The 235,495-nt window shown below is 37.7% G+C and overlaps 1 protein-coding gene and 4 pseudogenes across 4 annotated transcripts; 2 read left to right on the top strand and 3 right to left on the bottom strand.

Moving 5' to 3' along the window:
• Positions 1-1,544: 1,544 nt before the first annotated feature.
• Positions 1,545-190,121, bottom strand: PIK3CB (phosphatidylinositol-4,5-bisphosphate 3-kinase catalytic subunit beta). 4 transcript variants are annotated; one of them, XM_053669198.1, is made up of 25 exons: positions 189,920-190,121; positions 137,642-137,746; positions 93,374-93,560; positions 88,538-88,763; positions 81,276-81,499; positions 76,558-76,737; positions 73,474-73,644; positions 72,453-72,530; positions 67,391-67,642; positions 66,751-66,847; positions 63,369-63,499; positions 61,099-61,149; positions 47,540-47,728; positions 41,438-41,559; positions 41,061-41,126; positions 39,354-39,497; positions 38,073-38,172; positions 30,034-30,212; positions 28,906-29,015; positions 27,712-27,790; positions 9,865-10,032; positions 8,732-8,855; positions 4,642-4,787; positions 3,395-3,527; positions 1,545-3,015 (listed from the first exon to the last, which is right to left on the bottom strand). In XM_053669198.1, the coding sequence occupies exons 3-25, from the start codon at positions 93,542-93,544 to the stop codon at positions 2,878-2,880; spliced, it is 3,279 nt and encodes a 1,092-aa protein (XP_053525173.1). In that variant the 5' UTR covers positions 93,545-93,560; positions 137,642-137,746; positions 189,920-190,121; the 3' UTR covers positions 1,545-2,877. The 4 variants fall into 4 exon arrangements, with proteins under 4 accessions (XP_053525173.1, XP_036995307.1, XP_036995308.1 ...); XM_037139412.2 differs by lacking the exon at positions 189,920-190,121 and adding an exon at positions 189,690-189,792; XM_037139413.2 differs by lacking the exon at positions 189,920-190,121 and adding an exon at positions 146,863-146,897.
• Positions 144,401-145,716, top strand: LOC119044862 (bifunctional phosphoribosylaminoimidazole carboxylase/phosphoribosylaminoimidazole succinocarboxamide synthetase-like; annotated as a pseudogene).
• A 6,326-nt stretch (positions 190,122-196,447) lies between the features above and the next one.
• On the bottom strand, positions 196,448-196,672 carry LOC119044795 (small integral membrane protein 7-like; annotated as a pseudogene).
• Positions 196,673-227,553: 30,881 nt separating this feature from the next.
• On the top strand, positions 227,554-227,672 carry LOC119044879 (uncharacterized; annotated as a pseudogene).
• A 4,187-nt stretch (positions 227,673-231,859) lies between these two features.
• LOC128628009 (translationally-controlled tumor protein-like) lies at positions 231,860-232,350 on the bottom strand (annotated as a pseudogene).
• Between the last annotated feature and the right edge of the window lie 3,145 nt (positions 232,351-235,495).

The following is a 235,495-nucleotide window of genomic DNA, read 5'->3' as shown; positions in this document are numbered from 1 at the left end:
TTCTCAATTCCAGACCTTTACATATGCTGTACCTTCCTATCTGTCCTTGAAAACTCATTTCAGAGGCCTACCCCTCCAAAAAACCCCAGCCCCTGCCTCCTCCTAAGAGCTGTCCATCCCCAGTTGTCAGGGCCACATGGTATGGTACCTTTCTGCTTTCCAACCCAAGGACCAATTTTTCACCTGAAGAAGAAGAGTGACCTCATATTACAGGCTGCCTGGCTGAGGTCTGGTGGACAGTTCCCATTCATAGCCCTAATCTGGCCTCTCCCCACTCCACCGAAGTGAGGAGCAATTATCATCAGTCCCATTTTACAAATTAGGAAGCTCAGACCCTGAGAAATAATAAATACTCTACTCAAGGATCACAGAGGCAGAGCTGGATAGCAAATATTGGCCTCTGAAGCTCAGGGTTTGTCTACAGACATGAGGTGGATACTCAGGAATTACTTGTTCAACAAAGTCATTCTTTGTGTTCCCAGACCTGGGTTGATACATGTAGATGCTGTCTCCAACTATGGAAATGTACAGGGTTCCTAAAACTGTTTTGGGAAAACTTGGGAAAGTATCAAAAAGAGAGGGAGCTAAATGTTTTGGTTTAAGATTCAATGTTGACCAGAGAGCACTTAGAGCCAACTCACTGAGTAACCAGCTCCCATGCAAGAAGCTAGCGGATCTTGCAGTTCAGCCCCAACCCATCCCAGAAGCTGCTTATCCTCTGCCTTCCACCTCCTCCTCTCTGGCTCAGCAGAGCCCCTGAGAATCAAACAGGCAATTCAGCAAGTATCTAGGAGCACCTGCTAGTGGTCCTCAGCAGCTACTCCTGGTGCCTTTAGAGAGCCTACAGTTTGGGAGGGGGGGAGAGTGTATAAAAAGAGCATTCTGGACTCAGGTCTGGTACTGTCTGGGGAGGTTCATTTCTCTTCCTGGCTCTTAAAGACGCTCATATTCACTGATTTAACATATATTAATAAAGGTTCCCTATGGGCTCAGGAGGCCCCTCTGGAAACAGTAATACCCATTTCTTCCTGGCAATGCTCATTACTTTCCAAAACCCCTGACCTGCAACATGGGGTATATAATGATGGACTGATACCAGACAAAACTCCCTGAATAAACAAACCATCCTTCCTTCTAGTCCTATTCCTGGAACTCTCAATGAATCTAGACCACCCCTGGGAATGTTGAGAGGTCAACCACCACCCTCAGCTGAGGGTGGTGAAATTTCCAAGAAAATGCAACCTGCTCTGAGCATCTGCACCCCACGGAAGAGAGAGCACCAAAGTGGTACAGTCTGGCCTTGGCTTGGAGACTGAGTTAACTGAAGAGGCATTCTCCCAGATCTAAGGGTAACTCCCAAAGATATGAAAACTTGATGAGGGTACCCTCTTGCCTTAGGGACCAGGAAGCAAGGAGTGAAGTCAGGGAGACTGCATGCCTCACAATTCCTTGGGTTAGTTTCTCTTGGACATTTCCGTAAGAGTCCCAGCACCAAGGTCCAAACGCCTGTGCTGCCATATAGAAGAGGCCCACACATCCCAAGAGAAGCTGAAACCAGCTCACCCGTTTATTTGAGAACATTAAGGAAGACAACAAAATTAAACAATCTTTAATGAAGTAAGTTCCTATAGAAAATTCAGTCACAGGGCAAATACTCAGTTCTCTTTCCCATGTCATGAGGACTGAGAGATCCCAAGTCTTTGGAGAAAAAGCAGTAGTTTTGCTGGATGTTGCCAGCACTCAGAAAGAGCATCCATTTACACATTCAAACCAGTAGTTCCTATTGCACATATTAACATTATTTGCCATCTAGCACCCTAAATATATGGTACCTCAACAAATAAATTAAAGAATTCCACATGGCATGAAACCATTTCAATCTGAACTAATATCCTTTTAAAAAATCACATTATTATAAGTTTTAATAAATACACTAACAGCTGGCATTTTACTAAAATACTGAGTTTTAGGCCTAGAGTTTATTCCATAAATAGTTTCCTTTTCATTTGCTTTCTGTCTTGGGTATGTTTGCTCAAGTATTATGCTCTATGAAGTGAACTCTTTCATAGATACCGTGTAAAAACTGTATTAATATGTGCCTCATTACAGAAGCAGTTGGAAGAACTGGATCACATAATTAACTGAAAAGTAACTGAAGAAAATGCTCTGCTTTTCATAAAACAGAGGCTGAAGAAAACCAAAGATATATCTTCTTATATAGAACTTCCACTAGAAATTTTATAAATATATATGCAGCAAATATATTTGCCTCACCAATAGATTTTCAGCAAGTCTGGTTGGAATGATGCTATCATGGTAGATAAATATCAACAAAAGAATTAATGTTTCCATGGGTTTAAAAGATTTCCTTTGAAAAATAATCACAATTTCAAATTATATAATTTGTAGTTTATACAATTTAAAAAGGAAGATGACTTATTTGGAAATTAAGAACAGCCACCAGTCCCCAGAGGTGAGTAAGTTGGCTGGGTGATAACACGTGGTCACAAATTCAAAAAAAAAAAAAGTATTTACACCTTTCTGGAAAAGTACCAAATAACGGGAAAATAAAGTCAGAAAGACAAAAAACATTCTCTAGTAGCATTCCTTGGCGTGCAAAGTCAGCAGGGAAATGATTATCCATAATGTTGACAGTTTTCGTGACAAATCTTGGAAGCATTCAAAAAGCAGAGAGAGGGTGGTCATCGGGGATTGTTCAGATTAGGTTCTGTGGGATGCCCTGTTCTTAATTTAACTGAGATTCAGAATTTCATTCCCTTTGTAACATTTCTGGCAGGGTCACGTTCAATTTAGTGCAAGTGCAAAATGAAAACAAAATGAAACCAACAAATGCATTAGAAGCAAAAAGGCTCATCATTAAGATCTGTAGTCTTTCCGAACTGTGTGGGCCATCCAGTTCACTTTAGTAGTCCAGCTTTCCCTGAGTGCCTCATCAAATTTTTGCTTAAACTGCTTGAGTGCTTCATCTTCACTCTTTCCCAAGGCCAGAGAATCCTAAAAATGAGAGGGAAAAAATTTTGATTTTATACTTCCTTCCAAGTGATGTGCAAATGTCCAAGTCCACAGGAAGCTTGCTTGGTCATGCCACCCCAGCCAAGGTGAAGGAGTGTGCCTCATATTTTTATCTGAATGCCATTTGCAGTTGGGAGAATAAATATCCAAGTAGGGTGATAATATGACCCCTGCCAAAGGGATTTTGAAAATGAAATGAATTTATTGCTACTGCAAGACAGCTACCCAAGTGTTTGCCATTACCACTCCTGGGTAAGAACTGTCTCACAGAAAATGACTGTTCCATTCCCTTTTTGAACATTTGAATGCATGAAAGAGGCAGGTATAGTTGAGCTCTGATGCACAAAGAAGGGGTTTGTACCTTAAGATACTGTATATCCTTGACTGATGTGAGCTCAGGAAGCCCTGCAGTCAACATCAAGGCAAAGAGAGTGATGAAGAGGTTCCCGTGCCGTCGTAAAATCAGATATGCATCCTCACAACACTGGCGGAAACTTTAGTTGATGTCACAAATTACAAGAACATGATGTCAGAGAGGAGACGGCAAATTTCATAAAAGAAAATGAGAGACATATCTAGACTTTCCACAAGGGCTGAACATTTCCTACTGAACCAAATGTTTAGCTTCTTTGAAAAAATTGTTCCAGGAATAAAATTTACACAAAATAAATCAAGCTCTCAAAAATCACACATCTCTTTTTCAAACACAAAACTTAAGAGAAACTCTATAATAAAAGGCAATATAGGCTTTTCAATTCTATGAGGCAAATAACAATGATTCTAAAACAAGTGACAATTATAATCCATGAGGATATCTGAACATACTTCTGGATTCTAGATTTGTGGTCTGACGCTAGAGGCGAGTGTCTTTAATGTCCCCTAAATCAGTGCCAATGCTTTTGCACTGCGCCTCCCTGTCATCATCCTTCTCTCTTCTCTTCAAGATGGTCATTCAAGAGGAACATCCAAGTCTAATTTTGCCAAAGGAAAAAATGAACCCAGAGGTATATTCTGTAGAAACCTAAGTAGGACTAGAAATGGTAATAGTATTTATTTGTTAAGACTATTATATGAATTGGTTACATCATATAACATACCTCTACCATAATAGCCCTGGAATTTAATTATTTTTGTCCCCATTTTAAGATGAACAAAAATATTAAACTACATCCATACACTTAAAAAAGACGAAGAAACAAAGGAAGACAAGTAAAGTGCCTGGAAACATATAAGGAGCAAGGAATAGATCCGAGATTACAAAGCCTGTCTGTGAGCCCTGGCTCCCTTACTGTACTCTACAATGAATGACAGCAAAATGCCTCTTCTCAGCATCTCATTAGCAAATGTTTTTAACAGTTTCAGATAGTTTTCTGAGACAGGTAAAAGGTGGTAAACTATTGGAATGAAACACAGTAACTTATTTCAAATATCTAGTTTCTCTTCTCTGAGTATATGTGAATTACAACATGGATCTAAAAGGCAAATTCTCACCAAAACCCCATTAGCAGACTGAATATCCCCCAGACCTAAATAATCCTCTGCAAAGAAATGCGAGTCAGACAAGAAAACATTAGGTGTGCAGACCCCTGATATGAGGGCAATACTCACCGACCAAACTTTTCCGTGTTTCCTGTTTTTCCTTGTTGAATCACATGAATGAAATCATAGGTAAGAATAAAAGGCACCCGCTCCCTTTTAATACCAAATTTAGACTTAAAATTTCCAAGAATATGTCCAAAATCAATGTGGAAGAGCTGGAAAACAAATGGGATTTAATTACCCTTGTTTTTCTGGTGGGTTCTAAAAACAAAGTCCAGATCTCAGCAGTCCTAGGTCCCCATGCACTGCACCCCCATTCACTGAGCCCTTCTCTCATTCTGGGCCACTTGGGAAGAAAGTACATCTAATACATTCAGAGGTCTTTTATATTCAGCAAAAACCCTGATACAGCAGAAAAGGCTAATCTTAAAATGAATAATACATCCAAATACTAAACATGTTTAATTTTTTAAAAAATCAAATCGTTCTATACATAGAATTATTTCTATATGTAGAAATATATTGAATAGTTCTAATATATATTCAATAGTTCTACATATAGAAACATAACAAAAACAGGATATTCTTGCCCCACACCAGCTCACTCATCACCGTGAGTGCTGCTACCTTGAGCAATAATGTCTCCCAACTGTTTCATGTATTTTTCCTGGTATCTGCTGCCATTTTTCTACATGGTATGTTCATATTTATTTTTCACTTCCTAATTTCAGATTACTGTTTTTATCATGAAAGATAAAGATTTAGTACTCTTGGGCTAATGTCATGCTATAAAACATGGCACATTATATCTTAATTTCTGGTCAAATCAACGTTCTGTTTATATTGTTCAAACTATATAAATACATTTAAAATCTAAGCCAAGTGGTAGTGGTATACTAGGACTACATCTCTTTCTTCTTTTTTTTGTTCACTTTTTTCCTCAACAAAACCTTTCTTTTTTGGGGGGGAGGGAGGCTTAGGCTCTATGACTCTATCATTAACTATTCCCAAAATCTTCTTAAAAATCTAAAAATCATTTTCAAAACATTTTCCCACCTAGACAGGTAATCTAGGGCTGCTGTACAACCACCATCCTGGGCTGTCCCTCTACTCTTGTCCCATTTGAAGTCCCTGTTTTCCAAGTCCAGCATTACCTTCTCTTATGGTTTAGACCAGGGTTTTTAAGTATTGGTACCACTGACATTTTGGGCCCAATCATTCTATGTTGTGAGGTTCTGTCCTGTCCACTATAAGATGTTTAGAAGCATTCCTAGCCTCTACCTACTAGATGCCAGTAGACTACCCCTTCCCCAGTTATTACAACCAGAAATATCTTCAAATATTGACCAATGTCTCCTGAGGGCAAAAGCGCCCCAATTAAGAACTACTGGTTTATACCCTTGTTTTGGTGGATGTCCTATTCTGGTAGCCTCCCTAGACTACCAGAAAAGATGCAGAGGAGATACAGCTGTTGAGACCTTGTATGTTTTGAAATCTCTTTATTCCACCTTTGTACTTCCTTCATAGTTTGACTAGAATTCTAGGTTAGAGATCATTTTTTGTCAAAATTATGAAGGCTAGCTTCCACCCTCTTAAATTTCCAATGTTGCTATTGAGAAGCCAAGTCTTTCTGACTCCAAGTATGTGGCCTGCTGGGTCTCTGGGAAGGTTTTAACACCGTCTCTTTATGCCTGATGCAATGAAATGTCATGGTGAAGGGCCTCAGTGAGGCTCTTTTCATCCACTATAAGGGAACTTTTGTGTTCTACTGACTAGATATTCATGAACATCAGGCTTTAGGAAATTTTTAATATTACTTGCTGGGGTAGTTCCTTCCCTTGTTACTTCTTTCTGAACTCCTATTATGGTGATGGTGGACCTCCCTGGTCTAATTCACTATCATTACTGGATATGCATTCCTTCTTCAATTTATTTATCGGATATTTTTGGTTTTCTTGGGATATTAAGGGGCAATACGGAGCATGGTGGCTAAAAAAACAGAATCTGAGCAAAATGATCAGGATGTAAATCCTGGTATGTCTGATGCCTCAATTTTCTCACTGGTGAATGGTGAATACCCTATCATTTATTCTGCAAGGTTGTCCTGAGGATTGAAGAAGTTAACTAAAGAACTTAGAACTGTGCCTTCCAAAGTTAAGAGTTTAATAAATATTAGGTAATCTTTAGATTATACCAATTCTACTCTTTTTATTTGTCCCTCCTTTTAATTTCTAAGAATTCCATTTTCTGTTTTTTTTTTTAAATAATCCTATCATTACTTCATAGATGTACTGTTTCTTTGGTTTTGATTTATTAATCATCATCCTTTTACTGCAGTTATTTGTTTCCACAGGTTTTTTTCACCCTTTTTGCTTTGATCTCTATCTTTCACATTAGAGGCTTCCTCAAATTTCTGCTAATACTTGGTTAATCATTCACATTTAATGATGAATCACTAAAAAGCTGAATGAAAATTCCATGTACATGGTAGGACTATTGACTTGTGGGATTTCTTGCAAAATGACTGGGGGGAATCTCAAATGTCAGGATCTGTTGGTCTTTTTGTTGGAATCAATAACATTCTCTTAAAAAGAATCAAGACTTCTGCTGAGGGTGGGGATGTACACACCTGGTTGCTAGTGTTCGTGAAGGAAAGCAAGCCAAACTGGGTGTGGATTGTATCATTTAGTATGCCAACTTTCACTTCATCCCTGTTTTTAATATGGCACCTTTCCCTCAGCTTCTGTAGAATGCCTGAGTCAGAAGAATCAATTTCTTCAGAGAATAAATCTAACTCCATCTTGGAAGTGGGAAGGAGACATGAGCACGTAGTTGCTCTGTATATAAACTACCAATCAATCCTATTCCCATCTATACCTTCTGTTGTGCCTTGTGCATCTGGTTCCAAAGCTTTACTCAGACTGACAAAGCCCTCTAAAAGTATTCAGGTTTCGGCCCTGGCTGGTGTAGCTCAGTGAATTGAGTGCGGGCCTGCAAACCAAACAATTGCGGTTCGATTCCCAGTCAGGGCACATGCCTGGGTTGCAGGCCAGTTCCCAGCAGGGGACTCACAAGAGGCAACCACATATTGATATCTCTCTCCCTCTCCCCTTCCCCTCTAAAGACAAATAAATAAAATCTTAAAATAAATAAATAAATAAAAGTATTCAGGTTTCCATTTTCCTCAGCTATGCTAAGTCACTGCCAGTTTTTCATCGTGCTTTCTATCATCCCCAGATCTGCTGATGTCTTTTACCCACTGGGACCTCTTCTCCTATTATTTTTGACTACTTGAATTTCCACATTTCTTATTCCTTAAGATCGTATTAGAAGGGTATCAGAAAGAATAAAGAAAAACCTATGTGTTCAATCTGATTCACCAAAAATCCAAGGGAATCCTTTTAAGTGTGAACACAAAGTTGAACTGTCAGAGCCCAAGGCAGAACTACCCAAACCTCTCAGAAGGTATAAAATCTGGTCCCCACCTACAGCCAGATTTCACACAGGGACCTAAAGATTTTCATTCTGGAATGTGCCTCTTGTGGCAGGAAATTCCAAAAGTGGCTAAACTAAAAAAACTATCCCAAATATCTCATCTGTCTTTGTTTACTATAAAAGAATTAACAAGAAAACATAAGTCACTTGGAAATATAAAAAAATTCTTCATCTGAAAACAGCTTCTCCATAAATAATCTGATCTACTTCCCTGGCTACCCCAAAATGTTATTACTCATACTCCATTTCCCCCTACTCCCATGTTTATTTGATGTTCTAAAAGAGAAAATGGCTCAAGCAGGGTTCATCCCAATTTTTTTCTTTTTAATCATTGATTATCTTATTTAAAGTTAATACATTCTACACATCATCTATTCCTTCTACTCTTAAGTACATGTGTCCAAAATGCAATTTCTTACACTGAAAGAGTAAGTCACTTTTAAAATAACCACAATAATTTTTAAAACATTTAAATAAATTCTCTTCACTTAACTTTAAGCAAACAAATCAATGGACATATGAAGTAGACGGTATGTGAAATGAGGAGTGGGAAATCAAACAAAGACAAACACATGACTCCAGGAATTAAAGAATCTGCCTGAGTTTCATAAGAGATTGTGTGACACATAAGTTAAGTATCACTTTAGTCTGGGGAACAGCTCACCTGGCCGTTTTTTTTTACCATGATGTTGTCACTATGTCTGTCACCAATCCCAAGGACATAAGAAGCTACACAGTAGCCAGCACAGGACAAGGTAAACTCTTCAATGGCTCGGTCCAGGTCATCCCTGAACAAGAGAAAAAATAGAAGCAACAAAGGTCTCAGCCTCCAGATGTGTGAGATAAGACCCAATTCATACTTGCTTCCTCTTTAATTGGGAGAACTGCAACACAGAGCTGCCAAAAACATATGAGCAGAACATGCTGAATCAGCCAAGAGAGTGAGCATATCTTCAAAGGGACAAGAGCAGAGAGGAGTGAGCAGGCTGACTGAAAGCCCTAAACAACTGGACCTCAGCCATTCAAATCGCTGTGTCCTGGGGTCATGTTTCAGAGCAGATGGAGGTAGGTTCACATGCATAGAAATGAGAAGAGCCCATTAGCTTTGCTGGGTAATGCTGGGGCTTTGGAACATTTTGGTCAGTTTTGACCTAAGACCTAAGAATTCCATATTTAAGAGTTAAGTTTTGCAGTTCCAATCATTCATGTCACTGATTTAAACTAGAAGTGAGTAATACAGATCCAATAGAGACAAGACAGAGATTTGTAAACTGATACATACAAGTCCTCTGACTTTGCCAATAGTAAAATTTAAGTCTGGCTTTGAAATCTTTAGTCAAAAATACTTGCAAAATGTTTACCCCTCACTGTGATAATGCTTAATTTCCTAAATATTAGGGCTTTTCCAACATAATATCCATAAAAACACAAATCCAAGCACTTAATTTTTTAGTGTGGAGTGATCACTGTCTACAAAATCATTTACTTCTACTGTAAAAATCTATTGAGAACTCACTTAAGCTCATACATTCACATAATTACAGAAGTTGATGCAAAAAAACTTATGCTATTTTTAAAATATCTAAACTTTGGAATTTAAGATCTAGATAAAGTATAATTCAGTGCTAATCATCTGTAAGACTTTAGGAAGGCCTATATGTCATTTTGATCTAACCTGAAATGAAGCGACAACGAATAACTGTAATATTTCCTCTAGGACACTGATGATCCTAACTGGGAGAACAATTATTTGACTGTTTATTCAGAAAAAATAATAATCAAACAAAATAAACTAACCCAGAATTGTATTCTTTAAGCCAGTTCAGAAGGGCATCTTTATTGAAGGCTGCAGCAGCAGCCACATTGCTACTGTTGAGCTGAATGTCAGCAATTGTCTCAGAGGTGCTCACAACTTCAATGAGGCCAGAGCGATCTCCTGTTGCTAAACAGCCATAAGGCAACATCCTGAAAGGGAAAAAAATGGGCATAAGGAGTCACATGTCTATATTATCCATTAAAGTCAATATTAAGAGTAAGTTTTTTCTTTGATTTTTTAAAAATGTTTTATTATTATTGATACCCTTGCTATTACTATATTATTACCATGTGGAAAAATAAGAGCTCTACCTTCTGTTAGGAAGTAAATCTCTTGGCCAACAGATGGAGTAATTTACTAGAGTTCCAATACATAATGTTATCTAATTATTCTGGTGAAATATTCTATTTGTTTGTATAGATGGACAGAAGCACATTAGATATAAGAAAAGTCTTTCATTTTTTACTCTACGTATTGGGGAAGGGAACCACCCTTAATGGAGCACCTACCAGGTAATACACAGCAGGATAAGTACTCTGTATTAGCTTAGTTAATGGCAACCCCATCCTTCCACGTGTTCAAGCCCACAACCTTAAGGCCATCTTTGACACTTCCTCTCAGGCCTGACACTTACCTATCTTAAATATGCATAGAGTCCAAGTACTTCTCTGCCTCCACCATTCCTTCTGCTACCACCCTGGTCCAAATAACCATCAATCCTTAATAATTCAACAGTTTCCTAATTACTCCCGGCTTCCACATCAGAGTTTGTTTTAGATGCAACAGCAACATAATCCATCTAAAAGATACTCATATTACGTCACTCTCCTGACTGAAATCATCTGCAAGTCTTCCCACCTCAAAGTGAAAGCTGACATGGTTGCCATAACTCACAAGGCCTTCAATCTACTTCTCCTTCACCTCTCCTAGTATCCTCTCCTTGCTCACTTTGTTCAGATAACACTGGCTTCCCTGCTATTCCTCAAACATATCAGCTAAAATACTCTCTCTGCCTGGCTCATTCTTCCCCAAGACATTTACATGGCTTACTCCCTTGCCTTTTAGAAATCTTTGCTGATATGTTACCATCTCCGTGAAAAATTCCCAGTGAAATCCTATTAAAAATAGCAGCATACTATCTGTGACATACATAGTACTTGCTATCTCTTCCCTGCTTTATTTTCCTCTATAGTCCTCGACACTATCCAATATCCTGTACATTTATTTTATTAGTTTATTGTCTGTCTCCACCATTAGGGTGAAAGTTACATCAGGCAGGGACACTCTGTTCAATACTGCATCCTCAGTGCCTGAGAATGTGCCTGGCACAAAGCAGGCACTCAATACTTTTTAACTTTATTTTTACTGTTGACACTATTATAGATATCTCTATTTCCCCTTATTCAACACCCTACCCAGCCCTTACCCTGACTTCCCTCTGGCCATCGACACACTGTTCTGTCTATGGGTTATGCTTGTTCTTTGGCTAATCCCTTCCATTTCTTTCATCCAGTCCATCTCTCTCTCTTCCTCTCTGATAGCTGTCAGTTTGCTACATGTATCCATGTTTGTGTCTATTTTGTCTGTCAGTTTATTTATTTTTTTAATTAATTAATTTATTTTTAGAGGGGAAGGGAAGGAGAGAGGGAGAGAAATATCAATGTATGGTTGCTTCTGGTGCATCCCCTGCTGGGAACTGGCCCCTGCTGGGAACTGGCCTGCAACCCAGGCATGTGCCCTGACTGGGAATTGAACCGCGATCGTTTGGTTCTCATGCCCGTGCTCAATCCACTGAGCTACACCAGCCAGGGTGTCAGTTTATTTTGTACATTAGATTCCACATGTAAGTGAGATCATATGATATTTGTGTTTCTCTGACTAGCTTATTTAACTTAGCATAATAATCTCCAGGTCCATCCAGGCTGTTGCAAAACGTAAGATTTCATTCTTTTTATGGTAGTATAGTACTCCACTGTGTAAGTGTACTACAGCTTTTTTATCCCCTCAGCTACTGGTGGGCACCTGGGCTGTTTCCAGAGCTTGGCTATTGTAAATAACAGTGCTGTGAACATAGAGGTGTGTATATTCTTTGGAATTGGTGCTTCAGAATTCTTAGGATATATTTCTGGAAGTGGGATCTCTGGGTGAAAAGAACTTCCATTTTTAGTTTTTTGAAGAAACTCTGTACTGTTTTCCACAGTGGCTGCAGCAGTCTGCATTCCCACCAACAGTGCACAAGGGTTCCCTTTTCTCCACCCCCTCTCCAGCATTTGTTTGTTGATTTACTGACGGTAGTCTGGCAGGCATGAGGTAATAGCTCATTGTGGTTTTAATTTGCATTTCTCTGATGACTAGTGCTCAGTAAAAATAAAAAATTTTGAATGAATAAACAAGTTTAATAACAAAATTCCTATAAAGTAAGCTGCCAATTTTACAAATAAGAAATAAAAAAATTTGCAAAAAGTCATACATTTAACTAAATAAAAGATCCAATGCTTAAAACTATGCCTGTGTGGCCCTAAACCTAAATTTTTAACCTCACAGTCACCAGTGTCACTGAAAATAAAAGAAGCCTCTAAGGCTGCTTCTTGTGCAAAGCAGTTTTTGCTAAGTTGATAGGTAGCATTTTGTTTTAATATGCATTTCTATTATCCCTAGTAAAAACTAAAACTTTCTCAGATCTCTTTAGCCATTTTAAGAAGAATTTCCTTTATGAATAAGGTTTACAGTTGTTCCTGAAAAGGAATGAAGTGCAGGTTATCACTATTGCAATAACTTTACTAACTCTGTTTCACATACAACTGTAAACCTATTTTTGCCCACCCCTGTATATTAATAATATCCTTTTCTCATTCTGGTTGCAAACATTTTCTCCTGTTTTCTAAAAACTGTATCCTCATTAGAACAACTCCAAAATGGAATGAGAGACCTTGGAAAGTTCTAATAAAAGTTGGGTGACTACAGAAAATGCAATGGGTAGAATTCGTGAATTCCATAAGTATTTGGGTGCAGCTATGTGCCAAGCATTGTGTTAGCTGCTGGTGATACAGAAACAAGCAAATAACCAGCCTCTCATTGAGAGAAACCACAAAGGCACAATGTACTACACGTGAGAAGTGCCACAAGAACGTGCCAAGTGTTGTGAGGAGAGGACAAGGGGAGCCCAAAAGCAAGGTGAGAAGAAGAAACAGTCAGTGTTGGAAAGACCAGGCAGCCTTCTTCAGGCCACCTAAAGACTTTTGTCATTCCCCTAAATGCAGTGAAAAAAACTCTTGAAGGACTTTATGAGAGAGAAAAAAGGACACAGAGAGAGAGAGAGAGAGAGAGAGAATGTAAGTGTGTTAGTGCATGTAACAATCAAATAAAAGTGGGGAGTTTTATTAAGTAGTTCCTAAATTTCCTTCCAGCAAACAATTGAACTAATTGATGCCTCTTTAAGCATTTTCCTAGTTCTAGCAAAATAAAGTTAAGAGAAGAGTTGTCAAAGTACATATTGGCTATCTGATACACCAACAGACTGCTTTACATCTCACTATTAATTTCTTTCTCCTTTTAAGAATGTACCTCTCAATAAGAATAGTAGTTACAGTACATAAAAGGTTTTTAGCAATACCCTTTATCCTTATCATGACACACACATGTGAAGTAAACACTGCCCAATTAAAGTGCACTTTGGCTCACTCTCCTGCATCTTCTACCCTGCTTGCAGCCCAACTGGGCAAAAGTCCAACAACTTCCTCTCCAAAAGCAGGCAACGATGAAAGCATTTGGTGTCTTGAGGATGGAACACTCACAATGGTAAGGAAAAAACATTCCTGTCTGAGAGACAGTTTGACAGAAGTCAAGTTGGGGACAAACCCTGACCATCCGACATGGGCCTCCTTTGCACTGAATGTCTACTACACTTCTTATAAAGGCATGACAACAATTGGTAATGTTTATCTTCCTTTCTCAGACTCTCTGACCCAAGGAGTAATTTGCTACCTTTCCACTAAAGCAAAAATTAAAATATGTAGAAATATTAAAATATGTAAAAATAAATTCTACAATGGGAGGCAGCTCCACATCCCTACTCTGAATAGCTATGTAAAAAGTTTTCTTTGGCCTTGACTCTGACACACTGACCCAAGTCTGCATGGTATCTTAGCCCACTGCCCCCAGAGAAGGAAAATGTAAGAACTTTTCCTAATGACTGCTTTAATTCCATCTTCTTCTTCATCCTTCTGAGACTACTGATACCAGTGTCATTCAAGTACTGCTGTGTAGCTCTCTTAAAAGCAAAGTAAACTCAATTAGAGCAACTCAGATGCAAGTCACAATAAAGACAACTGTCCAAAATTTAATGTCATGTGTCTTTATGGGTATGAGTGTGTGTGTGTGTGTGGGGGGGGGGGACAGAGGGCGGCAGTGTGAAGGACTGTCAACTCTAACAAAGGCCAGACAGTAGAAAACATACTGGACTTGACAGAAAAGACTAAATGCCTATTATTTGTTAAGCAAAGAAGGTCAGGATGTTCTAACATATTGATGCCTTACAAATGTTCTAATTGGAAATGAAAGATGCCCAAAGGGTATTTTGAGACATCAGGGAAAATGAAACTGAGAAATATGCACTTTGATTCATGCTAAAATGGCACTGTTACAAGTACTGAAATATTGTGACCAAAATAGTACTGTATATAGAAGGTACATTAGATTTTAGATTGAACTTAAGAGAGTGTGTGCTATGTGACCCAGTTTAACCTGAACAGCTGGCCAAAAGAAAAACAAACACAATAGGAACACTGGAGCACATATATTTATAGAAACAGTAAAAAAATGTTTGGTGAGAAAAAGGTACTAGTTTAAAAATGAACTCAAAAGAATTAAAGTTCTGCATGTTTTTTTAAACATGGGGTCAGAGTACAAGAAGTCAGCAAAGATCTCACTAGACAGGCAAGTTCCTTTTTCTCATTAGACACATACTGCTTCCCATAAGACAGACACCAGGTTTATTTCTAGCACTCCCACATGTGGCTGACTCCCTTTGCCTGAGGTCACAATGAACTTCATATGATGATAAATGTGCTTTATATTTTAATAGAATATAAAGTCAAAACTAAGAGAAAAGAATTTAGTTGAGGTTTTCAATTAGGCTGATGGAACTAAGGGCAAAGTCTTTAACTCAACCATTTATACACATAACTGAATAAGACTCATCATATGGCCTGAATCTGCTCTTAGCAAAAGGAGACCACTGTGTAGTTTACATGCTAACCTTGAAAAGAATCAATGAGTTATTAGCCTAAGCATGGAAAGTTTGACCAATTTTTTCTTTATAAGTCAAGTAAAAACATTTTTATCAGGGTTTACTTTTATAGAATGGTCTGTAAAACTTCTGCTGGAATAAGCCACATAGTAAATATTTCAGGCACTTCAGACTATTAGGTCATTACTCAATTCTGCAGTTTACAGCATAAAACTGGTCCTAGACTATATGCAAACAAATAGTTTTGTGGCTATGTGTCAATAAAACTTTATATACAAAAAAAGCCAGCCCAGATCCCTCTGAAATAATGTACCTCAGGTGGAGTTTTCTCACAATCACCCAGTCATCTTATCTATGCAGTGTTTCTTACAGGGGCTGACCAAAAAAATTGCTACCTATTCAAAACTACTATCCATTTGTAAAATTCCTCTTAATTTAAAAGAAAAACACTATCATTTATGGTGCTCAAACGGTTCTTTATAGAGATGAACCATAATCACTCTTCTTTATCCCAGTCATATCTTGTATCTCATGAAAAGAACAACACCCACTGCAAATTGTTCTTCCTACCTTAACAGTACTGCAACAAGTTTACCCTGAACGTTTGAAACTGGAAAACTTTCTTTTAAAAACAATCAATGGGAAAAAAAACCCCACATATTTTGGGCACCAGAACACTTAAATAAACAAAAGGGTGATAAGATCTATCTTACTATAACTGTCTTCCACTTAGACTGTAAAATAATAGAAAGGCATCAAGTTTAAAGTCTGACAGAGTTGGATTTGAATCTAGCTCTAGTACTTAATATTTTTGTTACTTTTGACAATTTGTTTAAAATGTTTTAAGTCTTAATTCTGTCCTCAGTGAAAAAGGAATCATACAGCCCTGGCTGGTGTGGCTCAGTTTGTCTGGAGCACTGTCCAGTATACCAAAAGGTTATGGGTTAAATTATTGGGCATGTGCCTGGATTGTGAGTTCAACCTCCGGTCGGGGAGCCTATGAGAAGAAACCAATCAGTGTTTCTCCATTATAACAATGTGTGTTTGTCTGTGGCTCCCACACCCTTCTCTAAAAGCAATGGGAAAATGTCCTTGGGTGGGGGAAAAAGGAATAACACAACATTGTCAAGTGGTAAAGATTACATGGCATTATATGAGATATGTCCAGAAACAGTCCAGCCATTGTTAATATGATGAGAACAGTTTGTGCAACATCAATGTAACCTGGCAGCCAAGGACAGTGGACTAGAATGTGCATGTGTGAACAATGATGATTTCACTGGTTAGTGGGAGTGGTAGAGGTTGTTGAGTGAGCATTTAATGTGTGGCCATGGTATTCAAAATGACTGAGAGAGTAGGGCAACAAATCTGCATCAAATTTTGTGTTAAGCTTGAACATTTCTCAATGGAAACTACTTGGGTGATTCAAAAGGCTGCAGGTATGGGCAACTGGTGATTGACAGCTTTATCATGACAACACGCTCACTCACATATCACATCTCATGCAGAGTTTCTGGCAAAACATCAAATCACCCGAGTGACTCAGCCTCCTACAGCCAAGATTTGGTTGGTGCCCTGAGACTTCCAGCTTCTCCCAAAACTAAAATGACTTTTGAAAGGGAAAAGATTTCAGACCATCGATGAGATTAGGTTAATATGACAGGGCAGCTGATGACAACTGGGAGAATTATGCGAGGTCCCAAGGTGCCTACTCTGAAGGGGACTGAGGCATCACTATCCTTTGTACAATGTTTTTTGTACCTTGTATTTTCTTCAATAAATGTCTCTATTTTTCATATTACCTTCTGTACAGATCTCAGAACCTAATACAATGCCTCGTGTAGTCATTAATAGCAACTGCTTTAAGCTTTCAACAATTAAAATATAAAGAAAAAATAACTCGAACTTAAAAAATTATTTAGGAGGTACTTATAATCGTGCAAGGAAATGTCAATCAAAAGTACAACTATTTCCAGCCAGCTTGTAAACTAAGTTGCAATAAAATACAACAAATATCAGGTAAAGGCAAAAAAACAGTTTTGGAATTACAGTTAATAAAGAGAGAAAATGAAATTTCTAGGTCCCAGAAATACAAAGATCCCAGAAATAAAGAGATTATTCATAGCAGTACTTCAAGAAATTATTGACTTGGTTGACATTTTAATGACCATGAGAAAAGAGACAAGGCCATGAGCCCATGAGAGGCAAGATTGGGACCTGAGATATAACACAAAGTGGGGGCTCTGGAAAGGTTGCCCAGTGTATGAAAAAGGAAATGCAAAATGTCTGCTCACTGACAGAAGTTGTGGCATGAAAGTCTGCCATCTACCCTGGAAACCGAGAAAAAGGAAATGAGTAAGATTAAGAAGACAAATGAAAAGGTGGCATCCCAAGAGACAAAACAGAACAATATGAAAGTCTAAAAGGATAAAAGACTTGAAAAATAACTGAAAAGATAAGAAAAGTGCAAAATCGATTTTCACTTCTGGCCAACATGGAGGCTTTGCCTCCTCACACAACCAAATAAAGCACAACAACCAATTTAAAAACAAAAACCAACCAGAACTGCTAGAAAATAGAAGTATATGAAAGTCCAACAACTAAGTATTTAAAAAAGAAACACTCATCCAGACTGACAGGAGGGGCAGAGATGGGCAGCCAGGGTGGAGAGGAGGCATAGCAAGGGGGTGGCTGAAGGACTGGACAAGCAAAGTAGGGGGGTGGGTGAGGTTGCAGCTGGAAGACTGGGTGGTCCCACATTTGCATTTGGATAATCCAGGAGGAACAACTGGGGAGCAGAACAAATCACCCACCCCAGGGCTCCAGCATGGGGAAATAAAGCCTCAAAACCTCTGGCTGTAAAAATATGTAGGGGTTGTTGCAGCAGGAGAAACTCCAAGTGTCACAGGAGAATCTGCTGGAGAGACCCACAGTGTCCTATAACATACACAAACCCACCCACCTGGGAGTCAGCACCAGAAGGACCCAAATCACTTGTGGGTAGGGAGTAGTGACTGAAAGAGGGCTAGGAGCCAGGCAAGCAACATTGTTCCTCTTCTAACACCTTCCCCATATATAGCACCATAATGAAAGAAAGTAGGTTGCCCTGCACTGACGAATACTTAAGGCTCCATCCCTTACATTCTAACTGGTACACCAAGACAAAGAAATATGGCTCATATGAAAAAACAGATCAAAACTGCAGAAAAAGAACTAAGTGATGAGGAGATAGCCAACCTCTCAGATGCAGAGTTCAAAACACTGGTAATCAGGAGGCTCACAAAATTGATTGAGTACAGCTGAAAAATGAAGGAAGAAGTAAAGGCTATACAAAGTGAAATTAAGAAAAATATACAGAGAACCAACAGTGAAGGGAAGGAAACTGGGACTCAAACCAACAATTTGGAACAGGAGGAAGAAATAAACATTCAACCAGAACAGAATGAAGAAACGAGAATTTAAAAAAAAAAAAAAGAAGAGGCTTAGGAACCTCTGGGACAACTTCAAACATCAGAATCATAGGGGTTCCAGAAGGAGAACAGGAAGAGCAACAAACTGAAAACTTATTTGAAAAAATAATGAAGGAAAACTTCCCCAATATGGCAAAGGAAACAGACATGCAAGTCCAGGAACCTCACAGAGTCCCAAAAAAACTGGACTCAAGGAGGAACACATTAAGGCACATTATAATTAAGTCACCCAAGATCAAACATAAGGAGAGAATCTTAAAAGCAGCAAGAGAAAAGGAGAGAGTTACCTACAAAGGAGTTCCTATAAGACTATCAGCTGATTTTGCAAAAGAAACCTTACAGGCAAAAAGGGGCTAGAAAGAAGTATTCAAAGTCGTGAAAAGCAACGACCTACATCCAAGATTACTGTATCCAGCAAAGCTATCATTTAGAATGGAAGGGCAGATAAAGTGCTTCTCGGTTAAGGTCAAGTTAAAGGAGTTCATCATCACCAAACCCTTAATATATGAAATGTCAAAGGGATTTATCTAAGGAAAAGAAAATGATCAAAACTATGAATGGTAAAATGATAACAAACTCACGACTATCAACAACTGAACCTATAAAAAAAAAAACCCACAAAGCAAATAACTAGAACAGGAACACAGTCACAGAAATGGAGATCATATGGACAGTTATCAGTGGGAGAAAGGGGAATGGTACAGGGAATAAGAAGCATAAATGGTAGGTACAAAACAGACAGGGGGAGGTTTAGAATAGTATAGGAAACAGAGAAGCCAAAGAACTGATATGTACAACCCATGGTCATGAACTAAGAAGGGGAATACTGGGGGAAGGAGTACAAGGCAGAGGGAAAAAATGGGAAAACTGTAATAGCATAATCAATGAAATATACTTTAAAAAAGTATAATGTTTTTGGACTTCCGCCAAGATGGAGGTGTAGGTAGAAACACTTTGCATCCTCACACAACCAAATCTAAAAACAACAAACTTTTAACAACAATAAACACAACCAAACCACACAGAAAATCGAACAATATGGAGTCCAAAAACAATAAACTGCTCAGCTAAACCGGTGAGAGGGGCGAAGCCAGTAGTGGGGCGGGTCGGGCAAAAAAGATCCCCCCACCCCGGGCGGTGCACAGGCAGCTGAGGATGCGGATCCCAGGTGCAGGCTAGCTACGAGCGGACCCAAGGAAGAGGCACAGCTGGCTGTCTGCAGTTGGTCGCGCATTAGCGCGCAGATAAACCAGTGAAAAGGCAAGCATTGAAACAGGTTGAGCAGGCCCCGGTGGCACAGTTCGGTGGGCTCACACATTTGTGCTCGGGTGAACAGGCAGGGGTGAGTGGTGAGGTGGACTGGGTGAGAGGAGAGGACCGCCATTGCTCCCTCTCTGACCCCACCCCCACATACAGCGTCACAAACCAGCGACCTGGGTGGCCCAACCCTGGTGAACACCTAAGGTGCCTCTCCTCATACGTAACAGGCATAAACAGATCAAAACATGGCTCAAGAACAACTCAGAGCCCCAGAGCCAATAAATCTAAGTGATGAAGAAATAGCCAAACTTTCAGATGCACAGTTCAAAACACTGGTGATCAGGATGCTCACAGAACTGGTTGATTTTTAGTCACAAATTAGAGGAACATATCAAGGCTAAATTAATTGAAATGAATGGTAATGCACAGGAAACCAATAGTAATGGAAAGGAGAATGAGACTCAAATCAAAAGAGTTGACCAAAAGGAAGAAAAAAAATGACCAAATAGAAAAATATGAAGAAATAAGAATTTTAAAAAATGAGGAGAGGCTTAGGAGCCTCCAGGACATCTTTAAACACTCCAACATCTGAATTATAGGGGTACCAGAAGGGGAAGAGGAACAGTCACGAGTGGAAACCTTATTTGAACAAATAATAAAAGAGAACTTCCGCATTCTGGCAAAGGAAATGGACTTCGAGGAAATCCAGGAAGCTCAGAGAATCCCAAAGAAGTTGGACCCAAGAAGGAACACACCAAGGCACATCATCATTACATTAGCCAAGATTAAAATGAAGGAGAGAATCCTAGAAGCAGCAAGAGATAAGGGCACAGTCACCTACAAAGGAGTTCCCATCAGACTGTCAGCAGATTTCTCAAAAGAGACCTTATAGGCAAGAAGGGGCTGGAAAGAAGTATTCCAAGTCATGAAAACCAAAGACCTACATCCAAGATTGCTCTATCCAGCAAAGCTTTCATTTAGAATGGAAGGACAGATAAAGTGCTTCTCAGATAAGGTCAAGTTCAGGGAGTTCATCATCACCAAGCCCTTATTATATGAAATGTTAAGGGGACTTATCTAAGAAAAAGAAGATAAAAAAGATGAACAGTGAAAGGACAGCAAACTCACAGTTATTAACAACCACACCTAAAACAAAAGCAAATTAAGAGGACAGCTAGATCAGGAGTGAATCATAGAAACGAAGATCACGTGGAGGGTTACCAACAGGGGAGTGGGAGAAGGGGGGAGAAGGTACAGAAAATAAGTAGCATAGACAGTAGACAGAAAATAGATAGGGGGGAGGGTAAGAATAGTAGGGGCAATATAGAATCTAAAGAACTTGAGACACATGTTCATGAACTAAAGGGGGGATGGTGGGGGAGGGGTGTGCAGGGTGGAGGGGAATGGAGGGGGGAAATAGAACAAATGTAATGGCATAATCAGTAAAATAAAAAAATATATTTAAAAAAGTATAATGTTTTTTTAAAAAACAGGCTTATAAAAACAAAATCAAATACAGCTCCTACATAAAAATAGTCATTGAATAAACAAAACTACACTGAGTACACAAGAAATTAAACAATGTTGAAGAGATAATCAGTAAACTGGAAGACAGAATAAAAGAAACTACATAGAATGTTAAACAGATAAACATAAACAGACGGGAAATAGAAAAGGCAGGTAAAGACAGGCAAGACAGAACAGGAAAGTGCAACATACATGTCTTGAAACTGCACAATGAGAGTGGGAGAATTGTGACATTAATGAATATTGATACACATTTTGTAGAAAAGGTGAGACTTTCTTTGATTGCAAAGATACAATGAGAAAAGAAAAATAAATAAAAAGAAACCCATACACAGACAAATTCTAGTAAAACAGAAACCAAAGGCAAAGATATTATGTTTTTGCAGTAGGGTTTTTTAAAAAGACATTATATAAACTGACAGTAGACTTTTAAAAATTAAAACATAAGTCAGAATACAAAAGAATGTTTTCAAGGTTTCTAAAGAAAGCAGCTGTCAAGTTATATTTTTTAAAGTTATATAACCAGGCGATGCCAGCAAAAACAGGTACTTAAGGACCTCTGAAAATCTACTTTTCTATAAAAGTAACAAGAACGCTGGCAAAAGAAAAAAAACAACAATTGTCAAAATCAACTATTTCAGTAATATGGAAAAATACGAAAACTGGCTTCTGGCATCTGGGGAGTGTTACTAAAGAAAATGTCTGAAGTTCAGTTGTATTCTATCATAACCTATTCTAATACCCCCACACTTCCAGATGAGTATAAAACTACTCTTCAAACAAAAAAGAGAAATTAAGAAATTCCCAGATAAATAAAAACAGATAAAGATCAAAAGCTAGAGGACTCACATTTCCCAATTTCGAAACTTACTAAAAAGCCACAGCAGTCAAGCCTGTGATAAAGATGGACATGAAAATCAACAATAAAATTTAAAGTCCAGAAAAAAAATCCTTGAATTTAGTCAACTTGTATTTGACAAGATATATACCAAGATAATTCAACTCAGAAAGAATAGTCTTTTCAACAAATGTTGCTGAGATAACTGGATATCCTAATTTAAATAAACAAAATTGGATTCCTGCCACCTACCATATAAAAATATTAATTAAAAATGAATTAATGTCCTCCATTACAAGGGTTAAATATATGAAACTATGAAACTTTTAGAAGAAAACACAGGTGTTCAGTCTTCACAACAATGGACTAGACAATGGTTTCTTAGACCAAGAATCAAAAACAAAAGTAAACAAAGAAATAATAGATAAATTGGACTTCATCAGAAGTGAATACTTTGTGCTTCAAAGGACACTATCAAGAAAGTAAATAGGCAACCAACAAAGTAAAAGAAAATATTTGCAAATAATTTATTTAATAGGGTACAGTATCTAAAATATTTTTAAAATTTTAACTCAAAAATTAAAAGACAAATTCAAAAATGAACAAAGGACTTGAGTAGATATTTCTCCAAAGAACATGCACGAATGATCAACAGCACAATGAAAAGCTGACCAACATAATTAGTTATTACGGAAATTCAAATTCCACAATGAGAAAACTGACAAATGCTGATTATAAAGGAAGGTTTTAACATACTTCTCAAGTGACAATAAACTTAATCAAGAATATAGGTTTGAACACAATTAAGTTTAAAAGAACAGACCAATTTATTACCTTATAACTAATAATTACAGCATCTGGAATCTTTTCAATCACAAATGGAATATTTAGAAGAATTGGACGTATATATAAAAAGCCTAAGGAAATTCTTAAGAAATATGAGAGTTACGGTATACAGACAACATAATCTGGGAATATAATAAAATTAGAAATCATAAGAGAAAAAATTGAATTTATTTAGCATTTAAAATAATTTAAGCCAGTTCAAGAGCTGAAGAAATAAAAATGAAAATTATAAAACATTTAAAACTGAATTTTATACAGTTTGATATAATATGAAAGTACATTTTAAACCTGGAGGATGCAGTTAAGGCATCAGGTACAGAAAACATACTGTTTTAGTTATATGTATAAAAAATGGAAATTAATTCACCACAATAAATCAAAACAGCAGAATAAACACAAGTAAAAGGAAGGAAGACATAGAATTAATAGTTGATAAAAGGGAAAGCATAAAGCAAGAAACCCATTCTTTTACAATACTAAGTAAACCTCTAATAAGATCAATAAGAACGACATACAGATGGCCAATAAACATATGAAGAGATGTGCGGTCACTAATCATCAAAGAAATACAAATTAAAACCACAATAAAATACTACCTCACACCTGTACAAATGGCTATCATCAATCAATCAATAAACAAGTGTTGGTGAGGATGTGGAGAAAAGGGAACCCTTGTGTACTGCTGGTGAGAATTCAAGTTGGTGCAGCCACTATGGTAGGGGAAAAATTGGGACAACTGTAATAGCATAATCAATAAGATATAATTTAAAAAAAGAAGAAATACAGTCAGTAACACTGTAATAACTATGTATGGTGCCAGGTGGGTACTAAAAATATCTGGGGGAACACTTTTAAAGTATTGTTTAACCACTATGCTGTACACCTGAAACTATCACAAAATAATATTGAATGTAAACTGTAATTGAAAAATAAAATAAAAAAATATGACTAATACAAAAAATGCATTTAAAGTAACTTTACATGTGCAAAAAAAGACAAATATAGCAGAGATTTTAAAATTATGAGGATGTTATAAAATATATGGTAATAAATTTGAAAATATTCATAAACTGGACGGTTCTTAGCCTCAAAACTAACTCAAGAGGGAAAAAAGTCTGGAGAGTCCAATAACCATTATGGAAAATAAGTAGTCAAAAAAACACAGACTCAAAAATGAACAACAGGACCATATTTTGGCAGAGAGAGCAGAAGGGGGAAAGCACACCAAGTTTAAAATTTGCAAAAAAGAAAATATAAGAGTATCTTTAAAGATATGACACATATGTAAGATGGAATATACTCAGCCATAAGAAAGGATGAAATACTGCCATTAGCAACAACATGGATGGATCTTTGAGAGTAGTATCATGCTGTGTGAAATAGGTGGACAGAATAGGACGAGACCTTTATGATTTCACTCTTATGTGGGATATAAAACAGGATGCAACAAATAAACAAAGAAACTCATAGACACAGACAACAGTGTGGGGTTACCAGAAAAGAAGGAAGCTGGGGGAGGATAAAGAGGGTAAAGTGGGTCAAAGTGAGGAGACTAGATTTTGGGTGGTAAGAACACAATGCAATATACACACAGATGATATATCAGAGGATTGTATACTTGAAACTTACATAATGTTATTAACCAATGTCACCCCAAGAAATTTAATTTTTAAAATATATCTCTAAGATAATTGTAGTCCTGAGTTGGTAGCTCAATTGTTTAGAACATCGTTCCAATACATCAAGGTTCAATACCCAGTCAGGGAAGATACAAGAATTGATCAATGAATGCATAAATAAGTGAAACAATAAATCTCTTTCTCTTTCTCTCTCTCTGAAATCAACGTAAGATGTTTCTCTCCCTCAAATCAATTTTAAAAAGATAATTGTATGGGGAAGGATTTTTAAAAAAATAATATAACAAAAAGCACAGACTTTAAATGAACCTAGGTAATTTATAGCAGAGAAACACAATACTTTAAAATACTGAAAATATACTAACCCTAACTACTCATAAAAGAATGAAAATTAAAATTCTATGAGATACCATGTTATATCCATTAGATTTTTTAAAAATTAAGAAGTACAGGAGATATTTCTGGGTGCTAACATAACACTGGTACAACCTTTTGGGGAGGTAAAGTTGAAAATACACATGCCTTATGACACTGCAATTCCATTTCTGGCTATATAAAGGACTCTTCAATACATAAACAGAAATATATTTAGAACTGTGTAAGCTGCAGGGCTTTGGGAGAATAGGGGTAGGGGGGTGAACACAATAGTTATTAATAGGGGAGTGGATAAATTTTTATATTTATTCAAAGCATTAATAGAGAAGTAAGAATAATTTAGAACCTCCCATATTAATCTTGATAAAACTCAGAAAAAGGTATGAAAGAAGTGAACTGTAGAAGTTACATACAATATGATGGCACCTATTTATAAAGTTCAAAACATATAACCCTGGCTGGTGTGGCTTAGTGGACTGAGTGCTGGCCTGTGAAGCAAAGGGTTGCCAGTCTGATTCCCAGTCAGGGCACATGCCTGGTTGCAGGCCAGGCCCCCACTTGGGGGCGCAGAAGAAGCAACCACACGTTGATGTTTCGCTCCCTTTCTCCCTCCCTTACCCCCTCTCTGAAAATAAGTAAATACAATCTAAAAGAAGAAATGATAATTCTTTAAAATAAATAAATAAAATATAAAGAATTAGATGAATGATAAAAGTTAACATAATTAACTAGCATTTGAACAGTTTAAAAACTCTACGAACCTATATTATATCATAAAATATGCTTAATGTTTTTTCTTCTCCTTGATTGAAGGAGAGCACCATTGCAGAAAAGTAGAGAAACAGACACACGAAGGTGTGTGGGATGGGAGAGGATGGGGGAAGGAACTGATCTTTAATCCCATCACCTAGAAATGACCATTACCATTTTATTTTATTTATTATTTTTTTTATATTAAATTTTATTTAGTTACTTTTCAAGGACCATTACCATTTTAGACTCTGTCAACTATTTGACTTTTTAACATGGCTGAAATAATTTTATAATAGTACTTTTGCATCATATTTATTTCATTTGATATTTGAAAGTAAGCACTTGTGCCAAATTGTTAGCAATTCTCTATAAACAGTATTTTTAAAATATCTGAGATATTCGGTCATACTGAAGAAGCTCATAATTTTTTAAACCCTTATTCTACTACTGAGCAAATGTTTAGCCCAAGTGTTCACCAGTAGATGAGTGGATAAAACAGCTATGACATATTTACACAATGCAATACTTCTTGGCAGTAAAAAAGAAAATTTTACCCTTTTTAATAGCGTGGATGGACCTGGAGAACATTATCCTAGGTGAAATAAGCCAGTCAGAGACACAAATACCACATGATTTCACTCATATGTGGAATCTAACGAACAAACTGAACTAACAAACAAAAGAGAGACAGACTCATAGAGAGCAGGCTGACAGCTTTGGGGGGATGATTGGGGAGTGCAAGGATGGAGCAAAAAGAGAAAATGATCTCATGGACATGAACAACAGTGTGGTGATTGCTTTGGGGAAGGGGAATGGTTGGAGATGGAAGAGGGTATAAAGGGGATAAATGGTAATAAAAATACAATTAAAAAACTAACTACTAAAAATGAATAAATGAGGTAATTTTAAAAGTGTGGTCCAATTTTAAAACTTGTAAATAAAGCAAGAATAAATATCTTTGTACATAAATCTCTTCCCACATTTCTAATTTTAAGTAAGTTCTGGAAATATCAGATATAGGGTATCATTTAACAAAAATCTTTGCCAGGATATCAGTGACATCCAATTGTTCCTATAATCTGTACTTTTACATTGGAACTAACAGTATTCATATAATTATTAATTTACTCATTTTATCTTGTATGAATAGCCTTTTCACATTTTTCCCGTAGTTTTATGAGCTCTTTAAATATTTAGGATTACTATCTCTCTTCCTGTTTGTTATGATATCATGCACAATGTGAGAGCTGACTTAATTTTCTTGGCTGACATACAAATCTTATATTTTTATGTAACTATGCCAACATTTTGTTGCAATTATCTTCATCAGTTCTTTACCGTAGAATAGCTGGTAATTAAACTTTTAAAGTCCATTATGTTTCCTTTTGTCTGTTGCCATAAACCTGTCTTGTTTATTCCTTTCTTGTCTACCTCTAATAATGGTGGCAAGCTAAAAACCCTCAAAGTCCACCTAAACTCTTCACCATCAGGAAGGCGGAGAAGTCGGTGTTACTAGGCTAACGAGATGAGCAGTCCTTTCTCTGTCCTTGTCACTCTCATAACCACCACTGAATCCTCCCTGAGAGCAACTTGAAAACCATAGAGGTTAGACTGTGACTCCTGCTGTCTGTCCAGGCCTTACTGGAAGTAAACTTATTCCTTTTTCCTGAATTTACCATCACATGGATAGTTTTACACCTGATCAGGTTTAAGTTAAGTTATGTATTTGAAAGTACACTGTAAACTGTAAAATGCTATACAGATTTTATTATGAAAAATTAATAACAACAGGGGGGAAGGAATCAACAAGTTTTTGTAATTTTGCTATGGAAAGAATATAATATGAGGTAAAAACAATTCATCAGAAACCTCACCGAAGATCCAAACCAGCTTCTTTCCAGAGTAAATCCATCAAGCGCAGCATTTGGAGTGTTAGCATATCCTGTCGTAAATCTAAGAGGAAAAAAACCCTGCATTATTACAAAAGCTTCCCATTTTATGACTGCTAACATTAATTTAAGATAAGCTATTTCCAGCCAGAAGTAACTAAAACCATTGACAAATGCTGTGCTATCTTTTTAACCAAAATTTTAATATTGACCATATTCGTTATGTCAAATATTAGGTTTGTTGGTTAGAATGTCCCTGCAACACTATTTCAGAAATTAAGTGTAAAACTATTCTTCACATTTACCATGTATAAGCTACTATACTAATTGTACAGATGCTGTAATACAGTTATAACACAACAATGCTTTATTAAATAAAGCATCCACACAATTCACACTAATTTTTTCCTTTTTTAATTTTAGGGATGTATGGGAAGTTCTTCAGAATGACATAAGTAATAATTGCATGATGGGTTTGTAAAACAGTAATATTTGATTTTATTTATAATGTCCACAGGTAATTTTAAAGTTATTAGAGGCTGTGAAAGTAGTAACTTTTACATAATGACATTCATATGCTCAAGTGATATTAAATGTCAGCAAAATACTACAAGTTCCTTTAAAAATAGTTGTAAGCACACATTATGTTAAGCACATTTACCTGTTATCTCACTTAATTCATTTTAATAACCCCAACATATAGATTTTATAATACTCATGGACACGAAGAATCTGAAGCTCAATGAAGTTTGCATGACTTGCCTGCAGTCACATAACTAATAAGTAGTAGCACTCAATGACCACCTTGTGGTTGGTGTGCTTACTTCAGAGCCATTTCCTTTATAAAGTATGGGTCAGTTAGATATTTTAAAATACAAAATTATGGCAGCAATATCAAAACTGCTATCACTGAAATAAGATATATGAATATATTATTGAAAATATCCTGTTGTACTTCACAAGCTTTTTAACAAAGGAATAGAGAGACTTTGTATTTTGGAAGTAAAAAGGAGGAAAAAAAAGATTTAGGACATGCTGAATCCAACCTTACGACCATTAATAACTAGCTCTTTTGGCTATCATTATTACACATTTACACATTGCCTCCCAGATAAATCAAAATAACAACAAATGAGGAAATACTAAGGAATTTGGTTCTGTAAAAACCTCAGTACATACCATCACCATTTTTAAAAATCACTCCGACTGAATCCTCACCAAACACCTTGTTGTTGTACACCAACCACAAAGGCTTCATTTTAGAATCCATGTATTTACACTTTTCAACACTGAAATCAAACAAGGGGGAAATTAACCCATTTCAATGTAAAGATATGGCAAGATTATAATTTTGCCATGATATACTTGAGAGAACTCCTCACCTGTCCTGGTCTACAGAAGTCAGAACTAGAACATTTCCTCTCGGTAGAAAAGCAATCTGGGTGACAGTCTCGGTTGGCATGCCGCGATGCCAGATGGACTGGACTGAAAACCCAGGTTTGCACCTCTCACTACCTATATTTAAAATTCCTTCTTTTTCAGGCCTGGCTGGGTAGCTCAGTTGGTTAGAGTGTTGTCCCAATATGCCAAGGTTGCAGGTTCTATCTGTGGTCAGGGCACATGTAAGAAGCAACCAATGAATGCATAAAATAAGGGGAACAACAAATCAATGTTTCTCTCTCAAAAATCAATAAATAATTTTTAATTCCTTTTTTTCTTCTAAGTTTATGTTGTTATATGCCGTCATTAACAAACAGAACATATTATGGAATTAAAATTAGGGTTATTAAAAGTTCATTCTTGATTGCTTAAAAAGGAATCAACTTTGATTACTGATATACTAAATCCACACTTTTACTTTTCTATTATTACTTCTGTAGAGAAGTAAAAAAGTGGAAAATAATTTTCAAAATTTATTCAAGATCTCATTTTGAAATAGGAAATTTAGTTAGTAAACAATTTTAAAATATGTTAACTATTAAATGATAAGTACCAACATTTTACTTAATAGGACTTTCGACTCCTGTAAACCAGTTATAGAAAACGAATTTAATACATACAATTGAAAGGAAATTAACTTGTGATGACTTTCACTAACCCCACAGTTAAATTTAGCTAGCAGACATACATCTTATTATACATAAGAATAACCTTCGAGGATTTTTAAGATTTCCCTTCTTTAATTATATTCCATTTACTGGGGCTAACAGATGAACTTATTCTTCCTACAAGGCAGTCACTTAGAAATCCTTTCTTTATTGCATTTTTATGTAAGATTTACTAAGTATATCACAGGCTGTCACTTACTAGAGTTCTGAGAGGATGACACATGGGTTCAGAGGTGACTGCAGGCCAGAGAGGGCTTCCCGGTAAGCATTCTGTTTTAAACAAGTATGCATGGCCTCTTTCCCTTTGGCTCTGTTTAGCTTCACTGCATTCAGTTTGATTAAACTATTTAAAGTTTTTAACTTATTGAGTGCTTCAACCTGAAAAATAAGTTTCCCCACCATCAAAATTAATTCATGGTTAAAAATAATATAAAGTACTATCATATAATTTGACCATATTAATCAGTAACCACTCCAACACATACACACATACCCCAACCAGCTAAAGTAAAAATGGTACTTGGCTTACAACAGACACAACGGTATTTAAAAACTTACTTTTTCACTTGTTACTTAAAGCACCATTTTTCAAACTTTCTAAAACTATTTTCTTACATGGAATCTTATAAATCAGAGAAAAGTAAAGGGACATAGATTGTGAGTAAGAAGATAAGTATGGAACTTAAACTACTCAGAACTCTACATCTCACTGAGCAACAGAATTTGAAATGCTGTAATCTGAATGCAATTAGTCTGAACCACTACATGTGGCCCACTCCATAGCATGAGAGGAAAAGTTATATACAAGTAACCCTGGAGTTCCTGGCATTCAACCTTCTACCTGCTTCTTATCATCACTGTTATGTGACATCTTCTCAGTATATTCTCTTTCCACTAATGGTGAGTTACAATGGATTGTTTCTATAATAAATAAGATACAGACAGTCACAGTATTTGTTGTCCAAGCCTAAATTAATTACTTGTTTTTATAATGAGGTAACTGGCTACCAAAACATATGCAAATAGTATAATATGAATTAACAATGGGCAACTTAAATCCGCTATGTTTAAAAGTCAACTTTCATTAATTACTGAGGGTGTTCGATGCTATATTATGTAAAATTCCGTAAGAGAGCCATGGCTAACCATAAATCATAAGATTTTACCACTATGGCTATAAAAGTGGAAACAACTAATGATAAAACAGAGTATATGTAAGTTGTAAATAACAAGCATATAAATATTTATACAAAAACATATGGGCCCTGGCCAGGGAGCTCAATTGGCTGGAGCATCATCCTGATATGCCAATGTTGTGGGTGTGATTCCTGGTCAGGGCACATAACAAGAATCAACCAATGAATGCATAAATGGGTGGAACAACAAATCAATGTATGTCTCTGTCTCTATCAATAAATAAACATGTTTTCAAAAAAATTATTAACACCATGGCTTGAATTTCCATAAACAGAAGATTTATTTTATACCCTCTTTTCATTTTCAAACTCTGCTTCTTTGCAAGGAAACCACTAAGACTCTGTAGGGAGCTAAATTCAGGCACACAGTTTCTATAGACAGGCTGAGGGCATACTCACAGGAAACTGGGAAAGCCACATAGGTATCTTGATGATAAAAGTGATGTGGCTAAAACCTGCCAAGTTAGTCATCTGTCAAAACCAGACACTCCTTATTTCAACAATTTCAGAAGCTATGCAATCAGTGATGAAAAGGGAACAAACAGAAATGGACTATGCAAACAGGAGCTTTTTGAAGTATTTCAAATTTGAATTTCTCCCATGTTTCTACAGTTGGGAATTTTCATGCCCCATCACTAATTGTGTTGACACCCATTTCCTGGAACAGTGTCCTGAATACCCATATGTCCATAAGTCAAATACTTCAAGTGCTTAACACCTTGTCTTTTTACAGGTTTACAGTGATAATAAGAACTACCATGTAAAAGGTAGTCTTCCCCTTGTTAGTCATCAGTCTAAAAAAAAGTAAGAATGATCATACATATACCATATGTATGTTATGCTGTTATAAAAGTCAAGCTGAGGTTCCCAGAGAACCAAGAAAATGGCCAGTATGGTTTGACCATATGAGTGAGATCAAAGAAATAGGGACTTCATCAAGTGTGGCCTTATAGGTTTTGACAAAGGGTTTGGATTTTTATTCTCCATGTAATAAAAACTATTACAGAGATTTAAAAAAAAGAAAATGAGGACTTCCGCCAAGATGGAGAAGTAGGTGGAGGGTCCACCTCGCCTCTGTGCACAACCAAATCTAAGAACAACTATTTTTAACAGCAGTCACAACCAAGCCACACGGAAAATCGACAATACGGAGTCCAAAGGACAACTAGATACTCGGCTGGACCGGTACGAGGAGCGAGGCCAGAAGCAGAGCAGGTTAGCAAGAAAAAAATTCCCGGGGCGGTGCGCGGGGCACGCAGGCAACCGAGGGCTGATCGCCAGCGAGCTGGCTGCCGGAGCGCACAGGGAAGAGGCGCGGTGGGTCGCTCAGTCGCGTGCATTTACATGCGGAGAAACCAGTGAGAAGGGAAACCCGCGCGGTGCAGCAGGCTCCCAAAATTAGGATCGGATAAGCAAGCCTGAGGCGTTTGAGTGACTGGAGGTGCTGGGCTAGCGGAGAGGAACGCCATCGCGCCCTCTCTGACCCCGCCCCCACACACAGTGTCACAAACCAGCGACCTGGGTCGCCCCGTACTGGTAAACAACTAAGGCTTCGCTCCGCTCACTAAACAGCACGAATAAACCAAAAATGGCTCTAGAACAACTCAGAGCCCCAGAACCGATAGACCTAAGTGATGAAGAAATAGCCAGTCTTTCAGATGCACAGTTCAAAACACTGGTTATAAAGATCCTTACAGAACTGGTGGATTTTAGTCACAAATTAGAGAAACATATGGAAGCTAAATTAATTGAAATGAATGCTGATACAAAAGATACCAATAGTGATGGAAAGAAAATTGGGACTCAAATCAAGGGAGAGGACCAGACAGAAGAAAAAGATGATCAAGCAGAAAGGAATGAAGAAATAAGAATTCAGAAAAATGAGGAGAGGCTTGGGAACCTCCAAGACATCTTTAAACGTTCCAACATCCGAATTATAGGGGTACCAGAAGGGGGGAAAGGCACAACCACCAGTTGAAAAATTATTTGAACAAATAATAAAGGAGAATTTCCCCAAGATGGCAAAGGAAATAGACTTCCGAGAGATCCAGGAAGCTCGGAGAGTCCCGAGGGAAGTTGGACCCGGGAAGGAACACACCAAGGCACATCATAATTACATTAGCCAAGATTAAAATGAAGGAGAGAATCCTAGAAGCAGCAAGAGCTAAGGGGACAGTCACCTACAAAGGAGTTCCCATCAGACTGTCAGCTGATTTCTCAAAAGAGACCTTACAGGCAAGAAGGGGCTGGACAGAGGTATTCCAAGTCATGAAAACCAAAGATCTACAACCAAGATTGCTCTACCCAGCAAAACTTTCATTTAGAATGGAAGGACAGATAAAGTGCTTCTCAGATAAGGTCAAATTCAAGGAGTTCATCATCACCAAGCCCTTACTATATGAAATGTTAAAGGGACTTACCTAAGAAAAAGAAGATAAAAAAGATGAACAGTGAAAGGACAGCAAACTCACAGTTATTAAGAACCACACCTAAAACAAAAGCAAACTAAGAGGATAGCTAGATCAGGAGCAGAACCATAGAAATGAAGATCACAGGGAGGGTTAGCAACAGGGGAGTGGGAGGAGGGGAAGGGGGGAGAAGGTACAGAAAATAAATAGTATAGACAGTAGATAGAAAATAGATAGGGGGGGGAGGGTAAGAATAGTAGGGGAAATACAGAATCTAAAGAATTTGAGACACATGTTCATGAACTAAAGGGGGAAATGGTGGGGGAGGGGTATGCAGGGTGGAGGGGAAGGGAGGGGGGAATAGAGCAAATGTAATGGCATAATCAATAAAAAAAAAAGAAAAAAAGAAAATGAGATAACACATCTACATTTTAAAAAGAATAATTTTATCTGTAGAGAAAGGGGGTGGAGTGTAGGGGACAAGAATGGGAACAAAGGGCACAAGTTAGGAGGTTAATGAAGACATGCAGATGAGAAGATAATGGACTGGATTAAGGTGGTAGCCATGAACACGAAAGACACTGACAAGTATGAGACTGATTTAAGGGAACTATAAAATTAAAAAGAATAAAGAAGAATAAATGGCCCATAATAAGTGGTTAGCTATTACTGCCATCATTAATGAGCTTTCCAAAAAGAGGGATCAGATATAATTGGTTTTATCATGAATGAAAAATTATCACTATTAAAATTATCTCTGAAAACCTATGGGAGTTTCTCTGGCAATTCAAATGAGTTAGAGTTAGAAAAGTACAGTGGATATGAATTTGCCTTCCCTGCTCTCAATGCTTCTGCCAAAACTACCATCTGTGGACTTACAGTTATCCATCATCATGGTATTCCACACAGCACTGCTTCTGATCAAGATGCTCATTTCTCAGAAACTGAAATGCAGCAATGGGCTCATGCTCATAGAATTCACTGGTCTTACCATATTCCCTACAATCCTAAAGTAGTTGGCTTGACAGAAAAGTGAAATGGCCTTTTAAAGACTCAGTTACAGCACCAACTAGGTGACAATACCTTGCATGCTGTGGCAAGGTTCCCCAGAAGACTGTATCTGCTCTAAATCAGTAGCAAATAAATGATGCTGTTTGTCCTATTGCTAGAATTCATGGGTCCAGGAATCAAGGTGTGGAAATGGAGGTGATACTACTATTACTCCCACAGTGAACCACTAGCAAAACTGTTACTTACTGTTCCTGTGACCATACGTTCTGCTAACATAGTGGCCTTAGTTACAAAGGGAGGAATGCTCTCACTGGGAGACACAACAATGATGCCATTGAACTTGAATACTCCTTCCTAGCCATTTTGCACTTCTCAATCAGAGCCTCTGGGACAACAGGCAAAGAAGGGCATTATGATGCTGGCTGGAGTGATTGATGCTGAGCACCAAGGAGAAACTGGCCTACTACTCCACAATGGAGGTAACGAAGAGTTTTTCTAGAATACGGGAGATCTCTTGGCATTATCAATCTCTATGATTAAGGTCCAAATTATAAGCCAATTCAGTAGGACAACTAATGACCTAGACCCTTCAAGAATGAAGGTTTGGGTCATTTCAGCAGATAAAGAATCACAGACAACTGAGGAGCTTGCTAAAGGCAAAGGAAATACAGAATAGGTTGGAAGAAACTAGTGATAAATACCAGCTATGATTATGTAACCACTTACAAAAATGAGGACTAATTGTCATGAATATTTCTTCTGTTATTTGTGTTTTGTATTGTATGTTTATAGGAAATGTCTTTGTTTCTTCCTGTTCTTATTCCCTTGTCAGGTAACATAAGATAAACTGACTTTATGTCATAGTATTAAAGTGTTGTTTATTTTACATCACAGTAATTAATTTATAGGATGTCAAGGAAAAGAAGAAACACCACTCAAGGGCATTATCTCCTCTTCTGGGAAAGAGGTTAGTGCATTTTATAGTTATACTCAGGGTAGTTGTATCATGCTAGGTGCAATTTTGACTTTGTTGTTGTCTTTATTTGTAGATTAAGTATAGTTTAACAATCTGTATATGGATGCTTAATTGATCTGTCATGGTTAATTTTATGTATTAGCCTGACTAAACTATGGAATGTCCAGATATTTAATCCAACATTATTCTATAAATGTCTGTGAGGGTGTTTTCAGATGGGATTAACATCTGAGTCAGTAGATTGAGAAAAGTAGGTTGCCCTCCCTAATGTGAGTGGGCCTCAACCAAACATATGACGTCCTGAATACCTCGAAAAGGCAGACCCTTCTGAGAGTAAGTAGACATTCCACGTGCCTTATTATCAGACATAGGTCTGGACATAGGTCATAGGTCTTGGACATAGGTCTTTTCCTGCTTTCTGAATTGAACTGAAAGATGAGCCTTCTTAGTGTCAAGCTTGTCTGCTTTTGACCAGAACTTACATACTATTGACTCTCCTGGTTTTCAGGCCTGCAGATTTAAACTGGAACTACACCATCAACTTTCCAGCTTATTTGACTGCTGGTCTTGGGACTTCTCAGCCTCCATAATCATATGAGCCAATTCTTTATAATTCTCAATCTCACCCCCACCCTGTTCACTCTCTCTCTAAATATATACATAAATATATATCCCATTGGTTCTGCTTCTCTGTAGAACACTAACACTTTTCATCTAGCTAATACCAACTAGACCATCAATACCCAAAACTGTCCCTTCTACTGTGAACTCTTCCCTAATGTCCTAGGGTAGATTACTTGTGTATCTTGTGCTTCTGTGATATGCCCATAACACTGGTATCATAATACTTAATCACTCTTTTGTACACCTACTCTATGAAATATAAACTCCTTGACAACAGCAACATAGCTACTTGGATTTCACATAACTGATACCTAACACAAACCTTGGCATATAATAAGTTCTGAGTAAATATATATCAAATCATTAACAAAACCTTCTTGTGTGAGGTTAGATAATACTCAACTCAGAAGAAAAAGTACTACTAGAGGACAAGAGCAGAGTGTTGTTATCTGTCAATGGAGGATTCCAGCAGAAGAAGCTGAGATACAGGGCTGCTTTATTTTGAGGGCAGAAGTGCTTCTCATTTGCAAGCAAGCTATTTAAAAACTCATTACTATTTCCAATTACTTAGCTGTATGAATCAGGATTATCTCAAAAACAAAATACAGAAATAACTGCATATTGAGACTACCACTATTAACAATAATCCCTAATCTTGAAATTTTATATTCTGTTAAGTGGCTTCTATTTTATTTTAACTTAAAAAATACATTTAGACTAATAAAATGACACTATTGTTGACTTATAATACATACTGGGTCTGTGTTTAAGTTTTGGCTTAAAAATAAAAGATTTGTGCTGCTACAAGGTATAAAAACTCCCAGATTTTTAAAAAACACTTTCATTTTCTACCTAAACAGATCTAACTTCGAATATTATTTCTGTCACTTAATAGTTGTGAGTTTTGCCTGGACTCATGTGGCTTAGTGGGATGGGCATCATACCACAAACCAAAAAGTTGCCAGTTTGGTTCCCAGTCAGGGCACATGGCTAGGTTGTGAGCCAGGTCCCCAGTTGAGAGCATGCAAGAGGCAACCAATAGATGTTTCTCTGGCACATCAATGTTTCTCCTCCTCTCTCCCTCCCTCCCTTCCCCTCTCTCTAAAAATAAGTAAATAAAATCTTAAAAAAATAGAGGAAGGGGCAAGTCAAAGAACATGAATAAAGGACTCATGGGTATGAACAATGAGATTGACTGTGGGAGCAGGAGTGCAAGGGGTCAGGGAAGGGGAGAGCAATGGGAAAAAGGCAGTACAACTGTAACTGAACAACAATAAAACAATAGTTGTGAGTTTTCAGGTACGTAAATTAAACTCTTGGAGCCTTAGTTTTTTCCCTTGTCAAATCTAGACAGTGCTGGTAAGTACTATGGCATATTATTAACAGAGTAGAGTAAGATACCACGCTGAAAACACTTAGTGTGATTACTAGCCTAAAGTAAACAATATCTGACCTATTAATATCACTAATATGCCATCATCTACAATGAACAAAAAATGAAGGCTGGGTAGGAAATAAGGGACTATAGGAAAATATCACAATTTCAGACATATATACATATACAGTTTTTAAAAAGCAGGTTGAGGATTATGAATTCTTTTAATACCTATGGACTTAGATTTCAAAATATCTTTGTCTAAAACAAATGGTAGAGCATATGAATCATAAACACTACATGATTTGGAAAGAGTAATTCAGGGACATGAAAAAAGGAGCCTAAAGATTTCATGACTATTGTCATCATCATCAACAAACCCACTGTTAAGCACATCTAACTAGGTATTTCCTAGTATTGTTATAAATACTATGGGGAACCCTGATTAATTTGTCAGGTAGCATTCAATTAGTGATCTTCTACTAAGTTTGTTGAAATTTCATTTCTTGAGTCAAATTTTGATTTAAAAAATGTATTAATCTGCTTTAGTTATTAAAACCTCTAAAATAATGAAATGAAATAGCATATGATACAATTTATCAAATACCATGTGGCAAAATGAACATGAAGATTAAAATAAGCTTATACCTGCTTGGATAGCACTTTCATGTGCCCTACGCTTCCCCGGCAGTACGCTTCAAGGATGACACCAAATTGTATGGAGACAGCAGGAATGTGCACTTCTGACCTGCAGAAAGTTAATAATATTATGATGGTTTATCAAACACTTCAGATCACCAAATACAAGTACTGAATTCTTTATTCTATCATAAAATTAACTTAAGATGTTAACCCCCCAAAAAAGAACATGTCCTCTTGTGAAAAAATTTTAGTGGGACAGTTAACTTTCTAATTCTTTAAACATCACAGTTCAAAAAGATATAAGACTTTATAATTATTTGATTCTTTATTCCAAGAAACCCCCAAACTTTCCATCTTATCTTATTTGCTTTTTGGAGTGAAAAGGTAATATTGCCAATTTAGAAATAATTACAAAGATATGACTCATATCACAAAATTGACTAGTCCCACTGTTAGCTTCTACTCAATTTTTCTCATTTAATGAATGCTGTGCACAACTGAAAGAGGAAGGAATACCTGATTCCCTGGGAGGTTTAAAATAAGAAAGTTTAACTGGATAATAAAAGAAATAAGTTAAAAATAAGGAAAGACTCTTAAAAAAATCAAGATCTAGAAATATAATGCCTAAAATTAACATAAAAATATTACAAATATAGAACTTATTTTCCTCAGGAAGTTTGGCCTAAAAGAAAGTTATTCTATTTTCTGATAATCATTACTCTCAATTATCTGAAGTCCAGATGAAAAAAACAAAAAGGTCTCAGTAGGATCAGAAATGAGGAATCCGTATTTTTCATAGGAAACAAAAGAACTTTAGTCCTCTTCCCTGATTTTACTCCTCTACAAACTGGGTGAAATAAGGTTCATGTATTTCTAAAAATGACCTAGTTAATAAAGAAGCTGAAAATAAAGATGCTGTTTTACAGGAAAACTTTAAAATCTTTATCCAACACAAACTTATGGAAGGAATTAGTAAATCTGTTTTTTAGTTCAAATATATTACAAATAGTAAGTACACTTTATAGGAAAATAGCAACACATTAATGATTAGTTTCAGTTAAAAATCAAGGAGGCATGGAGGGATACTTAACTAAATTATTTTGCCAAATAGTGAAAGTTAAGAGTTTGGGTTATCAAGAAATAGAAGACACCAGGAAGAGTATCAATGTTATAGATGGCTCAGAAACAATTAAAGCAGCGGGCTGTTTTTGTTCGATGTCCTATCTTATGCTGATTTATACTTATAAAAGCACAAGGTGGACTCAAATTGAAATATAAAACACTTACCTAAGATGCCAAAATAGAAATTGCCCTATCCTCCGATTAGCAAGTGCTCTTTCTAATAGGAATCTGGAGAGGGCACAATCAAGAAAAGGCTCATATTTTAAAACTTGCACCAGTTGTAAAAGATACTGAGAGAGTTCTTCATCACTGAAAAAACAAAAGACATAGTAAGTCACTCAACACCCTGCACCAGAAAAAGATCTCTTCCTATCAAACTATCAAATACTAACTTACTGAAACACATTGTTTTTGGGGAGTTCAGGATTGTTGCATGCTTACATTCACTATTCCACTAACACAAAAGAAAGGCTGAGGATTTCAGATAGGCAGAATAAAGAGTGGATGGGAGCAAAGAACAGATACACAGAGCATTTTTATTAAATTATTCAGGTTGATAGAACTGATAACTGTATTTACAATCAGCCCAGAGTTACAATAAAATTAGGTACTAATTTCTGGATATGCTGGAAAAGCTTTGTACTCAGTCAACCAATCGTTTTTTTAAAACAAAAATTATATCAGTACTTTAGCAATTTATTTTCCTTTTCTATCATTAGGGTTAAGCAACTCTTTCTCTCAGATAACCAATGAACAATTAAAATCTTAACTTTAGCTTAAAGGATAAGAAAATAAGTGCATTTTTAAGCGAGTGCTTCAATTACTGAATTAATAACATAGTATTTTAATTAAACTGAGTTGAATTAATTATGGGTAGTGCTCCTCTATTGGGTGTCCATCCCCAAACATTTACGTGTAAACACACTCCCATCAGAGGCAATTCCAGTAGTCAGGTAAGATAAGAATCTGAAGTCCACTACTTGCAAATAAATCCCATGGACTTCTACACAGTATCAACCATAGGGGACTGTACAAGCATATTCACAGCAGCACTGTTTATAACAGACAAGTTGGAAGAAAACTTAAAATGTTCTTCAACGGGAAAATGGAAAAATTAAGATATATCCCTATGACAGAATACTACACAATGGTAAAAGGAATAAACAACTTTTATCTGTAATGGGAAACACTGAATCCAAAAACCGAACTCTGAATTCTTTAAAAAGCAAAATGTAAAAAAATACATACTATAAAACACATTTGTGTGAATTTTAAATATATTATAATAGCATTCTGTATCTTTATTTTTATAGATGTAGAAGTGTGGTAAAAATACAAAAAATGTATAGAAAAGAGATATACAACAAATTCATGATCACAGTTGCCTCTGGAAAGTAAAGGAATTGATCAGAGCTCAGTGAGGAAACTATGAGGACTTCATCTTTAACTACGATGTTATTTGCCTAAAATTGTTTTTTAAGTTTTTAAAAATAATCATCATGAAATATTAACATTTGTTTATTCTGAGTGGTAGAAAAAGTTAACAGAGCAGGCTTGACTGCTATCACCTGAAAAAGGTTGCCCTTGGCTGGCATCTGGAAACAAAGATTTCAAAAGGCTTTCTACCACCGTAACAGGTAAGAGTGTGCCTCAACTGTGCAAACATATGGTTTATACTAAATATCCATTTTTCTTCTGGAACTCTAGAGTTTTGGTATATGCTAGACTAGCCCCTATTAAAAAGCCTACCTACTAAATCTCTAATGAGCTTTTCTGGTAGACAATATTTCAAACATGTTGCTATACCTTGTTGCTGAGGGAATTAAGTGTATTTAGTGTGACTCCACTGGGAAAGGAACCTTAGAAACTTGCCTGGTTTCCTCCAGACTTTGCCCCATGAATCTTTTTCCTTTGCCAATTCTGCTCTGTATCCTTTTGCTGTAATAAATCATAACCAAGAGTATGATTATATACTGAGTCCTATGAGTCCTCCTAGTGAATCATGGAACCTGAGGGTGATCTTGGGGACCTCTGATCCAGTATGTTTTTGTTTGTTTTACAACACAGAGTAAGTGTGCACGCATAGAAACACATGCACATGGGGGATGGGAGGGAGGAATAAATGTTTTATGAAACACTGAACAATTCCTAACCCCTTCCTTTCTTATGAGACATTCAAATAGACATCACCTTCTCTATCCACACCCAAGCAGTTCCTTGCCCAGCAAAAAGCCAAGTACATGAGATACCTCATCTGCTGCAGGCAGCCCACAGCATATTCCCGAACATACTGATCTGGATAGTTGAAATCTAGAAGCTCCAGGGCCTCCCGGGGGGGCAGTTTAGGCCAAATCTGAAGTAGTGCCTGAAGCTGTTTAAAAAATTGAAACTGGTTCAGAAATTACAGGAGTTAGGAGCAGTGATGGGTCAAAAGAAAGAAGCAGACTTGTAATTACAGAGGCCTCAAAAATCTATTCCTGTTAATACAGATTAATAAAGATTGTCATAGCTGAGATATTCTATAGATAAACAGGAAAAAAGCTATTAAGTACTTACCTGGAAATAAATGATACACTGAATATATGAACTCTACAATCAACAGCAATTAACCAATTTTAATTTTTAAAGGAAAGAGGGAGAAAGGAAGGAAGGAATGTGTACACATGCACAAAATGACCAAGAAATAGTTGACAGTAAAATTCAAAGTACAAATAAAAGTTGCAAGGCTCAAGTTAATAGTGGGCAATTTACATATAAAGTTCATTAATAACATAAAATTACTTTGACTTTACTGTGAACTCTTAATATTTTAAGAGAATCTTATCATAATTGAACATTTTATTGACCATAACACATTTAAACCCTTTAAATCACAGTAAATACCCCATTAGAAATAAATAGCACCTAGTTGTTTATTTTCTAAAAACAAGATAAATACAACCAGTCTCCTATTTACAGATGCCACTTAGAAATGGTCTAGATGCAGGACAGAAATAGAATTCCTTGGGGAGATGAGCTGGAAGTGCAGGTGGAGGACTGGTCTGGGTACACATAGCTACATCTTTGACAACCCTAGTTCCAGAGAGCCCAAACCTTTTGAACTATTGAGTTTTTGTGTGAGACTGGGGCTTTGAGAATTAAATTAAAAGTTTATATTTTATCTGTATCCCATCATAGTTCAAAGACACTCATCACAGTTGCTGCTGGCAAGAGTTCCTTACTCCTCAAGCTTTCGATATATTTATAGCATGCATTCTTATCAGGGATGGTAAGTGGGAAGAAAACTGGTTATGGAGAGCAAACAAATTTTTTGACAATATGAATGAGGCCTCTAAAGCTCAACCCCATCTAACAAAGTATTATTGCTTAATATTTGATTTATCTCACCAGGTTTTCTTGGTTATCGCTGACATCAACCCCCAGGAAGATAGACAAAATGTATACAACATCAGAGTTACAAAATTATGGAACACAGATGGCAAGGACTTGGAAGACTTTCTCTCAACTGGCTGCCCAATCTCAAAATTGTGTTGTGAGAAGTGGTCTGTTACTACCTGCTGGCTGCTTTGTGTATGTCATTTGAGCTTTTGTGTACAACATGAACTTTGAAAAGAAAAGAAAAATAGTTTCTATTTTATTATTTAATTCTACAAATTATTTACCCCTTATTAATTACAGGGAGTGTCCAGGAAGTACACAGACACAAAATATGAAAAATAGAGACATTTGTTGGATATAAGATACATGAAACATTGTACATAGGACAATGACACCTCAGTCCCCTTCAAAGGAGGTACCTTCGGACCTCACACAGTTCTCTCAGCATCTTTTCCACTATTCAAAACATTCTGCAAAAATCCTTTGTTAGAATCACCATCAGCTGCCTCATCTACTCCGCAATCTCATCAACAGTCTGAAGTCTCTTCCCTTTCAAAGGTGATTTTAGTTTTGGGAAAAGCCAGAAGTCTTTGTTGACTGCAGCCTGTTACACGTTCAATATTCTTAGGTGGTCTCCTTATTGCAGGTCTTCCAGAAAATGGATCATTTAGATTCTTGACCATCTTTAAAGAATTTTTGCCACACTTTTATTTACATTGCATTCATTACATCGTCCCTGAAAGCCTTCTGAATCATCTGACTAGTTCCATGGAGGTATGTTCAAGTTCAATGCAAAATTTGATGCAGATTCATTGCTCTACTCAGTCATTTTGAATGTGACAGTCACAGAGTACACATGCTCACTCAACCACTCAACAGCATTTACCACTCCCACTGACGAGAACAGTGAAGTGGTCATTGTTTAGGCATGCACATTTTATTCCACTCTTCTTCGCTGTCAGGTCATGTCAATGTAGCATAAACTGTCCTTGGTATATTAACAATGGTGGGACTTTTCCCAGAAAGACCTCATAGGTCAGCACCCCCCAAAGTCAATAATACATGATTGGATATGTAGTGGCTAAATTAAAAGGTATTTTCTCATTTCCAAAATATTGAAGTTCACTGATGATATTTTTTAAGTAACTCATTTTCTTTTTCATTTTTTAATTCTTTATTGTACATTTTTCCATTATTGTTTAGTACCCCTATACACCCCACCCCCAGCAATCACTACGCTGTTGCCCATGTCCATGAGTCCTTTTTCCTTAACCCCTTCACCTCCTCAACACCCCCCACTGTCATCCTCCTCCCCATCTATGAATCTGTCCCCATTTTCTTTGTTAGTTTAGTTTGTTCATTAGATTCCACATGAATGAAATATGGTATTTGTCTTTCTCTGACCACCTTATTTCACTTAGTATAATGTTCTCCAGGTCCACCCACACTGTTGCAAAGGGTAAAATTTTCTTATTTTTTACAACCGAGTAGTATTCCATTGTGTAAATGTCCCACAGTTGTTTTATCCACTCATCTACTGATGGACACTTGGGCTGCTTCCATATCTTGGTGATTGTAAATAATGCTGCAATGAACATAAGGGAGCTTATATTCTTTCAAATAAGTTTTGTGTTCCTTCGGATACATTCCCAGAAGTGGGGTCTCTGGGTTAAAAGTCAGATCCATTTTTAATTTTTTGAGGTATCCATGCTGCTTTCCACAGTGACTATACCAGTCTGCATTCCCACCAAGAGGGCAAAAGGTTCCCCTATCTCAACATCCTCATCATCACTTTTTGTCCGTTGATCTCTTGATGACAGCCATCCCAACTCGTATGAGATGGTATCTCATTGTGGTTTTAATATGCATTTCTCTGATCATTAGGTGACACAGAACATCTTTTCATATGTCTATTGGCCATCTGTACGACTTCTTTAGAGAAGTGTCTATTAAGGTTCTTTGCCCAGTTTTTAATTGGGTTGTTTGCTTTTTTTCATATAGAGTTTTGTAAGTTCTTTATAAATTTTGGATGTTAACCCCTTTTCAGATGTATCTGTGAATATATTCTCCCATTCGGTGGGTTGTCTTTTTACTTTGTTGATGATTTCCTTTCTATGCAAAAACTTTTTGGTTTGATGTAGTCCTATTTGTTCTTTTCTTTTGTTTCCCTTGCCTGGGGACATATAGCTGATAAAATATTACTATAAGCAATGCCCAAGGTTTTGCTGCCTATGTTTTCTTCTAGGATTTTTATGGTTTCGGGTCTAACATTTCAGTATTTGATCCATTTTGAATTTATTCTTGTGTATGGTATAAGAAGGTGATCTGATTTCACTTTTCTGCCCGTATCTGTCCAATATTACCAATACCATTTATAGAACAATCTATCTTTAGCCCATTGTATGTGCTTACTTCCTCTGTTGATTATTAATTGACTATAAAGGTGTGGGTGTATTTCTGGGCTCTCTAATTTGTTACATTGATCTATGTGTCTGTTTTTATGCTGTTTTGATTACTTTCGACATATAGTATAGTTTGATATTAGGTAACGTGATTCTTCCAGCTTTGTTCTTCTTTCTCAAGATCAGTGTTGCTGTCTGGGGCCATATAAATTTTTGAAATATTTGTTCTAGTTCTGTGAAATACATCATTGGCATCTCAATAGAAATTTCGTTGAATCTATAGATTGCTTTGGGCAGTATGGACAGTTCAATGATGTTAATTCCTCCCATCCATGAACATTTTTGTGCTTCCATTTATTTGTATCTTCTTCAATTTCTTTCCCTCAGAAATTTCTTCTAATTTTCTGAGTACAGGTCTTTTACATCCTTTGTTACATTTATTGCTAGGTACATTATTCTTTTTGTAGCAATTATGAATGGGATTGTTTTCTTAAGTTCCCTTTCTGTTAGTTTGTTAGTGGCATATAAAAATGTAACTGATTTCTGGATATTACTTTTGTATGCTGCTACTCTGGATTCATTTATTGGTTTTAGTAGTTTCTTGGTGGAATCTCTGGGATTCTCTGTGTCCAGTATCATGTCACCTACAAATAAACAGTTTTGCTTCTTCCTTTCCAATTTGGAAGCCTTTTATTTCTTCTTCTTGTCCGGTTGCTGTGACTAGGCCTTCCAGTACTAGGTTGAATAAGAGAGATGATAATGGACATCCTTGCCTTGTTCCCAATCTCATGGGGAACACTTGTAGTTTTTGCCTGTTCAGTAGGATGCTGGTTATGGGTTTTTCGTATATGGCCTTTATTATGTTTAGGTATGACATCTCTAGTCCCACTTCACTGAGAGTTTTGATCATAAATGAGTGCTGGATTTTATCAAATGTTTTTCTGTATCTATTGGTATGATTGTGTGGTTTTTATCCTTCATTTTGTTTATGTGGTGAATCGCATTTATTGATTTTTGAATGTTGTACCAACCGTACATCCGTGAAATAAACCCTACTTGATGATGAAGTATGATCTTTTTGATGCATTGCTATAGTCAGTTTGCTAATATTTTGTTGAGGATTTTAGTGTCTGTTTATCAAGGATATTGGCCTATAATTTCCTTTCTTTGTAGTGTCTTTACCTGGCTTTGGAATTAGAATAATGCTGGCCTCGTAAAATGAGTTTAAGAGCCTTCCCTCCCCTTGAATATTATGAAACAGTTTGAGAAGCACAGGTGTTATTCTTTTTGAAATGTTTAGTAAAATTCCCCTGTGAAGCCATCCAGCCCAGCACTTTTGTTTCTTAGTAGTTTTTTTGGATTATTACTTCAATTTCACTAGGCATAATCTATCTGTTCAAATTCTGATTCTTCCTGATTTAGTTTTGGAATATTGTATATGTTTCTAGGAATTTATCCATTTCATCCAGGTTGTCCAGTTTCTCAGCATATAGTCATTCATAACATTTTCTTATCATCCCTTGTATTTCTTTGGTGTCAGTTATTTCTCCTCTTTCAGTTCTGATTTTATTTGGGTCCCCCTCTTTTTTTCTTGATGAGTCTGGTTAAAAGTTTGTCAATCTTGCTTATCTTTTCAAAGAACCAGCTCCTGGGTTCATTACTTTTTTGTATCATTTTTGTAGATTCTCTGTTCATTTATTTGTGCTCTGATCTTTATTATTAACTTCCTTCTACTTTTCACTTTTTTTGTTGTTCTTGTTTAAGTGTCTTAAAGTATGAAGTTAGATTATTTGAGGTTTTTCTTGTTTTTTGAAATAGGCCTGCAATACTATGAATTTCCCTCTTAGGATTACTTTCCCAGCATCCCACACATTGTGGATTGTTGGGTCCTCACTTTCATTTGTTTCAAAGTATCCTTTTATTTCTTCCTTGATTTCACTGTTGACCCATTCATTCATTGTTTAATAATATAACTTCACAAACAGAGGTAATATTTAAAAATAGATATTCATTTTAGAATAGTCATTGTAAATGGTCTTAAGATTAAAACTTTGTAGTACCATGAACTGTTAGAAGTAGTCCAGGACCTACAACCTGCTGGTGGTAGACAATTATACCAAGACTGTTGTTTTTATTATGTTTAGTGAAAGATACAGAAAATCTACACTGAATCTGAGATTTTTAAATCTTAAAACTTTCGGCCCTGGCTGGTGTAGCTCAGTGGATTGAGCACAGGCCTGCGAACGAAAAGATTGCGGTTCGATTCCCCATTGGGGCACATGCCTGGGTTGCAGGCCAGTTCCCAGCAGGGGATGCACCAAAAGCAACCGTACATTGATATTTCTCTCCTTCTCTTCCCTTCTAAAGATAAATAAATAAAATTAAAAAAAAATAAATTAATTAAATCTTAAAACTTTCTGGACTACTACTTAGATTATACTTAAGAATTTAAAACTTCAAAGAAAATTATCAAACCTTAGCAATATATCTATGTAGAAAAGGAAAATTTACACAAAATCAAGAAAAGTAATATATATTCCCAAAAGGTACTATAGAATGATCTTTTGTTACCTGAGCAACATCCTCAAGTTTATTCCATTTGATTGACAGTAATAATTTTGGCAGTGACTGTGGGAAGTTCTCTCTGCAATCTTGCCGCAAAGTCCAAATAAGATCCATTTCATTCTCACACAGTTGAGACAAGGGATCCCTGTCCAAGATTTCCTTCAGTACAGGAAGAAACTTTTTTCCACCTCGACTCTAAGAAAGTAAAATTACTCATTATAAAATTCAATTGTGCAAACATCCTGGGTAAAAAATTAGCAAATTTGTACAATGAATTTATAAATAATTTATGAGCTTTAACATGTGAAATACTTAAAATCTAATTCCTCAATAAGATTAATAAAGATAAATTCCCTTTTTAAAGTTACTATTGCCAAACAGAATATCTAAAAGCTAAGAATAAAGTTAAAAGTTATTCTCAAAAAGAAATATTATGCCCTAAAAATCCACATGTAGACACTAGGTGGCAGAATTGTAATTTGGATGAAAAAAGTCTTTATTTGAACTGAACTTAAGTTTCTATTTTTAAAAACGAAATAAACAAAAAAATATATCAACAAAACATATGAAGTTAAAAAAACTAATAGGAGGCTTCTTAGCTCAGAGGCATAAAACCATTTATTTTATTTTTTAATCCTCATGCAAGGGTATGTGTTGATTTTAGAGCGAGAGGAAGAGAAACAGAGAGAAAACACTGATGTAACAGAGAAACATCAACTGGTTGCCTCCCATATGTGCCCTAATAGAGAACAAACCCACAACTTTTTGGTATATGGGATGACACTCTAACCAACTGAGCCACCTGGCCAGGGCATATAAAACCATTTAGATTAAGAAATAAATATTAGCTAAACACAAAAATATAATAATATATTTATCCCATTTTATAATACAATAATATAATTATCCCATTTTTCTTCCCAATTTTTATACAAAAATACTAAAATAAAGAAGAAGATCCATGCTCTTTTTTACATCTAGGACTCTGAATTGCTTTAAGAGAAAGGTGCATTTCCTTATACTTAAAAACTGTCTCAGGATAAAATACTTTTAAACACACACACACACACACACACACACACACACCTCTGCAGAAGTATCTGACAGGACTCTATAGGGATTTATATTCTATTATAATATTTGTACTTTGTATTATTTTAAACTGGGATTTGACATAAACATTAAAATAAATTAAAAAGTCATATTACTAATTTTCTAAAGTAACAGACAAAGCAAAATAGTATATGTAACATGTAAAAATAGTGGAGGGATAATGATTATCCATGTAGAATATCTGAAACATTCAACAAAAACACTATTGGAGCTAACCAAAAATTAAAGTAAGGTTGCAGGGTAAAAGGTCAATATATACAAATAAATTGCTTTCCTATATATCAGAAACAATTCTTCAAATAAAATTTAAAATTAAAAACACAATATCAGCTGGCTGGTGTGGCTCAGTGGATTGAGCACTGGCCTGCAAACCAAAGGTTTACTGGTTTGATTCCCAGTCAGAGCACATGCCTGGGTTGTGGGCCAGGTCCCCAGTAGGGCATGTGAGAGGCAACCACACATTGATATTTCTCTCCCTCTCTTTCTCCTTCCTTTCCCCTCTCTCTAAAAATAAATAAAATCTCTTATAAATAAATAAACAAATAAATACAGTATCACTTATACTAGCTCCCCAAAATATGAAAACTTGGGTATAAAACTAACAATATATGCAAAATCCATATGGGAAAAACTAGAGACCTCTGATGAATGAATCAAGTAAGAACTAAATAAATATGTCATATTGCATGTCCACAGATAGAAAGACTCAATATTGTAAACAAGTCAGCTCTTTCCAACTTAATGAACAGATTCGAAGCAAAACTCATCAAAATCCCAGCAAGTCATTTTCTGGGTATCAACAAATGGGTTCTAAAATTTACACAGAAAAACAAAAGATACAGAATAGCCAACACAGTATTGAAGAACAAAGAACAAAATTGAAAGACTGACATTATCAAACTTAAGTAAAAATAAATGTGAAATGCAAAATTATAAACTCAGAAGATAACGAGAAAATCTAGATCATTTTGCAACTGAGAATTACTTTTTACATGTAACACCAAATGCATGATCCTGCAAAGAAACAACTGGTAAGCTGGACTTCATTAAATTTAAAATTAACTACTCTGTGAAAGACACTGTCAAAAGAATGAAAAGACAAGCCACAGACTTGGAAAAAAATACTTGCAAAAAGACTTATCAGATAAAAACTATTATCCAAAATACACAAAGAACTCTTAAAAGTCAACGATGAGAACACGAACCATTAGACTAAACTACAGGCTACAAACCTAAACAGACACCTCACCCAATACAATACACAAATGGAAAATAAGCATATGAAAAGATGCTTAACATCATGTCACCAGGGAAATGCAAATTAAAACAAAAAAGAGATACAACTATACACCTATTTGAATGGCCAAAATTCAGAACAGTGACAACACCAAATATTGTTGAACACATGGCACAACTCTCATTCACTGCTATTAAGTATGCAAAATACTACAACCACTTAGGAAGACAGTTTGGTGGTTTCTTACAAAAATAAACATGCTCTTACCACACAATCCAGTAATCAGGCTCACTGGTATTTACCAAAAGGAAATGAAAACATGCCCACACAAAAACCTGCACATATATGTTTATAGAAGCTTTATTCAAAATTGGCAAAACTTAGAAGCACAAAGATGTCCAGAATTCAGTAGATTAATGGATAAACTGTAATATATATAAACAACGAAGTATTTAGCACTAAAAGGAAGTGAGTTATCATGCCATGAAAAGACATGAAGAAACCTTAAATGCATATTCCTAAATGAAAAAAGGCAATTTGAAAAGGCTAAATAACGTATGATTCCAATTATGTGGCATTTGGAAAAGGCAAAATTAGGGGTGCAATAAAATACAATCAGTGGTTGCCAGGGATACAGGTTGGGGTGGGAAAATGAACAGGCAAAGAATAAAGGGGGGTTTGCAGAGCAGTGAAAATCCTCTGTATGATATTATAATGATCGATATAAGCTGAGGTATGTCCGGAAAAAGCCCAGCTATTGTTAATGAGAAGAGTTTGCACAACATTGAGGTAAGCTGGCAGCCAAGAAGAGTGAAGTGAAATGTGCGTGTGTGAACAATGATGACTTCACTGTACTAGTCAGGGAGGGCGGTGGATGCCATTAATTGAGCACGTGTACTGTGGCCATTGCATTCAAAATGAGCAAGTAGAGAAACGGATCTGCAACAAACTTTGTGTTAAACTTGAACATACCTCCACGGAAACTATTCAGATAATTCAAAAGGCTGCAGCTGTGGGCAACTGGTGATTGGCAGCTTTATCAAGAAAATGTGCCTGCTCATACATCATATCTCCTGCAATTTTTTGGCAAAACATCAGATCACCTAGGTGACTCAGTCTCCTTATAGGCCAGATTTGGTACCCTGCACCTTTGGGCTTTCCCCCAAAACTAGAATCACCTTTGAAAGGGAAGAGATTTCAGACCATTGATGAGATTCCAGAAAATATAACAGGACAGCTGATGGCAACTGGGAGAACTGTGTGAGGTCCCAAGGTGCCTACATTGCAGCAGGACTGAGGTGTCATTGTGCTATGTATATTGTTTCTTGTATCTTGTATCTTGTTCACTCAGTGTCTCGATTTTTCATATTACATGGCTGGATAACCTTCTGGATAGACCTCATATATTATACATTTGTCCGAACCCAGACAATGCAGAACACCAAGAGTGAAGCCTAAGGTAAACTATGGACTTTGGGTGATTATGATGTGTCAACATAGGTTCAGTCTTGGTAACTAATGTACCATTCTAGTGAGTGATATTGATAATGGGGGAGACTATATGCAAATAAGATGGTGGCAGATATATGCCAAAATCTCTGTACCTTCCTCCTAATTTTCTTATGAACCTAAAACTCCTCTTTTTTTTAAATTTTTTTATTGATTATGCTGTTACAGTTGTTCTATTCCCCCCTTCATTCCCCTCCACCCTACCCTCCCATCCCCACCATTACCCCCCCTTTAGTTTATGACCATGTGTCTCAAGTCCTTTAGATTCTATATTTCCCATGCTATTCTTGCCCCCCCATCTATTTTCTATCTACTGTCTATGCTACTTATTTTCTGTACCTTCTCCCCCCATCTCCTCCTCCCACTCCCCTGTTGCTAACCCTCCTTGAGATCTTCATTTCTGTTTCCGCTCCTGATCTAGCTGTCCTTTTAGTTTGCTTTCATTTTAGGTGTGGATGTTAATAACTGTGAGTTTGCTGTCCTTTCACTGTTCATGTTTCTTTAACTTCTTTTTCTTAGATAAGTCCCTTTAACATTTCATATAATAAGGGCTTGGTGATGATGAACTCCTTGAATTTGATCTTATCTGAGAAGCACCTTATCTGTCCTTCCATTCTAAATGAAAGTTTTGCTGGATAGAGCAATCTTGGTTGTAGGTCTTTGGATTTCATGACTTGGAATACCTCTTTCCAGCCCCTTCTTGCCTGTAAGGTCTCTTTTGAGAAATCTGCTGACAGTCTGATGGGGACTCCTTTGTAGGTGACTGTCCCCTTAGCTCTTGCTGCTTCTAGGATTCTCTCCTTCATTTTAATTTTGGCTAATGTAATTATGATGTGCCTTGGTGTGTTCCTTCTTGGGTCCAACTTCTTTGGGACTCTCTGAGCTTCCTGGATTTCCTGGAAGTCTATTTCCTTTGCCAGCTTGGGGGAAATTCTCCTTTATTATTTGTTCAAATAAGTTTTCCACTGGTGGCTGTGCCTTTCCCCCTTCTGGTACCCCTATAATTCGGATGTTGGAGAGTTTAAAGATGTCCTGGAGGTTCCTAAGACTCTCCTCATTTTTTTGAATTCTTGCTTCCTGACTCTTTTCTGTTTGGCCATTATTTGCTTTCTTCTGGTCCACTCCATGGATTTGAGTCCCAGTTTCCCTTTTCTTGCTATTGGTGTCCTGTGCAATTCCATTCATTTCAATTAGTTTTGGCTTCATATATTTGTCTAATTTGTGGCTATAATCAACCAGTTCTGTGAGGATTCTGATGACCAGTGTTTTAAACTGTGCGTCTGAGAGTTTTGCTATTTCTTCATCGCTTAGATCTATGGGCTCTGGGGCTTTGAGATCTTGTGACTTTTTTGTCTGTTCTGGCCCTTTAAGTGTGAGAAGCGGTGCCTTCGACTCCCAGGTCGCTGGGTTGTGACGCTGTATGTGGGGGCGTGGTCAGAGCGGGGAAATGGCGGCGCCCTCCACTGCCGCTTGCTGCGGGGACCCGCGGCCCCGGTCCAACTGCCCACTCCCTCGCCTGTCCGCTCGTGCACAAATGGGCGACCACAGTCAACACGCAGCACCACTTCCCCGCTGTCTCCTCCGCGGTCGCTCACCTAGTGGCTCGCTGGGTCGGTCACTAGGTCCAACTCTGCGCCCTGGATTCCGCGCGTCTGGATTCCACGCCTGAGTCCATCCGACCGGGTCCTCCTGTGCAACCCCTCACCAGCCGCTGGTTTCACCCCTTACTGGTCAGGCTGAAGAATTTGTTGTTAACGGACTTCCGAAAAGTTCAATTTTCCGTGTTCTGGCTGTGTTTTCTGTTGCTAATATTTAGTTGTCTCTAAACTTGGTTGTGTGAGAAGGCACGGCACATTCACCTATGCCTCCATCTTGGCGGAAGTCCTAAAACTCCTCTTTTAAAAAAAGTATCATTTAAAAGAAATAGACACACAAAGATTCTATGTATTATTATAGTAAAAACATGTATTCTCTATGTGACAAGCTCAACTTAGGTTTCTCTGAAAAGTGATCATGAGAAGTCAGAATTTGAAAATGAAACTCCTACACTCAAACCTTAAAGTGAAACCTATTACTGCTAATGACAAAATATAAATTGTTCATGTCAAAGAAAGGCAGACTTGCTTTAAGTAAAATATTGCAAAAAAGCTAGCAGACCTACTATTTCATGGGTCAAAATTAGACTTTAAAGACGTACTATAAGTAAACATCCTAAAAAACTAGAAGTAAACTAAGAGGGGAGAGCATGGGTTTGGATGTGTAATTGTACTTCGAGTGTTTGCTGAGCTGTAAGAAAAGCACAGCACTGAATGATGCCAAGGTAAAAACAATCAACTACCAGAAAGTGGCAGAATGCCCAACAAAACACAGAATCTTGCATTCTTTTACAAAATCCACAACAATCAGTAATTAAAAATTATACTGTACATTATAACTGGTGAACTTATATACATGTTCAAATGCTTGAACTAAAATAAAATAAGGTAAAATCACAGGTGATAGCAATGAAAATTACCACCTATATTCTCTACTTTCTCTTTATGTTTAGATTTTTCAAAAACACACCTATTGTAATATTGTACTCACCAAAATAAAACGAAACATATAAACCTTGCTATAAGCACATTTAAAGAAAAAAGACTATGGCTCTTTTTCCCTTTCACAATGGTGAGGGCTGGAAAACTCATCTGTTGTCATCAGAGAGGCTGGAAAATCAAACAGCATCTTTAGCAGTGTGCTTGAGAGGACAGAATTAACAACTTGTTGGCTTGACTGGGGACTTGACCAATGTGTAGCTAGGATGAGACAGTCCATGAAGATAGGGCTGCTGTGATGGAGACTGAGAAGATGGTTATGTGACTGAGAGACTGAATACAAGTGGAATTGAGTAAATAAGTAAATATATTGAGATTAATAAGAATCCAGATTTTTCACTGTCTAAGAGGAAATTAAAAATACAGAAATACGAAGGCAAGAAAAAAAAATTTGTGGTGTTGGATCCAAATTAGAAGCATCGGTAAGAACTCATGGTTTTTAATAGATAAAGGAAATATATCTGCACTTGCATTTGCCCAAATATATGCAAACATGGACATACAAAGTCTGTCCAGAAGGTATCCAGCCATGTAATATGAAAAATAGAGACATTTAATAACAAGATACAAGAAACAATGCACATAGCACAATGACACCTCAGTTCCGCTTCAATATAGGCACCTTGGGACCTCACACAGTTCTCCCAATTGCCATCAGCTGTCCTGTTATATTTTCTGGAATCTCATCAATGGTCTGAAATCTCTTCCCTTTCAAAGGTGATTCTAGTTTTGGGAAAATCCAGAAGTCGCAGGGTACAAAATCTGAGCTGTAGGGGAGCTGAGTCACCTGGGTGATCTGATGTTTTGCCAAAAAAGTCTGCATGAGATATGAGGTGTCAGCGGGACAGTTTAGTGGTGATGAAGCTGCCAATCACCAGTTGCCCACAGCTGCAGTCTTCTGAGTCATCCAATAGTTTCTGCAGAGGAATGTTCAAGCTTAATGCAAAATCTGATGCAGATTCGTAGCACTACTCCCTCAGTCATTTTGAATGCAAGGGCCACACAGTACACATGACATGCTCACTCAATGGCATCTACCACCCCCACTGACAAATACAAGTCACACGTGTGCATTCTAGTCTATTTTTCTTGGCTGACAGGATACATCAATGTCACATACACCATTCTCATTATCTTAACAGTGGTTGGACTTTTGCAGGACAGACCTCATTCATATATTATCTCACTGCATCATGAAAAGGACTAAAAGCAATTGCATGCCAGTAACAATGAGCATATCTATTCCCTAGTTCTTAGATTCAAAATACTTTTCACAAGTAAAAGGAATCAGGACTCCCTGAGAAATTACTGATTCCAAAACTGGGGTAGAGGAAATACCAGATGATTCTGAAACACTTTGTTGTACCAGAAAGAAGAAAATGCTCAAAGAATGATTGGGACATGTCAAAAAGACACAGGAGAAGGCTTGAATGAGCTGCCACTGGCCAATTCTGGGTCATTTTGAACATCAAAATAAATGACAGTAACTAATTATAAGTCATTAAATAAAGTAGAAATCATGAATCTGTATTACTATAACTAAAAATATAAAAAGTAAATAAATGAAGAAAACCTCTACCTTATGGTATAAGCCAACTAATAAGTCCAAAAGGAAAAAAATAAATTTGAAAATCAGCATTTGGCAAATCACTATAATAATATTGATTTAAGTATATTAATAACTATAAAACAACTAGATAAAAATCTGATGTAAAACAGGAGGTCTACTTAGAGTCAAACTATCGCCCCTCCATAAAGAGGGGCAATAAAGAGAAACCTAGCAGATCAAGTGATAACAATTAACATCTATAGTAATCAAATAAACTGACACTGCTGTTTCCTGATAAAATGCAGTAAAATGAACATTCCACCACTTCTCTAATATTCATGTTAAAAATGCATAGCTGGAATCATGATGAAACATTAGGTAAATTCAAACTGAGTGACATTCTACAAACTAATTGGCTTGCATTCTTTAAAAAATGTCGGTCATTAAAAATAAGACTAAGCCACTTAAAATGAAGGAAATTAAAGGCACAGAAATAAAATGCAACAAGTAATCCTGAGTTGGATCCTATGCTTATAAAGGACATTACTGATCCAACCAGCTAAATGTGAATGTAATGCGTGCTTTAGACAACAAAAGTATATCAATAGTATTTTTCTGATTTTTGTAACTGGATTCAGGTTAAGTATGAGAATGTCCTTGTTTTTAGGAAAAACGCACTGAAGAACTAAGGGGTGAGAAGGACATGATGGACAGGATATTACTCAATCACAAATGATTCAGAAAAATTGATTCACACACAATTTGGTAAAACGTGGTAAAATGTTAACAGCTGGGGAAGTTGAATGAAGGCTATATATGGCAACTTATACTTTTATGCAAATTTTCAGTGAGTTTGAAAATTTTGTTTTAATATTTGATATTTCTGTTCCCTAAAACTGACAGTTGTGAACACTCCTGATCATTCTATAAAGAAAACATTCTAGGTAGATCCCCAGAACCTCTTAACTAAATGCTGAGTAATGACATATGTTCTCCAAAGCCAGCCATTAAAGTTTTGTGTCTGTTTCTGCCATAAGAAAGTAAGACGCACTTTATTTATAACATAGATCTTTTAGATTAAAGCAGGGTTTCTGAATCTTGGTATTGATGTTTTTGTTGTAGGAAGACAGTCCTGTGCATTGTAGAAAATTTAGCAGCAACCTTGAACTCTACTTATTAGGTGCCAGAAGCATCCTCCCAAGTCGTGACAAAATCTCTAGCCATTACATTAAGTAAAAAAGGTGAGTCACAAAAGAATAAAATACTGCATGCCTCCATTTATATTAGGTATCTAGATGGTCAAATTCATAGAGTACAATAGTGGATGTTAAAGGGCTGAGGGGAGAGAAGGAAAACATGAAGTTGTTTCATGGAGACAGAGTTTTAGTTAGGCAAGAAGAAAAGTTCTAGAGATCAGTTGCAGTTAACAATGTGTTAAGAATATTGTGAATATACATATAACGCTTCTGAACTATATACTTAAAAATGATTAAATAGTAAATTTTATGTTATATGTATTTTATCACAATTAAAAAAAAAAATTATCCCTGACTGGTGTGGTTCAGTGGGTTGGGCATCATCCCACAAACAAAGAGGCCACTGGTTTAATTCCCAGTCAGTGCACATGCCTGATACCTGGGTTGTGGGCCAGGTCCCCCGGTTGGGAGTGTGTGAGAGGCAACTGATCAATGTTTCTCTGGCACATCAATGTTGTTCTCCCTCTCTATCCCTGCCCCTTCCCTCTCCCTAAAATAAATAAATAAATAAATAAATAAATAAATAAATAAATAAATAACATCTTTTTAAGAAAATTCTAATTCCAAGAGAAGGTGTGATTCTGTTAGTAAGATGATGGTAAATTCAACCAATGAACTGTGTGTGTGTGTGTGTGTGTGTGTGTGTGTGTGTGTGTATTTTATACATATGTATACCTGTGTTTTAATATACCTAAAATACACACACACACATTTCAACAAATCAACCTGTGTTGATCTTATTAAGGAATGTAACCTGCCCTTGGCATACACAGTGAATATTCAACTAAAACAGTTCTATTGATTCCTGTCACTCAAAAAGCCATAAAAAGTTAGCAAAGATGTATCTTTTTAAAATTACTAATTAATAACAACTCTGGGGAAGGAAAAAGAGTGCCTAACACAGGGTTCCTTTAATGAGAGAAAGCAGATACAACCAGGAATCCGATCTGCTAAGAACCATGCAGCTAGTGAGAAACACAGTCCAGGGGAACTCCAGCTCAAAATCAAGGAATACAAGGAATGGGAGGAGGCTGGGGAACCATCAGAGGGGTTATCAAGGGATCTGCAGGTGGAGTAGCTCCTTTGGTCAGTCATGCTCTTTCCTCTGAACTGAGTTTATTTGAAAACTTATTTGAAAAAATAATGAAAGAAAACTTCCATAATTTGGTGAAGGAAATAGACATAAGAAGTCCAGGAAGCACAAAGAGTTCCAATCAAGATAGACCCAAACAGTACCACATCAAGACACATCATAATTAAAATGCCAAAGGTTAAAGATAAAGAGAGAATCTAAAGGCAACAAGAGAAAAGGAGACAGTTACCTACAAAGGAGTTCCCATAAGACTGTCAGCTGATTTCTAAAAAGAAACTCTGAAGGCAAGAAGGGATTGGCAAGAAATATTCAAAGCCATGAAAAGCAAGTACCTCTGACCTACATTACTCTACCCAGCAAAGCTATCCTTTAGAATTGAAGGGCAGATAAAGTGCTTCCCAGACAAGGTAAAATTAAAGGAGTTGATCATCACCAAGCCATTATTACAAGAAATGATAAAGGGATTTTTATAAGAAAAAGAAGATTAAAACTATGAACATTAAAATGGCAATACATTCACACCTATCAACAATTAAATCTAAAAAACAAACTAAGCAAAAAAAACCAGAAACAATCAGAAATATGGAGATCATTTGGAGAGTTATCAATTGGGAGGGAGAAGGGGGATAATAGGGGAAAAGGTGCAGGGATTAAGAAATACAAATTGGTAGGTACAAAATAGGGAGACATTAAGAACAGTATAGATAATGGAGTAGACAAAGAACTTATATGCATGACCCATAGACATGAACTAATGGGAGAGAATTGCTAGAGGGAATGGGAATACAGGGTAGAGGTGGGCAAAGGGGGTAAAACTGGGACAACTATAATAGCATAATCAATAAGATATATTTTTTAAAAATAAATAAATCTTTAAAAAAGAAAAATAAATTTTAATTTGAAAAAGGAAATACAAAAAGTAGAAATCCTATAGTGTAAATGGGGTTGTAAATTTTCCATCTTTATGGTAAGCAGTTTGGCAGAATTCTTACAGAAACAGCACATACCTTTTGATCTAATCATTTCTAGGAATCCATCCTATAAAATATACATAAGCATAATGAAGCATGTTCAAAATATTAACTGCAGCACTGTTCTAGTGTAGAATAATTGGAAGTAAGCAAAACATCCATCACTAGGGGAATGTAATGGACACTAATAATTAATGTGGTGGAATGTTAAGAAGCCTTAACATACAGACATGAAAAGACCCACAAAATGCATTAAATAAAAAAGGGAGAGATTATATAATAGAAGGCTCATTTATTTTTATAAAGAGGGTATTGAAATTTACATATTAAGTACATAAATGCAAACATAGCATTTATGCTTGGCAGCTGCAAGCTAAACTACACAGTTATCTTTAGGGAGGAAAGCTTCTGGGAGTTACAGAAAAAAGCCTCCAGTTTTGGTTTCGCAATTTATTAACTGTATTTTATACCCAATTTAAAAAACAAGGTTGATGTGGCTCAGTGGATTGAGTGCCAGCCTATGAACCAAAGGGTCACAGGCTCAATTCCCAGTCAGGGCACATAGCTGGATTGCAGGCCAGGTTCCTAGTGGGGGGAGGGAGGGGCGCGGGTGTGAGAGGCAACCACACACTGATATTTCTCTGCCTCTTTTTCTCCCACCCTCCCCCTTTGTCTATAAATAAATAAATAAGTTTAAAAAATAAAAAAAGAAGGGTATATCAAACCTGGGCAAGAATATTCCAGCAATATTAAAACTAATAAAGGGTAACTACAAATAGGCATTAGAATGAAGGTATCATATATCACTGTTATCTCTTAAACTATAAGTATGTCTTTTAAGAACTGTCTGACTGGTAAGTGTGTAGTGGTAATAAACTTCTTTTGCTTCATTACAGAGAACTAGTCCTGAAGTATTTATAGTAGCAGATAACCTACACTACAAAGCTACAGAAAAATTTTTTAAGATTTCATTTTATTTTTGGAGAGGGGAAGAGAAAGAGAGGGAGAGAAACATCAACGTGAGAGAGAAACACTGACTGGCTGCCTTTTGTACATGCCTCAGCTGGGGACCAAACCTGCAGCCCAGGCATGTGCCCTAACCAGGAATCAAACCAGAAATCTTTTGCTCTGCAGGAAAATGCCCAACCAAGCCACACTGGTCAGGGCGACCAATAGGAATTTTTGGGAACTCTAATGTCAAAGCCGAAGACAGCCTGTGCCAGATATTTCTCCAAGTAGCCAGCATTAAATATTGGTTTGATTTACTGCAAATGACAAAGACATATACATTATCTCCACTTTGCCTATTGGCCTCTATATAATTACCAATCTATACAGAATGGCTGTACTGAAAATGGCTTTACACTTAAAAGTTGTAAACTGATGACATGAAAAGAAAATATCAGATTAGCACTCAGCAAAGTGTTGAACTAAAAAAGTTTTTTAAATTAAAAAATATAGATGGTAGAAATATTTCATACACATATTATTAGCTAAGTAAACAAAGTGATATGTTATGTAGTGTTTGGGCAGAAAAAGTGGAACTACTGTGTGTGGCAGAGACTGCTGTTTTTCCCTCAATATGCATTCTCCTCTTCTTCCCTTAGTAGCCACAATCTCTTACTTTCAGCCAAACACATGACTGCCCAGTTAAAGACTACATTTCCCTGCCTCACCTGTAGTTAAGGATGGTCATGTGACTAAGTTCTGTCTAATGAAATGTAAGCAGACATGAGGCATGTCACTGATATCCTCAAAAAGAATGAGTGTGTCCTCTAGTCTCGCTTTTCCTGTTCTTGCTATAGAAAGCTCAAACACCAATATTAAACTATGAGATAAATACTACAAGTAAAACATGGCACCACACCAAGATAGAAGAAACCTGGGATGATTATATCTGCTCTGTTATGTGACAGAGAAAAATAAAAATTACAGCCTCCTTCTTCAATTGAATTACATTCACAAAGACCGCATTGTTAATCTATGAGATGTCCTAACATCCCTTACAAACTAGATGCTGAATTTGTGTTTATATCAGAAAAGGGCTTACCACTGAACACAGACCATTTACAGACAGCTGTCATTTAACAAAGCATTAGTATGTACACATTCACCCACACTCACGGACTATTCTTGCATATGAATCTGGTCTTCCATAAGTTCAATGCTGTAAGTGAGATGAAGATAGCTAATAATAAGCACAACTTTATAAGAAGGGGCCATTGTAAAACCTTGATACTTACTGATACATTAGCACTATCGCTGCTTGCAATCTCAGCTGCCTTTTCGATAATCTGTTTAAAAAGATTTTTAAAAAATCAATTTTGGCTCCTGTATTTATAAAATTTTAAATATAAATGACACTTAGACTACATGTAGTCTGGCATTTCTATGCTTTATAATATAAACATGAATTTTAAATGCAAAATGGTAATATGCAGTGACTCAGAATCTTCAAACTCTCAACAACTGGGAATCAATCAACAGCACTACTATAAAGGGACTAATATTCCTAGGACGCACTAGGACAGTCTATAGATAAGATAAATAGTGGATTGCATATACATATGGGAAAAATAATATAGGTAAATATCTTCTGATTAAGAAAATAAAGAGGTACATTAGAATTACTACAAAGTTTTGTGATGTCATGTTCTTTTTGAATTAACAGATATCAAAAATGTAAAGTAATGTCAAAAAGATAGTCTAAAAATATTTTTCAAACCATTAAGTTCCAAAGGCCTCTACTAAGTCTTGAACAAATGTGACCATAAGGATCCAGGAAGAAGATGAGTGGTAAAGAATCTGAACATCTGTATCTGAGTTAGGTAATCTTAAACTAATAGTTTGTCTGTATCCTCATGTGTAAAACATAATGATAGTTCCCATCCCATTTCATAAAGTTGCTATAATCATCAAAGGAGATTACAGTTAAAAAAACTAAGCAATAAAAATATAACTGATTTGAAAAGCAAAATGTATGCAAGTAATTACATCAAGAAAATCCCATTTTTTTTAAATGTGGAAAACTTTCTCTTTGTATATCATTATTATTTGATTTGGTGTTTACAGTGATCATATAAAAACTGTACTATTAAAGGAAACCCAGTAAATGTAAACATAGTTAGACATTTAAAGACTAAAATCTTCACCCCAAGTTGATCTTCAAAGGCAAAGGAAAGTTCAGTGATTGGTTAAAGATAACTTAAGCAATGCTGAAATAAAATATTCTTTAAAAACTAGATTTCCCTTGAAATATCAGATTAAAAACATTCATATTTGCACAAGATATTATATTTGTAAAAATACTTCAAAAAGCACCTTATCTAATTCCAAAATAAGTATAACTGATTGTCGAACAAAACATAATTGAACACACAAAAAAAGGCACAGATAGGACCACTATTCCTATTCCAAGCAATAAAGCCATGCATGAATGTAATGGATGAGTCAAAATGTACCTTTCTTTACTCAATGTACACTAAGGTATGGGGCTCTTGATATATTTGGGGTTTCCACTGCAATAACCACAAAACATTACTGGTCAGAAAAATGTTTTATAGGAATTTGAAATAAAAGCTACTTTTTAGGTAGATAAAAATTCAACTAAAATGCAAGTTAAAAAAAACATTAAGTTACATAAATTTAATTTCCATACTATTTTAAAAATCTACTCTCTACAGGTCTGGTAGTGTTGAACATTAAAACACAATCAAATTTACATGTGGATTAATTTAAATGCTATTTAGTGTAACATCATTGTTTAAAGGTAACTGGTTCTCAAATGGATTAAGGAAATAAAAGAAACATTATTATTTGAGAATCTGCTCAAAGATTGCATCATAAAAATCAGCATCAATTATACCTGAAACAAAAATGCCAAACCTGAAGATAAAACATGACAGCTAAGCTCTCTCAGCATGTAAATTATCATAGCCCTATTGTAAGCCCCCACAAGATATTTTCCTTATCTCCCCAAGACATGCAGCTTTATACTAAGGGAATACATTTAGAAATGGAAGTCCTTACTATAAATTCAAATAATAGTACTTTAGAAAGTCCTACTAACTGTAATATTCAACATAAACCATGTTTTCTTTTAACACTAAGTCTAATGCAGCAGTGATTATGTCTTTAATCTCAGAACCAATATACTGGCATATTTCACTGTACATTTCACATGTTCAGAATTTACATATAAACACATTTACAGACCTTTTAATTTGAAAAAATCTCTGAGAACAATTAATGATTTCCTTATTTTATAAATGAGGAATCTGAACTCCAAAGATAACATATCTCACTTGATCAGTGACGAAGCCAGAACTAAATAGAGCTGGCTCCCAGCTCAGTGGTCTTTGCACTGAACCTGTCAATAAAGCTGTCAATTTATGTGATGTTTTGAAATAGGAATAGAATTAGACATACAGAGCTTCACCGTAAACACACAGAGCCAGAAACTAATAATTCAATTATTCCATGTATAATACAGTCCTTTAAAAAATTATCTTACCTTGTCAAAGGGAGGGTAATAATAAGGTTGTTTTTTATTCTCTGGGAATTTGATATGCAAGGCTGTTGCATTTTCAGTATATGGATTTGTTTGAACAGTTCCCATTGGATTCAACATTTCTTCAAGTTCATCTAAAACATGCAAACAATTTTAATTCTTCAAAAATACATTTGCAACTAAAACAAAATAAAACTTGAAGGGATTTCAACCATAAAAATTATTTTAAAAGTTGTCACCTAAGGAAGTTTGACAATTTTAACAGTAAGCCTCTAATTTTCTGTTAATGTTTAGCACAAAATTTGAATCTGAGTTTACATACAGTTTTTTAAATTAGAAAATTAACAAAAATTAATAGCTACCTCACCCCTTTCTTCAATTTGGTAAGTATTATCAATTAGGAAAAAAAACTTACTTCAAACTGCTCCCCCTCCATGAAAATCAGGTGACCCATAGGATTCATTATTTCAACACTACAGATTTCTTAATCACATGTAATCTGATTTCTATGGTCAGAACAGTACTCAAACTGATGATTTTCAAAGTCATCAATGACATTCTTGGACAAATGTAATACTCCTCAATTATCTCAAACTTCTGATACAGTTAAACACCTTTTCTGGTAGTTTTTATAATACTCCATTCCAGTGGTACTCCTTTAACCTCACCACCTGCTGCTTTCAAGGCAGTCCTTCCTCTTCTCTACCACTCTAAATGTAGTCCATTCACAAAACCGTGCATGGGAACCTTAGAATTTCAGTGTTGTCATAAAACACTGGAGTTCATGTAACTTTTTGATTTCACAGATAAGTAAACTGTGGTAGAAAGATGAAACTCAAGATGAGAGAACAAAGCACTACAACCTAAAGTGCTCTCCATCTAAAATTAATTCTTCTTTTCTTATATTGATTTTTAAGTTATTTTCTCGGTATTTCCTGAAACAGTATGTCTAGGTCCAATGAAAAGATAGTATGCACAATCAGAATTATCTCCCAAAACTAGAAAATCTTTTAAAAACTTGCAAGTTTCAGCTACTTAATTTTTTGCTCATCTTTTTTAACACTCTCTCAATCTCAGATTCCATTTTAACTGGTTTGAAGCAATTCTCATAATTTATACACCTCTAAAGCTGCCTTCTCTACAAATTATGATCCTACATTTGCTAACTAATAGCATTATAATTAACTGTCCCACCAAATGCAACCTATCTAAAGGCAAATGTAGCATTTTAGTATTCTTCTCTAAAAATATTTATTTGTTTTTAGAGAGAGGGGGAAGAGAGAAAGAGGAGAGAAACATCAATGTGTGATTGCCTCTCATGCACCCCCTACTGGGGACCAGGCCTGCAACCCAGGCATGTGCCCTGACTGGGAATCAAACTAGCAACCCTTTGCTTTGCAGTGTGACACTCAGTCCACTGAGCCACAACAGCCAGGGGGCATTTTAGTATTCTTATCAGCCCCACACTTTATGGAGATAACCATGCTTCAAAGTGATCACAAACCCCTGGCTGGGTCAATTAGTTGGCTGGAGCATTGTCCTAGGTAGCAAAGGGTTGTGACTTTGATTCCCAGTGAGGGCACATGCCTAGAAGTTTCAGATTCAATCCCCGAATGGAGCACATACAGAAGGCAGCCTATCAAATGTTTCTTTGGCATTGATGCTTCTCTCCACACTCATTTCTCTCCCTCCTGCCCCACCCCCTAAATTGATGGACATGTCCCCAGGTGAGGATTTAAAAAAAAAAAAAAGATCACAAAAAAGGTACTCTAATATATTACAAATGCAGAGCACACATTGATATTATCTCTAAGACAGCAATTTATGATTATCAACGTCAAAAATGTATTTATTCTTTGACTCAAAGAAGCCAGTTCTGGGAATTTATCTTAATATATACCTATACATAAGCAAGGTTATTCCTCAGAACTATTAAACTATCAAAAGATAACTCTGCTTTAAAAAGAAGCAGCAGCACTTTGTGCTGCTCTTTAACCTTTTCTCTCTAGAAAAGATTAAAAGGGCAAAGAGCAGAACACTGCACAGAATATGCTATTTTATTAAAGAATAGAGAGAAAAATAGAAATCTAATTTTATATTTCCTAGTATATACATAAAAAATTCTAGAAAGACACAAAAGCAACCAATAAATATGATTACTGGTGACCTAGGAACTCTAGATAATAGATTACTTGTAGCTCATTTCTGGCTTGCTCCTACAGGGGATAAATGTGACAATTCTACAGCTGATACATGCAGTGCAAATGTATTCATTTATTATTTTTCATCTTATATTTTGTCAGAGATAAAGCTAAGCTCATGGTATGCCAAGTTAATACCACCAAAAATTTTGCTACAAATACCAGTCAAGTTGCTTGATGATTCAAGAGAACATGTGTGAGTCTAAATTAAGATTTATAAATAAGCATATTGCTGAAATGCTTAATTTTATTCTAAATGTGAAACTCTGGTTCCTCTTAAGAAATGTGTATATCACTGCTCCCCTATATTTGGAGAGTAATGTGATTAGTGAAAATTATTGGAGGTATATGCAGGAAAGGATAGGAGTAACAATATGCATATGCATAAGTTGTACAAATGTTTGTAAATAATTGTAATTTATGTCCAAAAGAATTATGTGTGTATTCATAAACAATTTCTCACATAGTAACTAATACATGAACATTTTCATAAGTCTGTCACCCACAAAATAATTTTAAAATGCAAGTTAGTTCAAAATTTTACTAAATATCTATGAAGACAGAAAAATACTCACTAGTATAATAGTTCTACACTAAAAAGTTCCACACCTGGGAAAAAGTACAGAGTAATGGAAAGAGCTAAGCAGTCTTCTGTACAAACCCTAGATATGAACAAATTATGTAAGACTGACAAAGGTTTACTTTCCTTATCTGTAAAATAGAGATAAAACCATCCATCTTATAATAAGGGTATGTTAAACTGTATTTGAAAAATACAGGCATGTAAAAGGTGCTCTTCTTAGCTCATATTTCAGGCTAAACCTTTTGTATTAGTCTTCCCATATTAGTGAATGTTCTGTCTACCAGTATAAAAATTTAGTACAAGTAGGAATAATAAAGAAAAGACAATGTTATAAAAGACATTATCCCCTAGGAGCAATTCTCAAAAACCTATAAATATAAAATGTTTACAGTGAGAACACATTCATTAAAATAATAATATATGCAGGTACAAATCACTGGAATATATTAAAATAATCTATGGAAATTTGTTTTAAAATAAACAAAAAGACATAAAATGATAGTTTCTTTACTAAATTGAAAGGAAACATAAGGAAACATTATCAAGTCTACAATGCAAAAGTTACTCTTTTTAACACTAAGAATTAGAAAGTAAATCTTACCAGGAAATGAAGACCAGCTGTGCAATATTATGTCTCCAGATCTCAACTGTCCTTTAAAGTCAAAAACCATCGTATTTACCCATGCTACAGGATAATGCTGTTGAAAAAGATACATAAATATGCTAAGAATGAATTTAATGTGAATGTTCATATAATTCTAGCTACTGATATGTTTGATTACAAATGAGCCACACAACCCAGAAGGTATGCTAAGTGAAGTATGATCTATGATGTTTCAAAAATGCACAAAATTCTGCATTCTCAAACATACATGGCAGCTGAAACACATGGCAGCTGAAACATATGTAGGCAGCTGAAATTTCGGTTAAGAGACTGTGGACCAATAATTTTTTAAACTCCTTCATTCTTTTTTACATGTACCTCCTTCAGTACAACATTTATAATAAAGCACTTGTAGTATAACATTTACTAAAATAAATTTGCCAAAAAAGAAATGACTGAGCAGAATATAAAAAGGGAGATTTATTGCCTTTGTGAAATCAGTTCTTAGGTACCAAAGTTATATGATATAATTTCACTTAGATTATTCCGTTATGTCAAAAGGTCTTAAAATTATTCTATTATATCATTCCATTAAGTTACTCCATTTTTAGTTTTTCAGAAGTTATTAGATAATTACCACTTTCCCAGATTTCCTGATAGTCTGATATTTAGAGGCATTAATGGTTTTAGTTGATTTCTTCGTTTTCACTTTATCCAAAACTGCATAAACAGCAAAACATAATCTTGCCATTCGTGGCAGGTCACAAGTATTAATATCAAATTCCAGTGGTTCATTCCAAATGTGATCATTTTTCCCTGATATCTCTGAGCTTACAATGGTTTTACACAGAAGTTCAGTACCGTGAAAAAGGCCAGCCCTGACATGAACCTGAAAGGAAGGAGACAAAAATAAATACGGAACCAATGAGTATCGAACCACTGACACAGCTTTAATTTTGGAGAATAAATATATACTGGGAGAAGCAGCACATGGACTCCAGAAAAGACTGTGGCCGCAGAGCATGAGACTGTAATTATTCAGTATTTTATTAACTAAACTGTTTCACCTATTTTTCACTTACTAAGTAGACCTGATAAAAAATGCCAGGGGCCTCAATAGTATAAATAGGTCTGAAGAAGCCAATATGACAGCTATAAAAACTATTATCATATGCTTGCTTTCACTGACTTCATTGACTTGGGGTCTTGTCTTACTCTTCTGTATACTTGAGAAGGAAGGGATGGATAGAATGTCTCCAAAGTCTCTTTCTACTTCTGAATAATTCATGAATAAGTCATTAAAAGTAGTCAACTAAAGATATTCTATTCATATTTATGATTATCCTATTAAAGATATTCTATTCATATTTATGATGATCCTACACATCATTGTCTCTTTGTATTTTTCCAAAGACTCAAGTCCAGAATGATGCCAGAGATACGTAAAATGTCCCCCAAAATATTATTCATTCATTTATATAGTGGTTTTTAAAGACATAATCTAATTATCTCCAATTTAAAGGTGTGTGAGTGGTAGAAGTAGAACTAAAAGCAGACACTGACTCAATGAAATACATTAAACATTAAAGTCAAATGTTTTATATCAATTATTCAGATGTGACATTAGCACACAGTGTTACTCAAATATTTACTGAATAAATGATTCCTATGTGGAATTCTTTAGGTTTGTCTTTTTAAAATTTAAACAAAAGCCTATCAATAAAAAGTCTGACTTCTTCAAAGAGTTACTACTCTAATTCTGAGAAAATAATAATATCTACTTTATAGATAGAGATTAAAACATTTTAAATACTGATTCAAATTTTTGAATATTGACAATAGCATCAATTTTTAAATTATTATATTTATAATAAATTACAATTATTAGTTTAAAACCTATTAAAATAAAACAATGTTATATTAGCATAAATAAAACTACAGACTAGTAGACTACATACTTCATAAGGTAAAAGGGAAAGAATGGCTTATTTTAATAAATATTGTGCATTAATCTAATCTCTGCAAAATAAACATAAATGGAGTAAATGGTTAAATATTTTTAAAAATAAAAAGCCAATTACAAAGAAATATTGTTGTTTTTTTTTTAAAGAACACTAAACATTTTTTAAATATTTTTTATTTATTTATCTTTAGAGGGGAAGGGGGGAAGGAGAGAGAGAGAGAAACATCAATGTACGGTTGCCTTTTGTGCATCCCCTGCTGGGAACTGGCCTGCAGGAAACCAGCCTGCAACCAGGCATGTGCCCTGACTGGGAATCGAACTGCGATTGTCTGGTTCGCAGGCCCGCACTCAATTCACTGAGCTACACCAGCCAGGGCCACAAAGAAATATTGTTAAAAAGCTATCAAAATAACTACTGAAACTGGTTCATGGAAGTTGATTATACTATTCTCCCAACTTTTATGAATGTTTAAAATCTTCCTTAAAAATTTTTTAAATAGAAGAAAATTATTTACTCCAAGTACAAACTATTGTGTATAACACAGTAATGATTAAAGTAATAGGGTTACAAAGGATTACTAAAAATATCTGCAGTAAACTCTCAGGCTACCGGGAGAATTTTTATCTAAACACACACCTGATTCTCTTCAACTTCATAGGAAGGAGCTATTCCACCATGCTCCAACTTCCAAAGTACTTAGACCTTACTCCTTTGCTCCTCTGTATTGGAGGGGTGGGGAGGAGGGGGGAATCTACTTCCCCAGCCCCTAGCAGGTTATAAACCTATGCAAGTCTTTTCCATATCAAACTCAACAAAAATTCTCCCTCAGAATCTAACTTACCATAACTACCTATCTTTTCTGCCATGATGAGAATGGCACCAACATCTACTAAGGCACTCTGTGTCTCTTACTTTTCAATACATCATGATGCCTTGCAAAGAAGGGGAAAATTATTTGCAATGTAACCTTAAAACAATAAATAACAAAATACTATATACACTCATTAAAAGCACATTCACATCTTCATCTTGTGAAGGAAATATAAATAAAAGTAGTTTATAGTAAGTAGGTTAGCAAGAATGTTGGTAACCTTGAATTTTATTTTATATTATTTTTAAATATTTAAAAATTAATATTCTAGGGAGTACCACATAATAGCTCGGTGATCTAAACTCAAGATCCTATACACAGACATAACACCAAATTCTACAATCAATCCAAAACTCATTCAATTTAATAAAAGTATGGATAAAAATGAAAATACTTTTGGTTTAATTTTTTTAAAACAACCATTTAAGTTTTTCTCCCTTCTGTTAATGAGTTTCAAGATTGAGTAGCCTTAGCCTTAAGCAACCTTTATGTCCACATCTCTAAACTGCTTTAAATGATATTTCCCTGTGTTCCCCCAAATTAGACTAAAAGTCTAAGGACTTGTACTTTTAGTTTGTAAAAAATATGGTAAGAATAATTTTAAAAAAGATTTATATAACAGCACTTTTAGGGAATCTCTGTATCTAGCTTTATGTTATACTCAAAGTATCTAAACTATGAGATAATAACAATATCAGTATTTTTAACAGCCAAGACAGAATAAGAGAAAGCATATAGACAGAGTCAGGACACATGCTTGGGTTGGGGGCCGGTCTCCAATAGGGGTGTGCAAAAGACAACCAATCAATGTGTCTCTCCCTCCTTTTCTCCTTCCCTTCCCCCCTCTAAAAATAAATAAAATCTTAAAAAAGAAAAAAGTCCATTCATTATTCCTAAAAACATGACCACAAACAACAAAATCAATCCAGCTTCAAATATCTGATGGAACTTGGAAAAACCTATGGAAATAAAACATCTCTGACAAAAAAATAAAATGTAATACTCAAAAAAATAAAGCAGGTAGTGAAGGCTTCTTTGGTCTTCTTCAGGAAGAAATTAAATAATAATAAAAGACTAGAAAATCTTCTAAATTGATTGATCTTTATAACTACAAAAGAACTAAATAATATAAATTGCCTACGGAAGACAAATATAGTAATGTACAAATGGAAAGAACAAGTAGAAATTCCCATTTTTACAATATAAATTACACATCTATACATACAAATCATAGAAAAAAACATGTATATATATAATACTTCACATGACTTTAGGACAGACTCACCTCTATGTAATTTCTACCTTTAGGGATATCCAAGGAATTCTAGTGACTATGTGTGACTGTCCAAGATGTTTTATAAAGTAAATAAATCAAGAGTAATGTATATATCATCTTTTTAAACAAAACAACCAATCAATAAAATAAACACAACCAAAACTCATTCAATACTGAAACTCTATGCTTATATATTTGCATAAATACGGGGGACATTCACAACACTGGTTAACCTTAAATCCCATATGAAGATAAAGAGACAGGTAAATGAGACTAGTATCTTTTTTAAAAATCTTATTCAGACTTTTTTTTACCTGCTGCAACAATGTTATAGTTTTGTAATTGAAAAATATAATACAAAATTTAAATTAAAGGAAAAAATAAAATTACCACTAAAATAGAAAATAGCTAATTGGCATAAGCACACTCATCAAAAGTTCAAATCTAGCTAAGAATATAAGAGCAAAAAGCCCGTATTTTAATTACAGCTACCCAGAGAATCTTTAATGTCCATTTACAAAAACAAGCTATTGGTAATTTTTGGCAAGGTACTCCTGAATATATTGTCATGCTAGAGAACATCTCAAACTAACTCAATCTCTTTCTTGGATCACAAAACTATTCACTTAATTTCCTGCCAAGGAAAACAGGGGTAAATGCATGCTTTATACTGCGAGACAAAAATGCCTTAAGTCTTCACTTAATTGTATGGAGTTGTGCAATAAACCCCATGTGTTAACAACTTGTGGTCTATAATGTAGTCATCTATTTTCTTCTAAGAAATGGTATTATATTTTCTGTGTTCAGCAAGTTTAAAAGAAAAAAAACAAGAGCTGGGTGCAGCTCTAAGCAAGGCTGAGAAAGAAAAGGAAGCTTGCATACAAACATGTGACCTACAGCTTCAACTTAAATTCCACTTGCTAAAATGCTGCTCTAAAGCTATTTCTTTTATATAAATATAGTAGGGGGACCCCCCAAACCCAGAATTTATTTATAAAAATTTGCGTATTTATTTTTACATGTTTAAACTTCAGTCACCTTCCAAGTACTCTCCATTTCACACAATACACCTACCAAGACATTTTGTCCACTGCTCAAAACAGTTTTTGACTGTTCAACACTCAACGTGCAGTGTGGGCAGATGTACTCAAAAATCACCAGTCATGAAATGGGCTACACATTGAAAGTGTCTTCAAAAAAAACTTCACTGAAGCCAAATGAAGCCTCTCACAACAACATCAGCTGCTACACTGATACAGATGGGTTCTTAGAATTCTAACTCAACCTAGCACAAGAAGCCTGTATTAGAAGAAGATAATTCCCTCCAGAAGATAATTCCGTTTGGGGGCAGGGGAGAGGTTCCCCCTCGTATATCTGGAAAATGTCAATCTATCCATTATATCTCCAACTATTTAAAAACTTTAAAGCAAAAATTCTTAACTGTCTTGTAATAAAATACTATATTCTATCTCGTATAATTGACCATTATCAGTAAAATTTAATTTGCAGTGTAACATTCATTGAGCATATCAATGAGTTATTTAATTAATGGAGCAGATGACAAATTCAAACCTTAACAAGTACTCACTTTTACAGTTTCTTCTGTGTTAAGTTTATTTCCCTTTACCAAGATAATTTGGAAAGGGCTGTTATTTTCCCAAACATGCTGTAAAAAAATGAAATAAATATGAAGTATTTTAATGAAAGACATAAATATTTTATGCTAACAAATCATTTCATCAGTTCTGATGTCCACTGGTAAAATAATGAAAATAGATTTTTGAACTAACAACTGAAAGTCAGATATATTAAGTTTCATAATCACTAGGTAAAACACAGGCAGCATTACAGATAACATCTTAACCATCAAGAAGTATTTAAACATACAATTTGTTAAGACTAGATAACTATTTAAAATAGGGGTTTTTAAATTTTATTTAATTTTTTTATTTAATTATTTTTCAAGTACAGTTTTTTGGTCTATTTCTCCCGTCCCAGCCCACCCCACCCCGTACTCCCCACCTTCCTCCCATTTCCACCCCCCTTAGTTATTGTCCCTGTGAAAATATGTTAACTGTTCCCACGAACATAAACTTAATATTTGGCTTTTACAAATGTATCAGATTCTGAAAAAAAAAAACTTTGATACCCTTTGCTACCTTTGATACCCTTAAAGTATAAAAGTACTCAATAAGACAGGCAAATTAACATCACAACTTTATCACAGCTAAGCTGATAAAAAAATGAAATACACTAGTAAATCAACTATTTTTGCATATCTAACTTTTCTTATCACAATGTCTCAAATTACTCACTTAAGTCTTATGTCTAGCTCTAATCTCAAAAAAAATGTAATTTAATGGCATTTTTCTATGGCACCAAAAGAACAACAAAAATATAAATGGCATATTTACATTTATATATAGCTTGAGAAAAGAAAAATAATAGTAACTAGAAAATAATTATAAATGGTGATGGATATTTGGCAAATGTGCACTGGTTTTCCCAGAAGGAGAAGTGAGCAAATACAAATGTGTGAGACTTAAGTATATAATTTAACAAAATCACAGGCCTTTTGGGATTTCCAAAAATTAACACATGAAACTTACAGAAATAATTCGTGTTTTCTTTGGTGGTAAAGGAAGAGGAAAGTTAGATGAATTTCGATTTATGGCAGCCTCTATGGCAATCATTTCCTGTTCATACATCTTTTTGATCTTGCAGCATTCCACAAGCATAAAATGGGGCAAGCTCCTGTTCATTACACAGTTCCGGATATACTAACAGTGGCAAGATAACAAGGTAAGGATATTCAAGCAAATACTTAAGTCCACAGAAGAATAAAAATAAGCTGAACAACACTGTATCAAAATGCCCTATAAAAGTATACTTCAAACAACCTGGCTTCAAGAATATTAGAATTTAAAATCTCAACATAAAAAAAGCTACTGTAAACCTAAGTACATAAGAACTGAGTTAGACAATTCTTACATGTTATAACTAATCTTCACAAAACCTGTGTAAGAGCAATTATCCCCCATTTAATAGATTCAAGAACAAAAATCAGAATGGTTAAGTTATAAATCTAGTATCTTTAAAACCTGGACTTAAATCCACCTGCCTAACTTTTTTTTCTGATTATTTTTTAAACCTTGAAGAAAGACATGCTTCAGTCTAAATGTTTTGTCTTTTGTTTTCTGCACTCAATACCTGACGGTTTGGCCAATAGGCATATATTTCTAGGGGCAGGACTTGAATGTCATCGACTGACATCACAGTGTAAGCTTTCACTCAGTTAGGAAAAGGGAACATGTAATTGTACCCACAAAGCCATTTCTTAAGTCATCAAGTGGCCAACTCACATCTTCCCATGAATTTCTGAGGTAGCCCTGGTACCATTTCAGCACAGGGCTCTAAGCCATTACTGTTTCCCCAAGAAAACCTAGAAACCATCCCAGCATGATGCTCTGTTTATTTCCATGAAACCAGGATGACTCTCCAGAGGTTTATTTAAAAAATGGGTGGTTATTCATATTAACAAAAATTCCTAACAAACTGAATAAAATCCAATGTATTACTCAAAAGAAACACTATCTTAGATATAAAGTGAAATTCAACATATTATATTCAACTTAAAACTACTAAAACTACATTTTCTAAATTAAAAAAATTTCCAGGATGGCCTATAAGTAAAATTACATGATATTATGATAAATGTATTCATTCAAAACTTTTCAACATGAAAGAGATTTCATTCCATTTCCTTCCTATTCCTTTGCCTACGTTACATATTTTCTCTCCCATGACCTTGTACAAAAATATATGCATAACTTTATTTTTTTATAATAACAAACTCACTTCTGACAAAACAATAACTTCCTCTCATCAAGAATAAATTTTAAGTTAAAGGGGCAGGCAACTACTTAAAAGATGACAAAACATGAAGGAATAAGTCAGTACTTCTATGCTCCCACCAAGCACTTTACATCTATCTTCTTCCTCTTATGAGCTAGAGTTCAAGGACTTATTATCAGAATGCTACAACTACCAAAGCTGTACACAGAAGTTATAACTGCTGTTAGACTTTCTACCTACTAAAGTTCAAGAATTGAGGACCACACCCAGAATCTTAAAACAAAAGTATTAAATTCCCTATTACCTGATTTAAAAAAAATCACAGCTCCTATTCTCAAATAGCACTTAATATCTGGCATGACTGTATTCCCAAACAAAACACAAATAAAAGTAATCACATAGTATTCTAAAGTCTTATTATTTATCTGACTCAGCTTATTATGCTTTATATCTCAGGGGTGTCAAACTCATTTTTACCAGGGACCACATTAGCCTCACAATTGCCTTCAAAGGGCCAAAATAATTTTAGGACTGTATAAATGTAACTACTCCTTACCTGTTAAGGTGTTGAAATTACATTCGGCCCTTTGAAGGCAACTGTGAGGCTGATGTGGCCCCCGGTGAAAATGAGTTTGACATCCCTGTTTCATATGTAATAACCATTTTTTTACTCTCCAATGTAATTTCAGTGAAAATATCTTCAAATTCCTTGAAGCACAGTCGGGATCCTGTCCTTTAAATAGCACACCTTATTATGTTGGAGAAAGGGCTGTTGCACTGCACATTATCTTATTTAAAGATTTTATTTATTTATTTTTAGAGAGAAGAGAAGGGAAAAAGACAGGGAGAGAAAACCTGCACCTATGCTATTTAAACTCTACTCCAAAAACAATCTGAGCACTTCAGTGCTTTCCATAAAGTATATAATCAGAGAATTCATGACTAAATGGCAGTAAATACCTCAAAGTGAAGGAAAGACTTTTGAGGATAGTAAACCTAATACCTTCAAAATTCTTACCAAATATGGACGTAAAAAAAGAGGGGGGAACTGCTGAAGGGGAAGATATTATATATATAAATATCAGACTTAAATTGAAATTTTCTAATACACAATGAAAATTTATAGTATTACTTTACTAGTTAACTGATAATCACAAATAAGTTTTATACAATTCAATTAGGGGCCATTTAATCAAAATGTTTTATGTTTTACTTCCCTCCAAATATTTCATATCTAAATCACTGTTTATACAATGAAATAATAGGCAGCTATAACAAACTATATTAAGAATTCATAATGCTATAGACAATTATGACACTGAAACAATTTAAAAAGCAGAATGAAAACATTATAGATACATACATAAACATATACATAACCATTATGCCAAAAATATGTATAACTTCAAGTAAAATGACAAAAACATGCCAAAATGTTAACAATGGTTATTTCACCGGTAGGTAGGATTATGGCTATTTAATTGTATATACTTTTCTGTAGGTTCTGAATGTTCTATTAGAGTAACACATTTTTTGCCCTGGCTGGTGCGGCTCAGTGGATTGAGTAGCCGCCTGTGAACTGAAAGGTTACCAGTTTGATTCCCAGTCAGGGCACATGCCTGGGTTGTGTACCAGTTCCCCAGTTGGGGCCATATGAGAGGCAACTAATCAATGTATCTCTCACGCATCAATGTTTCCCTGTTTTTCTCTCTCTCTCCTGCTCTCTCTAAAAATAAATAAAATCTTTATAGTAACACATTTTTAAATCAGAAATTTCAATTGTCAAATTGTTAAATACACATACAATTCTCTAGTAAATTCATAATTAATACACATACCTGGAAGTGGATTAGTGGGTGATCACCAAACACATATTCTAATCTCCCACTAATTTGTAACACATAGTCATAGGGGCTAACTTCATCTTCTTTCCCATGAATAGTCAAACGTTTCTGGATTGCCAATTCATTTATTTTAACAGGATTCATATCAGGAGATACTTGAAAGCTAAACACATCCTAAAGAGGGTGATAGAAAAAAGGGATAATTTTACATTTTTGCTAAAAACAAAACAAAACTATTCTTTACATTTGTACTTATTACTATATTATAAACACCTATACATAATATTTAATATATAAGCATACACTTTCCATTTAATGTCAGAAATTTTTCTATTTTCTAAATATACTGTGCCTATGTCAAATATGTTAAGATGGATGATAATTTTTAATTCATCTTACATTACACAGAATGCCACCATTTCTACAGGTCAGATAAATATTTAACTAAAGTTTACTGATATTTAACTAAATTTATCATCAGGTAGTTTATCACAGACATTTACCAGTGAATATCCTTCTTTTAAAGAGTTACTGGAAAAGCCCTGGCTGGTTGATGTGGCTCAGTGGACTGAGTGTCGGCCTGTGAACCCAAAGGTCATTGGTTCAACTCCCACTCAGGGCACATGCCTGGGTTGTGGGCCAGGTCCCCAGCTAGGGGTGTAAGAGGCAACAGATCCAAATCTCTTGCACATTGATATTTCTCTCCCTTTCTTCTTCCCTCCCTTCCCTTCTTTAAAATAAATAAAAAAATATTTTAAAAAATGATATTATGATAAAAAGTTTCAAAAAATCCTGTACTTTTTCAAACTTAGTATGTATTTAAAAAGAATTATATGTTGTTGCTATTAAGAGATCTTTATTTTATACCAGTTTAACCATAAATTAACAATTTGATTTTATAAACATGTAAAAAGAAACAAAGTTTAATTAGTGAAAAGTAAAGATATAGTTGTGATAGATTATTAAATATGTGCATAAAACTCAGAAGTATAGATATTAAAGATTATTTGATAATACCTCAATCCTCCCATGATCTAGCAAAATAATTCCCCACCATATGATCATCTATCAAAGATATAAGAAAGCTCATTATCTCCCAAGGCAGCCAACTGCTACCCTGGACAACTACTAGAAAATTATCTATATTGACCTGAAGTTGATTTTTGCAATATTTCCCACCAAATTAATTTATGTCACCTCTCTTTTTCACAAAGTATCTCAAACCTACTGGGTCTTCCAATCTACTTTCTTCAGCATTTTTACCCTTTCCTCCTGTACTTTCTATATCAGTTGGTACCATACTCATCAAAGTACAAGAACTAAAAGATATGCAAAGTGACTTGAGAAGTCTTATCACTTTCCTTTCCTTCTCCATCTCACTTCCCCAAACATAGAGTGATCGCCTTCTCTCCACCTTCATTACCATGCTCTTCTACTTCAATGACTCTTTACATCTGTCCTAAAGAGCAATATAGCTTCCTATTTGATCAATCTCTTGTACTATCTACCTCCACCCAGCTTAGAAAATAATCTTAAAAAGAAGAGCAGCAAGGAGATTTGATAGTCTTTTTTAACATAATACAAATGCTCGTAACTGTCTCAAGCAGTGGTACACAACAGAACTCTCTTTAACAATAAAAATATTCTATTCTGTGGTGTCCAATACAATAACCACTGGACACAACTGGCTCAATATGTGACTACTAAATTACACATGTTGCTATTTACTACCGTATTCAATAGTGCAGGTATGAATGATTAAGCACAGGCTCCTTAATATAATTATTCTATGATCCCTACCTTCTCTCTATTTCATAGATAAAGTCTTCAAAAATATAAAACTAAAGGACAATCTCATTAGCAGATAGTAAGAATCTACAGAAAGCCTAGAAAACAGAACTGGGCTTGAAAAACTGCAGGTACTAAAATTAATAATCAGAAAATAAAGCAAGTATGGTTAATGTTTTTCAAAAATTAAAAGCACCTTGAAAATGAATAAAGATCAAGTACATATGAAGCAGAATCAAAGAGAACCCTAAGGAATAAAGCATCTTAAGTAAAATGAAGATTTAATATTCAATAAAAAAGAAAATGGCAAATTTAAGAAGGTTTAAAAGACTGATAATAACAAGTATTAGCAAAGCATATGTGAAAACATGCCCTGGATGGTGTAGCTCAGGGGACTGAGTGCAGGCCTGCGAACTAAGGGATCGTGGTTCGATTCCCAGTCAGGGCACATGCCTGGGTTGCAGGCCAGGCCATTTCCCAGCAGGGGACACATGAGAGGCAACCATACATTGATATTTCTCGTCCTCTCTCCTTCCCTTCCCAACTAAAGATAAATGAATAAAATCTTAAAAAAAAAAAAAGATGTGTGAAAACCAAACTCTAAATACTACTGGTAGGAATGTAAATTTGAAAACCTGTTTGGGAGGACTTCTGGCCAAGATGGAGGCATAGGGTGTTGAAACACTGTGCCTCCTCGCACAACCAAGTTTAAAGACAACAAAGTTTTAGTAACAAAAACACAACCAAAACACAGAAAATTAAACTGTATGGAAGTCCGACAACGAACCATTCAGTCAGACCAGTAAGAGGGGTGGAGTCAGTGGCTGGTGGAGCGGAGTGGGGCAGGAAAAAGCAGCCAACCAACCCAGGCACAGGGGCGGTGTTTGGCAGATCCCAGGGGTGGGGTTGCAATGGGCAGACCCAGTGAGGGCTCAAGGCAGCAGGCTGACTCTGGTCACACATTCCTGCGCAGATAAACCAATCAAAGGAGCAAGCAGTGGGACGGACCACAAAGGCCCCAAAGGCAGGAAGCAGCAGAGGGGACCGCCATTGCCCCTCTATGACCCTGCCACCACATACAGCATCACAACATAGCAACCTGGGTGGCCCCGCCCTGGAGAACACCTAGGGCTCTGCCCCTCATACAGTAACAGGCGTCAACAGACCAAAACATTATGGCTCAAGAAGTCAAAGCCCCAGAGCCAATAAATCTAAGCAACCAAGAAACAGCCAACCTATCAGATGCACAGTTCAAAGCACTGGTGATTAGGATGCTCACAGAACTGGTCGATTTTAGTCACAAATTAGAGGAACATATGAAGGCTAAACTAATTGAAATGAAGGGAAATGCACAGGAAACCAATAGTAATGGAAAGGAAACTGGGACTCAAATCAAAGGAGTGGACCAGAAGGAAGAAAATAATGACCAAACAGAAAAATATGAAGAAACAAAAATTCAAAAAAATGAGGAGAGGCTTAGGAACCTCCAGGACATCTTTAAATGTTCCAACATCTGAATTACAGGGATACCAGAAGGGGAAGAGGAAGAGCAACAAATGGAAAAGTTATTTGAAAAAATAATAAAGGAGAACTTCCCCAATCTGGTAAAGGCAAAAGACTTCCAGGAAGTCCAGGAAGCTCAGAGAGTCCCAAAGAAGTTGGACCCAAGAAGGAACACACCAAGGCACATCATCATTACATTAGCCAAGATTAAAATGAAGGAGAGAATCCTAGAAGCAGCAAGAGATAAGGGGACTGTCACCTATAAAGTAGTTCCCATCAGACTGTCAGCGGATTTCTCAAAAGAGACCTTATAGGCAAGAAGGGGCTGGAAAGAAGTATTCCAAGTCATGAAAGGCAAGGACCTACATCCAAGATTGCTCTATCCAGCAAAGCTTTCATTTAGAATGGAAGGGCAGATAAAGTGCTTCTCAGATAAGGTCAAGTTCAAGGAGTTCATCATCATCAAGCCTTTATTATATGAAATGTTAAAGGGACTTATCTAAGAAAAAGAAGATAAAAACATGTATAGTAAAATGACAGCAAACTCACAGTTATTAACAACCACACCTAAAACCAAAGGAAACTAAGAGGACAGCTAGATCAAGAGCAGAACCATAGAAGTGGAGATCACATGGAGGGTTAGCAACAGGGGAGTGGGAGGAGGAGAAGGGGGGAGAAGGTACAGAAAATAAGTAGCATAGACAGTAGGCAGAAAATAGATAGGGGCAGGGCAAGAATAGTAGGGGAAATATAGAATCTAAAGAACTTGAGACACATGGTCATAAAGTAAAGGGGGGATGATGGGGGAGGGGGTGTGCAGGATGGAGGGGAATGAAGGGGGGAATAGAACTGTAATGGCATAATCAATAAAATATATTTAAAAATATATATATAAGAACCATTCAAAAACAGCAGTTTGCTGACCCAATCTAGATTAACACACCACTACATCGAAAAATGATATATGAGCAAAGGATGTATCACTTTCAGATTATTACCATAATCCTAAATATATTTCCATATTAAATGTTAAAATGTGCTTTGTAATCATGTTTCCCAGGTGAGCAAGAGCCTCCTCTGAAACTGGAGCTGCATTCAGGCAAAAGTCACAGATTACAAAATATTTATTTTTCCTCCCCAAGGATAGTTTTTCATAGCCTTTAGAAAGAGAACAAGAGGGAGTGGGGAGGGGGGGAAGGGAGAGGTGAGAAGAAGGAGAGAGAGGGAGAAAGAGAGAGAGAAACATGAACTGGTTGCCTTTTCATATGAGCCCCGACTGGGTACTGAACCTGCAATCAGGGTATATGCCCTGAACGGAAATCAAACCTGTGACTTCTTGGTCTATAGGACAATGCTCCAACCAACTGAGCCACACCAGCCAGGGCTATTACAAAATATTTATTAAAGTAATATTACATTACCTGGCAATTTTCAAAATGAACAGCCACAATGAGCTTTCCTCCATAAAGTTTATCTTCTAAGTTTTCAAGGTTGGATGGTTCATGCTCTGGTGGATATGTCTGCTTTAGCCAGTCTATCCAAGACAATCCCACAAGTGACTGAATCTTTTCCTCACTGAATTTGCGCATTTTTATTCGGAATTCATTCACTTCAGGATCCTTCAAGGTATCAAATTCATGCAGACCTAAACACATTTTTAAAGATGTCATTCTGAGCAGTTAATAGTAATTACATAAAGTATAAAATATATTCAACAAAAATGTATAAACATATAAAATAATAAAAGTAATGTACAGAAGACAATTATAAAATTAAATATTCTAAAGGATACGAACTTGAAACTTTGTAAAGAAATATAGTTGCTTACCAGTTTTATAAAGATATAATTACCAGTTTTTTATCTTTATTACATTTTTCCCATTACCCTTTAGTCCCCTTATACCACTCTTCCCCCCCAGCAATCACCACACTGTTGTCCAACGATTACCAGTTTTATTAAGTTAACCACTGAAATACACAGTACACATTTAAAAAGCATATATAAGAGATCCACAGTTTTTCTTTATAAACTAAGTCACATCTATAATATCCAAGAAAGACCAAGAATCTAAAACTCTTCAAATACTGTATTAGAAGAATATTTTATGCTGAAGTTAGTATGAGCCTAAAATTCGTTATTACTTACTTACAGTTTAAACTTTCAGTTCACTATGATTTTTCCCAGTGAATATAAAAATTACTCGAAATTTCATACACATAAAATCATTCTTTGTGGTACATAAGTATGAACCACTTGAGCCATGAAGAAAACTATATATGGTAACTTTGTCATAAACTTATGATTATTCTAATAAATAATTCTAGAAGTATAAAACAAAAATAAACATTCATAAATTTTTATTCGTGCCTTCATTTTTAACTAACAGATAGGCAAAGACTTTACATTCTGGCAATATCCTGTGCTAGAAGGATATAAGAAAAATGGCAAATTATTAGAATTTCTAGTAATATATAATATATTAAATACATATACATAACTTAACCTCAAAATTGAACAACAGAATTTCAATCTGAGTGACCTGGGACAAACCAGAGAAAAATAAATATGCTCATCTTCTAGTAAGCTCATCTCTTCCAACTACTTCTAGTCAGGGATACCTGAAGCCTTTCCCTTTTGTCAGTCTAAAACTTACCCCCTGCCTGATACTGAGACACTGCCGCACACAAAAATACTTTGTAGTAAGCTCTGAGTAAATAGTCTGTTCTCATTTTGTATTCTTGTTTACTTCCACAAATCTATGTAAATAATTATACAAATGACATCAGTAGAAATGTTCGCTATAGTTTTTCTTAGTAATAACTAAAAATGGAAAAAGCTGAAATTAATCATTATGACTTGGTTTAAAAAAATAAGATATATCCATATGCCATTATACAGTGGTGCAAGTAATAAAATGACTAAAACAGAGATAATAGCCCCGGAGTATAGTAAATTTTAAAAACAGAAAAAAAATGGGTCCTCTAAGATTTGTTTTATGCAAATTTGAAAGCAAGAAACTAGAATACATATAAATTTTTGTTTTAAAAACATACTTGAGATGACAATAGTAATGGTATTTCATAATGATTGGGAGGGGAGTAGAGTGAGACAGCTGTCAGTTTTTGTTCAATAAAGCCAATTGATATTATACCATTTGAATCTATACAAGAGCTGTCCAGAAAGTATTCAGCCATGTACTATTAAAAAATAGGAGACATTTATGGAAGAAGCTACGAGATACAAGAAAAAAAGATATGTGCACTCCTATGCTCACTGCAGTGAAGCAAACTAAGTGTCCATAAAGAGACAAATGAATAAAGAAGATCTGGTACATGTAGACAGTGGAATATTACTCAGCCATAAAAATGAATAAAGTCGTACCATTTGTAACAACATGGATAAACCTAGAGTGTATTATACTAAGGAAAATATGTCAGACAGAGAAAGACAAATACCACATGATTTCACTTATATATGGAATCTATAAAACAAACAAAATAGAAACTAATTCACAAATACAGAGAACAAACAGATTGTCGCCAGATGGAAAGGGGTCTGGGGATGGGGGTGGGAGGGATGGTTATAGGAATTACAAAGTATAAACTGCCGCCCTGACTGGTGTGGCTCAGTGCGTTGTGCATCACCCTGCACACCAAAAGGTTGCAAGTTTGATTCCCAGTCAGGGCACATGCTTGGGTTGTGGGGTGATTCCCCCACTAGGAGTGTGCAAGATGCAACTGGTTGATGTTTCTTTCACATGTTGATGTTTCTTTCACATGTTGATGTTTCTCTTCCTCTCTTTCTCCCTCTCCTCCCCTCTCTCTAAAAGTAAATTTTAAAAATATTTTTTTAAGTATAAATTGCCAGTTATAAAAATAGTCTCAGGGAGACTACTATGTATAGTATAACATATGGAATACAATCAATAATAATGTAATAACTGTGGTGTTGGACAAGTACTAGATTAATCACAGTGAGCACTTTGAAAGATATGTAAATGTCTAATCACTATGTTGTACACCTGAAACTAATATATGTCAACTTTAATTGGAAAATTAATTATTCAAATGCAAATCTGATCCTGTTGCTCCCCTCTTTAAATCCCTTCAATAACTTCCTAAGGGCTCTTAGGACTATGTCTCTATTTTTTATATGTTCTGAAGTTGCTTGTCTCTCTGGTCTTCCTACTTGTGCTAGCTGTCCCCTTAGAGAAATGATAACAATTTCTTTAATTATTCAAATAGACTACCCTTTACACATGCCATTCTCTCTTACTTTTCCTTCATCTAACTCCTTTCACTGGCTCAACTCTCAATCAGCAGTGAAGGTTCAGATTAGCTGTGCTCCCCCCAAGGGTGTGTCCCTAATTCATACAGTTGATTTACGTGACCTTTCTTTATTTACAGCAGTTTACACCTTGTGTATTTATTTAACTCTTTACTGATCCATAATTCCCATTGCACAGGGAGCTCAAAGCAGACAAAGGCCATATCTCCAAAGTTCACTGCTATAGTCCCAGGAATAAACACTAAAGCCCTAACTGGTGTGACTCAGTGAACTGAGCGCCAGCCTTCGAATCAAAGAGTCGCTGGTTCAATTCCCAGTCAGGGCACATGCCTGGGTTGCAGGCCAGGTCCCCAGTGGGGGATACACAAGAAGCAACCACACATCGATGTTTCTCTCTCTCTCTCGCACCCCCCTTTCCTTCTCTCTCTAAAAATAACTAAATAAAATATCTAAAAAAGAAAGAAACCACATTTTAAAAAAATTTTTTGGAAAAAAAAAGGAATAAACACCCAACAACTTGCAACTGACTTGCAACTGTTACTGTGTTGGTAATTTTTTAAATATATCATAAATTAGGGACTCTGCTCACATAACTGTTATGATCATCTGAAAAGTACAGATTTCTTTTTCTTTTTTAAAAAAGATTTTTATTTATTTTTAGAGAGAAGGGAGGGAGAAAAAGAGGGAGAGAACCCCCAATATGCAAGAGAACCATTGATGGGCTGCCTCTCACAAGCCCCCAACTGGGAACCTGGCCCACAGCTCTGACAGGGAATTGAATCAGTGACCTTTTGGTTTTGCTGGCCATCCATTAAACCACACCAGCCAGGGCCAGATTTGTTTAATTCATCCCAGACTCAATGAATCCTCATCTCTGAGAAACTGCTTTTTAAGAAACTAATGAAGCTTAAATTTGGGAACCACTAGTTCTCTTAAAAATAGAAACTGTCAAAATTAAGAAGTTAGGCTAAGTAATTTAATTTGAAATCTAGTTAATTTCCTACATTTTCTCCAGTAAGAAAATGTGGTAACCAACCTTACATTAAGATTAAGATAAGCTTACAGTCAAATAAAAATTTTAATATTAAAAATTGTATTGAGCAGCCCTGGCTGGCATAGCTCAGTGGATTGAGCGTGGGCCTGTGAACCAGAGTATCACGGTTCTATTCCCAGTCAGGGCACATGCCTGGGTTGCAGGCAAGTTCCCAGCAGGGGACGCATGAGAGGCAACCATACATTGATATTTCTCTCCTACTCTTTCTCCTTCCCCTCCCCTCTCTCGAAAAATAAATAAATAAAATATTTTTTAAAAAATGTATTGAGCAAACAATTTCTTCTTACTAAACATGTTAAAAATCCAGCATATTATATGTTTCCTTCACTTTAAGATATACTATGATAGGTCAGGGGAAATAAGGAAATTTCCAAATGCTTTTTTCAGGATGCTGATAAAATGCTCTGATCAAGATTTACTACTTAGGTGCCCTGGCCAGGTGGCTCAGTTGGTTGGAGCATCATCCCATAAACCAAAAGGTTGCAAATTTGATTCCAAGTCAGGGCACATACCTGGGTTGTGGGCTTGATCCCTGGTCAGAATGCATACAGAGGCAATCAATTGCCATCTCTCTCTCTCACATCGATGTTTCTCTCTCTCTTTTCTCCCTCGCCTGGCCCCCCACTTCCTCTCTCTCTACAATCAATAAACTTATCGATTAAAAAAAAAGATTTACGCCCTGGCTGGTACAGCTCAGTGGATTGAGCGCAGGCCTGTGAAACAAAGGATCACGGTTCAATTCCCAGTCAGGGCACATGCCTGGGTTGCAGGCCAGTTCCCACCAGGGATGCATGAGAGGCAACCATACATTGATATTTCTCTCCCTCTCTCCTTCCTTTCCCCTCTGTCTAAAAATATATAAATAAAATCTTTTTTAAAAAAAGGTTTACTACTAAGTGTTTGGAGAAATTAACTCAAGGGTGACATGTACCTTCACTACAGAGAATAATCAGAACCCAAACAGCTGCTCCTATAAATAATAATTTAGAATTAAAAAAAGAAAAGAAAATGATCAGACACATCATGTTTAAAAAAAAGTATTTTTAGTAAAGGTTCTATAGTTTTCTTCGGGGAAAAGGAGGCAGCAAACTTGTTCCTGAAGTTAAATTGAAATAATTCTTTATTGTTTCGCCAGAAGGCATGACCTTACCAAGTCCCAGCTATAGGGATGAAATACAAATCAACAACTGCAAAACTGACTTGTTAGGTATTTAAAGTGAAAATCCATTCTAAAATATTAAAACAGATTTACTCAACTTCCTAAATGAATGTTAACATTTAAAATCATGGTTACAGCCCTGGCCAAGTAGCTCAGTTGGTTAAAGCATCATCCCAATCACCAAGATTGTCATTTCAATCCCTGGTCAGGGCACATACAAGAAGCAATCAATGAATGCATCAATAAGTGGAATAACAAATGAACATTTCTCTCTCTCTCTCCTTACCCCTTCCTTCCTGTAGGTCTCTAAAATCAATACATAAAAATAAAAATACAGTAAAAAAAATTTTTTTAAGTTGTGGATACAATCAAAATACCATATTTTCTAGAGATGCTAAAGATCTAAAAGTACAGTTTATAAATAGTTAAGTGTTTATAAACTGCTTAATTTATACGCTTTACATCCTGATCAAAAAAAGTTATACAAATAAGCTTTATGATTCTGAGTGAAATATAATACATTGTTTATAAAAAGAGAAATTCAATTCTAATATACACAGAAGATCCCTGAGCTGTGGTAAGGTAAACTTAGATTTGCTAAATTTACAGAAAGTAGAATAATATGCCCAGTTCTATTTCAATTTTAGGTAAACAATAAATTTTTTAGCGTAAGTATATTCTATGTAATATTCATATTGCCTATGTTTTTATTTACTAAATTTGGCAAGGCTGAGTAGAAGTAATGGTAGTTAATAAATCCATATATTTTGGAAATCAAGACCAGAGGAAAGCACAGTGATCTAAGTTTTGAAAAGATGATAAATTTTTAAAAAGATATGTATATTCTGAAGCAAGCTCCCTCTGTGGTGCTGACCTTTTGGATTATCAAATGTTGTAGCTACATGAAAATATTATCAGTAGATATTCTAATTCTGGAAGATAAAAGACTACAAGTAATTTTTTATTCTTTCTACTCTTCCATACATTCTTCGATTCAAATGATGGAAAAACTTTCTAATGGAGAAAAATTAATAATCTATAAAAATCTTTGGAGCATTAGAAAATAGAAATGAATGCTTTCTAATGAGTCCAATAATATATAAGTAAATATCTGTATGGTATATAATTATAACTATTTAATGGGTGGAGGAAATTATTGTCAAAAGCAGACTAGCTAGTCTCCAAAGTAATCAAACATTTTTAAAGAACAGGGTGTCTTTTAGTAAATCAATAGGGTTCTATGTGCTCAAAAGGAAGAGTTCAGTCTGACAGTGTAATAATCAGAGGCTAGCCTGAATTACCTTAGGTCGAGATTAAAGAATACTATCTTAAATGTGATGGTCCTTAGAGAGGATGGTACCATATTATCTTAAAGATACTTACTATCTTAAAGGGGATGGAATTATATTATTCTCTAGTAGTAAATTTGATCAATAGCATCAACCAGTCCAGATCCAATAACCTCCAATGAATTCTTCATTTTGTATTCAAGCTTCCAAGTCTCATCCTTAATAACCCCTGAAAATACTTACTTCATGTTAGTATTTTGTCTAATGCAGGGTGCTGACAGTATACTATTGGCCTTTGAGACACCTAAGATTACTATAAAAGAGTGACTCCTGCATGTTTTTTATTACAAGTCTCCCTGAAATTAATTTGCAAAGAATAATATACACATGCTGTATCTGGACTCACTACAAAATTAACTTCTTAAAGATAATTTTAGTTATGAACTATAATGTGTCAACAATATGGTTTACTTATGGAAACTTATCAGCTTAAAGCCTTGGTTGGCGTAGAGAGTTGTAGACAAATTATGTAGGTGCAGATCAGTATCTCTTACAAAGGGGCTTCTCAAACTATCTGAAGCAAAGAACAATATTTTTCTTTCCAATCTGTCAAAAAACAGTATTTTTTCAAATGAAAATAAGTCACAAGAAAAAAAAGACATACAAAACATATGCCCTCGGATACTGTGGCACTATCACATTGCTAGAGGAGTCTCCAAACATCTACTCCTCACTTCTGCACTTGCCTCAGTAACTGGTGACAATTCACAGACCAGCACTTGCCCATGGACCACCACACTTTGCAAAGCAAAGTCTTGATCACACTTACTATACATGTTTGTATACATAGGAAAAGACATGTTAAGAATTCACACTAAATTTTTTTAAATTACCTTTTCCTATAAGGACTCCAATTTTTGAGTCTAATTTTTCTCCTGGGTCACAACTTCTTGTTACTAATTTGAGAACTGGAAGAAAAGGTCTGACATCACAGAGTCTTCTTGTTTCATCTTCAAGCTCCTCATATACAGCAGTTTGATTCACACATGCAAACATATAGGAGTCAATGTCCATAAGGAGGCTAAACATTGGGTAATTGTGAATCTGCTTCCACAACATCTGCAGGAAAAAAGGAGACATTTTCTGAAATGGCAGTTGCTCAAATGTACGATGACATTTCTACAGGGTGCTCACCGTACCACTGTATGTAAACCTCAAAACCTGAGGTAAACACAAATGTTTTACCAATAAGCGGCTAATTAAATAAAAGTACAGACCATTTAAAGGACTGTGAATATAAATATACACTATAACATGGAAAGCTGTCAAAGATATATTAAGGTTGTTTTCTTTTGTTAATAGAAAATTGCAAGAGTATACATGTGGTATTGCCCTGGCTGGTGTGGCTCAATGGGTTGAGTGCCAGTCTGCGAACCAAAGGGTCATGAGTTCAATTCCCAGTCAGGGCACATGCCTAGGTTGTGGGCCAGATCCCCTGTAGGGGGCATGCAAGAGGCAACCACATATTGATGTTTCTCTCCCTCTCTTTCTCCCTCCCTTCCCCCTCTAAAAATAAATAAATATAATTTTTAAAAAAGAGTATATGTATGTTATTAACCCATTTAATAAAGTAATATAATGGTATAACACAAAAAAATACATTCCAAAAAATAAAATTATTAAAAAGGAGTATCTGAAGAGTAAGATCATTAAACACTTCCATATTTAACATTTCTATGAACATAAATAACTTATAACTTGAAAAAATAGAAATTTTAAAGTATATATCATCACCCCCATACAAAAATGTGTTACTATTTTTGTACTGTGTTCCTTTCTATTGATAAGGGAGATGGGGTTAACCTTGCCCTGTCAGGATGTACACAGTCAATCTCTCAGTATCTCTCACCAGATCTCCTCAATGAGATCATATAAAATAATCACCATACAAACACAAGATGGGGTTACATAGTTTAACTATAGGCAGTAGAAATGCCAGGAGCTGAAGATAAGAGAACTGGGGTAAAAACCATAGCCGAGCCTTATATTCAGTTATATAAAATAAAAAAGAGAAAACAATGTTAGACAACAACAACAACAAAATAGGTAAATTGGACCTCACTGAAATTTAATCTTCTGTGCATCAAAGGATACTATCAAGAGTTAATAAAAAGGCAACCAACAGACTAGGGAAAAATCTGCAAGTTATATATTTGGTTAAGAAATTAATAGAATATATAATGTGTTCCTATGACTCAACAACAATATAAACAAAACAACTGAATTTTAAAATAGGCAATGGTCTTGAATAGTCAATTCTAAACATGGTCAATAAGAACATGAAAAGATGCTCAGCATCCTTAGTAACTAAGGAAATACAAATAAAAACTACAGTAATATATCACTCTTACCACCATGAAGAAGTTATCATATTGAAAAAAAAGAATGAAAAATAACAAGTATTGTCAGGATATGAAGAAACAAGAACCTTGTACATTGCTGATCAGAATAAAAATGGTACAGTCACTGAGGAAAATAAATTGGCAATTCCATCACAGATTAAAACAGAATTGCTATATAATCCAATGACTCCACTTCTAGGTATACATAAAAATCAGAGCAGGAATTCAAACACATACTTGTACAGCAATGTTCATAGCAGCATTAATCACAATAGCCAGAAGACATTCACAACAAAAATGAAAAGATAAATGGGTGAACAAAAATGTGGTAGATCTATAAAGCAGAATATTATTCAGTCTTAAAAGAGAGTAAAATTTGGATACATGTTACAGCATGGATGAAATTTTAAAATACTATGCTAAGTGAAGAAGTCAAACACATAAGGATAACTATTATATAATTACACTTACATGAAATAGCAAAAATATAAATTCATAGAGACAGAAACTAAAATTGAAAAAACCAAGATTGGGAGAAAGGGAAATCTATTATTCAATAAGTATAGAGTTAGTGATGGTGATGATAAAAAGTGCTAAATATAGATAGTGCTGAGAGTTGGGCAACACTATGAATGTACTTAATGCCATCCACATGGAAAAATGACCCTAATGGTCAACTTTATATTACAGATATTTTGCAATGATTTAAAATAAAAAAGAGAATGAATAACAATGGTTAATCCAGCTTCAGTTACAGCTATAGACATCCACATCTATAACTGGTCACTATAAAAATAAGTAGGGTGCCTGAAAAAACTTAAAAAAAAACCCCAAAAGACAAAAACTTCAGGCCTTTCCTAAGATGGAGGTGTAGGTGGAAACACTGTGCCTCCTCACATAACCAAGTTTAAAGACAACATAGTTTTAGTAACAAAAACGCAGCCAAAACACAGAAAATTGAACTATATGGAAGTCTGACAACAACGAACCCTTCAGCCAGACTGGTAAGAGGGGCGGAGCCAGCAGCAGAGCAGGGTCGGGCAGGAAAGATCCCCTGGACCCACCCAGGTGCTGGCAGCGGTTCACAGATCCCAGGCGTGGGGTAGCAATGGGCAGACCCAGTGAGGGCGCAAGGCGGCAGGCTGACCTGGTCACACATTCCCACGCAGATAAACCAGGCGAAGGAACAAGCAGTGAGACTGACTGCAAAGGCCCCAGCGGCAGGAAGAAGCAAAGGGAACCGCTATTGCCCCTATCTGACCCCACCCCACATACAGCATCACAACACAGCGACTAAATTGCCTGGCCCTGGGGAACACCTAGGGCTCCGCTCCTCATATAGTAACAGGTGCCAACAGACCAAAACATGGCTCAAGAAGAACTCAAAGCTCCAGAGCCAATAAATCTAAGCAACCAAGAAATAGCCAAACTTTCAGATGCACTGTTCAAAACACTGGTGATCAGGATGCTCACAGAACTGGTCAATTTCAGTCACAAATTAGAGGAACATATGGAGGCTGCACTAATTGAAATGAAGGGAAATGCATAGGAAACCAATAGTAATGGAAAGGAAACTGGGACTCAAATCAAGGGAGTGGACCAGAAAGAGGAAAAAAATGACCAAACAGAAAAGGATGAAGAAACAAGAATCCAAAAAAAGGAGGAGAGGCTTAGGAACCTCCAGGACATCTTTAAACGTTCCAACATCCGAATTATAGGGATACCAGAAGGAGAAGAGGAAGAGCAACAAGTGGAAAAGTTATTTGGAAAAATAATAAAGGAGAACTTCCCCAATCTGGCAAAGGCAACAGACTTCCAGGAAGTCCAGGAAGCTCAGAGAATCCCAAAGAAGTTGGACCCAAGAAGGAACACACCAAGGCACATCATCATTACATTAGCCAAGATTAAAATGAAGGAGAGAATCCTAGAAGCAGTGAGATATAAGGGGACAGTCACCTACAAAGGAGTTCCCATCAGACTGTCAGCTGATTTCTCAAAAGAGACCTTATAGGCAAGAAGGGGCTGGAAAGAAGTATTCCAAGTCATGAAAGGCAAGGACCTACATCCAAGATTGCTCTATCCAGCAAAGCTTTCATTTAGAATGGAAGGGCAGATAAAGTGCTTCTCAGATAAGGTCAAGTTCAAGGAGTTCATCATCACCAAGACCTTATTATATGAAATGTTAAAGGGACTTACCTAAGAAAAAGAAGATAAAAACATGTATAGTAAAATGACAGCAAACTCACAGTTATTAACAACCATACCTAAAACCAAAGGAAACTAAGAGGACAGCTAGATCAAGAGCAGAACCATAGAAACGAAGATCACATGAAAGGTTAGCAACAGGGCAGTGGGAGGAGGAGAAGGGGGGCGAAGGGGAGAGCACAGGCTGTGAACCAAGGGGTTACCAGTTCGATTCCCAGTCAGGGCACATGCCTGGGTTGCAGGCCAGGTCCCCGGTGGGGGCCATGTGAGAGGCAACCACAGACTGGTGTTTCTCTCCCTCTCTTCCTCCTTTGCTTCCCCTCTCTCTAAAAATAAATAAATAAAATATTTTTTAAAAGAATGTGCTTCCAAATGAGGACATACCATTCATCACTGAGGGGGAATAAATTTAGTGAACAGCAGAAAACTTTTTCTTCCCCAAGAGTCATCACGAAAAGTACTGGATTCAGGGAAGAGAAAGAGAAAAAGAAGGAGAAGGAGAAAGAAAAAGAGAGAACAGATAACCAACCAAAAATCACACTTTAAAAAAGCATAGTAGGCCCTGGCTGGTGTAGCTCAGTGGATTGAGCACGGGCCTGCGAACCAAAGGATCACAATTCAATTCCCAGTCAGGGCACATGCCTGGGTTGCAGGCCAGTTCCCACCGGGGGATGCATGAGAGGCATTCATACATTGATATTTCTCTCCCTGTCTTCTTCCCTTCCCTTCTGAAGATAAATAAATAAAATCTTAAAAAAAAACATAGCAAGCTCAAAGAGAGTAATTACAAAGATTTTAACTCAAATTTTCCTTAACAATGTCAAATTCCTTTTAATAACCTGAACATTCCAAACTAGCTAATATAAGCCTATTTTCTTAATTCAGGTATCACATACAGATTTTTTTAAAATTGAAAGTGGGAGTAAGAATGAGGATGTTTTATATGTCCACAAAAAACAATGCATGTATCAAAATCTTTAAAATGTTATGACCTAAAGGTTCAATGTTATTCAGATTTACCATATGATTTACATTATGAATAGTTTCTACAACAGAAGACTATGTTTCCATAAGTGATATAGTAACAAGCTACATTTATAGAAATTCTACCTATTAACATACCTGTTTAATATAAGAAATGGTAGCTTCCCGAGGTACCTCCAACTGGATATAAATCCCAGTGGGCAAGAGGAAATCCACAGGTATGGGGCCATCAGATGGTATCTGTGAATCCACTGCCCAGATGTCAAGGATGTCTGCCATAGCAGGAGGCATTATGAAATTGAAGCACATTCATAACCATGGAGCCCTAGAAATCAGAAAGTAAAATTCAGTGAAACAGATAATTAGCCAGATTTTACAGTAAAATATGATAAAGCCCACTAACCCATAATTAGTCCTCATATTTCAACATAGCCAATAATGTTATAGGAGACCAGTTAAATCAAGCAATAGTAAGACAACAGAAATGAATTACTTAAATTACTTTCGTTATCACTGCATAAATATTATACACACACACACACACCCCACTGACTTAAATACAACCTAAATATATCACATGCAAAAGATGAACAGTTAAGGATTACAGAGTCCTGAGAAAGTTAACCACTAAACAAATGATTACCTCCAGACTTTACTTAGATGATATTGGCTTCTTTGAGTCAGGTTTTTGTGGGGTTTGGTTTTTGTTTTTGTTTTCCCCTAAAAACTCCAGTGAAAATGGCAATCAAGAGGAGCTTCTTTCAAAAATAATTTTCTGTCAATCTCATGTAAGGAACAAAGTATCATGAACTGAATCCCATGACCACACCACCTAAATATTAAAAAGACCGAGTCCCTCAAGCCAGCCTGCAATGTCTTTGGTACTATGTTTCTGACCTGTTTTCTTTTGGTATTCCTAGTGTCTTTTGCCTTCCCACTGCTAGACCGATGTTCATATTTTGACATTCCTGTATCAAATCTCCATCACAACAAATGTACCCCTTAACAGTTCCATTCATGTCTCATTGATTCCTTAAGGGCTTCCTTCAAGAAGGCACAACAAGAATTGTAGGAAGAACATGGGCTTTGAAGTTAAATATACCTAGATTTGAATCTCATTTATTCAAAGTATGAAAGTATCATGTCAAAAGACATGAGCCAACTTAAAGCATTTTGAGCATCAAAAATGATATCCACAGTTTGAAACTAATGAAATATATGGAAATGCCTGACTTAGTAATCATACCAAAAATACTTATTTTTCTAATTTTATTTATTAATTTTTAGAGAGAGGGTAAAGGAAGGAGAAAGACAGGGAAAGAAATACCGATGTGCAAGAGATACATCAATCACTTGCCTCTCACACACCTGCAAATGGAGACCTGGCCTACAACCCACTCATGTGCCCTAACTGGCAATAGAACCAGCAAGCTTTCAGTTTGCAGGCCAGCACTAAATCTACTGAGCCACGCCAGCCAGGGCAATACAAAAAAAATAAACTCTTTACTAGTCATCACTGAGGGTGCTTAGACCAGCTCATTATTTTGAAATCTGATAAAAAATAGGGAAGTGAAGCAAACATTTAACCTGCTTGTTTACTAGTTCATATTAGGGGTTTTTTAAAGAACAATTTTAGCTAGTAAAAATGCAAAAGAATGATAGAATTAGAAAATCGCCATCTTGTAAACTCTAATGAAATAATGGACCTACCCAAGAATCATTTAATGGATGCTAAAAAAAAACTCACAAGATAAGGTGAAAGGGTAATAGGGAACTTTACAGTTAACATATCTAACATACAGTTAGAAGGCTGACACCTTCTAACTCTGAATAATCCAGATATGATATGACTCTTTCTGTAACACAACAGGAAGTATTACCCACTACCTATAGCGTATACTTGGCTTAAAAAAATTATACTTGAATCTAACTAAGTCTCAGGTCTTGTATATCCACCAGTTTATAGGAAATAGGAAAAACAGAGGAGAGAGTTAAACAATGACAGAGGCAATTAGTAAGTAGCATCCAGAATATTGGATCACCAATAAAATCAATCATCAACAAGAAAGCAAGCTAATCAATGACAAGAAGGAAAGGATAGTGGGAGAATTTGTTTAAACGATAAAAAAATACTTATAAATAAATCCAATGTTGATTTGAACAAATACTCTATGAAAAACTATCTTTCAAACAACCTAGGAAATTTAAATATGAATTGAATATTAGATTATTTTAAGGAAATTTTAAGGTCATGTTTGTTATATACAATAATGGAATGGTTATTATGTTTCTAAAAATCAGCCCTTATTCATTAGAGATTTATAATGGTAATATAAGTAGGGCTAAGTAGCATTACATCTGCATTTGCTTTAAATATCTCAATTTTTTTCAAAAGTAAATAGCTGATTTAAACAAAGCTATAAAGGCAAGTTCATGAGACAAAAAGATTGTTTTAATGAATCATGAAAGAATAAAAGAATATCCATATACTAAGAAAATGAACCTCTATCCATACCTTAAATCAAAAATAAAAATCAGCTCAAAATGAATCACAGGCCCAAATATAAACTCCAAAACCATAAAACCTCAAGAAGAAAACACAGAAGAGCTTCTGTCCAAGATGAAGGCATAGACAGATATGCTTCACTTTCATGCACAAACAAAAGAAGGATAACAACCAATTTAAAAACAAAAAACAACCAGAACTGCCAGAAAATCGAAGTGTATGGAAGTCTGACAACCAAGGAATTACAGAAGAAACATTCACCTATACTGCTAGGAGAAGCAGAGAAGATGTGCAGCATGGCAGGGGCTGGTGGACCAGGCGGTCCTACAGTAAGTTGTGGATAGGCCAGGAGAAACAACTGGGGGGGAGCCAGACGGACCACACAACCCAGAGTTCCAGCAAGGGAAAAGAAAGTCTCAAAAACCTCTAGCTATAAAAATCTGTGGGGGTTGCAGAGGCAGGAGAATCTCACAGTCTCACAGGAGAGTCTGTTGGGGACCTGGAACATACACAGGTCCACCTACCCAGGAATCAGCAACAGGGCAGTACCTCAAAGGGCTCAATTCACTTGTGGGATGTTGAAGAAGTGGGTGAGAGCCAGGCAAGCAGCACTGTTCCCTCTCTGATCCCTCCTCCTCCACATACAGTGCCACAAGGCATAGATGTGGGTTATCCCACCCTGGTGAATACCTAAGGTTCTGCCCCTTACAACATAACAAGCATGCCAAGACAAAGAAATATGGCTCAAATGAAAGAACAGATCAAAACTCCAGAAAAAGAACTAAGCAATGAGGAGATAGCCCACTTATCAGATGCAGAATTCAAAACACCGATAATCAGGATGCTCACAGAAATAATGGAGAAGAGTTTCAAAATAAAGGAAGAATTGAAGGCTATACAAAGTGAAATAAACAAAAACATAGAGGTAACCAACAGTGAAGGGGAAAACATTGGGACTCAAATCAAAGATTTGCAACAGGAAGGAAGAAATAAACATTCAACTGGAACAGAATGAAGAAACAAGAATGCAAAAAAATGAGGAGAGGCTTAGGAACCTCCAGGACAACTTTAAATGTCCCAACACCTGAATCATAGGGGTATCAGAAGGAGAAGGGGAAGAGCAAGAAATTGAAAACTTATTTGCAAAAATAATGAAGGAAAATTTCCCCAATCTGGCAAAGGAAACAGACATGCAAATCCAGGAAGCTTAGAGAGTCCCAAAGAAGTTAGATCTAAGGATGACCACACCAAGACACATCATAATTACATTACCCAAGATTAAAGAGAAGGAGAGAATCTTAAAAAACAGCAAGGAAAAAGGAGACAGTTGAACTACAAAGGAGTTCCCATAATAGTATCAGCTTGTTTCTCAAAAGAAACATTGCAGACAAGAAGGGGCTGGAAAGACATAGTCTAAGTCATGAAAGGCCAGGATCCACATCCAAGATTACTCTACACAACAAAGCTATCATTTAGAATGGAAGGACAGATAAAGTGCTTCCCAGATAAGGTCAAGTTAAAGGAGTTCATCACCACTAAGCCCTTAGTATATGAAGAGTTAAAAGGACTTATCTAAGACATAGAAAATTAAAAGTATGAACAGTAAAATGACAAACTCATAACTATCAACAACTGAACCTAAAAAACAAAAACACAAACTAAGCAAACAACTGGGACAGGAACAGCATCACAAAAATAAAGAATACATGAAGGGTTGTAAGTGAGGAGGGGGAGGGGAAGAATGCAGAAAAAAGTTACAGGGAATAAAAAGCATAATTGGTAGGTATAAAAGAGACAGAAGGTAGGCTAAGAATAGCATAGGAAATGGAGAAACCAAAGAACTTATATGTACAACCCATGGACGTGAACTAAGGTGGGGGGAATACTACAGGGAAGGGGGATAGCAGAGTGGAGGGGGACAAAGGGGTAAAAAAATGGGACAATTGTAATATCATAATCAGTAAAATAAAAAGGAAACAGAAGAAAATTTTGTGATCTTGTATTAAGATTTCTTAGTTATGACACTAAATGCACAATTCATGAATTTGAAAAAAATTGATAAATATCATCAAAACTGAAAAGTTCTGACCTTAGATACAAGTGTTCATAATAAAAAGAGACAAGCCACAAGACTGCGAGATGCTTTCAACTATATAAAGCGTTTATATCCAGAATACATAAAGAATTCTGAACATACAATAATAAGAAAACAAAAACCTGAGTTTTAAAATATGGCATAAGATTTGAACGTACTTCATCAAAGCAGATATACAGATGACAAAAGGGCTCAATATCATTAATCGATGCAAATTAAAACCACAATGAGACACCACTATACCCCTATTCCAAAAACTAAAATTAATAAGACTAATCATCAAGTATTAGAAAGAATGCAGAGAGAACTAGAACTCTCATACACTTCTGGTGGGAATGTTAAATAGTACAACTTTGGAAAAGCAGGTGGCAGTTTCTGAACATACACCTACTGTATAATCCATCATCCCACTCCTAAATGCACGCCAAATAAATAAAAATAATGAAGGCATATTTCACTGCAGAAGTTGTACACAATTGTTCACAAAAGCCTTAGCTATAGTATCCAAAATATGGAAATAATTCAAATGTCCATTAACAGATGGATTTTTTAAGTTGTGATACACTCATACAACAGAATACTAAACAGCCCCCCAAAAACCAAAAACAAACAAACCCAAAAAGCACTACTCATTAACTCAGCATTATGGAGGAATCCCAAAATAATTATGCTGACTAAAAGAAGCCTGACAAAAAGAGTACATACTATATGATTTCATTTACATAAAATTCCAGAAAGTGTAAACTAGACTGTAGTGATAGATTAGTGGTGGACTTGTGTGGGGAAAGGGATCGTAGAAGCAGGGAGAGATAGGAAGAGGGGATTACAAAAGAACACAAGGAAACTCTTGGAAGAGATGGTTCTCTTGATCATTATCTTGATTATGGTATGGTTCCAAAGTCTATACATGTATCAAAATATATCCAGTTATATACTTTGGTACTTCCATACCTGCTAATTACACATTAATAAGGCTGTTTATAAAAGTGAGAGGAATAGATGAAACCAGAAAAGCAAAATACCGTTAGTTTTTGAAGCTGGGTGATGAGAAGTAACATTATATTACTCCTCTGCTTTTGTGTACATTTGTAATTTTTCATAATAAAGTTTTGTCAAATCCCACCCATGCTATGTACCTTCTAAGAAATAATAAGCCCTGACTGGTGTGGCTCAATGGATTGAGTGCCAGCCTGTGAACCAAAGGGTCGCTGGTTCAACTCTCAGTTGGAGCACATGCCTGGATTGCAAGCCAGGTCCCCAGTTGGGGGCATGCAAGAGGAAACTGGTAGATATATCTCTCACACACTCACATTTCTCTTACTCCCTCCCTTTCCCTGTCTTTGAAAGTAAATAAAATCTTAAAAAATAGTAAGAAGAAGTCCAAGATAGTGGTGACATAGAAGGACACTAAACTTGCCCTCTAATGGCCGAATTCAAACATACAAGTAAATAGGGAGCAAGTACTCCTAAAAGACAGCAAGGACCTGAATGAACAGCTTCTGTACAATAAACAACAGAAAGAGACAGAATAGAAAAAGCTGGGTAACAGCTGCAAAACTCTCCAGACTGGAAGAGCCAGTACTGTGTCACTGTTTAATTCCACTCCACTCCACTATGGTAGGTGTGACCTCTATTCTGGTGCTTCTGCTTACCTGTAAGATGAGCACTGCACATTCCCAGCTACGCTGCCTGTAGCCTTTCTCCCCTGAACACAGGAAATAATCACCACACATACCTGGCCTCCCTGCCAGGAGCTACTCCAGCCCAGCAAGCCAGTGCCTGGTGCACCAGAAGCTGCTATGTCACTCCTATTTTACTAGCCTAAAATAGGCTGCTATAGATATAGAATGATAATAAAAACAAACCTCATGGTAACCATGAACAAAAAAAAACCCTTCAAGATATACAAAGAATAAACAGAAATACAAAACAAAACATTAAATAGAACCAGTAAATCACATGAGAAGATATCAAGAAAGGGGCAGAGAAATACAAAAACAACCAAGAATTAAAGTGACAATAAGTACATTCTTATCAATAATTATTTTAAATGTAAATGGATTAAATGCTGATAAAAATACACAGGTTAGCTGGATGAATTTAAAAACACAGCCCATGCATATGCTGCTTATAAGAAATTTACTTCAAATTGAAAGATAGATACAGACTGAAATTGAAGGGATGGACAAAGATATTCCATACAAATAAAAAGAAAGATGAGCTAGCAATGCTCATACCAGAAAAATAGACTTTAAAACAAAAAACTTTTTAAAAGACAAAGAAGGCCCTGGCCACATAGCTCAGTTGGTTAGAGCATCCTCCCGATATGCCAAGGTTATGGGTTCCATCCCCAGGTAGGGCATATACAAGAACCAACCAATAAATGCATAGCAAAGTGGAACAATAAATCAATGTTTTTTTTTCTCTCTTCCTTTCTCTCTCTCAAAATCAATAAATATATTTAAATGAAAGACAAAGAGTGACATTACATAATCACAAAGGGATCAATCCAAGAATAGGATATAACAACTATAAATGCCTACCTACCCAACATAGGAGCACCTAAATATATAAAGCAATTATTAATGGGCAGAGGAAATTTCACAGAACTATAATAGTAGAAAATTTCTATACCCTGCTCATATCAATTGTCAGATCAACAAGCATAAAATTAATAAGGAAATAATAGTCTTAAGTGCCATGTTACACCAGATCAATTTAATAAACATTAATAGAACACTTCATCTAAAAACAGCAGAAAACAGAGTTTTTTCCAAGCACACATGTAACATTATCCAGAATATTTTATATTTTATGCCACAAACGGAGCCCCAAGAAATTCAGAAGACTGAAAGCACATCGAGCACATGTTCCAAACACAATGGCATGAACTAGAAATCAGCAATAGAAAGAAAACTGAGGGGAATAAAAGACATGGAGACTTAAAAACACACTACTGAAGAACCAATGGATAAAAAAAGTAAATCAAAAACTACCTTGAAACAAATGAAAATGAAAATACAACATTTCAAAATCAATGGGATGCAGTAAAAGCAGTTCTAAAAGGGAAGTTCATAGCTATATACAGGCCTAACTCAAGAAAGAGGAAATATCAAAAACGAACTAAATCTATACTGAAAAGAACTAGAAAAAGAACAAAACCAAAGTAAACAGTAGGAGATAAACAGTTCAGATCAGAGCAGAAAGAAACAAAATTAAGATCCTGTTCTTTGAAAAGGTAAACAAAATTAGTAAAACTTTGGCCCAGCTCATCAAGAAGAAAAAAAAGCCCAAATAAATAAAATCATAAATGAAAGAGAAGTTAAAATCAACACCACAGAAATACAAAGAATCATTAAAGAATACTATGAACAATTTATATGCCAACAAATTTGACAGCCTAGAAGAAACAAATAAATTTCTAAAAGTATATGACCTTCCAAGACTGAGACAGGAAGATATAGAAAACCTAAACAGATTGATTACTAGCAATGAAATTAAAAAAAAAAAAATTAAACTACAGGACCAGACAGCTTCACAGGTGAATGCTATGAAACATTCGAAGAAGAATTAACACTGATCCTTCTTAAACTAGTTTGAAAAATTGAAGAGGAAGAAATACACATACTTACAAACTCATTCTATGAAGCCAGCATTACCCTAATACCAAAACCAGTCAAAGACACTACAGAAAAAGAAAATTATAGGCCAATATCCTTAATGAACACAAATGTTAGAATCCTCAACAAAATATTAGCACACCAAAGTCAACAATACATTAAAAGGATCATTCACCATTACCAGGTGTCATTCATCCCAGGGATAAGAGGATGGTTCAACATCCAAAAAATTAACATGATATAGCATATTATAGTAAAATTACGAATAAAAACCATGATCGTCAATAAATGCAGAGAAAGCATTTTACGAAATACATCATTCATGATGTAAAATGCACAAAGTGGGTATAGCAAGAATATATCTCAACATTATAAAGGCTTTATATGACAAATCCACAGCTAATAATATCATACTCAATGGTTAAAAGCTGTAAGCTGAGGACTTCCACCAAGATGGAGGCATAGGTGGATAAGCCGTGCCTTCTCACAAAACCAAGTTTAGAGACAACTAAATATTAGCAACAGAAAACACAGCCAGAACACAGAAAATTGAACTTTTCGGAAGTCTGTTAACAACAAATTCTTCAGCCTGACCAGTAAGGGGCGAAATCAGCAGCTGGTGGAGCAGGGTTGCACAGGAAAACTCGGTCAGACAGACTCAGGCTCACGGAATCCAGGCGCAGGGTTGGACCTAGTGAGTGACCCAGCGAGCGACCAAGCGAGCAACCGCGGGGAAACAGCGAGGGAGCAGGGCTGCGGGTTGACTGTGGTCGCGTATTGGTGCGAGGATAGACAAGCGAGGGAGTGGGAGATTGGACCAGGACCGAGCCGGTCCCTGCGGCAAGCAGCAGGGAGGGCGCCGCCATTTCCTTGCTCTGACCCCACCTCCACATACAGCGTCATAATCCAGCGACTCTGAGTGGCCCTGCCCAGGTGAACCACCTAAGCCTCTGCTCCTCAACCAGCGCAAGAAACAGCAGAGGGTGCCACCATTTCCCCACTCTGACCACGCCCCCACATACAGCCTCACAACTCAGCCACCTGGGAGTCTAAGGCTCCGCTCCTCACACTTAAAGGGCACGAACAGACCAAAAATGGCTCAAGAAGATCTCAAAGCCCCAGAGCCTATAAATCTAAGCGATGAAGAAATAGCAAAACTTTCAGACGCACAGTTTAAAACACTAGTCATCAGGATTCTCACAGAACTGATTGATTATAGCAACAAATTAGACAAATATATGAAGGCGAAACTAATTGAAATGAATGGAATTGCACAGGAAACCAATAGCAAGAAAAAGGAAACTGGGACTCAAATCCATGGAGTGGACCAGAAGAAAGCAAATAATGGCCAAACAGAAAAGAGTCAAGAAGCAAGAATTCAAAGAAATGAGGAGAGTCTTAGGAACCTCCAGGACATCTTTAAACGCTCCAACATCCGAATTATAGGGGTACCAGAAGGGGGAAAGGCACAGCCACCAGTGGAAAACTTATTTGAACAAATAATAGAGGAGAATTTCCCCAATCTGGCAAAGGAAATAGACTTCCAGGAAATCCAGGAAGCTCAGAGAGTCCCAAAAAAGTTGGACCCAAGAAGGAACACACCAAGGCACATCATCATTATGTTAGCCAAGATTCAAATGAAGGAGAGAATCCTAGAAGCAGCAAGAGCTAAGGGGACAGTCACCTACAAAGGAGTCCCCATCAGACTGTCAGCTGATTTCTCAAAAGAGACCTTACAGGCAAGAAGGGGCTGGAAAGAAGTATTCCAAGTCATGAAATCCAAAGACCTACAACCAAGATTGCTCTACCCAGCAAAACTTTCATTCAGAATAGAAGGACAGATAAAGTGCTTCTCAGATAAGATCAAATTCAAGGAGTTCATCATCACCAAGCCCTTATTATATGAAATGTTAAAGGGACTTATCTAAGAAAAAGAAGTTAAAGAAACATGAACAGTGAAAGGACAACAAACTCACAGTTATTAACAACCACGCCTAAAACGAAAGCAAACTAAAAGGACAGCTAGATCAGGAGTGGAAACATAGAAATGAAGATCTCAAGGAGGGTTAGCAACAGGGGAGTGGGAGGAGGAGATGGGGGGAGAAGGTACAGAAAATAAGTAGCATAGACAGTAGATAGAAAATAGATGGGGGGGGGCAAGAATAGCATGGGAAATATAGAATCTAAATGACTTGAGTCACATGGACATAAACTAAAGGGGGGTAATGGTGGGGATGGGGGGGTAGGGTGGAGGGGAATGAAGGGGGGGAATAGAACAACTGTAACAGCATAATCAATAAAAAAAATTTTTAAAAAAAGCTGTAAGCTTTTCCTCTAAGATCAAGAACAAGACAAGGACACCCACTTCACCACTTCTATTCAACACAGAACTGGAAATCCTAGCCACAGCAATCGGTCAGTAAGAAGAAATAAAAAGCATCCAAGTTGAATAGGAAAAAGTAAAGCTCTCATTATTTGTAGATGACATGATATTTACTCATTTAAAAGAAACTCTAAAGACTCCACCAAAAGATGATTTAAAATAATAAATTCAATCAAGTTGCAGGATACAGATCAATATAAAGAAATCTGTTACATTTCTATACCCCAATAACAAATGATCAGGAGAAATTAAGAATACAATCCCATTTACAATTGCATTAAAAAGCATAAAATACCTATGAATAAATTTAACCAAAGAAGTAAAAGACCTATAATCTGAAAACTATAAGACACTGAAGAAAGAAATGGAAGAAAATAAAAATAAATGGAAGGATATATAGGGCTCATGGATTAGAAGGATAATATTGTGAAAAGTTTTCACTACCTGAAGCAATATACAGATTTAATGCAATCCCTATTAAAATGCCAATGACATTCTTCTCAGAATTACAACCAACCCTAAAATTTATAAGGAACCACAAAGACCCCAAATATCCAAAGAACTCCTGGGAAAGAACAAAGTCAAAGGTATCACACTACCATATATCAAACCATACCACAAATCTATAATAATCAAAATAGTAAGGTACTGGCATAAAAACAGATGCATAGATCAATGAAATAGAACAGAAAGCCCAGAAATAAATCCTTGCTTATATGGCCAATTCATCTATATAACAAAGGAGGCAAGGATATACAAGAAGGTAAAGTAACATTTCAAAAAGTGTTACTGGAAAAGGAAGCAAAGAATGAGGGGAGGGGAGGGGAGGGGAGGGGAGGGGAGGGGAGGGGAGGGGGGGGGGGAGGGGAGGGGGGGAGGGGGGAGGGGGGGGGGGGGGGGGGGGGGGGAGGGGGGGGGGGAGGGGAGGGGAGGGGAGGGGAGGGAGGGGAGGGGAGGGGAGGGGAGGGAGGGGGGAGGGGAGGGGGGGGGGGGAGGGGAGGGGAGGGAGGGGAGGGGAGGGGAGGGGAGGGAGGGGAGGGGAGGGGAGGGGAGGGGAGGGGAGATTAGACTACTTTCTGATACCAGATACAAAATAACCTTAAAATGAATTAAAGACTAAAATGTAAAACATGAAACCATAAAACTCCTAGAGGTAAATAAACAAAGGCAGTAAACTCTGACATAACTTTTAGCAATATATTTTTGGATATGTCTCCTAAGGCAAGGAACACAAAAACAAATTAATAAATGGGACTATATCAAACTAAAAAGATTTTGCACAGAAAAAAACACTACCTACAAAACAAAAAGACAATCTACTAACTGGGTAACAATATTCACCAATTATAAACCTGGTAATGGGTTAGTATCCAAGATATATATCAATAAGAAGTTCATACAACTTAATACCTCCCCCCAAAAAAACCCAGTTAAAAAATGGGCAGAGGACCTAAATAGACACTTCTCCAAAGAAGACATACAGATGGCCAACAGACATATGAAAATATGGGAAACATCACTAATAATCAGGAAAATGCAAATTAAAACCATACTGATATAATAGCTCACACCTCTCAGAATCACTATCATCAATAAATCGACAAGTATGTACTGGCAAGGATATGGAGAAAAGGGAACCCTCACACACTATTGGTGGGATTGTAAATTCAGGCAGCCGCTATGGAAAACAGTATAAAGAATCCTCAAAAATTAAAAACAGAGCTTCCATATGATCCAGCAATTGCACTTCTGGGTATTTATCTGAAGAAAATAAAAATACTAAATAGAAAAGATATATAGACCCCTATGTTCATATGGCTAAGATATGGAAGCAACCTAAGTGTCCTTGACAAATGGATAAGGAAAGTATGGAACATATATGCATACGGAATGGAATATTATTCAGAAATTCAAAGAAGAATAAAATCTTGCCATTTGTAATAAGATAGATGGACCTGAAAGGTATTAAGCTAAATGCAATAAGTAAGAAGAGAACAGCAAACAGCATATGATTCCACTTATATGTGAAATCTTTACAAAAGATGAATAAACAAAACAAAACAGAAACAGATCCATATATACAGACAACAAGCTGATGGTTACCAAAGGGAGGAAGTTGAGGGCATGGAAATACAAAAATAAGAGTTTGGAAGAATAAAATGTTGGGGAAAATAAATAAATAAAAATAAAAAGTGAATAATAATAAAATTTGTCTCCTTGGGATCACTATGAAGATGAGAGCAGCTAATGTTTGAAAGCCTTACACATCATAGGTTGTAGTAAATTACAGCTCTCTTCCTTCCCTGAACACTCCGGCCTCTAGTGAGCTCTTCCTCCTCTTATACCTGTTATATAGTCTGGACCCATCACACTGATACTGACACATAGGTCCTGAATCTTCCAGAAGTACCAGCCTTTTTTCTGAACACAGAGTAGCACAATGATTTAAAATTGTGGTCTGAGCCCTGACTGGCATGGCTCAGTGGACTGAGCATCATCCAACAAAATGAAAGGTCCCCAGTTCGATTCCTGTAAGGGCACATGCCTGGGTTGCCAGCCAGGTCCCCAGCTGGGGATGTGCAAGAAGCAAGTGACCCATGTTTCTCATGCACACTGATGTTTTTCTACCTCTCTTTCTCCCTTCCTTCCCCCCTAAGAATAAATAAATAAAATCTTTTTTAAAAAACTGTAGTCTGAGAGTCCAACAGCTCAATGATTAGACAGCCTGCTTCCATCACTCCCTAGCTGAGAAATCTTGGGCAAATCACATTTCTTCTCCCTACTTAAGTTTCCTTATCTGTGAAATGGTGAAAACCGGTAATTACTTCATAACATACTTACTGAACCAGAGTAAGGAATGCCTGGAACATAGCCCAATGCAAGTGCTGCTATCTATTATTTTTTCATAATTTTTATTCAAAAGCCCTAAGTTCTTTTGAGCTGTGTTATTTTTCAGCCTTGTTTCCCTAAGTGATCAGTACAGAGTAGCCATTTCATAATTGTTTAATGAATTTAAGATAAATTTTATTATCCCTATTCCTATGATTAAAAAAAAAAAATCTCATAGGATAACAAAATTAGTAATAGTGGGTTGGCCAAAAAAGTTTGTTTTTTTCTGTAAGACAGCCCTAGTAGCACTTAGTTGTCTTGAACTTCGTGCGAAACAATTTTGTTAGATTGTATTGTGACAGCCGTCATATCAGCGTGCGTTTAAAAAAAACCATCAAAATTGTTGAATTTTTGTGTAGCCATTTTAATACTAAAGATGGAAGAAAATATGCAACATTCTCAGCATATTATGCTTTATTATTTCAAGAAAAGTAAAAACACAACTGAAACACAAAAAAATGATTTGTGCAGTGTATAGAGAAGGTGCTGTGACTGACTGAACATGTCAAAAGTGGCTTGCAAAGTTTCATGCTGGAGATTTATGGCTGAACGATGCTCCACAGTCACGTAGACCCATTAAAGTTGACAGTGATCACATCAAGACATTAACTGAGAACAATCAACGTTATATCACACAAGCGATAACCAGTCTCAAAATATCCAAATCAATAAAGTTATTGATGAAAATGAAAAATGAGTCTTTTATTTTATGGATAAAACTAAACAGACTTTTTGGCCAACCCAATAGTTACAGCTGAGTACTACGTATTATGTCTCAAGGTTCTACTAAGTTATTTACATGCATTACTATATTTTACCATTACTACCACCCTCAGTAATATTTCTACTCCTTGAGGAAGCACCTGAGGCTCAGAGAGGTTGAGCTCTACAGCTAATAAGCAGCAGTCCTGGGATTTGAACTTGAGTCTAACTCTAGAAAGTAAGCCTTAAATTATAACTATTATAACTACTGAAGTACCAGAAAAAAAAAGTATGAGACATTTAACCATAACGAAACATATTATTTTGACTAAGCTCCATGACGGCTTGCACCAGGCTTTTTAAAGTACATTCTCTCACCAGAGCATACAGAGAATTCGCTTTAAAAAAATTATGAAGTGTAAACTGATAAATTTTCATACAAAAGAATACAGCTACACAAAATTACTACAGATGCCATTCACAGTCAATGGTACTAGAACTGCTTTCAACAAGTAACTTCAAAACAGCCTTTGAAAACTGTCTTCAGTGAAGGGTTTCTAATCCTTGCAAGTATTAGACATTCAAGAAGTATTTGCCGAATGAAAACATGCTACATCAAATTATAACCATGCTTTGCTTAAATTCAAATACCACCACACAAAGACAGAGGGTTGCACAAGCCAAGGTTACCCTTCAAGACTCTTGGAATCCTTCCCTAATACTCCTCCTGTGCACTCAAGCACTGGGGCATACCTGAGTCAGAGCAGCAGCACACTATATTGAAGTTCATTGCTAACAGAGAGGTCCCAACCTCCTATTCCTGTCATATATAAAGCTCTCAATAAATATTTGCTTATGGCTAAATGAATGAATGAATGAATGAATGAAAAAAATCTATGGAATTCACTGGAATAATTATACTGGAAAATTAAAAATGTGATTTAACTTATGACTGACAAGAAGAACTATGTGTCCTTCAATCCAGTCTTTCAGTCCTAGTCTATGAAATACCATAAATAGCCTCCAAAGGTAACATCTTTGGAGGCTATTTACAAGGTAATGTTTTACCATACATTGATAAAGTATCACAAACCTAGATTTCCTAGAACTCCTTATATTTAAAAAATGGAGCACTGGCTGGTTTAGCTCAATGGATTTTGTGTCAGCCTGCAAACCAAAAGGTTGCTGGTTGGATTCCCAATCACAGCACATGCCTGGGTTGTAGGTCAGGTACCCAGTAGGAAGCATGCAAGAGGCAACCACACAGTGATGTTTGTCCCCTTCTCTTTCTCCCTCCCTTCCCCCTCTCTAAAAATAAATAAAATATTTTAAAAATTGAAAAAACTTAAGTCAGATACCATTTAAGTCTATTTGCATATGGCTTTATAAAACTCAGTCTACATTTTATAGTAAATATATCTTTTCCATAAAAGAATAAAGTAGAAAAATATTAACAAACATAAAGAATTCTGATTACACCATTAGTTGTAGAGGATTAGGCTTTGCCTAAGACCACTTTGTCTCCAATCATAAACTCCTGTCACATGAATAGGAACATGAAATAGGTCCCTCCTATAACTGAAGTACTATATTCCAACTGTACTGTAATTGCAGTAACATCACAGAAGCTTCCAAAAAATGGTGTATTTCCTACTGATTACGTAACTGCTTATTTCCATAAAATGGTAGCTTCTATTAAATTTAGACTGACTGGGGCACTCCTAACCATTATGTTTAATACAGAGAAACAGAATACAGAATTTTACTTCAGAAAAATTCACTAAACTCTATATTATGTTTTGTGTACTTTTTTATATCTATGCTATATTTCACAACAATGTCTTGAACACTTAATAACTGGCAATATAAGTTGCAAAAACCAAGAATTTTTCTCCTGCCATCTCCAAATGCACCAGAAAGAAAAGTTTAATCCTTTAGCTTTACAGCTAACCATTCTTTCTCTTTACTTACTAAAGAACCTCATACCAATCTCCAACATCAATTCCCCTATCTTCAAAATCCTCACATTCAAAATGTCAATGATTTAGAAAGTCTGATGATTCAGCAAAATACAGAAAATACTTATAAAACAGCACCGTTTAAATAAGAGAACTAGAAATGTTTCTGTCCACCAGGAATAAATTATCAAAGGGACTATTACAAGGTTATGCCCAGGTACATAAAATTGTACCTTGAGATTTTCATATTAGTAATTTACTAATAACTGAGTTAGACTGGTCATCAGACTTTGTAAACACTCCAGGAAGACATGCAGTATATAATTACAACTAACATATAGATTATACTTATGTGTCCCTTTAATAAAACCACTTTTATTAGACCAATTCTCAGGCTTTTCAAGTACTTTAAGCTAAACACTATCTAGAAGAATGGTTTTCCTTTTTCTTTTGCTTATTTGTATTTATTTTGTTTAAGTTTTTAATTTTTTCAACTACAGTTTACATTCAGTATTATTTACTATTAGTTTTAGGTGTACGTCATAGTAAAAGAATGGTTTTCAATTCTCTTATATTTAATATTCCTTTAAAACAAATATTTTACAAATACTTTTGTAAATATTTAAGTATTCTACAAATACTTAAGTATTTTATAAATACTTTAAAATCTGAAATGAGATTATTAATAGCTTACCTACAACATATTTAATTTGAAAATAAACCTATATAATGTCCTAACTGTACTAAAAAGGAGAAATAGTAAAATAATGTAATAATAATAATAATAATAATGTATATCTGAGCATATGGATACTGGGACATGACCATACCTCTGCTTAATGAGGTAGTCAGAGTTTTTACATCTATGCATGTGGATACAGCAACTATAAATGTAGACTGACCCAGGTATGTTGTAATATGACCAAATACTGCAACTGCAAATAGTACCAGATTTTTACAAATCTGTATCTTTCAAAAACCAATGTATAAAAATCATATAAAATTACTTGGTATTATTTTTTATGCAGAACTCTACATTTTTACAGAGTTCAGATCTACGATCAGGCACAATAAAGAGATTTTTCACCTACATGACTACCTAGAATAAAATTAAAAAATTATGTTATACATCAGACGCTTTTTTGTTCAAGACTGCTCTGTACCCCAGAAGCTCCCACAGATACTCCCTTCTATCCACTATCTTGCCCCGGAGAGGTATACTCCCTAAGGGGGAAATAACTGTCCTGTGCATTACAGGATGTCCAATTATCCCTCACAAGGGAGTCTCCCTCAATCACAGCCTCAACAAGTACAACAAAATCACTCCCCGGAAATTTCCAAAGCATCCTATGGGGGGAGTTCATAGTGTCCACTTTCAGAACCAGTGCGCTAGGCCAATTTCTACTATATCTCAAAGTAGTAATGGGTTCTTTGCACAATTTATCCAGACCTACTTATAGCCTGTATTTATAATAATATAAAGAATGTAACTTGGCATACATTTCTACTTGACAATCAATGGTGTTTCATGTATTTGCCTATGTTGTCTTGGACTAATTCTTGAAGGGTAAAAGACACTCTAAGTTCAAAAAAAAGAAAACACTTTAACCCCCTTGGCTGATCAAAGGAATGGAAACCCACTTGTAAACAAACTTACTGATGGGGTGGTCTAACTAAAACCACAGGATAACTAGTAGTTATTCAGAGTTTCATGCACAACACATTAAGTATTGAGAGAGGGGCAGTACTCACATGATGTGCTACATTGTAATTAAAATGGCATGTCCTCTGTCATACCTAAAACTGTGACACAGCTGCTAAACAAATGAGGTAACAAACCAACTGCTAACAGATAATCTTTTGTAGAGATATTTTGAAGAAAGCAAAATTATTGCTACATAATTGAAAATAAAATATACTCATTCTGGTTCCTATTTCCCCGTGTCACTCTTACTTTATAAGGAACACCACACACAAGAGTCTGAAATAACACACAGTTTCAGGTTAGGAGGTAGGTGACTTAGGAGTTAGAGACCCTTCCCATTTTAAAGATAAGAAAACTAAAGCCCAGAGAGATTAAGTAAATTATCTAAGATGACACAGAGGCAGAGGCAGGACCAGAAGAATGACTTTTCCCCTCCAGAAACTAGCATATAATTAAATTCTTCTTTTTTCCTTTTTTAATTTTTCTTTCTTTTTTTCAAATAAGGAAATGTTCCTCACAGGGTTACCTACCCCAGCAAGATCCTTAGTCTTGTATCACTCTTATTTGAGCACCTACACAAATAGTCAAAGGCTGAGGAAGATCATGAAGCAACTATGAAAACTTTTCAAGGAAACTGTAAGAGGGCACCAGAACTTCAGCAACAATTAGCTCAACTAAACCCTTAGACTGTAATTACAAACCCATATCCTGTCAATTGTTCACTGGCAGGAAGATAGGAAAGCTGTTTAAATGTTCTCAGCCTCCCTGGCAAGTGCAAGCAGGGCCACTGGACTTTACGACTTCAAGTTAAATGCCAAGCAGAAACCAACATAAACTAGTTATACAGATGAGTAAGTTCAATGGAAAACTACTTTGGAAAATCATGGAAGAAATCTAAAGAGAGACTGAAAGGGAATTTTAATAAAATTACATGCAATAGTGTTTACCAAGTATTTCTCTTTCCTGTTATATGATATAGCTAGGAAAAAAGTACATGTTCATAAAAGAATAGAACATTAGTACTGGAAGGGGCCATGCCCCAATGATGAGCACTGCTCTACACGTACTATTTTAACCTTTAGGGTTTAATCAGAGACAACTTAAGTGATGGGATCTTGATTCATCTAGGCTTCAGCCCTTCTGATCCAATTGTTCAAAGACAACAAATCGGCCTTAACTGTTGATTTCTTTATATGAAGTATACACTATGCTGAGCAATAAAAAATTGAACAGTGTAGAACTTCATTTTATAAGACAGTTATTTGATCCAAATCATTGTAATTTGATGTAAGAAGTATCTCTAAAGTAATTTGGGAAATTAATAAAGAGCAATTACCAAAACATATAAATTTATATTCTCAGATAGAAGGTGGCACTCTAAATTGCTTTTAGAAAATACCTGCAGCCCTAGCTGGTATGATTCAGTGGACTGAGTGGCAGTCTGTGAACTAAAGGGTCACTGGTTTGATTCCCTGTCATGGCCCAGGCTGGGTTTCGGGCCAGGTCCCCAGTTGGGGCCATGCAAGAGTCAACAGATAGATGTCCCTCTCACATATCAAAGTTTCTCTCCTTCCCTCCCTCCCTCCCTTTCTGTGTCTCTAAAATAAGTAAATAAAATCTTTCCTTAAAAAAATAAAATAAAATATTTGCAAATATGTTTTGGTCCTTAAGGTATTTTATACCTATTAACCTGGTAATTATAACTCAATAATTTACATATTTAAAACTTGATTACAGAAAAATTTTATGCACAGAGCAAAATATGTAAATATGACAAAATTGCAAATAAACTGTCCAAACATGAAGCAATTTAGATAAACAATGATATAGCCACTTGATGGCCTACTAAGCAGTCATTTAACTGAAGTTTGGCAAGTGCATACAATACTATGGAAGTGTTTATAAATGATATGAAAACAGCAAAACATAAAACAGCACAAAATATAATTAAAATTCTGATTACTGTAAAAAGGAAATAAAACATGAGTATAATCAAATGCACAGAAATGAAGGCTGCAAGAAAATATATTAAAAGAATTCAAAAGTAACTATAAATATTTCTTTTTTTTAATGTTTCAGTAATGAGGGCATACAGCTTATATACTTTTATAAAGTTCTATTTTCAGTCCAAAGGAAAGACTCTGGTTAGAGCTAGATAATCTATTCTTAATATGTCTCCATTCATTAGTATGTATAAACTACAAATTTAAATTATTAGCATTGAATCTAACTATAAATGATACCTTAATAAATACATATTAAAACTCTATAAAACAAATCTATTTATTATAAGCCAGATTTACTTTAAAGTCCATGAATATAGAATGATTTTTAAAACCACCACACATATTCTTAATATATCAAAATGACCTCTGTGACTAACTCCTGCCTTGCTTAAGAAATTTCTCCTTTTTACAACTTGTAGTCCATAATGCACAGCATTAGTACCCATTAGAGTAAATATCCTGAATAGGAAAATATATATCTAATACTAAAATAGTACAAATTTAAACAAAATATATATTGTTATCAAGTTTCCCCTCAAAAAAAAAAAGCACAACATGTTATTGTCTTTGGGTCTTAAAAAGCAAGCTCCAAAATATAAATTTCAAATTCAACTAAGGAATTATCTCAGATAAAATTATCCAGTGTGTAATTACTTTTTCTAACTTGGAAAGGTTAAAATAAGATCTAATTTTATACATTAGTCATTAAGTATTTAACTTTTCATTCTATCATTCACTTTAATTTAGTATAAGGCACAGAGATTTTATTATTCAAACACTAGAAGATCCTCTACATAGTATGGTTTCACCTACATGTTTTGTTGTTCACCTTGGGTAACTTAAACCCTCTCTGATTTTCACTGTCCTACTTTGTGAAAAAGACTGGTAAGAATGTCCACTTTGCAGCGTTAGTGTATGAATGAAATAAAACAGTAATACAGAAAAGCACCTTGCATAGCACTTGACATATAAAAAGCACTTAATAATTGATGACTAAGATTAATTTACAACAAGACCTATTTCTTTCCAATAAAAGGAACAGCCATTCCTTCTCTTCACAGCATGCAATCAGCCCTGCGTGTGTGGTGTGGAAGAAATTAGAGCAGTGTTTCTCAAAAGGCAGTCTCTAGTGAACTACCAGGTGGTTTGCTTACATGTATTTCCCAAAATTAGTTACAGTTTCTATAGAAATTCCACAAAAACAGTTCTGTGTTATCAGAGTTATGTTATTTAGTTTCTTAGTTAATGTGATGCTTCCAGCCTCAGCAAATATTATTTTACTTCATTTTTGATGGAGTTCACATTTATCAAATATTTCTTGTTACTTGTGATTGCATCATTCATTGCAGGATCAATGGCTCAAAAAAATTCAAAGAAGAAACCAAAATTAGAGAGGCAAAATGCAAAGTTACATTCCTGTGGCAAAACAACTTCAATTTACACAACTACTTAAAAGATTCCAAAGCCATGGTACAGTTAATGACAATGACAGCCCTGGTTGGTGTGGCTCAGTGGATTGAATACTGGCCTGCAAAGCAAAGGGTTGCTGGTTTGACTCCCAGTCAGGGCACATGCCTGGCTTGCAGGTAGGTACCTGGCAGGGGGAGAGTGAGAGGCAATCACACATAGATGTTTCTCCCCCTCTCTTTCTCCCACCTTTCCCCTCTCGCTATAAATAAATAAAATCAAAAGGAGTTAATGACAATGAACAGAGAGAAGGCAGGAACGAGCTACTACAAAACTCCTTTATAAATTACAGCACTGGATATTTATGAATGAAAAACCATGCATCTAGGATAAGGACTTTCATTTAGTTTGTTATTTTGTGAGCCTCAGAAGTGGCAAGCTATATGTACCACTCATGGAACTAAGATGCCAACACAATATGCATGAGTCAATCTTTACTTGTAGCCAATGCCTTACGGTGATCTATGCATCTGACTATGGTCTACATCAGTCATGCCTGAGTATTTACATATTGAAATGTGTACTACATTTCATCACAAATTACCTTCCTTTATATTACAGTTTAAAGCATTGTATTTTTCTTATTACATGCATAGGTAGATTATATTATCTGTTTCATTTCAATATAGTAAAACAAGTATTACAAAACATACTATGAAAAGGGGGGTTTGGTCTAACTTGGTTAAGAATCACTGGTATAAACTTCTTTAAGGTTCTTTATACATAATATCAAATTTTCTAGATAAGTTTTACCAATTTATATTCCCACTACATTAATCATTATGTACTATTCATTAACAGGATTGCAGTAGAGCTTTTTAATCTTAATCATTTAAAGGCAAAATAGTTCTTGAGTTAATTTGTGTTTCTGTAATTACCTGTAAAATCAAACTCTTAAAATATTTACTGGAATCAGTATTTCTTTAAGTTTATGGTCACACAAACACAATGTATAGGTTAGAGATCATTCAACTTAAACATTAACAGTATTTTTGTATTTCATAATGAATGATTTGTGAAAATGTTAGAATTTTGAGTTACTGTCCTGTTGTTTGCTTCTCTTAGGCTTTGTAACTTTCAATATGTTAAAATATACTATGTAAATAAGCTGAGTAATTTGGTATCTTAAAGAATATTTGCTGCCCTGGCTGGCATAGCTCAGTAGATTGAGCACAGGCCTGTGAACCAAAGGATTTTGGTTCGATTCCCAGTCAGGGACTGGGTTGCAGTCCCTGGGTTGCAGGCCAGTTCCCAGCAGGGGACTCACGAGAGGCAACCATACATTGATATTTCCCTCCCTCTCTCCTTCCCTTCCCCTCTAAGATAAATAAATAAAATCTTTAAAAAAAAAAGAATATTTGCTTTGATAATGGTTCTCATTGTGATAAAATAGAACACATAAATATCTAACAGACACTTAGTAAAAAAGTCCTATTTCCCAAGAAAAAAATATTCCAAATACATTCTAATTCTAAATATTCATCTGACATAAACTACAGCTTATCAAATAACAGAAGCCCTAAGTGGACTTCACAGAAATGCTAAAATAGCTATATGTCATTTGTCTTATATTAGACACTATATTTTTCCATTTTAATTATATTGTTGCTATTACTATTCCCTTTAAAAAATTCTCAGCACACTCTAAATAATAACAGAAAGTATTCAGTGTTCAAATAATACACATCCTTTTTAAAATTAACTTTTGTTTTCATTTGTCCATTTTGAAGTGTCAGTGTTTTTCATTTCTAATTGGTTAGGTATCTTTTTCTATTGAGGATTTTTGTGTGGTAAGGATTTAGGCCTCTCCAAAATCAAAAATAGTCAAGCATAATTCCAGAGGCTTGGAGTCTCTCCACAGTTTGAGGATTGCAATACAGTTTTTCACACTGAGATTCCTACGTGGTCTTCTTTCCAAACAAAATCCTGATCACCTACAGCAGCAAAATGTCACCAGTAGTCTATACTTTAGGATTTGGGAATGCAATGAATCTCAAAATGCATGGCAAACATCAAACCATAGAGTGCTCTAAAGTTTTACTACTACCTTTTTACCCTACCTTTTTTCTTGCTCCACTGATAATCTCTGAACAATTCATAAGGTTTCAAACAAGCCATATAAATTAGCATTGTCTAGTTAAAAGACTGAGAACTTGGAGAATCAAGGAAGCATATACCATGTTCACGGATTGCAAGAATTAACATCATCAAAATGTCTATACTACTCAAAGCAATTTATAGATTCAACACAATCCCTATTAAAATACCAATGACATATTTACAGATGTAGAACAAACACTTCAAAAAATTGATATAGAACCATAAATGGCCCCCCAATAGCTGCAGCAATTTTGAGAACAAAGAACAAAGTAGGTGGGATCACCATACCTAACATCACACTATATTACAAGGCCACTGTAATCACAACAGTCTAGTACTGGCATAAGAACAGACATATAGATCAATGAAACAGAATAAAGAGACCAGAAATAAACCCAAGTCTCTACGGTCAATTAATTCTGACAAAGGGGGCAGAAACATAAAATGGAATCAAAATAGCCTCTCTTCAACAAATAGTGTTGGGAGATTTGGATAGCTACGTGCAAAAAAATGAAAGTCAACCATCAACTTACACCATACACAAAAATAAATTCAAGATTGATAAAAAACTTAAATATAAGTTGTGATACCATAAAAGTCCTAGAGGAGAAGATAAGCAGGAAAATCTCAGATATTCCACACAACAATATTTTCACCAATATGTCCCCTAGAGCATGGGGCATAAAGGAAAGAATAACAAATGGAATTTCATCAAAATAAAAAGCTTCTGCATGGCTAAAGAAAACATCAGCAAAATGAAAAGGGAACTAACTGTATGGGAAAATATATTTGCCAATGATATCTTGGACAAGGGTTTGATTTCCAAAATATATAAAGAACTTACACAACTTTGCTCCAGGAAGACAAACAATCTAATTTAAAAATGGGCAAAGGACCTGAACAGACACTTCTCCAAGGAGAACATACAGAGGGCCCAGAGACATATGAAAAGATGCTTGGCATCACTAACCATCAGAGAGATGCAAATTAAAACCACAATGAGATACCACTTCACACGGGTCAGAATAGCCATCCTAAATAAATCAACAAACAGTAAGTGTTAGAGAGGTTGTGAAGAAAAGGAAACCCTAGTGCACTGTTGGTAGGATTGCAGACTGGTGCAGCCGCTGTGGAAAACAGTATGGAATTTTCTTAAGAAACTAAAAATGGAATTGCCTTTTGACCCAGCAATTCCACTGCTGGTTTTATACCCTAAGAACCCTGAAACACTAATTCAAAAGAACCTATGCACCCCAGTGTTCACAGCAGCACAATTTACAATAGCCAAGTGCTGGAAGCAACCTAGGTTCCCATAGGTAAATGAGTGGATCAACAGACTGTGGTAGATTTACACAAGGGAATACTGTGCAGCAGAAAGAAAGAACTCCTACCCTTTGTGACAACATGAATGGAACTGAAAAGTATTATGCTAAATGAAGAAAGCCGGGCGGTAAAAGACAAATACCATTTGATCTCACCTATAAGTGGAACCTAATTAACAAAACAAACTGGCAAGCAAAATATAGCCTGAGACACTGAAATCAACAACAAACTGACAGTAACCAGAGGGGAGAGGAGAGGGAAATAAGGGAAAGAAGGGAAAGGGACATAAATGAACATGTATAAGGGACCCATGGACGAAGCCAAGGTGGAGTAGGATTGAAGGTGGGAGTGGGTAGAATGGGGAAAAGTGGTGGTGGGAAGATGGAGTCAACTGTATTCTAATATCAATTTAAAAAGTAAAAAAAAATTTAAAAAAGATAGAGAACTTGAAATAACTCCCACACTCCCAATCATTTTTTAAAGATTTTATTTCTTTTTAGAGAGAGGGAAAGGGTTAGGGAGAAAAAAGGGAAGAGAAACACGGATGTGTGGTTGTCTCTCACACGCCCCAAACTCAGGACCTGGATCGCAACCCAGGCATGTGCCCTGAATGAGAATCAAACCCACAACCCTTTGATTCGCAGGCTGGCACTCATTCCATGAGCCACACCAGCCAGGGCCCAATAACTTTTTAATAATGTTTATTATTTATATAATGACTTTTAAAATATAAACAGAAACTTAGCTATACAGGGCTGGGCAAAAGTAGGTTTACAATTGTGAGTATATGAAATACAGAGTTAATAAAACTATTGTAATAATCAATACCTGCATATCTTTTCCAAATGAACTGTAAACCCACTTTGCCAACCCCTGTAAAATCTATAACAAAGGTACTCCAGTGGAGAGGGGGAAAATTATTGGTACTATTTCTTCTGACCAATGGGCTAATAAAGAATATTTTAATCAGTGGATTGCCAGATACAAAAAATGTTAATAATCTTCCTATAAAGACTATAAAAAATAAAAGTTCATATATCGCCCCACTATTCCAAATTATACAACTAGCCTCTGTAAAATACTCCAATTATGTTAATTGAGTTAGAATATTTAATTTTTTATTAAGTAATGCTAATTAATTTTTTCAGTGTTCTAGTTTTCAGTCTCCCCTCTACTAATCAAATGTTTGATCATGCTTAACAACAACAACAAATAATTATTCTAATCGAATATGTATTTCCAAGGAAAATATATTTCATCCCTACTACATTTTCTCTTCAATCAGTCTCTTCTCTCCCTGAAGACCAAATGAATAGTTTTGTGGACAGGGGAACTAACTGTTAAGCCTATTTCAATCACCAGTAGACCATAACCATGTTTTAAGGCAAAAGTGATTATTTTCCTAAATAGATAAAATTAACAAGATAATTCTAGGACAAAATACTGAAGAAAATTTACCTACATAATGGACAAGTATTTTCTATTTTAAAACATATTAATTTAAAACAACACATAAACAAAAAAAGTACACTGAATTATTTAAAAGCAAACACCTAATGTAAAAAAAGCCACAGCTCAGGTCAAGAAATAAACACTACCAGCATCTTCAGGGTGTTCCTTCCAGATAGCAATGCCCTCTCCCTCCCTAACTTCTCACCACATCACTGGCTTCTGCAGTAAGTCCTTTTTTTCTTTTCAATCATTTTTGTTAACAGTAATAGAGATACACTTTTGCACCTATCATGCACATATTTCTGACAAAAGTTTCATTGTCCAGATGACTTTCTTTTTTCAAAAGATTTTATTTTTATTTTTTAGAGAGAGGGGAAGGGAGGGAGAGAAACATCCATGTGTGGTTGCGTCTCGAGCACCCCCCAACAGTGGTCCTGGCCCACAACCCAGGCACAGGCCCTGACTGAGAATCAACCAGCAGCCCTTTGGTTCACAGGTCGGTGCTCAATCCACTGAGTCAAGCCAACCAGGGCTGACTTTCTGTTTCTAACTCTAGTCGCAATGGATCCAACAGACTAACAAGAGTGTTCCTATGAATGTCAACAAATCTTCATCCCAGAAATGGTGTCCAATCAATTCTGGTACTTATTTATAACAAGTGACATCATGATACTTAGGAATGACTGTACAGCACAGGGTAATCCACAAGTAAGTGCTGTGGGCGTGAGTGATGAGTCAAATTGTACAAGAGTGTGGTGATGCTGGTGGGTAAATAACCAACAGCCTTCACATCTAGGAACTGAAACAGTGCCAGAAAGCCATCTGGATGGCAAACAGTATCATGAGAAGAATTTTAAGTAGCTTACAGCTGTAGAAAAAGCACTATTCCAGACTCTGAATCTTTTAGTTATTTCTGCCTGCTGTCATTTTAAAAATAAGTTGTAATACATAAAAATTAACAGAGCATCCTAAAAAACTAACTGGCATTTCTCCCAAGTCATTTCAGGATTACTCCTTTGCACCCTGGGTTAAGTTGGTCTATGCAAATATTTGTCTGTCTGTTATAAAGCCTTTACTTGGAGACCAATTTTCCTCCTAAGCTGTCCAGCCGTGAATGACAAATGCTTCTGTGTATAGCTTTTATTCCCCCTTCACTACTGACATAAACTGAGAATTTAATAACAACAACAAAAAAAGTAGGAAAAATAGAAGAGACATATGTCCTTGGTGCCAGCTCATCCTTCACTGCTAATTCTTTCTAGAGGACACGGTGAAAGGCTTGCTGATAGTGTCATCTCAATAGCAGTCCTTGATGATCAAGAGAGAAAGAAAGAAAAAATGATTGGACTTCAAATCAATAAATATTTAACCACTCACTCTGTTTAAGATACCATAACACTGATACTCAGGAATGACTGTACAGCACAGGTACAGCACTTTGAATGGGAATAGATGGGAGTATAAAAATAAAATGCGGAGACACTTCCAGCCAAGATGGAGGCATAGGTGGATATACTTTAACTCCCTGCGCAACCAAAATTAGAACAAATTTAAAAACAAAACATAACCAAACTGCAAGAAAATCAAACTGTATGGAAGTGTGACAACCAAGGAGTTAAAGAAACAGTCATTCAGACTGGTATGAAGGGGGGAAACAGCCAGGGTAGAGAGGATGCAGGTTAAGGTGGCAGCTGGTGGACCAGAATGGGCAAAGAGGTGGCTGGTAGACCGGATGGTCCCACATTTGCATGTGGGTAAGTGGAGAGTACAACTGGGGAGCAAGACCATGAAACCCAGGGTTCTGGCAAGGTAAATAAAGCCTCAAAACATCTGGCAGTAAAAACTGGTGGGGGTTACAGCAGTAGCAAAAACCCCCAGCCTCACAAGAGAGTTTGTCAGAAAGACCTACAGGGTCCTGTAACATACACAAACCCATCCACTGGGGAATCTGCACAAGAAGGGCCCAATTTGCTTGTGGGCAGCGGGGAAGGGACTGAAAGCCCCTTAAGAGCTAAGGAAGCGCCACTGTTCCCTCTCTGACCCCTCCCCGACATAGAGCATCACAATGGAACCACATGGGTGCCCCACCCTCATGAATACCTAAGGTTCCACCCCTTACAACATAACAGGTGAACCAAGATAAAAAAGATATATATGGCCCTAATGAAAGAACAGATCAAAGCTCCAAAAATAGAACTAAGCACGAAGAGAGAGCCAACCTATCACATGCAGAGTTCAAAACACTGGTAATCAGGATGCTCACAGAAATGGTTTAGTATGGTCACAAAACAGAGGAAAAAGTGAAGGCTATGCAAAGTGAAATGAAGAGATATGTACAGGGAACCAACAATGAAGAGAAAGAAACTGGACCTCAAATCAATGATTTTGAACAGAAGGAAGAAATAAACATTCAACTGGAATAGAATGAGGAAACAAGAATTCAAAAAATGAGGAGAGGCTTAGGAACCTCCAAGACAACTTTAAACATTCCAACATCAGAATCATAAGAGTGCCAGAAGGAGAACAGAAAGAGTAAGAAATTGAAAATTTATTTGAAAAAATAATGGAGAGCTTCTCCAATCTGAAAAGGGAAAAAGACATGCAAGTCTAGGAAGCCCAGAGTCCCAAAGAAGTTGGACTCAAGGAGGAACTTCATAATTAAATTACCCAAGATTAAAGAGGAGAGAATCTTAAAAAAGAGCAAGAGAAAAGGAGAGTTATCTACAAAGGAGTTCCCATATGACTATCATTTGATTTCTCAAAAACAAAACAAAACAAAAAAAACTTTGCAGGCAAGAAGGGGCTAGAAAAAAGTATTCCAAGTCATGAAAGGCAAGGACCTACATCCAAGATTACTCTATCCAGGAAAGCTATCATTTAGAATGGCAGGACAAATAAAGTGCTTTCCAGATAAGGTCAAGTTAAAGGAATTCATCACCACCAAGCTCTTATTATATGAAATGTTAAAGAGAATTATCTAAGAAAAAGAAGATGATCAAAAGTATGAACTGTAAAATGACAACAAACCCACAACTATCAACAACTGAACCTAAAAAAAGTGAACAAATACTAAAACAGACTAAGGAAACAACTAGAACAGGAATAGAGTCACAAAAATGGAGATGACATGGAGGGGGAGATTACCACATGGAGATCAATGGAGATTACTAGCAGGGAGGGGGAGGCGGGGATTGGAGGAAAAGGTACAGAGAATAAGAAGCATAAATGGTAGGTACAAAATAGACAGGGGGAGACTATTCTAATAGTGTAGGAAATGGAGAAATCAAAGAACTTATATGTACAACCCATGGATATGAAATGGGGGAATGAGACAACTGCAACAGTATAGTCAATCAAATATATTAAAAAACTAAAAATAAAACATGGAGCAGTTTGCAACCCAGTCTGTACCAGAGCACATCGGACAGCTGAGAATGAAAAATGGTATGTGTGACTATTTTGTTTATTCGGATGATGCATCTTAAACTGCTATGAGGGGAATAAAACAAAGAAAGGTAATGAAGACTTATATGACCAGTTGTAGTGTTGTACACCTCGCCCCCACAGAATTCAATCACAAGAGGAGGGTAAAATATTGGAACAGGGATATATAAAATAACTACTTGAATTTCATAAAAAGGTTTGGAAGGTAGCTAGGGTTCAGGAGACTTGACCTGAAAAGTTGAGGCAATACCACAGTATCACGGCCATGAAACCACCCTTACTGCCTAACAGCCCCAGCCTACCACCAGTGCACATAACAAAATACTGGGAGTTACATGGTTTGGAGCAGTGATTTACAACCTCTTTCATTTCATGGCACACATAAACTAATTACGAAGATTCTACAACACACCAAAAAATATATCTTTGGCTTATCTGACAAAAATAAATATTAATTTTGAATGATTTACAAAAAATATTACCTACCTTTTTTGTTCCAAAATGACTTTTTGAAAAAGATTTTATTTTTTAGAGAGAAGGGAAGGGAGGAAGAAACAGAGGAAGAGAAACGACTGGTGTGTGAGAGAAACATCAATCAGTTTGCCTCATGCATGCCCCCACACTGGCCCACAACCCAGGCATGTGTCTTGACTGGATAGCAAACCATCAACCTTTAGCTTTGTACACCAGTATTCGAACCACTAAGCCACACCATCCAAGGCCAATGTGACTTTTTTAAAAAACAGGTGGCTATTCAGATTTCTGGTACAAAAAATTAACCAATCAGGTGCAACCTCATTATGCAATGTGACCAATAAGAAGCAACTCTATTACATGACACCTATGAGAGGGGACCCCAAGAAACCCAGAATTTATTTACAAAAAATTTGTATATTTATTCTTACTTGTTTGAACTTCACTCACCTTCAAAGTACTCTCCATTTGATACAATACCCCCGTAGAGACTTTTTTCCACTGCTCAAAACAATTTTTGAACTTGTAAATTTTGATGCTTTTTAGTGCTTCTGCCATTTTGTTTGTTTGTTTGTTTCACCTCTCTCACATCAGCAAAATGTTTCCCTTTGAGGACTTTTTGCATTCAGGGAAACAAAAAAAGTCTATCAGAGTGAAATCAGGTGAATAGGGAGTGTGGGGCATGGGGTTCATGCTGTTTTTTGGTCAAAAATAGCTCAATACTCAATGTGGTGTGGGCAGATGTGCTTGTCATGAAATAGGCAAATGCAATGAAAGAGTCTTCAAAAAAAACTCACTGAAGTTGAATGCAGACTCTCACAATAATGCCATCTGGTACACTGATACAGATGTGTTCTGAGAACACTCACCTAGTGGGGAGAGCCTGTACGTCAAGGAGCCAGCCCTCCAGAAGATAACTTTGGTTTTTCTGGGGTCGCCCTTCATATTTATGGTTCCAGACAGGGCATTCCCACTGGACAGCTATTGTGTTGGCTGTTGTCATTTTTTAATTTGACAATCTAAGGGAAAAGAGGTCAGTGCCCCCAATAAATAGTCAGGTATCACATGTTTTAAAAATCATTGTGGCATACCAGTTGAAAACCACTGGTTTGGAGTACAATAATTCATCACAGTTCACTAGGTCTAGGTTCCCAAAAGATCTGCAATCTTTACTTATGCTTCAAGGACACTCAGCTTCTGGATAATGCCCTATATTTAATTTATAACATTACCCTATATTTAATTTGTAACATTACCCTGTATACAATATAACACTGTTTTCAAAACCTCAATGGGTGGGAGGTGGGGGGCATGGAGGGGGTGGGCTTGGATGGGAGTAAAAGACAGAATACTGTAGTTGAAAAATAATTAAATAAAAAAATGGAAAAAAACCCACAAAACCTCAAATACATTATTTTTAAATAAACACAATTTTTTCTTATGATGAAAATGATCTACTTTCCCAACAAATTCCAAATATGCAACTTAGTGTTATTGACTATAGTCACTATATTGTATATTACATCCCCATGACTTATTCATACCTGAAAGTTTATACCTTTTGATCCCTTTCACCAATTTTGCCAACCTCTAACACCCTACCTCTGGTAACCAATTGTTATATCTCTGAGTTTGACTTTTTTTCTTGTTTTTGTTTTAAGTTCCATATATATGGGCTGGCAAAAATAGGCTTACAGTTATGAGAATGTGAAAGTTTATTCTTGTATTATTTATTAATTATTGTATTTATCTATTATAATTGTAAACCTACAGCTCACCCCTATATAAGTGAAATCATACAGTATTTGTCATTCACAGTCTGACTGATTTCACTTAGCATAATGTCCTGAAGGTCCATCCATGTTGTAACAAATGGCAAAATAGCCTTTTTTATATGGCCGAATAATACCCATTGTATATATTATCTTTACCTACTTATGCTGTTAACACATCTTGGTTATTGTAAATAATGCTTCAATGAACATGAGATTGCAGATATTTCAAATGAGTGTTTTTGTTTCTTTGAATAAACACCCAGAAGTAGCACTGCAAGATCATATAGTAGTTTTTTTACTATATTCCATAGTGGCCGTACCAATTTACACTACAACCAGCAATGAAAAAGAAGTCCCTTTTCTACACATCCTTACCAACACTTGTTATTTCTTTTTTGATAACATGTGCCCTGACTGGGAATGGAACTAGCCACCTTTTGGTTTGTGGAACAATACTCAACCCACTGAGCCACACCAGTCAGGGCTGTAATTTATGTATTTTGGATATTAACCCTTTATCAAATACATGATTTGCAAATATTTTCCCCCATTCAGAAGGCTACCTTTTCATTTTGTTGATGGTTCACTCGCTGTCTGGAAGCTTTGTAGTTTGATGTAGCCCACGTGTTTATTTTCGGTTTTGTTGCCTTTGCTTTTGGAGTCAGATCCAAAAAATCACTGCTAAAACCAGTGTTAAGGAGCTTACTCCCTGTGTTTTCTTCTAGGAGTTTTATAGTTTCAGGTCTTTGATTAAAGTCTTAAATCCATTTTGAGTTAAGTTTTGTATGTAATGTAAGATAGTAATCTGGTTTTATCAATACCACTTAATTAAAAAAAACCATTGTATATTCATGGCTCCTCTATTATAAATTAATTGAACATATATACATGGATTTATTTCTGAGCTCTCTATTCTGTTCCATTGATCCATGTGGTATCTATATGTAGACCAATACTATACTGTCTGTCTTTTTTTTTGTTTTTTATTTTTTAGAGAAGGGAAGGGAAGGAGAAAAAGAGGGAGAGAAATACCAGTATGTGGTTGCCTCTCATGAGCCCCCCACCAGAGACCTAGCCCACAACGCAGGCATGTGCCCTGACTGGGAATCGAAGCTACAACCTTTTGCTTTGCAGGCCTGCACTCAATCCACTGAGCTATAACAGCCAGGTCCAATACCATACTGTTTTGATTACTATAGCTTTATAACATAGTTTGAAACCAAGAAATATGGTTCCACCAGCTTTGTCCTTTCTCAACATTGTGTTGGCTATTTGGGGTCTTTTGTTTCCATAAAAAAAAATGTTCTATTTTTGTGAAAAATGACATTGAGATTTTGATATTGAATCAAATCAAATCTATAGATTGCACTGAATCTGTAGATTACTTTGGGAAGTATGGACAGTCTAATAATATTAATTCTTCCAATTAATGCACATCAAATATCTTTTTCCATTTACTTGTGTCTTCTTTAGTTTTTTTCTTCAATGTCTTACAGTTTTCAATGTGCAGGTCTTTCACTTCCTTGATTAAATTTATTACCAGGAAAATTTATTCAATTTATTTTATTATTTTTGATGCAATTATAAATAAAACTGCTTTCTTAATTTCTCTGATAGCTCATTAGTAGTGTATAAAAATGCAATATGTTTTTGTACATTGATTTTTGTATCCTCCAACATTACTGAATTCATTTAGCCCAACAGTTTTGTGGTGAAGTCTTTAGCGTTTTCTGTATAGCATATCATGCTGCCCTGTCTGTTATGGCTCAATTGGTTGGAGCATCATCCTGTAACCAAATGGTTGCAGGTTCCATGCCTGGTTAGAGCCTGTACAGGAGTTAGTCAATCCATCTTTCTCTCTCATGTCAATGTTTCTCTCTCCCTTCCTCTTCCTCTAAAAGCAATGAAAAAAATGTCCTCAGGTAAGGTTGAAAAAAAAAAAGAATCAGTAAAGAAAAGAGTTCTTCCTAATGACCTGGAATGATTTTAAAACAGGTGCCAAATTCTTTTATATTCCTCCTGTTGAGAAGTGAGGCCTATTGTCTCTCCCCTTGTACCTGAGGTCTGTGAAAGTCTGACCAAATGCAAAAAGCAAAATAATGTTCTTCTAGTTTCTGGACCCAGATTTTAGAAACTATAGCTTTCACGTGCTACCCCTTAAGATATCAGCTTGTGAGATGCTCATTTTAAGAGCCAAGTGTGAGTGAGTATTCTGACCAACCCCAACTGACGACCAGCACCAACAGCCAGACTTGTGTGAAGAGGCCTTCAATGGCTTAAACCTCAGATTTCGAGCTTCTCCACCTGACACCCAGACATCATGAACCAGAAACAAGCTGTGCTTTGACTAAATTCCTGATCCCACAACAAGGTCATAACAAAATGGATGTTTCACACTAGTAAGATTTGGGGTGGTTTGCTGAGGCAATCAATAATTGAAACACGATCTATTAGATTAAGAGATTTAATTATGCAACTACTACAGCCAAGAGTTAATTCATTTGTTTCTTTAAAAAATACATATATGCACATATGCATTCACTTAAATATATTTTTTTCTCAAGGACATTTCTCATAAGAGATATTTTCTTCTTACATACAAATAGATTCTGTGTATTAGCAAACAAGTTAACCTCTGAAATTAGAATCACTCAGATCAAAAATTTATCTAAATCAAATAAGCCAATCAGAGAAAGGCAAACACCACATGATTTCATTCATATGTGGAATCGAATGAACAAACCAAACTAACAAGCAAAATAGAGAGTCTCCTAAAGAGCAGACTGACAGCTCTGGAGGTGGGAGTTAAGGGGTGGAGGAACTGAGCAAAAAGGAAAAAGGACTCATGGACATGGACCACATTGTGGTGACTGTCGGGAGAGGGAGGAAGTAGAGGTAGAAGAGAGTATAAGGGGGATAAATGGTGATAGAAAAAAATACAATAAAAATATGGAACTGAGAACTAATAGCTAAAATTAAATTACCTTTGATAATTTTAATGCTATCATTTCCCTAAAAAAGAAAGGCATATGGTAAATGAGTTTTAAAAAAATGACTTCAGCCCTGGCTGGTGTAGCTCAGTGGATTGAGCGCATGCCTGAGAACCAGACAATTGCGGTTCGATTCCCAGTCAGGGCACATAATGGGGTTGCAGGCCAGTTCCCTGCAGGCCAGTTCTCAGCAGGGGACACATGAAAGGCAACCATACATTGATGTTTCTCTCCCTCTCTCCTTCCCTACTCCTCTAAAGATAAATAAATAAAATCTTTAAAAATAAACAAATAATAAAAATAAAAAATGACTTCATATAAAAATGAAATCTATTGCCCAACTTTGATCTATCAAACTTCAGTTATAAAACAACTATTAAAGCAGTTTCCTTGAAATCGTAACTGTTGGAACTTAAAGTTCAAATTTATGAATAACTGATACAAGCTCTAGTCAGCTTCCTTAACTAGGTATTTATAAATATATTTAAAGTTCGTGTATTTCCCAAAGAGAATACAGAATATTTAAACAGGTTCCTATTTTAGTATTTAAAAACTAACATATTTGTCTACAACTTTGCACAAACATATAACATGAGAATTGTTTTAGCGCATATAATAAGCTTCCATTCATGGTACAGTTTGTACCCAGGGCCTAAATAAAGTTAGAGCTGTGAGTAGTCTGATTGTGATAACGAACAGCCAATATCGATGAAAAAAAGCTTTAGCATGTCATATTCCTTCAAAATTGCACTGAACAAGGTGAATGGAGTCACGACAGAAACACTGTCCTTGTGCTTTTTAAGTTTAATCTCTAAGGAAGAAGGGTGTGTATATTATAAATCTTCTCAGTATAAAACTATCATTTTATACTTTAAGACCTGAGATATACAGAAATGAGATTACCAGGGCCACTGTGACAGAGAGGGCTTTTCTTCTTCCACAGTCAGGGAACTTGGCAGACTACACATATTCTAACCTTCTGAGCAGTAAGAAATAGTCATGTACTAAGTTCTCTCCAGTGGAATACTGAACGGAAATGCCACTTCAGGTGAGGTCTTTTAAGTTAGTGTGGCCCTGGCTGGTGTGGCTCAGTGGACTGAGCATGGGCCTATAAACCAAAGGGTCACAGTTCAATTCCCAGCCAGGGCACATGCCTGGATTGCAGGCCGGATCCCAGTAAAGGGAATGTGAAAGGCAACCACACACTGATGTTTCTTTCCCCCTCTTTCTCCTTCCCTTCGCCTTTCTCTGAAAAGAAATAAAATCTTTAAAATAAAAAAAGAAAGTTAGTGTGTTGCCTATAAACCTTCTCCTTTCTCTTTCACTGGTCATAAAGAATGAAAGGGACGTAAGACAAAAGAAGCAGCCTGGAAGAGAACCCACCCACCAAAGAAGAACAATCTACTTTAGACTGTTCCATGAGTAAGAAATAAACATCCATTTTGTTTGAACTATTATTCATTTTCAGTCTGCTACAGCAATTTGGGCTACACTGATTTAGTAAAATACATAGTTTAGGTCAGTGATTTTCAATGGGTGTGTCATAAAATTTTTTAGAACATGCAACACCTGACCCATCCACCCAGTCAGGGGCACTGAACTCTTTTCCCTTAGACCGTCAAATTAAAAAATAACAACAGCCGAGGACTTCCGCCAAGATGGAGAAGTAGGTGGAGGGTCCACCTCGCCTCTGTGCACAACCAAATCTAAGAACAACTATTTTTAACAGCAGTCACAACCAAGCCACACGGAAAATCGACAATACGGAGTCCAAAGGACAACTAGATACTCGGCTGGACCGGTACGAGGAGCGAAGCCAGAAGCAGAGCAGGTTAGAAAGAAAAAATCCCCGGGGTGGTGCGCGGGGCGCGCAGGCAACCGAGGGCTGATCGCCAGCGAGCTGGCTGCTGGAGCGCACAGGGAATAGGCGCGGTGGGTCGCTCAGTCGCGCGCATTTACGTGCGGAGAAACCAGTGAGAAGGGAAACCCGTGCGGTGCAGCAGGCTCGCAAAATTAGGATCGGATAAGCAAACCCGAGGCATTTGAGTGACTGGATGCGCTGGGCTAGCGGAGAGGAACGCCATCGCTCCCTCTCTGACCCCGCCCCCACACACAGCGTCACAAACCAACGACCTGGGTCGCCCCGTCCTGGTAAACAACTAAGGCTTCGCTCTGCTCACTAAACAGCACGAATAAACCAAAAATGGCTCTAGAACAACTCAGAGCCCCAGAACCGATAGACCTAAGTGATGAAGAAATAGCCAGTCTTTCAGATGCACAGTTCAAAACACTGGTTATAGATCCTTACAGAACTGGTGGATTTTAGTCACAAATTAGAGAAACATATGGAAGCTAAATTAATTGAAATGAATGCTGATACAAAAGATACCAATAGTGATGGAAAGAAAATTGGGACTCAAATCAAGGGAGAGGACCAGACAGAAGAAACAGATGATCAAGCAGAAAGGAATGAAGAAATAAGAATTCAGAAAAATGAGGAGAGGCTTGGGAACCTCCAAGACATCTTTAAACGTTCCAACATCCGAATTATAGGGGTACCAGAAGGGGGAAAGGCACAACCACCAGTTGAAAAATTATTTGAACAAATAATAAAGGAGAATTTCCCCAAGATGGCAAAGGAAATAGACTTCCGAGAGATCCAGGAAGCTCGGAGAGTCCCGAGGAAGTTGGACCTGGGAAGGAACACACCAAGGCACATCATAATTACATTAGCCAAGATTAAAATGAAGGAGAGAATCCTAGAAGCAGCAAGAGCTAAGGGGACAGTCACCTACAAAGGAGTTCCCATCAGATTGTCAGCTGATTTCTCAAAAGAGACCTTACAGGCAAGAAGGGGCTGGACAGAGGTATTCCAAGTCATGAAAACCAAAGATCTACAACCAAGATTGCTCTACCCAGCAAAACTTTCATTTAGAATGGAAGGACAGATAAAGTGCTTCTCAGATAAGACCAAATTCAAGGAGTTCATCATCACCAAGCCCTTACTATATGAAATGTTAAAGGGACTTACCTAAGAAAAAGAAGATAAAAAAAGATGAACAGTGAAAGGACAGCAAACTCACAGTTATTAAGAACCACACCTAAAACAAAAGCAAACTAAGAGGATAGCTAGATCAGGAGCAGAACCATAGAAATGAAGATCACAGGGAGGGTTAGCAACAGGGGAGTGGGAGGAGGGGAAGGGGGGAGAAGGTACAGAAAATAAGTAGTATAGACAGTAGATAGAAAATAGATAGGGGGGGAGGGTAAGAATAGAGGGGGAAATACAGAATCTAAAGAATTTGAGACACATGTTCATGAACTAAAGGGGGAAATGGTGGGGGAGGGGTATGCAGGGTGGAGGGGAAGGGAGGGGGGAATAGAGCAAATGTAATGGCATAATCAATAAAAAATTAAAAAAAAAATAACAACAGCCAACAAAATAATATCCATCCACTGCAAATGCCATCTCTTGAACCATAAATATATAGGTCATATAATAGAGTTGCATCTTACTGGTCACATAGCATAATAATGTTGTATCTCACTGGTTAATTCTTGGTACTGGAAATCCTTATATACAAAAAGATAAGATAAGCCTGTTTTTTTTTTAAAGTCACTTTGAAACAAAAAAGGTAGGTAATTACTAGTTTTCACAAATCAATTAAAACTGTATCTATTTTTTAATAGGCAAAAGGTATATCTTTTGGTGTGCCGCAAAATTTTAGTAATTAGTTTATGTGCCATGAGATGAAAGAGGTTGAAAATCGCTGGTTTAACTTTTAAGCAGCTACAAGGCCATGATTAAAACCCACATATCCTGCTCAGTCACGTTGAGTCCACTGCTTGGTCAACTCTACCACTGTGTTTTCCTTATCACCCTTCTCAATCCAAAGAGAAAATAGAATTGTGAAGAGGAGTTGGGAGACATTAATGAGAGTATCATTATGACACCAGTAGATTATTCTCTCTTCTTTAAACAGCTTTCATCCTTATTTATCACTTCGCGCAATGCAATTTTTAAAGATTTTATTTATTTATTTTTAGAGAGGGGAAGGGGAGCAGAAAGAGGAAGAAACATCAATGTGTGAGAGAAACAACAATCGGTTGCCTCTGGCATGCATCTCAACCAAGAACCAAACCTGCAACCCAGGCATGTGCGCTGACTGGGAATCGAACGGGCAACCCGCCGCTTTGTGGGAGCATGCTCAACCAACTGAGCCATTCCAGTCAGGGCTGCACGATGCATTTCTTTTTTTTTTTTTGTCCTTTAACATATAAAAATGCTTGCTTTATTCACATTAAGTAAAATACAAATTACAGCTATAGTTAGAGACCATTTTTCATCTGATTGACAAAAACGAAATGGCTTTTTTTTTAAACTTTTTTATTGATTATGCCATTACATTTGTTCTATTCCCCCCCTCCGTTCCCCTCCACCCTGCATACCCCTCCCCCACCATTTCCCCCTTTAGTTCATGAACATGTGTCTCAAATTCTTTAGATTCTGTATTTCCCCTACTATTTTTACCCTCCCCCCTATCTATTTTCTATCTACTATCTATGCTACTTATTTTCTGTACCTTCTCCCCCCTTTTCCTTCTCCCACTCCCCTGTTGCTAACCCTCCATGTGATCTTCATTCTTTAACCCTCTCGTAGAAATGAACATACTGATTGCTTTCTTTCTCTTCCTGCCTAGTCATCTGACTGGAATTACTATATTTTTCAAAAATAAGTACAGAGGTACAAACTATGTGAATTTGATACAGGTGAAAAGCCAGGAGTAATTTCTTAGGAAAGGGAAATTTTAACAGATTTGAAGAGAATAAATTAGCTAAGCAAAGGGGGAAAAACATATGCCAATACCTAAGGAACCATAAGAATTTGAGGAATTCAAAGATAAGAAACAAAGAGAAGCAGAAAACAGAGGCAGAATGGTACTGGAGAAGCTAGCAAGATCCAGCTTCTAGTAGGCTTCTGGTACTGCTCTTAATACAAAAAACAAGAAGAGCCCTGGCTGGTGTAGCTCAGTGGATTGAGCACAGGCCTGCAAACCAAAGCGTCACCAGTTCGATTCCCAGTCAGGACACATGCCTGGGTTACGGCGCCATGTCCCCAGTAGGAGGTGCATGAGAGGCAACCACACATTGATATTTCTGTGTCTTTCTCCTTTCATTCCCCTTTGTCTAAAAATAAAATAAATAAAATCTTAAAAAAAAAAAAAAAGAATGAAGAATGTTAACAGGTAATTAAAATTGATCAAATAATTTTTACAAATTATAGTGAGAAAATGAATATGTAAAGAACTTAAACCCAATAGAAAAATGGTCAAAATAATTAAACAGAAATTTCACCAAGGCCAAAAAATGCCATAACCAACCATATGGGAAGAAAAATGTTCAACCTCATAAGTCACCAAGGAAATACAAGTTAAACACAATGCTACGTGATGTTTCACAGATGATCTCTGTTGGGAGAATAAACCAATTCAACCTCTTTCAAAGAGTTTGCATCAAAAATTCCATTATTAAGTTTATATACTAGGAAAATTTTTATTCAAGTATGTCACATATATATAAATGTTCAATGTACAACTTTTCACAATAGCCAAAAACTAGACATAACCTAAATGGACATTAATACAATGGTTCAATAACTTGTACTAGATATTTTACAATATGAAAAATTACTAAAATACAGCTACACGCATCACCATGAATAAAACTTACAATGTTAAGAGAAACAAAATATATATACACAATGATTCCATTTACTCAAGTATGGATAAAAGTTAAACACTGTTCAGAGATATAAATTAGGTGATAACATTAAAAAAAAAGCAAGGAAATAAGTAATTCAGCAAAGTACCTTCAGGAGAGGAAAGGAAATATGATAGAGAAAGGCACATATGATTAGCTTGCCTATTACACCCAGGTTTTCTTTTTTAATACTATTTAAATTATTAATTTAAGTTTTCATGTGCTCTTCTGTATATATACCAAATTTCACAACTTTTTTAAATGGATGAATAGCAGTAACATATGTAAAGGCCCTAGGCAGCCCGGCAAGGAGAATCCATTTGATAGGATCCATTCCCATTTTTCTCTGCCTGTTGACCTTAGTGTTGGTAAAAAAAAAAAAAAATCAAACCCAAGATCCAGATTTTTTCCTGTTACCCATCAGGACTATTCTCACCTAAGAATCCAACCATCCTCACACCCCTGCATCTCCTTAGAACCTTTGCCTTTACCTCTAGATTCTAGAAGGGAAGTGGCATTAGCACCTAGAGCAAAAAGTTGTGATCCTACCAAACTCTATTTCTGCCACCTTTGCTCATATCCTGGATGACAGAAACAGGCTCTTTCATCTTCGGGGGTCCAACAGTACATGATACAAGTCCTCTTTGCTAAACAAAGAATAAATAAATACATGCATTACATAGCTATGTTACTAGTGGAAAATAAGATTAAAGTTTAAAATCAGGCCAGTGCTACCCTGGCCAGGTGGCTCAAGTTAGTTGGAGAGTCATCCTGTACACCAAAAAGCTGCAAGTTCTATTCCTGGTCAGGGCATATACTTAGCTTGCAGGTTCAATCCCCAGTCAGGGCATATACAGGAGGCAAACAATTCATGTTTCTCTCTATTGATTCTCTTTCTTTCTCTTTCTCTCTCTCTCTCTCTTTCTCTCTCTTATCAATAAACATATCCTCAGGTGAGGATTTTTTTTAACTTTAAAAAATAAAAATAAAATGAAATCAGGCCAGTGCTTATTCATGTTTCCCCGGTCCCTTCACAGTTTTAAGGAAGCTTCTCTTGAATGCACAGAACAGCAAGAAGATATCTTCAAAGTTGCTTTAAAATCTTTTTCCCCAAAATACTGGATTTGATTTTTAAAATGTGGAAAAAAAAGAAAAGAAATGATGGTTTGTACTCGTGACTATACATAACAATCTCCATTCAGTAATATTTAATACTTTGAATAAAAATCTAGATCCTTTTCCAAAGTATCATAAATGTTTTCTATTTAAAATTTAAACACTATAAAATTTATAAAATTACATTTAGAATATACTCTGTATTATGCATAAAACTAGTCAGTCCTCCACATAAACAAAACAGTAACACTTAGTAACGTATGTGACTATTTAGCATGCTCTTATGTAAAAAAACTGTATTGAGATCAACAAGGCATTCATTTATGTTGCCCTTTATATACTACTTCCTCTGTCATGTGGCAGTCAAAAGGCTAAGTGAGATGCTTGCAGCAAAGAAAACAATTCTGAAAGGTCATGCTACACAGATAGCCAGAATTTCTTTCACAATATCCTTACTGTGTATGACAGGCTATATGACAATCTAACCACAGTTATTTTCTGAGTAAAAGCAAAAAGCATGTTATCAAAGGACCAGAAACAGTAGGCACTCAACAATATAATCTTTATGAACATTTTTTCTAACTGCACAAACATCCAATGCAATTAACAGAAAAGAACCCTGGGGCAAAGAAAAGAACTGAAGGAGGAAGAACTGGAAGAAACTGGAAAGCAAGTATAAACCCACTCTGTTTATGTGCAGTGTTCATATAAAATGATAAGAAACTTCTAAAGTAAACATTTTCAAATTAAAACATAATTTACCAAGGAAGAGCATAATTGTAACAATATTGAAGACAATGAATATGATCTACCTCAAATTTCCAAATCTGAATGACAACTGCAAACAAGATGCAAAATTTCAAAAACCTCTCTGCAGGGGCTGTAATCCCACCAATATATTACCACTTAATCACTTTTATTGGTTTGTTATCCATCTGAACAAAGAATGCCTTCTCCCATCTGTTACACAGATAAGATGTCAACAGGAAGATGAAAATTCCCCCAGCTACTTATAAAATTTCCAATCTCAGAGGTTAACAAGTGTACTCTTTCAAGGAAAAAATAATCATTCTAGCTCATTTAATCATCTTATCCAATCCTCAAAGATCACAGTTATTCCTGCCTAAATATTAAAACAAATAGCTTGCTCCTGAGCCAACTGAAGGTACTTAGGATAACAGACTCCACAGCCAAGTTACACAGACATAGTAACCACAAGTTCCGGGCAATGCATTCTTTTTAAAAAGCTCCAGAATTTTAATTCCTGTGAGGATTTCTCACTAAAATTTAACTAGAAGACAACTTTCTTTACCAGTTCTGATCTCATAGTAGAGCATGAGGATTTGTGTTCCTTTCAAAACTACTAGGAAACAAGCTATGATAAACACTAAGAAAATACACTTAAGCCCTGGCTGGTGTGGCTAACTGGATTGTGTGCCAGCCTGCGAACCAGAGTCTCTTGCTTGATTCCCAGTCAGGCACATGCCTGCGCCAAGGGACAGATTCCCAGTTGGGGATATACGAGAAGACAAGTGATTAATGTGTCTCTTTCTCCTTCCCTCACTGTCTCTCTGAAAATAAATTTTTTAAAAAAAATCCAAATATGTCTAACAGAATCCATCATGTCATAGCCCTACCCTCTCACCCCTAATATCAATCTTTCCTCATGGTTTCCTTACTTTTCTCTTCATGGTACCATCATACTTCCAACCACTGGAACTCAAAATCCTGGATTCATTTATATGACTTCTTTCTTCCAAATTCCCTGACAAATCTACCTATGAAATCTACCTTGCAAAATAAATTCAGAGACCACTGACTTTCACTCCTACAGCAGTAGGAGTGAATGCTTATTTGGGTAGTCATTATTTCACTTCTTCAGCACTTACCAATGTTATAATTAACCAATTAATTTCATGACTAGTTGTTACGCACCTTACTTGCCTGCCAGAAACAAAGCCCAGTCTAGCAGATACAATAACTTCAGACAGGGAATGCCCCTCCTTGTTTACAGCATAACTAGGGTGGACCATGTTATTTATCATCCAAACCAGGCTTGAGAGTAAAAGAGGGCATTAAAAATAGGTAGGTAATTACACATGTTATGTGTCAATTTTATCTCAAAGGTGAAAAAAATAGGTATTAATTAATTTTTAAGAGCCTTAAACCAGGATATATGGTCACACTAACTGCAACTCCAGCACTTAAATGACTGTTGCATCCTGAGCACATGCTACAAAACGGTTTAATTGAATGAATTAAGAGCTGAAATACTGACTTTATCATCTCCTCATTTTTTTTACTCCACTGCAAACCAAAAATTGTCCTGATATGACTCTGCTAGAGCCAGCAATGACCTCCTTCTAACTGCCAAATTCAAAAAAAGCTTCTTTGGTTTTCAATTAACCTCTCTATAAAGCTTTCAACACTACTAGCCCCTCCTCTCTTTCATGAAGCTCTGTTCACTCTGTGGTAAACATCATCCTAAACATATGACTGTCTTAAAACAGTATTCCAACCCCTTTCTGCCCCAGATAAACTGAAAGATTTAGAATCTAATCAATGGTCACATTACCCTTCTATACATAACTTCTGGGGGGGAAAATGTTAAGTAATCAAAGATACAAAATTGAATACTTACCTCGAAATGGTAGCCTCCATTTCAGTCTTTTAGGAAAACAGATGGCATTACTTATTTTTTAAAAGTGAAGTTTTCATGAAAGACGTTTTCAGATTAGAAAATACACTACAAAAAAAAAGGGACAAGATATTAATACTTAAATGGATTAAATTAAAAATAAAATAAATTGTATTGCTTTTATGACATTTAATTGCTCATAACTATTTTTTAAATAGGAGGGAAATATAGAATACACATGAAACACAATATTAAAATTATAGAACATCAGAACTGGAAGGGATTTATGTGGACATTCTGTGCAACTAAATGCTCTCATTTAAATCACCTCTTTTTTCTGGAAATCTATTTTCTATAAGCTAGTTTTCTTTCTATTTTTCAATCCATTCCTCTATCTATATCATGAACTATTGACAATAGTAGGTTATTTCATTTTCCTCTTTTATTCTTTAATGTAATATTTGACACATACAATATATGTAAAGATGCATGTAAGCAAGCATAAAATGAACATTGCAAATCACCACCCTATAGAACACATGTAACATTACATCTTCCTATGTACCCCTCTCATCCCAATTTTTATCCTGAATACTAATTGTTTTTTTTCTTTTTTAATTTTTATTTAATTTATCAGTGACATTGGTTAGTAAAATTATATAGGTTTCAAGTGTACAATTCTGTAACACATCATCCGTATATTGTATCGAGTGTTTACCAGCCAAAGTTATTACATTTTAAAAAATAACTCTGTCACATGTGTATATATCTCTAAATAATTTTTTTGTTTGTGTTCCCTGCTTCCTTTTTCAGCTTAATAAATTGTTACACTATATGAAGTCTTCAAGGACTTGAATTTTTTCACTCAATATTTTTCTAAGCTTTATCCATATTACATTTTCATTCATCTGCAGTATTTTATTACATAAATATGCCACAATGTACCATAATTAACCATTCTGTTGACAGATATTTAAATGGTTTATACTTTTTGCTTTAATCAACATTATTATATCAATATATGTCTCCAGGTACATGTGAACAAGAATTTCTGTAGGGCATGCTTTGAACCAAGTGAAACTGGTGGGATGCAGCACATGCAAATTCCCAGCTTTACCAAAATGCCAAATTGTCTTCCAATTGTATCACCTTATAATGCACCAGAGGTAAATGGATTAATAACATTTCCTCTCCAATGCTTGGTAAAGTTAGATTTCTTAATCGGTAGCATTTCAGAATACATAAAATGGTATCGTATTTGCTACTATATAAAATGATATCATATCATATTGAAGAGCTTTTCAAATACTGAATAATTATCTAGCTATGTTCCTTTCTGCATTCCTTTGTTCACAGACTTTGGCCATTATTATTGGGTTGTCTTTTCTTATTAACTAGTAAGTAGATTTTACATATTCAGGACCAGGACTGACTATGTAATTTGCAGAGCCCAATGTAAAATAAAAATGCAGAGCCACTTATTTAGAAATTAAGAATTTCAAGAGAGAGCTGAGCATTAAAATAAGCATGAGGTCCTGTGTGACTGCACAGGTTGTATATCTACACAGCAGCCCTGTTCAGGATGCTAGTTCTTTATTATACATAATATTTACTGTTTTTTTCAAGTTTGTGATTTACCTTTTCATTGTATGTATAGTGTCTTTAAATGAACATTAATTTTAATGTAATCAAAATCATTTTTTGAGTCTTCTGTCTTATTGAGAAAATCCTGTAGTCTTCAAAAAGTTCTATGGCTTTGCCTTTCCACTTGAGTTCTAAAACATGGGTGCTTAGTGCAAGCATCAGTGAGCTCACAGCCCTCTCCTCTTAGCTGTTAAATCCCATGCTTCACTAGTAACATTTTGTAGGACGTTATAACCTTTATGATAGCTGCATCCTAATCATTATCTAATTCATTTGTGGGAAAGCTCATCCAAATTGGACTAGAGTCTCTACTACATACCAAGTTTGGAATTATTTACATTTGCCAGTAGTACTTAAAGTCAGAAATTTTATCTTTTTAAAGATTTTATTTATTTACTTTTAGGGAGAGGAGAAGGGAATGAAAAAGAGGCGAAAAACTGTGATGTGTGAGAGATATATCAATAGGTTGCCTCTCACATGCCCCCCAACCATGGACCTGGCCAGCAACCCAGGTATGTGCCCTGACTGGGAATCAAACTGGCAACCTTTCAGTTTGCAGTCCGGTGTTCAATCCACTAACCTACACCAGCCAAGGCCCAAGTCAGAAATTTTAACTAAAAAGTTCAAGCATTGCCCTGGCTGTTGTGGCTCAGTGGACTGAGTGCCAGCCTGTGAACCAAAGAGTCACCAGTTCGATTCCCAGTCTAGGGCAAATGTCTGGGTTGCAGCTCTGATCCCCTGTAGGGGGGCGCCTGAGAGGCAATCACATGATGATGTTTCTCTCTCTTTTTCCCTCTCTTCCCCTCTGTCTAAAACTAAATAAAATCCTTAAAAAAAGAAAGAAAATGGAAATGAAACAAATATTTTTTTTAAAGTTCAAGCATCTAGTTAGAACAGTTTAAATTTTTAAAAAAGAGACAAAAGGTTGAAAAATCTTCAAGTTTCATAATATTTCTAGGAATCAAAGGAGGGCATAAATGTTGCTATTAAGATTGAAAATCTTTTTCATTTTGTACCTTCAAAAGAAAACTCAGCTAGGAAGCAAGTAATTTAATTCTAGTCAAGGTTTCTTTGTTTTTGAACTAAGATAAATAATAATTTTTAAAGTGAGAGAAATGTTATAAAACAAATTTCAGAAAGCTGTCAAACTATATCAAACTGCTTATTTTCCCAAAAGTTAAGGGCATCAGTCAACACAAAATTAACCAATTTGCTGGTACAGGATGTTGACAGTAGAAGAGGCTATGTGTGTGGGAGCAGGGATATATGGGAATGCAATGTATTTCCTACTCAATTTTGCTGTGAACCTAAAACTGCCCTAAAAAGTAATGTCTACTTAAAAAGGCAATGTTTTGACTGCTGAAAATAAAAAGATTTGACACAGTATCAGCTAACAATGAATGTAAGTGTGTATATTGCTTACTGTTCTTGGACAGTCAATGAAATTACTCTGATTTTTATCACAGAATTCAAGAAAAATTACTCTTTAAGTTCCTAATAATGGTTTAGGTATAAACAATGTTATTAATGACCTAACATATGAAGATTCACTCACACAACTTCATTGTGGAAGGGGAAAAAAACAATTTACTAAAAGGAAAAGTTCTGGACAAACAATAAATATCCATTAAACTCTAAAGGAATGGGGGCAGGGAGAGAATTTCAAAAGCTCACACTGAGAATTGCCCATGACCAACCCGAACTCCTACACAGGTTCTGAACAGGGACCTGTTCAAGTAGAATCCTTTTCTACAAAAACTAAACAAGAAACACTATGCCTCAATCATACAGTTTATATTACCTCAGTTTTAAGATGGAGGTTTTTCCACATTTTAACATCTCTGATATAAAAATGCATCTTACAGCCACTGTCAGACAGCAGGGGTAATGTACAAGGTCACTGCCCACACATGTGAACTTGATTCTTTTTCTTGACAGCCTAATAAGACAACTATAACTTAGTAATATTTCAGTACATAAACCATACAAGGACCATTTGAGGTGAGAATAAATTTTTGTTGACATCTTCCAGTAAAAATTGCCAAATGAGTGTTGAGGCTTATGAAAATCCATCTCACTATATTAAGAATTATGCACTCTGCTGTACATGTTATACTTGAATTTAAAAAAAAAGAAATATAAATAAAGATACTTCATTTCTGCTTGAAAACCTGATGAGAGTTCAAGGAAAAGAAAGACTTTAAAATATAAAGAGACTCTTACTCTCACTAACTAGAAAAATGCAAATTAAAACTACAGTGAGCCCTGACTGGTGTGGCTTAGTTGGCAACATCCCAAAAAACAAAAAACTGCCAGTTGGATTCCAGGTCAGGTCATGCCTGGGCTGCCAGTTTGGTCCCTAGTCCCTGGTCCAGGCATGTGCAGGAGGCAACCAGTAGCTGTTTCTCTCCCTCTCTTTCCCCCTCTCCCCCATAAATAACATCTTTTTTTTAAAGATACAAAAAAAATGCAGTGAGACACCATTTCAACACACTCATTTGAGAAGAAATCCCTATATGCTAAGTTACTTTGTTGGCCAGGTTGTGACTATGCACTATCTATCCATCATAACACCACCACAATGGTAATTATGTAAATTTTGTGAAGGACGTGTTGACCTTATTGTGGTAAATATTTTGCAATACACACACATATCAAATCATCACACTGTACACTTTTAACTCATACAAATGTTATATGTCAACTAAATCTCAAAGCTAGGGGTGGGAGGAGAAATATACACTATCCCTTATTATTAACAGGGAAGCCTAGGTCCAAACATAAGAACAATTTTGCAACATCTCAAAATGACAGAGATATACAGCCTTTGAATAGCAATATCACATCTGAATTTATTCCATAATAATATACTTGCATATGGGCTCCATCCTAATCAATCAGGAAAGTGCTTTTCGGAACAATCAAACTGTGAAGATTTGGAGTCCTCATTTGCAAAAGGACAGACCAATCAGGAACCAAGGTGGGGACTTCTATCTCTAAAGGAAGTTACCCTCTGGCTCAGAGAAAGTACTGTCCATTTTCCACTGAGGACTGAGTTTCCCCAACATCAAAGTTGTAACACCGACCTTTTCTCAAGAACACAGCTGTCTAGCCAGAGAGGGGACTGGCCCCAGGGCTGCCTTGCAGCCATGCTATATCACGACTGACCTAAAGTTTCCTTCTTTATTGCACCTTGAATTGGGGGTTGTTGGTGGTGCTGAATTGACATTGATGACCATCAGTTGATAGTTTATAAAGCTTGTGTTTCAGCCTAGGGTTTACAGTCAAAATTCTGTGTGGCTAATTAGTGTAGTTTTTTAAATTCTCCCTTTCAACTTGTTATTCATGAGAAATTCACTTAGGTCTTTTTTTGATCTCTGAACTTTTTATGGGCCTCCTGCCATGCCAAGGAGTGCCCCACTTCTGCTGCCTTTAACTCTCAAAACTTTAGTGCCATTGACCTCAGACACCACTTTGCCATCCACAATTCTGCAGGTGGTGATCTTTTAGATGGTATGAATGGAGTGGCTTTGGTCCAGGACATCAACAATATCAAAGTCCTCCCCTTCTCTCAGTAAGCAGCAGTAGGTGGCAATCTCAGCTAACAACTTGACCTTAATGTTCAGCAGGGCCTCTTACTCCTGGGCCTGGTGCTGCCCCTCCACCCGGGCGTGGGCCAGCTCTGCCCCAGTTGTGGCAGGATCCCACTGAGCTATTCCACCTCCAAGGCATGGAATATCTCCACCTCCCATAAGCTGCTCTCCAAACTGGCCTTCAGATCTCTCAATGAGTACAGGTCGATCTGCAAGGACTGAACCATACATCCCAGCTCTGAGTGTCATCTCATCAGTTCCTATCTGAGGTCTGTGAGGTGACCACTGTGGTGCTCTCCTCAATCTGCTGGGACCAGTATATGCCTAACTCCTCTCAGTTCTTCCGAGCAAGGCCATCACACTGGGCTCACATGTCTGCCATGATGTTGCTGAGGTCCTGATTTTGGGGGGCATCCAACTCCATGGTCAACCCAGAGCTGGCAATCTGGCTTGTAGACCATTTACTTCAGTCTCACAGTTCTTCTTCATGAAAGCAACTCTTACTTGAGAGCTTCAACCTCTGTCTCCAGCTATAGCCAAGTGATATTGGTGTCATCAATGATCTTTCAGGGCCAGCTCTGTCTCATACTTGACTCTAAAGTCATCAGCAGCCAAGACGGGTATTGTCAATCTACAGAATGATGTGGGGACTGTTCACAGAATTTGCAAAGAACCCTCAGGTCCTCGATGATCTTGAAATAATGCCCCCAGTTTCTGATCTGGGGTCCCTTCTCCAGGTGTTCCAGATTTCACTCTCCAGTCTTCAATTATCAGCCTCCAGGTTTCTCACTCTCCCCAAGCAGAAGGCCAGGCAGTCAGTCATTCAGGCATTGCAGAGTCTTCTAGTTCTGGATGCCACCTATGCCTGCCAAACCCTCAGCCATCCCTGCAGCCAGACCCCTAGATCCCCAGCTGCCCTACACTGGTGGAGTGGGATGCCAAGATTGGGGAGCCCAAGCCCCCAGCATCTGCATAGACACTGGCCACAATGCTTACCAGCCAGACCCAGTGGCTGGGTGACTGTACAGAGCCCAGGTCCATTAGTATATGGAGAAGCTAGGGCTGGTGCTGAAGCTCATGTTGTTCAGGGAGACAGGCAAGAAGCCAAGACTCAGGTTCAAACTGCCCAGGTCCATTTTTGTCTGTATTTCACCTGGGTTTTTTTCTTCTCATCCTGATAGATTTTGTATATTTGTTTATGATTATGTAAAACATTATATGGTTCTAAAAGTAGACATATATAAAAAGATATGCTCAGAACAGCATCCCTCTCTCCATCCCTACTATACCATTTCCATCCTCTTCATTTCCACATTGCTGCCACCCAAATCCTGTAGGCAAACCAGTATCATCAGTTTCTGGCTATCCTTCCTGGGTATGTTTTTGTACAAATGTACAAATACATATCCATATTCTTGGTTCTCTCTTTTTTTTACCTAAAAGGCAGCACACTATAGTTATTCTTTTGCACTTATTAGCAATATGTTTCTTGACTCCTCTTTTCCAAAGTCCTATGTGTCTTCCTAGTTCAGTCACTGCCCCTAGCCCACCCAGGATAATGGAGACAGCTGAGGTACTGAACACTGGTTCTTAAAAAAGAAAAAAAAAAACCCTCTATGACAGTAAAACAAATGAAACCTGTGAATCGTTAGATAGTCCAGGAAAAGTCCTCCTGTAGTCCAAGGACCAGATTACAACAGGAAATGCAGCCAGAAAGGATTACCTGGAAGGAAAAGCTACAATCTCAAATAAAATTACTAGCTGTATTTTGCTAATGTCATAGGAGACAGGTATCAAAACTGCTTTCATCAGAAAATGTGAAGAGACAGCTTTCATTGCACCTAAGTGTGAAATGATTCCAAATGAATGAGTTTGTAGAACAACAGCAACTGTTTCTCCTCTCAAAAGAATACTGGTGGTCAAGGAAGGGTACAAGTTTTATCTTCCTAAAGTGGAGATGTTTTTTTAAGGATGATGTTAATAATGATCCACGGTGATTTGAGGAACCGATTATTGCTGCAAAATTTTGCTTTGCTGGACTTGTTATAGGCCAAACTGAAGTAGATATCATGAACCATGCTACACAGGCTATTTTTGAAATATTGGAGAAATCCTGGTTGTCCAGGACTGTACTATGGAGTTGATATGAAGACTGGTTAATATGAAGACTCAATTTGGTGTTGATGTCACTACCAAAGAAATTATTCTTGCTGATGTAACTGATAATGATTCCTAGAGACTCTGTTCATCAAAAGATCAAAGTAGACAGAAAGACAGTCATATTGTGACCTCAGGAAAGTAACTCCTGAAGGGTTCCAGATGGTGAAGAAAAATTTTGAGTGGGTTGCTGAAAGAGTCAAGTTGCTTCTGAAAAAGTCAGTGCAGGGCTATAGTACTGATGGGCTCAACTTCGGATCTTGGTCACTGTGAAAAAAATCAAGGCTTGTGGAAATTCTGGCATCCATGTAAACTTCAGGTAACCTCTGTCAATAAAGGACCAGATGAAACTCTGACAATTAAAGCTAGTATAAATGGGGTGGCAATCCTATATTATTTGTGGTGGGGGCAGGCCGAAGCAATGGTTTAGGGCCAGTGATGTCCAGTTATCGGTGGTTCTCCCCTCATCCAGACTGAGACACTCAGGCTGTGTGGTCTTCTCTTCAACTACACAGTGGTATTAGCTGTTCAATCACACTTTCTCCACAAGGATTAGCTCAGTGTGCTGCTCAGATATTTGGTTTAAATAACCACTTGGTGTGAGTCAAACTGTAAGCAACTATACTGAATACGTGGATTTCCTTAAAGCAGGATGATAAGAAAACCCAAGAGGGAAATTTGTAAGAACATCATTGGCCCTGGCTGTTGTGGCTTAGTATATTGAGCACCAACCTGAGAACCAAAAGGTTGCTGGTTCCCTTCCCAGTCAGGGCACATGCCTATGTTGCAGGCCAGGCCCCCAGCTGGGGTGTGTGTGAGAGGCAATCAGTGGATGTGTTTCTCACACACTGATATTTCTCTCTTTTTCAATGGAGAAAGATGCTGGGGGCTTGGGCTCCCCTTACCCTTTCTCTAAAAAATAAATAAAATTTATTTTTTACAGATTACAACAGGAAATGCAGCCAGATTACAACAGGAAATGCAGCCAGAAAGGATTACCTGGAAGGAAAAACTACAATCTCAAATAAAATTTGAGATTTTAAAGAATCTTTAAAAAAAAAAAGAAAGAATATCATTGCATTTTTAGGAGAAAAACTGTAAGTTTCTAGTTTATCTGCAGAAAATCAAGCACGAAGAAAAGATTTTAAATCAATCAGAGAAAACAAAATTTATTTCTGGGTGAAAAAACAATGTTCCTCATTTTCAATATGTTCTGGAAATTACACTATATCAGTTCATAAAGATATTCATTCTTTTTTTACATCTGCACTGTACTTCATTGTGTAGATGTACCATAGTTTATGGGTACTTAAACTGTTTCCAATATTTTTACAATGCTACAATGTAAACTACTGATATCCTCCCGTCCTGTTCCCCCTCAAACACTATCCAGGCCAAAAAAAAATCAGAAAAAACTGGCTCTACCTCCAAAACATATCAAACTCTCAACACTCCCAACTGTCCCTGACACAGCCTCAGTCTAAGCCATTATCAGCATTTCTTGACTGTTTTGCTCCAATACCCTCCTAATCAGCCTCACTGCCTCCAGGTCAGCCTCTCTACAATTCATCTGTGCCAGAGTGACCAGAATGTACCTTGTACAGCAAAAATTAGATCACTATAGTTCCTTGCTTAAAAAACCTTCTAAAAGCTCTCATTATAATTCTGAGTTGCAAAAGCTCTCACTGTAACTCTGAGTTGCAACTATGACCTACAAAGACCCTACATGATTTGTTATTTGTCTACCTTCAACCTCGTCTTCCACTCTCTTCCTCATTCACTACTCTCTAGCTGGTTTTGCTACCCATTCATTACATACTTTGTTCCTACCTTAAGGCTTTTGTACTTGCTATTCTTTCATCTTGGAATGTTCTGCTCCAGGTCATTGGCCAACTTAAAAAAAAATTATTATTTATTTAAAGAGAGGAGAAGGGAAGGAGAAAGAGAGGAGAAAAACATCAATGTGAGAGAAACATTAACTGGTCTGCCCTTCATATGCGTGCCCACTAAGGACCAAACCAGCAACCTAGGCATGTGCCCTGAGCCGGTATTGAACCCACAACTTTCTGGCCCAACCAACTGAGCCATACTGGCCAGGACTCATCAGCCACCTCTAATGTTCATGTCTCAACTCAAAAGTTACTTCTTTTAAGAGGGTTTCTGTCTATCACCACAGATGAAACAGTAACTTGGATCATTCCTACAGACAAAAAAGGGGTTCTATAGAGAGTAACTTCACAGAGTGATCTAATCGTGAATTCCTAACTAGGTAGGTCATGATGGGTAGTCATGTAGCAGGCCTATAACTTCTTTAGTAAACAATTTATCTATGCTTTAAGCAAGCCCTGACCACTGTTTCTGTGCGTACAGGTTAACATACCTTTGAAAAGCCTCTTTTCAGAACCCTTAGAAGCAAAAGTCATTCTCAAGAGAGCCCATAATATTTAATCCTATTAACTATCTTGTAATCCAATCTCCACCTTGTTTTCTCCCACCTTCACATAATCTTCCTTCCTTCCCTCCTTAATTCCAAATGCATAAAAGAAACTGCAAACTCATTCTAAAAGCAGTTTTCTGGATTTACTGAGATCTCGCTTCCCTCAGCGGGGCCCAGACAACAACCCAGGCACATGCCCTGAATGGGAATCCAACCTGCAACCTTTTGCTTTGTAGGAAGACACCCAACCCACTGAGCCACATGAGTCAGGGCTCAAATAAATTTTTATAAAAATTCTCTATAGGCTTGGAAATTATTATATTGACATTCTCTATCACTTTATCACCTTCATAATACTTATTAGTACTTACAATTCTCATTTATTATTTAGATGTTTGTTCTTCCACTGGGAAATAGGGAAAGTCTTGACAATAACTTTTAATCAATAAAACTTTAAGTATTATTTTTTAAACTTTTCTGTAAGTCTGAAATCATCTCAAATAATTCTCCTTGGAATTGCCTATTCTGGACATTTTATATAAATGAAGTCATATAATACATCATCTTTTCTGACTAGCCTATTTCATTTAGCACAATATTTTCAAGGTTCATCCTTACATGTTGTAGCATGCTGTAGCATGTACAAGAACTGCATTCATTTTTAATGCTGAAAAGTATTCCACTGTATGAATGAATTGCATTTTATTTCTCCACTTACCAGCTGATGGACATTTGTGTTGTTTCCACTTTTTGGCTATTATAAACAATGCTGCTTTGAACATTCGTGTACATGTCTTTGGATGGACATGTATTTCAATTCTCTTGGGTATATATACCCAGGAGTGGATTGCTAAGTCACATGGTAACTCTATGTTTAACTTTTTGAGGAACTGACTGACTGCTTTTCCAAAGTAACTATGCTATTTTACAATCCAGCTAGCAATATCTGAGGCTTCCAACCCTATATGCAAAACTTCTTACTGTCCATCTTTTGGCTGTAAGCATCCTGTTAATATGAAGTTATCTTATTATGTTTTCATTCCCTACTAACTAATGATGTTGAGCAATCAATCACAGCTTATTATCCACTTGTATATCTTCCTCGGAAAATGTTTAAACACAATGCCAATGTTTAAAAATGTTTTAAGTTGGATTATTGAAATGTTTTTATTAACTTGTAAGTGTTCTTTATATATGCCTTATTTGATATAAGCATTACTAACATTTTCTCACTGGCCCTCTATTGAAATGTTAGGGTCTGCATTTACATATCAACTTAGCTTCCAGGTTCAGAAGAAAATCTCTGTTAGTATTAGCTTATAACCACTAACCAACACATTAAAAACAATTTATAAGAATTTGGTATCACTGACAAGTAGTTACTCAAAATCTACATTTTACAGGAAACACAATGACTTCATTTAGACAGTATGAGGACTTGAAGTCATAGATTACTCATGTTTTCAACGCTAAAATAGTATGTATAGAATGCCCGTAGATATACAAAAAGCTGACTGACAATTTAACAAATCGCACAAAATCAGAAACACAATCTTCTAACCTCTTTATATTTAAAAATACTTATATAGTAAAACAGCATCCAACAAGACTTCAAAAGGGTAGAAATTAATACATTTTAGATACTTATTTCTGACTATGAGAGCGGGAACAAAGGCCTTCTTAGGCATACAAGGCCTTCTGTGATCCACCTCTTCCTACTTCTGAAACTCCCTCCCAATTTACATTCCAGCTGGCAGTTATTTATAAACACCTGTGATTAAGCCCTGGTATCATCTCTTACTGGTTATCCCTTGACCACCTCTTTCCTGAGGACTAGTTTGGAATTTATATTCCAGTGGTTCTCAAACTTTTGGCTTCAGGACTTCTCTACACTCTTAAAAATTATTGAAGACTCAAAAGCTCTTATCCATGTAGGTTGTATCTATTAATATTTACTAAATTTGAAGTTAAACTGTATATTTTAAAATGTTTATTCATTTGCCTGACCAGCATGGCACTGTTGGTTGAGCGTCGTCGCACAAAACAAAAGGTTGCTGATTCAATTCCCAGTTAGGGCACATGTCTAGGTTATGGACAGTCCCCAGCTGGGGTGCATGCAAGAGGCAACTGATCAATGTTTCTCTCCCTCTTTTCTCCCTCCCTTCCCCTCTCTATTTAAATATATATTTATTCGTGTAAAAAATAAATCTATTAAATATTTATTTTAAAACATTTTATTTTTAAGCATATTTTTAGTTTTAAAAACCACAATTTTCAAAACAAAACCTCTAGTGAGAAAAGTGACACTATTTTATAGTTCTGCAAATCTCCTTAATGTCAAACTTAATAGAAGACAACAAATTTTCATCTCTACTTCTACCTTCAATCTATTGTGATGATCACAAGTTGCCTCTGGGCAACTCCGTCTCTCTCTCTCTCTCTCTCTCTCTCTCTCTCACACACACGTAAATAAGGGCAAATAATGCCTCATGTTATGAAAATAGTTTTGACCTTGTAGATGTCTGACAAAGAGCTTGTGGACCTCTAGGAAATCCCCAGGCCATACTTTGAGAACCAATGCTCCATCCTTTGCTCCCACAATACTCTAGATAGGCTCTATCACTTGCACTTATTTACACACAGTATGTGCATTATCTGTTAGTCTTTCTTAAAGTTCCTTAAAGTCATGAGCCATGAGCCTTCTTCAACTTTGCATCCCAGTACCTCACAAAGCATATAGCATATACCTTCTCAATAAACATTTCATGGATAAAAAATAAATATAGGAAAATGTTCACACACCCTAATATAGAAACGTATATGTAAATGAATCAATTATCCCATGGCCAATTCTTCAGCTAATAGAAATGTATAAAAGAAAATCTTATGATAAATTGATAGCAATGCCAAAAGTAGAATAAAGGATACATTCAGACCTGGTTTAACCACACTAGATTAGACCTTTTCAAAGTGCAGCCCTGAGGGAACACGGAAAGCAGATCCTAAAAAAATCTTAGACTGTAAACAAACACCCACAGCTCCAGTCTTCTAACTTAGTAAAAGTATCCACCTCTGCAACAAGACAATTACACCACTGTTTGAAAAAAAAAAAGGCCAGGTGGGGAGAGGGAGTGTTAATATCAAGGTAAGTAGAGTGCCAGTGACTGATAACTAGAATCAAATAGGTATTCTCAGCTTATGAATTTCTTGAAATTTTTTCAATCAAACTACAATATTCTAAAAACAATTTCTGCCTTTATTTCCCTTGCTTTTTCAAACACCTTTTATTTCTGTGAATGAACGTCACCCTCCCAATCTGAATAAACACCAACATCATAACATTATTGAAGATAAGGAACATATTTGTCTCTCTCAGTTATGCCTAGTCCAGTATCTTGAAGCTCAACTAATATGTCTAGAGCTTTGTTCAGATAACTGGATATCTGAAGAGGTATGTGTGCCAAGGAAAAAGAAATACTTTTGCAGTAAGGCCTGGGATGGATTGGGATAGAAAGGCACATTCACCAAGAGGATAAAAAAGCTCTTGGAACAATTCTCAGAAGTGAAACGGTAACTGAATGCACAGATAAAGGAGCCTGGGATTCAAAGGGAGCCACTACAGCCTGCACACCTTAGATGGCCACCTTCTCTAGGTCTCCACTCTCAATTGTAAAATGAAGTTCTAAAATGCAGAGGCTCTCTGACATAATTTTTAGGATGTCTATGTTGCCCTGGATAGGGCTAACCCCATGGCAATACAAATCTGACATTCCAAAGGTCTAAATTTTGACCAGAGCTAGCACACCACATATTGATGTTTGTCTCTTTCTATTTCTCCCTCCCTTCCCTCTCTATGGAAATAAATAAATAAAATATTCTTAAAGACTTCTGGCCAAGATGGAGGCGTGGGTGGACAACCAAGTTTAAAGACAACAAAGCTTTAGTAACAAAAACGCAGCCAAAACACAGAAAACTGAACTGTATTGAAGTCCCACAACAACAAACCATTTATCCATACTGGTAAGAAGGGCGGAGTCAGCAGCAGAGCAGGTCGGGCAGGAAATATCAACAGGACCAGCACAGGAGCGCAGGCAGCGGCAGTTGACAGATCCCAGGTGTGGGGTGGCAACAGGCAGACCCAGTGAGGGCCCAAGGCGGCTAGCTGACCGTCACACATTTGCGCACAGATAAACCAAGCGAAGGAGCAAGCAGTGAGGCAGACCGCTCAGGCCTGGGCCCCAGCAATAGGAATTAGAGCCTGAAAGCACCAATGGGAAATACTTTCGGGGTCAAGTTGCCGGGAGAAGCTCCCAGGCTCACAGAGTTCGTTGGAGAGACCCACAGGGTCCTGGAGGGTACACAAGCCCACAGACCTAGAAACCAGCACCAGAAGGGCCCAATTTACTTGTGGGAAGAAGTAGAGGGGACCAAAATCTGAGAGAGAGCAAAACAAACACTACTGCCCCTCTCTGACCGCACCCCCCCAATACAGCGTCACAACCCAGCCATGTGGGTTGCCTTGCCCTGGTGGACACCTAAGGCTCCAGTCCTCATACATAACAGGTGCCAATAGACCAAAATATTATGGCTCAAAGTCCCAGAGCCAATAAATCTAAGCGACCAAGAAAGACATAGCTAACCTTTCAGATGCACAGTTCAAAACGCTGGTGATCAGGATGCTCACAGAATTGGTTGATTTTAGTCACATATTAGAGGAACAAATGAAGGCTACACTAAGTGAAATGAAGCAAAATGCACAGGAAACCAATAGTGATGGTAAGGAAACTGGGACTAAAATCAAGGAAGTTGACCGGAAGGAAGAAAAAAATGACGAAACAGAAAAGGATGGAGAAACAAGAATTCAAAAAAATGAGGAGAGGCTTAGGAACCTCCAGGACATCTTTAAACATTCCAACATCCGAATTATAGGGGTACCAGAAGAGGAAGAGCAACAAGTGGAAAGGTTATTTGAACAAATAATAAAAGAGAACTTCCCCAATCTGGCAAAGGCAACAGACTTCCAGGAAATCCAGGAAGTTGGACCCAAGAAGGAACACACCAAGGCACATCATCATTACATTAGTCAAGATTAAAATGAACGAGAGAATCCTAGAAGCAGCAAGAGCTATGGGGACAGTCACCTATAAAGGAGTCCCCATCAGACTGTCAGCGGATTTCTCAAAAGAGACCTTACAGGCAAGAAGGGGCTGGAAAGAAGTATTCCAAGTCATGAAAGGCAAGGACCTACATCCAAGATTGCTCTATCCAGCAAAGCTTTCATTTAGAATGGAAGGGCAGATAAAGTGCTTCTCAGATAAGGTCAAGTTCAAGGAGTTCACCATCACCAAGCCCTTATTATATGAAATGTTAAAGGGACTTATCTAAGAAAAAGAAGATAAAAATATGAACAGTGAAAAGACAGCAAACTCAGTTATTAACAACCATACCTAAAACAAAAGCAAACTAAGAGGACAGCTAGATCAGGAGCAGAACCATAGAAATGGAGATCACATGGAGGGTTAGCAACAGGGGAGTGGGAGGAGGAGAAGGAGGGAGAAGGTACAGAAAATAAGTAGCATAGATGGTAGGTAGAAAACAGACAGGGGAGATGGCAAGAATAGTATGGGAAATATAGAATCTAAAGAACTTGTGACACATGGATATAAACGAAAGGGGGGGAATGGTTGGGGAGGGGTGTGGAGGGGAATGAAGAGGGGAAAAATAGGACAACTGTAATGGCATAATCAATAAAGTAGATTTAAAAAATATTTTTTAAATCAGCATTAGAAAGTCTACTTCCCGTTTTGCCCATTGTATTGGCAGAGCATTAAATTACTGTTAGAGAACCACAACATACAGATTAATACAGTTAACCCATTTTCTAGACAAGGAAATAAGAACAGAAGTAACCTAACAAATTACTTGCCTTCTTACAGAAAAAAACCATGTGAATATTTTAGGAAATGATAGTCATTAAAATAATTTCTTGCCCTGGCTGGTATGGCTCAGCAGGTTGAGTGCCAGCCTGGGAACCAAAGGGTCACCGGTTTGATTCCCAGTCTAGGCACAAGCCTGGGTTGAGGGCCAGGTCCCCAGTATGGGGTGCACAAGAGGCAACCACATATTGATGGTCGTCTCTTTCTCTTTCTCCGTCCCTCCCTCCCTCTCTGGAAATAAATAAAATCTTTTTTTAATCAGCATTAGAAAGTCTATTTCCCATTTTAAAAGGATTCTTCCCCTTACAAAAAGAATCAGGATTTCCCTAATTAGATCAGCAGAGCAACAGTTTCTGAATAGATTAAAAGAAAGGTATCTTAACACACAATTATAAACACATCAGTGATTTGTTTATAGTATCTTCAGCGACTCCCCCCCCCCCAGACTTGACACATTACACAACACTATCACTGTTAAAGTTCTTCGGCCACATATAACTATACATGCTCACTAGAAAAGAGTCCCAGGAATGACTGAGTTGACACCCTATCTGGTCAAGGCTGGGACTGAAAAAAAAAAAGGAGGCCCTGAATTCCAGGGAGCCTATAGCCTGTTTACTCAAAATTACTCTGGAATAAGTTAGACTTGAAAAGAGACCAACATAAGGTAAAAGGCTAGAATGGCCAGCAGAAAAACAAACTCACATCAGGGGAATAGGAAGAAGATGGGAGATACCGGGGATCACTCTGAAAAACAAGGTGACTGGCCAGTGGTGATAAATGCAAATGGCTTAATGTTGAACACCATCATCAAAATACAAGAAACTGGGATATCACAGGCATCTGTAGGAAGGCAACTAAATGCTTACTCTTTACAATAAACTTCTGTATTTTTACGGTTTATACTATGCACAAGCATTCCAAGCTCCTACAGCTCTTTGTGAAAGTGTCCTCTAATACATAAATTATATGCATACATATAGATATGTTAACCACTATTCTGAATGTGAGCCATTTATTGCAGTATGTCAATTTGCCTTCATTGTTTCTTTCACTGGTCAAAATACTTATTTTGGATCATACAGAATGTGAACCAAATGTTTCAAAGTAAAATCTAAATTTCTTTTTTTTTTTCAGTACAAGAGTACTTGTAATGGCAAAAGACTGTAAAGTAAAAGTTCATCAACAGGGGACTGGTTAGGTACATCATGGTATATCCACATAATACAATGTTCTGCAGGTAATTTTTGGAAAAACCACAATAAAAAAACTGCACATGCAGAACAATATTTAAAGTATGCTGTTATAAGCTGACTTCCGCCAAGATGGAGGCATAGATGGAGACACCATGCTTCCTCACACAACCAAGTTCAGAGCCAACTAAATAATAGCAACAGAAAACACAGCCAGAACACAGAAAATTGAACTTTTCGGAAGTCTGATAACAACAAATTCTTCAGCCTGACTGGTAAGAGGGGCGAAACCAGCAGATGGCAGAGAGAGATAGCACAGAAAAACTCAGTCAGACGGACTCAGGCGCGTGGAATCCAGGCGCAGGGTTGGACCTGGTGGGCAAGTCAGCAAGCAATCGTGGGGAAACAGCGAGGGAGCAAGGCTGCGGGTTGACTGTGGTTGCGCATTCGTGTGTGGATAGACAAGCGAGGGAGTGGGCGATTGGATGAGAGCCAGCAGCCCCAGCGGCAGGCGGTGGCAGAGGGCGCTGCCATTTCCCCGCTCCGACCCCGCCTCCACATGCAGCGTCACAACCCAGCCACCTGGGAGTCCAAGGCGCCGTTCCTCAGACTTAAAGGGTGCGAACAGACCAAAAATGGCTCAAGAAGATCTCAAAGCCCCAGAGCCTATAAATCTAAGCGATGAAGAAATAGCAAAACTCTCAGACGCAGTTTAAAACACTGGTGATCAGGATCCTCACAGAACTGGTTGATTAGAGCTACAAATTAGACTAACATATGAAGGCGAAACTAATTGAAATGAATGGAATTGCACAGGAAACCAATAGCGATGAAAAGGAAACTGGGACTCAAATCCATGGAGTGGACCAGAAGAAAGCAAATAATGGCCAAACAGAAAAGAGTCAAGAAGCAAGAATTCAAAAAAATGAGGAGAGTCTTAGGAACCTCCAGGACATCTTTAAACGCTCCAACATCCAAATTATAGGGGTACCAGAAGGGGGAAAGGAACAGCCACCAGTGGAAAACTTATTTGAACAAATAATAAAGAATTTCCCCAATCTGGCAAAGGAAATAGACTTCCAGGAAATCCAGGAAGCTCAGAGAGTACCAAAGAAGTTGGACCCAAGAAGGAACACACCAAAGCACATCATCATTATGTTAGCCAAGATTCAAATGAAGGAGAGAATCCTAGAAGCAGCAAGAGCTAAGGGGACAGTCACCTACAAAGGAGTTCCCATCAGACTGTCAGCAGATTTCTCAAAAGAGACCTTATAGGCAAAAATGGGACTGGAATACTACTTAGAAAGAAGTATTCCAAGTCATGAAATCCAAAGACCTACAACCAAGATTGCTCTATCCAGCAAAACTTTCATTTAGAATGGAAGGTCAGATAAAGTGCTTCTCAGATAAGGTCAAGTTCAAGGAGTTCATCATCACCAAGCCCTTATTATATGAAATGTTAAGGGGACTTATCTAAGAAAAAGAAGTTAAAGAAACATGAACAGTGAAAGGACAACAAACTCACAGTTATTAACAACCACACCTAAAACAAAAACAAACTAAAAGGACAGGTAGATCAGGAGCAGAAACATAGAAATGAAGATCTCAAGGAGGGTTAGCAACAGGGGAGTGGGAGGAGGAGAAGGGGGAGAAGGTACAGAATATAAGTAGCATCAACAGTAGATAGAAAATAGATGGGGGGCAAGAATAGTATGGGAAATACAGAATCTAAAGAACTTGAGACACATGGTCATAAACTAAAAGGGGGGTAATAGTGGGGATGGGGGGTAGGTGGAAGAGAATGAAGGGGGGAATAGAACAACTGTAACAGCATAATCAATAAAAAAATAAATTTAAAAAAATTATAAAATAAAGTATGCTATGAGTTTTCTAAAAAAAGGAAGGGGAACTCTATCAATACATATGTGTTTGCTTATATAAACACTCAGGAAAAATGCATTTGAAAGCACTGGTTGCCTCAGGAAAATTAGGTGTCTGGGAGACAGGCAGAAAGGAGACTTTTCAATATATAATCTTTGTTTCCTTTTGCTTTTTGAATCATGGGAATGTATTACCTTTTACCTGCTCAAAACACAATAATTAAAAAATAAGAACTAAATCCAGCATCTTGAAGCATCTAATTCCTGCACTTACCTCATCTGCTAGCATTTTCAATTACCAACTCAATCTTTTATCTCTGACTCCAAAAACACACACTTCATTTGTTCCTTCTTCATTTCCTCACTCTTCATCCAAGACTATCTCCATTTGTCTACCCCAAGCAGCTCCCTTACTACCTACATCTAGTTCTTGTCCCTCAACTGAAAATGTTTTATCACCAAGTCCTTCAAAAGCTAATTCAATTCTGCCTCACTAGTACAACTGACACTAACTCTGGTCTCCTCACAATTTCAGGGTTTTAAAAAACATAATTAAGTATTACACTATGTAGTGTTAACTATTTTATTATATGTCTTATACCCTGAATCAGATTAAGGGCTGGAAAAAGACTGATTTATTTTCACCATGATATATGGTATTCCAATTATTACATTATGTGAACTTTTTATTTACCCCCCAAGAAGTTCTAAAATTTTACTTCACCATTTCTTTTTCTAACAATGCATCTTTTGACTGGCATCTATCTACATCGCAGCTAAGAAATCAACAGAGGGGAAAATGGCCAAAATATATTACTTATTGAAACGATCAAAATTCTCTCAGTTAAAAGCTCAAACAGCTATCTCTTATGTACAATGCAAAACTGTAAATCTTCTATAAGAAAATCTAGGCAAACCTGAGTTTGGCTATGAGTTTTTTTAGACAACACCAAAACAATGATCTGCAGGGAGACAAGGGTAAGTTGGACTTTTCAAAACTTCTGTTCTGTGAGAGCCAGTGCTAAGAAAATCAAAAGCCAGTTTTCTCCCTGTTGAAGTAGGACAGTTAAGCAACAAAAGGAGGCTAGAATGGATTAAAGTTAAAAATATCTACATACACTCATAGACAGAAATGGCTAAATATAGAAATATTTATATGCATATGTATATTCAGAGTAACATACTTCTATATTTCCTTGCTCTGTCAGCCAAGAGAGCAGAGTGTAGAAGCAATGATATTCCAATAGTAATGAGCATACCTAATACCCACATCTTAGTTCCCATCCTCCAATAAAAGGAACCAGAGCTCCTTGGAGAGATGACTAATCCTAGGACTGAGGCAGGAAACAAGATCAGCCCTGAATATCTTTTCATATCATAAAGTAAGAAAATGCTAGGAAGGAAGGAAGGTAAGTATGCAGGCCAGCCACAATGATGGGGTATGTCAAACACACAGGAGCCAATAGTCAAAGCTAGTTCCCAGTGGTCAAAGCTAGAACATTTTGAACAATAAAATTAGTAGTACTGGATTATAATCTAAAGTATAAAAAATTTCATAAGCCTACACTAATATGAACAAAGAAAAAGTACAGCGAAGAAGACAAATCCCCCATGCAGAAGAATTACAAGTAATGTATGTAAGCACTCTCCCTCAAGGAAATGGAGCATAATTCCCCACTCCTAAGGTTTGGAGTACATATAGTACCTTCCTCTCAAAGAGTGTAACATGAAAAGCAGGTGGGGAGCCAGTAACTTCATAATGGAGAAATTGAGCAAACACTGTATCAGCCAGGTGATTCCAGTCAGCAACAACAGTGATCAGCACCTTGAAACGATGTGATGAAATAGTATTTTATCTTCATTTTTTAAAAGTCATCAGAGTAATCCAATTGAAATACAATGTGCAAAATACCTGGTCAGTATTCTTCAGAACTGTCCAGATCTTCAAAAACAAAGGCTATCTGAGAAACTAAGCGGCTAAGAGGAACTTTGAAAAAGCTAAGAGGAATTCTAAAGAAACATGACAGTTTCTAAATGCAATGTGGTATCCTGGATGGGATCCTAGATCAGAAAAATACACATTAGGTAAAAACTAAAGAAATCTGAATAAAATGTGGGCTTTCCATAATAATAATTTATCAGCACTGGTTCACATATTATATTAATGTTAATAATAGAAACTACATGCAGACTATATGGGAATTCTAGACTATCTTGGTAATTTATCTGTAAACCTAAAACTGCTCTTAAAAAATTTTTCAAACTACCTCTGCCTTCAGATTCTCAAACTTTCTTTTATCTTTTTATAATTCATAATCAAATCTTCTTAGCTTCTTGAAAATTATCCCTTATTTCAACATTTTTCTCTTAAATATTGTACTTCTGGGAGGGTGTAAATTTATTATCTGTTTTTATATAACATAACCCTTGCCTTTTTAGGCTTCATTTCATAGTCTTAATATATATGAAAGAATTGGTTTTTTTCTATTTGTTAACTGGATAATGAAATACAAGTCAGCTTTATCTTTTTTGCTGTCCTTTAAAAGTTTATCACCACCCTGACTGGTGTGGTTTTATGGGTTGGGCATTGTCCTGAAAACCTAAAGGTCAACCGGTTCTGTTCCTAGTCAGGGCACATGCCTGAGTTGCAGACCAAGTCCCCAGCTGGGGGTGTGCAAGAGATAACCAATCGTTTCTCCCTTCCCTCCCCTTCTCTTAAAATAAAGAAAATCTTTTTTTTTAAAAGTTTATCGCCATTTTGCAACCATAATAACAACTGATTAATCTACAAAAAAACTTAATTGATGCCAAAATTGGTAACAGTTTGATAGAGAATGGGCTCTTTACTTGGACTCAAAGTATCTTTTTACAAAAAAATACTTTTTAATGACAAAAGCAAAAATTAGCATCTTTAAATAGAGAAATCAAGCCAACATCGCTTTAATCAAGCAATCCAAGTTAAAATGACCAATAATGGCATGAACTGTCATTTTGTTTATGCTGAAGAACACACAACATCATTTATGTAGTGCTTCTGCCAAAAACACATAACCTGTATCTAATCATGAAAAATAGATGAATCCCAATTGAGAAACATTCCATAACATAAACTGACCTGTACTTTCCAATTATATCAGTTAGTAAAGATTTTTAAAAAGGCAAAGGAATTGTTTCAGATTAAAGGAAATTAGAAAAAAAAAAACCAACAATCAAAGGTCAGACACTAGATGATTCCATTCACATAGTATTCTTTTTTTTAAAGATTTTATTTATTTTTAAAAAGATTTTATTTATATACTTTTTTAAAGCAGGTACAAAAGGAGAAAGAGAGGGAGAGAAACATCAATGTGTGGTTGCCTTTCACACGCCCCTACTGGGAACCTGGTCTGCAACCCAGGCATGTGCCTTGACTGGAAACCAAATGGGTGACCCTGTGGTTCACAGGCCGGCACTCACTCCACTGAGCCACACCAACCAGGGCTACTTATTTGTTTTTTATAGAGAGGGGAAGGGAGGGAGAAAGAGAAGGAGAGAAACATGATGTGTGAGATAATCAGCAATCTGCTGCCTCTCTCACACCCCCAACTGCAGACCTGGCCCACCCTCCAGGCATGTGCCGCAACTGGGAATTAAACCAGCAACCTTTCAGTTTAGAAGCCTGCACTTAATCCAGTGAGCCACACCAGCCAGGGCCATAGTATTCTTTAAAATTTTTTTCACTTATTGATTTAAGAGATAGAGAAGTAGAGAGAGAAATACCGATTTGTTGTTCCACCTATTTATTGTATTCATTGGTTGATTCTTATATGTGCCCTGACCAGGGCTCAACCCCATAACCTTGGCCCATCAGTATGATGCTCCAACCAACTGAGCTACCCAGCCAGGGCTCATATAGTATTCTTAAAATGACAAAATCAGAAAGATTAGTGGTTACCAGAGGCTACAAAGGTGGGAGGGAGGAAGGTGGCTAGGGCTATAAAAATATAGCATGAGAGATTCTTGTAATCTAACTTGTATTTTTATTGTAGTGGTAATCACACAAATCTATATGTGATAAAATTGCACAGAAATAAACACACAAATAAGTGCACATAAAATGGTGAAATTTAAATAAGATGGGTGGACTATATCAAAGTCCATTTCCTGATTGTGATACTGTTCTATAGTTATATAAGATGTCACCACTGGGGACATATTGGTAAAGGGTAACCAAAATTCTTCTGCATTATCTTACAACCACATGCAAATCTACAGTTATCTTAAAATAAGAAAAAGAATTTAATGATGCCTAGAACTGAACATCATTCCATTGGTGAAGTGACTACAATATGCAAAACAATATTTAGAGTATGCTATTGCTTTATTTTCAAGGGAGGAAGAAGGGATACATAAATACATATATATACATATGTACATATGTATATATAAGTATATATATGTACATATGTACATATACTTATATAAGTATATATATGTATTTATGTATACAAACACTTAGGAAAATGCATTTTTAACCACTGTTTCCCTCAGAGAATGAAAATTGTGTGGCTGGGGAAAAGGTGAGGAGATTAGCATTTCTCTAGGGTCAATGTTTCTAAGGCCCAAGGCTTTTCCCAGTTCAATTTAAACATTATCAGGTGCCTACTAGGTGCCAGGCACTATGCCAAGTATTTTAGTGGGGCTGCAGGGTGAAACTAAACTACACAAGACATTACAAGAGATGGTTCCCCACCCTCAGATAGGGGCGAATAATCAGATATAGAAATTTCAAAGAAATGGTGTCCTGCAACAGTTGTAGGCTGGGCAGGTTCACACGTAATTCAGGCACATGGAAGAAAATTCGAGGAGCTATGGGGATGTCTGACATGCCTTTATTCCTGGGTGGGGAAATCCACATGCACAGCAAGCCACAAGTCACAATGCAGGAAGTCCCAACTCCCTTACATACTAAGTGCGTACAGAGCTAGCAAGATGCCAATACTGACCTTCTAGTTATATGACAGAGCTTCCTTCTATGCATTCAGGCCCCTACTCAAGGCCACATGAACACTGCTAAGCCACTACTATACCACAGTCACCCAGACATCTGGGTGAAGAAGCCTGACTGACTTCATTTTCCCTACAAATGGGGTGAAAGGTAAGACAAATGTATGGAATACAGAAGCAGGGCTCTTAGTTTAATCTGGATGGTTTCTTGAAGAAGTACACCTGAGCTGAAAAAGGTTGAATAAGGACAAGGTTGGTGGGTGAGGTAGCAGAAAGCTATCTCAATGTGGATGCATGTAGACAAATGATATACTAAAAACTTTATATGAATTATCACATGGTAAGGTGTCATTATCCCATTTACCCCATCTTACATGAGGAAATGGAAGCACAGAAAAAATGGATAACCTGTCCAAGATCACATGCCTAATAACTATGAACTCAATCTAATTCCAAGACAGTAACAGAAAGGTTGAGTCTTGGGTTTCAGTACTCGCCTTGGGAAAACATGGGCTATTTCACACCTATCCTTTATTCTTATCTCCTTACTTTTTCTTTCCCCTCATCCTCCTTCTAGCTATCTCTAAGACTTTCTCTACTCATCTTCCTTTCTTAATTCATTCTTCCTTTCACTGTATCCACACATAGCTTCCACAGGTTGATCTTAAATCTGGCCACTTTAAAACTAGTCAAAACTATAGCAAAAGATGGGAAATAATTTAAACGTACATATACATGCAAATAGAGAAAAATTATAGTGACACAATGAAACACTAAAAAGTCATGGAAAAGAATTCTATGCCTACAGATACATAATATCAAATATATTGTTGAATAAGCAAAGATACAAAAAAATCCTGAGAGAGGGACTTTATGTGTATACACTAAAAATAGGTTATCTAAGGAACAGCATACAAAAAAACTTATAAGAATGGTTACCTCCTGAAAGAATTGGATAGCCAGGAGAACAGATGTAGGAAACTTACATTTCACTATATCCATTTTATATTTTATATAACATGCATGTACCAACTATTAAATATATATTTAGGTAAAGTACATTAAAAAACAGAAGGTGGTTAAGTCTCCCTGGAGACTGTTATTTACTTGCTCATAACAGTGGGACTGCCCTCACTGTGAGTCACCAAATGGTACCAGGGGCTCTTGAGAGCTTGCTTATTCACCTCACCTGGGAGAGACAATGCACTACATTAGGACCAATCCATGAGTAATACTACAGAGAATTAAGTGCACAAACTCCTTTTAAAAATAATCTTCTCAACAAGATCTAAACCACAGAGCTCCTAGTTCCTTATTTTCAGTATTACTTAAAAGTACAGTCATCAAAGCATATTGCTGAAGAAGAGCTTTGATATATGGAACATGAACTGCAGGTAACTATAAGTCTACATAACCAGGCAAAAAGTCAATGCAGGACAATGAAATGAAGATTCTAATAAGCTGGTGGCCCAATTCAAATACTGATGCATGGGGCCCTGATTTTGTGGCTTCCTATTACCCCACTGCCTCCTGGGTGCAAACAGCCATTCAGCCATCTCTTATCTTGGAATTCTCTTGCTCAAAACCTGAAATGCTCCCAATTATCTAAAATTTAACCTCTCTGCCTGGTAAGTCAAGTGTGAACAATGAGCTAACAACACTAATTTGGGGAAAGTTCCCTTAATTTCCACTTTCTTATTTGTAAAATGAGATGGTTCAATTACACAACCTGTTGTTTTTTAATATTTTTAATATAGATCATTTTTTAAATATATTTTTAAATACCAATTTAAAACAGATCAATTTTTAAATATATTTTACTGACTGCTATAAAACAGATCCATTTTTTAATATACTTTATTGACCAAGCTATTACAGTTGTCCCATTTTCCCCCTCCACCCTACATACCCTCTCCCACCCACATTCTCCCCCTTTAGTTTATGTCCATGCATCATGCTTATAAGTTCTGTAGCTTCTACATTTCCCATACTATTCTTACCCTTCCCCTATTTTCCACCTACCATCTACACTACTTATTCTCTGTACCTTTTCCCCCTCTCTCCTCCTCCCACTCCCCTGTTGCTAATTCTCCATGTGATCTCCATTTCTGTGGTTCTGTTCCTGTTCTAATTGTTTGCTTAGTTTTTGTTTCTGTTTTAGGTGTGGTTGTTAATAATTGTGAGTTTGCTGTCATTTCACTATACATGTTTTTATCTTCTTTTTCTTAGATAAGTCCCCTTAACATTTCATATAATAAGGGCTTGGTGATGGTGAACTCCTTGAACTTGACCTTATCTGAGAAGCACTTTATCTGCCCTTCCATTCTAAATGAAAGTTTTGCTGGATAGAGCAATCTTGGATGTAGGTCCTTGCCTTTCATGACTTGGAATACTTCTTTCCAGCCCCTTCTTGCCTGTAAGGTCTCTTTTGAGAAATCAGCTGACAGTCTGATGGGGACTCCTTTGTAGGTAACTGCCTCCTTTTCTCTTGCTACTTCTAGGATTCTCTCATTCATTTTAATCTTGGCTAATATAATGATGATGTGCCTTGGTGTGTTCTTCCTTGGATCCAACTTCTTTGGGAATCTCTGAGCTTCCTGGACTTCCTGGAAGTCTATTTCCTTTGCCAGATTGGGAAGGTTCTCCTTTATTGTTTGTTCAAATAACCTTTCCACTTGTTGCTCTTCCTCTTCTGGTACCCCTATAATTCGGATGTTGGAACATTTAAAGATGTTCTAGAGGTTCCTAAGCCTCTCCTCATTTTTTTGAATTCTTGTTTCTCCATCCTTTTCTGTTTGGCTGTTTCTTTCTTCCTTCTAGTCAACTCCCTTGATTTGAGTACCAGTTTCCTTTCCAATACTACTGGTTTCTTGTGCATTTTGCTTCATTTCACTTAGTGTAGCCTTCATTTTTTTCATCTAATTTGTGACTAAAATCAACCAATTCTGTGAGCATCTTGATCACCAGTGTTTTGAACTGTGCATCTAATAGGTTGGCTATCTCTTGGTTGCTTAAAAGTATTGGCTCTGGGGCTTTGATTTGTTCTTCTGTTTGAGCCAAAAATTATATTTTTTGGTCAGGCCATGCCTATTATGTATGAGGGGCAGAGCCTTAGGTGTTCAGCAGGGCTAGGCAACCCACGTGGCTAGGTTGTGACACTGTATGTGGGGGGGGGGGTCTGAGAGGGAACAATGGCGCTTGCTCCACTCTCTGCTGAATTTCAGTCATTTCCCCCACTTTCCCCAAGCAAACTGGGCCCTTCTGGTGCTGATTCCCATGTGGGGGGGTTTGTGTATGTTCTAGAACCCTGTGGGCCCCTCCAACAAACTCTCCTGTGAGGCTGGGAGTTCCTCCTAGCACCTCAACCCCCACAGGTGTTTTCAATTGGCGTTTTGAAGCTTTATTTCTCTGCACTAGGACCCTGGGTTGCATGGTCTGTCTCACTCCCCAGTTTCACCTGGTTTATCTGCATGGGAATGTGGGACCTTCCAGTCCACCAGCCGCCATGTGCACTGAGCCCCTCCACAATCTACCTTACTGGGTCTGCCAGCCACCACCTTGAGCACCTGAGGTCCTCTAGTTGCTGCCTTGCATGCCAGTCACCAGCCACCACTTTGCTGCAACCCCTCTGCACCCGACTCTGCCCCCCTACCTGTCTGGATGAGAGGCCGTGTCTCCTACCATGTCTACTTTAATGCCTTGGTTGTTGAACTTCCATACAGTTCAATCTTCTGTCAGTACTGGTTGTGTTTTGTTTCTAAATTGTTATTGTCCTTCTTTTGGTTGTGCGAGGAGGCACAGTGTGTCCTCCATCTTGGCCAGAAGACTAAATTATATAATCTTAAAGTCAAATTCAACTATGAATTCCACTTGGTCAAGCAACTCTAAACCTCACAACAACTCAGTGTCTGTTCTAGTCAAACAACCCTCCAAGCTTCTTCCTACAAGGTCCTGCATGGCCCCTGTCTCCCCCTTGGACTCATCCTACCCATCTATTTTACACTCACCCCCTCTCTTTCCTCTCAAGCTATATATGGCCTCTTTAAGTTTCTCCAAGGATGTGGTACATATACGCAATGGAATTCTATACAGCAGAGAGAAAGAAGGAGCTACTACCCTTTGCAACAACATGGATGGAACTAGAAAGCATTATGCTGAGTGAAATAGGCCAGGTGTTGAAAGACAAATACCGTATGATCTTACCTTCAACAGGAAGCTAAACAACAAAACAAACAAGCAAACAGAATAGAAACGAAGACACTGAAATAGAGAACAAGGGGACAGTGACCAGAGGGGAGAGGGAAGGGCATTTAAGGGGGAAAAAGGGGAGGGATTTGGAGGAACAAATATGAAGGACACAGGGACGAGAACTAAGGGGATTGGAAATGGGAAGGAGGTGGGGAGCACAGGGCCAGGGGGCTGGGATGGGAGAAATAGACAAAAAACTGTACTTGAAAAATAACTAAATAAAAATTTTTTTTAAGTTTCTCCAAGGAGCCAGGCTTCCTCCCACCAAGATTTCCTATGTGCTACAATTCTACATCACATCTATCACAGGTGTTCTCAGTCATGTCAAACCCAATACTCTGTCTTTTTAAAAATAAATTTTTTTGCCCTGGCTGGTATGGCTCAGTGGATTGAGCACCAGCTTGCAAACCAAACAGTCACCAGTTCGATTCCCAGTCAGGGTACATGCCTAGATTTTTAGGACAGGTCCTCAGTGGGGGGCTATGTGAGAGAACCACACAGTGATGTTTCTCTCCCTCTCTTTCTCCCTCCCTTCCACTCTCTCTAAAAATAAATAAAATATTTTTTAAAAAATAAATATTTTATAACATTCCCTTTACCATTCTGAAATAAAATGTATAGATAAGACAAGCTAAGCATGATTTTAAATAACTCCATATATATGTTATATAGAATACTAACTATATCATAAAAGAGAAATAAAAAGAACACAATTTATTACAAAATTCTATAAAAGCTAATACTTAATTCTCTAGTATAATTTTCTTGAGAAGGGAGTGGAGCAGCAGAATATTATTGCTTCAGACCTTGCAGAACTACTTAACTATTCAAACAATACATATAAAAACATAACTACTTTACAAATGCAACAAAAAACTAGGAACCAAGAAACCTGAGTTCCTACCAGCTTTGCCTGTAACAAGCCTAACATTACTTCTAAATCTCTTTTTTTAAAAGTCACTTCAAAAATAATTATAAATAAGTCACTCAACAAAAGACAAATACCATATGACTTCACTTATAACTGCAATCTAATGAAAATAAACTAATGAGAAAAACAGAAACATGAAAACATAGAACACCTGATAGCTAAAAGTGGGGAGGAGATAGGGTGGAATGATGGAAGGAAGAAGGGCCTAGACAAAGAATATGTATGAATGACTCATGGACATGTACAACAGAGAGGGGGAATTGACTGTGGGTGAGTAGGGGTGGGCTGGCTGGAGGGTAACAAAAGGGGAAAAATGGGATAACAGAAGTAGGAAGGAAGGAAAGAGAGACAGTAATTTCACCTGTCTAGTCCTCAATTTTACCTGGGTGAGGAGAGCAGACAAGATTGGCACAGTCCCTAGGTGGTGATCAAGCAGGGGTGGTACTCAAAGATTACTCCACCAGAACAGCAGCTCAGCTAGGATTTGTTCATACATGTATACTGCACCTAGCATCTGTTTATATAAGGCTTTTCTGTTACTCTTTGTGTTATAAAAGATACTGCTAGCAGTTTCTTATAAAACTAAACATGCAATTACCATATGACCCAGCAATTTCACTCATGGGCATTTATCCAAAAAAAAACCCAAAACTTACATTCATACAAAATCTGTGTTCAGGCCCTAGTCAGGCAGCTCAGTTGGTTAAAGCATTGTCTCAATATGCCACGGTTATATGTTCAATCCCCAATCATGGCACATACAAGAAACAATCAACAAATGCATAACTAAGTGGAACAACAAATCGATGAACTCTAAAAAAAGTCTCTTTTCAGGTAGCCCAGTTGGCTAGATCACTGTTCTGAAAAGAAAGGTTGCCAGTTCGATTCCTGGTCAGAGTACATACAAGAATCAACCAATTAATATATAAATAAGTTGAACAACAAATCTATGTTTCTCATTCCCTCTCTCACTCCCTTTCTCAAAACAATAAATGGGGTTTTTAATCTATAAGAAAAAAATTTTTAAACCTGTGTTCATACAAAAAAGACATGTATCTTTTGTTCATACAAAAAAGACAATTCATCTTTAATTTATTTGTAACAGCCAAAAACTGGAAACAATCCAAATTTTCCAACTTCCAATCAAGATGGCGACATAGGTAAACCCAACTAACCTCCTTGCACAGCCACATCAAAATTACAACTAAATTATAGAATAACCATCACTCAGAACTGGCAGAAATCAAGTTGAATGAAAGTATGCCAACTAAAGAATTAAAGAAACCACATCCATCCAGACTGACAGGAGTAGTGCATACATGAAACAGGCTGGTCCCTCACCCATGTGTGGTTGATAAAAATTCGGGAGAGGAGTCTCAGGAGTGAGGAGTCCCAACCCCACACCATGCCCCTGCAGCCTGGGGTACCAGTGCCAGGAAGATAAGTTCCCATAACTTTTGGCTGCAAAGATCAGCAGGGATTGAGTGGTAGAAGGAATTTCTGAAGTCCCAAGTGCTTCCTCTTAAAGAACCCACATACAAATTTACTCAGACTCCTTCTGAGCTCCAGCACTGCGGTAGCAGCTTGAAAGACACCAGTCACATACAGAGTAGAACAGGGTCTGGCATCAAGGCAGGAGCCTGGGGACAGCCTTCTTCCAGACAGAAAGGCAGGCAGAGCCACAGAGCAGGCAGAGTGGAGCCATATGTGAGACTCCACCAACCTGGCTAATAGTGTTTGCCCTGCCTTGGAGAACCCCTAGGGCTCCACCCTACCCAAATTAAGGCTGTGAGGAGTATCTTTTTCCATATGAATGGCTGATGTTGGCTCAAGCTTCACAACTTCCTAAATCCTTTCAAATAAGCAACAGTTGGTCTTAGTGAGCCCCCAGCCCCACCTTACCTCTTGCTTAGTGGCCCCAGGCACAGCACTAACCCCAGCCAGCCTAGATTCACAGCTAGGCTTTGCCTGAGAAGCTCCAAACCCAGCACAAATAACAGCCATCTCTGGTTGCTCTATAGCTCAGGCAGGGTGGCCCTGAGGAAAACATAGGTGGAGGCTGACCTTGGCCTACACCACCTGGGAAAGCCCACAGCCTACCTACCCAATGGACAGCTACAGACCACATCAGAGCACCACCACCATGCCCTTGCACAGCTGATATTCCAGAGGATGGGAGATTGGTGGTGAGTGATTATAGCCAATCCTTGCAGCTGACTGGCCTGAATAAATCCCTCCCATTGATTTCCCTACAGCAACTAAGGCTCAACTACAAGAGGAGGGTGTACTCAGACCACACGAAGGACACATCTCAAGTATCCAGCTTAAGTGACAGGGGAGGCTATACCGCTGGGCCCCACAGGACACTTACTACATTAGGCCATACCACCAAAATAGGGAGTCATAGCAGCTATAACTAATACAAAGAAACAATCTCAGGGAGGCTGCCAAAACGAGAGATAAATAAGTGTTCCCCAAATGAAAAAACAGATCAAAATTCCAGAAAAAAGAGCTAAGCAAAGTGGAGATAAGCAATCTATCAAATGCAGAGTTCAAAATACTGGTTATAAGGATGCTTAGGAAACTTAATGAGGACTTCAACACCATAAAAAAAAAAATCCCGTCAGAAACGAAGGATTCAGACTTCCGCCAAGATGGAGGCATAGGTGGATGTGCCGTGCCTTCTCACACAACCAAGTTTAGAGACAACTAAATATTAGCAACAGAAAACAGCCAGAACACGGAAAATTGAACTTTTCGGAAGTCAGTTAACAACAAATTCTGCAGCCTGACCAGTAAGGGGCGAAACCAGCGGCTGGTGAAGCGGGGTTGCACAGGAAAACTCGGTCGGACGGAATCAGGCGCGCGGAATCCAGGCGCGAGGAATCCAGGCGCAGGGTTGGACCTAGTGAGTGACCCAGCGAGCGACCAGGTGAACGACCTCGGGGGAGACAGCGGGGGAGCGGGGCTGCGTGTTGACTGTGGTCTCGCATTTGTGCGCGGGTGGACAGGCGAGGGAGTGGGCGGCAGGTCCCCGTGGCCAGCGGCAGTGGAGGGCGCCGCCATTTCCCTGCTCTGACCCCACCTCCACGTACAGCATCATAACCCAGCGACTCTGAGTGGCCCGGCCCAGGTGAACCACCTAAGCCTCTGCTCCTCAACCAGCTGTTAGAAACAGCAGGGGGGGTCGCCATTTCCCCGCTCTGACCCCGCCCCCACATACAGCGTCACAACCCAGCCACCTGGGAGTCCAAGGCGCCGTTCCTCAGACTTAAAGGGTGCGAACAGACCAAAAATGGCTCAAGAAGATCTCAAAGCCCCAGAGCCTATAAATCTAAGCGATGAAGAAATAGCAAAACTCTCAAACGCACAGTTTAAAACACTGGTCATCAGGCTCCTCACAGAACTGGTTGATTATAGCCACAAATTAGACAAACATATGAAGCCAAAACTAATTGAAATGAATGGAATTGCACAGGAAACCGAAAGCGATGAAAAGGAAACTGGGACTCAAATCCATGGAGTGGACCAGAAGAAAGCAAATAATGGCCAAACAGAAAAGAGTCAAGAAGCAAGAATTCAAAAAAATGAGGAGAGTCTTAGGAACCTCCAGGACATCTTTAAACTCTCCAACATCCGAATTATAGGGGTACCAGAAGGGGGAAAGGAACAGCCACCAGTGGAAAACTTATTTGAACAAATAATAAAGGAGAATTCCCCCAATCTGGCAAAGGAAATAGACTTCCAGAAAATCCAGGAAGCTCAGAGAGTCCCAAAGAAGTTGGACCCAAGAAGGAACACACCAAAGCACATCATCATTATGTTAGCCAAGATTCAAATGAAGGAGAGAATCCTAGAAGCAGCAAGAGCTAAGGGGACAGTCACCTACAAAGGAGTCCCCATCAGACTGTCAGCAGATTTTTCAAAAGAGACCTTACAGGCAAGAAGGGGCTGGAAAGAAGTATTCCAAGTCATGAAATCCAAAGACCTACAACCAAGATTGCTCTATCCAGCAAAACTTTCATTTAGAATGGAAGGACAGATAAAGTGCTTCTCAGATAAGATCAAATTCAAGGAGTTCATCATCACCAAGCCCTTATTATATGAAATGTTAAAGGGACTTATCTAAGAAAAAGAAGTTAAAGAAACATGAACAGTGAAAGGACAACAAACTCACAGTTATTAACAACCACGCCTAAAACGAAAGCAAAGTGAAAGGACAGCTAGATCAGGAGTGGAAACATAGAAATGAAGATCTCAAGGAGGGTTAGCAACAGGGGAGTGGGGGGAGGAGAAGGGGGAGAAGGTACAGAAAATAAGTAGCATAGACAGTAGATAGAAAATAGATGGGGGGGCAAGAATAGTATGGGAAATATAGAATCTAAAGGACTTGAGACACATGGTCATAAACTAAAGGGGGGGTAATGGTGGGGATCGGGGGGTAGGGTGGAGGGGAATGAAAGGGGGAATAGAACAAATGTAACAGCATAATCAATTAAAAAATTAAAATAAAAAAAGAAACGAAGGATTCACTAATTGAAATAAAGAACATTTTACAGGGAATCAACGGTATAGTAGATGAAGCTAAGACTCAAGTCCATGATTTGGAACATAAGGAAGCAAAACACCACGCAGAACAGCAATGAGAAAAAAAGAATCCAAAAAAAAAAAAAATAAGGACAGTATAAGCAGCCTCTGGGACAACTTCAAGAAGTCCAACATTAGCATCATAGGGGTGCCACAAGGAGAAGAGAAAGAGTAAGAAATGGGAAGTCTATTTGAAAAAAGAATGAAAGAAAATTTCTCTCATTTGGTGAAGGAAATAGACATGCAAGCCCAGGAAGCACAGAGAGTCCCAAACAAGATGGTTGCAAAGAAGCCCACTCCAAGATACATCATAATTAAAATGCCAAAGGTTAAAGATAAAGAGATAATCTTAAAAGCAGCAAGAGAAAAGTAGTTAGTTACCTACCGAGGAGTTCCCAAAAGACTGTCAGCTGATTTTTCAAAAGAAACTTTGCAAGGCTAGAAGGAATTCACAAGACATATTCAAAGTCATGAGAAGCAGGGACCTACAGCTAAGACTGCTCTATCCATCAAAGATATCATTTAGCATGGAAGCATAAATGAAGAGCTTCTCAGACAAGAAAAAACTAAAGGAGTTCATCATCACCAAACCATTATTATATGATATGTTAGAGACTTATTTAAGAAAGGAATCTCAAAACTATAAACACTAAAATAGCAATAAATACATACCTGTCAACAATTGAGTCTAAAAGACAAACAAAGGAAACAAGAACAGAAGCAGAATCATGGATATGGAGAGTGTTTTGATGGTTGCTAGATGAGAAGGGGGTATAGGGGGATAGGTAAAGAGGTGAAGGAATTAAGAAGTACAATAGTCAGTTACAGAAGAGCCATGGGGATGTAAAGTACAGTACAGGTAATGGAGTAGCCAAAGAATTTAAGCGAATGACCAATGGACAGAACAATGCTGTGGAGACTGCCTGAGGGAATGGGGGATGATGGGTGGATGGGGGCAAAGGGAGGATAATTGGGACAACTGTAATAACATAATCAATAAAATAGAATTAAAATTTTTTTCTACAGATGAGTGATTAAACAAACTGATTCTCCCATATCATGGAATTCTACTCAGCAATAAAAAGGAACAAACTATTAACACATGCACTTGGATGAATCTTCAGGGAATTATGTCAAGTGAAAAAAACCTATCTCAAAAGTTTATATATTCCACTTATATAACAATTTTGAAAGGCAAAATGATTGCCAGAGGTTAAAGACCACATAGGGGAATGAAAGGTGGGAGAGGTGGGTGCCAGAGGTAGGTGTGGTTACAAATATGCAACACAAGAGATCCTTATAGTGTTGAACTGTTCAGTATCTTGACTGTGGTGGTGCATACAAAAACCTACACAGGTGATACAACTGTATAGAACTTATACACACATAAAATTTCCAGTTTAAACTGGTGAAATCTGAATATTAGTGGATTGTACAAATGTCAATATCCTAGTTGTGATACTATACTAATTTTACAAAATGTTACCACTGGGGGACACCTAGTCAAATATACAAAGAATGTCTGTATTAGCCAATACGACTGCACATAAATCTAAAATTATCTCCATCAAAATTTCCATTTAAAAAAAATATTAAAAACTTAAATCCACTGAGCTAGAGGTACCTGTAAGCTGCAGCCTGGACAACTGACAGTGCTCTCTGCTTTTCTAACTGTCTAGTAGTAAAGAACTGGGGGGGGGGTGTCCCCAGTTGTAGAAATTCAATACTTTCCTAAAATACAATAAAAAGAATTAATAGAAAAATAGGAGACAAAACACAAGCCCATGTGTTATTAACTCTCAATTTCTGTGGGATAGCACAGTGAACACAGCAATCAGCACAGGCTCACACTTTTGAGCAGTGATGCATCAAGACAACTAAACCTACTCATAAATTCTTAGGACACCAGTTCTAGCTCCTGAAAATTCAACATAAAGACATAGTCTATCTAAAGCGATACTTTCCATGTTCATGAAAAAGACCTTAAAATATTATGTGGGGGGAAAAACTATATATTCATGAAAACACCTATCATAGACAAAAACAAACAAACAAAACACTTCAGGAATCAATCTCTTTTATAAGAGACAACACAGGAGAGTTAAATGTTCCTGTAAGCCTGATTAATTGGGAAATCATTTTTTATAATACATACACTACAAATTACACACCGGAGATTAAAGTAAGGCAACACTACAAATCACACACCTGAGACTGAAGTAAAGAAATTCTTTGTGAGAAACTAGTCTGGACTGCATTTTAAGATGAGCATGCTCTCAATAGAAAACTCTTTCTTTTCTGACACTCCAATTCTACATCTGACTGCCTTTCTCCTTAATTTAGGTTGAAATGTATTGATATTATAGGCAGTATTAGCTCAAATAAATGTAATAAATAACAAGGCTAAGGCAAAACATGAAAAGTAAAATATTGGAGTAATTCCCAAGTTTCTCTTAATTTTATCCCATTAGTTTCACACTGCTCTTAAAATAAACATTTTTCTTTGGATTCTAGAGAGAAGGGAAGGGATGGAAAAAGAGGAGGAAAGAAACATCATGTGAGAAAGAAACATCAATCATTTACCTCGTCCACATGCCCCAACTGGAAACCAAACCTGCAAGCCAGGCATGTGCCCTGGCCAGGAATTGAGCCAGCATCCTTTCAGTTTGCAGGATGACGCCCAACCAACTGAGCCACACCAGCCATGGCTAAAATAAATTCTTGCCAATGATACTAACAGTTAAACTGCCTGCTTTAAGATTCATATCTTTTCCTTCTCAATGCCATTACTCTTAGAGATTAATAAATATCCAGCAAAATGTTAACTAGGTGATATACAGAGGCAAACCTAGGGCAAGGATAATCTGATTAACAGCCATAAAACTTAGCAGAACACAGTTATTAAAGGAACTGAAAAAAGGAAACAATAATTTAGCAATAAAAAGGAAGTACTGATACATGCGACAATACGGATAAACCTCAAAAACTTTACACTAAGTAAAAGAAGCCTGTCACAAAAGACTGTATATAATATGATTCCATTTATGTGAAATGTCCAGAATAGGTAAATCTACAGACATAGATTAGGGCTGAGGGTAGGGATGGGGCTGGACAATAATAGCCAAAATGTTTCTTTTTGAGATGATAAAAATTTTCTAAAATTGATTTTTTTTTAATTTTAGTTATTTTTCAAGTAGTTTTTTGTCTATTTCTCCCATCCCAGCCCCCCCCCAGCCCCGTGCTCCCTACCTCCCTCCCATTTCCACCTCCCTTAGTTATTTTCCCTGTGTGCTTTTTACTTGTTCCTCTAAATCCTTCCCATTTTTTCCCCTTAAATTCCCTCCCCTCTCCCCTCTGGTTGCTGTCCCCTTGTTCTCTATCTCAGTGTCTTTGTTTTTATTTTGCTTGCTTATTTAAAAAATTGATTTTCTAAAACTGTCTAAAATTGCTACATAACTCTGAATATATTAAAAACCACTGAACTGCACATTTCAAATGGGTAAGTTGTATGCCATGTGAATCATACATCAATAAAGTTGTTGGCAGTTATATTTTGGTAGCCTAGGGGTTAAGGCACTGTCCTCTGCAGCTAGAGAGTGAAGCTGCCAGGAGTTGTATGGTTCAAATCCCACGTCGGATGAAGTAGTTTAACCATTCACCTACTTTCTCTACAACTTACATACAATAAGAACAGAAACAGTGTAGTTCATTATTTGAGGAGGCAGGGTGGGGATCAGGACAACTATAACTGAATAACAATAAAATAAAATCAAGCTGTTGCCAAGGGCAGGGGAGTAGTCTGGATAGCAGCAGACTCCAGATAGTAGTACACAATAAATGCTTAATAAATATATAACCAAAAATAAATAAATGAAAAGAGACAAAAACTTTCATAAAAAAGAAAAAAAATACAGAATCTTTTCACATCTACCTAGTAGCCGAGATACAGAAGCAAATACCAATAATTCCAAGACTTAATGTGTCATCCCCAAGAAATAATACATAGTGGCACATAAAGATTTATTTTAAAGATACTCACTAAATTTACTCATAACAGCAAAAGTAAAGTAATTAATAACAAAAGTATCCAACAAAAGAAGATAGTGTTACATCAAATGATAGAATACCATACAGCTCTGGCTGGTGTGGCTCAGTGGGTTGAGTGCCGGCCTGGAAACCACAGGGTCACCAGTTTGATTCCCAAACAGGGCACATGCCTGGGTTGTAGGCCAGGTCCCCAGTGGGGACCATGTGAGAGGCAACCATACACTGATATTTTCTCTCCCTTTCTTTCTCCCTTCCTTCCCCTGTCTCTAAAAATAAAATGAATAAAATCTTTAAAAGGAAAAAGAAAGAAAGAAGTCTGTGGAGCATAGACCTAAACACATAATGGGTGGGGGAAAAAAGTGTGTTAAATTTTAAAAAATGACAGATGATTCTGAAAATTTTAAAGAGATACAGAAAATGTTAAATAGTCCTATTTAAAATAAATTATAACTAAAAACAAATAAATTATAACTGAAAATGTACAAAGATATATAAGCTATATGCCTAAATACAACACTAGTTATCTTTGAGGAGGGCAAAGGGAATTGAAGAACAGAGGAAGTTGGAGTGGAAAGGTCTGAAGGGATACATACTTTCACTTTTTTACTCTACTTTCCTGCTTTATCTGAATTTTTTACAAATAGCATATGGTTAGTGCTAAATAACTAGGGACATCTCAGGAAAGGTGAAAATATGCCTTAAAGTGAATTCCCATTAACTTTATTTTTTAAAACCTGAATATAGCAGGAGTGCTACCTTTTTCTAAAAGCAGCATTTTTCCTCACAGAAGAAAACTAGCCAAAATTTTAATCTTACATACTATTATACATATCCCCAAACACAGCCCTTTTAAATACAACTAAGGAAGCTCTTCTGTTCCTCAGGATATTTCTATTCTTCCTGGAAACCCAGTAATATCCAAAATGTTCAATCTCTTTCTAATGCAAACTTAACCTACCCACACCCACTTATCACAGGGAAGCATCCCTCACGGCTCTTCTGGACTACTGTAATACCTCACCCCACCCCTGCCCCCATTTCCCTATCTGAAGAGAATCCTTCCAAGTCTGCCCTCAGATCACAAAAGTATATTTTATAATTCCACTCCAAGGATCTTGGGTTACTTGTACTAAGGCAATCAAGAGGACAGCTGAGCCCTGACCAGTATGGCTCAATTGGTTGGATGTTGTCAAGCAAAGCAAAAGGTCACTGGTTCAATTCCCAATCAGAGCGTGTGCTTTGGTTGCAGGCCTGGTTCCTGTTTAGGGCATGTGCAAGAGGCAACTGATAGATGTTTCCCTCCCTCTCTTTCTCCCTCTCTTCCCCTCTCTCTAAAAATAAATAAAATCTTTTAAAAAATGGAGGACAGGTGAGCAACTCTCCAAATACTCAGATTAGAAGCAACCAAATTAATATTCTTGACAGTAGCCTTTCCCCCAAGGGTGGCAGCAAGCCATCAGCACTGCCATGCCTAAGAGCTTCAAATCATCAGGCAATGAATGCATCGAGGCTGGATCTAGTTAAATGTAGATTAAGGTGACAGTATGTAATGTACAAAAATCAAAGTTACACAAAAGTAGAACCAATAAGCTGAGAATGGTCTTTATATACAGAAGAGCAGGAAGCCTTACAGTCAGACAAAGCAGAGTCTGATGTCCAACTCTACTACTCACAAACTGTGGGACCTTGGATACAAGATCCATTTTTAAAATCCACATTCACTCTTATGTAAAGTGGAGACAATACCACTTCACAGACTTTATGAAAGAATTAGGAGATAATGCATATAAAGGACTTAGCATAGTGCTTAGTACATTGTAAAGATTCCATAAATTTGTTTTTTAAGTATACTGAAAACTTATTATAATCAAAAAGTGACATAACGGGGTTATAAAGCATTCTATCAACTTTGACTATCTTTTTTTTTTTTAATCCTCATCCGAGGACATTTTTTTCATTGCTTTTAGAAAGTGAGGAAGGGAGGAAGAAACATGGATGTGAGAGAAAATCTACTGGTTGCCTCCCTTATACCCCACAACTGGGGATTGAATCCACAACCTAGGTATGTGCCCTTACTGGGAATCGAACCTACAACCCTTTGGTTATGGGACAATGCTCCAACCAACTGAGCCACACCAGTCAGGGCAAATATCATTTTTAATATGCCTAACACAGTGTCATACCCAGAGTAGGCGCTCACCAAATATTACTTCACATCAGGGATAAACTCCTTGCTCAGAATCATATGGTGACTGGTAAGTAAGTGGTAAAGCTAAAATCACCCACTTTTGCTTTGTTTTGTTTTGTTTCTGGTGCTAAGCCCAGTGAATTCTACAATATAAAAACTTACAGTAGGAGAATAGTGGTGGAGAAGGCTTAGTTTTCAATCCAAAATTAATGCAAATGAGTAGGGACCTCCATCTTAATCCACCTATGCATTAACAGCAGTACAGATATGAGTACAGTACTAGTCAATGTAAAAGACACAATAAATCCAATTTTTAAAAAAGTTTTAATGATATTTAAACTCAATATTGTAATTAGTGTCCATTTGTGTAATATTGAACTTGAATCCTATTATTTAACACATAGAATTAATGTCTGCTACAATTCCCAGTTTTGTCACCTAAAAATTGTGTGTGTGTCCATGTATGTGTGTATATATATATATGTTTATATACAAATGTAAGTAGTAAGTAGAAAAGCAGAACATTACCTTTTTTAATCTTCAAAACAGCTTAATGTTTCACTTTTTGATTATATGCATTTATTATATTCACCTTTTTTGATTAATGTAGCACAACAGGATATACAAGAAAGCACCCTACCACTCAATTCCTTAAGTTCCTCTTCCCAAAAGCAATCAATGTATCCTGTTTTGTTGGGTATCCTTTCAGAAATACTGCACTTATAAGCAAGCAAGTACATATATTCTACTGCCTTCTTTTTAAAAAAATAATAGTGGTACAATTCTGCACATACTGTAATCACACCTTTTTTAAAAAAAAACTTTACCACTTACATGCCATCAGTAAACAAAATGCTCCTCATTCTATTTTATAGCTATAGAGCATTTAATCACATGGAGGGGCTACTTTTTAAAAGCCAATCCCCCACTGCTAAACTTTTAAGTTACCTCAAGAATTTTGCTAGAGCTCTGACTAATGTGTATCAGTGGGCTGCATGCCTCCCACAAATGGAAAGGTTGCAGGTTCAATTCCCAGTCAAAGCATATGCCTGGTTTGCAGGCCAGGTTCCCTATTGGGAGGATGTGAGAGGCAGCCAATTGATGGTTCTCTCTCACATGTGTTTCTCTCTTTCTCCATCCCTTCTCCTCTCTCTAAAACTAAATTTAAATTTTTTTTAATTAAAAGATTTTATTTATTTTTAGACAGAGGGGAAGAGAGAGGGGAACATCAATGTGCGGTTGCCTCTTATGCACCCCCTACTGGGGACCTGGCCTGCAACCCAGGCATGTGCCCTGACTGGGAATTGAACCAGTGATCCTTTGGTATATATGTGTCAGCACTCAATCCTCTGAGCCACACCAGCCAGGGCTAAATAAAATCTTAAAAAAAAAAGAATTTTGCTATAACATTTTTTTAAACCTTCAATAGTTCCCTATTACAATAACTCTTTTGCGTGAACAAATAACAATGAAACCTTGTATATGCATCATTTTACACATGTGTAAGCATACTACAGGATAATTCTTACAAAAAGAATTAATAGGTAGCCCTGGCCAAATAGCTCAGTTGGTTGGAGCACTGTCCCAATGAGCCAAGGCTATGGATTGTAAATCCACTCAGGGTACATATAAGAATCACCTAATGAGCCCTAGCAGGTGTAGGTCAGTGGATTGAGTGCCAGCCAGCCTGCAAATCAAAGAGTCGCCAGCCCAAATCCCAGTCAGGGCACATGCCTGAGATGCAAGCCAGATCCCCAGTTGGGGGTATGCGAGAGGCAATGTTTCTCTCCCTCTCTTTCTCCCTTCCTTCCCCTCTAGCTAAAAATAAATAAATAAAATCTTTTTATTAAAAAAAAGGACCAACCAATGAGGGCATGGATAACAAATAATGCTTCTCCGTCTTTATTCCTCTCCTTAAAAAATCAATTTGAAAATATTTAAAGAATTAATTGATAAAAGAGTATGTGCACTCATAATTTTGATAATGCTAAACTGCCCTTCTTATAAGTGGTATCAATTTATACTTTCAGGAACAATGTATAAAAATATTTTCCCCCAATCCTATTCAAAAGTATTAAAATATTTTATCTTTGCCAAGCTGATAGGTTCAAGTTACTCTGGTGGCATTTAAAATAATTTGGGTTTTTCTTAAAAGTAAAGTATTTCACTATGTAAATCCAAGCCCAAAATGCTACCTTTTAAGATTATATTTTTTGTTGTTGTTTTTCAATTACAGTTGTCCCAATTTCCCCCCACCTTGTTCTCCCTTTCCCATCCCTCAATCTCCATCCTGTTATGGATTATCATGGGTCCTCTGAAGATTACATTATTGGTACCTTCAATAATTTGTGATAACTTCAAAAAAATTAGGCTCCTTAAAAAAAGATTTTCTTTACTGAAATCAGATCCTAACCTTAGCATATGAGTACAGCTAAATGTAGTGAAGTATAAAACTTCTCTAATTCATTAAATAGTTCATTTTAAAACTTCTCTAATTCATTAAATAGTTCATTTTAAAAATGGATAATATGTTGTGTCTTTAAGACTCCACATCAGTCATGATGAAATAATAAATATTTAAAATTTTATAACTACATAGGCCCCTTCTATAAAAACCACTGCTCATAAATTAATTCAAAATTAGTGCTTAACTCAAAATAACTATTGAAGTGGGTTCCCGTTAGAAAAACCTAAATGTCCTATGCATCTCCTTCTGTGTCTGAGTATTACTAATGGTTGATGTAATATTAATGCTCATATTCATTTCTCAAAGGAATAAGGGAGGAAAAGAGCCAAATGGTATAATGTTTCTCAATTCATTTTTAAGTTAAAGATTAATAACTATGTTTATTCAAAACTAAATTTACGCTTTACTTCCTCTATTGTCAATAGTTTAGGATCAAGCTTAGCCACATGTATCTGAGCAGAAAGAAGAAAATATGTTTTTAGTTTTATTATTTGAAAATTCCATAAACATGACCCACACAAGCTTTTAGAAATCTAAATATACTAGGTCATATATTACACACTTCTGTTAGTTACACATATGTGACAAACCACAAAACCACAGTCTTTCTAATTGTAAAGCCAAGGCAAAAGGAAATCCTTATTGTATATTCAAAACAAAACATACTACATCAAATAATTAGTTGATTGTTTAATTCTTACCCATAAAACTGGACTATAGCCATATAAACCTGGTTAAGAATAGTGAGAGAAAGTTAATGGTTAAATGACTGGAAAATTCCTTCATGTTCCAAATATACAGGTATTGAAATGAAGATGATGATTATTATACTAAAAAACATAACACTTTAAACTTATGTAGTCTCATTCAACCTCCCTTTGAAAGACCAAAAAATAAAAAAACTACATGAGACAATCATTAAAAGCATAAATTCTAGAGTCAGACAGACCTGAGTTTGAAATCTGAATCCCACTTAAAAGCTGGATGCCAGCCCGGGCTGTTGTGCAAGCCCTGGCCATTGTGGCTCTGCTGGTTGGAGCATCCTCCAGTAATCAAAAGGTTGCCGGTTGGATTCCGGATCAGGGCACATGTACCTAAGCTGTGGGTTTGATCCCCTGGTCTGGGTGCATATGAGAGGCAACCAATCGATATGTCTATCTCATATCAATGTCTCCACTTGGCACATTATCTTCCCAAAGCTTCAGTTTCCTCATCTTTGAAATGACAGTCTCATGAAAACCTTCAGGCCGTGGCTGGTGTGGCTCATTGGACTGAGCGCCAGCCTGTGAAGCAAGCAGTTGCTGGTTCAATTCTCAGTCAAGGCACATACATGGGTTGTGGGCCAGGTCCCCAGTAGGGGGTGCACAAGAGGCAACCATACATTGATGTTTCTCTCCCACTCTTTCTCTTGCCTTTCCCCTCTAAAATTAAATAAATAGTCTAATTACACACAGTATACCACACAGATGAGTTTTCCTAATAGGCTATAATGACAGCTTTAAATGACAAAACAACATAAAAGGAAGCAGTGCAAATACACAGAATTAAAGAAATCACTGATTAAAAAAATAACTGGGGCTCAAGGAGAAGATAGTGAATTCTTTTTTTTTAAAATAAATTTATTTATCTTTAGAGGGGAAGGGAAGGAAAGGAGAGAAATATCAATGTATGGTTGCCTCTCATGGGTCCCCTGCTGAGAACTGGCCCACAACCCAGGCATGTGCCCTGACTGGGAATCTAACCAAGATCCTTTGGTTTGCAAGCCCGCACTCAATCCACTGAGCTACACCAGCCACAGCAGATAGTGAATTCTTCATAAATTAAAGGTGAAATAATTGTGGTTGCTATAGCATATATAGCTCTCTAAAAAATATTTATATAAACATATACAGTAGTCCCTGTAGAAAGAATGAAGACCTGAAATGCAGAAGCCTCTCGGTCAGTTAAGAAAAATATAAGCAATGAAATAGTGGCTGATATATATATCAAGATAGCCCTTACTTGTTAGCTCAGTTGGTTAAAGCATCATTCCAGTAGGCCATGTTGCAGGTTCAATCCCCAGTCAGGGCACATACAAGAATCAATGAATGAATGCATAAATAAGTGGAACAACAAATCAATGTTTCTCTCTCAAACCAATAAATAAAAACTTTTTAAAGGACATCAAGATTTTTAAGAACCTAATAATTTCCAATGATAAGGTGAAATCTCCCCAGCCATAAAAGAACAAAAATGAAATAATTTCAAGTGATCAAAACTTGTCCAAAACCAACAGCCATCTACTCCTATGAATGACGTTACTTAACACTCACAATATAAAAAAACAAGCATGTTAAGATAATTCCAGCTGTTTCTCCTCAGAACACCCTTCAAAAAAAATTAACAATAGTGAATCTTAGTTAAGGGGAAGGACATCTATATAGCTGATAAATAAAGAACCTAACTTCTGAAAATATACAACTGCAAAGATAAGTTTTACCTCACAAATTACAATTTTCATTTAGATAATAGCAGAAATTTGTAATGATTTATAAAAAACAGCGATTTTAATAGTAACTAAACACAAGACTCTGATGTTAGAGGAAAGACCTACACATACCCTGGACCACCAGAAAGAATAGAAGTGGAGGGAAAACAGAACACAGGTGGATCCTACAACAAATTAAGCGTGAAACATCGCTGGAGGCAAAAATGACAAAACTGAAGCTGTCCTACTTCAGGCACATCATGAGAAGGCAAAGTTCTCTGGAAAAAAACGTAATGCTGGGGAAAATAAAAGGCAGCAGGAAAAAATAAGACCAAATATGAGATAGACTGATTCCATAAAAGAAGCCAAAGCCTGAGTCTACAGGGGCTGAGCAGAGATGCTGAGGACAGGACACCGGGGACATCACTCATTTATAGGGTCGCCAGGAGCACGAGCCTATACAATGGCATGTAACACAAATACAGAACCTATACTAAATCAGTAGTTCAAGAGTAAACAATTTTATTTTTAACATATTACTAATATTATTTTTACCTGTTTCTTTTCACTTTTTAAAGATTTTACTTAATTTTAGAGAGAGAGGAAAGGAGGGAGAAAGAGAGGGAGAGAAACATTATTGCTGATCAGTTGTTAAACACGCCCCCAACCAGGAACCCAACCGGAAACCCAGGTATGTGCCCTGATGGTAAGTAACCAAACCAGCAACCTTTCAGTCTGCATGCAGGCACATGCTCAGTCCACTGAGCCACATCAGTCAGGGAAAGAGTAAACAATTTGAAATAATCATATTTCAACTACTTAAAAGAAAGTAATTACTCTGTAACTACATGTAACTTGGAAGCAGTATTTAGTGGCCTGGCTACAAAAACTGAGCATCTGTAGTTCCAATTACAGGTCTTCAGTTAACTCCTATGAAAATTATCAGTAGGTTGAATTATTAAATAAATATTAAATACAAGGTCAAACTGCATTAAACTTAAAACTATGACAATTGAAATTTCATTATTTAAACTGCAAAAGCTCAATCATTTAAGGTAGTAAAGTGCAAATGTCTCAAAATGGAGTATGACCTCTTGTTGACAGTCACTGCAAATTTCTCCCAGTGGCTCAGCAGGTAAGGAATTCATGGAATTCAGGTCTTCAAGGTCTAGTTAGTAGGCATTGTGGTTAAACCACCCAGTCAACACCAAATTGTGTGGGGCAATGCCTGATGATTATCTAAATTATTTGACCCCTCCTATCTTTTCACTACTTCACAACTGCCATTAGTTCTAAATGGTAAAAGAAGACAGAGAAGAAATCAATAATTATAAATTAGTTATTATAAATGCAAGAAAAACTATGGTCTAGAATGTGGATAAACTGCAGTTTAAATAAAGCTTCTGGATTAACCAAGGATTTCTTTTAATCCACATAATCCTCAGGATCACATTTCCCTTGAAGGCAAATGAGCATTTGCCTGGTGGTCTCCCAAGAGGCCAGGGCACCAAAGGATGACAAACGACAGGGTCAGCAATGTGGCAGTTTTTCCAGGATTTCTGAGCTGCAGACCTGGCTCTAGCAATACCAGGATACAGATGACTGTGCATATTAACATTATTTCAGCTATAAACACTCATTAAAGGGTCAACTAGTAATAACCTCAGGTGATCTGCTTTAAATACTCAGGGAAATAAGGAGATAGACATTCTTGGTAAATCAGTGGGGAAAAGATATATAAATCCTAAAGCCAGGATTTTCCAGGGGTAGGATCTGTGCATTTTCTCACAAAATGATGGAATTTCTACGTTAACTTCTTTAGGCTGGAACCAAGTTAAAAGGATCATGAAAAGCTACATTTACTATATATTTTAGCTAAACAGGTAACATATACTCCCACTCTTAGTAAAGTTGAATACCTAAAATTCTAAGTGCTGGAATAAAACAGGCTGGTAGACACAGACCAGGGAGAAAAGCTAAGACTTCATAACATAATCCTTTGAAAAATTAATCTCTACTTTACCCCATGATGGCAGTAGTTGGGAATTCTGGGTTTACTACAGAGAGATGAGAACATGTGATGATGTTTATTATGATTTTATCACAGACTTAGCTCCTGAATTTCTTTGTTAGATGGTTCGTATTATAACCTGATATTGTGAGATTTGCATCACTTGACAGGCTCCAAAAATTATACAATTTTTTTAACACCCTGACCCGTGTGGCTCAGTGGGTTGGGTATCGTCCTGCAAATTTGAATCCCATTCAGGGCACATGCCTGGGTTCCAGGCCAAGGCCCAGGTTGGGAGTGTGCAAGAGGCAATGTTTCTCTCACACATCAATGTTTCTCTCCCTCTCTTTCTCCCTTCCTTCCCCTCTCTCTATAAATAAATAGATAGATAAATAAATAAATAAAATATTTTTAAGATGTATTTTTTGGTTTGCAGGCTGGCACTCAATCCACTGAGCTATACCAGCCATGGCTTAAAAATGTATTTTTTAACTTAATGCCTTTATAAACATTCCTCCATCTATAAGGTTAAATACTTTATTGCATGTAAACCCTTTATGTTGAAGATTGGAATTCTCTTATATTTTTAAAAGAAAAACAATTAGGTTGATCAATTATCCACTCATTCTTGTTCTGACATAATCTACACATGAGAAAAATCTATACATTTTCTCTTTAAAATAAACAACTAAGGCCAAGTGTTAAGAATTGGGGGGAGGTGACTACAAAGGGGTAACATGGAAGAATTCTTTAGGGTACTGGAAGTGTTCTGTATACTGTTAGTTGTGATGATACAAGAACCTATGTGTGTGTCAAAATTCATAGGAATGTACATAAAAAAAAGTGAACTTTACTGTATATGTAAAGTTTTTTAAATTCAAGTTACTCTGCTTTCAGAAATGTCTTTTTATTAAATTATCTTTAGTCATCTAAAAATAATTGTGTCTATTAATACAGAAAAAAAGCCTAAATTAGAGATGCGCAATCTGCATTATCAGAGCAACTAACAGCTGACACATAATACAGTATATACCCAAACAAACATCCGGCCCCTTTCATTTTTCCTCTCTTAACTAAAGGCTTGTGACTCAAAATTATTTAACCTGGTAATAAAATAAAAGCTACCACAGAATATTTGGGAAACAACTTAAAAAGGAACTGCATCAGTTTGAAGCCACTCTTAAAGGGTAAAGCTGGACCAATGGCAGAAAAACCCATGAAGACAGACTTTAATTATGAGAAAATACAATAAAAAGGCCTCTTCAAAAAAAGGATAGTTTCCTCTCCCACAATGTTTTATAGCTGACATTGGACTACGACGACAGGCTCATAGATACTCCTCAGAAAAAATAGCCCATATACATCATGGAATGGAGAGGGGACAGAGGGGAAAATATCCAAATATCAAATTTAGGGAGGGGGAAATTGGGGGACATCTGTAATAATGTCAACAATACAAAAAATTAGGGGTGAGAAGTAAGAGGAGTAAGAAAGAAGTTGTCTCACTCAAGCCTCAAAATCTGGATTTTCCGTTATCTCCCTTCTTTTCTGCTAAATGTTCAGTATTACTCTTCTAGTCTAGGATTTCCTCCTCCAACACGTATTTTTCCTATATTTCTACTTTGACAATTATATACTTCTAATTTTTCCATACCCTTCTTTGTTCACATACTGCTAGATAGTTTTCAGGTCTAGACTCAGGCAGAGGGAAAGAATCCTAACTCATTTGCCTCTTTCTACAACATGACGAAGCCGTCACATGAGCAGCTAATAGAAACCAAATAATAGGAATTTATCCCCAAGATATGGTAAGCTATAATTTCAAATCAAATGGTTCAGAGGAGCCCTGACCTGTGTGGCTCAATGGATTGGGTGTCATCCCTCAAAGTGAAAGGTCGCCAGTCTGATTCTGGTCAAAGCACAGGCCTGGGTGGGGGAAGGTTCCTGTTTTGAGGCCTGAGAGAGGCAACTGATCAATGTTTCTCTCCCTCTCTTTCCCCCTCTCTTCCCCTCTGTCTATAAATAAATAAATAATTTTTAAATGGTTCAGAGAATATATACATATGTGCATGCATGTGCAAGAGGTGGGGAAGAAAAGTCTCAGGTGTTGTTTTTTTAATAGTGTAACTAAAATAATAAACATCTACTCTTTAAGAATTCCAACTGCTACCCTTTGGGATTTCTTATGCAATATTATTGTAGATCAAACTACCACATTCTAGAATCGATCCCGATCCCCTCCAGTTAAGACCAAAATTCATTGCCTCAAAAAAACTATACAAAGCTGGAAAGTTTGGTTCCTTATTTGTAAAAATATTAATGATCCAGTACACAATGAACAAATACACATTTGTTTTGTTATCAGAAGTTAAGATCTAAATGCTTAACCTTTTTAGGAAGTACAGGATGTTACTTTAGGAAGTCCCAGGATGAAGACTGAAGGAATAAGGATGCCTAACAGTAACTCTTGGCCCTCTGATTGCCTCCTCATTTGCCCAAATCTGGGACCAAAAAAGTGTAAAGTGTGTTTAGTACATGTTATACTTAGAATCAAAATATTTTATAACTTACTTAATTCACACATTCCTTCATTCAACTTAGTTAAATGTTCCTATCACTTTTCTAGTTACTGAGAATAGCACAGGAAGACAGACAAGGTCCCTGCCATCAGATAACTTATAGTATGTCAGAGGAAAAAGATCATAAACAAGTAACAAAAAAATAATCGCAATAATTACCTAATAATGCAGGTAAAGAGTTTGGATTACTTGTAATAAGAAGCCACTAGAGCAAGAAAGTAAGCAAAGATCACTCTGAAGATCACTCTGATTGCTGTCTGAAAATGAACTGTAGGAGAGCAAGATGAGAGGCAAAGAGACCAGTTAGGAAGCTACTCTCTAGGAAGAACTGGGATGGTGGCAATAAAAACAAACTAAAGTAAAAATATTCAGGATATATTTTAGAGGTAAAAATTGACAGATTTTGCTGTTTATCTGCGGGGTGTGAAGGAAGAGTGACACAAAAGAATGAATTAAGAACTGACACCAGACTTATCACTTAAGCAGGGTGAAGGAGAGGGGCAAAGGGGAGCTCTTATGAAATGGAGACTGCAGGGAAAAGAACGGGTTGAGAAATGGAAATCAAAAGCTCTACTTTGAACATGTTAAGCTTAAGGTGCCTACAGACGAAATAAGTAAAGATATCATGTAGGCAAGCAGAAGAAATCTGAAGTTCAGAACCTAAGACAAAAATCTGAGAGTCAACAGTACAGTTGATAGTAATTAAACCACGGGGCATGCATGATAGGATCATCCAGAAAGAGTACAGGTAGTAAATCGAGAGAGGCAGACCTGAAAACCCTGAGGCATTATTAGAATGTTGAATTCAGGAACAGAGGGAAAAGTCAACAAAAGAGAAAGAGAATGCAGAGAAAAAAAAGTATATCTTGGCATATCTTTTATACAAGGTGGGGCAAAAGTAGGTTTACAGTTGTGAGTACATGAAACAAGAATTTAAATTTACCCTTGTATTATTATTGTATTGTTTTCTGTTTGTATGTTTTCATACAAACAACTGTAAACCTACTTTTGCCCCATTATGTATATTATACACCTCTCTAGTCCACCACCACCTTCCTAACCTGCTGGTGACACACACACTCAAATTCCATAAAATTTTTTTTAAAAAAGGGACCCAGAAAGACTGACTGACATCCCCAAAGCTCCAGATAATTGGGACTAATATCCAGGCCTAAAATCAAGATACGATTTCCGACCCCTAGCCTTTCCACAGTAGCTAACAGTGCTTCTACTGTGGGGTTCACAAGTCTAAAGTGAAACAACAGTGAAGGTCATAATTTAGGAAAAACATTATTAGGCTACAAGGAAGAATATAATTTAAATTATAAGGTTCATTCTTAATTATTTTCTACCTATTTTGTTCATATTCACAAAGCAAGTTCTATCACAAGCTTTTATGAATGAGCTAGGAAAAGCAGGAAATATGGGCAAGAGGTGCAAAATGGCAATAAATCAAAACCCAACTCGATTTTCTCCACTTCTAAAGAACAACCTGAAGAGGAAAAGACCCTCATCACAGTGTGAACCACGGGGTGTAAAATAAAGTGGGGGGTTTTTTTGTTTGTTTTTAGTCATTTGTGCTTCAGTGAATGCATTTCTAGTTTTAAACCTTAAGTTGCACACCTGCCTCCTGAAACTAGGTTGAGATCTTTATCCTGAACACCTCCTATGGTACATTACGACTTCACCAGTTCTGCTTTTACCATAAAAATCTTAGAGCATAACATAAAAATCCCCACATGATTAATGAACTGCTGAGAATTCTGACTCGTTGGAGATGATTTAATTAGGAATCATATTTCCAAACATCCATTCAGTGCTTCAAAATAAGTACTCATCTAATTTAATTACGATGACTTCACCAGACACTAACACTGCCTACAATAATGTTTACAAAAGCACTTGTCACTCCCTCCGGATGTAGCAATGCAGAAAAAGAAGTCTGTTTCCATATTCCTCGTGTGTTTACACTCTGTAACAAGTGACAGAGTTTAAGTGTCATTTAAGATTATTTAAACAGCAAAGCACTCCTAGTTGGTGTCCCACCACCTTCCATACTAAGCAAAGCCTAAATTCGCCGGGTTTTATTTCAGCAACGATTCACTTAGTCCATGACACAGAAATTCCAAGGCAACTGAAGCAAGAGACTACAGGATTCGATGATGGGACTACAGGACTCTTTCTACTGTCACTCCAATACCAAGCAATTCCAGTGGAGGTTATGGCAACACCACAGTAGTTCGTAAATAATGTGCCCCCAAAGGTCCACCGCGGCCAGCAATTCGCAGTAGCAGACAAGACCATGCACCGGGGCTGCTAACAGCCTACCATTTATTGACCGATCCCTTGCTGTTCGGTCTTGCACACCTTCCGATCCTACCCTCACAACAAGCCTGTGAAGTACGTATTATTATTCCCATGAACAAATCAGGACCTTGGCCCAAGGCCCCAGGGCTGGTCAGGGGCAGCGCTAGGATTTGAAAACACGACCATACCCCAACAGTCCAGGGTCCCCGCCCCTAACAGACACTCTGCGCAAAACCGCACCCGAGAGTCGGGAAGCTCCGGGGCTGACAGCGTAGACGCAGCGGGCAAGGACACCTCTCCACAGAGGATCCCCTCAGGAACGCGACCAGCCTCGCGGGCGGCCCGGGTCGCCCAGCCGCCTCCTGCCGCCCGAGGCCGGGGAGAGCTGCTCACCTTGGAGAAACCAGGAGGGCCGCAGTCGAGCCAGGCGCACCCGCGGGCCGGCGGGTGGGAGTCAGCCCAGCCGAGAGGAAGTGCGGCGCGGGCAACGAAGTCGCTGGCACCCCAAGCTGCGGCCAGCCAGAGCGCGCCGCCGGCCCGCTCGGGGGCACCTCGGCAGGCTGCCGCGACCGCGCCGCCCCTCAGCCGCGCCGCATATCCGGGTCCCGCTCCGCCACACTCACCTGCCTGGCGCTCCGCCGCCGCCGCCACCGCCGCTCCGAGCTCCGAGCTCCGGGTGTGCGGTCAGCAGCCCAGACCACCGCGACCGCCCAGCTGCAGCGCCCCCATCCCGCCTCTCTCAGTCACCTCCCGCCTGCCTCGCGCAGCGTTACACCATCCCGCCTCCGCCGCACCGACCGACTGAGTACGCGCGCGTCGCCTCTGTGGTCGCGCCTGCGCGCGCGCGCGCGAGCCGCGCCAGGCTCCTTGCAACCGTCAGCCCGCCCCGCGCGCGGCTCAGGCCAATCCTCTACCCGCAGCGGCTGCTGCAGACCTACGGGCGGGCGGGGCGGGGCCGGCCGAGTGGCGACTCTGCTCCCCAGTCTTCTCCCGCTGCCCATCCGGCAGCGCCGCTGCTGCGTGGTGGTTCTGCAACAGTATGCTGCTGCCCGAGGACCAGGGGATAGAAAATGCCCAGCGAGCTGCTTTCAGAAGAGACCCACCACCTGCCCCAACCTTCTCAGCCCCCCTCCCGAGAGACCCCTCTGTTCCTGGGCTTCCTTGCTGGCCGCCTGTTCGCAGTTCCTCTCCCTAATTCCGTTCTGCAACTTTGAACAGACTTCTCGGTTGCTGAGCGCAGGCTGCACGTAGCTTTTACACCCTCCCCTCTGTCACTCTGATTCTGGGGATGGGAACACTAGATCAGCAGCCCCACGACTGGCCCTTCATTCCCTACACTGTTAACGGTCATAAGGGAAAAAGTACAGCCTTCCAATTCCAAGATTCATTTTCTATATGTTCATTTTTGGAATAACAACAGCTAACATTTGCTGCAGAGCGCTATGGTTTACCCAGCCCTTTCTCGTACCTTATCTCCTGTTATTTTTTACCTCCACCAGGAAATTTCATGGCCCTCTTGGTGGCACACTCAAATTTCACTTACAGAAAACCAAAATTTTAACTTACTGAAAAGCTACCATTTGTAAAGTTGTTGTAACTTACTACCATAATCGCTCAGGCAAATAGTTGAGTAGTCCAGGATAGAATCTAGAAGTATAGAACCTAATATAAAGCAAAGGTGGGTGACAAACAAGAAATAATTTGTTTGATAAAAGATCTAGGTTTAATTGACTCTATAATCATCAAAGTAAAAATAGAACCATGCCATATTCAAAAATCCCAGAAGAATTAAAGATGTAAAATATACAAATCAAAATTTCAGAGGGAAAATGTCTTTAAAAATTTACTTGTTTTTAAAGAGGGGGAAGGGAGGGGAAAAGAGAGGCAGAGAAACATCAGTCCTAGAGAGAAATATCCATCAGTTGCCTCTCCCACAAGCCCCCAACCCTTGGACAGAACAGCAACCCAGGTAGTACCCAACCGGAATGGGACCAGAGACCCTTCCGTTTGTGGGAGGATATCCATCCCAACGAGCCACACCAGTCAGGGCTAGAGGAAAATTTTTAAAGAAAAGTAATATCACTGTAATGAGGGGGAACTTTAAGCAAGACAGGAAGCCCAGAGTCATTAAAGAAAAAATAAAAACATTTGTCTCCATAAATATTTTCAAAGTTTTGCATGACATCACAATAAGTTTAAAAAGAAAAGAAAAAAAAAAACAATAGACGGAATAGAACTAAACAAAACATATGGCAAACACATTGTATCTTACCATAAAACAATTCTATAAATGGATTTTTTTAACCAAGTAGCTCAATGTTTTAGAAATATGGGCAAAATACCAGCAGGCAATTAATGGAAGATAAAAATCTAAATTAAAAATATGTTGCCCTGGCTGGTGGATTGAGCTTGGACCTGTTAACCATGTGATCGCGGTTCAATTCTCAGTCAGGGCACGTGCCTGGGTTGCAGGCCAGTTCCCAGCAGGGGACTCACAAGAGGCAACCATACACTGATATTTCTCTCCCTCTCTCCTTTCCTTCCTCTCCAAAGATAAATAAATTTTAAAAAATCTGTTTTAAAAAGTCACCTTTCTATTAAAAAATGTTTATTTTACTAATAGTCATGGAATTTTTTTGATCATTAGATTGTCAAACACTAACAAAAGCGATAATACATGTGGAAACAAGCCCTGATACATAGGTGATGAGAATGTAAATTGCCACAAACTCAGAAAATATCTATTAAAATTTAAAATACAAATACCTAGTCATTGACCAAAAATACACTAACTTGTCATCCTAATACACCAAGGTTGCGGGTATAATCCTTGGTCAGGGCACATACAAGAAGCAACCAATGGATGCATAAATAAGTGGAACAACAAGTCCATGTGTCTGTCTGTCTGTCTGTCTCTCATCAACAAAAATTAAAATGAAGAGAAATAAACTATAAAAATTGCCATTTGGAAGGATATACACAATGATACCATAGTGGGTTTAATGCTGGTCCTCCAAAGGTATGTCTGCCAGGCACCTGTGAACATACAGCCTTATTTGGGAATGGTATCTTTACAGATGTAATTAACAATCTTAATATGACATCATCCTAGATTTAGGGTGGGCCATATATCCAATCACAAGTGTTCTTTTAAGAGAAAGGCAGAGGGAGATCTGAGGTACAGAGACACAGGGATGAAGATTGAAGGAATGAGGTAGAGGTGGGAGTGACTCAGCTATAGGCCAAGAATTCCAGGGATTGCTGGCAGCTGCCAGAAGCAAGGAGAGGAACATAGAAGGGCTTCTCCCTCAGACCCTCTACAAGGAAGGACATCTTAATTTCAGGCTTCTGGATTCCAGAACTGTGAGAGAATAAATTTCTTTTTTTTTAAGCAACTCAGCTTGCAGTAATTTGTTAAAGTAGCCAAGGGAAACTAATACATGTGCTTATTGTATTGTTGGTGGTGGAAAACAAACAGAAGCAAACTGGAAACGACCTGATTATCTATAGGAAATGGAATCCATGAGTCAATTGTATTGCTTCCACACTGTGGAATATTATGCAATGATGAAAATGAGTTAGACCTATTTGTATGGACCCAGAGGGATGTGGAAAATGCACTTTTTAGAGTGATAAAGAGTGGTATGATCCCGTTAGTATATTGCTGAATACACACACACACACACACACACACACACACATATGTATTATATATTCAGGTGAACATACAGAAAGGAACAGAAAATTTTATATTAGGCTGATCACACTGGATACCTCAGTGAGCTGAAAGAGGAGGGTGTGGGTGAAAGGGAGTTCTTTATGTCTTTGAATTACCTTACTTATCATAAGCAGTACTTATTCTTTTAATCTAATAAATGTAGTACTTTAAAAGAAATAAATAACTTGTGATGAATTTTAAAATTATGGCTAAAGTTGTGAACATAAGAAGAGGATTCTACCTCCCCAATTTTAGAATATGCATTGCTCTCCATGACTCCCACTTCCCCACCACTGAGTTCCGAGTTCTCTGGTGTTTTTCCCCTATTTTCCAAGTACTTCTGAGTATTTCCCAGACTCACAGAATTTTTTTTATTTTTCTTATTAAACTTTGAGTGCTTTCATTTTATTATATGTGATATATTCACGTGGTTTGGAATCCAAAATGTATAACCCAATATGCAATAAAATATCTTGCCCACACAGGTAGGAAGCTCTCCTTACAGATGACTAGTGTTGTCATTTTCTTTTTTTTATCCTCACCTGGGAACATTTTTTTCGCTGGTTTTTGATGCAAGAGAGAAGCATCAATTGGTTGCCTCTGGTATACACCCAGACCAGGGAACCCAACCCGCAACTTAGACATGTGCCCTGAGTGTGAATTGAACCCTCAACCCTTTGGTAATGGGATGATGTTCCAACCAACCAAGCCACACTAGCCAGGGCTGGTCATTTTCTTGAGTATCCTTTCAGAAGTATTTGCATATAGAAGCAAATACAGATATATTACCTCCTCTTTTTTCACACAAATGAAAGTGCTTGATTTATACTTTTTTCCCACAAAATATATATCAGGTTGTTTTATATAAGTGGATATAGATTCTCTGTATTCTTTTAAGATTTTTATTAGTGTATAGAATACATACAAAAACCTACAAACCATAATTTTTTACATATTAAACACAGCTGTGTAACCGGTTCTTAAATCAATAAAGAACATGATGATGAGACTTCCGCCAAGATGGAGGCATAGGTGGAAACCCTGTGTCTTCTTGCACAACCAAGTTTAAAAACAACAAAGTTTTAGCAACAAAAACGCAGCCAAACCACAGAAAATTGAACTATACGGAAGTCTGACAACAACAAACCCTTCAGCCAAACCGATAAACCGGTGAAGGAGCGAGCAGTGAGACAGACCACACAGGCCCCAGTGGCAGTGGTGGGAAGAGGCAGAAGGGACCGCCATTGTCCCTCTCTGACCCCGCCCCCATGTACAGCATTACAACCCAGCGACCTGGGTAGCCCAACCCTGGTGAACATCTGAGGCTCTGCTCCTCATACCTAACAGGCACAAACGGATCAAAACAAGGCTCAAGAACAACTCAGAGCCCCAGAGCCAATAAATCTAAGTGATGAAGAAATAGCCAAACTTTCAGATGCACAGTTCAAAACACTGGTGATCAGGATGCTCACAGAACTGGTTGATTTTAGTCACAAATTAGAGGAACATATGAAGGCTAAACTAATTGAAATCAATGGAAATGCACAGGAAACCAATAGTGATGGAAAGGAAACTGGGACTCAAATCAAAGGAGTGGACCAGAAGGAGGAAAAAAATGATCAAACAGAAAAGGATGAAGAAACAAGAATTCAAAAAAAGGAGGAAAGGCTTAGGAACCTTCAGGACATCTTTAAACGTTCCAACACCCAAATTATAGTGGTACCAGAAAGGGAAGAGGAACAGCCACAAGTGGAAAACTTATTTGAACAAATAATAAAGAAGAACCTCCCCAATCTGGAAAAGGAAATAGACTTCCAGGAAATCCAGGAAGCTCAGAGAGTCCCAAAGAACTTGGACCCAAGAAGGAACACACCAAGGCACATCATCATTACATTAGCCAAGATTAAAATGAAGGAGAGAATCCCAGAAGCAGCAAGAGCTAAGGGGACAGTCACCTACAAAGGAGTTCCCATCAGACTGTCAATGAATTTCTCAAAAGAGACCTTATAGGTAAGAAGGGGCTGGAAAGAAGTATTCCAAGTCATGAAATCCAAAGACCTACAACCAAGATTGATCTATCCAGCAAAGCTTTCATTTAGAATGGAAGGGCAGATAAAGTGCTTCTCAGATAAGATCATATTCAAGGAGTTCATCATCACCAAGCCCTTGTTATATGAAATGTTAAAGGGACTTACCTAAGAAAAAGAAGATAAAAAAGATGAACAGTGAAAGGACAGCAAACTCACAGTTATTAAGAATGACACCTAAAACAAAAGCAGACTAAGAAGACAGCTAGATCAGGAGCAGAACCATAGAAATGAAGATCACACGGAGGGTTAGCAACAGGGGAGTGGGAGAAGGAGAAGGGGGGAGAAGGTACAGAAAATAAGTAGCATAGATGGTAGGTAGAAGATAGATAAGGGGGGCAAGCATAGTATGGGAAATATAGAATCTAAAGAACTTGAGACATGTGGTCATAAACTAAAGGGGGGGTAATGGTGGGGGAGGGGTGTGCAGGGTAGGGGGAATGAAGGGAAGAAATAGAACAACTGTAATGGCATAATCAATAAAATATATTTTTAAAAAATAAAAAGAAATAAATTTTAAAAAAAAGAACACAATGAACATCTCAGAATCTGTTTGTGACCCCTTTCAGTCACTGCCCTGCCTCCAGCAGTAACTACTATCCTAGATGCTAACTAAATAGATTCTGTTTTCTTGTTTGTTTGTTTTTTGTGCTTGTTTTTTAAAATTGTACAATTAATGGCTCCTTTAACAGAGTGCTTTCAAAGCCACACGAAATTTCTCATGACACCTGTCTGCCCCTGCCAACTGTTCTACACCTCTCTTTTGTGGGGACCAGTAATACTTCATCCATAAAGTCCTGGGGGTAATAACTACACAGAGTGGCCAAGCAGAACCTATTGTGACAGAGAAGGAACTTGGATGCAGATCCAGCAACAATGAACTTTGTTATTCACATAGTCCAATAAAGAGGCTGCATCAGACTTGAAAGCCAACCTCTCTGCTTCAGATCCTTAGAAATAAGTGATTTCTAAAAATTTGTATAATTCAAACCAAAGCGATAATCATAAAAAATAAATCAAGAAATAGGCAGAAATGTGTTTCCAGTAAAAGCCCAGTGGAAGAGGGATTCAACTCCATAAAACTACCTTTTCTATGGGGAATGCAATGTTATCACAGCCCCTTACTCCCTCCTGAAAGTCCTTAAACAGACAATGTTTCAATGCGGATACCAACGTGAAAATACCTTGAAAAAGAAAACAGCGTCATGGTGGGGAAACCATCTGCATCTTGGCGAACATTTTTTTCCATCCACCACAAGCTTCAGCTTTCTGGGAAGGTCACCGTTATCAGGAACGAAGAAGGATTCGGCATCTGGGAAGTGTGTTCTTAGTTCTGTATCTGGAACTCAGGGGCCAAATAGCACGATCATGCAGAATATCATGAAAACATTCCACAGGGTGATGAAGATTCGGAAGTACCTGAGGTTCAGTAAGAACACTCAGATATCACCTGTGCCAGGCTGCCTGGAGTCCTCCCCAAAACCTTGTGTGTCCTTCTTTCTCAGCTTAAAATTAAGTACTGCTCGAATGTTCATCAGTAGCATCCGGAAGAGCAGGATGTCTCTGATCATCATTAGAGCCCAAATGTCCAATAGAACCAGAAGCGGAAATCCCTCTTCTTGTTTTTAAACTTCAATTAAATAGATTCATACAGTGTATGCTCTTTTTGTGTTTGGTTTCATTTGCTGGACATTTCCTTCACATTGGATATTCTTATACTACTGCATGTGACGGTATACTTTGTTCATTCTTTGCTATATAGTATCTCATTGTCTGTATCCTATTTCATGGCTATGTAATGCTTCACTGTAAAGATACACTATAATTTATTTATCTGGCCCCTTATTGATGGATATTTAGAATGTTTCCAATCTTTTGACATATAAACACTGCTGCAATGAACAACCTGGAATTTTTATCATTTGACACATGTGCAAACATAACTACAAAATAAATGTGTAGAACTAGAATTACTGGGTCAACCGTTATAGATAGGTATTTGTAATTTTCAAGAATATTATCAAATTACCTTCTATACGAGTTGGACCCTTTATACTCTTGCAAACAGTGTTGGAGAACTTTTTTCTTAGAATTTTTGAGCTTGGAGCATTAGAAATCACATTGTACAGCCCACTCAACTTACACAAAGAAAAATTGAAACCCTTAAGAGTAAAAAGACTTGCACAAAGCCAAAGAGCAAGTTAGTTATCATCCCCAGATTCCGAAGAAGGCTTGGATGCTGGTCTCCAGTATCAGAGAGAGCCAACAAAGCCTCGAACATTCCGTCCAGCCCACAGCTATTGGCATGCTGCCTCTCTCTCCTCACCTCTTCCAACTGTCTTCCAAGACCAGCACAAAAAGTCCACACACGCCAGAGCCACAAAACATGAGAGGAAGGAGAAAGGGAAAGGTAGATGAAGGGCAGAGGGGAAAGTAGAAGGGTAAGCAGTAGCCACTTGAAGAAAGATAAACTCTGCAATAGAAAAGAAAACTTGGGAGGAAAAAGAAAACTTGAGGAGAAAGAAGAAAACTTGGGGAACTGATAAGGTGGGGCAGTGATATTGGAGAGAGAAGGAAAGGCAAAAAAAACATGGATTTCTGTCTTTTTTCCAGGTAAAAAAAATATTTTCATAAATGCCTGATTATGAGTAACTTCACTTAAAAATATAAAATTCTGGCTTTAGATAGGATATTTGGAGTAAAGTTATCCATTCTTTTCATATTTCTCTTTTATCTATTGCGTCCCCAAGACAAGATGTGTATCTAACATATAATAGATGCATATTAAGTATTTTTAAATTTGTTTACTGATTTTAGAGAGAGAGGGAGGAAGAGAGAGACATCAATTTATTGCTCCACTTATTTATGCATTCATTGGTTGATTCTTGTACGTTCCCTGACTAGAGATTGAACTCGCAACCCTTAGTGTAACAGGATCACATTCTAACCAACTGAGCTGCCCTGCCAGGGCTGATTAAATGTTTTTGAATGAATGAATTATCTATCAAGAAACTGAGGCCCAGAGATATTAAGGGGCTTGCTGGAAATCACAGAGGTAGTGGAAACCCAGCTATTTTAGGCTCCTAATTGGGTGAAGTGCCTGCCAGTTTCTTCTCATGACCTGTTGAAACTGCCTCCTTAGGTTCCCAAGCACTGTTTATGCCAACATTCCTTGCCAAATAAGAAATTCTCTAGAAGTCCTGGCTGGTGTTGCTGAGTGGCTTGAGCACTGGCCTGCAAACCAAATGGTCACTGGTTCAATTCCCAGTCAGGGCACGTGCCTGGGTTGCAGGCCAGGTCCCCAGTAGGGACGTGGGAGAGGCAACCACACAATGCTGCTTCTCTCTCTCTCTTTCTTCCTACCTTCCCCTCTCTCTAAAAATAAATAAATAAAATCTTCTTTAAAAAATAAGGCAAATAAAGAAATAGCATACTCCAAACAAATGACAAGTTAATCATAGGCAAGGGGAGGTAAAGGAATAAGGTCCAAAGTCAGAGGTGTACCATTTTATACAAGTTTGGTTTCTTGGGAGAGATGGCTTAACTATATGTAAGCTGACTCTCAGCTATGAGAGCAAAATGAAAGTCCCTTGTTGCTAGAGCATACTACTAAGGAATGAAGACACCAGTGTTGGCAAACAGGCTATGCTTCTCTGAAGGCTGTCACTCTGGGGACAATTACACAGTTTCGCACCACCAGCAACCAGCCTACTTGGCCACGGCAGGAGCAACTGTTTCAAGATTTCTGGAGAACTATTAAGTCAGCAAAGCATCCCCTTGACCAGACCAAAACTTTTGAACCATCCTCACGAGCTTTCAGTTTTATAGTCTGAATGTCCCTTGGCTATAGGTGGATTAAAACAATTTTACTTGTCATAAACAAATGGGTTTGAAATTACATCAAACCAATACACAACAGACTCCTATCTTTCTGTTGGATAATCATTGGTTTTCTAGCCTGTCTCTCCAGTGGCCTGCAAGAAACTTGAGGGCTGGAATGCATCCTTGTTCTGTTCCTTAGCTTCAGATCCCAGCAAATATGTCAGTTGGCTTTAATTGAAGGCTTTCTTTTAAAGTACCAACTTCTCGGCTTTGCTCACATATATTTAGCCATATTGTTTTAGGAAAGGGATCAAAGTACAGATACGCCAAGGTACAACCTCCAGGGCTGGAGCCTGTAGGAAGGAATATGGAGGGCCTTCTGAAAAGAAGGAGAATGCCAGGCATTGGGACACAAGGAGGACCAGGCACTACATGCTCCCAGAAAACAAAGAAATATATAAGGCTTTGGGGAAAAATGTAATAAAACACAATTACATACATGTAATGAGCTCACACAGGAGCACAAGCATACAGACACAGATTTTAGCTGAAGTATGTGATATACACCTTTAAAAAGAATAAGAGTTTTCTACATGCACTGGTATGAAACAATCTTCAAAATATTATTTTTTAAAGTTTTATTTATTTATTTATCTTTAGAGGGGAAGGGAAGGAGAGAGGGAGAGAAATATCAATGTATGGTTGCCTCTCATGAGTCCCCTGCTGGAAACTGGCCTGCAACCCAGGCATGTGCCCTGACTGGGAATTGAACTGTGATCCTCTGGTTCGCAGGCCCGTGCTCAATCCACTGAGCTGCACCAGCCAGGGCAATCTTCAAAATATTATTTAATAAAATACACAAGATACAGCACAGTAAACTATGATGCCATTTGGATGTGCATAGATTATCATTAGACAGTTATAAGAAACTAACAGTGGTAGCCCGGAAGGAGAACTAGAGGCTAGGAAACAAGAGTGGAAGGGACAAAAAAAAAAAAAAAAAAGAATGCAAAGGAGAATTAATTTCTATAGTATTTCTCTTTTATTCTATTTGAAATTTTATCGTGCGCATGTGGGATAGGTGTTTCCCTTCTTTTCCCTCATATTTCTTCTGGATGATCTAATAATCAAATTGACATGAGCCAGCCAGATTAACGGGAGAGAATAACCAGAGCTAATATGTATGTACATACAGGGGTTCAGTAGGACTATGGGACCCCAGGACAAATGGACCGGGTGAGGCTTATATGCCATCTTGAGCTAAGGAGACTTCAAAGGGAAGGTGGGCAATTCACAGGTAGATGAGAAGAACCAAACATTTGGTGAACAAATTCTTGCCAGGGCTATCCAGAAACAATGGGGAGTCAAACAAAAAGACTTTGCTGCTTCCTCCCCAGCTGCCACACTTCGTACATATTAAAATACAAGGATATATGACAATTGTTCCCCTACTGGAACAGGTCTTCTATCTAAATTCTTTTAAACAGGGGTAATGTCAAAGTTTCTTTCTGAGTCTTTTATTTTCCTTAAAAATACAAAGCTTAAAATAATAATATCCTATTAAAGGTGTATTTTGGTGTGTCAAACTCTGCTCCTCCTCATTCATGTATTACCTATATATATATATAGAAAGGAGAGGCAAAAAAGCAAGTGAGGAAGGGGTAGAGCCTAATGAAGGAGTGATGGGGTGTGGCAATGAGGGCACTAGAAGGACAGGAAGTAGGCTCAGGGACCAGCCTTGCAAACTGAGAAGGCTGACCACTTGTATTTTAAGTGCAATTACTCTTCAATCCTATTAACTTGCACCACTAGAAATGGTGTCATTCACTAAAGAAATGTAAGTTGAGTGTAGAAAAATAATAAATCAGGCACTTTTAAAACCAATTAACACAGGAATGCAGGGTTAGGTAGATCAAAGATTGTAGCCCTGGTTCCCAAGGGGTTTGGGTGTGACTCTGCCTAGTGGAATGTGAGCAATTTATCAACAAAGGCACTGCCCTGTTTGTTGTTTCAGACAAACCACCAGAGACTCCAATTTAACCTGTTTGTATAAATATGGAAGATAATGTAATATCATTAAGTTAACATTTAAAATAATCTTCCACCTTAAAGAGCCGAATCAAGCATTTTCTGGCTGGGGGGCATTGGTGGTAGAGGAAGATAGAAGGGGATAAAGAGGGTATAAATGGTGACAGAAAACGACTTGGGGTGGTGAACACACAATACAGTATACAGATGATATATTACAGAATTGTATACTTGAGAGAAATGTCATTTTATTAATTGATGTCACGCCATTAAATTAAAAAAAAATTTTAAACGTCTTTTGTCTAGCTCATTAAGAAGGTGTCAGAGGCACCCTGGCTGAGTAGCTAAATTGGTTCAAGTGTCGTCCAGATATGCCAAGTCTGCTGGTTGCACATTCAGTCAGGGCACTTATAAGAAGCAACCGATGAGTGCATAAATAGGTGGAACAACAAATCAATACTTCCTTCTCCAAAATCAATCAATAAAATAAATTGTTTTATTGTTGTTCAATTACAGTTATCTGTGTTTACTTCCTGCCACTCCCTTCCACCCCAGTCAAACCCTCCTTCCTCCCTTGCTTCTACTTCCCCTTGGTTATGTCCATGTGTCCTTTATAGTTGTTTCTGAAAACCCCTCCCAATAAAAAAAAATTTTTAAGAAATGAATGCATAAATAAGTGGAACCAATGAGTACATAAATAAATAGAACAACAAATAGATGTTTCTCTCTCCTCTCTAAAATAATCAATAAAGAAAAAAATTTTAAGGAAAAAAGAAAAGGTGTCAAAGGAAAAGCTACCTCACATTCTAATGCCAGTGGATTGTTGGCCATTTTACCCTAATTCACCAAATTACTGAACTTTCATTGGAGAGCCTAGATTCAGCTCCTTAGGCAGCTCACAAGGCCTTGTATTTGCAAAACAAATTCCAACTTCAAAGGGAATTCCTTCAGCTAAAAATGGGTTTCATCATGTTCTTTTTCTTTAAGCAAACACAAACTAAAGAGCTGAATTTCTTTAGTGTCTGCATCTTAATCAAGTCTTTATTTAAAAATGAAGGTAGATAAGATAGTTTGGCTTCTTGCACTAACTTTTGATATTCAATCGCTCACAGATCTAGAGCAGTCTTGAAATACCTATGCAAATGAATGGGGAAGCTGGTAGGTACCGGATGAGTCTAGACAACAAAAACCTGTATTACTCAGTCTGAATGGGTGGGGACTGGAGCCAAATGTGAAATGACTTCCCTGGTCCTCAGTCCCCCAGGATCGTCAAGAGGCAGGTAAATGGTTTTTTTACAAGATCAAAACTTACACTATCAGAGAGTTCAGGGGTGTTCCACCCAGACTAAACTTTCAGCATGAAATCAAGTATCTGTCAAGTGTCTTCTTTTTTTTTTTTTTAAGTGTCTTCTTAATAGCTACTCAGAGAAATTCATACAAGGCATTGATTCTCAAATTCCAATAATATGTAGATTCATTGAAGTTTAAAAAGAAATTATTCCCAGACCCTTCAGATCATTCACTTCTTCTTTCATTCAGCAACAGTCCCAAGCACTGGAATAAATGGTGGGGACAGAAAGGTGAACAAAACAACATGATTCCTACAGCATATGCTGCAGAGGACAAAAGTCACTGATGAAGTCATCACATGATTAATTGTAAATTACAGCTGAGTGCTAGAAGGTGAAGGAGCCCGTGATAAAAGTAAATAATAATGGGGAAATTGACTGAAAGGGGAGAGCAAACATTTCCCTAAGGAAGAGATAACTTGCTTCAGTCTGATGAAAGATTAGAGGAGGCAAAGATTGAGGGTAAGAAGTTTCAAAATCAGAACAGCCAAGGCAAGGGTCCTGTGGCAGGAGGGAACATGTCCATTTGTATCTGATTTTTTTTTCCTGAACAGGTTTTATTACACAGTGAGGCTCAGTCCTTCTCGGCTGCTGCCTTCTTCATGGCTGCAAGGATGTTGCTCAGCTCCTCTCTCTTCCTCTTCGCACAGATGTATGTTTCCAACCCTTTTCTTGATGAATTTCAGGGCCCTCTTGTCCTTAGAGACCTTGAGCAGCTCCATGGCACACAGCTCATAGGGGGCCACCTCTCTCAGATCATGTCCCACAGGAACTGGGTGTTCTTGGTGAGGTTCCCTTGGTGGCAGCTATGCCTCGGCTTGCTCACATTCTTTGTCACTTTGTGGCCCTTGTTGAGGCCCACTGCCACAGGGTAGTGGAGAGACACGGCTGCTGTTCCTCAATGGCGGCCGCCGCAGAAGGCTGAGTTTTTTCATTTAATCTTCCTAATAGCCCAATGAAATAGATCTATTATTATATGTACTTTCCAAATGAGGAAACTGAAGCTTAGCCTTACCAGGTTGTAAACTCCTTGGGGACAGAGTATGGGTATAGTGTTTATTTTTCTACCTCCCACAGTTGACACAGGGCCTTGCTCTGAGTGAGTCTTCAGTAAATGTGTATTTGTTCCCTTCACCTGAATCCACATAAAAAGCAAGTACTGAAACAGGAACTCAATACCATCTGTTCAGAACAATTGCCCCGGTGCCTTCCACACCACACTAACTTCTGTCCTCCAGCCTCCCTGAGTTCTATTCCTCCAGGATTTTAGTTAACTCACTCTTTTCTAGGAATATGTAATTTATGGCTCAACCATGCATGGCAGCAAATCAATTTTTTTTTAAATTTTGTATTCAACTTTGAAAACCATTAAGTCATCTGTTGTGTGAGAAAAAGCAAATTGAAAAACACACCTGACTGTACATATAATTAAATGGCCTTGAGGATGTAACACAAGCCAACCAAAGCACAGAAATCCAGAGTTCACCCTGCAACAGCATCCTGAAATTGTGTCTCCACTTCCACTTTGATTCTTTGAATGAGCTTCCCAGGTGTTATTTCCCAGTGATGACATGACTCAATATCTGGAGCTCTGGGTTGTTCTGAATAGTGAGGATACTCTCTTAACACACTTTAGTCCAGGCAGCTTAATGTAGGCTCTCTGAAACAGTAAAACATGCATTTTACATTACAACCCATAGTGGTGTATACGTACGCATTTTTATAATATAAGCTGAATAAAAATGTGATGGAATAACACCCTTAATGCGTGGGAGGCACTCTGCTGTTTTCTAGCCCATTTCTATTTTTTCTTCTATTTGATTTCATGTTTTAAGAATTGTAGTTGCAATCCACCAAGTTAATTTTACCTCCCATTGAGTCTTGCAGTTTGAAAAACATTGGTCCAATACATATGCAGAAGTTGATACATCTTGAGTACAGTAATAGGAACAGTTTATTTATCTGTGTCCTTAGCACCTATTGCCCCCTTTTTCCTCCTGAACAAATGAGGGGTGAATACCCACCATGTGCAAGTGAACTAGGAATCCGGAACGCAACCATGGCCAAAACTGGGAGCCAAAGCTAAGAGGATCCTCGCCATGGTGGAACTTACAGCCTATTGAGGAAAACAGACTTTCAAATCAAATTTAAAATAATTTAAAAAAATTACAAATTGCTGTGAGAATGCCAGTCACATAGATGTAATTTAATGTGCAGGGTCAGGGAAGGCACCTCTCGGAGAGGGAGACATTTAAGCTGACACCTAAAGTCCAAGTAGGAGTTAGTCACATAGGATTTGAGAGGCAAGAGAGTAGGGAAAGCATTGTGAGCAGAGGAGAGAATTCATGTCAATGAACCGAGGCAAGAAGGAGTTGGGTAAATGTGAAATCCCTCCCTAGAAAGGGTCTGAGCTCCACTGTTTCTGTCCCCACTTTTCCTTCGGGAACTCCAATTCCCTGCTTCACCTGGGCCTGAGGGAAGCCAACCAGAAATCTCCATTTCCATGGCCGGTGATGAGTGTGATTGGTTCAGTGAGGAGCCTGTGACCTCAACTGGGCCAAAGTCATCTTTATAATTGGTTTATGAAAAGGATCTCTTTCTCCGTGACTACAGACATAAGATTAAATGAAGCTAGAGTTGCCTTCCATTGTATAAAGAGAATAGGTCAGAAAATGAAGCTGAAATACAGAGAAAAGGAGACTTACCAGCAGGAGCAAGAAAGGGAAAGAACATCATTTGAAACTGAGTGCACATAGGCCTAAAAGCCAGCAGATCAACAACGCTTCACAAGTGTTTGAGCTAATGACATCACCCTAGCCCTGGTTTCAGTTGGTTCTCTGTTATTTGTAACTGACTACAAGTGTGAAAGGAAGAGTTGAAAGCCAATTAATTTATTTCTAAAAATAAGAACAGGCACAATTGTTCCATGAACAGGAAATTTGCCTGAATGTGCCAGGTTTCAAAGGTTCTACATTTATGAGGTCGGTGAGTCTGTCTTTTCTTCCTTTTTTTAATGATTTATCTATTTATTTACTTTTAGAGAGAGAAGAAAGCAGAAAGGAAGAGAGGGAGAGAAGCACCAATGTGTGAGAGAAACATTGACCGTAGGCCTGTCGCCTGCCTCTAACTGGAGACCTGGCCTGCAACCCAGGCATGTGCCCTGACAAGGAATCAAACTGGCAATTTTTCTGTCTGCATGCCAGTGCTCAATCCACTGAACCACACCAGCCAGGGCTTTCTTTCTTCCTTCCTTTCTTTCTTCCTTTCTTTCTTTCTTTCTTTCTTTCTTTCTTTCTTTCTTTCTTTCTTTCTTTCTTTCTTTCTTTCTTTCTTTCTTTCTTTATCAGTTGTGTGGAGAAATGTTAGGGGACTTTATAGAGAAAGCAGGGAAGCTATGACATGTTCTTAGCTATAAAAATATGGGCTAGCGTGGCTCAGTGGACTGAACGTGAACCTCTGAACCAGAGGGTCTCTGGTTTGATTTGCGGGTCAGGTCCCCAGTGGGGGGTGGTGGTGTAAGAAGCAACCACACCTTGATGTGTCTCTCCCTATCTTTCTCACTCCCTTCCCCTCTCTTTAAAATAAATAAATAAAATCTTTTTAAAAATCTAGTTAGAATGGCTTAGACCAGGGTGTGGGGGCAGTGATAGAGATGAAGAGAAGCAAATTTAAGAACAATTTTAGTAGAGGTGGTAGGACTTGGTCATGGATTAGATGGATATAAGGGGCTGAACTATCGAGATGAACGAATAAAATGGATAATTTAATATAGTACTGAGTCCAACAGTCACAGAAGAGTTGGTATGTCTTAGACCCCCCGGTTGTAGGAGCTGGGGCAAAGTCTGACTTCAAGGAGCTTACAGCAGGAGAGATCCTAACATTCAGAAAAGAAAAACAAACGAACAAAACCCAAGAACCCTGGGAATAGTGAAGGGCTCACCTGGAACTGAGAGAAGTAGTTCAATATTCCTTCTAGACATAAGGGGCCTGTGCCTTGCCTTTCTTTATAAACAGTATTTATGTTAACTGTGGGAATCTGGTCTGCCAGCTCCCAAGGTTGTTCTGATCAGGGGAAGAATTTGGCGTGGGGAGGGCGCTGGATAAGGGAAAGGAAGAAAGATGGGGGCAGAATGTCTGCAGGATGGGAGCCCACACTAAGCTTCATGATTATAACCAGTCAAATGGATTTGGAGAAACAGGCATATGAGAGTAGGTGTTCTCCAAGCCAGCAATTTCGGAGGCCATGGAACTGAAAGGCTCTCAAACCAGGTTAAACACTCAAATCACATGCTTTATTAAAAAGCAAGGAAAAACACATAGGGAAAAGCAAGGGGAAAGGGAAGGGGGAAGTTGCCACATTTAGGGTAGGATGTAAAGTGATAGAAGCCTGACAGAAACTGAATGCTGAGGGACATTCTGTTAGAATGCTCTCTCCTGGCCACATCAGCCTTCCCTGCTAATGGTGCAGTTAGGACCAGAGTTGTGGCCCAAACAAAGGTGTGCCCACAGATGGAATTTTCCCTGGATCAATGCCACACTAATGGCAAAGAAATACACAGCTCAGTATACCTGGCCACCAAGGTAGCTTACCAATTAGCCTGCTGATCAGCTATGGATTTTATTTGTATTTTGTGGGGAGTGGATGGGGCCAGAATGGTTGTGATCCTTAACACTGAGACTTCATGTATGAATATTTAGGATCCCATTAATATTTAGAGTTCCAGTGCCTCACGTATATTTAGAACCTCAAGAATATTAGGTATCTCTTGGTCCTTCCATCCTCTGTTTCTATAGAAAGACATCTTGTACTTGTTATCCTTACTTACACATTTCTAAATGGTTTTTACTTTATTTTACAAGCTATCAACTTATTCATTTTTAAAAATAAATCAAATAGTCTATGAAGCAAATGCATATTACAGTAGGACTTCCAGATGTCCAAGTCAGAGAAACCTCTGCGATTTGGGAAAGAAGGCTTCGCGAATGCTCTTTAACACCAAAGAGGGAAGACTTTCTCCCCTAGGAGGCAAGAGCGGAACTGGGAGGGGACGAGGGGCAGCCAGATCCTTCTAAGGGGTGCTCAGGACCCAGTGGCCAGAAGTGTGATAGGGGAAGCAGCTGGGACATGCAGATGAAGCCTAGCATCAAACCCAGACAGGCGAGATTGCTGACACCCAGACTTGAAGCTAGCACCTTTTTCCTAAGGCCCTCTAGGAGAACTCTGGGAAGAGGTGAGAGGAAGCCCAGTAAGACCCAGCCCAGCCAGGCCCAGCCCAGCCCAGCCCAGCTTTCTGCCCTGTCAATCAAGACCAGCTTACACTGGTCTCCCCAGTTTTCTTGCAAATCTGTAACTTCCTTAAAGTTAGTTATTTCTGTTACTCCTTGTTTCCCTGCAGCACAACTAGTAGAATAGATAGGGTTTAAAAAGAGAAAAGCGGAGGTGTAAGGGGGATTGATTGCCTTTTTAAAAACTGACCTGCAGAGCTGAGAGCAGCCCCTGAAGAATGGGGGTGGAGGTGACTGTGAAGTCTAAGATTGCCCTTGGGAGCCCATGGGGAGAGCTGGGAAAACCTACTGCATCCCAGTGGAGGTGGGAAAGCTGGATGGGGCTGGGTGGGGGTGGAGGTGGGAGCCAGAGCTCTGACTGGCAGGGCTCGGCTAGCCCCTCGGAGAATAGCTGGGCTTTTCCAAACCACTTTGCTTTGTAGTCTGAGGTATACGAACTGACTGCTGTGGGAAGCAGTTCTGCCCCCACCCCTCTGGGCTCCCACCCTTCTCCCTGCCGCCTCTGTAATCACTGTACATTCATTGTCTGTTCTTTGTAGGTCTTTCCAGCCAGACCCTGAGCATCCTGGGAGCAGGCACTGTGTCTGATTCACCTCTTTCTGCTTCACAATGTGGCCCAGCGTGGGGCCTGACACTTGGAAGTTTCTCAAAGACTTACTTGTTGAATGAACAAACAAATGAATGCTTTCTGCCAACTACGCTGTCCTCTAGATGGGATTTACAAAGAAAGAAAAGGCTGATCGCTGCTCTCCTTACACCACTTACTTACCCAGGATTCAAGGAGACAGTGAGCCCCTAAGGTTTGTTTTCTATGTATGTGTGCATTTTCCTGGATATATGATTCTATAAAATTTATCAGATTTTCAAAGGGGTGACTATCCGCCAGAAAGGATAAGAACAATCATTTGAGAAAATAGTTCCAGGACAGAGATTCTTATACACAGAGCATGTTCTCAGCATTGATTTTCTGAGCCAAAGTGCTTTTCCTCACAGCACTACTGTTTTCTTCCTGTATGTAATCTCTTCGGTTTGGTATTTTGTAATATCAGGACCTTTCGTTCACCTAAGTGATGACAAGGTGTTGATGGGATTCGGAACATGGTACCCGGAAATATGGCACCGTGGCACGTTAAATATCTAAAGCTGAAGGAATTTCCAAAAGTGGCAGAAGCAACAAGGTCACTCTGGGCTCCCTCCCCCGCGTCCCTAAAACAGGTCATAAAATTCTCCCGTGGAAAGTACCTGCCCTGTACCAGGAGGGAGGAGGATATTCTTGTCTCCAGGGACAGGGACTCTGGAGCCAAGACCGCATAGGCAAACCTTTGTTAAACTAAACTAAACCTTACCTTCTTAATTACTTCTTCACCGTTTACTATTCCTAGCCCAAACTGCTTGTCTTCTCAATTCTTCACAAGTGCTCTGGCAACCGCTTCAGGTCTTGATTCCCTTGTGAAGGCTCCCAGGTACATGTAAAATTTTAATAAAATCTGTGTGCTTTCCTCCAGCTACTCCGTCTTTGCTAGTTTAATTTTCAGATTCAGCCAGGTGCCCTAAGAGGGTGGAGGGAAACGTTTTCCTCCCCTAAAATGCCGTAACCTTTGCATTCTCCCAGAACCTCCCTTCACCGCCGCAGCCAAGGCACCCTTATTGATTTCTTTCACACTCTTCGCTCAGTGGCAGTGCTTTGCAGGTGGAAAGACGGCGCAGATCGGGTGTGGGGCTTGCTGGAAGTAAGACCTCCAGGGCAGAGGCGGAACCAGGAAGAGAGCTGCTGAGATATCGGGCTACCTAATTCAATTCTCCTCCACTGTTCAGCAGCCTCCCCCACTCTGCATAACAATGAAAGGAAAGAGGAAGTGGGGAAAAAAAGGTCCTGTGATTGAGTTAGAAGGGGTAATTACCCGGACCCAGAAGTAGAGGGAAAGTAACTCCCAGAAAGGGGCATTAAAATCAGCACACAAAGATGACAAGTGGGGAAATTAGTAAGAAGTATTCACTTGTGTGGGGAAGAAAAAGGGAAAAAAAATCTCAGTGCCGAATTGGACGGGCACTGGGGAAACCTGAGGCAGGCAGCAAGGACTGGGCCAGGGCAGGTCTGCGGCAGGAAGAGAGAAAGCCACCAGCCAGGCAGGGATTTTGCTGGGGCTGCTTTGGCTTCATTTTGAGTATCGGTGCCTCAAGGGAGGAATGAGTCAGTCTCACCAGATCCAAGTTTAGGAGGAACAGCCACTGGGAAGGCACTGGGCAAATACATTTTCAGTAAGAGGGCTTGCTGACCATTCCGACGAGGGGTCCCATGGGCTGGGCAAACTAAGTTGGTGCCCGGTTCTGTCTGAAGGGCTCATTGGTATGGAGACTGAGCCTGGGATGCTGTTTTCAACTCACCTTCCTCTGCCAGGAGGTTTCAGCCAGATGTGCCACCCTTTGTTCAGTGTCACAGAGTTGTCTAAAGCCAAGGGTGACATAGAGCAAAAGGCAAAGGGGTAAGTGCCAGACTATGGTTGTGAATATCACATCTTTTTTTTTTTTAATGGCATCATTATAGTTCTAGAATCTTTTTTAAAAATTGATTTGAGAGAAGGGAGAGAGAGAGAGAAGCAGTGGTTTGTTGTTCCACTTATTTATACGTTCATTAGTTGATTTTTTAAAAAATCCTCACCTGAGGATTTTCAAAAAATTGATTTGAGAGAGAGAGGGAGAGAGAGAGAGACAGTTATTGACTGGTTGCCTCCCATACACACACCAACTCAGGATCGAATCCGCAACCTAGGTGTGTGCCCTGACCAGGAATCTAACTGGCAACCTTTTGGTATATGGGGCAATGCTCCAACCAACTGACCCACTCTGCCAGGACTCATGGTTGATTCTCGTATGTTCCCTGACAGGGGATAGAACCCACAACCTTGGCGTATGGCAGGAGGATGCTCCAAAAATTGAGCTACCTGGCCAGGTCCATGAATGTCACATCTTGCTGCAGGAGGCAAGAAAATGTACTTTGAAATTAAAGAAACTTCTTGGTCACGGGTGAGGCTGTAAGTGCACAGTGAGTCTTGGTGCCTCCTGGAGGAGAGTGAGGAACTGTGTGGGGATCTCACCAACTGGTGTCTGGTAACTTTTGAGACAGGGTAGCCAGAAGCTAGGACAATTCCTTAAGGTGGAATAGGGAAATTGAAATATAGCTGAACACAATAGCCAAGGAATTTACAGCCAGCTCCAGATGGTCACCATGGCAGAAGGCCCTGAGTGCCCGGCAGGGAACAAAACTGTGAAAACAAGGACCTCACCCCCAGAGTAACCTCTACTTCCTTGACCTTTCCTCCCTGGAGATAACATTTAGGCCTCAGCTGGATTTCAGCTCCAGGCCCAGAAAAGCAGCAAGACCAGGTGGTTAACACGAGGACCATCTGCAATGAATAAAGACCAATCAGCGAAGACCAGGACCCTAAAATAGTATACCTGGAAAACTGATGAATATTCTGCTGAAACACTCCCCTGGAATTCCCACTTTGGAGAAAGAGATAAAAGCCTTAAGACAAAGGACCCAGCTCACAATTGTTCTCCCTCCTGGGAGCAGCCTGAGCCTTTCCCTTTTTCTTCCCCACTTCTTCCCTCAGAGGCTCAAGTCTCTTGTTTTAACTCTAAGGCAGTGGGCAGCTGGAAGCTTGTCCCAGGCTGATCCCCTGAACCTGTCCCCAAGGCCCCCTCTTCTCTGACTTCCCAGTGAGCCAAGGCAGCTCAGCCTAGGCTTTCCTGTCGTTTCTTCTCTGCTAAGTCCTTCCTTGTGCCACTGCTCCCAGCTTTAATAAACAGATCCTCATAGTCACTTGGACTCCTGTTATGAAATCTGTACCAGACAAAGTCAAGGGACCCACACAGTACCAACTGGCTCTAGTCAGACCTGCACAGGGCCAGCGTCCCAGTCTGATAACACTTTGAGGAAAGTAAACTCCACCACCCACTCCCGACACAAATTCCTCTTGAAAGGATGGCAGGATTGGGTTACATCATTCAGCCTAGAAGTACTTGGGAACAAAGTGAGCCAGAGCTGATATTGGCCCATTATGTAAGCTGGTAGCTCATGTTTGCTGAATGGCTATCTGCAGGTTAGAGAAAGATTTCCATTGTAGGGAGGAAGTTTGTGATGAGTGACTTTGATTATATGTTTTCAGATTTGTTTTTAAATTGAGGTAAAATATATGTCATAAAATTTACCATTTTAACCATTAAAAAACATATTTATTTATTTATTTTAGAGAGGGGGAAGGGAGGGAGACAGGGAGAGAAACACCAGTGTGTGGTTGCCTCTCGAATGCCCCCCTGGGGACCTGGCCTGCAACCCAAGCATATGTCCTGAGTGTAAATCAAACCAATGACCTTTCAGTTCACAGGGTGGTGCTCAATCCACTGAGCCACACCAGCCAGGGCCATTTTAATCATTTTTAAATATACATTTCAATGACATTTATTATATTCGCAATACTGTACTGCCATCACCACTATCTTTTTTCAAAAGATTTTCTTCGAAACAGAACTTCTATACTTACTTGTGTGCTTGGTTTGTTGCTGCCGTTATGGTATAACTTTCTCTCTAGCATATGTTGGTCTCTGTTCTGGTGGGTAGGGCCTAGACAAGGGGTCTCTTCACCTGACCTTCTTTTGTCACAGGGTTGCCATGAGTTTTTTCCTGTGTCAACAACACTTCTCCCTCCCTTTACCTATGCACATTTATTTTTAGCAAAGAAGATATGTCAAACTATCCCAGAAATTAGTGCTTAAAACTACAACACTTTAACTTGCTGAAAATTCTGTGAGTCATCAATTTGGGCAGAGTCAACCGGGCATTTGTTTTGTTGTTATCAACTAGGATCCCTCATGCCACCGCAGTCTCTGGTTCAGCTGGGGCTGGATGCTGTCACATGGCCTCATTCTATGAATGAGACATTCTGTGTCCAAAGAAAGTCACATGGTCAAGCCAGAATCAGTGTGACAGGGGACGTCAGGAAAGTCCAGATATAGGCAAGGGCGGTTCATTGTGTCCATTATGGTAACAATCTACCGTACCTGCATACTGTGTTGTATTTGCTTTCCCCCTGAACAACATGTCTATTTTCTGAGTTAATATAGTTATTAGAATTGCATTTACAATGGACACATGATAGTAAATCAAAGGAGTATGCCCAAATATACTTAATCATTATTACTTTATTTTTCACATTTGTGTTCACTTTCACTATTTTAAATGATTCATTAGTTAATCAGATATTTAGTGAGTACCTACTATGTTTAAGGACTTTTTCAAGGGCAGTAGGAACACCACTCCCTTATGTTCTTCCCAGGGGGTGGGGGTAGATGAAGAAATGCAAACAAACGCATTTTTTCATTTGGGCATGTATCCATGTGTTAGTGCAACTTTCATTTATTTGGTGTGCATCTATTAAGTATGAGATTTATACCAGAGGAATCACGAATGATTCATTAGAGACCCAAGTGGGTCCCCAGAGGAAGAGCCCAGGTTGTGCACCTGCAGCTGTGTTGCTGTTATGTAAATCAAGATCATGGCAAAGTGCTGGCCAACCCTTTCTTGGTCCACTGACTTTGAACAAATAAACTCTTGTTTTACCAAACCAGAAACCAAATATGCTGACTGAGTTTTCTTTACCAGGAAAATTGTATTTCATTTCTCTTTGTGATAGGAAAGGTTGGGACAACAATATGTGACCCTACAGTTCTGTGCACCGAGTCTGCACTAGGTCAGCTGTGAAAAAACAGATGCCCCTGCATTCTAGAGGCAACTTTTGGGGGGTAAGTTTATATACTTTTGTGCTAAAGAATGAGGGGCATTTTTTTAAAGGCAAAATTCAGACTCCTTGCCCTTAAGGGGCTTATGATCCAGTTGGAGCAACAAGGCCAGCTCACCCGGAGGTACAGAGCATGGAACTTAGTAACGTTTTCCGTGGAAGGCTGCCTACAGATCCACCTGGTTTCAAAGTTCCCTGGCAGGGTGAAACTCCCCCACAAAATACTCTGCAAATAGTTTTTTCATCTTTGTACAAACACTTCTCTATGGAAGAATCTACTATTATTTTTTTAATTAGAAGAGCAATATATGCTAATGTAGCATATCAAAATCATATGGCAGTACTTGAACAACAATAAAACAATTAAAAAAGAAAAAAACAATATGGCAGAGTATAAAAGTAAAAAGTCAAATCTCACCTATAATCTTTCACCTCTTACCACCTGGTGAGGACTGTTAAGAATGGTTAGGATGGATAACTATTTTCTTCTATACTTATTAAAATACATACAAACATTTTCACCCCATACTTTCAATTGTAATCTATTTGTAAAAATTAGATAATGTATGTACAGTATAAAAATAAAACGGTATAAAAGAATATACAATAAAGAGAAAGTCTCCCTTCTATCTCCTTCCCTCTCCCTCCGGTCCCTTACCCTCCTGCCCAGAGACAACCACTATAACCACGTTTGCGCATACCCTTCCACAGACAGGGTGCATTTTGCAAGCACATGTTAACATTCTTTTATTAAAGAAGATTTTATTTACTTATTTTTAAAGAGAAAGGAAGGGAAGTAGAAAAAGGCAGAGAAACATTGTTATGAGAAACATGGACCATCTGCCTCTTGCTCTCAGACCAGGGACCAAACCCAACGGCCTTTTGCTTTGCAGGACAACACCCAACCAACTGAACCACCAGTCAGGGTTATAAGCAAATATGTACAATAAATATCTAAAAGCAGAATTTCTGGATCAAAGTGTAGATGCATTTGCTATTTAGATAAATATTGCTTTCAATAGAAGCTGTATCAGTTTGCATTCCTTTCATCAATTATGAGAATACTTTTCCCTCATGCTGTTATCAGGACATTAATGACTTTTTAAAAAACTTTTGCCAATTTGGTGGGTCAAAAATAGTTACTCCTAGCTCTTTTCATTTGCACTTCTCTTGTTATGAATGAAGTTGAACGTTCTTTCATATATATATGAGAGTCATTTGTGGTTTTTAAAAAAATTATGTTTAGAGAGAGGGGAAAGGAGGAAGAAAGAGAGGGAGAGAAACATCAATGTGTGAGGAAAACATCGATTGGTTGCCTCTCATACACGCCCCAACTGGGGATTGAACCTGCAACCCAGGCATGTTCCCTGACTGGAAATTGAACTGGAGAACTTCGGCTTCGCAGGATGATGCCCAACCAACTGAGCCACACGGGTCAGGGCTGTCAGTTCTTCTTTTCTGTGTTTAATCTGTTCATATTCTTCACCTATGTTTCTGTTTTTTCTGTTTTGGTTTTTTTTTAACTTATTTATTTATTTGTTTGCTTACGTATTTTTACACAGAGGGGAAGGGAGAAAGATAGGGAGAAAAACCTCAGTGTGTGGTTGCCTCTCACATGCCCCCCACTGGGGACCTGGCCCGCAAACCAGGCCTATGCCCTGACTGGGAATCTAACTGGCAACCTTTTGGTTTGCAGAACGGTGCTCAATCCACTGAGCCATAGCAGCCAGGGCTGTTTTTTCTTTTTGTTGCTTTACTGTCAACATCTAGAATTTTAATATATTTTTAATTAGCTTAATTTAAATAGAAAATTTAATAATTGAGTTTAGTGACTTGAAGTGAAATAAGCCTGGTACAGAAGGACTAATGCTGCATGAACTCACAGGTAGAATCTAAAAAAGTGGAACACGTAATAAAGGAGAGCAGAGTGGTAGTTATTAGTGTTTGGGGGGAGGTGGGGAAGGTGAGGTGTTGGTCAGACGGCACACATTTTCAGTTGTCGGATGAATAAATTCTGGAGACTTAAAGTACAACATGGTGACTACATTTAATAATAACGTATTGTATAGTTGAAATTTGCCAAGAGAGTAGATCTCAGGGTTTCTTAATGTAGCTGAGAGAAAGCTCTAACTCCTTGTCACAGGACAGCTAGTAAGTCGAGAAACAAGGGGTTGGGGAAAAGAAAGTGACTTTATTAGGAGAGCCAGCAAGCTGAGAAGATGGTGGACTAATATCCTAAGGAACCATTTTGACAAAGTACAGAATTCAGGCTTTCTTTTTTTTAATGTCAGCCAAGGGGGAAGCTGGAGGGGTTTGAGGTCACAAGGTGATTGATGACCACAGACATCTGGACTTCCGCAGGGTCTAAGGAGGATGGTGAAATCTCTGTGTTTTTGGTCAAGAAACTCCAGAGGTTCCTATAAATCTTTGGATAAACAATAATTATTTTTGTGCATACCTTTCTTCTCTCCTTGGGAGACTGTTTCAATAATCCCTAGACTACAGGTTAGATTCCTTTAATGATGGCCATATTTTTGTGTAGGAATAAGTAAAAGTTGCTAACAAACATACTATGGGAACTGGGCCAGCTCAAGCAAGATGGAATCAAAAGACTGATTATTACCGTGGCTGGTGTGGCTCAATGGATTGAGCACTGGCCTGTGAACCAAAGGGTTGCTGGTTTGATTCCCAGGCAGGGCACATGCCTAGGTTGTGGGCCAGGTCCCCAGTTGGGGGGTACGTGAGGCCACCAATCCATGTTTCTCTCCCTCTCATTCTCCTGTCTCTAAAAGTATATTAATATAATCCTTAAATAAAAAAGACTGATTATTTTATTCTATTATATAACCACTACTACCACTACCATCACCCCCCAAAGAAAGGAACTCTGTGAGGTAACAGGTACACTATCAGCTTGATGGTGGTAATCATTTCACAATGCATATGTATATGCAAACATGTTGTATACCTTAAATATATACAATTTCACTTTTTTATTATACTTCAATAAAGTTGGAGAGGAAAGGAAAAACGTATTAGCATTTTATTTTATAGCTTTCTGTTTTATTTATTTACTTACATGTTTGCTTTACCATGGTGAGAAAGTCTTGTCTAACAAGATTATATACATACAAACATTCTCCAATGTTTCCTTCCAGCACTTTTGGTCTTTCACTTCATCTGGTATCTATTTTGTTATAAAATGTGAGGTAATGGTCCACTTTTATTTTCTTCCAGATTGCTCCCTAGTTTCTCCAACACCTTTCATTGAATAATCCATCTTCTCCCCACTCATTTAGAATACCATCTTTATGATTAACTAAATTTATGTACTCTATATAAATTACATGCAAAAATGTACATTGATATGTTTCTGGGCTTTTTAATTTTGTTTCACTGATCTGCCTCATCATTCCCTATACTGTACTGTTCTAATTATTCTATATTTAATACTTAGGAGAGGCAATCTCTTCTTTTCCTTTCAGAATTACTTTTCAGAATTTCCCAGGTATTCTTGGAATATAAGTTTTAAAATTGTCTACTTTAAAAAACTTGATGTTTTAATCTCTATTATATTAAATATGCAGATCAATTTATTGTGCACTAACTTTTTTAGAATATTGAGTCTCCCTATCCAATAGGACATACTTTCCTCCTCCTACCAGGCTATATTTTGAGGCACCCATTCCATCATTGGATGGTTCTGATAGTTTTTAAATTTCCCTCTTCTTTTGGAATATATGATTTTTCTGTATTTTCTAAGCAATTATTCTAATTGTGTCCTTTGAAACTGCACAGGAGTTAAAATGTAAAGTGTTTAACACGATCTACAAAAAACTACATTAGCACTTCCCAACATTCCACATGATGGAATATGAAAGAGATTATAATACGTCCCTGGAACATTGGGGTAAGCTGATGGAACTTTTTGCAGTCCAAGTGATGGTGGGGGTAGGGAGGGAATCAGACTGCCCCTGATTCTACAATTCTATATCCGCTGGCACGAGCTCTGAGAAGATCAGAAATGGGGACCACGTGAAACCCCTTGGGGCACATCATCTGGGACCTGTCACTAGGGGGTTCACTCCTTGCCATCCTGTGGATCTCTTGCTTCATTTTGGCTACCAGGATCTGCTTTCCTTTCTCGATCTTAAACTACCAAGCCCATTCTCATTTTAGGGACTTTGTATTTGATGTTCCCTCTGCCTAGAGTGCTGTGGTCCCAGAAGTTCACACGGCAGGCTACTCATTCTTTAGATCATTAGGCAGCCACACCTAAAGGACCACCGTCCCCTGCCCTAAATCATGCTATTTGCTGGATAACACTTTCCAGTTTTAGAAATTTCCAGAAAATTTGTGTGTTCATTGTCTCTCTTTCCCCACCAGAATGTAAGCTCCAAAAAAGCAGTCTTGTCTGTGTTGTTCTCTTCTATCCCCAGAGCCTTATACAGTGCCCCACACAGGCACTCAGTAAATATTTGCTACATGAATGAGTTGTGGGCTTCCTCTTCTCGTTCTTGGAGGATATGTTTCATGACCACATCAGTTCTAATTCCCAGGATAATCTCTCTGCACTTAACTACTTCCCACAACTTCTTTTTGGCCTGATCAAAGGGCTTCAGGAAGAACTGTTTAGCCAGTTATGACTCCTGTTATCAACCCTCTCTCCCAATTTTTTTTTTTTTTTTGGCCATTTTGGCCACAGAGAGAGACCACGGGGCCTTATCATCACCCTTGCAGAACCTAGATATACCGTGTCTGCAGTATTCTCGGAACGCATCCAATTTAGTAACCCTATCAAAAACGGAAATGAGTTTAGCTTGGCAGGAAATAAGGTCAGTTTGGCAACTGATGGTGAAACACTGAACAATGTGGGAGTTAATAGTCTGAGTGAACATTGCAAGACGCCCTAGGGCAGGCAGTGGAATAGGAAGATCAAATGGACTGTGAGCCATGTAGGGCAATTTGGGCTCTGAGAGGAAAGACCCCTGTAAATTGCCGACCAGTTGCTTTCTGTGTAAGTTGGACAGGTGACTATGTAGTGGAGCATTGCTGAGTCCTCCCAGCCAGGACAAGGATGTCTCAGGGCATCTGTAGCAGAATGGCTTTGGCCAAAATCAATAAGCACCATTTATATAAGCATCTGTTAGCTCTACTCCTCCCAAGACCCGTGTTAGGTAGGTAATATTAAATACTTCAGAGAGAATGAAACAGAAATTTGAAGGACTTACTCAAGGTCCCAGGGTGCATGGTAAGGTGGGGAGTCAATCCAGTCCTCACTGCATTTTGGAACCTTTTTCTCTTTCTATGCTAAGTGAGGGGAAAATGGTGCAAATCTAGGGCTCTAATGAATTATTTTGTAAACAAACATAAATTTGACCCTATCTACAGGGTACACAATGCTTAATCAATTCTGAAATGCTGTAATAGTTCTTAGGAATTTTTCTTGTTAATGGACCACACAACACAAATAGAAGGTAAGACCCAATGTAGAAAGAAAATATCTACAGAAAAGTCTAGAATGGTTATCATAGATAATCGGCTCACTCAAAATTTCCATGTGTTAGTTTATCAAGAGCTAATAGATGTAAAAGCTAATCAACAGAATATACTGTGCCCATTAATGAAAATAATGATGTTGTTTAGGTAGATGAGGGATAGGGCTGAGCTTATTAACCTTCCATATCTTCCACATCTTTTCTGAATTTGTGGAAACAATGATGTAATTATAATCAGAAAGAACAGAGGCCAATTAGAATTATATCTCCATGTGGAGGACATTTAATGTTTTCACTGCAGGCTCATATCTTTCCATTTCTTCTGGAAAATCAAAACCATTGACTGCCTCCCCTTCTCCTCCTCCCCCACACTCCCCTCCCTTAACTACCCCATTCCTGCACCAGGAGCATTTGTAAAAATTTTTTTATTGATTGATTTTTTTAGAGAGAGAAGAAAGGAGAGAGAGAGAGAGAGAGAGAAGCATTGCATTGATTTGTTGTTCCACTTGTGACTTGTGTACACATTCATTGATTGACTCTTATAAGTGGTTTGATGGGAGATTGAACCCACAATCTTGGCTTATTGAGATGAAGCTCCAGCCAACTGAGCTACACAGCCAGGGCAGGAAGTTTGAAACTGCACAAAGGGAATGAGGAAGTTACTGGGTGGGGTAGTTGGGAGATGCTTTCTTAAAACTGCCAACAGCTCTTCTTCCATTCACTTGTAGGAACTTGTCTGAGAGAAAATGGAATTGACATATAGATAGGTGCCCAGGCCAGAGAAGGGAGCAGAGAGAGGGAGTCTTAGTCATAGTTGCCCTTGAGACACTTTCTGTGGTTGTCTAAGCTAGTAGAATTGAGTTTCTTTCACTTGTAGCCAAGAGTCTGACTGTTTACCTTATTCATTCCAGACACCCCAACATCATTCTATTGGCTGTTTGAGGTTCTTCCCCTCTGATCAAGGAAACTTCTATTCAGTGTGTATGTCTGTACCCATTCTATCCCAGGAAATCTCTCTACCTTCCAGGCTCCACCCCTACTAGCAATGTGTTCTCAGGGAATGCAAATAAGTTTTAATACTCACTTAGTTCTATCTTTTAAGTCAGCCTCACCTGCTGAAAAAGTAAGGGTTTTTTTTTTTTTCCCCTTTCAATTTACTCCTGAAACTGGATTTGGGCAAGCCTTGGAGACAATTGTGGAATAGCAAGTGAAGCACTAGTAAATACAGCTTGAATCTTAGCCTTTTTGCCTGGCTGTGTGACTCTGGGCGTTTCTTGAAAGTTTTTAACTTGTCCTTATCTGTTAAATGAAATGTTTGTGTGCAAGCAAGCATCTATTACAGTGCCTGGGTCACACTGCATGTTCGGTAAATGTCTGTTCAATGAGTAACTTAATGAAGGAGTTGAATCCCCATGTCCCTTTTTGAGTTTACTACATGGACAATAAGTTCTATTTCCTTTTTAGAGATCTACTGTGTTCTTAGCCCACTGAGACCAAACGTCATAGCCCTGCTCTCAGTTTGTTCAAGGGCCAAAGCCCTGGGAGAGAGCATTTGATTGGTGGAGCTTGGGTCACATGTTGCATTGGAGCAGTGAGTGGAAGTTTCCTCTGGGGATATTCACAACTTCCTTAGTGAGAGGGCTGATTACTGCATTAACTAATTAACTTATGCTCAGGAATTACTAATGAAATGCATACAAATGACAATTTACCATAGAATTATCACAATATACTTCAAAACCAAATATATTCATGGAGTCAATTATTTGGGGTTATTTGTGCTCTCCCCCCACTCTTTTAGGAGAATAATCAGATTTGACTACAGAAACTTTATAGCTTTGCCATCAACCACAAACATTTACGAAGTTTCTCACTATGATAGAAGAACTGGGGATGTAAAGAGATGGCAGGTCAGGACCTTAATCATGAAGACCTTGGCCATTCCAAAGAAAAAAGTTTCTACAAGATTTTATTTATTTATTTTTAGAGAGAGAGGAAGGAAGGGAGAAAGAGAGAGAAACACCCACGTGAGAGACAAATATTGATAAGTCACATGCGCCCCATCCAGGGACCAATCCAAAACCCAGGCATGCACCCCGACCAGGAATCAAACCAGTAACCTTCCCCCTGCTGGATGACACCCAACCAACTGGGCCATGCTGGTCAGTGCACAAAGAAAGTCTTACTGCAGTAGTGTTCGTGTATAAATCAATACTTACCATTGGTTAACCCCATTTCCTCTCAGACAAGGTCCTACAAGTGAATGAAAGAATAGCCGTTGGCAGTTTTAAGAACTCATCTTCCAACTATCCCACCCAGGAACTTCACTCATTTCCTTAGTGTCAGTTCAAACATCTTGCCCTGGCTGGGTAGCTTATTTGGTTAGAGCATTGCCTGCATATACTAAGGTTGTGGGTTCAAAGCCCCATCAGGGCACATAAAAGAATTAGCAAATTGATGTTTCTCTTTCTCCCTCTCTCCTTTCCTCTCTCTCTCTAAAAATCGACAAGTGAAAAATAATTTTTTTAAAGATTTTATTTATTTATTTATTTTTGGTAAAATTTTATTTATTTACCTTTAGAGGGGAAGGGAAGGAGAGAGGGAGAGAAACATCAGTGTATGGTTGCCCTTTGCACATCCCCTGCTGGGAACTGGCCTGCAGGGAACCGGCCTGCAACCCAGGCATATGCCCTGACTGGGAATCGAACCTCGGTTGTCTGGTTCGCAGGCCCGCGCTCAATCCACTGAGCTACACCAGTCAGGGCGATAAAAAATAATTTTTAAAATCAACAAGTATATTTAAAAATCAGCCCTGGCTGGTGTAGCTCAGTGGATTGAATGCGGGCCTGGGAATCAAGCAACCACGGTTCGATTCCCAGTCAGGGCACATGCCCAGGTTGCAGGCTAGTTCCCAGCAGAGGACACACAAGAGGCAATCATATATTGATATTTCTCTCCCTCTCTCCTTCCCTTCCCCTCTAAAGATAAATAAATAAAATCTTTAAAAAAAAAAGCTCTTTAAAAAAAATCAGCAAGTATGTTTGCTAAAGGAACTTCTAAAATCTTTTAGAGTCTACATTGGGTGGGGGCGGGGCAGAGGATAATTTTTTTTAATCCTCACCAGAGGATACATTTTTATTGATTTGAGGGGAGAGAGAGAAACATCAATGTGAGAATGAAATTGCCTCCCAGAAGCATGTCCCAGACAGGTGCCCTGACCCAGAATCCCTTGGCACAGGACAACACCCAAGCAACTGAGTTGCATGGCCGAGGCAGGGCCATTTTATGGAAAATGATTTTATTTTTTTTTAGTTTTACTGAGATATAAAATTGACATGTAACATTGTAACAGTTTAAGGATTATAACATTTGATATATGGTTATATTGCCCAATGATTACTAAAAAGAGATTTTAAAACACTTCACAAACTTAGTAACTTTCCTTTTCCATTCTGTAATCAGATTCTCCATCTCCTCATGTATTAAATGTTTATTTCCTCTGTTTATAAATTTATGCATGAATTCTTATCACATGCTGTGTAAGATCACAATTAGATTAAATTCAGATGCTAATCTAGCTTGTGGTCTCTTCCCTAGATGCCAGGGCCTACTCAGCTAACCCTTCCCACTGCCCCCTCCAGCTCTGCACATGTTCAGTTCTGTGCAGCTGGGGTCTGGGAGGATGATGCAAACAGTTTTCTGGTTAAGATCCACTTTTACACTTGGCCTGCTCCTGTTTGGTCACTGTTTGACCAGGATCTGGTCCAAAGAGCTAGTCACTGTTTAGACCCATGCTACAAATCTTCAGGAGTGTTGTTCAAGGGTCCTTCCTAAATCAGTGTGGATTTGCTCTTGATGTCTAAGTAAACACTCTCCCCCATTGAACTAGGCTCAAGTGCAAGGTATCCACACTGCAGAAAGCCCTGTGCAAAATACTCTTATTCCAGTTTACACTGCTCTGCAATCCTGAGGAAAGGAGCAAAAGTTCTGATTCCTGGTAGAGGCAGTGCCAAACCTCACCTGGGGGAATGCTTCTTTTACCATTGTCTTTTGGTTATTTCTTTTTAACAATAAAGGTCAGCTACAGCCATGGGCTCCTCAGCCCCCTGATTCCCAAGCTGAATCAGCCCTGCACTTGGATGAGCCTTTACTACCCAAGTGCTGCAAAGTAGTCTGAAGCTCACAGCACCAGGTGATAGTAGCTCCCGCTTAGTGAGCAGCAGGGGAAAGTCCTGCCAGAGCAAGAGGCATTGACTTGAACCCAGAGGCAGAGCCTGAATGAGGATAGCGACTTACATCAATGGAAGAGAGAGAATTCTCGACTAAATTACTTCTAGAGAACTTTAAAGTGAAAAAAGAAGGATAAACAGAATTTACATACTGTTTAGTCTATATCTCAACTAGCTTAAAAAATTAGTTATACACGGGAAAGAAGCTGAAAAGATTTACATTAAAATTTTGACAAAGGTCTTCTCTTAATGATGGGATTACAGCTGATTTTTCTTCTATATATGTTTTTTGTATTACCCTACCAGTGGTATTACTTTTCCTTTTTTATTGTTTTTAAATTTACCAAAATAATGTAGGCTCATTGTAAAACCTTTAAGTCACACAGAAAAATATATATAAGTAAAAGTACCACTTCACCCAAAAGCCAATATCAGTCAGTCCCCTCCCAGGTTTATAATCACTGATAAAAGTTTTTGTAGCCCTGGCTGGTGTAGCTTAGTGGATTGAGCGTTTGCCTGTGAACCAAAGGGTTCCTGGTTGGATTCCCAATCCTTTAAAAAAAAGTATTTTATTTATTACTTATTTTTAGACGAAAGGAAGGGAGAAAGAAAGGAAGAGAAATATCAATGTGTTTCTCTTGCGCCCCTCCCTACTGGGGACCTGGCCCACAACCCAGACTTGTGCCCTGACTGGGAGTTGAACCAGTGACCCTTTGCTTTGCAGTCTGGCGCTCAATCGACTGAGCCACACTAGCCAGGGCTAAACAAAATATTTTTTTAAAACTTTATTGTATGTGTATACATGCATGGATACATATAGTTAAATAAGAATACATACATTTACTTTTTTAAAGATTTTATTTATTTATTTCAGACAGAGGGGAAGGGAGGGAGAAAGAGAGGGAGAGAAACATCAGTGTGTGGTTGCCTCTAGTGTGCCCCCTGCCGGGAACTTGGCCCACAACCCAGGCATGTACTCTGACTGGGAATCAAACCAGCAACCCTTTGGTTCACAGGCCAGCGCTCAATCCACTGAGCCACACCAGCCAGGGAAGAATATATACATTTAAACACATGATCAGTTTTTCTCTTAACATTTTGTATTGAAGACTTTTCAGTGTCAGCTCTACCTCATTCTTTTTCATTTCTTCTTAGTATTTTATAGCATAAAGGAATTTTTCTCTCTCTTTTTTTTTTTTATATCAGTGTGTGGTTGCCTCTTGAGTGCCCCATACTGGGGACCTGGCCCATAGTCCAGGCATGTGCCCTGACTGGAAATCAAACTGGTGACCCTTTGGTTCACAGCCTGCATTCAATCCACTGAGCTACACCAGTCAGGGGTGCATAAAGACATTGTAATTTGAGTAAATGTGCTCATTAGTCAATATTTAGGTCATTTCAAATGTTCTGTGATTACAAACTCTACTGCATTCAAGAATATGGCATGGACTTCCCTGTATACATGTATATTTCTGCAACAGAAAGCAGGTCTGGCTGCCTGCTGCTGCAAAAGACAGTACCCAGAGGCAGGTGCTGGTGGGAAGGAAAATGATTTGTTTTCAGGTGCCGACCACCTGGAAGATGGGGGACTCTTGTCACAAAGCTCATCTCCCCATCTCAGTGGAGGCAGCACTTTTTTTTTAATGAGGGAGAGAGGAAACATAACAAAGAGATGAAGGGAGGGGGTTGGAAAGTTCTCTACACGCAGACTGGCTCAGTCCATCTAATAAGGCAAGTGACTATCCCGTGTGCAGCAACCTGGCTTAGTCATCGAGGCTTCCAAGATGAAGGTCAGCAAATGTCTCAAAACTGGGATACGTGAAGGTTGGAGTTTGTATCTTCTGAAGTTAGTTCCTAGGATACTTATACAACATGCTGTTCATCTATAAGCTAGGTATTAGTCAGCGTGGCACTTAAAGGAACAATGTCAAAAGAATGGTGGGGTGGGTTACAATATCCCACTGTTACTATTTTGCACTGTTACAGTTCTTTAGGATTAATTTAGAGAAGTAAACTTTATGGGCCAAAGATATATCCACTTAAATTTTGGATAGAATTTACTAAACTGCCCTTCCAAAATGTTCGCCAATTTCTTTTCCTATCAGCAAGAAATAGAGAACTCATTCTCCCATAGCTTTGCCAGAAATGGGCTACTGGGTGTTCAAATGCTTGGTAATTATGCCTCCCCATAAATTGTATTATCATGTTTTTTTTTGGATTTAGAATTCTTCAATGAAGAGAGAGAGTTCAATGGCACAATGAGGCTAAAATCCAGTTTGTAGTGGGTAGAATGGAAGAACCTATTTATAAATGCCAAAGTGTTTTTACAAGGAGTATTTTATTTATTTTTTATGTTGTTTTAATTCACACTTCTCTGATTACTAGTAAGGATAGTAATTTTTAGTGTCTTTATTTAATATTTATACCTCTTCTATAAATGACATCTTCATTATTTAAATTCTTCTGACTGGACTAATAACCAAACCAACATGACACAGATTAAGAGGAGAAAATGGGCACATTTATTACATCTGTGCACATGGGGGTTCCATAAGAATGTGATCAGTGAGGACAGATGGGGCGATTAAAGCTTGTAGCCATCTTGAGTTAAGAAGAAGGGAACGGGGAGTGGTTGGGGACCTCGAAGGGCAGGAGGACAATTTACATAGAGATAGAAAATCGAATGTTTGGTAAATAAATGTTTGCAGGGCCATTATTAACAATGGGACACATAAAGAACTTGGATTAAGCAGGCCTTGCTAGTTCCCCCCCCCGCCCCCCGCTGTCCATGACACACTATCTCACATTATACTATAGTTATGAATGGTGGTAACTCCCTTCCTTTCCCAGAACAGGTTCCTTAAACTCTTTTAGGCAGGTAGGGGGAAGTTTAAAGTTTCTGAGTCTTCTGTTTCTCAAAAATAATCAACTTGAAGTAATCAATATCCCAAAGTCATGTTTTGGGGTGGCAAAATCTGCTTTCCCTCATATGTTTAGTAATTTGTTACTGTCTCTTGTTTATTGCTGGTATAGTTATGTATTAGTGATTTCTTTGATTAAATGCATTGAAAATATATTTTCTCAATTTATCACTTGTATTTTAATATTGTTTGTTTTGTTGCACAGAATTTTTAAATTTTTATGCAAGAAAAACTGTCAGAATTGTTCTTCTTCTTTTCTGGGTTTCATTTCATGCTTAGAAAAAACTTTCATTATAGCCCTGGCTGGTGTGGCTCAGTGGATTGAGTGCTGGCCTGTGAACCAAAGAGTTGCTGTTTCGATTCCCAGTCAGGGCACATGCCTGGGTTGCAGGACAGGTCCCCAGTGTGGGCCACATGAGAGGCAACCACACACTGATGTTTCTCTCCCTCACTTTCTCCCTCCCTTCTCATCTAAAAATAAATGAATAAAATCTTTAAAAAAAGAAAAACTTCCCATTATAAACGAAGTTTATGATAATAGTTTCATTATTTCCCTCTAGTATGGTTTCTTTCTTTAAAGATTTTGTTCATTTATTTATTTATTTTCAGAGAGAAGTGAAGGGGGGGAGGAGAGGGAGAGAAACATGGATGTGTCAGAGAAACATCCATTGGCTGCCTCTTGCATACCCCAACTTGGGGACCCAGCCTGCAACCCAGACATGTGCCCTACTGAGAATTGAACAGGTGACCCTTCGCTTTGCAGGATGATGCCCAAGCACTGAGCCACACTGGTCAGTGACACTTATGGGTTTTTGTATACTGCATTTTTAAATGTCTGAATTTTTTATTTGCATACGATGTGAGGTAGAATATAACTTAATTTAGAAATATTCAATTGCCCAATACCATGCACTGAATACTCATTCCAATTCACTTACTTGAAAATGCCATCTTTATCATAAACTAAATATATATTTATGTATATGTAGAGTCTGTTTTGGGGTTTTCTATTCATCCTTATCATCTGTCTATTTCTGTCAATAATGCCATACTGTGTCAATTACTGTTGCCTTTTACTATGCTTTGCTATCTGATAAGACAACTTTTTTCATTGATGATCATTTTTTAAAATGTTCTTTTTTGTGATTCATGCATTTTCAGCTCAAGTAATCTTGAGAATTAGATAGTCTTGAAGATGACCACATGATAATTACAATAAATGTCAAAAAGCTTTTGATGAAATTATATACCCACAATATGGAATATAATCGTTATTTTATTTTTTTCACATTCTTTTTAAAAAAGATTTAATTTATTTATCTCTAGAGGGGAAGGGAAGGAGAGAGGGAGAGAAATATCAATGTGTGGTTGACTCTTGTGCATCCCCTACAGGCAACTGTCCTGCAACCCAGGCATGAGCCCTGACTGGGAATTGAACCACAGTTGTTTGGTTCACAGGCTCTCACTCAATCCACTGAGCTACACCAGCTAGGGCTATAATCATTGTTTTAAAAAAAGAGAGTCGATGGCCACACCATCCTGAATGTGCCCAGTCTCAGCTGATCTTGGAAGCTAAGCAGGGTTGGGCCTGGTCAGTACTTGGATGGGAGATCACCTGGGAATATTGGATGCTGTAGGCTTATAAAAAAGAGAGAGAGTTATTTGTAGCCTAATTGAAAGATTGTCAGCACAAGTGAACAAAGCAATAGGACAATGCATATCTTATGAATTTCTTGAAGTAGAAAAAGAAAAGTTATTTATATATATACCTGTGTATGAAAACATATGCATATGACTTAAAAACACAGGTCTGGAGGCACACACACTTCACTGTCATGGTTTTTGTTTCTGGGGAGGAAAATAGAAATGTAAGGTGTACTGGACTCTGAAGTGTTATCCACATGCGTCTCTTCAGTACCATGGCACTTCACTCAGTTGCCAGGAATGTTGTCTGACTGCTTACTCAGAGTGCCTCTCTAGCCATTGCCCTCAGCTGTCTCCCTGGGGACAGACTGAATCTAATGACTGGTTTTATGCAGTACAAACACAAGTCCCCTTTGCCTCAATTTGGGACAGTTCTTAAGGACCATCCCAGCTTCAGAGCTCCCCAGGGGATGGCTACAGCCTCTGTTGCAACTGCATTGGCTTTGCAACCTGACTTCTCTCTATGCCTAATCGCTCTTGTCTCATTCCCTTACAAATGTTGTTTCTGAAAACACTTCTCAATAAACTAAGACAAGCCAGTAAGCCAGGAAAAGTGAAATAGGGAAACTGAGACAGACAAGTGAACAAACTGGCTGGGAAATATACTGCGAGATACAAAAAGTCACCTCCCTAGGGATAACCTCTTGGCTTCAGTTGTATTTCAGCTTCAGGCCCAGAAAAGTGGCAAAATCAGGTCGTTGAAGCCAGGACCAGGGCAATGACTAACAAGCCCCTTTCTTGGCACTGACCAATCAGATGAGACCAGGACCCTGAAAAAGCACACCTAGAAAACTGATGAATATTCTTCTGAAACCTTCCCCTGAGCTCTCCCCTAAAATTTCCTCCTGCAAAAGAGACATAAAATCCTCAAGACAAAGGACGCAGCATGAGCTCTCCCTCTGGGGAGAAGCCCGAGCCACTCTCTTCCCTTCTTCTTCCCCCACAGGCACGTATCTCCTAAATTCTATGGGTTCCCATGAGACTGGCAACCAGGACAACAGTGGGCAGCAGCCATTTGTCCCAAGCTGATTCCCTGAATGTGTCTCCAAGGCCCCCTTTTCTCTGACTTCCCAGTGAGCTAAGGCAGCCCAGCCTAGGCTCTTCCTTGTTTTGCTGTGCTCAGCTTTAATTAATGTGCCCTCAGAGTCATGTGGACTTCTGCTGTGACATCTTTCCTACACAAAGTCAAGAATCCACACAGTACGAGCTGGCCCTAGGCAGACCCGCTCAGAGCCAGGCCCCCCTCCCCACCGTCTAGTAACAAAAGCACCTGCTCAGAGATTTGTCTGAGTCTATTCCCTGGGGTAGCTGACCTATGGCAATGGGAGATAAATTATCGTGTGATGGAAGATAGGTGGGTGGACATTCACATGTTGTTCCCTTACGTAAATTTGAATAATTTATAATAATCCATTACATAATTTTAAATTTGTGTTTAAATATTCACATTAAATTGAAACAATAATAACAACGTTGAGCTAACTTTTCAAAAAGAAACTCCCCTGCCCTGCATATCTTCCCCACTTCCCACCCAGCAGTCTCACTACCGTAGCACGAGTCATTCCATTTCTACATACTTCCTTGGGTGGGGGTCACACAAAGTCATATCTTCGCATGGCTTGCTGTGTTGGAAAAAAACATCTAGTATGGCAAATATTTCTCATAAAGGTGAATTTTCCACTCTACTATATAGATGATAAAAAAAGCAAGGAACAGTTGAACCAGAACGGGCATTCAGAGAACTCTTGAGTTCAGAGTTCTTGGGTCCAGAGCAGGTGAGTTGGTGGTATTCCTTGAAAAAGGAAATTTGTTTAACATCACACAGCCTTGGAGCCACAGCACCGGCACTGAGACCCAAGGTTTTGAGCTCCGGAGTCCTGGTACAGCGTACTTTCCACCAAAGAAAGTCACAATTTTCCAAAGTCTGAATGCATTATCTGATTGGGCTCCTTCTCCACATGGGGACAGCAGGCCTCTAGTCTCTGACAAGAGCAGAGGAATTCTTGTCCTTGGAGGGGAAGGGAGTAGGGAAACGTGTTCAAAGGACCTGCTAGTCTGTGGTCACCGTGAGGAAGTCGGTGTGGCCCTCCGCTGCTCAGGAGTCTGTTCCTCCCCCACCTTTTCTCCTGAGTTCTATTTTCAAGTTTCTCTGAGGCTGATCTCCAGAGGCTATGGGGAAACAATGTCATACGAGTTACACTCACACATCAATGAAACTCACCATTTAGAAGTCTGGATCTCAGATTGGCCAATGAACGATTAACCACAAGTGGCGTGGTTGGAAACTTCCCTCAAAAATGAGGAACTTAAAAATGGAAGAGTCTATGTTTGTAGATTCTGGACAATTGTGCTTTATTCTGTCCCCCAAAAAAACTTCATGCAACCCTAAATACAGAAAATAAATGTTAATGAAGATATGGAGAAACTGGAAGCTTTGTACATTATTAGTAGGAATGTAAAATGTTACAGACACTGTGGAAAACAGTTCTGCAAAAAATTAAAAATAGAATTATCATGTGAGCCAGCAATCTCACTTCTGAGTATCTACCCAAAATAATTAAAAGTGATGCATGCAAGAGATTTTTTTCATGGTCATATTTATAGCAGCATTATTTACTATAGCTAAAAAATGGAAGTGACCCTATGCCCACTTACAGATGAATGGATAAGCAAATGTTGTCTATACATGCAATGAAATATTCTCCAGTCTTAAAAAGGAAGAAATTCTGTTGCAAGCTTCAGCATGGGTGAACTTTGAGGACATCATGCTGTATGAAGCAAACTTGTCACATAAAGACATACACCACATCATCTCACTTATATGAGGTCTCTAAAGCAGTTAAATTCGTAAAAACAGAAAGTCGAATGGTGGTTGTAGAGGTGGTGGTGGAATGAGGAGATGTTATTTAATGGATACAAAGTTTGGCAAGATGAAAAAGTTCTTCAGGTTGGTCACACCATGAGGCAACTTAACATTATGAAATGTATACTTAAAATGGATGAGATGGTAAATTTTACGTTGTACTCTTTTAAAATTAAAAAATATAAAACACTAAGTGAACATGTCAAAAGTTAGATAGAGTTGAAGTTGGAGTTAATTACTAGAAGATAGATTTGCAGAAATTACTCAGAATGAAATACAGAGAAACAAGGAGATGGTAGGGAATGTGAGTAACGTAGTGAGAAGGTCTGACACACAGACAACCGGGTTCTGCAACAAAAGAGAGTAAGGAGAATGGAAATAAGATATTGTTCAAAGACAAAATGCCTGAGAACTTTTCCAGAATTGCTGTAAGATATGAATCCTCTGATTCAGAAATCAGGATGAACCTTAAAGATAAAAATGAATAAAAATGTAAAAGTAAAAACAAATCCATACCTACATTTTTTCTTCTTATCCAACTCTCTTAGTCTCTTTTTATTCTTCTGGTAATCTCTTCCAGAGTTAGATACTTCCATTTGTAGATGATAAAATGTCTAAGAAATCTACTTCAAATGCTGGCTCTGCTGTGAATATTGTCTTTCCCTTTACTTCAACGCGGGATTAAGATCTACCCTGGCTGGTATAGCTCAGTGTATTGAGCACAGGCTGTAAACCAAAGGGATGCCAGTTTGATTCCCAGTCAGGGCACATGCCTGGGTTGTGGGCCAGGTCCCCAGTGGGGGATGTGCAAGAGGCAACCATATATTGATATTTCTCTCCTTCCCTTCCCCTCTCTCCAAAAATAAATAAATAAATCTTTTTAAAAAGACTTAAAAGATTTTGATCCTTGTTTTTTTATATTCCAGTTCCAGAAGTAGTTTTCACTAGAAATTATCTGAAGACAATCTTATGCTTTACCGTAGTCGTTGATAGCCAGGCTCTAACTTCTGCAGAAACACTATACGGGATGGATTTAAAGATGGATTAAGCTAAAAGGCATTCTCTGAAATGAGTGTAAGTGAATTTTATTTTTAGACAACCTTCCTGGCGAGTTTTCCTGAAAACAATGCCTCCACCTCAAATAAATCGAGGTTAAGATAAGCGAAGAGCTCAGGATAACATCAGTGCTAGTCTTGGTGTGCGGATGAAAAGCAGCAGCCATTTATGATGACAGGCGATGGATCCCAACTGTCAGCCTTGTTAATCTTTTCCCATGTCCAAAGCATTGTTAAGGAAAATCATATGTGGGGGCACACCATCCTCATAGTCATCCCACAGAATAATCATGCCATTTGGATTTACGTTTTCACGTAAAGAAGGAACTGCTAGTTTTTGAAATTACCAAAGATGTGCTTGATTTGTTCTGCACCCCTATTATAAAACGTTTTGCTCTTTCTGGTCTCTGGACTTCAAGTTTCCCTTTGATTTCATGTAATCTTTGATGTACTTCTTGTAGGCTTCTTTTGTGAAGCTGGTTTCCTGCAAATGGAGGTTCATGACAATACCCACACCAGTGATTACTGTGCTTAGAGTACCTGTGCCCTCCAGGGCTTCAACAGAGGTATTTCCAGCAATGAGTGAATCACACTGTTACCCTCTTTCCTACACCATCTCCCCCTCCACTCTGGGCACAGCCCATCAGCTATCTCCCAGATTTTGTAGCTGTCAGAGAACACCTCATCATAGCTCATGCAGTTAAACAGATGATCACCATGGCGGCTGGAAGGAGATGGTGGCAGTACCAGTGACAGAGCCAGAGTGCTCTCACGGGGAGGGGGATCAGGAGGAAAAGCCACCACTACATTCTTTTTTTTTTTAAGATGTTATTTGTTTATTTTTAGAGAGAGGGAAAAGAAGGGAGAACTAGAGGGAGAGAGACATCAATGTCTGGTTGCCTGTCGCATGCCCCCAACTGGGGGCCTGGCCCGCAACCCAAGCATGTGCCCTGACTAGGAATCGAACCAGTGACTCTTTGGTTTGCAGGCCGTCACTTGATCCACTGAGCCATACCAACCAGGGCCACAACTAAATTCTTTATAGGAAAACTGCAGAAGACCAAAGACAGGGGAACTATATCAAAGCATCCAGAGAGCAACCCAAATGAATAACCAGCTACTGAAGGCAGCAGGTGAATGGGTAAATAACAGTGGCGCATCAAAACAGTGTGTACATTGTACACAGTACATGGAGTATTCAGCTCTAAAAAGAGTGAACTAACAAATCATAAAGAGACAGGGAGGAAACTTAAATGCATACTCAGTGAGAGAAGCCAATTCAAAAAGGCTATAAACTGTATTACTCCAAATATATGACATTCTAGAAAAATGCAAATAAATTCTGCAAAACTATGGGGCTTCTGGCTAAGATGGCGACATAAGTAAACACAGTACTTGAAACCTCCACAAATGACATCAAGATTGCAAGTAAACTACAGAAGAGGCTGGTAGGAGTGGAGACACACAGTGGGCTGATTTCACACTCACATGCTGTAGTTAAAAATTGGGAAGGGTATCTCAGCTGTGGTGTTCCCACCCGAAGAACCAGGGATCCCAGCTCCACACCAGCCCAGGGTTCCAGTGCAGGGAAGAGAAGTCCCCATAACTTCTGGCTATGAAAACCAATGGGGACAGTGGCTGAGTCAGATGGAGGCTGCCGGAACCCCAGGCATTCCTCTTAAAGGGCTCAACCACTGATTTCCCCCACTCACTTGTTCGGAGCTCCAGTGCTGGGGCAGCAAAGGCACCAGGGACATACAGGGAGGGACTGAATTGTTTGGTATCAGGGTGAGAGCTGGAGAAGCAGTTTTCTCCCAGAGAGAGCTGTTGGCAGAGGCCATTATTCTTTTGCTGAGCCCTCTCACAGCATAGCTGGCAGGCAGGCACCATGTCTCAGTCTCCACCAATCTGGCTAACATGGTTGGTGCTGCCCTGATGATTCCCTGAGACCATGCCCAACCCACCTTGCCAGCCCACACAACCCCAGTGGCTTTTCCATACAAACAGCTTGTCTTGGCTCATCTGCTGACTTTCCTAAAATCTCTCAAACAAGCAGCATCTGGCCTCTGTATAATGTACCTCACACTAAGTGGCCCCAGACCCAGCACTAGTGGCAGCAAGCCTTGGTTTGCACCTTGGCCTTTCCCCATCACCTCCAAGCCAAATACAAATAGCAGCCCATTTTGTAGCTCAGTCTGGGTGGCCCTGGGTAGGGCACAGGAGGCAGCTGACCTTTGCCTGCACCTCCCAGGAGGCCCCAGAGCCAATGCACTCAGTGGACAGCTTCAGACCAACTAGCTCCATGAACTCAAGGGGTAGACCTGGTGGGTACCTGACCCCTGTGAAGCAAGTTCTATTCTATGGGGTCCAGCCCCTGCATAGCAATCTTCCATGGTGGTCACAGCCAGTCCTTGAAGCTGAGTGGCCATAGGGTAAATACCTTCCATTGATCTGCCAAGAGTAGTAACGACTCGACTATGACAGGAAGGTGCACACAGCCCATGTGGGTGGCACACTTTGAGTACCCAGCTTGGGTGATAAGGGAGGCTGTGCCACTGGGCCCTACAGGACATCTACTAGATAAGGCCACTGTACCAAGACCTGAAGACCTAGTAGTTCTACCTAATATATGGAAACAAACACAGGGAGGCTGCCAAAATGAGGAGACGAATAAACATGTCCCAGATGAAAGAACAGAACCAAACTCCAGAAAATGAACTAAACAAAAAGGAGACAAGGATCTACCAGCTGCAGAGTTCATAACAATGATCATAAAGATGCTCAATGAACTTAGGGAAAGGACAGAGAAACTTAGAACTTCAACAAACAACAGATAGGAAATGTAAAAATAGAAATAGAAAACATAAAAAGGACAAGTCAGCAATTAAGAATACACTAAATGAAATGAAGAATAATTTACAGGGTCCTGAGTGGTGTGGCTCAGTGGGTTGGGCATCATCTCACAAACTGAAAGGCATCCAGAGTTCAATTCTCAGTCGAGGCATATGCTTGGGTTGCAGCCAGGTTCTCAGTTGGGGGTGTGTGAGAGGCGACTGATTGATGTTTCTCTCACACATCGATGTTTCTCTCCTTCTCTCTTTCCCACCATTTCATGCTCTCTAAAAATACATAAACAAATTTTAAAGAAAAAAATAATTTATAAGAAGTCAACAGTAGAGTAGGTGAAGCCAAGAATCAGATTAGTAATTTGGAATTAAAGAAGTAAAAACCACCCAATCAGAACAGCAATAAGAAAAAAGAATCCAAAAAAAAAAAAGAGAGAGAATAATTTAAGGTGCCTGTGGGACAGCTTCAAGCATGTTAACATTCTCAACACAGGTGTGCCAGGAGAATAGCAAGAGCAAGAAATTGAAAACCTATTTGAAAAAATAATGACAGAAAACTTCCCTAACTGGGTGAAGGAAATAGACATACAAGTCCAAAAAGTGCGGAGAATCCCAAACAAGAGGAACTCAAAGAGGTCCACACCAAGACACATCATAATTAACATGTGAAAAGGTAATGACAAAGAGAAAATTAAAAAATTAAAAATAGAATTGCTTTATGACCCAGTGATTCCACTTCTGGGAATATACGTGAATATCTACTCTTACTGAAAATTTTTTTTATCAATAATTTATTGTTTATGCTATTACAGTTGTCTCAAACTTTTCCCCACTTTGCCTCCCTCCACTCAGACTGGCCCCCACTTCCATAGTCAATCCACACAACATTGTCCCTGTCCATTGGTCTTTCATATGAGGTCTGTCCAGAAAGTATTCAGCCATGTACTATGAAAAATAAAGACATTTATTGAAGAAGATACAAGATACAAGAAACA

The sequence above is a fragment of the Artibeus jamaicensis genome, unplaced genomic scaffold (assembly GCF_021234435.1).
Source record: "Artibeus jamaicensis isolate MK-2021 breed Jamaican fruit bat unplaced genomic scaffold, CSHL_Jam_final contig_519, whole genome shotgun sequence".
Lineage (NCBI taxonomy): Eukaryota > Metazoa > Chordata > Mammalia > Chiroptera > Phyllostomidae > Artibeus > Artibeus jamaicensis.
The sequence above is the reverse complement of the archived record's forward strand: the minus strand, read 5'-3'. Positions and strand labels throughout refer to the sequence as shown.

Bases quoted from the DNA above. Each gene is read 5' to 3' on its own strand.
- PIK3CB (XM_053669198.1), bottom strand. From the start codon at position 93,544: ATGTGCTTCAATTTCATAATGCCTCCTGCTATGGCAGACATCCTTGAC. The intron at 47,729-61,098 runs GTAAGTATCAAG...TTACTTTCTTAG, and splicing joins GCGATAGTGCTAATGTATCA to AGTCGAGGTGGAAAAAAGTT. The intron at 41,127-41,437 runs GTATCTCATGTA...GATTTATTACAG, and splicing joins GGCTGCCTGCAGCAGATGAG to CAAAAGGATACAGAGCAGAA.